Source organism: Strongylocentrotus purpuratus, unplaced genomic scaffold (genome assembly GCF_000002235.5).
Source record: "Strongylocentrotus purpuratus isolate Spur 01 unplaced genomic scaffold, Spur_5.0 spur5_scaffold_6, whole genome shotgun sequence".
Taxonomy (NCBI): Eukaryota; Metazoa; Echinodermata; class Echinoidea; order Camarodonta; family Strongylocentrotidae; genus Strongylocentrotus; species Strongylocentrotus purpuratus.
The window spans coordinates 13,438,199-13,686,074 of record NW_022145612.1 but is presented as its reverse complement, the minus strand read 5'-3'; the positions used below and the strand labels follow the sequence as shown (position 1 = coordinate 13,686,074).

General features: G+C 35.9%; 15 protein-coding genes across 27 annotated transcripts; 6 read left to right on the top strand and 9 right to left on the bottom strand.

Moving 5' to 3' along the window:
- The first annotated feature begins 5,167 nt into the window (after positions 1-5,167).
- Positions 5,168-10,757, top strand: LOC577822 (mitochondrial inner membrane protease ATP23 homolog). The gene is made up of 6 exons (XM_778029.4): positions 5,168-5,372; positions 6,684-6,729; positions 6,957-7,044; positions 7,454-7,588; positions 8,486-8,572; positions 9,636-10,757. Exons 1-6 carry the CDS (start codon positions 5,207-5,209, stop codon positions 9,843-9,845), a joined length of 732 nt encoding a protein of 243 aa, XP_783122.2. The 5' UTR covers positions 5,168-5,206; the 3' UTR covers positions 9,846-10,757.
- Positions 10,758-13,748: 2,991 nt separating this feature from the next.
- On the bottom strand, positions 13,749-23,060 carry LOC577753 (NF-kappa-B essential modulator). Its single transcript, XM_777966.5, has 13 exons — positions 22,912-23,060; positions 22,265-22,493; positions 21,512-21,705; positions 20,658-20,888; positions 20,133-20,244; positions 19,286-19,599; positions 18,908-19,035; positions 18,069-18,221; positions 17,556-17,634; positions 16,813-16,950; positions 15,503-15,710; positions 14,740-14,861; positions 13,749-13,941 (listed from the first exon to the last, which is right to left on the bottom strand). The coding sequence occupies exons 2-13, from the start codon at positions 22,464-22,466 to the stop codon at positions 13,837-13,839; spliced, it is 1,986 nt and encodes a 661-aa protein (XP_783059.2). The 5' UTR covers positions 22,467-22,493; positions 22,912-23,060; the 3' UTR covers positions 13,749-13,836.
- Positions 23,061-25,434: 2,374 nt separating this feature from the next.
- LOC105439903 lies at positions 25,435-30,057 on the bottom strand. The gene is made up of 4 exons (XM_011669450.2): positions 28,769-30,057; positions 28,108-28,173; positions 27,413-27,505; positions 25,435-26,920 (listed from the first exon to the last, which is right to left on the bottom strand). The coding sequence occupies exons 1-4, from the start codon at positions 29,846-29,848 to the stop codon at positions 26,819-26,821; spliced, it is 1,341 nt and encodes a 446-aa protein (XP_011667752.2). The 5' UTR covers positions 29,849-30,057; the 3' UTR covers positions 25,435-26,818.
- A 1,318-nt stretch (positions 30,058-31,375) lies between these two features.
- shr2 (orphan steroid hormone receptor 2) lies at positions 31,376-64,165 on the bottom strand (the record flags this gene model as incomplete). The annotated part of the gene is given in 15 exon segments (NM_001123496.1): positions 31,376-34,149; positions 35,295-36,821; positions 37,449-37,586; positions 38,181-38,320; positions 38,766-38,978; positions 39,454-39,596; positions 40,787-40,986; positions 41,735-41,884; positions 43,395-43,574; positions 43,877-44,117; positions 44,867-45,034; positions 49,679-49,726; positions 51,183-51,254; positions 51,891-52,024; positions 64,090-64,165. Coding segments are annotated over 10 exon segments (1,752 nt in total). The 5' UTR covers positions 44,912-45,034; positions 49,679-49,726; positions 51,183-51,254; positions 51,891-52,024; positions 64,090-64,165.
- LOC100890388 (EGF domain-specific O-linked N-acetylglucosamine transferase) lies at positions 63,582-80,199 on the top strand. 7 transcript variants are annotated; one of them, XM_030972858.1, is made up of 16 exons: positions 63,582-63,719; positions 66,342-66,564; positions 67,306-67,403; positions 68,032-68,140; positions 70,309-70,409; positions 71,358-71,465; positions 72,227-72,336; positions 73,027-73,130; positions 73,526-73,618; positions 74,240-74,398; positions 75,229-75,297; positions 75,970-76,028; positions 77,124-77,154; positions 78,153-78,244; positions 79,089-79,191; positions 79,868-80,199. In XM_030972858.1, the coding sequence occupies exons 2-16, from the start codon at positions 66,364-66,366 to the stop codon at positions 80,015-80,017; spliced, it is 1,587 nt and encodes a 528-aa protein (XP_030828718.1). In that variant the 5' UTR covers positions 63,582-63,719; positions 66,342-66,363; the 3' UTR covers positions 80,018-80,199. The 7 variants fall into 7 exon arrangements, with proteins under 7 accessions (XP_030828718.1, XP_030828720.1, XP_030828721.1 ...); XM_030972860.1 differs by lacking the exon at positions 63,582-63,719 and adding an exon at positions 64,193-64,268; XM_030972861.1 differs by lacking the exon at positions 63,582-63,719 and adding an exon at positions 64,404-64,511.
- A 5,038-nt stretch (positions 80,200-85,237) lies between these two features.
- Positions 85,238-94,336, bottom strand: LOC577383 (RNA polymerase II-associated protein 3). The gene is made up of 10 exons (XM_030972710.1): positions 94,127-94,336; positions 92,548-92,727; positions 91,295-91,453; positions 90,672-90,799; positions 90,213-90,334; positions 89,141-89,304; positions 88,079-88,504; positions 87,571-87,668; positions 86,711-86,805; positions 85,238-86,155 (listed from the first exon to the last, which is right to left on the bottom strand). Exons 1-10 carry the CDS (start codon positions 94,289-94,291, stop codon positions 86,073-86,075), a joined length of 1,620 nt encoding a protein of 539 aa, XP_030828570.1. The 5' UTR covers positions 94,292-94,336; the 3' UTR covers positions 85,238-86,072.
- A 5,060-nt stretch (positions 94,337-99,396) lies between these two features.
- On the top strand, positions 99,397-104,454 carry LOC577313. Its single transcript, XM_794860.5, has 5 exons — positions 99,397-99,640; positions 100,737-100,815; positions 101,157-101,208; positions 102,010-102,267; positions 103,027-104,454. The coding sequence occupies exons 1-5, from the start codon at positions 99,594-99,596 to the stop codon at positions 103,089-103,091; spliced, it is 501 nt and encodes a 166-aa protein (XP_799953.3). The 5' UTR covers positions 99,397-99,593; the 3' UTR covers positions 103,092-104,454.
- A 250-nt stretch (positions 104,455-104,704) lies between these two features.
- LOC577255 (ruvB-like 1) lies at positions 104,705-113,722 on the bottom strand. The gene is made up of 9 exons (XM_777496.5): positions 113,434-113,722; positions 112,315-112,534; positions 111,881-111,964; positions 111,287-111,444; positions 110,532-110,681; positions 109,404-109,666; positions 108,415-108,517; positions 107,622-107,713; positions 104,705-106,877 (listed from the first exon to the last, which is right to left on the bottom strand). Exons 1-9 carry the CDS (start codon positions 113,575-113,577, stop codon positions 106,718-106,720), a joined length of 1,374 nt encoding a protein of 457 aa, XP_782589.2. The 5' UTR covers positions 113,578-113,722; the 3' UTR covers positions 104,705-106,717.
- A 240-nt stretch (positions 113,723-113,962) lies between these two features.
- Positions 113,963-135,306, top strand: LOC589815 (coiled-coil domain-containing protein 146). Its single transcript, XM_031000264.1, has 18 exons — positions 113,963-114,144; positions 116,136-116,295; positions 117,737-117,819; positions 118,237-118,446; positions 118,909-119,119; positions 121,309-121,406; positions 121,911-122,138; positions 122,362-122,521; positions 123,255-123,377; positions 124,137-124,396; positions 124,981-125,145; positions 125,683-125,907; positions 127,617-127,752; positions 128,770-128,862; positions 129,429-129,557; positions 130,443-130,580; positions 131,134-131,382; positions 132,145-135,306. The coding sequence occupies exons 2-18, from the start codon at positions 116,155-116,157 to the stop codon at positions 132,346-132,348; spliced, it is 2,853 nt and encodes a 950-aa protein (XP_030856124.1). The 5' UTR covers positions 113,963-114,144; positions 116,136-116,154; the 3' UTR covers positions 132,349-135,306.
- On the bottom strand, positions 134,770-165,709 carry LOC100890827. Of its 3 annotated transcripts, none has more exons than XM_011685230.2 (23): positions 165,597-165,709; positions 155,850-156,115; positions 153,906-154,057; positions 152,845-153,013; positions 152,342-152,521; positions 151,426-151,475; positions 150,763-150,951; positions 149,639-149,682; positions 149,287-149,327; positions 148,376-149,002; positions 147,667-147,882; positions 147,286-147,446; positions 146,137-146,304; positions 145,454-145,528; positions 142,763-142,936; positions 142,116-142,325; positions 141,372-141,553; positions 140,993-141,087; positions 140,319-140,503; positions 139,363-139,453; positions 138,421-138,507; positions 137,945-138,037; positions 134,770-137,396 (listed from the first exon to the last, which is right to left on the bottom strand). In XM_011685230.2, the coding sequence occupies exons 2-23, from the start codon at positions 155,929-155,931 to the stop codon at positions 137,260-137,262; spliced, it is 3,408 nt and encodes a 1,135-aa protein (XP_011683532.1). In that variant the 5' UTR covers positions 155,932-156,115; positions 165,597-165,709; the 3' UTR covers positions 134,770-137,259. The 3 variants fall into 3 exon arrangements, with proteins under 3 accessions (XP_011683532.1, XP_003727644.1, XP_030856123.1); XM_003727596.3 differs by having other exon boundaries at positions 155,850-156,058; XM_031000263.1 differs by lacking the exon at positions 138,421-138,507.
- Positions 165,710-165,877: 168 nt separating this feature from the next.
- LOC579511 (interleukin-1 receptor-associated kinase 4) lies at positions 165,878-177,467 on the top strand. Its single transcript, XM_011685232.2, has 10 exons — positions 165,878-166,184; positions 167,461-167,643; positions 168,815-168,963; positions 169,823-169,999; positions 170,628-170,788; positions 171,510-171,574; positions 172,008-172,241; positions 172,958-173,153; positions 174,070-174,282; positions 175,085-177,467. The coding sequence occupies exons 2-10, from the start codon at positions 167,471-167,473 to the stop codon at positions 175,130-175,132; spliced, it is 1,416 nt and encodes a 471-aa protein (XP_011683534.2). The 5' UTR covers positions 165,878-166,184; positions 167,461-167,470; the 3' UTR covers positions 175,133-177,467.
- Positions 177,468-177,730: 263 nt separating this feature from the next.
- Positions 177,731-186,420, bottom strand: LOC100890893 (mesoderm-specific transcript protein). The gene is made up of 12 exons (XM_003727597.3): positions 186,287-186,420; positions 184,709-184,894; positions 184,144-184,220; positions 183,676-183,753; positions 183,128-183,258; positions 182,868-182,944; positions 182,297-182,337; positions 181,336-181,403; positions 180,848-180,949; positions 180,295-180,371; positions 179,883-179,946; positions 177,731-179,266 (listed from the first exon to the last, which is right to left on the bottom strand). The coding sequence occupies exons 2-12, from the start codon at positions 184,860-184,862 to the stop codon at positions 179,140-179,142; spliced, it is 996 nt and encodes a 331-aa protein (XP_003727645.3). The 5' UTR covers positions 184,863-184,894; positions 186,287-186,420; the 3' UTR covers positions 177,731-179,139.
- A 48-nt stretch (positions 186,421-186,468) lies between these two features.
- LOC579138 (centrosomal protein of 41 kDa B) lies at positions 186,469-206,467 on the top strand. Of its 2 annotated transcripts, XM_779270.5 has the most exons (12): positions 186,469-186,607; positions 186,711-186,774; positions 189,983-190,030; positions 195,450-195,511; positions 197,880-197,943; positions 198,577-198,721; positions 201,543-201,697; positions 202,522-202,589; positions 203,282-203,396; positions 204,317-204,481; positions 205,001-205,057; positions 205,482-206,467. In XM_779270.5, the coding sequence occupies exons 1-12, from the start codon at positions 186,479-186,481 to the stop codon at positions 205,595-205,597; spliced, it is 1,188 nt and encodes a 395-aa protein (XP_784363.4). In that variant the 5' UTR covers positions 186,469-186,478; the 3' UTR covers positions 205,598-206,467. The 2 variants fall into 2 exon arrangements, with proteins under 2 accessions (XP_784363.4, XP_003727646.1); XM_003727598.3 differs by lacking the exons at positions 186,469-186,607; positions 186,711-186,774; positions 189,983-190,030 and adding an exon at positions 192,640-193,831.
- A 16,440-nt stretch (positions 206,468-222,907) lies between these two features.
- LOC579085 (ATP synthase subunit gamma, mitochondrial) lies at positions 222,908-231,141 on the bottom strand. Its single transcript, XM_779219.5, has 8 exons — positions 231,065-231,141; positions 228,237-228,268; positions 227,760-227,891; positions 226,847-227,048; positions 226,204-226,347; positions 225,096-225,160; positions 224,687-224,842; positions 222,908-223,729 (listed from the first exon to the last, which is right to left on the bottom strand). The coding sequence occupies exons 2-8, from the start codon at positions 228,253-228,255 to the stop codon at positions 223,626-223,628; spliced, it is 822 nt and encodes a 273-aa protein (XP_784312.1). The 5' UTR covers positions 228,256-228,268; positions 231,065-231,141; the 3' UTR covers positions 222,908-223,625.
- Positions 231,142-231,935: 794 nt separating this feature from the next.
- Positions 231,936-239,992, bottom strand: LOC115919133. 4 transcript variants are annotated; one of them, XM_030971992.1, is made up of 2 exons: positions 233,967-234,442; positions 231,936-233,930 (listed from the first exon to the last, which is right to left on the bottom strand). In XM_030971992.1, exons 1-2 carry the CDS (start codon positions 234,310-234,312, stop codon positions 233,338-233,340), a joined length of 939 nt encoding a protein of 312 aa, XP_030827852.1. In that variant the 5' UTR covers positions 234,313-234,442; the 3' UTR covers positions 231,936-233,337. The 4 variants fall into 4 exon arrangements, with proteins under 4 accessions (XP_030827852.1, XP_030827848.1, XP_030827849.1 ...); XM_030971988.1 differs by lacking the exon at positions 233,967-234,442 and adding an exon at positions 238,691-239,991 and having other exon boundaries at positions 231,949-233,072; XM_030971989.1 differs by adding an exon at positions 239,482-239,992 and having other exon boundaries at positions 231,963-233,969.
- Between the last annotated feature and the right edge of the window lie 7,884 nt (positions 239,993-247,876).

The following is a 247,876-nucleotide window of genomic DNA, read 5'->3' as shown; positions in this document are numbered from 1 at the left end:
GGGTTTTGGGCATTTAATTACGGTCAGAGTAGCATTAGGCTAGGGTGCCCGCCTTATATAGGGCCCTTGGTGGGGACAAGGGGGCAGAGAGCCCCAGTGGCGGGTCCAGGGGGGCCGGCCCCTCCCCCTGGGAAAAAAAGGAAAAAAAAGGGGAAGAAAAGAAGGGGAAAAAAAGGGGGGGGAAAGAAGGAAAAAAAGAGAGAGAGAGAGAGAAAGAAAAGAAGGGAAAGAGGAGAGAAAGGGAAAGAAAGAAGAGGAAGAAGAAAAGAAAAGGGGAAAGAAGGAGATCGGGGGGGAGGGCCTCGCCTCCCAGGCTGTTGCCCCCCCCCCCTAAGGAAGAGGACGTAGGAAGAAAAAGAAGCAGACAAAAAACAGTTTTGAAATTCAGACAAGGATTAAGAGTCAAAAACGGTACAACGAATCGTCTTCTTTCTCTAATAATTTTAATTAAACGTCAAAGCTTTCGCGCTTCGTGCGGGAGGAGGGGGGGGGGGGGGGGGGGGGGAACTGAATTCAGACAAGGATTAAGAGTCGAGAATGGAACACTGTCGCTCATAAAGTTGGAATATTTTAGTTTACCCCAATTTATGGAATTATTTAAAAAATATTTTAAAAATAATAGATCTAGATAACAGTGTACATTCTCAGATTTTATTGAATAATAATAATTTGCCAATGTGTGTTTTCCGGGACTACTAAAGCATGTGTTTGCTACAGTGGCGTAGACAGGTTCGTACACCTGGGGGGATGACTCAGGGGCGGATCTAGCTTTTTGCTAAGGGGGGGGGGTTGACCAAAATAATGACGATGCGGAGCATCGTCCACGAGCCGCGAAGCGGCGAGCCGATTTTTTTTTGGGGTGTTTATTTGAACCCCGTAAGTGATGTTTTCCTGGCATCTATTAACACAATGGAGACCATAAAAAGCAGTGCATGATAACGTCTTTTTAAATCAAGTAACAGTTAAATACACAGTTATATCCAGAGTTATCATGTGTTTGGTTAAGTTACCAGATGAGTTGAATATCTTCTCACAATATTTGCACTTGAAAGGGTTTCTCTCCAGCGTGCGTTCTTTTTTCTTTCTTTTTTTTTTTTTTTTTTTTCCTGTTTTTTGTTTGTTTGTTTTTTGGGCCGCCCAAGGGGGAGTTTAAACCCCCTAACACCCCCGTAGATCCGCGCCAGTTTAATCTTGTGGTTATCTTGTGGTTTCCAAACCACAAGATAACCACAAAATACTTGTAAGATTTTCTTTTTTTTACCGTCTGAATTGGCTTTCACCGTGTGAATGCGGCTAATAACAATAAACACAATAATGATGAGGATTATTATTATCATCATCATAATTATTATTATTATTAATATTATAATTGTTATCATTATTATTATTACTATTATTATCATCATTATGACTTATTAAGTAAGCAAATATCATTCCCTAAAACCTGGGGGGATGATTGTACATGCCATCCCCCCACCTTGTGAGGTGGGGGATGCATCCCCCTCATCCCCCCGTTGTCTACGCCCCTGGTTTGCTACTATGCTTATCAACTAGGGGTCCTATGCCCTCAAGTCATAAATGACAGTAATGAGGATTAATGCCCCACAAAAGGGCATTAATATCGCACATCGACACGGTTTTGATCCTGGGGCCTCACAGTTACGAGGCCATTGCTTTGTCACTGAACCATGACTGTACGCAGTGGGGGCTAGGCTAGGGGGCAGTTTCCATAAATAAAAAAAACTCCGAAAATGCAATAAATTTTCAATAATTTATTTCATAAAAAACCCTCTGGACGGCCATGCATTATGGCTCAAGGCATGGGCACACAGAAGCTTTTGCGCGGGAGGGTGGGGGAAGGGGGGTTAACTGAATTCGGACGAGGATTAAGAGTCGAGAACGGTACAACGAATCGCCTTCTTTCTCTATGTGATTTAATGAAAGGTAAAAGCTTCCGCGCTTCGCGCGGGAGGGGGGAAACTGAAATCAGACGAGGATTATTTTAGAGAACGGAATAACGAATCTTCTCGTTTCTCTAATAATTAAATGAAATGTCAAAGCTTCCGCGCTTTGCGCGGGAGAGGGGGGGGGAACTGAATTCAGACGAGGATTAAGAGTCGAGTGCGGTTCAACTAATCGTCCTCTTTCTCTAATGATTTGATGAAATGTAAAAGCTTCCGCGCTTCGCGCGGGAGGAGGGGGGGGGGGAAGTGAATTCAGATGAGGATTAAGAGTCGAGAACGGTTCAATGAATCGTCTTCTTTCTCTAATAATTTAATGAAAGGTAACAGCTTCGGCGCTTTGTTGAGGAGGTAGGGAGAAATCACCCCTTCCTGCACCCCCCCCCCATTACGTCAATGCTGGTCACCATTACCTACCAATATTTGGCTCGCATAATAGCCCCCCCCCCCCTCCCCCTGAGAAATACTGGATCCGTGCCTGGAGACCCCAGAAGCTCAGGGGTTTTAGGTATTACGGTGAGATGAGCATCCAGGGGTCCTCCATTGGGCCGTCGGTGGGGCCTAGGAGCCTCCGGATGCTCAAGGGTTTCGTTATCTAATAACGGTCAGATGAGCATCCAGGGAATATTCTTAGGGCCCTTGGTGGAGTCAAGGGGCGGAGCCCCCGTAAGCTTAGGAGTTTTAGGCATTTTATTACGGTCAGATGATACGATATTTTGATACCTCATTAATTGTTGTGACACTGGCAGGTCACTCATTCATTCTTTCTCTTTCTCTTTCTTTCTTTTTCTCTTTAACATACTTTTGTTTAAGTGAGGAAGGGCTCGAGCAGGCCCTGACATGAAGGCTTCTAAATAAGCTTTTTTTTGCCTGACTGTAAACAAACGCATAAAAAGTATAATTGACACAAAAATTGAGAACAAATCTCAGAAAATCATGTCATTGCAGCAATTGGTATCGAATTAGAAAAAAAAAAAAAAAACACGTTTAAATTTTATTTGCCCCCCCCCCCCCGAAGGGCCCCCATCAGTACGCCCGTGTTCAGGGGCTCATGTCTTTTCACCTCTATAATAAAAAATACACACGCTTTCCCTTCCTCTCACAATATTTCCACGATATGCTCGTATCGCTATTATTTATCCTCCATTGATGATATAGGGGCATGCAGAATGTTTAGGAAATGTAATTCCTGTGTACTCTCCTTTCCTTTGAAAGGAATGGAATTTTCATGTGATTCAATTCAGGTTTAATCATTTTTTAATTATTTTTTGGTTAAAAAATACAAACCATTTTTACTCCTTTACTGCCCATCAAAAAGTGCGGGGGGCGCCCCCTTCACTTCCGGCGCCCCTGAATCTATAAATAGATCTCAATGATATCAAAGGAAAACAATGGGGAAAAATAAAACCAAACGAGAAAACAACGGGGAAAATAAAACCAAACGAGAAAAAAAACTACATCAAAGATATTATCAAATAAAATAAATAATGTTTTTAATTGCATATAAGATACAGTTTGTGGTCGCTCGCTTCGCTCACTAGCCGAAATGTGAAACCCAAAAATTTCTTTTTCCGACAAGAGGGTTCCCCCCCCCCCGATGAAAATTTGAAAAATGTTTAACTTATATAAAATTATAAAACGTGGAATGTTCATGATATCGGACAAGAGACGTGACGACGTGACGGCCTGCCCCCTTTCCGAAATTGTGCCTGCTTGTAGGTACCGGTATGGTGCTTCTAATATGACCGTGTCAGTATTGGTATGTTGAGTTGAGAAACGGTCTGCGCAATTTTCTAATTTCCGCCCCCCCCCCCTCCCCCCTCCCCCTCGCCCCCTCCCCTCCGCCCCCCCTCCTATTGGAAAATCCTGGATCCGCGCCTGCTACCCCCTGGGGCAACCACCCTCTAGGAAGACTACCTCCTGGGACAACTACCCCAGACAACCCACCCCCCCTTAAACAACTACCCCTAGGATAGTTGTCCGGGGGGGGGGGGGGTAGTTGTCCAAGAGGATGGATGTCGTAGGGGGTAGATATCCGGGGTTAATTGTACTAGGGGGTATTTGACTGGGAATGGTTATCCGGGGTGGATGTCCAGGGGGTAGGTGTTCTAGAACGAAAATCCAATTGAAACCAATTGAACACCAATTGAAATTTCAATTGGTTTCAATTGGTTTCAATTGGTCTCAATAGGTTTTAACAGGTTTCAATGGGACCTCAGATGTTTTCAATTGGTCCAGATTGGCCCCATTGGACAAATTGGCCCCATTGGCCTAGGCCCCATTAGACTTTAATGGGTCCCCAATTGGTTTCAATTGGTCCGGATTGGCCCCATTGGACAAATTGGACCCATTGGCCTAGGCCCCATTAGACTTTAATGGGTCCCCAATTGGTTTCAATTGGACCAATTGGCCTTAATTTGGACTTCAATTGGTCCCATTGAAACCAACAAATCTAGGCATCTCATGAATATTCATTATCACTTTACACGTGTCACAGAAAAATAAATTTATCATGATTTGTTAAGCAAATTATGACAATGCACATCAATTTTGTGATTTCTTTATTCCTTCAGCAATTATTAACTAATAGATTATTTTGTCTGATCATGTTACAATTACATTCACGTTTAAGCAATAGATATATTGATTTATATATTGATTATATGATTACTAACCAAGAAACAATATACATATTTAGTATATATATTTGTACGAGCCAATGTCACTGTAAATGAAACTCTTGAATTCACTTCAAATGATCTTTGTGAAGAAGTTAATGCAAATGAGATTGGGATACCTTATTGGTGGACAGTTGCCAATAACGATTATGAAGTATCAATAAATTATCACTGGTTCTTCTAACTGGATCGATTTACCAATTGAATCCCCATTGAATACCCCCATTGAATCCCAATTCAATACCAATTGGCAATTTGGAGTAAATGGAAAGTGAAACAATGGGTACCCATTGAAACCAATTGGCAATTGGTCCCCATTGGAACCAATAGGCAATTGGTCCCCATTGGTTTTCAATGGGTACCCATTGGGTACCCATTTTCAATGGGTACCCATTGTTTCACTTTCCATTTACTCCACATTGGATTCAATGGGGACATTCAATGGGGATTCAATTGGATTTTCGTCTTGGGATATGTTTTGAGGGATACCAAGCTTGCATGCAGTGCGAAAATTTCTAAAACACAAAAGGTAGCAAACTTTGCGCACAAGGGGGCGTAGTATCCAAGATGGCAGCGCCCATGGATGAACATGCCACCAGTGATATTTCATCAAAAACATCAGAAAAGGATGATAAAACTGATGTCGACCAATCGAACATAACTAAAAGAAGCTGGAAGGAGAAGAGAATACATACCAATTGTATTGAAAGGGCAGATTTCGCCTGCAAACATAGTAAGTTTAGATTTTGGAACCAAATTATTAAACACTGACAGAACTTCAGAAGATGATTAACTTAACTGCAGGGAGCTCCGACGCCGATGCCATCGGCGTCGGAGCACCCAGGAGTTGATCATGCATCAGTTACTTACTCACGTCACACCATGAACCCACACATAGGAGCATCACTATTCTGGCTGTTTGGTAAAAGCTGTGCTTTTGATTCTCAATATTTCAAACACCACTGTACAAAACTCAACTGATTTCACTAAAAATCGGTACTTTAGTGACAATTGATGACACCTAAAATAGCAGTAGACCTCTAGATCTAAAATAAAGTCTAGACTCTAGATTCTAGTTTTTTTTTCTAGACCTAGATCTACTCTCTTTTTTTTTTTTTTTTTTTAACTTACTGATGTTAAAAAGAAATATTTAAAAATTCAAATTGTAAGTCTAGTGTCAAACTTTGCTTACAGTTACAGCTGCATCGACATGATTGTGTAGAGTCTATGCGATATTGTGTGGTGTGTGTATTTGTGTATGGGTCTAATAATGCCTTCCTCACAGCTAGCATGCAGTGCTAGAGGTCAATACGCTTTAGCATTGACTCTATGCTTTGCTGGAGTGCCATGCCATGGACCTACTACGATGCTCACACATAGCACTTAACTAATTAGCAGCATTACTATCCTGGCTGTCAAAGACGGGCAACACTGCACTGCAGTACATTCACACAATATTTTGTAAAACCTGCTGTATGAATTCTTTCAAATGATAATTGATATTTGAAACAATTTAATGAAACATTGTTGATTAAAAGTAAAAGTAAGTAACAAATGGAACTTAGATTGTAATTGGTTGCAAGTTTCATAGGTGAAAATTTCCTTGGTTTTCCAGATATTTGAGCCTAATTTTACTGATTGGGCCAACTGTCTTGCTCTTCAGCTAAGTTCTGCAATTTTCTAATTTTATTATGTTTTTTCAAAATGAAAGGAGACCACAACCACAACCACAACTTTATTTATTGTTGCGATCACTTAGGGCTCCCTAAGGAATGGGGGCGCTACCGCAGGCTTAAACGAATGAGATCAGCGGCAGGAGACAATTGAAACAAATGAACAAATGAATGAGGGCAGGCTATCTGTGCATGCGAGATAGACAGCCACAAACAAAGTCTCAAGGTCTATCCCCAAACTAAATGGACTTAATTTTTCCAGTCTAGGTCAGAGGTTGATTAAAGAGCACCACAAGGTAGATGTAATGCTTGGTTTTAACTTTGACCCTGAAATGCTCAGCCTATATTTTTAAATTTTTTTTTTTCTTCAGATCCTTATGTGAAGTTTATGCTAGCTGCCATGGAACAAATTGGATGGTGAGTGAAACATTTCAATTTTCATTCATATTTAGTTGTTTTTTTCTTTTAATGTGTGTGATGTTACGATAATGTAGTCTACACAATGATCTTTTCAAACCAGAGGGAACTTTTGCATGACTGCAAAATAATATATTAAATAATTTTGTAGAATACATTTTAAGTGTTATTTTAAGTGTTATTTTTTCACAAGAGAAAGTGCAATGTTGTCTCACTGTTTGTTTCAGCCCAATAGATCCAGATACACACATTGTATGTGAGCCGTGTGCCAGTGATAGCCCTGTGAACGGAGGATTTGATCCCATTAATGGAGAGGTAAATAAACTACCGGTAACAACTATTCATATGTTCACCCTTTTGTCCTTTTTTCATAAATGATTTGATTCTGCAATCTTTAATCAAAATAAAACAAAGAAAAGAAGAAAAGAGTTGGATTTCTTTTTTCAGAATTGTTAGTTCATTTGTAGATCTATTTCTCCATTTTATAAGCAAGAGTGATTCATATTTTCCTTCATTTTGTAAAGGTTATTTGGACTTTTGAAAATATAAGAAATTACAGTAAGCCGTACGTCCCGTTTATTCAATAATTGTACTTTTGAAAGATATTTCTCAAGAATACTTTATAATTCAAGCTTTAAAGTGGCTAATATAAACTTCTTTGGCATGATGAACACAAGATATTGATGAAGTATTTGTATTTGTGGCATATTATTTCTTTTTGCAGATCGTTTTATGTGAAAACAAGAGTCCCTCCCAGAGGATTCTGAGTACACTTCTTACCCATGAGTTAATACATGCTTATGATCACTGCAGAGCTAAGGTGGACTGGACAGATATACGACATGTTGCTTGCTCAGAGGTAGGGAATATATGCAACTGTTTTTAGTAGAGATCGAAGGCTAAAGTATGTGAACATGCTCACACCTCTCTAATGAGGAAGAGGATTCCAAAGAAAAATTGATTAATATATAATGACCAAATGGTCATAGACTATGTATATTTAGCTAGTAAAGACCCTTTAAAAGAATGTCTTTTGATTAAAATGTCCTTTCTTGGAAAAGTGTTGTGAAATTAGACTACTCGAGTCATGAAAGGAGAAAATTAAATAAGAATGAAGTTTGTTTGCTTTAACTCATCCTGGTGATATTCAAGATTTTTTATCCAAATGTAAAACATATTAAAGAAGAAAAAATCAGATGAAGCATCTTTCAGTCAGACATGTGTGTGGACCACATTTTACAGAAACATCACAGTCCTATAAACTTTCCCTTAAAGAGAAGGTTGAGTTCTGGGAAGAGGTGAAAAATAATTTGTGAGCATTATCATTCATATTATGCAAGTGTGGAAGAACATCAGATAAGACATGTTCCCTGAAAAACATGGCTCTTCAAATGCCGTCATATTCTAAATATGTCATGTAACATCGTAAAACTCGGGGGTAGGATTTTTACGCCACGTGTTTGTGTAGTCCCATATACATCTTTCTGTGTACAGTGTTTGTAACTTTACCAAGACTTGGCCAAATTTCTTATCATTTTGATGATTCCAGAACCTTGCAATACACACAAATTCTTATATGCTAGATGATCAACCTTTTGTGGTCGATTCCACACTGTTTCTTTCACAATGCAATCGCATGACCAGAACCCAACTTCATCTTTAAAAAGAAACTCTTTTTCCATTCAGTTTACATTGTTTTTAGTCTTTTATTCAATTGATGTTAATTCATGTTCATTATCATATTCAATTTTGACAGATAAGGGCATCCAGCTTGAGTGGTGATTGTTCATTCCTGAGTGATAGCCTTTACAGCTGGAACTTCAGATTTAAGAATCATCACCAGGTAGAGTGTGACAGACAGTGTTTATGTTCTTGAATGAAATCTGTCAGTAAAGATTGAACAGTCTTCAGCACTGCCATTACATCTAATGATTACTTTGATTTTGTAGAGCTCAAATAAATCATTTAAACAAAAAGATTTTAAAAATCAATAACAAAATCCAGGAATGTCACCTATATATATATATATATATATATATATATATGTAAGTGTACGTATGATGTAATCATTATAGCAATGAAAAAAAAACACAACTGCCAATATATTTAGCTTACTACTTAAAGGGAAAGTCCACCCCAAAAATAAGTTTGTTTCGATAGAGGCAGAATAATAAGAAAATCAGGTGAGTGAAAGTTTGAGCAAATTCTGAATGAAAATAAGAAAGTTATGAATTATTGAAGTTGTGATCAATCAAATACAAATTGGCAACTCTGTGACTTATTATACGAGCTCTCCTTCATTTGCTTTGTGCATAATATTCCATAAAATCATGTTTTCTTCGTTATTGATGACGGAATATATATTTGTTCCTTGCAGGGGGAGTATAGAAACATATTTGCAATTATTATATTAGGGTGCATGTATGGTTGAAATTTTTCTTGAGGGAAAATGAAAATTTTAGATTTTTTTAGTACTGAGCAAATGGAAGTTGAGCTCGCATGATACGTCATAGAGTTGCCAATTTGTGTTTGATTGATCACAACTTCAAAAAATCCTAACTTCCTTATTTTTAATCGGAATTTGCTCAAACTTTCACTGACTTGTTTCTCTCATTTTTCTACTCCTATTAAAACTAACTTAATTTCAGGGTGGACTTTCCCTTTAAAGCTGGACGCATTTGGATTTATCTTCTTCTTCAAATTAGATCAAGGATATACAGTATGAAGATGCCTTGTTCATTCATGAGAGTTACTGAAATGGACCTAACTTTAGCAGTTCAACCCTAAGTCATGAGTTTTTAAAACTGAATGATCTTTTGTTCTTGTATCATTATACATTGGCATATATATCTAGTTTCCATCAAGTCTTTCTAGTTTAAATTTTCTTATCTATCTCCATATTGCAGACCTGTGTAAGGAGAAGGGCTATCGGTTCCATCCTAGCAGTCAGAAACGTTTCTCGAGAAGAAGCAGAGAAAGCCGTTGATGGTGTCTGGGAAACATGCTTCAAAGACTATGCTCCTTTCACCACTATACCCAGGAGACTGGCTGACCTGAAAACATCATCACATGATCAGTCACATGATCAAAAACATGCTCATCAACCTGACAGATAATACAGGGAAAGACATTCTATCCAATGTGCATTACTGGCTTTGAAGAATCTTTGTGGTATATATGTTACTATGCAAGGATCACAGGCGTGCCACAGTGGACTTTCTGCAAATAGATTGAACATTTATCCTTTAGACTTTCAATGGGAGTTAGAGGAATGTTATACAGAAGATGCTGCTTAAGTCATGAAGTGAACAAGAGAAAAAGAAATATATGACGGTGCATTGATTCAACATGTATGTGCTCTGGCAGTCTACCCTCTGGTTGCACTACTCATATTTATTTTGTTGTGAATAAATGTTTTCAGGAGGAATCTTGTATGGATATTTAATTTTTTAGCAAAAATACAATCTTTTAAATGACCAGATTCTCATTTTATCAGGTGTCATAATACCCACATGCTTCCATGTACATTAGGTAGTCAAAATGTGCTGAAGTGCAAGCAAATGACAATGACAAATCATTTTTATCCTGATGTATTAAAGAATGTGCATCTGTTATTTAGGCATTTGCTATAAAGATTCCCTCTTTGACAAATGGCAGTAAACAGATTGCACTATCATATTGGTGCAAGTGAAACTGTAACCATTGTATTATTTTTCTTCATGATGTGCAATCAATCTTGTCGTGATGAGACTTTTCCTTGCCTGAAATCTAGGCAGAACTGAACATTTGTAGGGGGTAGTTTGGTATGAAAGGAAGGAATATAGGCTGTGTTATTTTCAAATAGTTGTGTCCTTTTACTAGGTAGTGAAATAAATGAGTACCTATCAAGTGTATATCATATGTATTTTCACTGCATAGAGGCAAAAGCTGTTACAACATAATGTGTTGGCCTCGTATCAGGAACTTCATGTATTTTTGATCATATCTTCCGTCCATTAAAATTGTGTTCTCCAAGTGTTCAAAGCAAATCTGACAAAAGTGTTTTTGCTTAGTTTTAACGGTAGAGGGGAGTGATTTGACCTTCAGTCAATAAATGAGAGAGAGAGAGAGAGAGAGAGACAGAGAGGGTGAGAGAGACATACAGAAAGAGAGAGGGAGAGGGGCGCATATTCATAGCAATAAGGAGTGTTACCAGTACTTCTTTACCTTGTCTAAAGAAGTATTCAAAGTCACTGTACAATTCTGAAAAAGGGGTTTCTACTGCCTTAAAATTGCTATGGATTTGCCTAAGCTTCTCCGGCACATGCCTTTACTTTATGCTTTTCCAAATGCTTATGATAGTAAGGATTCTTATGTTTGTCTACATCTCACGTAGTTACAGGTACAATGTGATGGCAATGGAATGTGAAAACAGGTTCTATGATCTTCTATCATTATATTTAGTTACTTGCAAGTAATAACATGAGGTAAAATATTTATTTGTTAAAAAAACTTTATTCATTAATAGAAACATCGATACAGTGTACTACATTTATTATAATAAACTTGCATACACACATTGATAAGGTGATGGAAAGCCGAATGCACAAACAGATAACATATATGTATAATTCACAAAAATAACTTTCAAATCTATTTAAACATCTATATGATATCAGACCAAATAAACTCTGTGCCTAATACTGTATTAACATAAAAATATAATCAAAGTCATGTTAGATAAATGAAAATCAATAGGATATATCCATCTTTATTTGAAAACAAAATACAAAGGAGGTGATAATAGGAAGTGCCGAGTTGCTGCGTAATAAGCATTATTAAAAGGATAATACGTTGTATTTATTAAAAAAATTGAGATATATTCATTACATTACACATACGGTACCAATAGAAAAATCATAATAAATATATCAGGGCCCGTCTCATAAAGAGTTGATATCAATTGCAACTATGTACATAAGAGATAGGAGACTGCAAACTGGGATTGATTTGGATCAATCGTAACTCTTTATAAGAAAGGGCCCTGGGCTGTACATTTATCCTTTTAAAAGGGCGATGCAGATTATTTATTTATTATTATTATATTATCTTTACTTTTGTTTTTATCATCATTATTGTTATCATTATCGTTTTTAAACATTTTTTTTATTGGTATTATCATTATTATTCATTTATCTTTGGTAGTATTATTTTTTGAAGGGGGGGGGGGGTCTATCTGTACTGGGCCCCTCTTAATAATTTGAATTCGGAAGTTACAGCTTCCACCCAGCAGCTGTCAATGTCAAGCCCTGCTATCACTAAAACATTATTATAAAGATATGGAAGATATGACAGGGTGAAAGAATAAAAACATGTATATTCAAGACATAAGGCAAACAAAAACAAAATTATATTATGCATACTATTGCACTGATACTTATTTTATGATAGCGGCATGCATATAAATGATTGTTACGAAAAACAAAACAAAAAAACTTCTTCAATCATGTATTTTTCTCAGATTCACTTGTAACGTTAATAAGTACATTTGTAACAGACAGCTCCCAAGATCACAAGTTAACTATTTTGAATGATAACATGACTTTTATACACATGTAGGACAGTGAGATAAATTTACTACAGGAGTAGGCCCTGCAATTGTGAGAGTTCTTATTTGGTGTTAAATCACTGATTTAATCAGAAATCATCATCATCATCTGACCAGCTGATGAGATGGATTGAAGAACAATATACATTGGACTATAACAAATCCACATCAATATTCACACTATGATATATTCCATGTATGATCACGATCATTAAATCCATAAAATTATTATTATGTATTTGTCGCCACCTGTGCCTGGGAGGCAAAAAGCGAACTGGATCACGGTGGCCCTAGGGTCTCTCCTCCTACTACTCTTATCAGTACGAATAGTGCAGTGGGTTCTTAACGTGCAAAGGTGATGACTCTTCTCTCATTATTTATATACCGTAGACCGTATGGACTTAAATAGTCATCAAGATATTCATATATTTGAACATAGATATACAAAAGTAAATTGATATGTATATTGATATGGTTCTTCTACCATGTAAAGTGTGCAGAGGTGGTACACTACAACAAAAACATAAAATGATCAATTCAATATTACAACCTGATTTGTTTCTACAATTTTCCAGGAAAAACAAAATTGTGTAAGGGCCTACGGCAATAAAAAATTAAGAATTTTCAAGTCGATTTAAAAGGTTACGCTTCTTTCTTTTCTATCAAATAGTCTTTCATAAAGATTTAGTGATGACACTAGGAAATCACATCTTCCCAAATGAATCAAGTAATTCAACGCTTCAATACTACATTGCAAGAATTATTTAGTTTAGATCAGGCCTTCTCAACTAGTTTATTAGAAGCGCCAAAATAAAAATTTATTGAGGTTGAAGTGCCAACCTGTATGTTTGGTGACTGTGTTGCGAGGGAGCATAGAGACCGAGCCGATACCGGGTGGGGTCCAGGGGGCGAAGCCCCCGGAAGCTAGTGGATTTTAGGACTTTTTTAAGGCCCAGATGTGGCATTTTAACACCTTTTTGTTCCATAAAACATCAATCATAATTTCATATTGATGTGAAATAATTAGTACAATTCCTGGCTAAAATCTACGCCTCAAGAACAAATAACATGTAGTTATTTTGGTGCAATAAACACGGAAAATGTCAAAATGAAGTGAAAATCAAACAAACAAAATGGCTTGCTTAAATTTTGGGCTCAACTTCGACTGCGACTTTTTGATTTTGCTGAGTTTTTTTTTATTTTAAAATATAATTTTTTGATTTTTTTTCTTTCTTAAATTTTATTTTAAATTTTTTATTTATTTATTTTTTTTTTTTTAGAACAGCCGCGCGCCACTCTGACTGACCGCAAGCGCCACGAGTGGCGCGCGCGCCGCCAGTTGAGAACGCCTGGTTTAGATGGTACACTTGAAAGCTCTGTGAGTTGTTTGCTTGTTTTTTGCAAAAATTATAAAATGTTGAAAAAGAAAAAATTTCACCAGTTGAGTTCTGTAGTTAAAAAAAAAACATTTTAAAAACAATATCCCTGCCTTGGAAAGCAGAATTTTATGACCTCTGTCCTCAGTCTATGCAGTCAGATAGGTGAATATTGAGAGTGTCGTAATCTGGAAATGTTTGCTGACACTTGGGGCACCAGTTTTGGTGTTGAGTTGTAGCCTGTTGGGGCTGGATAAGTGATAGAAGATAGGAATAATAGTAATACAAATCATGTGCCTTATCAATTATAATTCAACCAAAATGCTTACTGTGGCTGACCTCACGAAACTTGGAAAGCTTGGAGAAAGGCCATCAAGGAAATGAAATTCCCAACCCCAAGCATGTGACAATTTTAAATACTTAATAAATGCATCAATAACATAAAAGTGTTATTACATCATTGAAAAAAGTACTTTCATACAATGCTACATCTTTTAACCAAGCATTTTAAAGAATTACATTCATATAACAAAGAAGCCTTGCTTAATTCTCATTCAATGCTAGTTAATTCCTTTTCATGGACAAGTCCTTATTTTGACATTACGTTACAGACTACATGAAAGATTTGAATATACCTGAAGATTGTAAAAATAGGATAATGATAACTTCAATGTCGATCATGTTCTGTATTATATGTGAAGGTTTTGTGGTTAAGTGAATAAGTCTCCGGACTATGAAGCACAAGGGTTAGGGTTCAAATCCCTGTTGTAGCACTAATATTCTTTGGCGAGACATTGATCCACAATTGACACTCTCCACCCAGGTGAGATAAATGGGTACCCAACAGGAATTTCCTGAATATGCTAGAGCGCCATAATAGCAGCCATGCTGAAGCAGGGTTATTACAGTGGAGCACTCTCAGTGTCAAGCATGACATATAAAAAGAATCTGTTATTATTATCATTATCATATATTGTAACATATGGGAGACCAAAGGATTAGATAACTTGGACTTGCCAACTTGAATGGACCTATTGATAAACGTACCTGTCGCAGCTCTTGGGGTTGATAAGCTGCTTGGAATCCCCCCACAGGATCTGCATTACCTGCTTCATCTTCACCAGGCTGATCATAAAAGACTTGACGTCTCATACCAAACATATCATCTCCTGCAGTGGGTGAGGGTCAGATATTGTGATTAAAGGTACTGTTTGAGAACAAAATGGATTTAACTACCTTCCAATTCAAATTTTAAGAGAAAAAAAAGGTCAATTATCAAGATAACTGGAGTCAATTATGAATCTGCAGTTGTTTCCACTCACCTCTCCAATGGGAAATGTTGAGTGAAAACACTGTAAACTAATTCAAGGTTACAGCCTGAGAAAACTAAATCAAGATAATTAAAGATGAACTCTCTTTTACCCTCTAGATATCTACGGTTATACTTGACACTTTAAGATATGTCTTTGCAAGTATTTAGAATATATTGTTAAGCCTAATTCAAATACTTTTATTTAACAATTTTAATGTTGAAAAGTGACTTTAATTAGTTGAAACCACAACCTCAATATGACAATGTAGGCCAACTATATCAATACAGGTAATGTGTTTTGTCCTGTGCCTAGCTAATTAGGGGAAAAATCAATACTTTGTGCAAGTTCAGTTTACTTTGAAAAATAAAAATCCATCAGTACAACTTCTATCAAAGATTTACATAGTAATTTTCCTTTTAAAAGATAATACTTTTTATCCTTCAGCATTCATTAGGATATACAAGCACAGACTAAAATCTACAGAAGCAGAAACCTACCTCTCCTATCGTATCCATAGCCTGCCGTTGGCCCGTACGCAGTTCCTACAGCATGGAGCTGTTCGCGATGGAAATGCTGGAGTTCATCCTCCATCTTCTTATTATCCCTGACAAGGTTATCAATCTTTGACTGTAGATCCAGCTTCTCGGTGTGCATATCTTCCCTTGCTTTACGCTCGACCTGGAAATCACTCTTGAAACCGTCCGCCTAAAATGTTGTTTTGAAAAATGTGAATCACATACTGCTAGGAAATATAAAATGGCTTAATCTTTGGATTGGTGCATTTTTTAATTTTTTTTTTTATACCTTTGGGGCTCTTGACTTTTAAAAAAATGCATAATCCATGAAGCCATCAGCAAATTTTCTTGCTTTTCAGTAATAAAAGGTAAAATTGGATGTTTGCTATGTACATGATAAAAATGATGAAATCCTACAAAGTACAATGACAGTAAGCTGCCTTAAGAACTTGTCTTGGGACAGACCATATAGACTTAAAATATTTAGGGAAAAAATCCATCGTACAGACAAATAATCACCAACACTAAAATAATCACTAACAAATAAATCACTACTTATTAATTTGTAAGTGTATGAACAAATTCATATGACATTCAGAAAATGGTGACAACATATTTTACTATTTAAATATTATAACTGAATAATTACAACATGTGTTATTTTACGATTATTTTATATTAGTTCTTTAGTTAATTAGAATCAGTAATTAATATGAAGATTGCTAAAAGTATTGATTTCTTATATTCCTGTATGTATTTATAACTTGTAAACTGAATTGAGTCTCCAGACTTTTTATTCAGCATGTTTTTATTTGCAATAAACCAGAATTGAATTGAATTGAACAACAACAGCATTGTTGCTTTACAGCATTCACTTGAGAAAAATCCCCATATTCAGCTAAACTTAACATCTAAAATTGCATAATCAGGGAATAATTTTCCTGGTATCGCATCGCAATTTGCTATGCATTTTTGCATGACTGCTATACAAAATTATCTTGTGTAGCAGTTTTCTTCCATAGAAATGTACAGAATTTCATTTGAAATATTTATCCATCAGCTGAAATTGCTAATCAAGAAATTTGTGGAAAATTATTCCTTGATAATTACAAATGGGACATCATTTGAAGAGAAAATAAGCAGGCTTATCAATGATAATTCAACAACAACATTAACAATAGTGTAACATGATAAATATCAATGATAAAGAGGGAATTTAAGAACTTGAAAACAAGTTTACATGGAATGAAGCTGTTGAAACAAGAAGAAAGTCAATCGAAAGTGCTACTGACCTGTGTTTTCCAAATGTGTAGATCATTATTAAATTTCTTAGCTTGCTGCTCAAACTTGAGTTTCTCCCTTTCCTTGGCATCAAGGGCCTCTTCAGCAGATAAAATCTCTGCCAAGTATCGATCCTCCTTCTCCTGGTACTGTAGGGACAATGAAAACACTGTTAATCATAAACGCTTCATAGAACTGATAGAAAATTTATAAAAATTTAAAATCAAACAAATGGCCAGTGGCACACCCTGGATCCAATGTATTGGGTAAAGCACTGATGGGAATTGGTTTCTGGGGCAGGAGGGGGGGGGGGGGGGGGGGGGGGGGGGCTCAGGTCTGACTTGGTGTATAACATGCACATTGTAAGAGAATAGGGGGGGGGGGGGTTGTGTCATCTTCTTTTCAAATCCCTTTCCCTTTTTTGTTGGGGGGGGGGGGGGAGATGTCATATGTTTTAGGGAGGAAAGGGGGGGGGGCATGATATGGGCAAAGAAAATATTATTATCCTCAATGCCTAATGGTATTGATAGGAAATATAAAATTGGTCAGTGGTGTTGCATGGGTCCAAACATTGAGGGAGCACTGGTACCATGGAGGGGAACAAAAAGGATAGGAGCCTATCAGTCTTACTAGGAGATGAAATGCAAGAGAATTGAGGCCAAAGGGAGGGTGTTGGAAAGGGTCACAATGTCTTCTTTTCATACCATAAAGTTATATCGAATAGAGTAGGAGGATACTGAAGCATACCACTGACCTTATTTTTATCTTTCATCAACTGGTTGAGCTTCACTTTAGAATTTCCCAATTCCTCCTTGCACTTGTCATGATGTAACCTGCAAAACAATTGAAACAAAACTAAGCAATGACAATGGTCCAAAGCTTAATGTACAGTGGATTTTTTTAGCACACATAGCATTTTGTATGTTATGTAATGAGGGAGATGTACATGTATCATGACTATATATTGACATAAGCATAATGTGCATCACAAGTCTACATATATTAACACTCTTATAACATAGCATGCAAAAGCCATTCGTTGCACACTGCTACTTCTGTTATGCCCCCTCCCTGCCCCCTTGGCACTCATTTACAAGTAAAATAGTTTTCAATTTTGCCATTGCAGTTCTTTTCAGGTGGTTTACTTGGTCATGTCTGAATAGAGTTACACAAGGCTGAACAATCTCTATCACGCATTACAGATGAGCTCAGTGATGTATTCTAACCATACATTTTTAGTTTCATAATCTAGCCTGGTAGTTCTTACTTTTCATGCAAAGCCTTTTGTCTCTCTGACTGACAGAGGGTTTCCTTTCTCTTGAGTTCCACGTGAATGGTATCAATGTAGCTCTGAGCTTCTCTTCTCGCCTTGGCAAGCTCTTCATGGTACATACTCACTTTCCTCTGCAGTGCTTCGTTCCTATCAATCCAATAATGCAACAAAAAAAATCAATTAACATAGATTTATATGTATGTATATCTGTATGTATGTTTGCTTGTGTGTATGTGGGTAAGGGCGTATATGCGTGGCTTAGTATGTCTGTCCATGTATATGTACATATGTATGTATCATTGAGTGTATCATTGAGTTAATTTAACTCTATGTATGTGTGCACATGGATGTACATGTATGTATTTATACGGCATGTACATGTTATGCATAGGCTGAGTGAATGTCAGCTTCATTGTATCCAATGACATAATGCATCAATGTCTGAAATGTTACTGAAAAGAAGGTAAACTATTTGGAGGTGGAATATGAGGTTTGCTACAAACTGAATCTTACATCTACTACTACTGCTACTACTACTACTTCTACTACTGTTTTCTACATACATCACATGCAGATGTTTCCTATCTATCACATCATCAAGTTGATTAATCTATCAATCCATATATTAATTTTAGGAAACATTTGTTCAAAAATAAGAATGCTTTCATACTTTTTAGACTGCTCTGTAAAACAATTTGTACAGCTTAAGAGTGATTACTGGTAATGGTTATGTCCATTGATACATATGTAGATTTAAAGAAATATGTATGTGGTCAGGACTTTCGATGGCTCATTTTCTCCCTTTTGAAACTTAACATTGATTAATATCTTACAATTGTTGCTGCTGCTGAACATGTGACTTCTCTTCATTGAGACATCTATCTTTGTGATCAAGCTCTGCCACAAGACTAGTGACTTGTTTCTTCAACTCATTGCTTGCACTGTGGTATCTAGGCTCCTCCTAAGACAAAACAAGAAATTCCAACATCCAATTAAAACAACTTTTTCAATTTGTTTGTGCATAGACGGGTGTACAAAAGAAATAAAGAGTTGTCAGTTAACATTATGTGACATCTATTAAAGAATCTTTGATTTGTACTAGATTCAGTTTTAATAAAGTTAACGTCATAATTGCAAAAGTGATGAAGATACTATTTTCTACATTTTCATACAATGGTGGAATAGGATCCTAGAGAATAGAGAGAACTCACATCAAAGGCATGTTTCTTATGTTTCTCTGCTGCAAGCAATGTCAACTCATCCAACTTGGCCATCATTCCATCCATCTCAGTCCTGTGTTTCATATCATCTTCTTTACGCTGCCTTTCTATCGCCTCGGCAACATGATTCTCCCTGGTCCCTTGAAGCACATACAGCTCTTCCTGGTTCTTCTTCAGCTTCTTATCTAGTGCCTCGCTGCGCATTCGCTCCTTGTTGAGGGCAGTATTTGTCTCTATGACCTGCTGACGAAGAGCTTGGAGCTGACCAAGAACGTTTTCCATAGACTGGTCATAGTCACGTTGACCTGAATATACAATTAGATGGCAGAATTGACATGACTTCGATTTGGATTTGGTACCCTGAAAAGCCATTAAATCATTTACCAGTAATACAATCTCTCACATTTACAACAGATGTCTGAATAATATCATAATATCAAAGATTGTTAATATCTTTGTAGTGACAACGTTATACAACAAAGGTTCTGATGAAAATTGCTCTGTGATCATTATCTTATATCAGGCAATTTCTACTTTCAACCCTGGATGAAACACTAAAAATAGATGTACGCCAGACCTAAACCCCAATTGAAAACCTAACCCTAGCCCTAGAACTTGACTAAATATTTCAGAGCAGTTGTTGCCAGAGCATATGTCGGGTCACCTATAGCAAATATTACTCTGAATATATATGGCATCTGGTTCAAATAATCTGGTAACATATCAAACCAATTGTTCTTTAAAATATGTGCTGTACGCCTACTTACAACTAGATTAAGCAGATTATCCACATAGGTGGCAATGATATGTGGAAGATGATCATAAATGCAACACTCACCTGTAGGAGAGAGTGGTGAGGGGATAGCCTTTCGCTCACTCGGAGACTTATTCCCTCTCAGAGGCTCGACATCCGGTCTCTCTTGGGGAGGTGACTTTGATGGGCTTTGATACTGGATAAGACCAAACAAGACCATAAACATTCCTTGTTTTTAAAAAAAATCAAGCTGTCTTCTAAAAATAATTGCACAATATATTTGCTATCACGTTTTTCTTTTTAAGTTCTAAAAAGTGTCAATCTGTGCTAAATTTCTATTTTCCAGTATTGCTCTCTTTAATGCAAAATTATGCATGCATTTGGTTAGTGTTTAGATATGGACTGGAACTTCGAATCCCACACCCACAGCTCACAATTTGAAAATATATATATTACATAGCATAATCATACTCAACAAAAATCATCCTAATCACCACCCTAGTGCAAATGAAGCAAATCTACTGTCTAGTATGTCCACATTTCAAGACACTGCCTGACTAAAAATCTACAATCATCAATATGCTATTGGATCAACAGCACTTCAGTTACCATGTCTATATCCTCTGTGAATAGGATCTCCTCGGCTTTCTTGATATGACTCATGAGCTTCTCCAGGATGTCCTTCTCCGTGTCCTCCTGCTTCATGCTGGACAGCTCTTGACGCAGGATCTGTTCTACAGCCTGCATGTGACCCTTGAGCGCCTCCAGGACAGGCCCACGGTACGACCCTTGACCTGCCGAGGAAAGATCAGGTGATCCCTGTCTCTGCAACTCAGAAATCTATGATTGACAAAATGAACAGATGTCATCTTTGTGAGTAATGGTTATCATTCTCATGTTTGTCTTTAAATCTACCACAGGCTTGCGGTACTTAGTATGACATAAGTTGTATAATGTCATCATTCACATGCAATTTTTACGAGTGAGAATGTGACATATTCAGTTCTAGTGTAATTCCAATTTAAGCAAACATACAAATACCTAATATATAAAGGTTTAATACATTTAAAGGCAAAACAATGAAGTTATATATACATATACAAGTCTAGTCAATTATAAATAAGTCTGTATTAGACTAATAGGAGATAAATGTGTAAGATATTGACATACAAAGCACAATTTCTATCTCTAAAAGAATGAATTTCTGAGATTAATCTTTGCACTTTGGATACTGGTAAATCCATCATTGATTAAAAAACAATAAGGAATGACAAGGAGCATCCAACATAGATCATCATCAAATCCATGAGTATTTTGTAAGGCAGGACGAGTCTTTTTAATATGAGGAACACAAGAAAATGAAAACACTATTTTACAATGACACCTAGGACATTCTTTGCAGATTTAACAAGCCTGGGCATTCTTAAAAAAAGAAGAACAATCGATTTTTAATATAACGCTACCTCTTTCTTAAGACTGTCATTTTGTTTCTGAAGTTGGCTGATCATGTGATTTTGCTCCTGAACCTTCTTCTTTGACTTTTCATGGATATTGTAGAAATTTTGTCTGAGCTGTGCATTCATTTTCTTGATTAACTCCATCTCAGCTATCCTTGGTTTCCATGCTGTCAGGCAACTAAGTGCTTGTGCAAGTTGTTCTGTTATAATAAAATACATGTACAAGAGAAATACAATGAATTTAGGGACTAAGCATGATGAAACAACAACATAATAACAAATGAAAAGAAGACAGAAAAAGGCAAAGTCCATGAGTCACTTAATTATTATCATGAATAACTTTCAAATTTTCTTATGGAGAAAATGGAATAATACATTTCTTTCGATTTATACATTTCCATTTTTATCAATAGAAAACTTGCCTCTGCAAGGCCTACCAATAGCTAGCATCTCTCTAAGACTTCTAACACAATGATTAATAGGCCCAAGAAACTTAAATAGGGGTCTAAGGAAAATGCATATTATACAAGTATAAATACAAATTCAACAGATTAAAATGGAAAGAATATAAACCTACTTATGGCATAATGGTGTTCAGAGAGTTTTAACTCTGAAAATTAATACACTGTAATTTGAGTCACAAACCACTACCACACTCAACCCATCCCCCTTCAGAATTAAAAATAAAAAAAATTAGATTCTCTAATTATCTGGATGTTTTAATTCTGTCAAGCCTCTATGAAATCAAGCGGACTGTACCCTTGAGCAGACGATTCTCATTCAGTGCAGAATCTGTTACAGTTCTGATCTCTTCAGAGTTGATATATGTTGTAAGCAAACCATTACCACTCTGCATCATCACATTGTTTTGATCATTTCTCAATCCGCCTGCCGTTGTTCTTTCATCACCATGCTGGATGACTTGGTTTGGATCCGTCGTTAGTAGCCGATCGTCGTTCATGTTGAGGCGTTACTGATATGAAAACAGCTATAGAAAAAAAGGGAAAGAGCGAAAATGGACCAGAAAGACGATTACTTCAAATATTCAATTCATTAAATAATTCATTGGGCAGTAGATCTAGGCCTAATCTTTTAATCTGTGAATTGGCCTACACTCTAACTAGGCCTACACGAAAGGGGTAAGAAACACAATGACTTTTAAATCACGACCATTATTTGAACAATTGATGAAGATTTAGTTGACTTTGGGGTATGTTTTAGAAGGGTATCTCCACGCCGGAGTTACGGGTCAAAAATGTATACGAAAATACACAAGCGCCGTGCCAGAGACCGAAGGCGCGCGCGAAGCTTGCGGTCTGTCACAGCTACAGTCTAGACTCTAGAGATTTGATGACAAACATGATAAACAAATAAGTGCAACATTAAAACGTGAATTCGAAACTTACCAGAAACATTTAAAAAAAGATATACAAGCACTAGAATATACAGCTACACCTTCTTCTCATAAGCAACCTGTCATTTATTCACGAAAAAGTAATGATCATCACACCCTAACTGCTGACGCACCGAACTAGCTATAGACGGGGATTTTCTGGGTTTCAACATTGCCAATATGAAACAAAAACAATTTTTGTAAAATAAATATATATATATTTAAAATAATAAAGTGATAAATAATAATATTTATTAAAAATAAATTATTATTTTATTTATGTATTTGATTCAAATTAATTTCAAAATTACTTTTTTAACGTAAAAATCAGAGAATAATTAAATTGGCAACGACTTTTCCGGGGAATTCCCTGAATTATTTCGCACGAAATTATTTCGCAATGGCATCCAATGCAAACTTTGTCCAAAAGACTCCAATGCAACGTAAATCGGAGGGACTCGATGACAAAGTATCTACCGTAATCAGTGGCGTACTAACTGGGGAGGGGGGGGGGGGGGGGGGAGGGGGTGGGTGGGGGTGGGCGGGGGCAGGAAAAAAAATCCGGATCATCACCAGATGGCAGATATGGCAGGGGGGGGGTACGGATATTGATAACGGTCAAGATACGGGCCTATATGGCGTACTGTTTTTGTTATTATGTTAATTAATTATAAAGCTAGAGTGGCCTACTTTGCATCTACCCACTATAACAAATTACTTGATTGCTTACATTAATTTCTTCACACTTTGAGCAAAGATATGATAATTTAATATCTCACCGAGTATCCAGGGGCGGTGGCGCGTCTTACAAAGTGGGGGGTGGGGGGGGGGGGGGGGGGCAACAAAAAGACAAAAAGGGGCACTACAAAGGGAAACCTCAAAGTGAAGACATGCTATTTTTAGACATTGGTATATAGGCCTACCCCTTCATTGTGAGTTCATTATCAGGGAAGATTTCAATGTTTGTTTCTCTCTTTACATAATGGTCCAAGATACTTAAGCATCATATTTTGCAGTTGGGTGTGATGATCTGATTATTTGCGAGTGAGCTAATAATAGGAATAATAATTTAAAGGTACTATGTCCCATTTGCAGGCCCAAAAAGTGAAAAGGTTAAATTCCAATGGAATTTGAAAGATAATACTAATTTAGAACTTCCCTAAACAAAAAAGGGGGGAGGGGGTGGAAATGTCTTTAAGTGGGAAATAACGACTATTAGTTGCTGAATCGACTTATAGAAGCTATAGAGCCAGTAAGTAGTAGTCTGATTTTCAGACCATTGTACCGAATGGTCGTACGCTTTATGCTGCACAAAGATTCAATCAGTTTAATTTTGGCCATTACAAGAAGTGGGTTATTGATGTAGACAAATGCTCATGTATGCCTACCCTTTACAGCTCATTTTATGTATGTTATTGCCAAGAAGAAAAATAGGCAGTCAGTCACTTAATAGTGTCTAGCAAGTAAACGGGTTCCCTTGCATAATTTGAATATTAGGAGTTTAGGACACTGATAACGTTTAAATTTCACAGATAGGACACACATGACATATTCATAATTCCCTGAAAATTCTACAGAATTTGATGTTGGCCGCAAAAGGGACATAGTATCTTTAATATCAACTTTAAATGTGAGAAAGAGCGAGTAGCGAGCGAGCTTTTGCAGAAATCAATGGAAAAATACTTTTAATTGCTTTAAATTATGAGCACATTTTATGGTAAGAGGAAATTAAAAAACTGAGTATCATTATTATTATTATATCCAAAGGGGCAATGACACTTATTAGAAAAGAACACGTGTCAAAGCGATAAAAAGGGGAATTGTCAGAAGGAAAAAGGGCACCTTTTAGAATGAAAAGGGGGCACGTGTCGAAATAAAAAGGGGCACTTTTCAGAGATAAAAAGGGCAATTATCTGAAGAGGAAGGGGCACTTATAGCAAAAGAAAAGGGCACTTGCTAAGTAAAATGGGCACCTATCAGATTTGAATAGGGGAACTTATCAGAGTTGGTAAAAGGCACTGGCACCTATTTCAACTACAAAAAGGGCACTTATCTGAATTAAAAGTAAGAGCACATATATTTTTTTTCATCCTGGAAATTGGAAAATTATGCCGAACGATATTTCGTTCAGTAGGGAGGGGGGGGGGGGGGGGGGTAAAGGTCACTTTTTTGTTGCTGTTTGAGGGTTTTTTTTTCCTCCAAAACCCAGACATACAAATTTGAGGGGGGAATTAAACCCCAAACCCCCCCCCCAAAAAAAAAAAAAAAAAAACAAAAACAAAACAAACAAACATCATACAATACAACCAGTACACGAATTCCTATGTTTCCTCATGAAACCACCATGTTGTCTCCTTCTCTCTCTCTCTCCCTCTCCCTCCGCTCTCTCTCTCTCTCTCTCTCTCTCTCTCTCTCTCTCTCTCCTTTCTCCTCCACCGCGTTCCCTTCTTTCCTTCGATCTATACGATCCATATGCCCTCTCACTCTCCATGCTCTCTCCTCTCCCATAGTTTCTCTTTCTCACTCGGTTCCTCTCATTGCTATTCATTTTAAAAGCACCTTTGAAATTATATAAACAAAATCGACTTTAAAAGCTCATAAGACTTTCAATCACAACAATTTTATTCGCAACTACAAATCTGTGTGAACCCCATTCAGAGATTAAATCATTTTTAAACTGTGGGTGATTTAATGATAAGGTTAATTAAATTAGTTTATTTGTATAAATGCAATTTTTTTTTTAAAGGAAACAGAATGGCGAAAGCTTGAAGTTAATCGGATGAAAGATGAGAATGTTGTGAATGTGTGAAAATCGTCAATTTGGTCAGTGGATTGTGCATGACGTATACATGTAGTAACGGATAACTTTCCCGTTTGTCATGTACAAAAATGACATTAAATACCAATTTCTCATAAGCGTCTGCCCGTTGGGGGTACTACCCAAAATATAGTATGGAAAGCTTATTGTTTTAGAGCCTCTAAAAGTAAAAGACACTCCGGCCAGAATCATACTTTTTAGTAATTGTGTTGCTATGGAACAATGAGAGTTGTCCGCCACTACACCATAGTAACTTACCGAGTCGGCCAATTTGAACCCCCTTACGTACAGTGATTACAACTATTAAAACAACACAACTTTCTTATTGTTTTGTCCGATTATTTTCAAACTTTAAGAAATCTGCTTCTCAAATTGTTTTGCTCTTTTGTAGTAAATGCGCGAGCTATGAGCCCTATGAGCACAAATGTTAATGAATAAATTCACAGCAATTCACAGCAATAGGCGAAAACACGTATGGCCAACATTAAAAAATAACCCAAAATAAATAAAAAAAAAATTAAAAAGAGAATGGGGAGGGGGAGTAAAAAGAAGCGTTAGTCAAAATACTCTTTTCATCCGTAAATGAAATGGACTGCATGGTTTCGATAATAATATGAGTGTGTATAATTGTATTTACATCAATATAGACAATTTATAAAACATCTGGTACAACATAATGACAATTCAATCAAACTTCAAACATTATACAGGTATAGACATTTATAAAAAGTTTATAGAAAATATTGGCAATAAAATATATGTAACAAAACTAAACACAGTACAAATTCAGTATTTGTATATGTTTTGAGGTAATTCATTTACTTAACGCAACTAAAATTTCTTTATTTACTTATTTTAACATTGAATTCCGAATTCATTTTTGTTGTTTGTTTCTGATTTTCGTTCTAAGATATTGCTGCTTCGGAAAAGAAAGCATATTGGATTTAATGCTGCCAAATAAACTGTTACCATACGAGCTATAATTATATAGCTCAAGCATAATCATAATGTAGCTATACCAGCCTAGGATATATTACCGCAAAGTGTTAGTAATTGATCGATTTCTAGAAGCAATTAAGTGATAATTTTGTTTGGAAAATGTTTATGAAATCACATCTGATGTCACGTTGGTGCATGACGTATGAGATGTATCCGGCCCCAGATCGACGAGAAGAGTGAAGTAGGTCAACACGAAACCAGCAATCTGAAAAAAATATTGAACAACAAAACAAATATAACAGCAAGAACTTGATATTTGAACGCTATGACTTACACATGTACATTTATTTTTCTTTTCAAAGGAATACCTTGCTTGGAGGTGCAACAATGAAAGTGAAATTTATTAGTGAAAGTCGCGGTAATGTATATTCAGGAAGGTGTTTATTACAAGTCTTACCGTTGCCCGAGCTTATGGAAGACCACAGTCAAGTAACACAATTTTAAATTATCACATTTCGTGGTTAACAGAATCATTCCTTTATTCATTCAATTGTTTATTTGTTCATTTAGCTTTGTTATCTAATTCATTAATCTATAGGAGGACAGGATATGACATTAGACTTTGACAAAGTTGGAACATTAAAGAACAATCAATCCCTTGGAATTCCCTATAAAGAACTCTGGCGAACTTTTTGAAACGGCTAGGAATTAATGTTCTGAAGAATGAAGATACCACTCTCTTCTGCATCAGGCTTACCGTTAGAATGACATTTCTGGTAATAGTAAAGAATCCTATGCAAGATAGTCCAATGCTCGGTCCGCTTAGGCGAGAAACCAGTAACAGGTGAACCTGTACAACATGATCATGTTGATATGAAATAGACGTTATAGTTGTTACGTAACACCGGGAATGTGATACAAAAGAAGGAGTTTTGTGTTAAGAATCATTTTGAAACAATATATCTGAAAGTATCATTTTAAAGCAGGGGCGTTGATCTGGAAAGGAGGGCCGGGGGGGGGGGGCATAACCTAAATTCTGCAGTTCTCTTATTAACAAAAAAAAAACTATGATTGGAAGATTCTTTTCATTGATAATGACTTAAAACTATACGACTTAACTGCAGATAGATGCAGTTCTCTAAAGAAAATGCCACAAAATTTAGAATATCTCAAGAATAATATCATACTGCCACCTTAAAACAACCGATGAAACGGGTTGGTTAAATCTTACCCACTGACTGTATAGTCGCCCATGATAAATTGTATATATTCTTTTAAGAATGTCTCAGAACAAAGTTTGAATATTAAATTTAATTGCAATATCTCAGTAAATGATAACACGGGATAGAGTGCTGTTTTTAACCAACAAATTTAATTTATTTCTATAAAAAAAACATGTTTACGTCAATGTTTTGCTTTCCTCTGATAATGTTCAACTGTAGGCTTACTTACGTGGGAAGTTTTGATGTCACTAGAGTCCACATGAAGTTCAAAGACATGTCGTCGCAAAGAATGTGCCTGCATGGATAAAATCGATATATATGACGGTATTATTAGCATATTCATAACTTAACATAAAACATCTTATGATTCTCAAGTACACTAGTTTGACATTTTTGAAGAAAAAAAGATTTGAGTTAGTTTTATGGAGTTTATTAAACCAAAAGATTTTTTGATCAACTTGGTAGAATTTTTATTTAGCGAAGACCGTTAACTGATACCTTAACATATAATAATAAAAAAAAAACAACTAAGGGTCCTAAAAAGAAGTCCGGATAATCATTTGTTTATGTACATGTATGTACAAGGACAAGATTATGACTAATGGTAAAAATTAGGAATGACTTGATCTGCTAGATTAGAAAAGTTTCTACAAAGGTTTTTTTCTGTCAAAGTGAACTTTTTCTGAATGTTTTCCTTTAAACATGATATTTAAGCGTCCTATTATCTTGCCATGTCATGATCTATTTTTGCGAGGACAATTTTTGAGAAGGATTTAAAAATGCTGACTCTTATATAAGGCATTGTTATCTTAAATTTGCATTAAGTTTGCATTTTAAGACGGATTTGAAATCACATATGGACGGAAAATTTAGCAATATATATATCTTACCTTCTCATTCAGCAAGGAGCAAAATATGGAGAGGAGCAAAATATTGAGCAAATTAGAGATACCCCAGTAACAACTTGCAGCAATTTCAAACGCGTTGGCACTGTTGCTATTGAGGTAAAGATCATACATGAGTAAGATGAGAAGAGGGATATTGGTTGCAAAGGCAATGGCAACCACTGTGGAAAAAATGTAATCGCAATGTGATGTCAGAAGGCATAAGATGTTATGCTGGCGACGAGTTGCTTCCAAGACCTCAGCCTTAGCCAAGGTTCCTAGTGGATTTTCTTTCTCGAAGGACTTGGTGAGTGCGTCGAATCTCTCCGAGAGGACATAGCAAATCAGACAAAGGTAGACAATGGGGAACTTGTGGCACGCGAGGGCGAAAAAATGGATGATTTGCAGGAATGCACATGCTATGTCGTTTGTCCAAGGCCAACACATTAGACGGAAGCCTAATTTACCTTTGAAACCAAATGTGAAATACAGGGAGACTGGGTATGACCCAAGGACGAACGACCACCCTCCCAGAGCGGCCAAGATTCCAACTTTCTGGAACCTTTTCCTTTGCAAAGTGCACCCTGGTGTGTTAGCTTGCTTTTGGTTGCAGTCCAATCGGTGCTTTTCGACGGAAGAGTTTTGCCAGTAGCGGTAGAATCGCCGCATCTTACAGCTTCTGTAGCATGCCAGGAAGAGGACAGTGTTGGTTGCTGCAGTTTGAAAGAACCAGCATAGGTAGGACGCATACTCCAAAGTTATCATCGGGGCAATGACGACGAGAAAACGAATGAAATCAAACCACAAGACAAGAGTGATGAAGCTGTGATAGAAGACGGCAAGTCTGTTCATGATGTTCCATGTGCCGGATGCTGGACTCGTTTGTACCGGCTCAGCGTTATTCACTTGATCACAGACTTCAGTTGGTGACCGGTCATGCCACAGACCCAACAGCTTCATGCTAAGGGTGACAGGTCTGCTCACCTCGGAGAACATCATGAGGTCTTCGCGCGGTCCCCTGCAAGCATTTTCGTCTGAATCATCGATGGGCTGCTTAAGCCAGGAAGGTGATGATGACACCTCCATGGTAAAAGAAGAGAAGAAATCACACACAAAAATTTAACAGAAATATATTATATTTCACAACTACGGTGGCTGCCGGTGTGTATTTAGCTTAAGGTAATCAAAATAGAGCCAGGGGTTTCTTCATCAGCCTGCATGCATCTATCGAAATTTCCTTGCACCGAAGAAAGAGTAACCCACTGTCAACAATATTTCTTTGACCATTAATTAAATAAAAGCGTCGCTCGATTTGATAAAAAAGGTTTCAAAGGACTGCAAATCTTGTATTGTTATCATTGCCATTTAACCAATGACCAATCGATCCTGATAGTTAGTGTAGAACTCATTTTGGTATATTATCGACTGACCCATTTGACATGCAAGGATAGATAAGATGAATACAGCAGAATCACAACTGATCCGAAGATAAGTGATCTATTCATCAATATCATGTGATTTATGGGGGGGGGGGGGTGCAATCAATGCAATCAATGGAGAAAATCAATGCTGCTCAAAGCAAGCCTTTGGGGTGAACTTTAAAACGAAATTCAATCCCCTTCTGTGATGCATGCTGGTCTTTGACCCATATTCGCTTGTTAGATTGAAGCATAACGGATCTATTCTCTTCCTGATCAATGCGTGACAAACAAAAAGGGTTAATATTATTTTGTGTCCGTGATTGTGTTGTGGCTATACCCGATTTTGATTTGATGATTTACATAAGCTATCTAGTGGGGGTAATGGGAATATTGAAAGAGAAATGTTTGGTGTACAGAGATGTGGTCTCTATGGCAACAAAACAGTGGGAAACAAATCAGGTCAAGGCACTCTGAAGTTAAATTGGCAATATAAGCTAAGTTAAAGATGAAGTTGAGTTCTGGTCATGCGATTGCATTGTGAAAGAAACGGTGTGAAATCGACCAGAAAAGGTTGATCATCTAGCATATAAGAATGTGTGTGTATTGCAAGGTTCTGGAATCATCAAAATGATAAGAAATTTGGCCAAGTCTTAGTAAAGTTACAAACACTGTACATAGAAAGATGTATATGGGACTACACGAACACGTGGCGTAAAAAACCTACCCCCGAGTTTTACGAGTTACATGACATATTTAGAATATAAAGACATTTGAAGAGCCATGCTTTTCAGGGAACATGTCTTATCTGATGTTCTTCCACACTTGCATAATAAGAAAGATAACGCTCACAAATTATTTTTTCACCTCTTCCCAGAACTCAACATTCTCTTTAAATGACCAAATGGTAATTTACTAATGATGTGGTTACTATGAAGTGGTTGCAAATAATTAAATCAATTAAAGGCAGTTTAATTACCTCAATTGTACATTGAATCACCTTACAGAGAAAATGAATGGATCATCAAAAGGGTCAATGAATTGTTGGCATTCTCAATAGTCAATACCTATGTTTGGCAATTTACAAGAAAGGTTCACATTTTCTTTGCCATTCTCAGATAAACATGCCAATGAAAGAGAAACACCTGTTGTGTGTAACATAAAGAAGCTCAAACATGTTTTGACTTTTATCAAGCATTTATTCCACTGACAAGATTGCATGATCAATTCATAGAATATATTCACAGCATTCATAATCAATTTGTTTGTGTGTGTGAAGACAATATTTACATACACAAAAACCAAATATAAACAACCTGTCAAGCACAAGTTAACATAGAATAGTAAGAAGTTAACATATTCACAAACAGCAAGTCTTACACCTGATTAAAAATTATTCTTAAAAAAGAAAAAAGAAAAAAGAAAACCATTTGAGCTGTTATTGAGAGAGCAATGTACATGCTTGCTACATATCCTACACATCAATAAGAGAAAATAAATATTTAGGAGACTTAAAAAATCATCATAAAAAATTCAACGCCAGATCAATTTCTTTTTCAATTTCAAAAATTTGTCCCAACAGTCATTTCAGCTGCACAGATATCTCACCAATTTTGTTTCACTTATATTATACATATTTTATGTGCATGTCAAAATGTAACTCAAAAAGATGTAAGGAACAAAATTCAACAAGTTAAAAAACGTTTTTTTCCCTTTGTATTTTAGCAAGTACTCTTAAACTGATGTGATTACACAGGGGTTTAGATATAAACTGTTAGGATCTATGTGCATGGTGCCCCCTTTAAAAGTTCAACATTTTCGGAGTACACAGTTACAATTGGGGGCCCCTCATGCAATGGGCTCCTGTTGGTGTCGAACAAAAATATCAGGGATATAGTTCCCTGAAATGCAGAGTTCATTTTTGAATTCTGCAAAGGATTAACACCGCTTCACTGTAGGTGCATTTTATATATTTCATTTGGTCTCTACCAAAGTCATATTGCATATAATTATCATGAGCCGTAATCACACGAACATAACAGACTTATGTTCATCCCAAAATTTCTTAACTGTTAATATATGAAATAACCTTGTTGGCATCTACTGTAAGTCCTTTAAATCTTATAACACAGGGCTTACTAAATACGTGCAAAACTTTTGTTGCGCGCAGTTACCATTCATTTACATGTGAACAAAGTCAACAAACAGCCATATTTTTTTTCTGGGGGTTTACGGCATCATATCTGAACGAGCCTTTAACAGGGTAAATGGCAAGCCTCCCAATACTCTTCAACAAACTTTTCAAAAAGTAACAGCAGAAACTTCTTTTAATAGGCTGATTTGCATAACAGGGCTCTTGTGAGGCATAAACATACATTACATGTACCATCAGAATGGTAAATATTGAATATCCTTCATAAATGCCAGTAGATTTCCCCCCTAGGTCGGCAAATTAAAACACTGGCTCGAAAGTATGTACACATAAAACCACTCACTAGACTGTACTGTGATGAAAGATATGAAACTGTATAAAAGACCTACAAACACTGCTTTGTACAGCCCTCGAACCATAAACCGAGTTTTGACAATCTACATGCGTTCCCTGATTCTTTTAACTTAAAAACACAAGGGCTCCAAAACACAGTCATTTTTCATCACTATCAACCCAAGGCATCAATAGTATTGCTTTGCACATTCTCTGCACATGTATAGTATTATCACAATCCAAATTGAGTATGCTAGGATATCATATATATATCTTTTTAAATTTTGAAGGTAAGAATGTTTCTCATCAAGGTACCCTACAACATGAGAAGTATGCATTTATCCAGGGATGCCAGTTAGAATTGATCAGAGGGCCTGCAAATCACCTAGAATGAGCTATTTTGTGCACAAAAAAAGCCGTAACTATGGTCTGAAAATAACTCGCATGGGGCCTGAAAACTGACATCCCTGATTTATCATATTTTTGGCCTAGCTTACTGTTCAATACACATACCACCAAGTGTCAAACAAAGAACCCTTTCTTCTAACATTTGCTGAATATCTTGCAATAAATAATACACAGAGAAAGAGTCACTTAATGCGAAGCATTGCATTGATTAAGCTAGTGGTGCAAGGTATGATCCATTCTATATGGACTGCCCCTGGTACATAAAAGTGAAAGTGTTTAAAAAGACAAAAACTACATTTTAATTGCTGAAAATAAAATTGGATACCAGGAATCGACTAAAATCTCATATTACAAGGAATGTTAATACTTAATAAGCGATTTCATCATTCATAACTAATGTTTTCCATGCATTATAATATTGTAATGAAATAAATAATAAATTAAAATTCAAGCAATTTGGGCACAGAGACTATGGGCAATGGAGATATTAGTGCATTATGCTACTATACTATTTTGAAAATAAAAAGTAGATGTATATAAGTATGGAAAAAGAAACATGCAGTCTATCATTATGTCCAGCAATAGTACATGAAATATTTTCAAAAAGTATGATGAGTTTATCCATTTCCAAGTATGCAGCAAAAAGGGGCTGTCAAACATAAACAGTCACCTTGTAGACAAAATGTTACAGGTGCTAGGAAACATTTGTTCATATCAATTCATAACAATAAGGAGAACATCACTTATGCAGCTCAGGGCACATTATCACGATCCAACTCCAATACAAATTTGATGAAAGTGCCAAGAGGGGGCTAGTTATGAAATATCCAAGTCAACCAAGTGCCATATTTTTCTATTACAGTTCTAACAGGCCACGCTCATATGAGACATAATAAATTAAAACAATTAAAGAAATTGCAAAACATTTGAATCCCAGTCAGAGAGAAAGCATATACTGCTTCAGATTGGAACTGGTTGAAAGATTGTTCCTACTTTTGGACCTTTTCTACACCTGGAATGCAAAATGGCTGGTCACAATAAGATGATAATAAAGTTGGTCTAGATGTAGAAAAAAACTAGATGGAATTCGACTGCGCGCAGTCGAAAATGATGCCTCCGTCATAGAGCAATTTTTCAAACCAAAACAGAAGAAATTTTTCAAATTCAAGTTCAATTGTAATCCATTAACAGGTTCTCAGAATATCGTGATTACAAACAATTTCTCATATACATATATGACCCTTTGAACTTTGACCTCATGATCCTAATATCTACTCAGCTCATTGGCTCTGCAAGATATCCAGAGTTAAATAGTAATCCATCTGTCAGTTCTAATGAGAATGCGTTCACAAGCTATTTTCGCATACATAATGAGCCCATGACCTTGGACCTTATGAACCAAGAATCTACACAGTTCATTGGCTCTGCAAGATACATAAATGATCTAAGTTTGGCAGGAATCCATCAATCTGTTCTAATGATAACGCGATCACAAGCTGTTTTTGCATACATAATGGACGCTGTGACCTTTGACCTTTGACCTCGTTACCCAAAATCTAATAAGTTCATCGGCTCTGCAAGTAACATACATGACCTAAGTTTGGCAGGAATCCATCAATCGGTTCTTGAGATAACGCGATCACAAGCTGTTTTTGCATACATAATGAGCCCTGTGACCTTTGACCTCGTGACCCCAAAATCTAATCAGTTCATTGGCTCTGCAAGATACATACATGACCAAAGTTTGGCAGGAATCCATCTATCGGTTCTTCAGATAACGCGATCACGAGCCGTTTTGCATACATAATGAGCCCTGTGACCTTTGACCTTTGACCTCGTGACCCCAAAATCTAATCAGTTCATCGACTCTACAAGATACATACATGACCAAAGTTTGGCAGGAATCTATCAATCGGTTCTTCAGATAACGCGATCACGAGCTGTTTTTGCATACATAATGAGCCCTGTGACCTTTGACCTTTGACCTCGTGACCCCAAAATCTAATCAGTTCATCGACTTTGCTAAATACATATATGACCAAAGTTTGGTAGGAATCCATCGATCCGTTCTTCAGATAACGTGATCACGAGAACGGGACGTACGTACAGACGTACGTACAGACGTACGGACGGACGGACGGACGGACGGACGGACGGACGGACGGACGGACGGACAACCCGAAAACATAATGCCTCCGGCTACTTCGTAACGGAGGCATAAACACACTTATATACACCTTTTCTACATGGACCGGTTTTATTGTTATCGTCATTTGTGATAGATGACCAGCACTTTCAGATACCACGCTTTTCAGGTGCACATTCATACCACTGTTCCGAACCTTGATCAGGAAGATTTGGCCACTCCAATATTCAATATTGTATCATCAATACAATGACTTCGGATATTGTGACGGAAGTTGGATCGTACAGTGTGTGGCAGGATGTAGACTTATGTCAGAAAGAAGATTGTTTGATTAAAACACAGTGAGGTACTACATAGTAGCCCAGTCAATTCGAAGCCACATCATGTCCATACTAGAAGCAGGAGCATCAAACGCCAACACCACAAGGAGTGTGCAAGGGTTTTTATGTAATGAATGTGAGTGAGTAAACTATCAACAATCATTAGACAACCGACTCATTTATCCAACATTCTGTTCATAATATCACCTAGTGAACAAGACTACGTAAGGGTTATGACTAATCACGAATTTGAGTAAGTAAACAATTGTTAAACCACCGACTCATTTATCTAACATTCCGTTCATAACATCACCCAGTTAACCACAGTACCTTTTATAATATCACTCTCCGAACACATATAATGTAAATATTAACAATTTCAGTATTTCATTAATAATTTCTGAAGCCATGGACAAAATATTACACAGGTTTGAACTCTGAATTTGACTTAATTGCCTTTGGAAATTTTGATAATAATTTTAGCTTTTAATCAGAGATTCAGTATAGTCATAGACTAAGACGTGATGTGAGAGCCTCCAAGAGGTATCTAATTAACGGTAATAATCAATTACAATGAAAGTTAGAGAGAGAGAGAGAGAGAGGAAAAACAAATCATAATCAATGTATTCAAATATAATGTACATAATGCACTTCAATAGGTAAAGAACTACCCTTTCTCCATGAGACCACAAGTATATAAAAAGAAGAAAACAGAGAAAACATATATCACAATTACTGAACTTTAAAAAAGCTCTGTGCAGTGCCAGTCAAAGTTAATCTGGCATCTGTCTTGGTGTTCTTTTGATGATTTCAGGTTCCGCCAGCTCCTGATGCAGCGAGTGTTTGAATCTAAGGTATCTCCAAAGATACGTCTGCCAACTTGCATTCGAGGTTAATCTTGCTTCTTGCCAATTTGTTCAAGAACGAGTCCACATTTGGTCACCATTGGTCCTCCTTGTACGGTACCCTTGCATTGCTCTTCAACCAATTAACGACCCCGGGGATGCCGACATCGTTATCTGTGCGGAGTTATAGTCGGCCGTTTCCATCCGCAAAATATACGGGATGATGCTGTCTATCTGAACGTTACCAATCAAACCGGCAAAGAACAATTCCTCCATGATTGCAGGACTGAGAAGCCTTAATGTGGGCAAGCGAAGCAGCAACTTGGAGAAGCGATTGAGTTTAGAGGGGTAGGTCTGAGCCTCGTAGTCGTGAAGCTCTGATATGGCCATCTCTTGGAATTTCTCTATCTGTCGTACATTACTCAAACCAGGATGATCTGTAGCAAAAAAGAAGGTATCCATTAGATATGATATGAAGTCAAAGCATATCATACATCATACACATGAGCAATTATCTGTAATTTCAAAGGAAATAATTTATCAATTTTCAAAAGACTTCATGCACCAGAACAATCATATTCTGACCTTTATAATAGGAGCACTTGCCTTATTTTATTTTCACTTGCTTTTTAAGTTTTCTTTACATTGTATCACTGTCTAGCTCCTGAGAAATGCTAATCTGTATAGACTTGCAATACATTATGTAAGAGAATTGGTAATAATAATAATTATCCTTGCATGTATAGCGCCTAACGCTTACTTTATCAGAAGTCTCTAAAGTGCTCTACAATAATGCAGCATAATTACCCTGGCTTTAGCAGTGCAGCTGTTAATTGTGCCTGCTATGAACTTTCTTCAGTTGTAACAGGATTCCATTATTAAATATGATACCAAGTTATCATTTCACTACATTTAAACAAGTTTTAAAAAGTACAAAATATCAGCAAGTAATATATTTTCCCTCTAGTTACATCCTACTTATTCTTAAATCCTCAACACAAACTTTACACTTGTCAATCGGATATGATCCAATCGATCTTCAACAGAACCCAAATTCAAATTACCTGGACTGAAAAGTACAATGGTCTTGAGGTAAGCAAATTCTGTTTGATCCACATCTAACTTTGACGTCGTTGTTACAAACTCTTGCAGCTTCCAGATGTGTTCCATCACAGCCTTTACCCTATCTGCTGAAAGTTTATCTGCAACATTACAAGGAATAAAAGGGGTAAAATGACAAAAATGTCCTTCAACTTGAGGGAATTAGTGAGAGGTTAACTGCGAGTGCTTACTGACTTGTAGTGAAATGTATTGGCAAGAAAAGACACACTTGGGCCCTGTCTTGTAAAGAGTTGCGATTGATCCAAATTCTTTATAAATTGGTGACCTGGGATGCAGAATGCACAAGTATTTGTGATATCAGTGAATTATAAGTTTGTAATTTGACATATCTGGATGACATATTCATATTAAGTCTAATCATATCACAGATGAATTTTACCATCTCCACGTCCAAACGATATATTGTCAACAGCCCGCAAGTAGCCCATAACAGGTATGTATTGTCAAAGGCAGGCAGTGACGGTCTTCTTGCGGGCAGCCAACGATATGGTTCTTGGTGCCCTAAAATTATGACTGTAACAAAATTGTATAGCAATGTATTTAGCTACTTACAAATCGAACCTGAAATCACATCACTTTGTGAACACTAAATACATACACACATAGCACATATACAGTGAGTCTCCTTTTTTTTATACTAAAAAACCTCACATGAAATAAATGACATGTATTACCTTGTTGTAAACTTGTTTGTAAATGGTTGACAATTGCTGTGAGGATCGTTGACAGTGCCATTGCTTGGGCGCACTGGGCCAATCCTAATGTGAACAGCTCACTCCAACATTTCTGCACCATTGATGTGTGTGTATCAGCACTGTGAAGAGAAATACATAACATCAAATCAGTGCTATACTACACCATCACACTTTCTATAATGTACAAATAGCCAAATTATTTGTTTCCCCTCCTGCAAGGTAATAATCTGTAGATGCTTTAAATATTCAAACATAAACATAGTATCCATTGCAAAAGAAAATTTACTACATTTACTGAACTTCTCAGGGTTGGTAGCAAATATTATATAATTTGGGTTTATACCAGATTAATGTTGAATTTTTAGTGGTCCTGTGATAACTATCCAAAAGCAGACTATGCTATCAATCTAGTTTTCCTTATCTCTCCTAATCTAGTGTTCTATGACTTCTCTTTTATTCAGAAATAAATGAACTTCAATTAAATTTCATCCCGTTATCTTGGGTCTGGAATAAAACGATCAGCGAATGTTTGTGACCAAACTAAATGTAATTTGCTTGGCGTACCTGAGAACCTGAAAGGCCGGTAAACTCCTTGCCCAGTGCATGGAGAGGAAGAGCAGTCTTGATGCAGACTCACAGATGTAATGAACATTGAGGAATTGAGGCATTGGGGAAGGTGTGGTCAGCTTGAACTGCATGTGATGATCAGAGAGCATGGGTGAGTCCAGTTTCACCAGCTCGACTTCAGATGAACCCCCATTCGCAGATTGGTCAATACTGCAAAAAATAAAGCAAGAAAAATTGTAATTTGATTGTCATATATAATAGGGTACATGTATATATGACATGCAGTGCTACTACTGGTGACAAATAACTAAATCAGTAAAACCCTAATCCAAATAACACAATGCTGCAGTAAACTGTCAATGGTAATGACTGGATGTAATTTAGGGGTAAAATATTATTTGCATGCAACAATAGCCTCTGTGCATACTTACATGTTACAAGAAACTGAAGGGGTTCACCGCCTCAATTGGGCTATTGCAGTGCATTTAATCATACTAACCTAGGATATCAATGTTACTCACAATTTTAAGAATAAAATAGTTATACAATATTACAGGTCTTCTTGTAGGTCACATAGCACAAACCAATAACATTTATAGGCTCCCATTACATAAGAGAAGAAAATTAAATTGAAATATTCATGACATTAATGATGATGATCACTATGAAGATGACAATGACCTACCTTAAATCTCCTGCTTCTGAATCCCCTGAGGTATTGAGTGCCTTGGTGAGGGCATCAAACGCCTTGGACACGTTGTCACCTCCTCCTTGAACATCCTGGTCACCATTTGATATGATTTGTAGAGTCTGAGATGGAGAATAGATCTGTATAAAGAGAAAAAGTATTTTCAAAATTTAACAAAAAGTGCATGATTTGGAGAGGCAATGTATTTTGTTTACTTTTGATCATAAAAAATGTCTTGGACACATCACCTCCTTGAACATCCTGGGGGTGTTTCACAAAGATCCTAAGTTGGACTTATTATGGAGAGCCATTTGCAGCCTTAAAATAAAATATATTCACAAGCAAAAATTGAAGTATTTGAAACTTTTCATGAATTCCACATTAAGAACATGAGAACTCCTTGATAAAAGACGATATGAATGATTTTAATCAACGTTTAATGCGTTTTAAAATAACTTTTTACAAAATATTTTCAAAGATGCAAACCATAACGGCTTTCCATAATTGTTAAGTTCAACTTAGGATCTTTGTGAAACACCCCCCTGGTTGCTATTTTATATGTTGTGTAGAGTCTGAAATGGAGCATAGAACTGCAGAATAATGACCAAAGGACAGAATTCAAGAGATTGATATACATGCAAGTGTAAGATTTGAAGAGATACTCTATATATCCTCAACTTTCAATCACAAATTAGTGGATTTGAATCCTAGTCCTGCTAATGTCATTAAATCAAAGTTGCCTTATCTACACCTGAATCTCTTCATCTTTTCATCTAGGTGAAAAGAATGATGGTCAGGAAAATTTCTTTAGGTAGGTCAGCTTTTGCTATCAATGCATCATGCAGATGATGATTATGAAGATCAGTAGGAAACGATACTTCTGTAATGGAAATACATGATTCACCAACTACCAGTACATGTTGCTATTTTCTTCACACTTTGTCTTGTGATACAGTGAACACCATTAACAGGATGGACAGACACAATTTCAATTACAAACCATGAACCAAATACCTGCCAACATTTGAAAATAAGAATTAGGAATTTCTAGTACGGTATGCCTTCGAAAATAAGAAATCTGTACCCATAACAGGCATTCGCACATGCAGTGGCAGTGTAACTGGCAATATGTGGTAAATCTGTAAAAAAAAAAAAAAATACAAAATTGTTGCTCGATCATGCAGCCATTCAACGTACGCAATATGTGAACTCTCAAATCGCAGCACATAATAAAACAAGCATTTCCAAATTTTTAGGTCCTTAAAATACAGAAAATCAGATTATTCTGGATTATTCGGAAGGGTTGGCAGGTATGTTTTCATGTTCTCACCTGTTGTGAATGACTTGGCCCTTCTTCCGTCTTCTTGTTCATATTGGCTAAGGATGTGACTACGCTGGCTAGCGTGCTCAGGTCCGTGGTCGAGTCTGAGGTTGAAGCCGACGGTGAGCTCGTAGGGGTAGTCTGAACGTTGAGTAGGATGCCTTGATCAAAGAGACCTTGCCTGTTGCCCTGTGGACTCTTCATATCACCTAAAAGGATGAGAGAAAAAATGGAAGTGGGATTAAAAAATAGGGTTCTGGAAGCATTCCAAATCGTTAGATAAAACTTATAAAGAAAAAGGAAGAAGAAATCTGTATAAAAAACCCTATAAAAAAGCTAGCCAAAACAAACAAATACTATTTTAAAAATCCTCATCTTATAAACCTTCCTTTTCCCCCAATAAGATGTCAATAGAACATAATCTATTTATGACATTTGGCTCTTACAATACAAAACTACAGTGTCATACAAATAAAAGGTAAAACCTATGTATAAGTATTACATGTACACTGATTCTGCAAGGAGATACACGTTTGAACAAAATAGAAAACTTTATTGAATAATAGACCAGTTCACAGGAATGTTGACATCTGTCTATACCATTTCATACATGTGTAGCACATACCAACCCCTCCAGTTTGTCTCAGGTTAAGCCTATAGACCTATAAGCCTATATTCACAACAAGTCCAATGGACTAGCTTATTACTTTGTCTACTGTTTCTACGACACACACTCCAATGCACCTCCCAATACTCCTCTGTAAATTTCCTACACTAACTGAATTCCAAACTTCAATTCTGAATAGAAATACATGACCCTAAATCTAACACTAAACCTAACATAAACCCCAATTGCAACCTTATCCCTAACCCTGTATCTTGATGGAAAAAGCCTGGAGAGAATGTCTCTAGAGCAAACTTGGTCTATTCAGAGCTATACTGCAAGTGACATGATACCTCCTGCCAGGACACTGCCAGTCACAAACGTGGGCGTAGCGGTCAGAGGACTTCTGATGTCCTTCCTGATGTAGATCTTGTCTGTGGATGCAGCACAGTTGCCTGGTGTCTTATCCCTTGTCTTGAGGGGAGATCTCTCACACTGTACAGCTGCTTGGGGGTAAGAGGTGCAAGAAAGGGCTGATGTACTTATGGTTGTCGGTAAAGGCTATCCAGTAGTTACACACAATTTCACAACTTACAGAAAAGGTTGAGTTCTGGCAAAGGGAAAAAAATAATCTTTGGGTTTTCTCAATCTTTTTATGTCAGTTTCATATCACAAACGTCTCTTGAAAAGGGTTGTTCTTCAAATGCCCTCCCAGGCAAAATATAGCTGAAGTGTTAGGACAAAGCAGTCATGCCACGTGTGTATGTAGTCCCATAAACTGATTTCTGTGTACAGTGCATGTGCCTTGCATCATGATAGAGTCATTTTATTCTCAATTTGAAGATTCAGAAACCTTATATTATACATCAATTACTATTTACTACATAATCAACCTCTCCAAATTGCTTCCATACAATTTCTTTCACATTCTTATTGCATGGCCTGAACTCAACTTCATCTGTGAAGGAAGAATGAAATAAACATTACACTTCACATCTATGTTCATAGTTAATAGTGAGAGTGATGAAAGCATACTAATATGTTTCGTATCCTAATTCAATATGTATAATAGAGCTACTCTATGACCTTCTTAACTGATTTATAAAGATAATTGATATAGACAAGTGTTAAGATTAGGGAGTATAAAATACAATCATGATAGCTTTAAGTAGCTGATCACACACATGTTCATTGATACATTCACAAGCATCTCAGAAAATTACTTGGAAATTTATGATCAATTATAATAACAATCTGAGATACGATTTGAAAGATGTGGAAATAATTAAGTGTTGGTCAGTATTTTCCATTCATTAATTTATAATATACAGGTTTTAAAAAAATGAAAATATGGCAGGCTGCTTACTTTCTTTATCCATCAATGTTATATTTGGTAAAGAGAAATCACTTTCATGTACACTGTCATCAATTATTTGATTAAATAGTTTAGATTGTACAAATATATTATTTGGACACTTTGTACAAATTCTTTTAAATGCCATGACTACTTGTAACCTGGCGATCTTTAAATATGCATGTTAAATTCCATTAAATTCCATTGAAAAGAGGTTAATTTCCCATAAAAAGTACCCATTAAAAGAGAATTCTAGCAATGGAAGAGAAAATATTAGTAGAAATAAATGAAGAAGAAAAATACACCTGTTTTATCTGTGAGTTTAAATGAACACTTTGAGATATTTTAGGCACTCTTGAAATGATCTGATTTAATTGTATATTTCATCTGAATAATGGAAAACTGGATTGCAAAATACCAAGGTCTTGGGAAGAGAAGGGGAACAGACACAGGACCATGACAATATGCACAAGAGATGGTTAAGTTGGTTATAATACACATTCAACAACAGAGACAATCCAGATGATTATAGGAAGAGTGTAGTGGACACAAAGTGAAATGAGAGAGGGCGGCTATATAGGAGTGCTGGGGGTTATGTTAGAAAAGATGTTGCCAATTACTGGAAGAAGAGGAGGGAGGATCAACTCTCCCGCGCTTACAGTCCGACTTCATGCCCATGTCGAGGCACTTCTGCAGGCGGCAGTACTGGCAGCGGTTACGATTGTGTTTAATGATCTGACAGTCCTTGTTCCCGCGGCACGTGTAGCCAAGGTGCTTGCGTATGCTGCGTTTGAAAAAGCCCTTGCAGCCTTCGCAGCTGATGGCGCCATAATGCCGACCTGTACACGAGATAGAGGGAGAAACAAATTTAGAGATAGAGAGAGAGAGAGAGAGAGAGAGAGAGAATAAATCATAATCATTTAAATTCATTTATAAGCAGCTTCTAGAGCATCAAGAGTAAGCAGTTAGGAACTTTTAAGGTCATTTTAGAAGGTTGACATGCATATAAAGTTGTTAAATTTCTGTACCTACAATTTTGCAAAAGTAAAACCAACAGTTTCTGGAGTATGTGAAATACCATCATAAAATACATCTACCCATAGAATTTTTTTTTTTTTTAAATCTGAAAGGAAAAACAAACCTGAGGCTTTATCTCCACAGACTGCGCATAATTCAATGGGTCTGGGTGAGGTCATGCCCGGCTTGGCCATCATCTGAGCCTGGCTCATGCCCTGAGCAGAGAATTTGATCAGGTCTTCTTCTCTCAACTTGACCAGTCTCTCAGCTGTAGCAGCATCTATCGTGGTGACAGTGGTCCCGGCCGAGGTCTGAACTCGCACCAACTGCTCCACAGTTTGATCGTTTATCTGCACTTGTTGCACCTTGATGAAATAAGATGAAATGGATGTATAAGATCATTTTAAAAGAACCTAGAAATCTAATAATATAGTAAATATGTGATACCAAATGCAAAACAGAAAAGAGAGGAGATAAAGAGAAAGAGAGGAGGGGGGGGGGGGAGAAAAGAAAAATCTAGAAATGTATAAATCATATGGCAATCCAATCACTTGCCCTATTTGTCATAGTAATCATTCCATTTACACACAATACCAAATCCTCAGTACGAATACACACATGATGTCCATGTGCCTGGAATCAGACTCTTGCTAGAAATGTGTTTGTCATGGGTCCAAATAAATTAAATTTAACCCATGTGGCATTCCACAGGGCAGTTTGGCAGGATCAAAGCCATTTTGCAGGCTGATAGTAGATATTGTCATATTTAATACCCCTTGTCAGCAATCTTGCGGGGTGAATTTGCCTTTAGTATTTTTCTGAAGTTCCCAAAGCTTGGTATCTCCAACAAAAATATTAGAACCCTGCATGGAATACACTCAGTGAGTAGTAACTACAAAGGAAGACCAGCACTACATCATTACAACATCAACATCTGAAAACACATCTTTTTAATTAACTGTAAATCTAAGCATATAAGGAGCTCTTGTAGCGCAGTAGAATATGTACTTAATGTTGGATAGTTTCTGCACTCTATAAATATATTATCATTAATATTATTATTATCAACCATTATACAATAACATACTATCATGGCGTAATCTTCCCAACCAACCTTATAGGCCTCGACCGGAGTGGCTTGAGATGAAACCATGCCCATTGAACCTAGGACCTGCTGAGGCATGCTTGTCATGGCGATGTGTTGAACCTGACCGGATGGTAAGTGGACAGTCTGTAAAACCTGTGGATGAACACCGTGGTCTAGGCTGTTCACATCAGAGATCTGCAGAGAACAGATAATTTGCACTTTATAGATAAATGGCGTATTGTCCTATAAAGCCACTTGATGCTAAATAATATATACTCTAATCTGCTTTCACATACTATTTCAACCACTGGGAAAGTACACTAACTATTCAATTTCAATTTATATAAAAAAGGGGAAAAAGTTGTATTTTCTTATGTGATACTGATAGCAATTAATACATTTAAATGGGGGTACTTGTTTGTGTATTGCATGTACAAATGCATTTATGTAAGATTTTCTGGTATAAACAAAAATTGTCATAACATTAAAAAGAAAGAAAAGGAAAACTGCTAAAGCAAAAGCATATATCAATAACGAGTCTATTAATAGCTTTATATCCTCTAAGAAGTTAGTAAAATGTTTGTATCATAATTTATGCTAGTTGTAATTCAACCGTCTTTGGTTAGTCATTTTATATAAAGTCAATGTACCCTCTTTCTCCTTAAAGACATTCACAAAACTGAACATCAAAATAGAATTATATGCACAAATTTAGTATTGCAATTTGCATGCATTGTTAAAACAATATAAACATGTACATTATACATGTACATCTGAAGACAGTTTTCTAGAAAATCTTTTCATTATGCAACCAAGAAAATCCTTGTTTTTTTCTCATCATACTATTTGTAAGATATGAATTCAGTTTGATAAGTGTACAAAAGTATTCTTTTCTCTGCGAAGGTTCAATCACTTCAATGTCGATCAAAAAGGGTATAAAACAACGAATATTGCACAGAGAATAAAAAAGAGGTCAATGATTTAAGAACAGCAATATGCTAATAAGGTCTGAAGGATGCACTTGATACACCACAGGACACAAGTCTGCGTATTCTTTCAGGTAATATATTATGCACACAAGCAAACACGGCTGGTTATTGTGGTTTTTCCTCCATAATATTTAAATAAAACAAGACATTCAGAATAGCTGTACTTATCTCGACATCTAGTTTTGATACCGGGTGGGAGGAGGGGGTTGTAGAATTTTCTAGCTTTAAACTTTCATGTATTTATCAACTATTATTTCAAATCACTATCTATGTACAAACAAAATCAATTTTGTAGTATTGATTTTTTTGTCCTGTTATTTTCGACAAGATGTTTTTGACAAACTTATCTGGTCATGCTAGCTAAAAATGCAGAATCCATTAATACTACTTAACTTAATTGTACATGCTGAATGATATCCTGTTTAATGTTTATTATTACACCATTACATATTTGATGCAGAATCACAGATAAGTAGATTGCAAGGACATATCAAACCTCTGGCCAAACTCAGCTTCACTGGCAAATAATATTGTTTTATACTACTCATAGGAAGTCATGTACTGTATTTTACTGTACCTATATGGTCGTCCCTTCATTTAATACTCTTTAACTAAATATCTCAATAATGAGAACCCTCCCCACAAAAAAGTGTTAATAATATTATATTTGTTTTTGTACACTAGAGCTTTTTCTTGAGCTTTCAAAACCTAGATCATTTGACAAACTGTGACTATACATAACATGAACTAAAATGTAAGAATCATGCATAGTCATTGTCTCAATATTCTGGTTAAAAACAATAGTGTTAAAGTGAGGTTCAATGACATTTTAATATGTGCAAATTAGAATCAGTTAATGTACCAGAACACGACTCTACTCTATGACTTCAAATAAGACATGAAAGTACATGATGAATAGTGAACTGCATATTACATGCATAGCAATGTGTGTTTAGGCTTTATATTAGAATTCTGCCAGCGGAATATTGCCCAAACCGCAGCAGTCGTGAGGAGAATGTGGTTTTATAAGGGCGGGATGGTGGTGGTGGGTACTCTAGGTGCAAGGGTGTCGATTTGTATCCGTGGTTGGGGGGGATGATAGGTGCCAAAATATTTTCGGCAATGGATCAAAGCAACCAAAGTGGTAGAAGCGTGTGGCAAGTTGCACCCCTCCCAAGCGCGTAGCCAGGATTTAATTTAAGGGGGGGCGGTAGTTAGCACACGAAGCGCGGTTCCTAGGGGGTTGGGTGCAGGGAGGGGGAGTCCCCCCCCCCCCCCCCGCAAAGCGAGAAAGCTTTCACGTTTCACTAAATTATTAGAGAAAGAAGACGATTCGTTGGACCGTTCTCCACTCTTAATCCTTGTTTGAATTAAATTCTCCTTCCTCCGCGCGTAGCGCGGTAGCTCTGACGTTTCATTAGATTATTAAAGAAAGAAGACGATTCTATGTACCATTCTCGACTCTTATTCCTTGTTTGAATCAAGCTCCCCTTCCCCCGCGCGTAGCGCGGAAGCTCTGACGTTTCATTAGATTATTAAAGAAAGAAGACGATTCGATGTACCATTCTCGACTCTTAATCCTTGTTTGAATCAAGTTCCCCTTCCCCCGCGCGTAGCGCGGAAGCTCTGACGTTTCATTAGATTATTAAAGAAAGAAGACGATTCTATGTACCATTCTCGACTCTTAATCCTTGTCTGAATTCATTTTTACCCAATCCTGCGCGAAGCGCGGAAGCTTTCACATTTTATTACATTATTAGAGAAAGAAGACGATTTGTTGTATCGTGTCCTTCATGAATTCAGTTTCCCCCCTACCGCGCGAAGCGCGGAAGCTTTAATGTTTCAATAAATTATTACTCTTTATCCTTGTCTGTATTCACTTTCGCCCATTCCGCGCGTAGCGCGGAAGCTTTCACGTTTTATTAAATTATTAGTAAAAGAAGACGATTAGTTGTATCGTGTACTTTGACGTTTCATTTGATTATTACTCTTAATCCACGTCTGAATTCAGTTGCCCCCCTAACAGCTTTGCCCTGTTCGCTAAATTATTAGAGAAAGAAGACGATTCATTGTACTGTTCTCTATATTAATCCTTGTCTGAATTCAGTTTCCCAACTGAAAATAAGTTGTGACATAATAATCTTTCTCCAAAAATGAAAAATGTTTTAGGAAATATCAGGAAATAAAATGAGTGAAAAAAATAAAAATAAAGATACAATGACGTGAATTTTAAAAAGGGTGAACGGAAACAACATAACAACTAGTGAACTATTTTATAAGTCATACTAATGTCCGAAAATCTTTCTCTTTGTCTCCGATCTCATCACGAAATCGTCACAGAGTTCATCTATGTTTACACTGTCCAGGATTGTCTGATGTGCATTGCAGATTGCTACTTTTGTGCTTCGCGCTTAACATTTAGCTCGTTGCTTTTGATGCTGCGTCTTTGCATTTGGCGCACTGCATTTCTATGATATGCTGTTGATTGAACAAATTGAATAAATTCATCAATTCCTGATGAAGCCGTATGAGCGAGAATTCAATTTATTCTTGTCTCATATACGGTTGTCTTATTAACTTCGTATATAATGTATGTATTATGAAAATGAGATAGCAAAATGTGTATATTGATGGTCATCTTGCGAGTAATAACAATTAACTACTCTCATCGGACTCTCATCATTAATTTTTCTCTTCATTTAAAAAAATAATTTTATGGTGAATTATTGGGGGGGATGATTGTACAGGCCATCCCCCCCACCTGAAATATTGGGGGGGATATATCCCCCCCATCCCCCCCGGGATCGACACCCATGTCTAGGTGTAATAATTATCAAATACATGTGTAGCAGTCAGTATACATATCGTTGTTAGAAGAAATATTTCAGGGAATTAATGAAGAGAAGGGGGAGTGTTACGTACCCTTACCTGGTTCATACTATCAGCACCTATATGTAACCCATGGACACCTTGGATTTGCATCTAACATTGGAGATATGAAGGGGTGGGGAGTGCCAAACTCAAATCAAATACTAAACAAATTCTACATTTCAAGAATCACACCTATATTGTACATGTAGAGGTGAACAGAATATTTAGAGGTAATAACAAGAAGAATAATATCTACATGTATAAGGATTGGCAAATATATAAAATAAGGATGAAACAAAATACTACAAAATAATTCATTCTGCAGAAATAAAAGTACATGTACTACAAAAAGCAAATTTGTTTTTGTACATACAAGGCTTGATATATATATATGTAACCTTTAGTCTACAAAACTCAGATTTCAAATCATTGAGAAAGAATTTTGGTCAAAGAGGCTATTCCATATTCCATATATTTCTCTTAATAACTTCAGTCATTCTACCATGTAACATCATCTAGATATTTGATTTACTAGTATGAGATATCATCAAGTAAATGATAGCAATGATGGATTGAGAAATATAATAACATACCACTACACAATTTTTCATATCTCATCTTAAAATAATCATATCAATGATGGGAAATATACAGTATACGGAAGATATACAGTATTGCATGAAGGTAAACAAAAATTTGGGAGTGTGTCTACTATAAGATCCGATTAATGATGGGGATCGTGAGGTAGTACTGTTGTTGCTGATTCAACGAGAGACAAACACTGTACCAAAATAAAAATGGAATAAACTGATTTAATAACAGTTTTTTCTATCATCAAGCCTTGTATGACTGATAGCAGGAACATATCAACAGTACCACTTGCACAAAGCACTTTGAAATCATATATATCACTTTGTGCACATCCATTGTGACATCACCATGAAGAAAATGCAATTTAGCAGAGTGTATTCACCCTTACCTGTTGTATTGTTCTATGGTCCATACCATGTACATCATTCATATTAACCTGAAAATAACAAGAAATACATGGTGGTTACCGTACTACATATGTAAAAGTATTTTACAATGATTTTATAATTGTGTTTGATGGTGTTTCATGAGGGCCCTTGTTGGATTGTATGCGGTAAAAGTGTAAATTAGCGATGTTCATTTCATTTTTTTTTAAAGTTCTACCAAAGCTCTCTCTATTAAAAAAAGTTTTCCAAAACTTGTCAATGTTTTGTTTGTTTTTCAGAGCTCTATTGGAGCTTCTCAGAACTAAAATGTTCACCACTCCCTTGCATTTGTTAATATTCAAAAAAAAATTATTTTAGGATCTATTTATTTATATCTATTTCCTTACCTAAACATTTCTGTATCTATTTATCTATTTGTTAATACATATTATTTGTTTGTGTGTGTCAGAAGGAGTGTTGTCTAGCATACAATTATTATTTAAAAACTAGATGGAATTTTGACTGCACGCAGTCGAAAATGATGCCTCCGCCATAGAGCAATTTAAACAAGTTTGGAGTTTAAATCTCCAGTGGTTCTTGAGATATCATGATAACAATCTCAATGTATGGAATTTCATAAGTTGACCTCTGTGACCCTTGACCTTTGACCTACGTGCTCCAAAATCTAATCAGATTGTCTTCCTATGGTGATACACACTATCATTAAGTTTGAAGTTTAAATCTCCAGTGGTTCTTGAGATATTATGATAACAATCTCAATGTATGGAATTTCATAAGTTGACCTCTGTGACCCTTGACCTTTGACCTACGTGCTCCAAAATCTAATCAGATCGTCTTCCTATGGTGATACATACTATCCTTAAGTTTGAAGTTTTTACATCTCCAGTGGTTCTTGAGATATCATGATAACAATCTCAATGTATGGAATTTATATTACTAGTAGCAGCAAGAACCTAAAAAGAAGTTTGAGATAGCATGGATTTGTTACACGTGAATTTTTAAATGAGCTTCCACAAAAATAATATTTGGTGGCTAATTTTGATAGAGATTAGTTTTTTTTTTTAAAGCACAAGATATATAAGTCCATGAAATACAATCAGAACAATACAGTCTGTAGATGAGTTATAGTAGATATTTCAAAAGTCAAAATGCAATGATTATAAAGCACTAAAAAGCAAACAAATTAAAAACATCAATTACTTTCTAATGCAACTCTTAATGTAACATAACATTTTTTATCATACTCTCATTCCTGTTGAAATGATATAAACTTGTTTCTGCAGTTTACTTTGTATAACAATTAACATAGGCCCATCTAAAATAGCTGAAAATCCCCTTTCTCTAGCTAGAAATCAAGTCCAAGTTTGACGATGAAAGGTTAATGATATGAACATGCTACAAACCAACAATGTTAATAATATGAATTCTTACATGGACATTGTACCTTGAATCACAAATGTTCTGTTTATCTCATTGTAACGATGCTATATATAATATTTTAATTACCTCTTCTGTTTCTTGATCTTCCTCTATATCTTCAATATCACCCTGCACTTCTTCCACATGCACTTCAGTGACCTATAGATTATTCAAGAGAAATAGTGTTTTCTAGTAAGATGTTCACTATTGCAATTTCTAGATACTAAATAAAATGGAGTACATACAGCATTATTAACGATTTTAATCTCAGTTTCAAAGTACAGAAGAAAGCCAGTACAGTTGAATATTTAAGACTTGCATGGTTTTTTGTACATGTACAATGGCAACTGCATGCAACGAAGGAGCTACACCTATACACGGAGCCCTGTATTACAAGATAAATGAATGTGAAACGATTCACTTTTTCATCATTTAAAAAAAACGTCTTGAGAAGATCTTATCTTATCAAAGAATTTTAGGGAGATTTTGTTTAATCTTTTCTTGTTGAGTAATACCATATTCTTTGTAGTCTAGAGTATTACTTATAGATCATTGTCAGTCAGATGCTTGAAAATAAGAAAAACAATGAAGTAAAAGTCTGCAAATACAAATGACCCTTCACCCCATAAAGGTGGTTTATCATTTTTTATGTTGCGATGTTCAATGTTGTAAGGTCAAGTTTTTAATTGTTATATGACTTGAAAAAATGTCAATAGAATGGAAATGAATGACTATAAATCCACTGCAAAGCTTAATGAGAAAAAGACCGGTCCTACAAGCATTCTTGATACCTACATCTGATATTCCATCCATAGGTTGACCATCCTCCGTCGTACATGTAATTTCCTGCCCACTCTCCACCTCATGAATTTGCACTGTTTCCATGGTAATGCACTGCTCTCCTCTTCCCTTCTCCCTCACTGTCTTCGCTGTAAATCAATAATGAAAACAAAACTTAGAGACTAATGATAGTCCCTTTACACTTGGGGTCTGTTTATATCTAATTGGAGAAGGTTTCATTACAAATGAATATGAGGCATTTTCTATCGATACTGTTTCTGTATTCTATGTATAGATGTAAAAATATTATAAATTGCTTTTGAAAATGTGTAAATTGAACTTGAATACATGTTTATGGCAGAATGTTAGTTATTTTGTCATTCTAAAACTAGAGGAAAAATTGAACTAATTATACCTTCCATATTGAAATAATTTTTTTTTCTATATATGGAAAGTGAACATGTACATGCATTACTTTCAGGAAAATGGAAAATTACAATTGTTGTATACATGGTATGCTTTGAGATATACGATGATATTCTATTTCACTTTCTGTTTGCAGACATGAAGCCAAGGCCCTTTCCTAGCTTAACGAGTTCACAGTACGCACTGCTCTTTACTCAGCAACCAAGAATGACATCTGACATTTCCAAAGGTCACCCTCTGGTTTCCTGATGCTGGTCATGTGCAGTGCTCGGGATTATCAATTATGCATACGACACACACACACATAGGAACGTGTCACACACTGTAGTCAAAGTATACACTATATCTCTACACATCGCAATAGCAATAATTCCTGGTTATACACACACACATATATATAAATAAATAGCATTAATAGATAAATATAATATTAATATGCTGCGTGTGTGAAACAAGATACATGTATTGTATGAGGCTTTGAGCTAATTTGTTCTTTGTACGACTTTGTACAGCTGTACATGTGTACCGTATTTCTAAGAATTCTGAATGTATTTTTCCTTAGTAAAAGGGTAATTTCTACCTTAACTACTTTGACAGATTTAAAAGTACATTGCTAAATGCATCAAATACAAATTTAGTCTGTGTGTTTGTAAACACAGCAGTTGGTGTCAACTTATGGACCCCAATCCCCCAATTTACCCCCAATTTGTACAAGTCAAAGAGACTTTTGGCAAGTAAAAGTCGGCTAGTCAGTATTAAGGCAGATGTACATTACTTCTGAAGACAATCCTTTGATATTTATTGTCATGAAAAATTGCTCACAATTGGGAGTGTGAATGCACTTTTGAATTCCCCAAGGTACTACACTGGCAGTGTATTAGTTTGATCGGTCGCATTGGAATGAACATAACATCTCCCAGATGCTACCTTCATATACATGGTGTCAAGTTATTTTATTTCGTCTTCTTTGGGGGGGGGGGGGGGATGGAGTCAGGAGATATTTTTTAGTAGAAAAACTTGGAACAAGTTGTGTAAAACTAAAATTTGTAAAATTCAGGAGGGAAAACAAAAATCTTAGCATCACAAGACTGATTCAATAGTTTTGTCATCTGAGAGACTTTTCTTGTAGACATTGTAATTCATGTACTCCATGGTAAGTCCCTGGGCATTCTTTTGACAGAGGATGTAGCTGGTCTGTGACCCATGAATCATGCATTTAGCGTCATCTGGAACTCTTTCTCTGTGATTTCAAGTCTGTCACATGACTCATTTCACATCCATTAAAGAGTTGATTCTACCCAACATCATCGTCAGGTAGACAACATCGACAAAAGCAGGCCAAGTTGTGCCAAGCACTCTTCGATGCCTTATATTACACATTCATGTAACTTTTCTTTCAGTTTTTCCCCCCTTTATAATGAAACAGAAAATTATAGATGGGACATGATGGATAAAAGATCTTACACATACACCTTTTGAAACACGTGGATATTCTACATCTTGTTTGTTTCTTGCCGGCAACACCAGAATTTCAGTGTTATTTGATCTTAATAATTCTTTAATCAGTACTGCATTTACATGTAAGGCTAAGAATGTCGGTACTTGCAAGTGTTGTGGTCATGAAGAAATGGTGTACTGTAGTAGAATATTTTCTAAAAATCATTATACTGCTACTAGAAATATCTCATACAAGACTTTGCATACATTTACTAATCTGGTAAAACATAAAGAATTAAAGCATTTTAATGAACAAAAGTGTGCTACAAACTTTTATTGAAGTATCCTTGACCTCAAATGTGGAGAAAACAATAACAAAACCTGAGGCTTGCTGAACCCTTTTAAGCTCAAAGTTGCAGGTACTGTACATGTACACATACAAGGTTTCATTTGTTTGTGAATGTTTTGACAATTCTGTTACATTTTCCCTTTTTCTTGATTCTTGTACTATTGTTACTGAAATTGGGCAAACTTTTAGTCATTGCAATGATGTTGTATCAGACTGTAAGTAAACACAGTACAAGAGTCAACATAATTTCCAATCATGAGTGCTTTTACACTGGACAAAGAAATCTACAGAAGTGAGATGTCTCTCTAGACCCAGGGGTAGAAAATGTGTACCTGTTAGTAAAAAAAATTTTTCTTTTAGGTCACTGTTACATATTTGGCCAAGCTAAAGCCAGCATGAATGCTCCAAATAAATCTGTGATACTTGTGTTAATACATAGCAGTACTACATGCAAGGCAGACTACTTTCCCATTGCAAATTCTCAAAAGAAAAACAAAGGCATGTCACGTCCTCGGTTAAATTCCATTCATTTTCCATTGGAACTTTTTGTATGTTTTTCTGTGTTTTGGGGTGTGTAGCCATGGCAACCAGAGGGCGCTTGACAGCCCCTGAAGTGTTGTAGATTATCAACAGGAAGCATCCTCTGCAACCCTGTAAAACCAGCGGATATGACCCTCCCAAGTTCAGGGCGGAGTTCACGTCTATCTACATCTCACCTTCCAACTCACTGTAGAGTTGCCTCTTTCAAATGTGAATATGGGCGAATCTTAGCTGTCAAATCTCTAGCAATGCTTTGAAATTTGGAATATATGACTATTTCTGTTGTTATTGATTCTCTTTTTTTTTCACCAAGAATTATTCATTTATTACAATACATTTTCAAGTTACATAATACAGTATATGTAAATATGTTCAAGGCATTACACTTCTCCAAGTACAATGATATTTACAGTATGTACAATTCTACATACATGTGCTGGGTATGTCTAGATTAAATTTCAGTTGATTTGTTGATTTGGGGCTTTGGCTAGTATTTGAAACATAAATTTTTTTTTTTTTTAAACGGTACTTATCCTATTGTTTACATTGTTTCATTTTGGTTTATTTATCGGTTGGGAGACACTGCAAGCCATTAACTAATTTTTCATGTGATTATTTCTGACATGTTCAGCTCTAACCCCCCCCCCCCCCATCCTTTAGTGATGGAAAAAGTGATAAAAAGATACTCAGAAGCAGATAATGACGCCAATCAAATATTAATTTTACAATAACAAAGTAAAATACAGCCCAGGATACAGAAACCTTTTTCACATTTAAAAGAACTTTATAAAAGAAAGTATATCTTTATTGTAGAATTAAACAAGCCTTAACAATTATTTCTTTACAATAAAATAAGGCTGATGCTAAATGTCATACTGCTAGTGTTATATCATTTTTTCAACCCTGTGATGTTTTCTATGTGTTGTTATCATCTTGTCTCGAAATGAAATAAATGAATAAATAAATCAAAATCAATATACATTAAGCCCTAAAAAGTATTTCCTTATAACTAAATGACACTGAAACAGAAACAAATAATCTCTTCCTCAAAGTTTTGCCAAATCACTATAAAAGTACAAAGAAAAATTAAAAAGGGGAAAAGGATATGGAGAAATAAATGTTATGAACTAGCTAATATTGTTATAATACACTAATGAGGGAGGAAAAACAAATTCAACACAAATGCTAGTTCTATATGCGATTTCCTTTAGCGGCAATGAGGTAAAAACACAATTCATATTGTATTAATGCCGAGCCTCATCATTTATGCACATTATCTTCGTCTGTGCATCTGAACTATTGACCCCTGTGCCTCAGCTCCCTCTGGCCGACTGGAGAGCGAAGTGCAGGCTTCTGCTGCATAAAGAGCTTTTTAATATGCATGCAAATGAGCCACTATTGAAATGTCAGCCAGCTATTGCACATATATTCCCTGGCTAAGATTATGGCTTAGTCTTTGAATACAGGCAGCAGGTGAAAATTAGTAAAGCCAAGTACATTTTGTACACACATGTACGTATTGCAGATGGGGTGGAAACACATTCAATGCATTATAATGAATGAATTTTTTCAAAGAGTGATAATAAAACTCACCAAACGGAACAACAATCTCTATTTCATTCTTTAATTCATATTTAAATTAATTTACACAATTTTTGGCTTGTTATTTTAATATTGAAAAAAAAATGACAACAAAGCATTAAACATGTAACAAATTGTAAAAGTGATGATGACGAAAGAAGTTCTACTTCTGGTTTTAACTGAGAGCAAAGTTTGTAATATTATAGGAAAAAATGCTTCATACTTTAAATGTCTAAATTATGCAAAATGCAATCAGGCATAGCCAAAATAAAGGGCATACATTAAAAATAATGAGAAATCATTAGCCATCAACTGAAATTTGTGAATTCAACCTTTTTTCTTGAATTGAATCTGTCAAATAGATTTGTTAAAATCAAACATATTTTGCACATAATTTGCAGAAAATAAGCATTACAACATTTTCCCTTCACAAACTGCAGGAGAACTTTAGTATAGAGTAACATTTTAATCACAATTAAGCCTTTCTGTTCTTTCACCAAAATTCTATGGGATTTGAAATTGTTAGGTACTAACATTTTAATTCTTCCCCAAATATTCCCTTTATGGTGGATGTGCCCATTTACATTTCATACACTTGAACCTAAAATGCCTCACGCCAGAAATTGCAAAGCTGGGTCTGTTTATAGACTGCATGATGGCGAGCAGCTGAATTTGTATAAGATTGACCTGACCTGAATAGAGCAGTGGAAAGGGCGTAGGGCTTTGTGGAAAGCATACATGTACAGCCTTGCACTGCTACTAATTAGAATTTGTTCATACTAAAATGAGCACGGTGAAGAGACTGGAAAGCCATAGCAAGAGAAAAGGAACAAGAGAATATATGATTTTGAACAAAAATTTTACAAAAAAGGCCAATGATTCATCAGATTTTCCTTCCTAAGAAATTGTGACAAGATTTTCTATGTGTGATGTATTTTTAATGTTTTGTACATGTACCTACATGTACTAAAGTTCACACAAAATATCTTGATTAAATTACATAAGCTTCAAAGATGTTGCTATAAAAATCCATGTATTCCTACAAATATCTGTTTCTTTGAAATACCCCAGCTCTCAACGTTCAAAGAGGCTAAGAACATTTGAACATTTATATACAGAGACGAGTCTTCAACCAGTGATGTGATAATTTGGGAGAACAGAAGAAAAAACAAATTTAAGAATTGAAAATCTGATGTAATCATAAGAAATATAAAATTAAAACCATCCTTTATAGATTTACATTCTTTCTAAATCCATATCAAAACAAAATTTGATAGGAATCTTCTGACCATTTTCACTTGGTAGTATCAATAGATGTACTGTACAATACATGTACAATTTGTACATGTATTTATCTAATCTTGGTTAAGCTGTTGTAATTAAAGTCAATTAAGATTTAAGTTAAAAAAAGTGTATTCAGACATACATGTTCATTGCCTTAATTTGAATATAAATAGGTAAACTTATTTGACATTTTTTGCAAACTCTGAAATTTTTCATGATTCTACATGTACAGCATTAAAAGGTTTCAAGTAAATACAATTTTTTACAAGAATACTTTCCATAATTTTCTTAAAGGTAAAGACCAGTAATGGTCATGCGATTGCATTGTGAAAGAAACGTTGTGGAATCGATCAGAAAAGGTTGATCATCTAGCATCTAGCATCTGCAAGGTTCTGGAATCATCAAAATGATAAGAAATTTGGCCCATTCTTCGTAAAGTTACAAGCACTATACACAGAAAGATGTATATGGGACTACCCTATCTCTCTCACACGACCATGAGAGAGATAAATTTACCAAATATATAAATTAGTAGGCGGTTTCCCGGCAAATTTGTTATCATCATGTATTAGTCAAAACATATTCTTTCACATGATTGGTAATGAGAGCTTCCATTTCATTTTTTGAAATTGGGGCGTTACCAATACTGGTCTTTACCTTTAAAAGAAGAAATTAACAAGACATGTGCGACTGCATCTCCTATGTCTCTGCCCTAGATTTAGTATAGGAAACAGATGGAATTTTAAAAAACATATCACAATCAAAACACAAAGCCTATAATCAAATTTCAACTGACGACCACGATCTTGACCTACATGTTCATGTACTAGCCCCAAAATGTAATTGGATCATCTTCCTACATGTATAGTACACTGTAATAGTAATACTGTCACCATGTTTGAAGCTCATACCTTAAAGAAGTTATTGATATATTGTGATAACAAGGGTAATTAAAAAGAAATGACCTCTCTGACCTTTGACCTATGTACCCCAAAAATTAATGAGATTGTCTTCCTATGGTGATCAATAAGTTTGAGCCTCATATCTCTTGTGGTTCTTGAGATATCGCGATAACAAGAATGTGGGACGGATTAGACAGACAACCCTCAGGCACCACCTTTAGTGGGGGAGGCATAAAAAGCAATATCTTTTTTTAATTTCCTACAACTAACATTATACTGTACATTTTATTGCATCATTTGCATACTACAGTAGTTTTCAATCATGTATTTTTCCTGTTGTCTGCATATTACAATGCACAAACACGTTTCAGATTAAATATGTGTATTTCCCTGAGCTGATCTGTATTACTTTTATAAAGCTACTTTGTTAGGTTTTCAGAGCTCTTTTGAAGCTCTCCACTAATTTATACTAATTATCTGTTTCACTAGCACAAACATGTACAGTATTTGAAGGGGCAAGGGGGCAATTTGAAACATTGTCAAACATACATGTACAAACCAACTGATAATATTCTGTACAAGTGTAAATAATAGATGATCTTAAAACAGACTTACAAAAGGAAATATGGACCAAACTTTTACCTGCTTGACTATGACTTCATTGAATACCTAACATATCTTGCTATAATATCATAAGAATAAAATGTATACACTGAAAGAGATTGGAAAGAGGAGCATGCATCTCTATGACCCAATGCACCTGTCTATACGAATTAGGAGATTTACTAGCTGAAATACATGGATCACTATTGACTTTTATGTTTTGCTATGTTGGCTATTCCAATTCAAATAGGGTACTGTAATTTTTCGTTTCTTTTTATATAATTCCTACTGCTTATAAACTTATAAACATGTCTGAAATAACAAAACTTAGGCTGACACTGTAAATCGGATAATGCATTGACTTGCATTTCAGAAGTAGACTTCCTGTCATTTTGGCTACCAGCCATTTTGAATTTCTAGTTAACTCAAAACATTGTCTAGGCTACATGTATCTCTATCCCTCAAAGGACATAGAAGTCACCGAAAAGCGAATACATTAGAACTGAATTGTGATGATTTAATCAATCTTTATACACTTCACACAAATTTCACATCATACTTAATTTACTTCCAGGTATACAGTATAATCTCTGACTCACATTGAATGTTCAGTTGTTTTAATCTATATTCAACTCTCAAATTCACGAAACAAAACTACAAAAGCAGAACATAACAGGTCCATATGTGGATGCCTTACATTTTTTTTTATGAAGGTGGCTATGGTTTTTTTTTATGAAGTAAAGTAAAGTTTGATCATATCATAATTTGTCTTTACACACTGACATGAACATGTACCTAATCATGTTGTAGCCTCACTAGCCTGCCTACTAAAAAGTAAAGAGGAATTTGAAGTTCAATATATTCAGCTAGAGTTAAAGCATTAAAAATTATATTATTAGTAAATCCAAATTGCTAAAAAATTCAATAATTTACACCCCCCAAAAAATATCCATGTATCGTAATTAACGGTGTATAAACCGCACCTTTTTGCCACCAAAAAAATTCAAAGTCGGGGGTGCGGTTTATACACGGTACCCGTACACCAAAAACAAAAAACAAAAATTTAAAGTTTCGATTTATGCCCCTCCACCTGGTGCAATGCCTGGCAATGTCTCCCAGCTCAGTAATCGGTGTGTTGACTCACCACTCGGAAACTAGAACAACACACAAATTAGTCTCTCATCTTGGTTTGAAAGTAATCTTTCTGATAGATCTCAATATGTAGTTTATAATAATAATTCCTCTAATTTTTCTTCTATTACAAGGCGTACAACAAGGTTCTAGATTCCTAGGTCCTCTAATGTTTTTTTAATTTACATTAATGATCTTACACATTAAGCTGCACCTCGTAGTTAAATGAAAGACCTTCCCGCGAGGGTTTTTTAACACGGACCTGGCTTGCTGCCGACAGAGTGGGCAATTCAAAAAAAAAAAATTTAGGGCGAAAAAGAGGGGTGCAGTTAATACACGAGGGCGGTCTATACACCGTTAATTACGGTACATTTAAAGTTAAAACGAATCTAAGAACAACCTGAGTTGTCATCATCATTCGTCCCAGTTCTTGTCATAATAAATGAGAATCTGAGGAATGTTTTACCAGTGTTTGATTGATGTAGCCTAAATTTAGTAGCCTATTAGTAATTCACATAATATTCAAACCGAGCACCAACATTTGGCAGCCCATCAGTAATTTCTGTTCAGATTAAGTACCACATTTCCTTCTGTGTTTCTGTCTTGCACGTGAAAGGCTGTGATTTGAACTTTATACCCATCGAGGAGCTTATCTATTCATGATCATGTTGAAAGGGGAAGTCCAACCACCCTGACATTTACATGTAGTGTGTGTTTTTTAAACAGAGAAATAAGGGAAACAGATTAGTGAAATTTTGAGCAAAATATGCTAAGAAAGTTTCAAGTTTTGGTCTATCAAATGCTTAAAAAAAGAAGAAGCATGGCTAGGATTATTTGGTCATTTAGAGTTGTTGTAGACCATGTTTGTTGATATTAAACGCCTTTTCATGACTTTCAAATGAATGAATAATATTAGTCTAAGAGAAGAGGCAAAACATGTGAGGCGCCATTTCGGATTATAATGTAGGGATGCATTTTTTTCTCCATTGTATGTTATAAAGCCTCTCGTAGCTTCAATATATACAACAACTTAAAATGAGAGAATTATCCAAGGTACATGTATGAGTGAATTTAGGTATCGAAGTGCTCAAAATTTAAAGAACAGTAAAAAAAAAAAAAAAAAAAAAAAAAAAAAAAAAAAAAAAAAATGCAAGGGTGTCGCTCCGATTTTCAGATCTGATCAAAGCCCCAACTTACAGGGTTAACTGATAATATTCCATTAGAGAAAATAGAAGTTCATGATTTTTTTTCTATTACAGAGCTGGGAGAGGAATTAGAGGAACTTGCAGGATATGTCATAGTCAGAGTTGTCAAATTGTTTTCGATCAATTGCAACTATAAACATTCATAACTTTCTTATTTCAATATTATTGGATTTCAATGCTCAAACTTTCACTGATGTCTCTTCGTTCGTTTGTGTCTCCTTAGATCAAGATTAAATCTTGATCTAAGGAGTAGTTGCTACAACCGGCCGTGTCAGACACGTTGCCCCGGGGTGCGAGATAGGACTCTTGTAGCGTGCCACCATTTAAAACAATTATACAATAACAATTGACATTAGATTTAATTAAAAGTATGAAACTATTAAAATTACTCTTATGTTACGGGAAGATATTATATATATATATATACTGTATATTGATTTGGTCGATCCAGTTCGATGACACAAACACGGCACTACTGGACAGAGATCCTAATAATTACAGAGCTTGGTCTTGTTGCTCTGTTAGCCAGCAGTTTAAGGATATGGAATCCCGCGTCACATTACTCACAAGAGTTATAATTTCTAACAAGCCAAGCTTATACAGAGCCTATAATAAGTAATGTTGTGCATGTACCACCCATCCGATCGATCATAAACTCAAAACTCAGAACTAAATGAAATTTTTAAATTAAAAAAAAACAACAACACAAAATGGTAACCATCTAAAATTTCATAATTGTGATAAATATCTACAAAGATTTATCAAGCAACAAAAATAAATAATATCATGTTAAAGAAAAAGATATATACACTCTGTATTCTTCTTTCGTGACCAGCATCTGACCTCAAATACTCTGCCAGGCTTGTACACAGTGAAGAGCCTTCTCATTTGCTGCCACTAGGTCTTCCAGGCAGCATTGGTCATTTAGGAGTGGACATCTGAATAGATTCTCTGATGTCTGTAAGTTTTCTGGTTCCATTTAAACCAAGGATGGACTTTCCCTTTAAATATTTAGGTGGTGGACACATATTTAGAAAAGATCTTTTCCCCCACTTTTGAGGATTAGAAAATTACTTTGAATGCATTTGCTTCAATGGAGGAGAATGGGTTCAACAATTCAATTGATCTTTTTATTTTAAAGAAATTAGACAAATGACAAGTAACTTGAAGTTAATCTGAAATTCTGAATGATTGCAAAAATCAAAACTTTTATTTCCTATTAATATCACATTCTTTGATTTCTCTGCTGTTCTTCATGACAACTTGATGTCAGAGGCTGGGGAATCTAATATGGTCTGAATATTTCACATATTGTTTGAATCGTTATTAAAAACATATCTTCCGCGTCAAAGACAATTCAAATTAGTCTTGTAAGCTTACATGAAACTGTATGTCAAGAGAACATCACCATATATATGTAGGTTGAATTATCTGTCAATTTGATGAATGTATATGCTGTTTTTCAAGTTTCATACACTCTATTAAATGTTCACGAAACAGACCGAAGTTCTCCTCATGCTTCAGTTAGGCTCATGTTGCATGCACGTGAACGTCTCGTGAATACTTTGTCTGTAGTCGTATTATACCAGATTGCCCCCCCCCCCCCCGAGTCAGGCCACAGGAAAGACACGTAGTCTCGTCATGCTACACCCCCTTTAAGAAATTGCAAAACTGAAAATGGCTTAGATCTATTTTAACAGTAATATGACAGGAGTCAACATTTTTTAAGTTTTTGAAATGTGAAATTTGGTTCATGATTTCTTATGTTCTACAATTTTTGTACAAATTGAAAATGCTGGAAATTCATGTTATTTCCACAAGCGCACTTTCTTTCAGGACCACCAGACCACCAGTGCTTATCCATGTTGATGTAGTTCGAGTTAACTATTTCTTGCTCCTCTAGGCTACTACAAATAGTACAGTTTTAACATTTCTTCAGGCTGGACTCAGTCTCTGCAATGCCAACTAATCATTAGTCCTGCTTAGTTTAAATTAAGACATGTGCACCATTTACAAAATACAGGCTTTTGCTTGGCTTTGCTTCGGTTGCATGCAATGCTATCCTTCTCAATCTCAGCTAGGTCTATTCAGAAGTAGGTCTAGGCTTCACCATGTCTCATGATTCATCCAGCAAACTTTCTAGTAGGCCTACAAAGAACTAGTAGACCTATTTGTTCAGCAGAAAATTGTATGATTAGATTTAGATCTACCTCCCCCATCTCTCTGGGCTCAGAGAGGCCGAGGGACAGGGTCAGCGTGTGATGGGGATCGGACCGTATACCGGTATCGCATACAAAGAATGGATAAGGGTGCACAAAGGTCAAAGTTAAACAGGAACAAAACAAAGCCATGTTCACCTCTATATTTCACAGCAAGCAAGGTGGTGGTAAGTAATATGCAACATTTACATTGATTTATTAAGACATGTGTAAATGTAATATTCATTAATTTTAGTAGAAAACAAGGTGGCTCGATAGAAAAATTAAATTACTGTCTTGGCTTTCGACTGTTTGCACATAACATTTAGCGGGGCTTCCTCGCTGATGAAAGGGAAGGCTCCGTAGTTTTTCACGTAGAATAATACACACGATATTGCATAGCCGGTGCGCCGAACACCACAACGGCGAGCACATATGCTTCCACAACTAATACCGATTTTAACAACTTTCCTTTGGATTTAGAGTACCTAAATTTCAAATTTATGTTATTAATAAATTACTTAACGCGAAAATTCAGTACAAAATAATTTTACGTACCTTTTAGAAGAAAATTTCTTGAAAATTGTGAAGGATGTCGACAGACTAAAGGTCAGAGTTCGTGACCCGCGCTGCCAGCCTCTCCTTTGCAAATGCTGATTGGCGCGCACTGATGTAATAGCGTGCGCCTATCATTAGCATCTGATTGGCGTGTATATTTGGCCGACGGTGACGTCAAGGTTGGTCTGCTTTTACAGGCACTTTTGAAACTCTTTGAAATGTGTTTATCTCTAACAGTAATATCTTCTAAATCATTCATCCTAATTTTCTTTTCTAAAATAGATAATGTAAAGGTAATGACCTTTTACATTTGATAATAAATTGAAAAATCCTATCGCCGCACCGCCTATATGAATTCCATATTTTTACTGTCGCTCTTGAAAAACTTCCAGGATCGTACACGTGTGACTCGACCGAACTTGGTAACTTACTTTTATTTTGGTAGATCTAGGTGAAACTTGGCTGATTGCTGTATAGATAGGTAATAGTTAATTAATACAGAAATAATAATATTGTTTGGCTTACCGTTGAACCATGACCAATTTCAAGTTTACAGGTGTACTTTTGGGGGTGAAATATATTTGGATTCAACTTCAAGTTTCATATAATTTTATGTTTGTTCAAAGAATGGTCATGTCATGGAGTGGGCGTGGTGGACATACGCGCGACCATGTACCGTATACTGTGCATGTATGGAGTGCAGTGCCAGTCTTTTGCATACAACTTTAGATAGAAGGTCGAAGGCTGGTGGTACTGCATTGACCTGTTGTTTGTTTGTATGTTTGCCTCCTTAACCTTTGTTCACCATGTTTTCCTACTGTTGATCACATCAGTAGTAGTTTAGAATATGTTGTAATTTATTGTATATTATAGGTCTAGATCTAGATAAAAACTTTAAAAAGGTCTAGAATTTTAGAAAAAGTAAAAGTAGAACAGGCCTTCTCAATTTATTTGAAGTGCCAAAACAAAAAAGAAGTTGTTTTGGCAATGTTAAAATTGGTAGCACATCGTAAGCTAATTATTGTCGTTTAGAGCTGCAGGTTAAGAGTCGTATAAAATGCTAAAAAATGTTTAATTCCCCTTCGACTGCGACTTCTTGATTTTGCTGGGTTTTTAATTTGTAAAATATAGATCTAGGTCTAATATATATAGATCTATATTTCTAGCAGCAGTCAGAAAATTACCCCATCGGACATTCACCACTCCCCCCCCCCCCCCCCGGACAATTACCGGCCCCCCTGAAAAAGAAGATCAGCTTTTATTAAAACCAACTAGACATTCCAACCCTTGTAATAAGTTGATATGTTTAAAAGCAGAAAAATAATTAACAGAAACAAAATGGCAAAAGTTTGAAATAAATCGGACCAATAATAAGGAAGTTATGCATGTTTGAAATATGAGATCACAAAGTCTATGCGAATCTCAAAGTGGTAGTTTGGTCAGTGGATTATGACGTAGGACGTAGATAACTCCCATTTGCCTTGTAAACAAATATCAACAATTTCTGTTTTTCTTGTAAGTTCCCTCTCCCTTTTATAGTCCAGCACTACATCATGTTGACGTTACTGCTTCAGCCAATTTGAAGTGCCCACATAATAGTGATTATAACTTTAAAAACTCATAACTTTCTTATATTTATTCAGATTTAATTAAAATTTATCTGTTAGCTCCTCTGATGTTTCTGCTTTCTTTTAGAGTAGTTGTCTATTTGGGTTGGATTTCCCTTTTTGAATAGGAAGGGTCATTTTTTTTTTTTTTTTTTTTTTTTTTGTGGAGGGGGTAGCTGTTGTTGGGTGATTATCCTCTGTGATCCTTGGGGGTTGGGGGGTAATTGTCCTCAGGGGTGGTTGTCTTTGGGAGGGGGTGGGTTTTCGGGGTAATACTCCAGGGGGTAATTGTCCTGATACAACCAACATTGAATAAAGAAAATGCAGATTTCTAATTGTCTTTGTTTTCTTAAGGGGATGGGGGAGGAGGGGGAGGGAGGATATGGGTTAGTTTTATAGGCAGATGTGCACAATTTCGCTAGGGGGTTAATGTTTATTTAATATGTGAAAATCAATTTTTCTCTTTCCTATATTGTAAGTAAGTACTATGACACAAGCAAGCAACAACAAAAAAAGACATTTTATTGGACTATTAGATGTAAAGAGTGTCATGTTACTATGATTATTTATTTGTATGTTTCCATTTTGATTCATTACTAGTTAATCATTAAAAAAAAGCATCTGTTCTCTCCTCATTCCTTTCAGCTCAGCAGAAGCTGTGCGAAACATGAGCAACATGGGTATGGAGTCTGTCTGGTTGCTCTGTGTTGCTTTCTACGTTGGTTCAGCTTTCTCCCAAGGAGTTTCAGATGGATCTTCAAGAAAGTTTAATGACCCCAACCTTCCCCCATCCCAATACCCCTTTTTCTTTCAAAGTCACCCCGAAATGGCAGAGGATTGTAGGCTAGACGAAAGCTGTCCATACAAGGTAATTTTTGGAGGTCTCCTACTCTCCTTTGTAATATCTATTTAAAAGTAATTGATTCATGAAGAGGCGAGTTGGAGGCGATCAACCTAGCTGTAATGAACCAAAGTTAGTGGATTCAAATGTAGCTCAGGCAGAAAATGGAGCGTGTGAAATGTGTTGCTGTACGTATCCTTGCCCAATGTGTTTTAAAGATGCAGGCTATAGTGTAATGCTGGAATCCATGTATGTCATCCCTTTTCATAGCATGATAAATGTAGGCCCCTTGTAGAAAAGTCGCTGCCTTTGGACGTTAAGAATCCAAAACACAAAAGGGGTATATTAGTGATACACATGCAAATCACAACGAGTTGTTCAGGGAGGAGAGTCCTGACCATCATATTGATTAAGTTTGGTATTCGATCCCCTCTATTAGGTGAAGTTCAGAATAACATTTTTTTTAATGAATGCTGATATAAAAAGGAAATTGTGATGATGATGATGATAATGTAGAATAATAATACTCAGTAAAATGATGGATGTTGGTGATGATAATGATTATAATGATAATAATGATGATACTAATTATAATAATATTAATAGTAATAATGATAATTATAATAATGATGATGATAATGATGATGATGATAATAATAACACACCATCTGTATTTTGTCTTGATCATCTTTGAGAAATGTGAATTTATCCAAATATATATGAATCTCTCTTTCATACCCACCCACACAAACACTTTAATTGTAACAGGCAGATTTAGATCAGGCGAGGTGTTGGGGCTATGAAGAAGGGTGCCTTGTCAGCCAGTATCCAAATTTTCCTGTTTGTACAGAACTAGCTATAGGTTGGTGAGTATATATTGTTAGTATATCATTAAAAAGTAACATATCACTGAGGTTATATGACTTTATGGATTTGAATTTGAAGAACTACAGTGAAATCGGTCTATTGACTACATGTGGAAGAAAGAATTTTGTTGTGCATTTCATAATGCTCAGAGTTTTCATTGGATATATTGGAAGGGAATATACACACATTTACAGAACATACAGAAAATGACAATGATAACAACAGCAACAGCAAAAACAATTATACTAATTGAACAAAGTGAGAGAGAAAAAAACACATATTTACAGAATTGTTTGGCACATCTCATTTATTTGTAATTTTGATCATTCAGTGTAAGTTTTGTTGGATTCTGAGAGAATTTATTTTTTCATATTTACCAGAACTCAAGTTTATCTTTAATAATAATAACAATTTGAGTGAAGTTTGCGGTTGCTACTTAATCTTTTGACAGGGTTAGTTGGCCTTGAAAAGGGCCCACTCATGATCTATCTTGACATTTTGATAGGTTGTATCATCTTCAGGATGAGTGTGTATCACTGTAGAAGCCTTCAAATAATAACATTGATGAAAATGAAAGTAATTTCTATAGTGCATAATACTCATTATATCATTCATTTTTTTCTATAGGGCGAAGGATATTGAAGAACAACAGGAACTGTTTTGGACCCAGGCTGATTTTGGTTTCATCAAACATACTATAGAAACAATGAAAGTTATATGTGAACCAAAGTCAGAGGTATAGTAGCATTATCATCAATTTTTACCTACCCCCTAGACACCCCCCCCCCCCTGGATAACCACCCCCAGTCAACTACCCCCTAGGACAACTACCCCCTATGGCAACCACCCTCTAGGATGACTACCCCTGGGACAATTAATCCCCAGACAACTACCTCTTAGGATAGTTATCCTAGAGGTTGGTTGTCGTAGGGGGTAGTTGTCCGGGGGGGGGGGGGGGTAGTTGTCTGTCCGGGGGGTAGTTTACTGGGAGGGGGTAGTTGTCCCAGGGGGTAGTCATACTAGAGGGTGGTTGCCCTAGGGGGTAGTTGTCCTAGAGGGTACATGTAGTTGACTGGGGGGGGGGGGTAGGTGTACTAGAACCATTTTAAATGCTTTCTGAAACTTAGGCACGCAATATATGTGATCATGGTATTAATGTGTTCAGTTAGAGATGCAGATAAAAAAAGTCATGTAGAAAATAAAATACATTTGTTTGTGGATCAGGGAGTGTTTTAACTTCTACTTGCTTAGCAATCAACAATCTTTTGTATAAGCATTTATGTTTCATTATTTTTGGCATTTATTTGCTAATCTATTGTGACTGGAGTGAAAATGATGCAAATATTTTCTTTTTACTTAAAGTTGATACTCTAAGCAAATAAATGTCCCTTAATTTGTTACCTACGGTAAGTATATGTTATTTTTAAGTTTTTCAATTACTTAGTATATCACAAAAAAATTCTGTCTACTCGAAATCCTCAATTGAAATGTCTAAAATATCCGCCTCTCTTTGCATAGAAAATCAGTCACGACGCTGGTCTACTATTTATGACCTCACGTCCGGGAGAGAGTATATTCACGTACCCGGATGTTCCATAGCAAACATGTGCAGAGTTATACGATTTTCTGCATATTTTTGTTTCAAAGGCTGAAAAGCCTAATAAATCATAATTCTATGTACAATTCTTTACCTTCCCCTAGTACTTCATAGTATTAATATCAATTCCCCTTTTAAAAATTATGACATATACATGCCAACGATGTGCTATTAGTCGATATTTTCACCATGTAATTTTTGTTTTGGTGTTGAAATCGGCCTAGGCACGGAGTGAACAGTAGCTGTCTACCCATGCACAGTTCATTACCATACACTGCAGCGATCTCCCGATGGTTTCTTCTTCCTTTTTCCCATGTCTTTCGCCTTCCTTGGCCCTGAACATCCTTCATCTACCAATTCTGACACCGGTAGTCAGGAGCAAGTCTTTGTTAGTTGTTTTTCTTAGCTGGCAACGTCACTTTCATTCTCTTGCAATTGCCGATAAACATATAACTAGCGCACGTACATGTACGTTCCTTCACAAGAAAGCAGCGCCTAGAGCAGCGGCTTGGTCTTACCTCCCGATTCTGCTCGCTCCACGAACGTTCATGCAAGAGCCGCATCACTCGCCAAAATATTATAGAGGAAGCGCGCTTGCATGATCTCGTTCAAGTTTGATATTTTACAACATAAAATGTTTAACTGGTACTGTATCCTTTTTTGAGGCAGTCACACACATCTATGATAAGTACTATCATAGTTCTAGACCTATTCGTTTTACAAAACTGCTCATGTACATCTGATGACAATAATTTATAATGCATCCGCCTATTCATAAGTGCACGATTTAACTTTAATTCCTAAGCAGTAAACTCGTCTTAAATCTCTACCAAATAGGTGAATATGAGGATATAAAAAGAAATCAGCGACTGGAAAATGTTGCTTCGTTATTCTTCATTCAAATGAAAACAGAAAATCCATCAAATATACTCCTTAACAACAACAAATCTAAGCTCTGACAGGATAGCATTTACGTAGGGATATCACTGCCATTCACTCTCACTGAGCCCATGACTCCCGTTCGTGACGTCACGGATAGAGGCCCGACTCTACGTGCACTTCCGGGTTTCAGACTTAGATATTTTGGTAGAGTTTACTCGAATAAATTCATTATTCTAAACTTGTTTTGTCGGGTGGACACCATTTGGTGTTATTATGGGGGTTAAAAGCTTTCTATTTATGTAATTATCTCAGTATTTGGGATTGTCTTAGAGTATCAGCTTTAAACGTTTTAATAATTGAGTGCACATTTCAAATTCAGATACCTGTGTTTGTAAGATATTTATTTTTGTTTTTGCCATTAATAGGATGATTCATTACTGGAGTGCAGTGAGCTCATACGTCACTGTCGAGCCAAGAATTTATACCTTGATCTCAGAAAGCTTGAATCTGCTCACAATCGTAAAAGGTAAGTAGACTTATTTTTATGCCTCTACAATTAAAGTAGCCCGAGGAATTATGTTTTCGGGTTGTCCTTCCATCCGTACGTCTGTACGTCTGTCTCGTGATCGCTTTATCTCAAGAATCGATTGATGGATTCTTGCCAAACTTAGGTCATGTATGTATCTTGCAAAGCCAATCCAATGAATTGATTAGATTTTGGGGTTATAAGGTCAAAGGTCACAGGGCTCATTATGTATGCAAAAATAGCTTGTGATCGCGTTATCTCAAGAACCGATTGATAGACTACCGCAAAACTTACGTCATGTGTGTATCTTGCAGAGCCAATGAACTGATAAGATTTTGGGGTCACAAGGTCATAGGGCTCATTATGTATGGAAAAATAGCTTGTGAATGCATTGTCAATAGAACCGACGAATGGATTACTATCAAACTCAGGAGATGTATGTATCTTACAGAGCTAATGAACTGATTAGATTTTAGGGTCATGAGGTCAAAGATCGTTAATAGATTACATTGTAAAATCGCTCTATGGCGGATAGAGGCATCATTTTCAACTGCGCGCAGTTGAATATCCATCTAGTTTATATTTAGTAAAAATAAAAGATATGTATATATTTATATTTAAATATTATTTATAATTTGCCTGATTGATTACTCTAGAAGCTAATATGAAAGTTATTGTATGCATCATCCCAATGTTCATCCTTTCAATACTCATTGTTGCATGCACAGGACTCTTCTTTTGTTGCACTATTACTCAAATAGCTTTACAGAAAAATGACCCCCACAGTCAAACTATGAGGCTACTAAACATTGCAAACTAATCCACCTCTGCGATTCACACCACATGGAACAGGATAAGCCTTTCCAGTGTTTCATACAGGCATATTGATATCCTTTCTTTTTGTTTAGATTCATCTTATATGAATTTTCTTACACCTCGATTTCACAGATTTAGTGTGGAAGCTTTCAACAAGCCAGGTGTAGTTGGTGGCCACTGCAAGCTGGACCGAGACTACCTCAAGTCTCAGAGTAAACACTTCTCAGAACTACAGTCATGGTGAGTTACTTTCAGTCACCATCTCTTATATCATCTTTTTGAAAATTGTACAGAGGTGATCATTTTGATAAGCCTACATCTTATTGTGGCGAGCATGGTCTTGGAAGCATTCTTCCTATCTCTTCAATGTCTTCTACTTAAAACAGTTTTTTATTGATTCTCTATTATTGTCAGTACAAATTGTGATTGTTTGTTTTTTATCTATGTTTGTAAACTACCTACCTGCTAATGAGGAGTACCTACTATAATACAGGAATTACTTTCCTTATGGCTATTCTCAGGCAAAAGTCTGTGTATTTCTTACTTCCATTGTCTCTGCGTTTTTGTTTTTGTACAACTCTGCTGGAAATTGCATAAATGAAATAAATTGGAGAGTAAGAATAGGGTTCTCCAGTTGTAGTTGTGCAAGTCCAAGATATGTCCTATACATTACAAAGTATTTTGGAATTGTATTGTGGGATTATGAACATAAATGGACATTGGAAAGTTTTATTTGAACTATTATCTGATTCAAGCTCTAGAAGGGATATCAGATTGACACATTTATCTGATACTTGTATACTGAAATCTTAGATGTGGTCTGAATCGTTTTATTACCGTAAGTATTATGTGGACTATTGTAAAACATCTTCAGCATGGAACCATTTATTGAATCTGTCTACGAGAGAACATATTGTTACTGTACTTATTGTTTCATGTAAAGGCAGTTTACCTTATGATCAGAAAAGCAACAGATTTTCTGTTTGTGACATGTTTCATAGGTATGGAGAGTTAAATGAATACACAGAGACTGTCTTCAAGCCTGTAAAACACAAGAGAAAGTGCGATCTAGTGATTACTCGTCCAACTATCTTCATGAAATTTGATTCAGGTAGGATTGCTAGGACACTCTGAACTTTCATCTGAATTTCAATACCTCTTTGTCCTTGTTGCGGTGCCATCTCTCTTTTAACTGATTTCTTTTCAAATTGATTTACGTCAATACTGAAAATTAATCTGCTTTAATGTTTAACTGCAAGGAACAACTGTCTACATGTTCTAATATTGTTTCCTTTCATGAACATTGTGTCATATTGAAAAAACTATTGAAGAGGAACCTGGCTACCTACCTTTAACTTTTCTTTTTTTTAGTCTTCAATTTTTGTATGAACTAAAAATCTGTGTACATGTATATATTGTTACATTTAAATTCTTTCTATGTCTATATATAGATGGTATATTTTTGTGTTCTAGATTCTAGAAAGTGTCATGATGCTAAAATGACTAAATAACAGCACAAGGGTGTATTTTTTCTTCTTCAATTTTTGTCCCTAAAAAATGGCCATCGTTATTAATTCCTTTTTTTGTTACAGTATTCACTAATCAAAAGAACAATATCTGAACTGGATTACTCTCAATCTTCACACATATGCAATTGTACAATGAATGAATCCCATAAAACACTATTGCTTTAAGATCCCCTACTCTACTGTATATATTTGAGGAGTCAATTTCAGTGCTGTACATAATGTTTGACTTTATTCATGATTATTATGTATGCTTGTTGTTTTTTTTTGTGCAGGTGTCAATATGTATCACCACTTCTGTGATTTCATCAATCTTTACATGTCTCAACACATCAATGGAAGCTTTTCACAAGACATCAATATTGTTATGTGGGATTCAGTAAGTATGACTAAACATTCAAATTTCTCTGTTTTCTCTTTTCTTCTTATTTTGTAAAGGGATCGAGTTACCATGACTTTTATTTTCTTGCCACTATCAGTGGAACTACGCTTCAGTAGAGATGATGGCAGTTGTTTAAAAATCTTGAATTTCTGTGCGTGACAATTTGTGTTCAGGACACTCTTACAAGACATGATGTATGTTTGATGACAATGATACTGGAAATGAAAAATTCTATTGGGAATATATGTATACATATTCAAGTAATGATAACATCTTCTTTTTTTTTAAAGATAGAGGTATGTCAGAGATTTCATCTAAAAAGTTGTTTTTACTTTTAACTGTATTTTTTGCTGGTTATTTAATTTCATGTACTAATGTGTGTTTTTTTCCAGAGTAACATGGTGTATGGGGATCTATTTTTTGACATGTGGTCAGTATTCACAGACACTCACTTTCTGCATTTAAAAGATTGGGATGGCAAGAGAGTAAGTTTTTCTCTTTTTTCCCTTCTAATTAGTAACTTATTAGTATCAATGAATTCATAACTCCACAACGACATTTGAGTGAGGGAAGTCAGGTTGAGGATAGCATAAAAACCAAGGGTATTATATTCTATCAGGGCATTGGAACCCTTTTAAAAATACATTTCCACAATGAACGTTAAAAATAAATATATTATTTGAGTCAACAAGTTAGATATATGTTTAATATCAAACGTCATCTCTCTCCACTTTTCAAAATGTATTCATGTACAATTTACTATGATCTTATTAAGACATTTTTAAACTTTTATAGGATCCGTATAAAGGTGTGTTTGATTACTGTTTTTGATGTTGCTTCCCTGTAATTGGGAAATATAGTTCAAGTCATTACATTATTGTGAGCATTGTTTGATCCTTGCTCCGTGCTTTACATCCTTGGACAAGATGTTCACCCACATCTGTCCCTCTTGACCCGGGTGTATTACTAGCAATGCTTGGAAAGTAATTACAGGGACCATGGCAAGAGCAGTATTAATACTAATATGGCTACCCTGGGTATATAAGACCATTATTTAGTATTTAAGGAAACAAATTGTGAGTTTATTTTCCACTCTTTGCTTGAAGATATGCATTGCTGATGGAGTCTTCAGTCTGTTGCCACGTATGCAGCGAGGCATGTTTTATAACATGCCTCTGGTGCCTCATTGCCAGGGCAGCAGCCTGATGAGAGCATTCTCACAGCATGTACTGCATCGACTTGGAGTGACACAAGAAGGACCTAAGGTGAGTGGGAGTGAGCTCTACGGTGTGAGGATTGATTCTAGAGTGGCATCGATGAAAAAAAAGTGAAGAAAACAGCAATCAACATTTTATGTTATGTTCGGCCTGGTATATACACATGAGGAATTATTTTGATAGCACCATTCAAGGACATTCACTCATATCAATGCACAGAACAGCTATAGGTCCAAGCGCAATCTCTAGCAACAGACGCTATACTCCTTGAAGCAGAGTGTGATGGCCTAGTGGAAGGCAATCAGTGAAAAAAATACACAGGGGCTTGGGGCGAATTAGCCCCTGAAATGCTAAAAAGAGCCCCTGAAAGTCATAAAAGAGCCCCCCCAAATGTGCATAGAGTTCAATGCAAAACAAATTAAACAAGTGTTATTTTCATGCAAGCAAGCTTGAAAAGTAGCACCCCAAATTTTTAAAGTATTTTTTTCCCTGAAAGTTTTTGACTTATACTTACACCTTTATTGAATATTCTAGTGTCGGATTAAAATTAAAGGATAAAACAGAGTGTTCAGGATGTGTTTTATAAAGAAAAAGCCACAAAAAACTGCTCCATTCAACTGTAATATTTTGAAGATGCTGTTTAACTTTGGGTTTTACACTTATTTGATGACTTATTTTCTGTCATTACTAGAACTCAAGATTAGCTTGATTTTGGATTGGATTCAAGATAGAAGTTCAAAGGATGTTTACCAAATTTTATGTACAAATATGAAATTACATAATACAGAATAAATTTCTCATGGAAGGTGTAATTAGCAGTTTATTTCTTATGGATAAATTCAAGTTTGTTTGTTTTTCCCAATTTATCCCCAATTCAGAAAGACAAAATACGAATTACACTTCTTGACAGGCAGACCAAGCACAGGAATATTGTTAACCAAAATGAGGTGAGAGCAACAGATATAATGTTTACCTTTTAATTTTTTGTATCCATGTAGAAATGTGTGTTATTAGTACTTATTAAACAGAGCTGAAGCCAAATCCTTTTTGTGACATGAGTACTTAACTCACAAATGTTCTCAACTCAAAATCAAAATTTATCACCTGCTACATTATACTTTGTGTCAAGCTAGTGATATAATTTTGTCTATGTATTCATGTGCAGTTTTATTGAAGTTTATTTTCAACTAAATCTGATTATGAAAATAAAACTTGGGCAACCATACTTTTCACATGGTATCTTCTGGATAATGCATATCCAAACAGGTGTATTTAGTGCTAGGATGGTTAACGAAATTCCCTAAATATCATCTTTCTGGTTTTTAAATTTTGCAACCAAGTGAGCAAAAGGATGCTCTTTTATTAAGATAAGAATATTTATTTTTGTCATCAAAATCACTACCCTATATAAAACCTAAAGGTTACATGGTCTCCTCATGTAATGCATACCGGCAAATGATCTGAGAAGTACATCCTGTTTCAAATACATTCTCTGTAATATCCTTTTGATTCTGTGACTTCTGGTTTGATAATCAAGAGAGAAGTTCAAGGAACAGCTCTGTATTTTGCATGTGCAGCTCTTAAACTGTTTTTTTTTTCTTTCTTTTTTTGTTAAACAGTTGGTAGAGGAGCTACAAAATATGCCTGGGGTGGAAGTCAATGTAGTTGTATACCACTGGTAAGTGAATTTCAATTAACATTGAACTAATATACTTTCAAGCCAAGTATGGTCATATCTAGTTTGTCTTATTTCTTTCTCTCTGTCACTCTGTCACTATTTTGTTTGAATTTTCACTAAGTGTTATTTGTTTAAACTAGAGCTCATGCCTCAATTATTTGATCTTCTCTCTCTCACTCTTTATCTTTCTCTCTCTTCTTTCCAGTGCTCTCTCCAATTTGTTGACCCCAGTGTTAGTTTTAAAATGGAAAATAGACATAAGGGGCGTAATGAGTTAAAAGAAATTCTAACATGTAAAATGTGAATTGCTTAAAGCTCCGCTGTACTTGCAATGTCATAGTGAGCATATAGAGTGTTGCAGATGTGCTGTGCCCTAGCCCCTCTCCTCATCTAGGGAGAATCCCCCTCCCTCCTTCCCCTACCCCTGTTAAAGGGACTTTGTAACATTGTTCAGATGAGAGATAGTGGTGCTATAGGTAGTAACTTCAATGCTAGATGTACAATTAAAGATAATCTGAAAATTTGAGCGAAAACAGACCATTATTCATGGTACAAGTTGGAAAAAACTGATCCGATCGATTCCTTAATTCTCCCAACCATATTATTACAATTTAATTACATTTTACGTGAATGGAAATTTCACAAAGCAATAAAATGGCTCTACATTCCATTCCAGACATTTAAGTGTTGACAGATTTTTTATAGCCTGCTTTTATGTCTTTTTTTCATGGGAAAACGGTTGGGAAAATTTTAAAAAAAATTGTTGGGAGAAATTAGATTCAGAAGCGCCGCACATCGACGCCTGTTCAAAAACCCGTTGAACTTTGTTAAAAATCTTCATATTGCGTGAATTAATTTCGGATTTGGGGCATCGTAGTTGGATAATCCATACATACAAACATAATTTTACGTGTTTTGCATCCTGATTCAACAGATTTGTGAAATCAACCATCACAATGTTACTAAGTACCTTTAATGGATATACCAATGGTAGTTGAGATGAATCAAATTAATTTGAAATCATACATATTTTCATTTGTTACCTATATAAACTGATAGATAGTCTATATTTTTTCTCTGATTTTTTTTCTCCAGGCGAAACATGAAAATTGCTGATCAACTTCAGGTTAGCAATTCATTCAGATTTCTTAACATATGAAATATACTTAAAGGTACTATGTCCCATTTGCAGGCCAAAAAATGAAAAAGTTAAATTCCAACTGCATTTGAAAGATAATACTAATTTAGAACTTCCCTAAAAAAGTTGGGGCTTGAAAATGTCTTCAAGTGGTAAAATAACGACTATTAGTTGTCAAATCGACTTTAGGGCTATAGAGCCCAAAAGTAATAGTCTTGATTTTCAGACAATTGTACCGAATGGTCATATGTTTTATGCTGCGCAAAGATTCAATCTGTTTAATCTTGGCCATCACAAGAAGTGGGTTATTGATGTAGACAAATGCTCATGTACCCTTTACCACTCTTTTCATGTATGTTATTACCAAAGAAGAAAAAAGCCAGTCAGTCACTCAATAGTGTCTGACAGTGAACTCTAGCAAGTAAACAGGTTTCCTTGCATAATTTAAATATGAGGACACTGCTAACGTTTAAATTTCACAGATAGGACATACATGACATATTCATAATTCCTGCAAAGTTCTACAGAATTTGAGGTTGGCTGCAAAAGGGACATAGTACCTTTAAAGAGGAAATCAAATTTTGATCACATTCATCTATTTCTGATTCTATTCTATTTGAATAGATTGACATTTTGTACAAACAACATTTTACATGTACATTTTTTAATACAAACAGGCTGTCATTCAGATTCTTTATGTTCTTTCTGGGCATTGCTGATTTCAAGTAAAATATCAGAATGATTGTCGTCTTTGACATCGATGGTCATATTTGTTGAATGTTTTACATTTCCATAGTCTATCTTTAAAGGAAGAGTTGAAGATTGAAATTTTCAGGTCGGTAGTTTGGTATCATTTAAATTATTTGATTTACACCATTTTTGTTTTCATTCTTATTTGTTAACTCAATTTGCCAATATAGTCCTTTGTAATATAAGGAAAAATTATGAAAAAATATAAATGTTTATTTTGTGATTCTTCCCTGCAGATTACACATAACTCAGACATCTTCATTGGTATGCATGGAGCTGGATTAACTCATCTACTCTTTTTACCAGACTGGGCTGTTATCTTTGAAATGTAAGATTCTTATCTTCTTGATTATTGAGAATCGCTGAATCTTCAAAATTTGCGCTGTAGATGCATGTTTTTCATTCCCAGCTTGCATTCAGAAAGGAAACTACTAATTTTCCAGGATTATCAATGATTGATGATGTCCATGTTATGATTCCAATAATTCATATCTTCATTATTGCCTCCGTGACCTGTAAATTCCTGCTTTTGTACACATTGCGTAAGGGAACTGAGTGATCTATGTATTAAACCTATGGGGATCAGAGAATTCAGTAGTCATAACCACATATCTGATGATCACACTTCACTAACCCTTACGTTATGATAATTCTTATTTTATCTCGTAGGGTACTGAAAGTTTGCTGTTGTATGTATAAGCAAAATTGGACTCACAGCTGGAGTCCTACCAAAAGAAACAAAACAAAATGCTGAAGAATTGTCTTTATTAACCAAGAGTCTGTACCCTTGTAAAGTATTTAAAACACAATGAGAGAATTGAAAGGTTAAAACTCTTTTTGCAGGCAAGACATTTCTGTGAGAGTGATAAAGCAGAAGGGTTGTACGACACACATGCTCCTGCAACAAATTCTTAACCTCAACCCTTGACACAATACTACACATACCTCTAACCCTAACCCTAACCCTAAACCTTACCCTAACTTAAAACCCAATTGAAAGTAACCTTAACCGCAATCCTATATGTTTGATGAAATGAAGCAATTGCTGCTTGCCAGTGAGCAACTGCCAGAGCACCAGAGGAAGCTATGGGCAAATGTTGATTTCATTGAAGCAAACAAGATTACTTCTATTTCATTTTTAAGTACATGTATGCATGATCATTATCTTGCAGTTCTAACTGTGAAGACGAGAATTGCTACAAACACCTGGCTGCTATACGAGGTGTTAAGTATATGACATGGGAGGATAATGACCTGGTGCAGAAACATAATGAGGTGAGACTGAGTCAATTATCATTTTCCAAGGTACTAACCAGTAATCTACAATGACCAGTTATCATGAATTCCATGAAGAGTGGGAAACTTTGAAATTCTACAATTCTGTTGGAAACTAATGATTGTGAGAGTTTGTTGATATAAGTGAAAATCATACCTTGGTTATGGCATCTATGTTAAACTAGAAAAAGAGAATGATCTTAATAATGGATGCCAGCACTCTTTTAAAACCCATCTGTTAGCCATTGTGTAATCTTTTTGTGGGTGGATCACTGGTCCCGTAAAGGCTTTTATATCCTTGACGTCACTTTCATTTCTTTTACCACTGCAGTTGACACCAACTCTAGCATCAAAATGACTGTAGTGAAACCTGTATATAAAGACCACTCAAGCAAGACAAGAAAAGCAATGTTTATAGGCTGGTTGTCTTTATGTACAGGTTCCTTTTGATAGAAGATGCATTTCAGTGAAAAAGACTATTCAATGGAAGGGGAATATGTGGTCTTCCTATACAGGTGGTTGCTACGGTGGGTTTCACTGTACTTTGGTGCTATTATTTACCTTTTTAGAGCCATAAGGGCATCTAATTTCTTCTACAGCATAATGAGCTGTTTGGCTCTGAAAACCTCTAATGGACTGTCTTACTGACATGCATGCTTGTACCCTCCCTGTACAGATCGATCACCCAGCCCTGGGCAAGCCACATCCCAAGTTTTGCGACTATAAATTTGATGTGCCAGAGTTTAGACGCCTTATCCTGCAGGCCGTAGCACACGTCAGGGATCATAAAGCTTACAGACAACCCCATGAAAAGGATGAGCTTTGACAAGCAGCATCGTATTCTGCAATCTGGTACTGCTTTTTGTGTCTATGATTATTTCTACTTGTTGGATTCAGGGTGGATAGGACAGATTTGTTTTCATATTGCGGTGGTGGTGGTGGTTATTTTACCTGACTGCTAAGAAAGCATAAATGCATGTAAGTAAGCAACCAGACGGCCGACGGCTTTAGGTCCTCTCTGAGGGACCTGGTAATGAGGATTAATGCCTTACCAAAGGGCACTAACGCATCGACTTGGTTTCGAACCCGGTCACCGGATTACGAGACCACTGCTCTATCGACTGAGCTATCGTGCCTCCATATGATCCATGTGTAAACATTTACACAAGATTAGTGTAGTTAAGTTTTTTTAAAGAATGAAGTGATGTATGTTGTCCTATCACTTGCTTCTAAAAGGTGTGAACTCTCTTTGGACTATTTAAAACTGAGAAGTTATAGATTATGTAACAGATGCATTCCATATTTAATGTTACAGGCTGGCCATGAAGCTTTCTTCATATTCTGCCTTAGTATATATATATATATCACAGCCCTGTAACATTCCATATGACTACTGATATACATGCAATTGGAGTAGATGAATTGTTTGATCAATTTAATGATGCAATGACAGGTTCTGTCGGTAAATCCTTGATTTTTACTTTTCAGAATGTTTTTATTTGTGGATCAGTCAGAAGGTATAAGTCTAAACTATGCCCTAATGTGTCATAGTATCGTAATACAACATTGAAGAAAAAGCATCTGCTCATTAAAGTTCTAGTTCATTGTTTGTTTCTTCTTCAACAGATACACCAATTTTGAGTATGACATAACTCAATAACCCTGTTAATACTCTAATTTGCCGTGATTAAAAATCATTTCAAATACTCGAGCTTCGTTCTTTTGATCTATAGATTTATTAGGTGGACTATTTACCTTTTTAATCCTTTATTAATAAAATTTAAGCTGCTAAATGTATTTTTTTTACTGACAAGCCAGTGTTCATGTGAGTCTTTTCCTGAATATACTGTGTGAGTAAAAATAAAGTTTACACCTAGAAAATTGATAATTATTTAAAAAATCATCTAAACAGTAAATTTTCATACATCTTATGAAAGAGTGTTTTATCCCATATCATTTGGTATCATTTTTGTGTGGTATGTTTTCATGCTTTGATGAGTGCAAAAATCGACTTGCACCAAAGTGATGCCTACAGTATGTTTTATGTTGGGACAAGCGGAGTGAGAGAATTGATTGAATGTATCAAATGAAATGCATGGCACATGCTTTTCGCAGAAGCAAAGTCACACGCACACATGTTCGTTGATATTGGATATGTGTGGCATGACTAATTTTGTTAGGGATGTTATTTTGATCTGCAAAGACCGAGTTAGTACCCAAATCCCAATTGTTTTATTCAAACATCACATAAGCAACTTTGGCGCAAGTCGATTTTTGCACTCTGCACTTTGCACAGGAATGTGGACATTTCTTATACAAGCATATGAATCTTTAATAATGTAGTGTGTGAATATTTATTATGTACTGTTGATAAGCAACTTCTATGGTCTACCCTATTTCTGTATAATGTAAAGTAAGGTTAGGGGAGAATTATTGTTCCCTGGTCTTTAGTAATTTGCACACTTACAGATGAAAATGTAGTACATTCCATTTGATTTGAACTGTATTTTTATTCTTGATGCATATTTGTGAATCACACAACTAGTTATTCATGAATGATTATGTATGATTGTTGAAGAAAAGGGAAAGATGTTTTTGTAGAATGAATGCAATAATAAGAATGAAACTATTGACAGGTGCACAGTACTAGTGTGATTTCCCCAAAGTGCTGGAAAAATTGTGTGAAATGGTCAATAAGCATGTATTTGTATTTTAGTTCCTGCAATATATATTTTTTTAATGATAAAAATGTTTCTGATATAGTGCAGTGCCTTAATTATTAAACTGACCAAAGCAATCACATCATCTTTACCCCGTTCACTGGATTCAATTTTGATTCTGCACATTCTCCACTCCTCTGGGAGCATTCCAGCAAGTTGCCCGTTACAAGCACATGCATACTAATCCAACCACAATGAAGTGCACATCCTGGGTACCCATTGTAATACCTGGGTAGAGAGGGCCAATGTAGGTAAAATGCCATGCTCAAGGACTCTAGTGCCGTGCTGGGGTTTGAATCTGCAACCTTTCTATGTACAGTCAAGTGATAAAACCACTCTACCACAAAAAGTGTTTAATGATATCTTTTTTCACAAACAGTTATCATATATTGAGTGAACTAATCTACATATGGTACATCTGATACAATCGCATTGATGTATTATTTACATGAATTTCATTATGAAGTATTTGAAAACTGAATGCATACATGCCAACTGTTCAGATTAAAGAGGAACATTCCTCTTTTTGGGAGAAGATAATTATCATTTTAATGCAGGTGTTCCTCTTCCTGTACAAATTTGTCTGTAGTATTAAATAGGAGAGTTAGGATTGTTCCTCTTTTTTTTTTAAATAGCATAATTTGTACAGATTTCTGATTTTCAAATGTTGGCATGTATGTGAATGGTACACTTAGAGACAGATTCTCAAGTGCCTTTTTCCCTCATATTCAATTGAGAAACACTGATTTTTTTCTTTCTGGTTTTTAGCAATTACATTACTGTGATGTTTCTGGTATAGTTGGTAGCTCTGCATTGATAACAAGATGTTTTTTCCAATTATTATGTGCCGTTTTTCTCTTTGTGATAGTATGCAGAAGTTTATCAGGATTAACAGACTGTAAAGAGTCTTATCCAATCAGCGGTGTAGAAAGTGTTTTGAAAAAAGATAATAGTCTAACATGGTTTTCTCATTTCTATTAATTTGGTGCTAGGAAGATTCTTTTATGAAATTGGAAAATTAATTAATCTGCCTTCTTTTTATATAAAAATTTATGCTCAAACTGGTGATGGTACTATACTCAGGTATGCAGCACTCTTGTCTTTCAAAATATTGAACTCTTTAACTATTTCACTTGTGTTTTTTTACTATTGTTATGACTGTAGGCTGCTCTGGAAGAGTTATATTGTATTTTAGTTGAGAATTTGTTATCTGATTGACAGGGCAAGTTCAAGGCCTTTGGTCATGTGCTGTCCTATACTTTACAAAGGATAAAGAAAAACATACAATTGTCAACTTTCCTTGTTTTTTACTCTGATTTAAGCTCTAGTAGGGCTATACATGTCATATATTTGATCATTGATATAATAAAATTGTTGATGTTGGTAACGTATGGGACAAAATAACTTGGATTTGTTCAATAAGTGTATTATTTCTAAATTCAGTTTTGTATTAAACATTTATAAAAATCCTGTTCGATGCACAAGTCAGTACTTATAACTGTATTCTTCAAATGTTGAGGGTGTTTTCCAATATAAAGTCTTGAAAGTTATAACATTTGTGTTACCTTGTTTATTGTGTATAGTATTCATAATGAGGAGGAAACTTTGAATTTAAAGGTAACTTACTTTTGAAAATTACATAACATTGAATACGTTACAATATGGTGAAGAACTAGATGGAATTTTGACTGCGCGCAGTCGAAAATGATGCCTCCGCCATAGAGCAATTTAAACAAGTTTGGAGTTTAAATCTCCAGTGGTTCTTGAGATATCATGATAACAATCTCAATGTATGGAATTTCATAAGTTGACCTCTGTGACCCTTGACCTTTGACCTACGTGCTCCAAAATCTAATCAGATTGTCTTCCTATGGTGATACACACTATCATTAAGTTTGAAGTTTAAATCTCCAGTGGTTCTTGAGATATTATGATATGGTGATACATACTATCATTAAGTTTGAAGTGAAAATTCTCCAGTGGTTCTTGAGATATCGCGATAACGATCTCAATGTATGGAATTTCATAAGTTGACCTCTGTGACCCTTGACCTTTGACCTACGTGCTCCAAAATCTAATCAGATTGTCTTCCTATGGTGATACACACTATCATTAAGTTTGAAGTTTAAATCTCCAGTGGTTCTTGAGATATTATGATATGGTGATACATACTATCATTAAGTTTGAAGTGAAAATTCTCCAGTGGTTCTTGAGATATCGCGATAACGATCTCAATGTATGGAATGTCATAAGTTGACCTCTGTGACCCTTGACCTGTGACCTACGTGCTCCAAAATCTAATCAGATTGTCTTCCTATGGTGATACACACTATCATTAAGTATGAAGTTTAAATCTCCAGTGGTTCTTGAGATATTATGATAACAATCTCGATGTATGGAATTTCATAAGCTGACCTCTGTGACCCTTGACCTTTGACCTACGTGCTCCAAAATCTAATCAGATCGTCTTCCTATGGTGATACATACTATCCTTAAGTTTGAAGTTTTTACATCTCCAGTGGTTCTTGAGATATCATGATAACAATCTCAATGTATGGAATTTCATAAGTTGACCTCTATGACCCTTGACCTTTGACCTACGTGCTCCAAAATGTAATCAGATTGTTTTCCTATAGTGATACACACTATCACTAAGTTTGAAGTTTAAATCTCCAGTGGTTCTTGAGATATCATGATAACAATCTCAATGTATGGAATTTCATAAGTTGACCTCTGTGACCCTTGACCTTTGACATACGTGCTCCAAAATCTACTCAGATCGTCTTCCTATGGTGATACATACTATCCTTAAGTTTGAAGTTTAAATCTCAAATGGTTCTTGAGATATCGCGCTAACAAACTCAATACAAGGAATTTCATAAGTTGACCTCTGTGACCTGTGACCTTTGACCTACGTACTCCAAAATCTAATCAGATCGTCTTCCTATGGTGATACATACTATCCTTAAGTTTGAAGTTTAAATCTCAAATGGTTCTTGAGATATCGCGCTAACAAACTCAATACAAGGAATTTCATAAGTTGACCTCTGTGACCTGTGACCTTTGACCTACGTACTCCAAAATCTAATCAGATCATCTTTCTATGGTGATAAATACTATTCCCGAGTCTTAAGTTTAAATCTTAAATGGTTCTTGAGATATTGTGATAACGGTCAAACGGGACGGATGTACGGACGGACGGACGGATGGACGGACGGACGGACGGACGTACGGACGGACGGACGTACGGACGGACAACCCGAAAACATGATGCCTCCGGCACCACCTTCGGTGGCGGAGGCATAAAAACACATACACACCAGATCTTGAATAAATTCCACACATGGAGGATTGTATATTTTGGTTCTGAAAATGTATGAAAAACAAGTAAAAGATGCAGACTTTTAAGGGTGATTGTTAATGTAACAAAATATATTCCTTTTATAGAGTCAAAACTATGTGTCATATGACACTACGTTGACCCAGATGACGAACATTGAGTGTGATACATCTCCAAAAAATGTAATTTGTAGATAGTTATTTTGCTCTGTGTGTTTAAATACATTATCTTGACTGGTTTAAAATCTTCAGTGATTTCTAAACATTTTATGATAGATATTTGCACTATTCAGTTACTGAAGGTTTTCATTATTTCAAAAAAGTTTGATAATGCTTGGAATCAGTAACAAAAATTGAAATGAAAACATTTTAGGAAGAAGGATGATAATCACTATTAGTTCAAGCATTTCTGAGAGATGATGTGATTTAAGTTTGATAATCTTTTGAGTAAGAACTATAGCCTCATTTATTTTAATGTGTACAAAGAAAACACAATTTCAACAGGGCCTCCATCTTCCTCTGTTCACAGCAAGTAGACTAGGGCTTTACTTTTATTTGTGACATCATGAAACATTCTTAATCATTAGCTAATGTAGTGATACAATTCTCTTCATATGACAACCACATACAAACTTGGATTATTCAACTTTCGATCTCCTGCTCTGACTGACATATACATAATCCAGATAGTAAATGGAGAACATTTCAATCAGTCACTGCATCTACGATCTCAAATTCGTACATCTGAAAGTTCTGTTGTCAATCAGTGAGTTCATAAACAGCTGTTCAAGCTTCATGCTCTGAATGAAAGTGACTGCCGTGTCATAATCCATACTTCTTCGCAAGCTGCTGATACTTTTGCTCATCCACTTCCAATTTCAAGTGGGAGAACAGTCCTTGAATCACTGTGGGTGATAAAAAGAATTTAAAAAAAACATAAGGATAGAAAACGGCATCACAACAAATATTGGTTGATTTCATTAAGTAAATTTGAACCTATGCTATGGTATAGTACATATTTTCCAAAGCACAATCTAAAAACAATACATACAGGAAACTAAGTTTTAAAGTAAAAAAACATTGCTCTAGTCCGTTTATTCCTGAAGAAATCTTTCTCCCTTCTGTTTCATGGTATTTGATTAACCAAGTCACTCTGAGGCTGACGTCTCTCCAAGGGACAACCTTCAGTATTGATCATTCATATTCTGTAAATGAGCTCCTCCATTTCTGGTTCCCCAAAGGAAGTGTAACAAAAAATCAAATCGGTAATATCTCCACCATTACAATTTATTTGATGTTGCCTTGTTAATTAATAACAATAACAGGCATTTGCATGGCACTGTCTATCTAATAGCGTATTTTGAGGTGCACAAGGAACTAGAGGGGAAAGAAGAGTACCAATGTCTCTGTAATAATACAAAGTATTAAAATTCTATAAAATTGTCATGCCAAAGTTATACCTTGTTTTTCTCTCGGAGACATAAACATGATGTTCATATCAAACCGCTTTACAGCTGTTAGCCTCTCCAGAGTTTCAGAGATGGGTGTGTTGGACCTAAGAAGTGAAAATTAATAAAATGTTATTACAGGGGAAACTCGATATAAAGAGGTCGTCGGGACCAATTGATTTTCCTTGTTATAGCCGATACCTATTTATATCAGGACATACATAAAAATGCACATATGGGACTCCATATCGGCATGTACATGTACAATAATGACAATATACTTGTACCAAGCTGTTTCTGCTGTAAACTCTATAAAAAGCTATTAAAACAGCAATACACACAAATGTGGATCTTCAAATTTGATTTATTAATGAAATGTCATATCTTATCGGCAAATGTGTTTGATGTATCGTAACTAAATTGTTAAATTTTGGTGAGTAGTACCGGCCTCTTGATTCCAATCACGCACACTAATTGAAACTAGGGACCAATGATTAGCCAGTGACCAATAAGGAGGAAGCAAACGACCAATAAAGGGGGTTATAGTGTCTAAAAAATGTCCAATCAAAAAGGAAAAGGAAATTTTTTGAACGTCTACGTCTTGGGTGATGGTGTAATACATCCATTTTTTACGTCTGGCTAGCAAAAACTAGGATTTTTTTTTAAGTGCTTGGAATAAAGGCTGATATAGCAAGTGAGTTAGAAAAAGAGAAAACAAAAATCAATGCAATATTTCATCCTGTTATGAACCAGACCCTGTGCTTAATCGACTTTGTCTTAGCCAATGGTATTTGCCTCATATTACCACTCATTCGATATACGAAATATGCTATACGGCAAATGTGAATGTATCACACTATGGGCAAACTCACGGAATGTAAGACGTGGTCAAGAGATGGAGAATCTGGTTCAGCATAGCAGAGTCTAGACAGTTCTGGAAGAGCTTTGGATAGGTGGCCGATGGAATTTTCTGTGGAAAATGGAAGAGGCTCTGCATTTAATCCGGAATTACATTCAACTAATAACTGGTACAGTGCCCATAAAATACAACTTCCTAAATTTATCATACATGCCTCATAAAACCATACAAGATATTGTATATGATTCTGAAGACGTTTCTTTTTGGACATCAATTTAAAATCACGACATGAATAAGGAACAATAAGTACATGCAAAAGATACTTTCAAATTAAAACTTATTCATTCAGTTAATGGTACCAAAATCAAATTCCTCACTACCTTCTCCACTTAATATATTGGCAAAATTGAAAAACAGGTGTATATACACTGTGGATTCATACATCTATAGTTCATCATAAAGAGAAATTACAATAGCACATAGTTAAAAGGAGGAAAAGGTACCAAGGCAATGATCGTTACCTTGAAATATTCAAACAAGATGTCAGGGTGTGACTGCAGTCTTTTCCAGTCTGCTTGTAGCTGGTAGGAGGTAGATGGCACACCTGGAAGGGTTGGCTTGACTGATGACACTGTAGGGGATTTCCCTCCTCCTTCTCGTGGGGAATCCCCCTTGCCTCGCGGTGAGCCCGAAGTTTGTGGACGATCTTTTTGTTCTGACCTTTCACCCTTGCCTTCACCGGTCCTTGATTTGATCTCTTGGATCTTTTTTTCACCTGTTCTATCAACATCTGCATTTTGATTGTTACGGTCCGAAGATGTCCTGTCAGTCTTTTCTTGTTGCATTTTTACGTTTTCTCTTTCTATTTTCAACTTTTCTCTCTCCCTCTGTTTCTCTTCAGCCACTCCCTTTCCAACTTCCTGAATTGTCATTCTCTTCAAAGGTCTCTGTGGGTTAATCACAAGATAGATTTGACAGTAAAACAACACTGTTTTGAGAAAATACTATCCTTTCCTGTTTATCAATGCTTTTCTCTCAATAAGACTGCATATGACTAAAGATAAAAATTTGGCTGCATTCAATAAATGCTTATACTTGTTTGTACTTTGTTTTACAGTGTACACATGATTCTCCATGCTATAGAAAACCAGTGTCTCTGATTCTCCTATATATAATCTCCTGAGTAAAAAAAAAATGAAATACATAATTTTACACTCTCCCCTACATATTAGGCCAATTTATTAAAAAAACATGTTTTAGCATCTTGCCTTTTTGAAAAAAAGGGAAGGAGGCCCTTTTTTTTTTCTTGATCAAAATGGCTGCTCGGGACATTTTCCCTGACGTCCAGTCAGTCTGGCTACTTTTCAAGATGGCCACCATCATTTATGTTTTCTTCTTTTAAAAAATCAGCAAAATAAATGTAGCAGGATGTTTTTCATGTTTTTTCATTAAAACTAAAAGAAAAAAGAATAAAGGAAAAAAGCAGACAGCCTATAAAAAAAGGAGGCCTGCGGAGTCGCTAAACACGATTAAAAAAAATTAATTTAGCCTTATGATATCTAAATACTGATGTACTGACTAACCTTTGACCTGAGATGGGGTGGTTTATTGACAGCGTGAACTACGTTTGATGGTTCCTCTGCTCGACGTCTTTCTTCCTCTCTCTCTTTGAGTAGTTTATCTATCTTCTTTATCTCATTCTTAGCTTGCTTGTTCTCTGTTTCTATATTCAGCACTTGCTCGAAATCTGAAACAAAATATCATAATCATTGCAATCACTTTGCAATCTTCAATTTTGTGAAAAAAGAGGACCCTTTCAAAAATGTCATAATGGTGCACATTATATTTTGTACTCCCAATACAGAAGAAGAAGCGCAATACGATAAGGTAAACAAGGTAGTAAGGAAATCTGAGGGTTACAAGGCAGTTAGGAAATACATGTACATTAGATCTTATATACATCTAATAAGATATTAAGGCTGTGCACAACCGTGTAATGAGGTACCCGAGTACACTCCCAGGCTTACAAGTGTATACTCAAATATTCGGACCCATGTTTTTTTAATTTAAAAAAATTAAAAAAAATAAAAAATAAAAAATTTAAATATATATATATATATATATATATATATATTTTTTTTTGCCACCTCGGTCGAAAACTCATGCAATTTTACTTCGAGTTGCAGTTGAAGGCGCCAATTTAATAATAATAATAACAGTAAACAATGCTGTTTTAAAAACCAAAGATGGCAGAATAATCCATTTTCCTCAGACTCCAAACAGAAATCCGGACACTTAGCCCCAGTTTCTGAGTGGTGAGTTAGAAAGTGACTGAGCTGGGAAACATTTTTACCGACGGTAGGCACTGTCCTGGCACGGCTAAGCGTTGGCCTGGACACTGCCAGGTGACCGGGATTTTTTTTTTTTTTTTTTTTTTTGCGGCTGAATATTCGAGTACATGAAATCGTACTCGAGTAGTTGTCAACGGTGCGGGTACTAGAGCATTTGACTACTCGTTGTAGCCCTATAAGATTGTCAGTTTTGTGTCAAAAATTCAGCTAGTTGAGTTTACCTCTATGAGGGTAGCAGATATCTCTATTAAAATCTCACAGAGATCTTACAGAGTCATTAGCATATTGGTTTGATTTAAAATACCTTTTTGGGCTTCTTCCAGTTTACCGAGCTCCAGTCTAGCAGTGCCTCTCCTGGCATAGGCCTTGATATAGGTAGAGTCAAGTGAAATCGCTGAGTCGCAATCCTTCTCTGCTTCTTCAAACCTTAAAGATAAACAAAATATAGCTTTTCATTATATAAACTGTCTTTGAATGAATTGTAAATAACAATCTATTATGTTTCACAAATCATTTTTTTTCTTCTCACAAACCTTCCTCTTCTGTCTGTCTCTACTGATACACATGTATGCCAACTTTGTCATTTAATGCAATTTCAATTATATCAATATTAGAATGGGTCAATATGATTACCTTATCTTACATTTCATCTTTCCAATGTGCCAGCCACAAAAAAAGGAATAAAATGAAGACTGGAAAAAAGAAACTGCTTTACAAACAAGATAACTCCATCTTTGCTTCAACTATATACCTCACGACTAACCTCTTCAATTTCAGGAGAGCCATTGCCCTGTTGGCAGAAAGCAGTGCATTGTCAGGGTCGACCTTGAGACCTTTAGAGTAGCAGGCTACAGCATCTTCATACTTGCCTTTCTTGAAGAAGGTGTTGCCCTGCAGAGATACGGGGGGGGGGGGGGGGGAATAACAAGAGAATTCAACACAACATAAGAAAATAGGAAGTTGAAATTTAGACTTTTTTACCAAATTGCTTCATTTCATTGATAGAATGGGTCAAACGTGTAAACCATGGATGTAAGCTTCACATTTGAGGCAACAAATTATCCTTCTAGCAGAAAAACAGTGACCTCCATATTATCCATGGTCCAAATGTGTTGTTCAACAACTGAATATTTAGGATTTCCTGTCCACAACACATAAGGAGTTATAAACATAGACCCTCCTGATGACGGATAGTCAACCTGTTTGAAACGTCGAGCCACTCCCGCCACTCATCCTCTCCAAGCGCTATAGCTCTCCTTAGAACTATAAGCTGAGAAAGATAACCAAGTCTTTTTCAAGACTATACCAACAGTCCTTTTCAGAACTACACACCCTCAAGAAAGATAACAAACATACTTCTTCAGACAAATAATCGCTTTGTCTTACCTTTTCCTTTTCAGCATTAGCCTCCATGATTTTTCTCTGTGCTTCCATTTCTTCCCTCTCTGCTTCACTGTCTGTCTCCTCCTCGTCATCTTCCTCTTGAGCCTGTGTCTTCCTTGTACTTTCTTCATCATCACTATCCAACTCTGCACATGCTGCATCCTAACAGTCACAGGACAATAGCAAGATGATGATTGCCAATATTGGCCATTTCAAAGACACCATGAAACAAAAAACAGAATGCAAAACAAAAAAGCACTTTTCATGACTTAAAGATGCACTTGAGTTCTGGTAAAAAAAAAGAAAATGAATTCTCACAGAATCAAACAAAAACTTACACTGAATGTTCAAGATTACAAATAAATGTCATTTGCCAAACAATTTTGGTAGAAAATGTATACTAGCTGAGAAATGAGCATAGAAAGATAAGGAAATCAAGGTAAGTAGTCCCATATTTATTATGATTTTGATGACTCCAGAACTTTGCAGTACACACCAATATTTACATGCTACATAATCAACATTTTCTAATCCATTCCACACCTTTTCATTCACTATGCAATCGCATGACCAGAACTCAACTTTATCTTCACGTGTTAAAATGTGAACACAAAATGATTACTCTGAAATGATCAAAACAAAACCTATAAAAATCAGAAGAAAGACAAAAAATTAAGTAATTAATTCTGCTTTTAAAAAAGAACTTGAATACTGGTAGTTACAAAGTTTTGAACATTGCTTTCTGCTTGAGAAACTTGGTGCAAATAACCTGATAATCAAGTAATACCAGAGAGACAATGAACTCCAGATAACTTTCAATGCACTGTAACTCCTACAGGTCCACAGAGCTTTTTTTCTTAGACGGGTTATACCAGTCAATATGTCAGGCTTCCCCTACACTTTGTATGCAAGCTTGTTTGTTTGCTTACATACTGGTAGGTCAAGTATAAATGATTACTATAAGTGTGTTACTAGTGTGAGACCAGGTTTGAAGAAATAACAAGATCTTGAACAACTTGATTAGAATGCAGTATTTGATTAATAACATGTCAAGAAGCTTCAATAAAAAGATGGGCACCCTGACCAACTACAGCGACTGCGGTACAGCGGTCAGCTCTCTGGTCTGCCTATACAGTGACCCAAGGTAAATCCTAAGATTTTTTTTCTTCAGATTGTGACATTATCACATTAACAGTCAGTAGCAAGACCAAGATCTGACGGATACCAGTAAAACCTAATTACAATGACACACTTACCACATCAAATTTATCCCACGACCTATAGTCATATCCTCTGATCTTTTTCCTCTCTGCACTAGATGAACCATTGGTGAGAGAAGGAGTATGTTCAGTGATCTCAGGTTCTTTTACAACATCCTTCTTCTTCTTGCGCTTCTTCTTGGCGTCCACCTTTTTGTTCCTTATTGGTGGTATCACCTGTTGAGAATGACAGAGAAAAAAATAAAACACACCTTCTAAAGCAGAAAGCAAACTTTCTCGTGAGTCATGGAGATGTACACCTGTGTGTTGGCTCAGTCAGTAGAGCGTCCGCCTCACAACCGGGAGGTCGTGGGTTCAAACCCTGCCGCGTCATACCAAAAGACGTTAAAAGAGAGAGTTGCTGCTACCTTGTTTGGTGTTCAACAATAAGGGGGGTAGAGCAACATCGATCTGGTGCTGCTCAGTGGTTGCCGGGCTCACGATCAATTGGGCAAAAAGAATTTCCATTTTCAGTTTAATGAAATTTGGAGTGGACTAAAAGATTATTATTATTTTTATTATAATTATTAAGTGTAGGCCCACTCAGACATAAGGCAACAAACTTGATCCTTGATAAAGTTCACTCTGCCAAATCTCTCGGCCTTAATGTTGACAAAAGCTGTCCTTCAACACACATGTTACCTGGACATCACCACCACGAAGGTCTCACTCTCAGTCTCAGATCCTCATTCTTTCTAACATCGGAAAGTTGAAAAAATTGTATTTTACTGCTATTTAGGTGTCATCGATCGTCATTAAACTAAAGTACCGATTTTCAGTGAAATCAATTGAGTTTTGTACAGTGGTGTTAGAAATGTTGAGAATCAATTGCACAGCTTTTAATACACAGCCAGGATGCACCTATGTGTCTACAGTGTATGTTGACATGAGTTTACACAGAATGCATCAGAGAATTTAGCATGTTAAGTATCAACATTCATTAAAACTTTATTCAATTTCTGTGTCATCACACAGTTTTGGCCTTTGCAAGTTGATAACAGCCCATATATATATATATATGTATAACTATCTAAAAAAAATTGCAACGAGCATGAAACAAAGTTTTAAGATACAAAATTATTTTTAAAATTTTACCGGTAACTTAAAATTAAAGGCATAAATTATTCTTAGACTATTTGACATTACCGTAGATAACTTCACACAGGCGCACACTCGCCCGCAACCCACCATCGGTATGCTCTTGTATTGTGCAGCGGTTTGCCGTTAACTTAAACCTGTGAAAAAGTGTATAGACTCTAAGTCTACTCATATCAACGTTTTTCCGAAAAATTCCCCCCAAAATAACAAGAAAATTGAAACGAAACAGGTAAACTAATAAACATAACATTAACATCTAGATCTAGGCTACTCTAGGCTTCTGAACTAGCGGCGTAGCGCCGTTGAGTTTGTACAGTGGTGTTTGAAATGTTGAGAATTAATAAAACATATTTTAATACACAGCCAGGATTAGAGGATAGGTCAAGAGTCTAGTAATGGAGCTTTGTTGTGTGGCCTGAGCTGACCGGTAATACCTCGACGAAATTGTGCTATTGGAGTCACGTTACTCGTTAGTTACCTTTTCTTGCGAACTTACAGCTGTTCCTCCGGCATCTTGATTTAATTCTTTATCTGTTTGTTTGATGTTGGTTTCCCATGAATTTAGATCTCTCATGAAAGCCTTGAGGTCTTCTTGATTATGCCTCACATCCTTTTGAAGTTGGAGGAACTTATCGGCACTCATTTTGAGTTATAAATAGTTGTTTTCCAACACAAAACTGAACGAATTAATTCTATGGTGGCTTGCAATGAGGCGTGTGAAAAAAGAAAAGTAAAAAGAAGCGAAGAAGAAGAAGAAGAAGAAGACTTTTTGACTTTTGAAAGTAAAACTTTATTTACAATACATATAATAATTAAAACAGATAAAAAAAATAACAGTGATGCACTTAATATAACAAGTGTTTGTGAATCATATACCAATAATCAACAACAAGTAGTACGTAATACATGAGAAAGTAACCATTAAACAATTCATAAAAGAAGAAGAAGAAGAAGAAGAAGAAGAAGAAGAAGAAGAAGAAGAAGAAGAAGAAGAAGAAGAAGAAGAAGAAGAAGAAGAAGAAGAAGAAGAAGAAGAAGAAGAAGAAGAAGAAGAAGAAGAAGAAGAAGAAGAAGAAGAAGAAGAAGAAGAAGAAGAAGAAGAAGGTGAAGAAGAAGAAGAAGAAGAAGAAGAAGAAGAAGAGGAGGAGGAGGAGGGGGGAATGTAATTATAGGCGTGTATATGAATTTAAAAGTTCCTAGAAGCTCCCTCTTCAACCCCTTCACGGGTCCCTGGAGTCTCTCTGACAGTTATTGTAGTAGTGCCCAGGGTGGGGGCCGGGGGGGGGGGTGCGACACTCCCTCCCACCTGTCAGGATATTGTCGGGAAAAATGAGAAAAGGGGGAGGGAAATAATGAGAGGGATAGGGAAAGAAAAGAAAAAAAGAAAAGGAAAAGAAAGGAAAAGAAAAGAAAGGAAAAGAAAACAAAGGAAAAGAAAGAGAAGACAAGAAAGAAAGAGAAAAAGAAAAAGAGGGAGAAGAGGAAAGAAAGGAAAAGAAAGAAAAGTGGAGTTAGTCCATAGAGATATATACTTAATGGTATACAGTGGCGGATCCATGGATCCGCTACTGTATACCATTAAGTATATATCTCTATATTAACTATATATATATTAACTATATATCTCTGTATTAACTATATATCCCCCCTGCAGGGGGGGCCGAAACGGCCGCCCCCCCCCCCCCTATTGGCGGCGCAAAAAGAAGGAAGGAAAAAAAAGGAAGAAAAGAAGAGAAAAAAAGAAAGGAGAAGAGGAGAAAAAAAGGAGAAGAGAAAAGAAAGGAGAAGAGAAAGGAAAAATGAAGAGAAAAGAAAAGAGAAGAGAAAAGATAACGAAATTATTGAATAGAGAGGGGCCGGGCCGGCCGCATAAAATCTCGAGCCGCGGATTCAAAGTTAAACGTTAAGAACAGCCCCTGCGCTACAAAGGTCATCGCTATTTAGGGAGAAATTTGAAAAGGGCACAATATTTTGGGTGTCTTTTAAATAGAAGTTATATACTCAACAGCCAAATTTTAAATTAACGGTAGGGCCGCTTCATAACTCTTATTTTGCCCTTCATTTGGATTCAGCTCATACCAACTCGCTTGTGCTTGTATTTGAACTCATGTTGGTAGTAATCATGGACAGGGGCGGCAATCCTGGGCCCGATAGGGGGACACGTCCCCCAGGAAATTTAGAAATATAGCTAGAAAGAAATATAGCGGAAAGAACGTACATATTGGGCTCAGGGATTTTCAGTCGCGTAGCCAGGGGCAGTAGGGGCAGTAAGATGACATAGGACGAAAAAGGAGCAGACAATGAAACATTTTTGAAAATTCTGACAAGTAGAGAACGGTACAACGAATCGTCTTCTTTCTCTAATAATTTAATGAAATGTGAAAGCTTCCGCGCATCGTTCGGGAAAGGGCAACTGAATTCAGACAAAGATTGGGTGTCGAGAATGGTAAAACGAATCGTCTTCTTTGTCTAATAGTTAAATGAAACGTCAGAAGTTTACGCGCTACGCGCGGGAGGGGAAAAACTGCATTCAAACAAGGATTAAGAGTCGAGAATGTCACAACGAATCGTCTTCTTTCCTTAATAATTTAATGAAACGTCAAAGCTTTCGCTTTTCGCGCGGGAGGGGGAAAACTGAATTCAGACAAGGATTAAGAGTCGAGAATGGTACAACAAATCGCCTTCTTTCTCTAATAATTTAATGAAAGGTCAAAGCTTCCGCGCTTTGCGCGGGAGGGGGAAACTGAATTCAGACAAGGATTAACAGTCTAGAACGGTACAACGAATAGTCTTCTTTCTCTAATAATTTAATGAAACGCCAAAGCTTCCGCGCTTCGCGCGGGAGGGGGAAAACTGAACTCAGACAAGGAATACGAGTCGAGAATGGTACAACAAATCGTCTTTTTCTCTAATAATTAATGAAAGGTCAAGCTTCCGCGCTTTGTGCCTAATGGGAGGGGGGGGGGGGTGGCAGCGAGCTGCCCGAATATGAGTTTGATATCTTTTCTCGTTTATTTTGGTGATAAATAACACTTTCACAATATTGTGCTCTAATTGTTGCTCGCTCGCTTCGCTCACTAGCCGAATTGTGAAACCAGAAAATTACTTTTTCGGGCAAGAGGCTATAGCCCACCCCCAAAGAAAATGTCAAAAATTGTACCGGTATGGTACTTCTAATATGACCTTGAAAAAATGGTCTGCGCAATTTTCAAATTTCCGGCCCCCCCTATTGGAAAATCCTAGATCCGCGCCTGGTATATATCTCTATGAGTTAGTCTCACATTCTTTCTGACAACGTTTTAGAAGGATTTTGAAACCGGCAATATGTCGGTACGTACTATTTAGTAATGGTCGGCAAGGTTTTAACAAAAAAGTTTATCAAATTATTATTATTATTTTTGGGGGGTTGGGAAATAGGAGGGGGGTTGGGGGTTGGGAAATAGGAGGGGGGTTGGGGGTTGGGAGGGGGTGTTGGGAGGCGATGAAACCCAGGGGCGGATCCAGCCGGCGGCAGGGGAGGGAGCCCAATTCGTGAGAAAATATTTAGCGGCGAAACAGCCGGCCGATAATTCGCTCAGTGGGGGGGGGGGGGGGGGGGGGGTAGTGAGCTCTTATTTGTTTGGGGGTCCTTGAGCGCCAGGGGGGGCCATCTAAGCTCATATCATTTAAAAAAAAAATGAAAATCACATATTTCCAAGATTCGATAATATATGAAGGAAAAACATACAAAATACAAAAATAAATATAAAAATTAAAAAGGCAGACAAATGGAAGAAAGTGTATAAACAAAAATATAAGGCAGCAAAATAGTAACAGATAGTCCTAGATAAAAAAAAATACATGTAAGAGGGGAAATACCCTGATGACGAAAGCCACCCTATCTAATCTTAATTAATATGATTGATTAATTGATTTTATTTGCAAACAAATTGAAGCCTCCAACATAAAACAATATAAAAGAATAACAGATCAAAAATTAAGTCAGCTTGAAAAGGATAACCAACGAAAGCTCGAGAGTTTATCCAGTGCAGTATTACACGGTACAAAATGAACAAGATAAAATTTTAATATTTACAGGCTTAGATAATAATGATAATAACAACATTGAAAATAATAATGATTGAAATTATGATAATGATAATGACAACATAAGCTTATAATGATAGAAATGATAAAAAGTACAAGCAGTCGGAAGATAAAGAAAAAGGAGAAGAAGAAAAAGAAAAAGAAGAAGACCGAGAAGAAGAAAAGAGGAGGAGGAGGAGGAGGAAGAAGAGGGGAAGGAGAAAGAAAAGGAAAATAATGATAAATATGTTGTATTTTTAAAACGTACAAAACCATTAGACAGTATATACAAAATTAAAAGTATGAACCTGGCAGAGAAGAGAAAAGTGTTCTGTATTCACGCTATTTCAATCATAACATGTCATTCGCTTCTTTCCTCTGACTCTCAAATATTCCTTTAATTTCCTTTGAAAATGAGCAAAGTTTTTTACTTCCTTTATATCATTAGGAAATCCAATGTTTTATGGCAATGTAATAAAATGAATTTCCAATATGGCTACTCTTTCTGGTAAGTTAAAGTTGAATCGGCTATGTCTTGTATTATAGTCGTGTAAGTCAGTAACAAGATCGAGGTTGGATCGAATATATTAAGGATTTGACCTAGTATATGATTTATTTTATGCACGTGATACACTACGAGTTGTTTCAATCGTTGGTTGACTTCAAGAAAACCTTATTTAGAAAGTTCGATGTAGCCGACAACAGAAATTGATGAATCTCACCATTTCGTTCTGTATCATTTTCAACTTCTGTTGATCTGACTTGTTTAAGTTACTATTACTACCATGCAGGGTTAACATAGTCAAATATAAAATTGAATAAGAGCGAAACAGCTAGAGTATACGTCTTGCTTTTAAATCAATAAAACTTTGATATGTGTTAAAAAACAACTTCAGACGAGAATTTGCTTTCTTTTTACTCAACAAATCAATATAATTTTTAGCCAGTGGCGATTTGTGAAGTAGATAAATATCCATGTCTCCTAAAAGAATAATTTCGTCTTCCTTCTTTCTCGAAAAACAAGTTGTTTTTCGGAGGTTTATATATACAGATCACGCCCACAACAATTTGTTTTGATCTTGGTATAAGCAAATTACACCAATACTTATAGCATCAATAATATTGAATGCAAAATCATTTCTCAGAAACACACACCACCTCCAGAGCCAAAGATCGATCCAAAGGATGTCAAAGGATGATTTATATCCGTCTATTTCAATTTTATCATCATTATTATATAGAATTATTTTGCATGTTTCAGTGAAAGCAATAATAGACAGCCTTTTTTCGTTCAAAAATAATCCTAAGTTCCGATATCTTGTTTAGGATAGACCTCACATTAGGGTTGCATAGAATAAACCTGATGTTCTGTATCTCTTACAGGACAATATATAACAAAAAATTGTTAACAGCTTGGGTAACTCGACTGACCAGTTTGTACAATCTATTTCGCATTATTGTCTCAATATCTCGGCCTATAAACACTTAGTTTCGCTTTTTACAACAGTTATAAAGGGCAATTACATTGCATACTTGAATGGCTTTACCCCATCCGACCGCTAGTCGACCCCCTCAAAGGATCTTTTATTATTTACCGAGCACTCCTCGTACACAATCCTTGGCTGCTTGGTTTCGTGTTGCCATGCCAACAGACGCCGGGTCCCCCTGCGAGTTACCCCTAAGACACCGTTTATTGACGGGCAGGGGGGATTAGCGGTCCCGTCTTATTAGCGTGCGATCGTCAAAACGCAGTACCAATGTAAACTATACAGTCCTCGGTAGTCCTATATCGCTCTGTTTATAACTTGGTGCTAAGTTGTTTCGGAGGCTTGTTTAATATAGTTTCTAGTCAAACTTGGACTTGTGAGCCATAGATAATTATGGCAAACGTAGCAACACATCGACCTACTTCACCAAGGAAATCATCGTAAGTGGTTATTATTACTATTATTATTATATTTCTATATACTCCAGTTTATTGCGGTAGACTGCATTGCACTCACATACTAAACTTCTATCAGTCCTCAATGTTGTAAATAGTATTGTCAGGAATATACGGAATAAGGTGTTATACTCATCAAAATTGCAATTAATATGTTTGTCAATTTCTTAGAGATTCTCATAACTTACACATTTAAATGAATGCTATGCACTATTTCCGAAACATATACTTTCAGCATAAACTTTACGGTCAAGTGTGTAGGTAGGAGTAAAGTGTTGCTTATCAAGTTATAACTTCTGTTTCTCATTTGAGATTCTTTGGGATTCTTTTAACTTAATATTTCAATGCCTCCACAGAACCCCAGAATGAATTATCAAAATCATATTAAAATGATAATCATTTCATAGTTTAACTAAGAAATACATTTGTTGTTTTATACTTCACTAAAATTGTCTTATGTGGGTGTGCCTGAAATGAATGTAAATTTACATCATGACAATGGAAAATACGTGGAAATCTATAAGGTCCGAATGTTAATAATTATGTACGTTCTAGGAATATCAAGCCATCAAGACACAAAATTGGCTTGTAACTATGCTTTTACTCATTTGATCGATTCTGTAAATTCTTATCTGGTAAACAAATTTCTTATCAGTTCAATTTATTCGTTCCCTGAAAATAATATGAAATCATTCGTTTCCCGACATTTTCACGCACCTCTTCCCTGAAATGAATATCATTCAGAGTACTTGAAAAGATTTTAATTCATTCATTATCCTATTTACGCCAAGTTATAACCTAAACACTATTCATTCCGTAAATATTTTAAAAAAATCATTAATTCACTGAAATATGATTAAATGATTTCCTTGACAAAGATTTGTTCCCAGTTGTCGCAGCTGAATTGTAATTGGTAAATTACTAGTTCGCTAGAATTAAGATCCTTCCATTAAATGCAGAGATGAATTGGAATGTGACTAATTCGTTTATGTATATCTCAAATCACTATACTTATATTTAATATTGTTCTTTTTTTCTTCTCTCTCTCTTTCTCTCTCTCTCTCTCTCTCTCTCCGTTCAGAATGACATGGTGGTCGAGGCATGACCCCGTCAACATGATGCAAGGTCATACTGATCACTGGGTCAAAATGAAACTCAAGGTAATCATATCATCATACCATACCATACCACACCATATCATAATCATATCATATCAATATCATTGTATCCAGTATCATATCAATAAGAGATCGACCGAGTTATTAAAACCAATATTCATGGAGGGGCTATCAATTATTTCAAGAAATAATATCGCAGCATCAATCAGATAAAAAAAGACGCAATTTATGGTCATATAAACCACAGAAATATTACCAAAGTATGGAAAAACCGAGGGCATTAGTTTAATTTTCCTGAGTGACAAGATAATTGAAGTTATGAAATTAAAAGGTCTATATTTGGGATTAGGAATATAATGACAATCGACTTCTTTTTCTTACAGTGCACAACATTTGAGGTCGCTGTACCGTCAGGAAAGATTGTCAGCCACGCAGGTGAGTATAGGGGCGTACGTGGGTGCGTGTGTGTGTGTGTGGGGGGGGGGGGGGGGGGTGAGGGGCCGGAGGGGTGATGTTACGCGGCACGGAATATGCTGCGTAACTACTTAACTATTATAGAGGGACAATTTTGTTCAAGCACCTGCTTTGGATTACATGACGGGAGAAATCTGTCCAATCAAACACCACGTTCATAGCGCTAAACGTGAAAGTTGTGCATGCAGGGGCGGATCCAGCCGACGGCGAGGGAGGGGGCCCAATTTGTGAGAAAATATTTAGCGGCGACTCATCCGTTTTCATTCGTGAACAAATATTTAGCGGCGACACAGCCTTTTTTTGGCAGGGGGGGGGGGGCGTCTTTGTAACGTTACCATCTGTTTTGTTTACCTTTGGGGGGCAGGGGAGGGGGCGCGACCCCCTCCCCTGGATCCACCACTGCGTGCATGTGAGGGGAAAGTGAAGAAGGAGGGGAGGGGAGGGGATTAATCTTCTTATCTTCTCGCTATTATCATTCCTAAGGGCTCGTTTTACCTTTTTGGGTGGTAGAGCAATAATATATATAATATTCTCACCTTTAATCTTGAAATAATCTCAATTATACCCAAGTCCACAATAAATAAAAATAATTTTCGGAATAGGGCTTAATGATAGAACCTTTATAGAATTGCGAATTCCCTGTTACCGCATCTCTCTTTTTCTACCCCCACCCCCTCTCTCTCATTATACTAGGTTACAACCTTCTTTTTCGGAACTTTGCGCATTATAAAATATTCATATTTTCTTTATCTTGATATATAGACCGCCATGCGCCAATGGTACCGAAAGGAGAGGGTCTAGCGACCTTCCAGTACACCGAAAGCGGCACTCTTTCCAGAGTTAAAGATCCTACATTCAATTCGATGCTGATCCGGAAAATGTCGGGAAACCTTCCGGGCTCTTACGATCTTCACCGACCTAAGTTGAGCAGCAGATCCGAATCGCACGGAACCACGTTTAATCAACGCGCTAAAGACGGCTTCAACTACTGGCAAATTGATAGACCCAAACCTACATCATGTAAGTATAATCACGAGGCCAAAGTCAGATAGTAGGAGGCGGATCAGGGGGGGGGGGGGGGGCGGGGGAACGGCCTGCGCCCCCAAGGAGAAAGATTCAAGTCGGAGATCCCCTATCCCCTTCTTTATGACAATCATGGCCTTTAAAATGTAATTCTGTACAATTTACGTCTATTCTACCAACATTATTTTATCATGATCATTTTTCATCTGAATACCAAAAAATTGTGAATTTTATAGAGTTTTTCTGAAGAGTTTCCGACGTAAATATAGCAGAGCGTAACCGCCCTCATCTGAATGATAATTTTACCAGAAAAGGTAGATACCGTCGTTATCTTTTGGACTTTAGTGCCTTGGCATCCAAATAAGAAACATATATTTTACTACGGATTTGTAGAAAAAGGCCCGACGTATAACTTCTTTAAATTACCCAACATTATTTGAAATGTATTGAAATTTTGGCAGAGAAGTTATTTATTTTTAAATGTCGTAGCCATACTTTGAAATATCTGAATTAATCTCTTTTATAGTTGACCTACATAATGTAACTTGAACAATGAAGTAGAAAAATTAAATGTTGTATATTGACATGATGGTAGGTATGAAATATACAAGTATCGTTAATCTATGAAGATCGTTTGTATAGAGCTAGCTAAGTAGTGTATAATGAATAAAACAAAAGAGAAGGAAGAAGAGAGAATCAAAATCATAGTTTATTTCGTGGGGTTGATTTCTGTTTTGTACTTCTGTTTCTTTTCAGTCGGCAGATACGGAATTGGATCAGCGAACACAATCTTGGGAATAGGAAACGCTTCTCGAACATAGAATACCAAATCAAGCCAAAGAAGAATAAACATAAATGTGCCATCAAACCCAGCAAAGTTAAATAATTTATACGATTTGTTATAATTTATTCACCGTCCCTTTAAATGTTCACATCAATGCTGCAACGAAATGATAAAAGTCTGAAGGCCGATTTACCGGTATATGAGCCTTCAAGGCAGCTGCGACATCAAGCCAAAATTAATGATTGAAAAGATGGCAAAGTTTGGACTGCACCTTCCTATCATTCTCCGCTTGGGATTCATTTCGTTGAAGAAATATCACAATCATCGGCATTAAGCATTCACCAGTGTGACACCATTTGCTTTTTTCTTGCTGTTCTTTCCTTGTTTGTAAAGACTGACAAGGGTTGATTTTTTAAATCATTTTTGATGATTTTTTAAAGATGTGTTTTCAGTATTATAATTGTCCCGTGTGTCTGAGCTATTCGTCTAATAAGAGAGGCTTGCTTTACCGATAATCCTTATTATGAGACTGTTTTGATATTTAATAATCAGGCAAAGGATCTAGTGTAGGAACTATAGGTCTGTTTTTGATATATTCGGATCCACAAAGAGGTTAAATCCGTTTTGAAATATATAGTAATTCCAGGTGGATTCTGGTTGTTTCTCCTTCGAGATTGGTATATTCTTATGAACGCAAACGCTTGATTCATAAAGACGATGGATCATAAAAGTAAGGGCGATTGAAAGAAAAAAAAGGATATAAAAGTCAACAATAATATCAGTAATATTGATATTTGTAAAAGATATATTTATGCACAATATTCACCATTTTCGGTTTTTGTCTCACAGGGCTTTTTAAATTAATAGAAATTTGAGATTCTCTTCCTTTAATAACTCATTAAATAGGTGAAAATAGTGTGTGCTGTTTATATGCGTTTTAACATTCCAATGACGCTTTTTGATGTGTGCTATGTATATTCTTCTCTACCAAGCAATTATTAGATGACAGTATATTGAATCTTATAGAAAACAAAAATCTGCAGTAATTTAAGAGTGATATTCTTGGTAAAATACATGTAATCTTATTTGAGATTGGACAGACTCAATTGATAAAGTATTACTATCTAACTGCAGCTGACTCTATTACTAGTATTTCATTTCACTTATGTTAATTTAATTATGATATTTGCTTTGATTGTGCTCAGAAAGCCTTCATTTATTGTGATTTTTGTTTGTAATTTTGTATAAAGTTATATTTTTGCCAATTTGAGTGATTCTACATACAATGTGATGTGATGACAATTCATGATTTGTCCAAATTAAGTGTATAATGTATTACATGTATCAGTTCTCTGTTTTGTTTTGTGCACAGACTAATTAAATGATTTATCAATTTTGAACACTCAATTTTTCAGTTTATTAAATTTGTATTTTGATCAATAATACTTTTTTTTTCATAACTGGGTCATCCTACAAAAAAAATCCTCCTCACAAATCTTCTTTTATTACTAATTGATTTCTTTTTCTTTCTTTTTTTCCACTAAAATAGATATTCTCTTTCTTATACATGACCTTTCTGAATAAAGATATCAATACAGATAAACTAACAAATTACAATTTTTGCAATGAACAATTTCCGAACAAAATGACTTTGGAAAACATACATGGTAAAAGTATCTTTTATTGAAAAACAAACAAAAAAGAAAAAGAAAATGACACTTTTCATAACTCAGAAAGTTCACTCTATGACATATCAAGTGCATTCAATCAATTGCTTTCACATAATTTACATTATTATACACAATATAAACACAATAATTGTGTGAAGAGCAAAGTGAATAACAAAACAGCTGGAAATGTTTGAAAAAAGTGACATAAAATGGGAATAAGAAAAAACTTGCCAGTTGCAAAGCAAACAAGTACTGTTTTGTTTTTCCATCTTGTTACAAAAAAATAGAGATTGTCTAAGAACTGAGCACCTTGAATATGATGCTGATCTTCAGAAAGAAGTCTACTGGTTCTAAAGATGGAAAGACATTACAGTGTATGGACAAAAGAGTAAAAAGCATTCTAGTTCCTCATTTGATATTACAGGTTGATGTCATGGTTATTCTACCAGACTGCTAAGAAAGCATAAATGCTTGTGAGTAAGCAACCAGACGGCCGACGGCTCCTAGGGACCTGGTAGTGAGGATTAATGCCTTACCAAATGGCACTAGCGCATCGACTTGGTTTTAAACCAGGGTCACCAGATTACGAGACCACTGCTCTACCAACTGAGCTATTGCGCCTCCTAGGTCATTTACAAATTGTGCATATAAAAATTTTACATGGGCAACCCTGACTGTTTTAAATGCAAAATATTAAGTATCCAACCCCATCCAATCAATCTAAAAAACACTTTGTATAACATCTTTTCCTTGGAGTTGCAAAGTGCTTCATAATTATCTCCACTGGTATATGGATTGGATCCGATTGTATTATAAATATTTCGAGTGATGAAGTAGAGCAAACATTTTTAACATACTTGACAATGACATTTTTAAAATGTTGCATTAAGTGTATAAGAGAGTCCATATTTCAGTCAAAAACTGGAAATCATGACAATGCATAAACTTTTAAGACTACATCAAAGCTCACACATATTTCTCATGTAGACCATTAGAGTATCATTACTGAACTAACTTTCAAGTACCTAATGGTTTAATATGTGCTTATTCCATTCATGAAACATCAAGAAATTTGGTAAGAATTGGGTACCATCATCATAATTATGCAGATGTCACATTACACATTGGAGTGTATTCTCATACAGGTTGGTACAAAATAAAATTTGATTTTTTTTCCCCCCTTTTCCTACAGTATCCATATTATCAACACTACCAAGAGTATCAACACGTAGAACATAATATGATTGCAGGGCCCTCAGGGAGAACAGTATGAATACTGATGAGGCTACCCTGGGTAAACAAGACATATTATTATTATTATTAACATCACTCACTGTGAATCAAATCTATCAAAAATGATCTTTATTATTTTAAACTGAAAGGAAGGTCCACATTGTCTGAAGTCAGAAGGGTGCTAACTCATTATATAAACAGAGTTAGTGCCCTTCTAACTCCAAACAGACAATATGTCATTATGAAATATGATGACATGACTAACCCGACCAAGATCAAGCTTTCAATCAGTGGATCAGTGATAATATAATCAAATTTTAAAATTCATATCATATCAATTCAAGCAAATGAATGTTAACCTATTCTTTGGATTTGCTATTTTCCCCAGAATGCCTTTGTCAACACCCCTATGATTAGGCCTATCTCTTCAGTTTTTTATTTAGCAGTTTAAAAACAGCTTAGGACACACGTTTTGGAAAAGGAAGATCTAGAAACCTTACTACTGATTATGCATTCACAGTTGGCACAAAGGAAGAGACATAAAACCCTCTTGTGTAAGTTTAATGTACAGCCCCCGTCAACTGACTCAGCATCCGTCTTTAATAGTGGGTCACAGTTTGCTTTCATATGATGAATGGACTTCCTGCTGGCAACAACATACCAGAGGTAGTAAGCAACAGGTTCGAGACAGACTTCTAAATCTTACAGGGATATTTCAATTTTGAAGACAATATTGGATGAGAAATCAGATATGAGTGGATTACTTCATGTACTTGTCTGCTGCAGCTGCAAGGATCTTGGCCGAAGACTTTGCATCGTAGAAGAGCTCATTGATCTCATTGATTTCATCTTCTCCTATGCTGTCCTTACCGTTGATACGGGCCAGGATACTTGATGGTGTCAGAAGCTGAACAGCATATCTGGAGGAGGGATTATCAAAACAAATGAAATTAATTTTACTTAAAGGCATCGCTTAAAAATGTTAAATCTGAGATGCACGGCCTTACGTGTAATCAGTGTCTGTGATATGGTGTAATATTGAAGACTTAAAAAATCGTGCTTCAAAATGATCAAGAAGTGCCTCAAAAAGTAAAAATCTTTGAGTGACCGGTTTTACCATACTCATTTTTTGCCAATAGACTGTAGGGTTATGAGACAAAGTTACAGGATCCCTTTAAAATATATTATGCAGAAATTTATAGTTTACCAAGTATCACATATCGGTGAAAAATCCATCACTAATTAAGGAATGTGAGGAACTAGAAATGATTTTACATGTAGAACACATTAAGACGACTACAAAATGTCATTTCCAGAAAGTGACTGGTGCTTTAAGTAGTATGAGGAGGAAAAAATAGAAAAACAAATGAACACTAGGGGTGGGAGATGAGTTACAAATATACAAAGCTTGAAATAAAAACCAACTAGACAATGTTTCTAGAGTCAAACAGACATTAGAAAAATCTATGATTCTAATAGAAGCACAGAATACAGATATTTTAAACCAAGAAAGTTTGGGTTTTTTCAATAAATATTATTTACAGTTTAAACTTTAATGATGAAATACATTTTCAATTAAAGCATAAAAATTGAAGACCATGTAACATGTGGAATGCTATGTAATCTTGAAAATAACCCAAAGTGTGTAATTTGTATGCACCAACCTGAGGGTTGTCTTGGTGCCAATTTCACCAAGCATGTTGAGGGAATCGTCTTCGATTTGGATACTCTCTGTCTGTGCTCTGATCCGCAGAATCTAAATCATAAATGAGGCACAAACGGTAAATACTTTTGGTTTATGCAACATTACCATCTGACAACCATCCAACAAAAGTGCATAATTGAGAAGGTGACTTATTGATATCTATTTTTCTTGCACTATTTCAACAGTATTCATTTAACATTTGACACATAATTTCACATTGATTTTATATGAATATTGCTATCCTGCATTCATATGAAGTCACTCTGAATATCTGACCTCCTACTCTTAAACTTACATTTTCATGATGATGCAGTACAAAACAGATCTTTCTTTTAGTGAAATTCCTAGGACATATTTTTTTCTTAACCCTCCTGTACAAACTTAATATTCAGATCCCTAAATCTTATCAATCAATTTGGAATACTCAAACATGAATCTTTACTTCACATGTATGTTTGTGCCCTTTAACCAATCACAATTCTATTCAAATTGATCATGTTCATATGCTGATTACAAATAAGTCACTGAAGAATTGATCATAATAATAATAATAATGATATTAGATATTTATATAGCGCACATATCCACCATGCATGGTGCTCAAAGCGCTTCAACTATTACCCGGCTCTGCTAGGCAGCCGACCTCGGCGCTCACAGCATTCAAGGAATTCCTTCCTACCGATACCCATTAACACCTGGGTGGAGAGTGGCAAATGTAGATTAATATCTTGCCAAAGGACAATGACTTTTACCTGCATCATTTCCTCCTGTGAGTATGGAAGTGTTCTGATGATCATTACTCTGTCTAGGAGATCAAGGGGAATGCCGTGGGGTGATTGAACATCCTCTGTACCCCTGAAACAAAAACATTGATTCCATTAAACCAACAATCAAAATACATGCATATTACATAGACATCAAAGGGTAGTGTCTTTACGAATGTCAAGTGTTTTTTATTCTTCATTTAACCCAATGACGGCTGAATTATTTTCATTCCCATAGGCTTCACTACAGGGTCCTCCTGGTTCCAGAAGGCAATGTTAAAAGACTAGTGTGTAACAAGCATGAATAAGATCCATCATGGGTCTCTTCACAGTGGAGTAAACAAAACTGTTCATGAATTATAATGTACAGAAGTTTAAAGCTTACTTTTGATCATGTGAACACATTCAAGGGAGTAAGATTTAAATAAACTAGGCACATATGAAGCATACATGGTATCTCTCTTTTTAAAAAAAAACAATCAAACTGTAAATAGAAGTTACAACTAACACATTTAAAGTAACAGAGTCTAAATGAAATCGGCAAATGTGAAGTATGTATGGTATCTTTTCTTCCTACTTTGAACTGATGACATACATGTACATTCTCACTATTCCAAATAGTAATGTACCATGTATCTAAACAAAGAAATGACATCAGCATTATCCTGCCTGATACTGAATTTGAAACATCTTCCTAAGCAAATACAAGCTCTCAAATCCTATACTTCATCATGAATACCAGGTCCCCCTATTCTGTCTCTCTCTCTCTCTAAGTGCCATATCGTTTGACTTTGGTGATCATGCTGTTCAACAACCCTCAGCTCCTTGCCTTCTGTATTAGTACCACTCCCAGTTCTTTCACTTCTCTCTCTTCCAACAATTTGTGCAGACTGCCCATCCAAAGTATCCTCCTTCTTTCCCTACTCCTTCTTCCCACAATTTTCACTGTCAAAGCAAGATTCTCTATTAGGACTTACCTAATTGTGCATTTGCCCCTGTTGGTGGCAAATATGACGATGGGAGCGAGCGTTGATTCGAGGGCTCTGTGAAGGTATGTGAAGCACTCAATGTCCAGCATGTGTACCTCATCGATAAACAGTACGCCGGGTACCAACTCGGCCACACCCTGGTCGATGTACTTGTTGACAACCTTGTTGATCTCTTTGCGTAACTTGTCTGTGATCTCTGTCTTCTTGGGTTTCATTAGCTGGCCCATCATGGATAAGATATCTTGACCTCCCTACAAATCAAAAGCGTACTTTGCTTTAAACAATGATCAAATATGAAAATATTCTCTAGCGGCTTGGATGGATTCAGTATGAGCTGTTGTTTTGGTTAAGGGTTTATTTTTTAGGAATTTTGCGGATTGTTGCAGGCTTGAGAATTTTAGCAAACACAAAAATGAGATGGTAATGCACAATAGAACACCTATTGTAAGCAGCTGGAGTAAATTATTAATTTGCAAATATGTTTATGTTCACAATCAACAAAATATTGTTGTATACACGGTCACACACAGTCGATAAAATTTCTTCAAAGCTCAGATAAATATGGTATGTACAGAAGCACTACAAAAAAAACAAAAAGAAAGGATATAACACTGGGGTCATTCAATGGGGTTGTGGCATTTCTGTGACATACCAGAAGTGAGAAACTATATTTCCTATAAACCATAGCAATGTTTGCTCAAATTAAGTTTAGCAAAAAAAAGAATAGCCAACTATGTTTAGATGGTTATGTACTGCTCAATAAATGAATGTGATGTCCATATAATGCAGGTAAAAAAGGAATGCATATTAAGCAAATATTTTGAAGAGGAGCAACTGAAACAGGAATGATTCTGGCAGTGCACTACTATACACATACAATGCATAGAAATCATCAACAGCTGATTTCATCTTCCATGTGTATACATTATATAGACATCATCATTTTTTTTTGGCGCCAAACTCATGGAATGACCCTGGGGTATCAGGGAGATGTGGGAGGAAAAGGAAAGAGTAAAGTGATAAACTTTTAAATGGAAGAGAAAAAGAAAGTGAATGGATATCTAAAACAATAGACAGTAACAATTTAATGAAATGGTAAAACTACTATACACATACCTGTGGTTTTGCATTAGCAATATCAAGGTCATGAAGTGTGACATCTTGGATGACCTCTTTCTTTTTATGAACATCTCCTTTTGGCAATGGTACATACTCCTCAGCCTCCAGATCAAACTCAGTTGCATATGTGTCTGATCTACCTTGCCTCTGTATTCAAAATAATCACATGAAAAACAATCCAGTTTCAACTCACAATTCAATAATTTATCTGATTTATTTGGATAAGCATACGAGACAGAAACACTTGGAAATGTATCAGTAATTTTCACTTGAGTATTCAGTCAACAGGTGTATGATTAAGAGCTGCAGCAGAAAACAAAAAGTGAATGGCAGGAATGGCAGAACTGTTGTGTAATGTGTAGCTCATCAAAGACAAAAAAACAAAAACAAACAAATACAAAACAAACAAATTTATCAAGTAATATTTACAACATATTCTAATTTGATTTAATTCATCATAACAATGAAAAGACCCATTCTATGTTCTTAGTGGATACTTTTTTCTCCTTCCCTCAATGACACAAAGCTATACAGCCTGAATTACATATACACTAATCCAGCAATCTCCCTGATTCAATCTGTATGTCACTCAAAATGAGACAAATGAATTGAGATAAGACTTTTTGAGAAAATACATTTTTTTCCACACAATTAAAACCTTTCAGTGATTTTTAAAGGAAGAGTAACTAAAGATGTTTATTCAGAATTTATAGCAGATTACACATCGATGCTAAGAAATTATTACGTCATACCTTGACAGCTCCACTGTTTGCCTCGATGTAGATCACATCACCAACTTCAACCTTCTCTTTCTGTAGACTCTCATAGATGGAAGGATCTAGTTTGAGCTGCTTCGTACCTTTGGCTGTCTTCAGACCGATGATTACGTGACTCACTGTCTTCCCATAACCTACGAGTGTAAACAAGACATGATTAGTGAAAACATTATGATATGTGATCATAGAAAGTGTAAATGGAAGAGTGCCCTCCTGACAAGAAAATGTAAAAAAGAAATACAAATTAGTGGTGATTAACATCCCTGCAGAAGTAAAATCAAAATTTAGTTTCCAAGGCAGCAACTTGATTTGTCCCCCACAGTGACATGCATATCTACACTTCATGATGATCTTGTGTATATTTTCATCAGAAATTCTAGAAAACTGTGGAAGTAATTCACTCAACAACACTTTTTCAACTTAATGACCACTGCCTGTCCGCCCACCTAATAAACATTCAGACATGAATAATACAATCATATAAATGTGTACCCTCTTCAAACTTGGATCTGCTGCGGTGAGGTGGGGGGGGGGGGGGGTTAAATATTAAGAAAAAATATTAAATCTTACCTCCCATAGGATTTTCTGTTTCACAAGGGGTCAATTCTGTGACTTCTCCCTCATACACCTCCTTCCCTTCTTTTATACGAAGACCTGTGTATAAAGAATTAAAAAGAAGAAAGAAATAAAACTTCAGAATACAGATTGGAAGAAGTTGGTAATTATAACACTGAGGGGAAAAGGTAAAAAGAAAAAGAAAAAAGGACATACATGTATAACCAAATATAATTTTTTTACCACTTCTCAAGAAACGAGATAATTAATGGAAAACTTTTAACTTGGTTTACTTGTTAGCTCATTTCCTTTAAAAAAAAAACTTTAAAGTGTATACCTGAGATATGAAGGGCAATTCCTCATATAAAAGAAAAAGAGAACGGTCCATTTCTCAATGAAATAGCATTGATTTCCTATCTAGGCTATGTGAAAGTTATTAATCTACAAACCTATTGCTCGTCTGAAATTCTCCATGAGGACCTCTGTCTTTTTAATCTCTGATGAGAAAACCTCACTGCCAACCATAGGGCAGAAGGGAACCTTGTTGCCAAGCTCCTGAGCTATGGCAAGGGCTAGAGCCGTCTTGCCTGTCCCAGGAGGTCCTGCCAAGAGGATGGCTCTGCCGGCCATCTTCTTGGATCGGATCAACTCCACAACAACTCCAGAAGCCTGCAGGAAGAAAAGCAAATTGTTGGATGTGAATATGATAAAATTATGGCGAAGATGCAGTCTTTGAGTCTTTAAAAGGAGAAAACAAAATCCATTGCAATGATTGTAAAGATGCGAAATTGAAAACACAAAGAAAGGCTATGAGAAAAAAGAAAGAAAAGAAAAACAGAAAAACAAAGAAAGAAGAATTGAAAGAATACAAAGAAAAAACAAGGAAGGATAGAAAGAAGGATAAAACAAGGAAAAACATAAGGAAAGATATAATAAAGATGAGACAAAAGGATAAAAACTCAAGAAAAACATAAGAAAAGAGAAAGAGAAAAAAGGATACTAACAAAAAAAATCATAAAGAAAGATAGATATATCATGTATATGACATGAAATGATAAAAACAAAGACAAAACATATGGAAGGACCAAAACAGATGATGGAAAGATTAAAAGTACTAGTTAAAGCACAGATCAACATAAAAAAAAAAAAAGATAGAAAATTAGAAACTGAAGATCCGTCACATGACGTTGCTGTAGACCCTAGCCCATATTGACCGAATGATCGACAGGAATCGAAACAGCTTTAAACTGTGCACCAACATGAGCAGTCAACGAGTGGATCTGTGGTGGACATTAATTGAGATTCTCGTTCACTCAATCAAAAAGTCCCTAATCAGTAACCATATATAAGGACAGTTAATCTTCAACAAACAAGTTCAATGTTTGAGTTTAATTTAAATGCTTTTTTCTAAATTTTTAATTTAGACCCCTAATAAAAGTATTTTGGGGTAAAATTCGACATAATTTGAATGTGACTTAATGTCAGACACTTAACATAGACAGAATGTTTTAATGTAAAGAACCTACTATTCAAATTTCTACTCTTTTGGAACAAAAAATAGTACAAACCTCTCTGGCCATTTCTTGGCCAATAAGACCAGCAGTTGTTGATGATGATGCATTTCCAGAATCATCAAGTCCCAATCCCTTCACATGAGTATGACTTGCGATTCTCTGGGTTTTCGTGGTACTTTTCACCTCCTCGATCTTCATGATTGGTGTTATTACTCAGGTATATATTTCACTATTAGAAAATGTTTCTAGTTATTTCTAGATTTGATGCTTAAAAATGTAAGCTGAATTTGCTTCTATCCGACACCAGTGACAACGAGTGGGATCAGTGAAAAGCGTCTACAAACAGAATTCAATGGGAAAACGTGCACTGTTAAAGAGTCTTAAATATTTGTAATCATTTAGAATAAAATATTTAATACTTTGAACGCAATAGATAGAAATAAAATATTTTGATGTTCAAAATATTTATTTAAATAATTTTAAAAGATTTAGATTTCATATACTCTTGTATATTATGTATGTAATCACTAATTGTTCATATGTTCAATATTCTGGCAACACATATTCGGCCTACTGAGCATGCGCATATTGTCCATAGAAACTACTACAGCTAGTATTTTGATCTTAGGAGACACGACAACGATTAGAAAATCCAAGATGTTTCTGCCTATTGGAAGAAAAATATAATGACATGCTTTTGCACTTGATGAGGGATATTAAAAGAAGGGATTACTTGTCTTCCATTGACAGAAATACGAGAGTAAGGTAAATGTTGTAATGGACTTTTCTTAACATATACACCAGAAGTAACCCGAGATTTTGAGCGGTAACTGTGTAGTCAAGTGCCCTAGCCTAGCGGACTGCTGTCGTGTGTGTCCGCTGATAGCCGTAGCCATCCAACCAACCACTGCATTGCACTGCGCACAGCACAGCTGCACAGCTTGTCAGCTGTATAAATAAACATCTAGATTTGTGCATTGTTCCCCTGAATATTTACTTACAAAATTAACCTGTTTCCTTTTTGTGTATTGTGCTGTCCATAAAACTTGAGTGTAGACTAATTAGATTTCTAGAGTCTGTAGACCTAAAGTCTAGACTAAAGTGGAATGATATTGGGCAAACCCGGACTTTAGTGCCCAGCTGAAAATCTCAGTTTATTATGGATTTAATATCAATAATATTAATTATGCTAATATATGCAAATATAAAACTACCAAAACTTGATGATTTTTAATCATTTGACGTCATAAAACGCAATTTTAAGCCAAAAATAGCAGCGAAGTAGGGGATCTCCTCTTTGCTTGATGCGAGATACTAGCGAACTGAAATAACCGAATAAAAACTATGGTGAACTAAAAAAAGAAAAGAAAAAATCAAACCACCTCTGAAATTACCTTTGAAATGTTTATTAATTTTTTCTTCCGATATGCGCACATGATAGGGGCAGGTTGGGATGGGATGGGGGGGGGGGGGGTGCTCAATAGTCGCCAAATTTGGGGTAAAAGGGCAACTGGCCTTGGGGGGGGGGCTAAATGCGTGCATGCCTATTAAAGAGAAAGGGAGAAAGGGACGGGGGGGGGGGGGGCAGAGAAAAAGAAAGAAAGATTAAAATAACCCTTAAATTTGGCGCCCCCATCAGGAAGGGGGGGGTGTCATCTCTTCAAACCCCCAATGTTTCGTGCATATCTGGTGAGAAAGAAAGAAGAAGCAGAATAAAGAAAAGAGCCACCCCGGAAAAAAATTAGAAAAATGATTACAAAGAAAAATAAGTAAATAATAAATTTAGCCCCCCCCCCAAGGCCAGTTGCCCTTTTACCCCAAATTTGGCGACTATTGAGCACCCCCCCCCCCCCATCCCATCCCAACCTGCCCCTATCATGTGCGCATATCGGAAGAAAAAATTAATAAACATTTCAAAGGTAATTTCAGAGGTGGTTTGATTTTTTCTTTTCTTTTTTTAGTTCACCATAGTTTTTATTCGGTTATTTCAGTTCGCTAGTATCTCGCATCAAGCAAAGAGGAGATCCCCTACTTCGCTGCTATTTTTGGCTTAAAATTGCTTTTTATGACGTCAAATGATTAAAAATCATCAAGTTTTGGTATGTTTATATTTGCATATATTAGCATAATTAATATTATTGATATTAAATCCATAATAAACTGAGATTTTCAGCTGGGCACTAAAGTCCGGGTTTGCCTGATATTGATGGGTGTCTGAACGATTTTTCAATTTTCCCTTTGGCTTTGGCCTTTTGTTTTGGGATCGTTTTTCACCTGAGAAGTCTGGGGCCCGTTCCTAGAAACCGTCATAAGTCTAATTTCTTGACTATCCCATTTAAACGCATGTTAATTCTATAATACATGTTTCAATGGGATAGTCAAGAAGTTAGACTTATGACAGTTCCTAGGAAGGGCCGGTAATATGAACACCACCGAGGCCGAGGGAATGATAATTTCCTCCACCATCTGATTAAAGAGCAGTCCATATTTGTTTTATATACCTCATCATTTGCATTCAATGCATTGATTCATGAGTGGGTCTAGAAAAGAAATTCAATAGCAAGAGTTTATTTAATAGACTCTAGATCTATTGCCTTTACTTAGTTTATGGGAGGATCTTATAGTTTACATGTGCCAAAGTCGACTGTGACAGTCCTTTTGTTCAATTTGTCGACAAAATCCATTAAAGAGTCAATAGAATCTTTATGATGTCAAGATTTTTATGAAAACTTTTCTCGCTATATCCTTTCTTCCAGATAAATCCGAGACATCACTATGAGTAGTCCAGACCACCACCATCATCACAATGATGAATTGTATGAACCGGCCATTGCCCCACTTGCCCCTAAGGTCATCCTCCAGGAAGAGGGTCAGGTGGAGGTATCGGCAAGTCCAGCCTTCCAATGTCTAGATGAGGTAACTTGGAACTTCCAATTTTTGACATCTTTGTCAGACTTGGGTCATGTCTTATTAATGGTTTGAGGTGCATGATCGATCTTAAGTTAACTCAAGACAATATTTACCACAGCTCATCATAATATGAGATACATGAGATTGTAAATGGGCAATCGATTGGAGAACCTGTGATGGGGCCCTATTCTTGACATGAGCTCCATTGCGGTCGGTTTAGATGATATTCAGCCAGTTAACATTTTGACTACTGAATTCTCTAATCCCCATATGCTTAATACAGGAAACACTCGTTTTCATTAGGCAATTTTAATTTTTTTTAAATTGGGCAAGTTAAAATATGGGTATTTCAGCAAATTACTTTGTTGTTGTGTAGTAATCATCCAAGAAGCAAGTGTTTCCATTTGCAATATCAAAAGCACTTCATGCTGCCATGTTAGTGTAACAACATAATTGTTACCTGTTATTCTTGTGAATACCTTTGAAGTTTGGGATATATATGATTAAACTACTCATGTAGTCGTGTGATTGCACAGAGTATTGATGATAACTACTTGTAGATGTACTAAGGCTGCGACGGGTAGTCGAATGCTCGAGCACCCGCACGGTTGACAACTACTCGGGTACGATTTCTCGTACCCGAATATTCGGCCGCAAAAAAAAAAAACAAAAAACAAAAAAAACAAAAAAAATAAAAAATGTCCAGGCCCACGCTTACCCGTGCCAGGGAGAGCGGCGTCCGCTGGCATGGTACCGTCGGTAAAAATGTTTCCCAACTCAAGCACTGTCAAACTCACCTTTCAGAAACTGGGACCAAATGTCCAGATTTCTGTTTGGACTTGGAGGAAAATGGATTATTCTGCCATCTTTGGTTTTTAAAACAGCATTGTTTACTGTTATTATTCTTATTAAATCGGCGCCTTCAACTGCAACTCAAAGTAAAGTTGCATGAGTTTTCAGCGAGGGACCTGAGAAACTGCCGAGTGGTATGGTAGTGGCAAAAAAATCAACAAAAAAAAAAAATCAAAAAATCAAAAAATTCAAAAAAAATCCAAAAAATTCAAAAAAATTCAAAAAAATTCAAAAAAAAAAATCATTTAAAAAAAACAAAAACATGGCGTCCGAATATTTGAGTATTCGCCTGTGAGCCTGGGAGTGTACTCGGGTACCTCATTACACTGTTGTGCACAGCCCTAAGATGTACATGTATGTTTGTTGGTTATATCTGGGATATTGGTTAAAATGGTTACCCTCTATTTCTTTACCCTCCTCCCCCTCCTCCCCCCCTCCCCCCCTCCCCCTCCTCCCCCTCCTCCCCTGCCAGTTTTAATCCAATGTGACCTTTTTGACCTGATATCAAATTCAACAAGAATAGACCTCTAAAGCATAATGTTGTGTATTTATATCGCCAAGTAGCCAAGTATATCTTGTGTTCATGATCCCACAGCTTTTCCAGGAGGGAAGATTGACGGGTACAAGGGTAGCCCAGCTGAAAGCCAAATACACTGAAGTACATAAGACTCTTGGCAGGTAAGCAAAATCATTATGTTTGATATAAATCTTGTGGAGAAATGTGATATCATTTTTTTCACCAGAAAGTGATATCGAACCTTTTTTATTTCTTGTTCACTTACATAAAAGCCAGTTATTTTGCACTGATTATGAATTCAACCTCAAATATGTCTATCCTTCTGGCAGGTGTTATCCTTACAAGTGAAATAATTCATACAGTCAACAGTGGTATAATAATCTATTCTGATTTAAAAGAAATAAAAAAAGATAAAAGATCATTCAAAATTGTATCACTTTATGGATGGACCCATTGAATTTCCATTCAGTCTAAACTCTTCCATAGAAAATTCTGTAATAGTGAGCGATGGCATTCTGAATGTTTACTCCCAGCACTTGGCATTGTCATTTACTAATTTCGATATCTGATGTGTGCAGAACAAGAGAGTCTGAGCTGGGACTCCTGCAAATGGCCAAAGAAGCTACACAAACCCTTGAGAAGCAGACAACAGAGCTAGAGAAGGCAGATAATTTTCCGGACAGCTCCAACACAGAGAATACTAAGCTGAGGACCAAACTGCTCAAGCACAATAATGAGATAGACCAAGCAGAAGAGAGGAATTACCAGTATGAGTTCAAAATTGAAAGGTACGTCATCTTATGTGTATTTATGAAGTAAAATTAATTTTATTTCCTTGACCAATGACATTTGCTAAATATCTTCTGAATGTTGTTTCCCTGTGAGGATCATAGAGATTGCTGTGAAGAATATAATTTGATAACGACTGATCATTAAAAGATGAACATTGCTTGCAGTAAAAATCCATGTCTGTGAGCAGTTGTTTGATCAAAGTAGTTCAGTATTTTTTTTGGTCTTCATTCTTAAACTTGTACATTACATTTTGGGTATTACACCATCATATCCAAAATATTTAGCCAAATTTCTTCAAATAAAAAAATGAAAAAAATGGGGGGTTGAAAATATTGAAAAATAATTGTGATGAGACCTTCCTAATCTTTAGTTGAAGCTCCTTAAAATGATATGGTGAGGGCAAAATGTTATGTGAATGAATATTAAAGCAATGTGTGTTTCTGTTACTATGACTATAGCTTGCAGGAGGAGAAAAGAATGCTGGAACGAGAGTATGACAGGCTTCCCAAGAAAGAAGAGGTAGAGAAACGAACCAAGGAGCTCAACAAGAATGTTGATGAGCTTCGGCAGGAGATTGGACAGCGCAAGTTAGAAGCCAAGAATCTCAAAGAGGAGCTTGCCATGCGGAAAAGACAGATTGATCTTGAAATGAAAGAGCTAGAGAGTGAGGTGAGGACAAATAAGATGGCTTCAAGACAAGATAAGTAGTGATAGGAGTGTCAAGGCTTACTGGGATAAGTAGATTATTGAACAGGCCTTAAATTAATCGACGGCCATCGACGGCCAGGCCGTCGATGCCCCTATGACTGGCCGCGGTGCCCTCCCAAAAAAAGATAAATTCACGGCCTAAAAGGCCGTGCCCTTTTTTTCAAACTGGCCGACGTGCCTTTTTTTCCAACTGGACGTGCCCTTTTTTTTTAAATTTGCGCACATAAAACCACCAATTGCGCCCATAATCATCTAAAACTAGACGGCAAGGCGCAAGTGTTTTCCGTGAAAATGCGCCCATAAATTATTAGAACAGTAAAAATACACGAATCACGAACAGTCTGCCGCCCACGAGCTCTCTTCTAGCTTCGTATTTAGTGCTTTAATAAGGCGCAAGTGCCGTGAAAATGCGCCCTTTGTTATTATATAGGCAATGCGCTAGCGCACGTACAATCACGCGATCGCATGATATGCATATGGTGCATGCTGTTGACGCACGCACGTACGTACGTACGTACAAATCGAAGGCCAGGATCAAGAAAACAAATCGTCAAATGGAGAAATAAACAAGCATTCAAATAGTCATTAGAGATCTGTCGAGGTTTGTGTGTAGGTCTAGTTTATTATTTTATCTCAAATAGAATTTAGAATTATCTTATTAATAAGTTAAGAACACCTACGATGTTCTCGATCGTAGTTACTCTCATTTTGCCACCAGCCGACCTCGCTTCAAAAAGCTACCCCGCCAGCTTCCCAAGACGAACGTTTCGAGTCCCGGTAAAATTACGCGCTGCGAATCTCCGAGGGTGCATCGGTTTCGCTGGCAAACTTCCAGCCCGACAGCTTCCCACCAAAAGTGGCGAGAGTGTGTGTGCGGGGAACGATTTTGGTTTCGTGAATGCACGTTACGCAACTGAGCTGAGCGTGTCACTTTCAGCTGTCGAATGTCTATAAGGACATTTTTACATCTTATTTCATTAGTTAGGCCTATCTAGACCTTTCTATACAACAGTTAAAAAGATAATTTCTTCAAATTTGCTCCTACTACCGAGAGAGTGGCGGAAGGTTTGTGTGTGAGGTGCGATTTTGATTTGGGATACCCGGCCCGGTAAACTTGCCAAGTCCTTCTGACTTTCGTGTTTGTGAAATTGACAATTTATTTATTCATTTGCTCATCAATATTTTTAGTTACTTTAAAATACTGTTTAATGTGCAAGTTTGATGTTCTTAATCAATCTTTCCTGTTCATATTGTTAAGATTAAAAAGTTATTAAATTGATCGTTCGATCTATTCACATTATGAAATTAACATTTGTAGACTCTCTTTGAACTTATGATTAGATAAGGGGGCCTATCTCGTTTTGGAAAATTGCCCCTTGCTCTGGTAAATTCCCGTGGCAAAGGGCAACTTAAAAAAAAAATTGCCCCTTGCTCCTGGCTGCTAAATCTAAGGCTTGCGGGCCGCCGCCTTGTTTGTATGTACCGTAGACCTCTATACATTCTGTGAAGAAGCTGGTGCTAAAAGTCATGGGAAATTGATCCCGCACAAGTTTCATAAAATACACATGACATCTAACAAAAATAGAATCAATTTTTTTGGCCTCATACTCGATGCCCTTTTTGTAAAATATTTTGGCCTCGATGCCCTTTTTGTAAAAATATTTTGGCCTTGGTGCCCTTAAAAATATGAGGTACTCAAGGCCAAACTGGCCTTGCCCTAAAAATGACGAAATTTAAGGCCTGATTGAATATTATATCAGTAGTAGGATCAGGGTTCTTGCTATAGATATAGTTCATATTCAAAACCATTGGTGCCAATACCCAAAACCCAAAACCATTGGGGCAATTTTTCAGGAAAAAAATACCAGGGGGTAAATAATTATCTCTCTGACAAGGGTACCAACAAAGGTAACAGGGAAGTGGATGTCAGATTTTTAAATTTTTGTTTCAAAGGGTGAATTCTTTTTTATGAGAGTACCAACAGTGGAAATAAATGTGTTCATGCATATTTTCATCCTCTGAAACTGCTTTGATCCTTCTAAATCACCTTTTCAGATGCTGCACGGTCATATTTCACTCAATGGGACCAATAGACAATATCCTGCTGAGAAGCCTGATTATTATTGATCTTTTATTGTTTGTTTTTCTAGACCGAAACCCAAGAGAAACTGAAGGAAGATCTTGTGGCTGTTCACTCTCTTCCAGGACAACTCATCAAGGAGATGGACAAGATGAACAAAGCTAAAAAGTAAGAGAACAAGTTGAATGATAATATGTCTCCAAATTCTGTTAGACACCTTGGAAAATCTTGTATTTTGAAAAAAATCTCATTTGCAATTGTTACCTTTGCTTTATATATATTGAAGGATTAACTGTGAAAAAATGATGTAGAAGTTCACTTGGCACAGAAGAAGTTTGAGTATTTATTTGTAATATACGGCTTCCTGTTCATTCTCTAGGAATGGTGCTCTGATATTTGTTGTAGTTGAAATATCTTGGGGCTTTATTTCCTCAAAGATACAGAGTTAGGGTTAGGATTGTAGTTGGGTTTCGGGTTAGGTTTAGGTATAGGGTTAGATTTAGCTTAAGGTATAGTGTTTGTTCCAGGGTTGAAGTTAATGCTTTGATTAGTGTAAGATACTGACTGCATAACAATTTTTGATTGGAACATTGTATTTTACAATCCTATGATTGGAGGATGCAAGAACTTGAATCCAATAAAGATTTACGACACTGTCTTTTTGCATCCCAGTGAGGTGGAGCGACAACGAGTGGAGAAGGATGAGAACTATGCCGATCTAGCGGCCCATCTTCAGGACCTCCTGGCCTCTCTGCAGGGCCGTACAGATGATAAGTTCCAGCTGGAGAGGGACAAGGCTAGGGCCCAGAATGCACTAGATGAACAGCAGCGCAAGTTTGATGCTTGCATGAAGGATTACGAGTACCAGAAAGAGAAGGAGGCTGTCTATATGGGTGACAAGTAAGGCTGCCATTTGTTTGATCTTTTAGTATATACCATACAGCAAACTGTTTTGTGTGACAAGGAAAGAATAAACTTAAATTCATGTAGATTATTATTCTTACTGGTTTATGTTAACAAATTTATGTATGCTGTCCTCTTTTATTTTAATACCAATAACATATGCATTAAATAGAAGAAAAAAAGCCTTAAATTCCTCTTTACCTTTTTGTTTTGACTGAAGAGCTACACTGGACCTGAGTTTGAGGCATATACAGATGGAGAAGAAGAACCAGCATGAGATCTACGCTAGAAAGCTGCGTGAGAAGGAGAGAGATCTGAGAAACCTCAAGAAGACAGAACTACAGCTGAAAGTGGCGAACGAGGGTGTTGCACATACACAGGTATGTCTACTCCTTACTTTCATCAAAATTCCCTCCCCTCCCCCCCAGAAAAAATTGGGCAAGTGCCTCCTGAATTGTCATCCCGAGGACAACTCCTCCACAAGGAAACAGTGAGCCCCCTGCCCCCCCCCCCCCTCCTCCCTCGACCTAGACCTGTCCAGGAAAGATATTGAATTACTCCTAGACACCTACCTGCTATTAGTTGTCTGATGGTAATTCAGGTAGTGTAGGAGTGGGGGTGGTAGCTCTAATTGGCCTGAATATCAAGGTATATTCATTTGTTCTTCGATGACAGTCCAGGGACATTCTACAATTAGAAAAAAAGGTATCAAGTATCTAAATGATTTGTTACACCAACCAGAAATCTGGTTGTTACTTGTACTTGGTATATCCAGAAAGATGTTTTTTTCCCCCATTGTTTTGTTCCTCACATATTATACAAAATGTGTTCTTCTAGATTTTCTTGTAAGTACTATGTACATCACTTTTAAAACAAAATTGACAGATGTGCACCCATTTATAGAGACTCTGAAGCTAACTTAGTTTCAACCATAAATAAACCATATTATAAATTGTGCCCTGTAATTATCAGTAGTGCCCGGATCCTTGAACGCTGTAAAATCCTATTTTATCCTCTGTAAACTCTAATATGTATGCTCCAATATGTACAAAGTAGATTGTTATCCCAGCTATGGCATATTTTATGTTGAGTGTTTTTTCCCCTATATTGCAGACCATTTACGACAAGGTCAAAGGTCAAGCTGACAGTGGTCCTAAGAATGATGGCACTCTACTGGAAAAGAGGAAAGAACTACAAACTGAAGTAGAAAAGACAAAACGGCTGTTAGCAGATCAGGTAAAGTCAGAAAGAAATAAAGGGAAATGAATCAAGAATTAATTATGATCTTTAGCTATGTTAAATAACAAACTTTGTAATGTGTACTCACAGAATGTTTTCAGGGCATGAATATTAAAGGTAAAGACCAGTATTGGAAAGGCCCCAATTTCAAAAAATGAAATGGAAGCTCTCATTACCAATTATGTAAAAGAATATGTTTTGACTAATACATGATGATACAAAATTTGCCGGGAAACCGCCTACTAATTCATATATTTGGTAAATTTGTTTCTCCCATGGTCTGTGAGAGATATAGGGTAGTCCCATATACATCTTTCTGTGTATAGTGCTTGTAACTTTACGAAGAATGGGGATCATTTTGATGATTCCAGAACCTTGCAGGTGCTAGATGCTTGATGATCAACCTTTTCTGATCGATTCCACAACGTTTCTTTTACAATGCAATCGCATGACCATAACTGGTCTTTACCTTTAACTCATGTTGCAGGAAAGAAAACAGCATAGTTTATAAACATGGTGGATGAAACATAATGGATTTTGTCTTTAATGCATACATAAATTAGACTATAAGATTTCTTAAAAAAAATATGTTCCCTTTGACATTACACAACACACGTAACTACCATTGATGATGCTTGTTTTTTTGTTTTGTTAATTACCACACTTTAATTTATAATTTTTCACATGAAAAGTCATATTAAAGATCAATGATCATCAGAGCCGATAATCATGTCTTCCTGTTCTTTTCCATTGTAGAACTCATTCACAGCCGTTGAACAAGTCAAAGTTGAACAGAGCATTGCTGAGGAGGAGAGGCTGCTGTATGAGCAGAGTGACTTGAGGATAGAGGTAGTGGAACTGACTCGTCTGGCTGCTATCAAGGGCGATGAGAGGGAGCAGAAAGCCAGGGATTATATGAGAGCTGAGATGAGATACCATCGAGCACTGGATGACCTCAAGGCTAAAGATCTCTCCATCATCGACAACAAGAAGAAATACCAGGAAATGATGATAAGGTAGGGTTGGCCATCTTTGTCATTTAATTGTCATTCAAATGTTAAAGTTTTCTCCATCATCGATAACAAGAAGAAATGCCAGGAATAGACAATACGAAAGGGTCTTTCAGGTGTTGTCATTGTTTGAAAAAAAAGAAAGTTTTAAGCATCTTATGAAAGGCCAACTCGACTTCCCCTTTTAATGTCGTACTAAAAGGCTTATTCCAAATGCGCGTCAATGATTTGTATTTAACATTTCAATTATGCATGAAAAAAACTGAAGAAGACTGAAAATTTTGGAGAAAGGCCAAAAATCCCATAGTGTGGGGGAAATTTGAATGTTAAACAATAATGATGATGATTTGAGCTTGTTGAATTAATGTTGTATGAAGTGAGTTCACATCACAGATTTAAGACATTTTCAAAGCCGGGCTGTTTGCTGCGGTCATTTATCTGTCTGTTAAAATTACTGCACAAATATAAGTGGCTCAAAGTGAACTCAAATTGAAGATTAAAACAATGTGAAGTAACTAATTGAATAGCAAATCATATTGTAATTTGTGACTCACTTGCAATTTCAAAATGTGTAAATTTTCATCCTACAGACTTCGGGAATTTGCTAAGTTGTACGATGTGATCAAGAATGAGCGTAATAAGTGTGTCAACCTGATCCAGGCCAGCACGCAGAAGGCTGCAGAGATGAGAGAAAAGATCAAGATTCTACAGAATGAGATTGAGATCCTCAGAACATCATGCCACAAGAAAGAGAGGTAAGTAGACAGATTTTAGAGTGTTCAATGAAAGAAAGAAAAAAATCTGTATTATTTTGTATTCCTTTTCTGTAGAAAATTGTTCATGTGATCTTTCAACTGAGTATATGAAATTGAGTTTTATTTCAGTTGACTGTATTTATTTGTTATAATAAAAAAAAAGGTTGTTGATTCTCATGCAGCATGATTTTGTTGAAAAGATGTCAAGATCGGTACCACAACACATTTTTCAGCAACAACTGTGTCGTGGTCAAATTTCTAACTAAAGCACTAGACCAAAACTTTACCTTACTTTACCCTAAAACTAAACCTCATCTAAAACCCCATTGCAACCCCAACCCTAACCCTATACCTTTGATGACCTAGAGCAAATGTCAGTGGAGGAAATGTTGGGTCGCTGTCATGATCATAATATCTATACTCTTCAAAATACAGAAATTCTTGTGTGAATTGGCAACCTGCTATTTTTTTCAAATAACCTAAATATTGTAAGCTGCTGTTGAAACATACAAACCATTTCTCGATTAATCTACATAGACAACTGCAGAAGAAGCGCTTGAAGCATGTGAACGCCGTCGTCCTTCGGGATCAGCTGCGGAACGAACTGGCCAAACAGCAGAGGATAGAGGAAGAAATGAGAGAGAAGCGGGAGCAGCAACGTCTGGATATCGCCAAGCTAAATCTCATGATCAACCAAGCTGAGGAACAAATGGTACAGCTCAGAAAGAGATTTGAAACAGCTGTGCAGCATCGCAATGACAGGTAGGGCCCTCTTAGAGAGCTAGCTTTACATTTTGATGTGCCGTATGTTGACGTCTAGAAGGATATTTGGCCATTTCATTTTGCATAGAGTTAATGCCCTGTTAGCTTTCATCAGACATATGTTTCATATATACATTTATATACCTCACTTAAGAAATCCAGCCATCTGATTGGTCGAATTGCATTCATAAACTTCAACTGTTCCTGTAAAATTCTCGGTAACCATGCATAAAACATTTCAATATTTTTAATAACCATGGTTATTAAAAAAAGTTGGTCAGCGTCCATGGTTACCCCATAGGTTTACATGTTAAAAAATGGTTTGAGCGATGGAGGATGCCGTATGTGTGCGAAGGATTGGTCGGTAATTTCAATACAATTGAATCTCGATCGATCTTACCGACAATTTTATCTTGCATTGTTGACATGAAGACGAAAATAAACTTCCAAAAACAAAAAAACAACATATGCCGATAGATCTTGATCTAAGTTCGTGCCAATATGCATTGCAAAAGTAAAAGAAGAGTCCGTATATGGAGCTTTTGCGAAGCATTCATCACACGCGAAGCCGGTTTCAATCCATTTTAATGTATATATCGGAGAAAACTGCCAAGCATGTTAACGGCGGGCCATAGCCGAGTGGTCTAAGCGTTGGTTTTCGGTACACCTTTTGTTGTACGCAAGAGTTCGAATCCCGTCTTCGACAAAAATGATAAATATTTTTAATTTTTCATTTTTTAGTCTATTTTTTTCGGCATATAAAAGTATTAATGACTGCTAGTATTAAAAACAACATCTGCCGATAGATCTTGATCTAAGTTCGTGCCAATATGCATTGCAAAAGTAAAAGAAGAGTCCGTATATGGAGCTTTTGCGAAGCATTCATCACACGCGAAGCCGGTTTCAATCCATTTTAATGTATATATTGGAGAAAACTGCCAAGCATGTTAACGGCGGGCCATAGCCGAGTGGTCTAAGCGTTGGTTTTCAGTACACCTCTTGTTGTACGCAAGAGTTCGAATCCCGTCTTCGACAAAAATGATAAATATTTTTAATTTTTCATTTTTTAGTCTATTTTTTTTCGGCATATAAAAGTATTAATGACTGCTTTAATATTCGAGAAATAGTTGTTTTATTACGCTCTCGGGAAGGTTAGAATTGGGCTATTCCCCTCGGCAAGCCTCGGGGAATAGCACAATTCTAACCTTCCCTTGAGCGTAATAAAACAACTATTTCTCTCAAAGCAGTCATTAATACTATAATATATACCTGCATGTATTCCAGGGCCTGTTGCATATTACTTACCACCAATGGCAACTTTGCCACCAATATTAATTACCATGGCAACATCACTCAACAGCCCATCGAATCAAGGTTTCCATCCATGCAACGGGCCCTTGATATGTTAAGACCCATTTTGAATGCTAGCTTCAGGCTGCAAGGTTTGCTCCCATGGGATGCAATTACCAGGGACACAGTTTCTTGGTATAGAACCTGTGAGGAACTCTGCTTTTATCTAGATGTGGTTAGATATAATGGCTAAGGATAGAAAAATCTTTTCATGAGAGCCTCCTCATTGCTGTTCATTAATGTCTGTTTCAACCTCATTCAGATAATGGAACAACTGAAACTTGGGTGAATGTGCTGCATTAAAGATAATGTCTACCTGTCTGACTGATGTAGTTTCTTCATTGTTTCTATCCATGTAGGGGCGTACAACTGATAGAGCGTAACGAGGAGGTGTGTCTCTTCTATGAGAAGGTAAACATCCAGGAGGATATGATCCGGAGAGGTGATGTTGATCTTCATACCAGAGAGGAGGAAATCAGGTTCCTCAAGATGGATGTAAGTTACCATTCCACATGTAATCTCTGAGCTGATGATGGTGATGGTGATGATGATGGTGATGGTGATGGTGATGATGGTGATGATGGTGATGATGATGATGGTGATGGTGATGGTGATGATGATGATGATGATGATGATGATGATGATGATGATGATGATTGTGATGATGATGATGGTAATGATCATGGTGATGATGATGATGATGGTGATGGTGATGATGATGATGATGATGGTGATGGTGATGGTGATGGTAATGATGATGATGATGATAGTGATGATGATGATGATGACGATGATGATAGTGATGATGATGATGATGACGGTGGTGGTAGTGGTGATGGTGATGGTGATGGTGATGGTGATGGTGATGGTGATGGTGGTGATGATGATGATGGTGATGATGACGACGACGACGACGACGACGATGATGATGATGATGATGAATAGCACTGGTATCTGCCTCTGCTGGGCGTTCATGGTGTTTTTTCTAGAATGTTTCAAAATTGAATGTTCTTAGTCAGTGTGTCAAATTGAGATTTATTTTCAATTAGTGCGCTTTAAGGATTGGCACTCTATTTCAGATTTAATCTCTTGAATTTTTTGAGAATTGCAAGTAGAGCAAGAAAGTGGCAACTTTTTTGGACATTCTTTGATTTTAATGAGAAAACTATTGTAAACAAATGCATTTGAAGATGTATCAGATGATTTGCAGATAAAAATGATGAAATCAATTGTCAATCTGGAATAGCCTAGATTTTTCCAGTTAGGTGGAGAAAAGGACAAGATAAAAAAAAGCAAGTTTTACTAGGGTTGATAATTGAATAACTGATAAATGAAGTGTAGAAAAGAGTTGATTTAATTTGTTTATCATTGGCCAAGCGTAAGTAGTGTATGACTTGTTTACATTTTAGCGTGACTGTGTATCTCAGTGTATTATTCTTAGTGGCTAGTCCAACCTTTCTGAAATCTTGGTGCAGTATGATTGATATAGAACTCTTTTATTTTTTATTTTAGATGGCCGAGGAGAAAAGAGCCATTAATCTTTTGAGACAGAATCTACCCAACAAGAGAGCCCTCGATCAAGAACTTACAACTCTACAGATCCAGGTGATTTAAGAAGAAAATTGAATATTCATTTGGTTGTAATCCTGAGTATGTTTTATAGAAACAGCATTTGCTTTTGTGAAGTCCGGAAACATATTGGTCCTTTCGTTGTGGTATTTAATTGAAAGATCTTTACAATACACTTACATATTTCCTGTGACTTTTGGTAGAAATCCTGTCAAATACTTTGAAAGCTGCCTTCTATCTTTAGTCTAAGAATAGATATATGTGCATGATATCATGCAGTTTATTCCAATGGGAGATAAACTGTATCCTAATTTAATGATGATAAAAGAAATAAAATATTTCAGAATTGTTGTATTTTAATTGAAAGAAAAAGAGGATATGAATGATATTGTTACAACTTCATATTTTTATAGTGCTGTATGAGTTAATTCAATGAGAAACTTATGCAAGAAATGATAATCACAAGCTTAAAATTTATATGTAAAGCTACAAACTGTGTTTCATGTCCTTCAATGTTTTGTATTGAAGTATATTGCCCTTATAGTATATATATATATTATATCATGTCTAGAAAATTAGTTGTTTTTGTGTTTGTATTTCAGCTTGCCCAGTGCCAGGATAGAATGAACGAGCTGGAGCATCAATTGGAGAACCCTCATGATGAGAAGAGAGTTAGGTTCTTAGAAGGAAGGGATCTCAATCCCCAAGACCTCAACATAAAGATTGAAGATGTAAGCTCAGTTCACAAGCTAATTATGCATTGCTGCAGTCACTTTAGGTTTAAATACTAAGCTGCATTTAAAAATAGTTAAAGGTAAAGACCAGTTTGGAAACGCCCCAATTTCAAAAAATGAAATGGAAGCTCTTATTACCAATCATGTGAAAGAATATGTTTTGAATATTACATAACGATAAAAATTTTGACGGGAAACCCCCTACTAATTGATATATTTGGTAAATTAGTATATCTATATACTGTTGAGAGATACAAATGCACGTGTCGCGCACGTGTGTGTAGTCCCATATACATCTTTCTGTGTACAGTGCTTCTAACTTTATGAAGACTTGGCCAAATTTCTTATAATTTTGATGATTCCAGAACCTTGCAGTACATCTATGCTAGATGATCAACCTTTTCTGATCGATTTCACAACGTTTCTTTCACTATGCAATTGCATGACCATAACTGGTCTTTAGCTTTAAGAGACAGACTTTAAAAGAGTTTGGAACATAAGCTATGATGTCCTGATAATAGTATTTCCAATTTTGCAGGAAATGGTATGAAATGTTATTAAAAATGTCTACAATAGTTTAATATGATACAAATTAAAATCCTTAACTTGGTGAAAACAACTTTGACATCAGAATACAACTATAAAATCTATTGATTTATTAATTTCTAAAAAGTCTAGCATTGGACATTTTAGCTTTTATTAAGTACCAAGAAATATTGTGTTGTACCCTTTACAAAAGTAAAGTATTCTGACCAATTTGTCAGTCTCATATTTTGTGATTCCAGTTTGTATGTAAACCTTACTCATGCAGATACTGATTTTGGTATGTGTAAAAATGCATCTAACATCTAATATCATGTTCCTTTCTTTGTGCATCGTTAGCTGGAGATTCGCCTTGCGGAGAAGGAGGAGCACTTGTTAGAGAAGGATCTTATCTTTGATCAGGTGACCAGACTTTCTGATCGTGTCAACAACAGGGTCAACGCTGGCAAAGATGACACTCTAGAACTAGCAAAGAAGGTACAATTATCAGTAGATTTGTCTTCTGGGTGATCCCAAAATCAAATTTGGAACAGAATTCACTCCATTTAAATTTGCGATTGTTTTCTCTGTATGAAACAATAGAATATAGCTAATGTTGTGGTTTGACCATACAAAATGCCTTAATAATAACCTCAAATTTCCTACTGGAATCAAGGAACTGTGTATGTAGTTGATCAGGGCTGATTGACAACATCTTTTGACATTTATCATTAGGAAACAAGGAAATATACTCCTATGGCAGATGTGTATGTTGTGAGAATCTGATTTGTTAATATTGTACTGGCTTTGTAAAGCAATATTTAAAGACGCACACAAAAGATGAAGAAAACTGTGCATTGAGATAATGTGCTTTATATAGAAATGACATTCATGAAGTTCTTGTTTAAAAAAAAAAATCCATTTGGGTAGTCTGGATCATATGCGTATGTTCACACAAACCCTCAAATGTTGCCTATACTAGCATCATTTCAAGTAATCACTATAATTTAGCATAATTGAGCATGAATCTCCGTTCTCTTTTACATCAAAGGTCAATGACCTCCAAGCCCGAATCAAAGAGATCACCCGTAAGATGATGGCTTCCGTGTCGGAGCTCTCCATGACCCAGGCGGAGGCCCTGAGGCTCCAGCAGGGGTCTCGTGATGGGGAGGCCAGGCTCCAGCAAGCCTACCTGCGCATGGAGCAGGGAGAGGCCCCTACCCCAGAGGCAGCCAGGGAGTGGGAGAGGATGATGAGGGATGAGTCCAGGAAGGCCATGGATATGGAGACTAGGAAACAGGTAAGCAGAATTAATGGACTCTCTTCTATTCACTTTCTTCCATTTTCTGCAAACCTTTGCTATTTTGGAGGAGTGACTCCTATGTTCTAGCCTTCAAACAAGCATTATGAACCTTCTCCTTTCCTGTATACATCTGTGTAAAAAGCACACAATGTAGTCTGTATTCCTAATTTTACCTTCAGAGATTACTGATTTTTGCTGTGAAAGGTCGCCAGTTATGCTCTTGGAAGTTTTGCATTTCTGATTTTGGGGTTCCCTTCTTTTGAAACTCATTTCTTAGTAGATTACATATCTACTAGTTATAGAAGAGAATAGGAATAAAATAGCGTACAATACATCTATCCCTTGCTTATAATTTGTTTTAGTGTCGCAAAGTAAACAAGGAACGTAAGGAATTGCTTGAATGATGAATAGGTCCAGATTAAATGTGCAAATTAAGGATAATTTTCATTTAGAAACAAATCAAGTGGTTTAAATTGTTATTTGTGTGTAAGTAAGCCTAAGAAGTTATGCTTGTTTTATGTGTATCACAAGTAATAGTACTTGAAATAACTTTCTTTTGCAATTTTTTTTTTTTTTTTTTTTTTTGGGGGGGGGGGGGGGGGGTTAATAATTGTTGAACACTTATTTGAAAGGTGCTAATTTCAAATCGATTTCAGTCAAAATTCATTCAGTGTAGGAAGGAATTCCTACCACTACTGCACAGACTGAAATTGTGTTTCTAAAATGTGCCAATATTTAATGTATATTATTATGTTACAGATGGTGGAAGAGGAAGAGCAGTACATCTTGCCTGGTGGGAACGCCACTACAGCAGAGCCCCGCCCCAACGCATACATCCCTGATGATGACAACGATCTACCAGTGCCACGCCCGTATGGACTCCACGCCCCCTTCAAGCCTCAGGAGGGTGGGGCTAACATGAGGCACATCAGGAAACCCATCATCAAACCCATCGAGATCTAGGAGCTAGCTTTGATGGTTGAGCAAAGAATCTAATCTTACTGAGGTTATTAGAGTGAACATGGTCACCTGATATATCTCCAAATGTTCCATCATGTAGTGATGAAAGTACTTCTGTTGAGCGTTATGGTGTCTTAAACATTTGAATGCACAAGATTACCAGTAGATCGCAGGAATTAATTGTAAATTATTTACATTTTGGAGTGGGTTATCCATGTTGGGCCTGCTATAACATTCACCTCTTGATTCTTGGAAAAAGGACCAGACACTTGTCTTTTTAATTGTTCAGAACAGATACGGACGACCCAATACCCTTTGCACTGCACCTTGTGTTGCTTCAAGCACACACTAATATGGTCATGTGGATATATGTTGTTTAATAGATATATGGTACAGATTATATTATCATTTGCTTAGTTAATGTTTAGGGATTTAGTGCTTGTTCACTATGATGCCCATTTTTTGTGTAAAAACATACTGTTCAAGAAATTGTGTTCACAGGCATTACTTTCATTGATAGTTTTGCATTTATATGTATTCCCACCTGTAAACCATCTTCCGTTATTAATTAAGAAAAAGTTCTCTCATAATGTTGGTGGAGCTAGTTGATGTTGTTTGGTGTGTGATTTTACAAAGACCGTCCAGTGAAATTCCAGAGGTAACAGAAAATGTGAATTTGTGTATGTGGTAAAATGATGTCCTATGTTGACATTAGTATTATCAATCATTGTAAAAGATTAATTAAATAACCATTGTGTGCACTAATTACCTCGCTTATGTTTCTATGATCCATAGCATTTTATACAGCATCAATATTCACCTTTTTACGGTTAATCCGTCCATATTTTTTCAAAGTTATTGCTTCTACACCAAAGTATTAATTAATGCTTTTGCACCAAAGTAAATGATTGAAGCGAAGTTATTTACCAAAGTCACTTAATTGTTTTGAGGAGGTTTCAAATGGTACTAAACTAATCAAGGTTGCTTTGAATGTTTGTCGTGTTGACTGTATAGTTACATGTATTGCACTTGTTATCACTCCTTCCAGTCTCACAACCAAAGCTTTTGAAGAGAGAATTATATAGTTACAGCAGATAAATGTTATATATATATATATATATATATATATATATATTATTGTAAATAAGTTTTATGTTAAATATGATTCAAATTTACTATTAAGTGGTATTGCTTCATTAACATGTGTCTCTATATGTAAGTGCATGTGCAAGGCTAAATATCTCTAGCTTTTTGTGCATATTGTAGATAACATTTACACTCATTTGACTGTAAATATACTATATATAAAAAAATCTGTCATTATTCAATTGACATCGATTTTGAGACATTTGTGCGATGTTCAGAAATTGTGGAGATATACATATACATATACATTTGGCGTTGATACTGTTGAGAAAGGATGCTTGTAAATATTGGAAGCTATAAATGATATTTTCCAAGATCTTGTCTGATCATTTGTTTCAGAGCTACATGTATGATGTACCTATCACTCTGAAGCATCATTTAGCTTAACATAAGGAGATGATTAAAAGCAAATAATGGTGAACAAAAAACAACAGAACAAGACAAATATACAAATAGCACTCGTTAACACACTCACAAGCACATTTATTTTAATGGTATCCTAAAGATCACATTCTGCCTTTAAACTCATTTTAATGGGCTTTGGAGAAGCAGATGCAGTTGAAAAAGGTGATGAATAATTATGACATTAAATTTTAATGTTTTAAAAATCATTTTTTAGATACATTTCATGTCATCTGACTGTAAATGACCAATTTTTTATAATTACAACCTCATGTAAAGAGGGGTTGCAGGGGCACCTGGAAGGGGTCCAATTCCAAAAATGTATTTGAAAAACAAATAAAGACTAAAAAGGGTTATCAAAGAGTAAAGGCGGGGCATTTCTCCAAAATCCTCCAACCTCCATGACTTCATGCCCCCCCCCTCAACTAGATGGTTAGTTTGATTTGAAATAAGTTTGCCACACTATTTTAAATAAATCCAAATGTACCTAATTTTTTCTTTCATCGTGACGTTACTTTAGATTTCTGTATGACATTTATTTTTTTACATTTTTGGACAGAATATACAGCACTGATAAATTCACCCATTTTCTACAACATATTACTTCCGTCAGAGGTCTTACCAGTTCGGCACAAAAAATAAGAACAAAATCTGCAATTGATATTTACTCATCTTACACACGATCCAATCACCAACCATTCCTTTGCTATTTTTTCAAAATGTTCTCACAAAAATAACAGAAAGATTTATATTAAATGTGTACCTTAAATAATTTATGGGCTGGAATTCTTCTGTACATCTACAGAATATCTATAAGAATCTATACAGAAATCATTCTGATCACTTTATAACAATGCACTGGATTCAAGCATAGAATGTTTGCATATTTCAGGTTTTATTACATACATGTATAGCGAATACTTTAAGAAGCATAGACATGGCATTCCACAGGAGACATTTTCTGATTTAGTAAAACTGACAATAAGTACATATATCTTGACTTCTTTAGCTGTTGTTGTGATTTGAAGCATCCCAAGCAATTAGATTACACATGAAAAGCTTTATATGTAACATGAAAGGAATAAAAATTCATCCATTAGTATGATGAATGCAACATCAATACAGTTTGTTACTCCAATAATCAGTAGGCAATAAATCAGTTAAACATTCAATCCATAAAGTATATGGATTTTGTATGGATCATTTTGTAAATTTATTAATTTCAGGTCATTGATTTCTACGGCACTAATTTTGTCTTCACAGTCTATAACAAAAAAAAAGTTTTTGTACAGTGACGTGATAGTATAAGACCATCTTTTATACAGTTGTCTATATAAATATTTTAGTTTGAGTACCGTATGTTCTTTGAAAGAATTTTATTTGTGAAATATACGACTATGACTTGAAAACTTGTGAGAAAATGAGTTTGAATGTCATTTATTTTGAGTGTGTAGGCTGCATATGACAGTATCCTGTTGATGAAATAGTCTAGTGAGAGCGATGAGGGCAATAAACTGTATCTTTTCTGTATGGGTACCCTTCTGGATCTTAGCAGACGAAATGATGTGGAACAAATAAATTCGGTATATCTCCTTGTACTCCTTTGATATCGTAGAGAATGATCAACATATATCCAACAAATTCTCCTACATGTACTACAACTACTACTCCTGTAGCTGTTTTTTATAAATATTTCTTAAAAATCTTCTTTGGTAATGCTTAATCTGAATATGAGTAAAATCATGAGCCACCAAATATAATACAAAAAAGGTCAAGCCTTCTTCAAGACAGCATAAATATTGCACATATGTGGGTAGCATTTGCAACACCTACATGTAGCATCAACTAACTACTCTAGAACAATACATGATATATTTCCAGTCTAATATACTAATTAGTCACTTCTACTTCCTTATTAATTTACCATTTAAACATATAAAACTTTTGCTTTCATATCATCAATATTGATCACTTTAAATAGCTAAGTACTTCCATTCTACATTACATTAACATAAACAATAAATAGTCTTAAGCAATTTTACTGCACTGACATACAGCAATTACATGAAAAGGATAATACAGGCTTTCATGTTCTTGTGATAAAATCCCTTGAGGAAATGACAAACATCTTGGGAAATTTTTGCCATAATTTCTGAACTAAAAAAGGCACATTTTCATAAGAAGTTGGCAAGAGACAGAAGAAGAGTGATAAAAAAGCACATAAAAGAACATATTCAATAACACTACACACAGTGTTAAACTACCTTTTTTGTTCACATGGAGCTATTTCTGAACTTTTTACACGGGAATTGGTATAAGCATATAGCACATCACAAATCATTAGTTATAGTATACTGGATGCGCACACAAGTAGTTAATTCCATTCAACTGAATTGTATTGTAATAGTAATATTTTTGTTGTTGCTTTTAAACTATTGAACATGTTAAATAATTATACTAAGTTAGACAGCACCACCTGTGCGCTTATTTTTATTATTATAATTATTATTATTATTATGTCTTTCATATAAATTACCTTAGATTAGCAATTGGAATGGGCTAGGTTTGAGAGAGAATAATTAAAAAAAACTTCACGACAAACAAGTATTAATCAGCAACATGGACTCTGAACCCTAACAAGATCATTTTAAGAGAGGGCAAGTCAGCAAACACATTAAGGGTGTTTTATGAGTAAAAGAGGATTAGAGATTGCAAATGTGATAAGAATGTGTGGAATGTTAGAAGCCTATCTAAAGGTCAATTCTATCCTAATATAGTAAATGTACTAAGCACGTTTACCCTTAAAGACACAATGTTGAATGTGGACTTCTCTTAATTTCCTGATACGTTATCCCAAACCAAACAAGTGGAGTTCAATGAAATGTTGAAGTTCCTATGCTGTCTATCTTAGCATGACTAGGAGTGAGTCTGAGTCTAAAATTGTCTGGATAATTACACCAATAATTTTTGATCGAACAAGTAGACAAACCAAACTTGAAAGCTATCCCTCCTAGATCTTAACTATGGCTCCCAACTGAGGCTTAATTGTAGGGCGACTTGCTCTATGAACTGAATTCTGTTGGCTTTCTGACCCATGTCAAACCTTGCCCAACTGGTAGTGAGTCTGGCTGGATCTATTAAATCACTATTAACATACAGTCAAACCTGTCTATAGGGACCGCCCAAGAGAAACAAAAATAGTGGCCTTTGTAGACAAGTGGTCTTTGTAGACAGGTTCCTTAAGTACATGTTTCAATGAGAAACGACTTTCAAGGGAAACAAAAAATGTGGTCTTTGTAGACAGGTGGTCACTAAAGCAAGTTTGACTGTATTTTCATTACCTAAGGAATGGGTTGATTAATCAAACTAGAAAGCTATCCCTCCAAGATCTAAACCATGGCTCCCAACTGATGCTTGGAGTGCTACTCGTCCTACAAACTGAGTTCTGTTTGCTTTCTGACCGATGTCTAATCTGGCCTGGCTTGAATTCTGCCAATTCTTCTCTGCAATGATACAATATGAGAGGGATCTTTTTAGCAATACAATTCTAGACAGTGCATCAGCATTTGTATGCCAGTGTAAAAAACTCTAAAATGTATGATTTACAGCAAATTCACGATTCTTCAACTGTGATGTTCCCTGAATCAGACTTGAAATTTGAAAGTCCTGTCTTGATAAGTTCTTTCAGATTTGGAATTGCTAAAGAAAACAAATAAGTCCATATACATAAGTGACAATAACTTTACCATTATACATGTTGTCTACATTGGAATAAAATAAACACAAATGTGTATTTCTATATTATCATTAAAAATAAATATTTGTGTTTTAATTATAAAGTAGATTATAATGGAAGGGCCGGTGTCTACCGTATATTAGACATTACTTACTGTACATGTACCTTTCAATAATCAGAAGTCATGGACGGAATGTTAAAACAACTGATCCACTGTTGATAAACAAGGAACATCGTGAGACCATATTCAACAAGTTCCATTCTTATTTCCTTTGCTATCAGACCCCAATGACTTCAAGAAGAATGTATACTGACCTGATCCCTCGATGTATTTCATGAAGTAGTTGAGTGGAGGGAAGTTTGGAATCATATCCAAGAAGTCCTCTTCTGCTTCCAATCCTGGTATGGCTGAAAATGACAACAACATTTTGTTAACTTTTTAAGAACGAGAGTCAGTCCCCCTATCAGAATTATAACACAAGTCTTGTGGTAATGACCGAGCAACAGGTTTCGCTTTGTGTAAACTACATCAGTAAGGATCATTAGGTTTGTCATCATGTTAAGATTTTACTATGGAATCTATTTACCATCTGTTGATTTTATCTCTGTTTAAATCAAGTCTATTGTTTGATATTTCACATGTACCTGTACCTGTAATTTCCATAAATCTACATTTACTGATTTTTGGCAATTATATCATTTTTTCTTCACCACTGATTTAACAGAGTAGCTTGGCAAGCACAGCACACCCAACAATCAAGAGGGTATCAAGATGGTATTCTAAAACCTACCTGCTTCCATGCTTTTCTTGCGTGATTTCTGAGGTTTTGTTTGGGGCAACATTGCTGTACTGAGATTCCTCTGGCCAAATTCACCACCTATCAACAATAGGACAAGGAAGAATTCCAGTAGAAAAGTGTGTAATATGGTTCACAGCACTTCATAAATAGAAAACTCACTGGGTTTTTTTTTTTCCTGATGGAGTTTCAAAATTCAGGGATCACTACTTCAACCTATTTTATGTCTGAAACAACGCCATACTCATAGAAAATTATCAGGTGGACACGCTTGTTGAATACAAGATGACGTAAAAGAGACCAAATGCTTTCTGTTTGGGAGAAAGAAATTCCCTATGTTTTTCCCTGATTTGAGTTATATTTGCTCAAAGCCCCTGAATTTTCCCTGATCCACGGACAGCTGGGAAGCCTCTACGATTACATGAGGGCCTATAGTGTAGGTAACTTCATCCAGTCAATGAGCATAGGTACATAAATCCTTCTGTGAATGACTGCTCTTGATGAATTAAAACTCTTGCCTCACAAATATTTTATTTTGCATCATCCATGAACCTCCTACACCTATCCACAGCTTTAAAAACGTTCAAATGTATCATTTGCCATGCATGAGTGGTGCATACACAATCATCATTCTACTGACATAAAATTCCCACAAGTTCAAGCTATATGTTACACAACACAAATGATAGTTCAAAAACAACTTTGAACTATATACTTCCTCCCTCCATAAAAAGGGGAAAAAACGATGATAAATTATATTTGCACTGTCATAAAAACCCATGGCAGCTGAAACTGAACCAATAATCCCTGTACGTCAGCACCATTAATTCAACCAGGATGCAACTTTATGATGGTAATTAAGAGGAAGCAATTCTTCAAAATTTCCTGGAAAGGTTTATCTAACTCCAAAATGTTAGAATGTGTATTTAAGCTCACCATCATGAAGGCAAGATGCAGAATACTGCTGCGCGACGATAAGATTACTTGATGGATGATCCCAGGACATAAGAACTCGATCAGCAGATGCCTAAGAAAAGAATACAATCAACACATGACTATCAAACAAACATAAAGTGCACTTACACATGTACACTAATAACTAATTTAGAGCAATGCTCCATTTACACCTTAATGTATATGAACTCTCACTTACATGCAACTGTAGTTCTTATTAATGTATAACTTTCCTTTCCCTGTTATGCCTCCATATGAAAAACCCTACATATACACACACTAATCATGAATACAAAATGGCATATTCACTGCTACACCTATATCTGTAGGCTAGTTCGTAGATACAATTATGCGCATGGGCATATTAGGGTCATTTGTACCAAAATTGTTAAACCCATCAAGACAAATACTGGATTCGTGCTCATAAAAGTTATGTTATCATTATTCATTTATTCACTGATGGCACATTTTCTGATACACAGGTGGAAGTTTCTTCTCAAGAGGGCAGACAAAAGGTATTCATGAAGCACCGGTATCACTTTGACAGTGATTATTCTAAAATGCACATAGTAGGACGTCTCCATGTCTAAAAGATCTGCATATATTCGGGGGTCATTTGTACCAAAGCTAACTATGAACTGGTTGATTCAAACATACCACCTATAATCACACAAAAAACTAATGCATGGATAACGTCTATTAATAATAATATGGATATGTATACACCGGCGGTATCTGCCGGGCTCTGACGCTGTACATATTACAATCACCAACATATCACTTTCTTAACTTTAAAAAGGTAAACTAAAACAACACAAATTATTACGCCACAATTATAATTGTCATTATCATATAGAACTGTTTAGAAAGAGATGGGTTTTTAGAGCAACCTTGAAGTCATGGAGGGCTGTTAAGCTACAAATACTGAGGACCCTTACCTTTGGTAGTTTTTGTATGAGTTTCATCTTGAGGTCCACATTGGCCTTGTCTTCATCAGAGACCTCTTTGACCATGCGAGTCATGAAGGTCTCTGAGACGTCAAAGACTCCTTGGTTGACGTACTGGAGGAACATCCCTGCATCCAAGCATCGGTAGGCAAGGAACAGGATGAAGTGCTTGAACCCTGTTACAATCACATTTAAAAAAAATATTTAAAAAAATGTTATGTAGAATGATATCAAATGTGATGATGATGAAGATGATGATGATGATGATGATGAAGATGATGATGATGATGATAGTGATGATGATGATGATGATGATGATGATGATGATGTTGATGAAGATAATGATGATGATGATGATGGTGATGATAGTGATGAATATAATGATGATGATCACGATGATGATCACGATGATGATGATAGTGATGGAAAAAATGGTGATGATGATCATGTCGATGGTGATGATAGTGATGAAGATAATGATGATCATGATCATGATCATGATTCACAGCATTTGTATGGTGCCATATGATCATGTTGATGGTGATGATAGTGATGAAGATAATGATGATGATGATCATGTTGATGATTATGATGATGATGATGATGATGATGATGATGAGGAGAGAGAGAGAGAGAGAGAGAGAGAGAGAGAGAGAGATGCTTACCAACAGGCAGGGGAAAGCAAAGGTTCTGTGCTGCAGCTAAAAGCCTCTCAACCATGTGGAATAGATTGATTTCATTCTCTGTTGCTCCACTGCATCTACAAAAAATAATTAAAAAGATAATTCGTTCATATTTTGAATGTATCTTTGTTGGAGAAGACAACATGGGGGGCAATTCAAAAGCCTAATACACCCTCTTTTAAAATGTGTGACCATTACATTGATAAATTGCATATTACAAATATGATTTCTATGGGAAATACAATAGGTACTGACATTTTTCTCAAGTTGATATTTTGGAACTGTTTGTGATCATGTTTTGAAATAATCAATAACATATTCCAACGTCAGAAAGTAAAGTAGTATAGAGATGGTGACTCACAGAGGAACTTGGGCTAGATCATCAACGTTCTCAGTGAACCCGTTGGCAGTCAACAGCATAGACAGCATCATCTTGAAGTGCTGCAGCTGACTGCTCACAAACTCTGAGGCATAGTTCTCAAGTCGATCCTGGTTGTGGAATGGCATCCTTGATCGGAAGAAGGACACAACTTCTTCCAGGATCTGAAAGAATTATTTATGATCAAACATTAAAGATTGGAGGTAGAGACCAGTTCTGAATTCTGATTCTTAAATGAAAGAATTATCCAAGAGAACAGTTACAAAGAATATGAGGTCATTTCATTGAAATATATTTTTCAACTTGCTTGATTAGCAGCTCTTAAATAAATTTATTCATACTTTCGTTTAAATTATTTCATGAAATGGAAGTAAACTGAATAGGCAAGTCTGAATACTTCATACACAACTCTTCAGAACTGGGCATTTGTTTCCAAAAACAGTTACAAGATCGACTTTTGATGAGCCAGACTAAAAGTCATCATAAAGGTGCTCTTAAAATCATACATGACTGATAAAAAATAGAGTTGTATCCAGTGATCGTTCACTTTAATTTACTGTAAACTTTAAAATGTACATTCTACTCTTCAGAGTTCTGGTTATAATAAGGGATATTGATTGTTCCAGGTTTGAAGATAGGAATTTTGACAATATAAGAACTAAACCATCGATCAGTGGCTGCTGGAGCATATGCTATACAATCTTCAAAAGTTCTTGACATGCATACCATTTCAATGTGCTTATTTTGATTAGTGTCTTCGCCAGGTTCCTTGGTTGAGTCGTCTTCCATCATGACAGCCGCGAGTGGGTCTTTGGGTTTGACCTGCTTGACCTCCTTGGACTGTGTGAGTGCCCTCCTGGAGAAGGCAGCTACTTTCTTGAGGAGGGAGGACCGTGAGTTCTGGGGATGGGATGGTAGCGTAGCTTTCTCTTCACTCTGAGGAAATAAATTTATGCATACAACATTAAAGATAAAGACCAGTTATGGTCATGCGATTGCATTGTGAAAGAAACGTTGTGGAATTGATCAGAAAAGGTTGATCATCTAGCATATATGTATTTGTGTGCTCTGCAAGGTTCTGGAATCATCAAAAAGATACAAAATTTGGCCCGGTCTTGGTAAAGTTACAAGCACTGTACACAGAAAGATGTATATGGGACTACACGACAGGTGCGCGATACGTGCCCGATATCTATCAGGTCCAAATAGATATAATAATTCACCAAATATTTCAATTAGTAGGCGATTTTTCTGCAAAATTTGTATCATCACGTATTAGTCAAAACATATTCTTTCACACGATTGGTAATAAGAGCTTCCATTTCATTTTTTGAGAGGGGGGCGTTTCCAAAACTGGCTAGACTCATTCTCACCCGAAGTATATGACTTGCTTGTTCCTGTTCTCTGAGTTTCGCGGTTAATGTCCTTGTGTCAAACCTCTTGCTAGGAGTCCTGATTGATTCTTGATTCCTCCTGATCTGTCTCTCTAGGGTGTCCCACAAGACGCTGTTACCATCCGTACCAAGACGTTTGTCACGACGTCCCTTCTTTAATGGAAAGAAAGAATAATTGGAAAATTGTTATCAAATGCCGACACTAGATTCACCACAAACCAAGGTGAACACAAATAGAGTACCAAAGCTATGACATCATAAAAATCAATTTTTGGAATTTCTCAATTTTTTCTTCATTTTCCTAAAGAGCATCAAATGTAATGTCAAAATGTCGAAAACCAATAGGCCAGTTTCGTAATGTATTCAGAGACCTTTAAATCGCATTATGTAATCGGAGGGTCGGACAAGCAAAGAACTCGCGGTGCGTAGCAGCCTACACTTTGCGTGCATACCATACATGACTGTGTTCGCTAGGTGTGATTGTATCGTTTGTTTTCGCTATTTTGAGAGAGAGAGAAGAAAAAGGAGGCAGTTTCAAACTTGAATAATAAATATCTTTGAGATGTGCTTTTGTTCTTCATACATTTGATCTTTAAAATCGCTGAGGCTTATAGGCAAGAATAATAGAAATGCATTGCTGTTACAGAACTAGCGATTGCAGCCAAACCTGTTCGGCCAAGTCCCCGGTACAGGCAGCGCACGATACCCCCTCAAAAAGAAGATAAACGAGGTTGATGATACAAGCGAAATTGGCTTGAAAGCCACTGATGAAACAGAAAGCGAAGCACCAAAATATAAGTTAGCTAGCCGATATCGGTAATTTCCATTCAATTTTGCATTTACCTTATTAGCTTGAAACTGAGTAACAAATTTGGACGTAGAAATGAAAGAAGTGATGAACTATTTTCCACTCGTTCGCACACACAGTCACCTATGCTTGCAGAAGCGTGCGCGCGTACCACGTGTTCTCGTTCGTGTAGGCGCGATTCACATTATCATAATGAAAACAATTTTACGGATTAAAAAATGTTTGTGAAACGCCTCGATACGGACTATTTCAAGGCGGACGAGAAACAGCTAACGAGAAGTAAGCACTGACCGCAGAATCAATATTATTAACAAAAGCAACGAGAAATAATGACAATAAATGTAATAATAATTTCACTATAAGGTCTTTGTGAATAAAATAATATCTATAAAATAATATCGTCCGATGACAGATAGCTAGAATAAGAATGATTAATAATGATAAACAAATAATTTTGAACGGAAAAAATGAAGAAAAACAATGAACAAGGCAAAAGAATGATAGAGCAATGGAAAAAGGGAATAATAAAAGTAATAATAAAAAACCTTATGATGGCAAGGAAGAAGAATCAGGATGATGAATAATTTTCTTGTTTAGAATAAGATTAGGAATTAAGTTTGATTTTCATAAAATAAAAATTAATAGTATTAGACAGTCTATTTAGACTACAATTATGCAGGACCTTCGTTATTCAACTTCAAGAAGCAATTATTATTATTTAAAAAAAAACATTTAAAAATAAATTTGTTATTACATTTTCTATTAGATCTAGACTTCTACTTTTTATTTGTTTATTATTAATATATTTTTTCTTTTTGTTCAAGTTGGTATGTTCTGTCTTTTGGCGTCGATTTAACCTGTAGAATCTAGTCACAAGTCGCTATCATGAGCTGCCGAGAGCTAATTGTACTCGAGCTTCTCCAGGCCACATAATCTATGGCCATCGGAAAATATCAATCGAAAGTCTTCAAAACTCTTATAAAAGCCTTCAGTTTTCGACGATCGTAAATGCATGGTCCGTCATATTCTCTACTAGATAATTGAATACGTCATAGGTCCCAAAGTCAGGAATATCGTCAAACTTAAGGGAGGTATGTAACTAGTTCACTGAACGAAAATCCTGCCCGTTGTAATTTCCCCATACAGTCACGTCTACCGAGTGACACGGACCCCGTAGGTCAAGGGCTACGGGCAGGCTAGTCCGCTACTGCGGACGCTAATTTAACGAGTCTTTTCTCGGGTGTATACCGTAGTCGAAACTCCTCTTTTTCTCAGAAAATATTGCAGCTGCCTGAAAATCAGCTTGATGAATGGCAAGTTGGAAGACATTTCCGGCCAAAACAGAAATTCATATATATACACGCAGTTTTGATAGAAAGATATGAATGCAATTTAACGGCAAGAACCGACAGTCTAATACACAATGCACAGATTCTAAATGGCGATTTGACAAAGCTTGTCGGGCTTGGTTACAGTAACCGCGCATTACGTAACCGCCGAAACTGGCCTATTGAATATGTTAAGTATTGACTGAGATATGACCATCTGAATAAATAGATTTCCTAAAGGAACTCAGTGTTGTATTGCTCTGGCTCGTAATGTTATGAACCAAAGCAATGGAGGAATTCCCAAATTATATTTTTGATGACGTCACAATAGGGTTTCATGAATTAAACGATAATAGGGTCTGTATCATTCCTGGAGAATAATTATGTCAAAACACTTTTCCAATACCGTATATACATCAATTTTTTCGTAATCAAAATAAACAGGAGAACATAGGCAGGAACAGATGGTTGTGCATGCGAGTGTTCTTATTTATTAAATTTTATACAATTAGACATTAGCAGTGTAATTCTTACCTTGCTTAGGAATATCTTTGGAATGTACCTATTCTCTACTGCTTTGACACAGGACAATCTGCTGCCATCTAGAGTCTACCAATGTTGAGATTGGGGAAAAAACAAATAATATCTTTAAATCATTAAATACACATAGACATTGAAAAAACATATACATGCATGTAATGCTGTGGGTCTTTGATTCTACTAGATCATATAAGAAATTTCACTTTTCATTTAATGATTTAATGCTCATACATACTTGAGCCCAGTTTGGATGAAATTGGCTCAACTTATCATGGTAGTAATATAGTAGTTACAAACTCAGAAGAACTAGCTAGAAATAATCTTTGAAAAAAAACACAACTCTCATTTGCACATAGTGACCTGTGTTAAGTGCATGGTGTCTGGCTTTATTACGCATACTTGGATTTCTCTATATTTCTATGCACATTGCTGAGCCACTATTCATTTTATACCAAAAATGGTTGGCACATGTATGTCATTTATTTGTAATCTTGAAAATTCAGTGCAAGTTTCCTTGGTTTCTGTGAGAATCTCTTTTCTATCATTATCAGAACTCAAGCTTATCTTTATCTTTCTCACACCTAAATTCATATCAGCTCATTTCTACATGATTATACGTTGCAATCAACTGCTTTACTGGTTTCTACCTCATCATAATAACATTGCATTTTGCTTACCTCAATGAAGACAGTCTTCGTGGGGTCCACTTTGGTGAATGGTAGATATCTAAGAATATCTTTATCCAACTTGAGTCTCACACAGGAGAATGTCCCAGCTAAGAGGAATTCAGCAAGGATGTCCTGCATCTCAAGCTGGAAGGCATCTTGAGTGATGCTCTCAATGATCTACAACCAAACAAGTATTAATTTAGGGTAAACCATTTTTTTTTTTTTTTTTTTTTTGGGGGGGGGGGGGATTTTTAATTAATTTATTTTTTATTTTTAAATGTTAAAATGAAGGGCAAGTAGGGGTAAGGAAAAGCATCTGTAGACAACATAGGTCCTACATACTCACTTATCTGTATGTTAGAAGATATAGAAATGTATAGCATGTTACATTTTCGAATATGTCTGATATACACTCTCATCCTCAGCATTATCTTATATATATATATATATATATATATATATATATATATATATATATATATCTCTATCTCTCGCTTTGTCTCTCGTTCTCTCTCCTTCTCTCCCTTTCTCTCTTTCTCTCCCTCTCTGTCTGTCTCTATCTCACACTTTTCCTCGGTCTCCCGTGCTGTCTGCACTATTATCCTCCCTACCTCTCTTCTATATTTCCCTCCAGCCCTATGATGATTGTGGAATAGAATGTTAAGTGAATTTTATGAATTGTATTAATTTGTATATATATATATGTGTACACTGATTTTTTAATTCATTCACTGCGTGATATGTCTTAATACGTTTTATGTTTGTATAAGTATTTATGTTTTTACAATGTACAAAGTTCTGCAATTCAACCATCTGGCTGCAAATGAATTTTTAATAAAACCATTACCATTACCATTACACTGAATTTGGCACAGCAATTTACTTTTGGATATAAAGGGTTAATTGAATAATGAGATCAAACAGGTTTTTATTAATTGTTATATATTTTTTTATTAAGAAAAAATTGGGTTGGGGGGGGGGGGGGAGAGACACACAAGAGCCAGTGACGCTGGGGTAGGGGAGGGTTTAGGTCTAGTTTTTTGTTTAAGTGGATGATTGGAAGGGGGCCATGATGACCCCTTTGTGTCCCCTTGCTATGCCTATGCTTCTAAATCATCAAGCAAAGAATTCAAGCAGAAATAACACAATGGTTCATACCTTTTTGTTTAGAGTAGCATCCTTGAGATTGATGACAGCCAAATGTAGGAGACCTAGCTTGAAGGGAATCTGACTGTCGCCCATCAACAACAGAGGGAGCTTGTCTTTATTGATGATTGGTTGGTAGCAGCGTCCGGACAGACCATCAAACAGTATGTCATCTGGGTACAAGGTAAATGAAAATGCAATTTTCATAGACAGTAATCTTTCAATACAGGTGGTGCCTAGACATTTGTAACATTGTAATGCTTCTGACCATTGTAAAACGACCTTTACAAAAAATTAAAAATCACAAAATCTCACATTATATTCCAAATTGGTTCCAGATAGTTTCCTTCACACTCTTCAAAGATCGGCATCATCATATGAAAGAAATCCTACCATATTTACTGACTGTTCTATCCCTTTGGCAGTGTGTGAGAAGAGGCCTGGTGCTTTTAAGCTGCTCTGCTCTTGATCTCTCTGATTCAGCTCCAGAGAGAGGGATCCAGGGCACATCCTGAGGCCCAAAGGCAAGGTGGAGACAAGGCTCCATCTCCGGGTTGACATTGAGGAGGTGGAGTACGGTACCGGGATAGTACGCCATGATGTATCCATCTAATGATGAACAACAAAGAACAAGATGCATTTTCTGATCATGAACATGACAAAACATCAAGTAAATGAAGTACTGTTAGAGGGTAGTATGCCATGATGTAGCCATCTGATAATGGTCAATGCAAAACTAGATGTAATTATCCAATGATGATTAAGATTATCATTGAGTAGAAGGATTAAAGTGGCAGGGTGGAGAACCATGAAGTACCCAACTGATAGTAATCAAGAGAAAACATTAGGAGATGGAATACAGTACCCAGATAATACTAGACAATGATGTAAAATGATCACAATTCAATAAAAAGGTGATGATGATAATGATGAGGATCTCTGAATTTGAACCATAGAAGTCCTACATACGATAGAGTCTACATACACGAGTTATATTTTTTGAGAAACCGATTCTATGAGGGCTTACAAATCAAATGATATATCAAAGTGGCCCGTACAAATCATTACATCGATATCTAGGAATCAAAGTAAGGTCACTTACTCATGGGAGCAAAGAAGAGCTGCATTCGTTTGGCAATGCTTTTCTGAAGATGAGGAACACTGCAGTGCAAAATAGTCTTATGATGCAGGACCAATACCACATAATGGACATCAACAAACTGACTTGATGACCTAGGTGTGGCAGGGCTTCCAGGCTCGGGTAACTTTTGATTCAAGCGACCATCGAGTGATGTCCTAGAGCTGGTCAGAGAGTCTGAATATAGAGCGTTGAGTGTTGACCAGCTCTGTGGGCTGGCCGCACCGTTGTTGGTGATGGAATCATAGCTCAAAGTGAGGGAGGAGTCCATGAGGGGAGATGTAGGGGTGGCCATTCGACCCAAGGATGCTAGCGTGGGGGATGACACGGTGGAACCTGGGGTGTTGGACTGAGGCCCTGCAGGGTCATCCCTACGTGCAGCTGACTGGGATAGGTCCAGACTGCCTGGTCTTCTCTGGACCTGACCCTCTTGTCCAGACCCTGATTGGATAGTTGGAGGAATCTGGAGCTTGGATTTGCTCTGACGGCGCGAGGATGGCTTAGAGCTACCTAGTTTCCTATGAGGCAGCTGGTAACATATACAGAGTGAACCTCCAGACTGGCAGATGACATACATATTGATGGATTTATCTGTAAGAAAAATGTAGATGCAGACCTCACAATAAACATCAGACTTTACAACCTTGACAAACACTAGCTACTTATCATAGATGATATTGCTTCACAGAACACAGCTTAAAGTTTCAGAATCATAATTTTGTTTTAATTTTTTGTATTTAAATGAGCAACAAAACATGAGTTGAAATCTTGATGCATAGGACTGTCAGGTATTTTCCTAACCAATAATCATTAAAAAAGGTGTTAAATCATTTTCTGAAAAGAAAAAGAAAAGAAAAAGAGTGAAATATACAGACCTGAAATTGTGTTCCTAAGAGAGGGCACATCATATGAATACCTGCAAGTGCGAAAAATGAATCACAGAATTCATTAAATACCAATATTTAAAAGAAGATATATTATATTTAAAGTACATCCATGTAGGTTCAATACGATACATCTGGCAGAAGAGTCATGTACATAACAATATGTATATTATCTGGTTAAAGCAAGAAGGGCATTAACTCCTATACTTAAACACAGATTTAATGCCCCACTGGTTTTGAACAGATTATTAGTGTGACTTAAAATCAGATACATTTCATTATTATTTTTTGTTTGAAATCTGAAATTTGGTTCATACAAATTTCTGAGAGTAAATATACAGACCTGCTGGAAGTCAGCTTTATATCTGGAGGAAGCTCCATTTCCATCTAATAGAGAAGAGAGACACAAACAAACAATGCGTCAACTTAGAATATATCATGAAATCAAAACCTTTTCCATGATTCACACATACATGTGAAGTATGCTTGTATGCTTATATTTTTTTAAACAATATTTAATACTGATTTGTAAGAAGCCAAAAAACTATCATCAGGATCTGTGGAAGTTCAGAATTTGTTGAACACAATACATGTAATTGCAATATTTGTCTGTAGCAGGGTAGCTTGACACTTCCAAGTAATACTAGATAGTTTTTATTTAATACCTCATGGTAGTTCCCTAAACCCCACCCCAAGTGGAATGGGACAGTCCAGCCTTCTTTGTTAGTACATTATACACCGTGTGTATAGCTATCAATCCTTTAAATGTGACATGAAAAATTACTTTGAGTTGCCATATGGATTACCGGTATACAAATGAATAGGGTTGAGATTGCTTGTCTACTATTCCCAGTATTATCTATTCAATTGTATATGACAAAAGTTCAGCAAGTGTCTTCGTAAGTTAATCATCTTGTGTTTCATGTTTGTGAATTTTTTCTGTGTGAGATGAAAATTATCTTGTTCAGACATTTTACCTGTTTGCATTTATTGTATCTATGATACAGGTTTTTAAAGTTCTAAATGCTTTTGGAATAAAGATTACCACAATGTAGACTCAGTCTGTGAAGTGAGTTTATATCCTGCATCACATGTCTATTGAACAATGTTCTATGGGTTCAGTATTTATATCCTTTTCATCTCTCTCGAATGCTTAAAGCTAACTTTGTACCATGATCAAGATGTAAATTATCTGTCGAGAACCAAAAGGGCATCATGTCATATACTTTTAAACAGACTTAACGCCCTTCTGGCTCTCAACAGCTGACATGATCTTTTTGTGACATACACTCTATTAAAGCTAAAGACCAGTTATGGTCATGCGATGGCGATCATCATGTATTATTCAAGACATATTCTTTCACATGATTGGTAATAAGAGCTTCCATTTCATTTTTGAAATTGGGGCGTTTCCAATACTGGTCTTTACCTTTAAAGACATCACACAAATAAAATCTGTTTCATTACCATTTTGGTGAAGGATGTCTGCGACCCCTGACCTGTGAACTCATAGCATCTGAAGATGGCCAGCTGTTCAGGCTCGGAGGGAAGACGATTCCGCTGGAGCACGACAAAGAGGCGTTGGGTAGGTGCATCCCACTGGGCCCACAGGAAACGGCTAACCACAGGCTGGGCATCTGGGGGTCCGCTGATTACCTGGTGAAGGTCATGAGTCAAAGGTCAATTATTCCCTGTTGGATTAGCTCCTGGTAATGGCCAGACCATTCTGACTTGAATAGGAAATTTCAAATGTTAACAATAACTGAACATCAAAGGTCATTTGAAAAAAAAGTTTAACAGATATTTCATTTTTTGTTGCAACGTACCGGTACTTTAAATTGCAATTGAATTGTCTCAAATATCCAATGTGGCATTAAGACAGAATACATGAACATCAAATCAGGAATGTATACTATCATTAGGATGAACAGATGGTAGCCTCTCCATTCTGCACTATTTGATATTCTTCATTTAATACAACTTCTTAAGTAATTATATTTATGCATAGACAGTGTCAGCATTAAAAATTTCAATTTGAAAAGAAAATGTTCGATACTCAAACAATTTATAATACCATAGGATGAAATTTTGTAACAATTGGATGGAAATATAAATGAATTAAATACATACCACACTGTTGTTACCCATTCTTGCTATGGGTACCCTGTACAGACCAATGGCTGTGAAGGAAGCAAAACAAATGGTCAATTCAGATGTTTGTTTCATTAAATAACATGTTCAACATGTATGATTTATAAAGTTTAATCTCCACAGGAATAATACCATTTCCATGATATCTGAAGAAGAAAAAACTGATATCATAATCAATCAGAAAACTATGACGTGCATTCATAAAGTGGACTAGAATATTAAAACTAAAAATGGTTTCACTTTATAGTCCACTAACATATATAGTGTCCATTGTCAATCTCTTTATTCTGTACAAAGTATTGTACTTTTGTTGCAAAATGAATAACCCTGTAAAAAAAAAAACATCTAGTCATAAAATGAATATGAGTAAAAAAAAAATTGATTTCATGTTGACAAGACTTTTTTTATGTTCATTTCATTACAGAATTATGGTTATTTTTAACAGGATGAGCAGATTGAGTCTAAGCACTCCATAAATGGGTAAACTACACCATACCTCTACCAATCTAATTGAACAAAAGTAATTATGCTCTTTTTCAAATTTACAGACATTTTTGTACATTTAAAAAAAAAAAGTGTATCAAGCTCATCAGAAATCCCTTAGGTTACAAGATAAATACACGGTGATATTTGCATAATTTCATTCAAATCAGTTTTTTTTTAAAGCAAATAATTTGGATAAAAATATTATTTGAATCATAATTGATGTGTATTATTAAATATGACTCAAATTATATTTTGATTTTGACCTCCATTGCCTCTATCGATGCATTTTTTAACCTCTAGTTCACTTCCAGTATGAGATAGAGTTATCTTAATTGCTGAAAGACAAATAAAGTTCTAGGTGATAAAAAAGTATAATGGCTATGTAAAGTTCAAGGATTTTTTCTCTTACATTCCCGGTGAAGGAAGACCAATAGCCTACAGTCCTTGACCATAGAGGTCATGGGGTCAGCAAGACCCTGGGCTGACCTTGGCCTAAGGAATTGGACATGCAGCAGAGAAGACCGCTCAACATTCAGATCAAAGATGGCATGCTGAGGTTGAATCTCAGCAAGAAATGCCCTGTACACATCTGGGGAGGCAACATCAAAATTATACCAAAAGTGTTCATCATTGGTTGAGGTAATTGTAACATGTAGATTGGGCTTCCATTAACCTTGGAATTCGGTAGGCAAGCACAAATGCATGAAGTTATCTAAATCACCTTTTAAAAAGCAATTTCATCAGTTCTTATAAAAGATGATGTTTAATTGCTTTATACAAATGTTAAAACACTCCACCACAAGACTGAAACCTAAAAACCTTATCTATACATGAACATAATAATTGCTGGTATTTATAAAATAATAGTTATCCACTGAAATTATCAATGTTGAAAACAATTTGTCCAGCTACCTTGCACTTGGTGTGAGGTGGTAGCCGATGAGGATGCCCCTGCATCTTCCTCCCCCAGCCCCAGAGGTGATGCGGGCTGCGTCTCCTTGACGACGTAAGCCAGGATACTGTGGTCTTGATTGATGGAGCAGCTGGTGATCACGATCTTACAATCATGCACAAAGAGGCACTGCATGGGCACATAAGAGGAACAGCGATGGGAACATGAATATAAGGCCTAAACAAAAAAATGTTGTATTGCCCTTTGCAACCAACTCAAAAATCTTGAAATCTAGTGTCAGCTTTTTAATTTTTAATTTTTTTTTACCGTTTTTTTAGAAAAAAAATGGAAAAAAATGAGAAATATCAGCCCAAAGAGGGAGTAAAAAAAATTATGTTTTGGCACCTAAGGGGCAATACAACATCTTTTTTTTTTAGGCCTAAAGGAGGATTTGTCTATCAAGTAACAGTTTGGAATACTCCATTTCTCAATGTCCTGACCCAAGTTACATAACACTCACATTAAATTAGAACAGCTCTGTTTCATTAAAATCAACTTACAATCAATTGTAAAGATAATATATCTCTATTCTTGCTACAATCCAGCTGCTACTATTAATTACTGGTATGTTTTACAATTATTCTATCTGTCAGTGGGATAAAATTGACTGGAAGTGATGATTAATGATAAAAGTCATGATGGATTCAAGGAGATGTGATAATTTTTGTGATAATATTCTTCATTCCATACATATCACACTTATACAAAGGATAATATTTGTGTTCCAATCACTCATTGAACTATAAGAACTCATTCTATCCACTTTACTAATGGAACAAAATGAGTAAAGACCTTAAATCTGGCCCCATCATTTACTAGTTTCCTAGAACTTTATTTAAAAATTCCATATTTAAAAAGACGTCATCCTTGAATGTGAAGACCCTTTCTTCTCTTTTTTATTCTCACCTCTTCCTTTTATTCTTTTTCTCATTCAATTTGCTTTCAGTTACATTACGGTATGCTCAAATGACTGAACATTTAGTAAGAAACAGTAAAAAGACCCCAAAAGTAGGAAATTTACTTCATTTTTTTGTTCAGCAGGATCGTAGAGTCCAATGTGGGTGACCTGTACATAACTGACACCGACTGGTGCAAGATCATCCCATGTGTAGAGCAGAGTGCCATCTCTCTCCTGACCTACCACACGCACAGTGATGTCCTTATCTGAGTGACCTGGACGTAGAACAGAACAACAAAATCTGTGTGTGATTTCTGATTTGTCAAGATCGTGTGGGCCAAGGGTATACATGCAAATGGGTACACAAAATTATCAGTAGAAAGATATATAAAAAAGCTCAATATAATTATCAAATGAATGAATATCAATTTCCTACATGCATAAATTAATTGTGCTATAAAGCATTACGTGTTTAAAGGTAAAGACCAGTATTGGAAACGCCCCAATTTCAAAAAATGAAATGGAAGCTCTTATTACCAATCATGTGAAAGAGTATGTTTTGACTAATACATGATGATACAAATTTTGCGGGAAACTGCCTACTAATCGATATATTTGGTAAATTAGTTTATCTATTGGTGTGTGAGAGATAAACGCATGTGTCGCGCACGTGTGTGTAGTCCCATATACATCTTTCTGTGTACAGTGCTTGTAACTTTACGAAGACTGGGCCAAATTTCTTATCATTTTGATGATTCCAGAACCTTGCAGTACACACCAATACTTATATGCTAGATGATCAATCTTTTCTGATAGATTCCACAACGTTTCTTTCACAATGCAATCGCATGACCATAACTGGTCTTTATCTTTAAGTTCAGTTTAAATGTAAGCATCCATTCTGCAGGCAAACATGATGAAGTATATGATTACAATGGTACAGTACATGGTAACAATATAATTTAAGAACTTAAACTTGAACTACTGGGTATTATTAAAGTGAAGTCATATTTTCATTTGAATTTCAGCACGTCACCAAATACTTTAATGCGAGGGGACACCAAATGTCAATCTTACAACTTGATTTCATCCCAGAATACAGAGTCTTGGGACTGATTTCATCCAAGAAAGCATTTGGTCAAGTCAATTTTGCTACAGAATCACTGATTTTAAACAAAGAGTATTTAGTGACAAGCTGGGCAATGCATGATCAGTATCAAGTGAAATGTTACACTGCAGGATTTCATGAGTATTATAAATAATAATGCTCACCAAACCCAAAAGGGATGCTTAAAACTACAAGTACAAAAACAAGAGAACATCAAGCAGTCTACACTAATAGATAATAGATATTAATAATTTTTAAATATCTATTGAATTTGTGATTTTATACAATCTGGAATGAGGCCTTCTTCTAAAGTGAAACAAACGTCAAACACATGACCGGCAACTTTTTTGAGACTGGCAATAAATCAAATTACTAGTCATCAGTTTTTCTTTCATTTTTTCCTTCACTACTTCTTCACTCGTTTTCTCATCATGTTTTTATGATTAAAGAAAAAGGCATTTGACTACTAGAATTTTTTTTACAGGCAATAAATCAAAGTACTAGTCACTGCTTTTTCTTCAATTTTGTGTTACTTTCTTACGTGTAAAATTATTTTTCTAACCATTAAGTAAAATGGGAATTGCAATCTGGGACCCACCCACTCTCCACCCTCTCTCTTTATGTAGGATTCTGTTGTATTGTGTCATCGCCCTTTATATTTATCAGTGTACTTTGTTGTTGTTGTTGTTGCTGTAATTTGTTGAATGTTATTTTGTTACTTTGCACATGATTAATATTTCATGATTGCTGGTTATAAGTATATATTTGTATGTTCATATATTTCTTTTTATTGTTAACCGCTAGCTTGAACCCCTTTGAAAAAACAGCTGTTAGCTGACAAGGGCAATCCAACCCATGAGTTGTCAATAAATACATCAAGTCAGCTACAAAATACATTAACATGATATCAAAAGAAAATGTGTTTCAAGAAATTGCAATAAAACTATGAGGAAAAATACCTTTTTTGTTAGCCTCCTCTCCCCTGCCAAGTACATACGGGAGGATATCTTTCTGTATGTCAAACGTGCACTCCAGCTCCATCGTAGAATATATCTCTTATGGACCAGTCAGGGGTTGAAGAGAACACTTCTCCAAGAGAACACTCCTTAGCAGATGAGAGCAGACATCCAAAGAATCAACTTGGCGATCATGATGACTTGACAGCTAGCTGTAAAACGGAGACAGGTTGTGGAGCTTACATGTGTATCTTCACTTTACTGAAGCCCTAAAGAGATATAAGACAATATAATCGTGAAAGATTTGAATTCGAAACGAATTCTAATATTTCTTGATGGAAATAATCAGAGAGTAATAAACAATTGACGTCAGTGGATAACTGACCGGAAATAATCAGAGCCATAAATAATTGACGTCGGTGGAAATTAAGCTGACCAAAACGGAACAAGGATACAGACCCTATGGAACGAGCAACAGGGGTAGTGCAACGCCCGCCTATCAACAGGAAGCAATATGATCTTTGTTACCATTTATATGAATGATATCATAAATTTATGCTTTACAGTGAGGACCTGGTTACTCACAACAAAGCAAACACGGTACGACCTCTCAGACTCAAATCGTGTCAATACTGATAAGATTTTGGTAATGAATAGTATACAAATCTTGTCTAGCTACCAAAAGCTGACCTTTAGCAAAGTAAATGATAGGAGATAAGTTTATCAGGGTTATTGCTAGTTACTATAGCTTGATTATAATGTAGGTTTATCGGCACCCAACATTCAAAGATAGCGCTTGTGTTACCTTTATTGTCCAAATCTCTACTGATCCCTCTCTATAGCTATCAGCGTGTCCACACACAAAACAATTTATCCCGAAACTCTATAACGATACGTCGTATAAAGAATCATCGTATAAATTCCAGGATGTCCACACACAAGAAACGTCGTCACTAAAGAATCATCGTATAAAATGCCCCCTGTCCACACACAACATTTTCCGTGATTCTTTATAGAGTTTCGCGATAGTGATAATTAAGAGGTCTGGTCTCATTTCGCTCGAGGTCACGTTAAGCCCCGCCCAGTTAGTTACACTAGTTACACTCCCCCTGTCCACACACAACATTTTCCGTGATTAGGCGTGATTCTTTATCGAGTTTCAGTTCGAAACGATGCCCAAACCTGCGTTTCGTTAGACTAGTTTCGTTATACGACGTATCGTTAGTGAGCGTCCACACCTACAATTTTGGTCGTAAAACTATCGCGAAACGGTATCACTATCGCGAAACGGTATAGCTAATCATGATTAGTCACGGAAAATGTTGTGTGTGGACAGGGGGTATGTTAATTAATTCTGCCATCTATCTGTAAAAAAAGCGCATTAGCCCCAAACATTCCTGCTATTTTCGGACATGCTATCGATAGTGAAAGATATAAATGGGTCATACCAAAAAATGTTTGGTATTTTGCTTCCTTATATTTTACAGCTATTAATTATGTGGTTACTTTTTTCCTGCTGGAACCTATCAAAGAAAAATGTTACATTGCTGCCAATATCTGAAAAGTACATGTATCTGTAACATTCACATTCACATCTTGTGCAATGAAATACAAGAGGTGTTGCTCGCAAGTCTCTACCCCTTGACTGAAAATCTGAATTGAGATTTGCATGCTGGGTAACCACAATGGAAGGTGGTACTTGCCGATTGACATGACTAATGTATTGCTACTGACGTGTACACGAATGGGGCATGCTACAATACTGCAGTATTACTGGGGTCTTTGTATCGCCTGCCTATAATGTAAAAAGTGGCAGAGGAAAATCGCTTATCGAATTCCAATGCCAATTGGCAAGCAATATTGTGGTATTCAGAGATCTATTTTATATGAACAGGGGGCTTGTCTTCAATGGGAGCTGAAGCAGCAATAAAATTAAAAAAGACTAACATGTAATCAAAGATGATTACTTCATAAAAAAAACCTTAGGAACAACAATCATAAATGCAACTGATTGTATTCCAGTTCAGCTAGCAACAAAAGTATAAAAAAAAAATAATGAAAACAGTTATTGAGAGAAAATATCACATAACAATTGGTCAAAGGGCACAACTGGGGGACATCTAGGTACCGTAATGGTTTTATTGTAATAAAAAATGAAATCATTGTACAGATAACCTCTGTATAAATAATGAAATGGTATGGCATGGACAGTTGCATTTGTACACGTACATCATCATTAGTCTTACTTTGTGCAAAGTATTATGTTTACACAAAAATTCATCATCAAGCAGGAAATGATGCTTGGCTATGGCCTAGACCTCATGGATTTTTCTGGTTAGCATTCAATTTTTTTGTTTGAACCTGACCTGAATAATCTGAACTAAGTAAGTTTCCAATACCTTTCCAACCCTACAGGGGGAAACAAAAACAAAAAAGTTGAAGAAGGACTTTGGAACAGAATATAGAGGCTTAAGCCTGCGTTCAGAAGTAATTGGCCAAATGATTTAATGTTGTGCATCATCACTGAAACAAGTAACTATACGACTTAAAGACGAAGTTGAGTTCTGGTCATACGATTGCATTGTGAAAGAAACGGTGTGGAATCGACCAGAAAAGGTTGATCATCTAGCATAAGAATTTGTGTGTATTGCAAGGTTCTGGAATCATCAAAATGATAAGAAATTTGGCCAAGTCTTGGTAAAGTTACAAACACTGTACACAGAAAGATGTATATGGGACTACACGAACACGTGGCGTAAAAATCCTACCCCCGAGTTTTACGATGTTACATGACATATTTAGAATAAAAAGGCATTTGAAGAGCCATGCTTTTTAGGGAACATGTCTTATCTGATGTTCTTCCACACTGGCATAATAAGAATGATAACGCTCACAAATTATTTTTCACCTTTTCCCAGAACTCAACCTTCTCTTTAAGCTATGTTTACAATTGAAAGGTTTTTGTTCTTGACAGCTTCTAAGACTAAGAAACAAGAGTACTTTGATTTTGCCCATGCTGTAAATGATCATAATTTTCTCTTCATACTACTTTCTAGAAATTTAACCTGATCTTCTAGGAGATACCTTGCATAAATCTATGACAAAAAAATAGGGATGCAGCATGGCATCTTGGTCTCCTGGCAATGAAAGGTCATTGGCATCATTGGAGGCGTTGATCTCACTAGACGGACAGAACATAAATTATCCAGGCTATTGACTAGGGTGGTGGAGTGGGCGGATATCACACTTAACTTCTTTCATGCTTCTTTCCTCCTCTCCCTTTCTTTTCCTTTCTTTTTATGTTATTCCTTTCCCCCCTTTTTTTTTAATACCAAGTTATGGGTGATGGCGTCGGGGCACCTACCTCAAAAGCCCCCTGGAGCTACAACACTCGACAAAAAGTGCTGAAAAAGTCATGGTATTCCTATATGTAATGGACATGGATATGTCCCCTAACAAGAATGATGTGCAGACCCACTTTCACTAACACATACTCTGCTTTGCCCAATTACAATACATTATTCATGTACCTCATGATTCATGACTACACCTGGGATGCTGCCTTGACTACACATTGCTGCATGTAAACCCGGTTCTGTATCTCCAGATCTTTTTGGATATTCTCAAATGTAAACACTGCAAGTACAATTGCAACTAAGTACATGGCAGATATCTGTGCTTGACTTGCCCAGGTCAGCAGCAGGGTAATCCTAACATTTGATTCTTTCAGTATACTTACCCCAAAAATGACTTTAAATAACAAGAGATAAACTTGTAATGATGATTGTGACTATTTGAAATGTTGAAGGTAAGATTGAGACAGTTCGGCACTTCAATAATACTCCTCATAGGCTCATAGCAACTCATACACAGAGCTACCAAGTATCACGCATTAGGCGTGACATCACGCATTTCGAGGGTCTGAAAATGCTCTTATGCACGACGCGCGCGTTAGATTTTGAAAAAACGCTATACCTTATACGTGTGTTATACCCTCGCACACGCGCTCGCGGGCCAAATCATGAAAATGTCACGCATTGCCGATCTTTGAACTTGGCGTCTCTGCATACATGAGCTTTTATAATAAACAATGCCCTGCACAATTAAAATGTTGGACATTGAATTCCCCCCCCCCCCCAAAGTAGAAAAAATGGACAAAACAAGAAAAGACAGGAGATTTATAATAAGGAACTTTTGAAAGTTTCAAAGAGATACTGTAGATCTCAAGCTTTAAAGGGATCGTTTAACAATGTTAAATCTGAGATACACGGTCCTACATGTTATCAGTGTCTGTGATATGGTGTAACGTTGAAGCCCTAAAAAAATCGCGCTTCAAAATAATCAAGAAGTGCCTCAAAAAAGTAAAAATCTTTGAGTGACCAGTTATACCATACTCGTTTTCCCCAATAAACTGTAGTGTTATGAAAACCGTCAGGCGAACGGTTTTCAAAATTTGTAATTCCAATCATAAATATCTTGATAATCGGACAGGCGATCGGCTTGTAAAAGTCATGGGGTTCCTGACTGACCTTAAGGTTTATAATTATCATTGCATCATGAGCTAAATCCAGAATTTTATTTCAGAATCTGAGACAAAGTTACTGGATCCCTTTAAAGGGAGTTATGGGAATTAGTGGTTGACGCCATCTACGTCTTCTTTTGGACAACTGCACATAAACGAATGGACTTGATTAACTCGCGAAACAGACCAAAGTTTTCCTCACGCTTCGGTTTCGCGTATGTTGCTCGCACATGAATGCTGCGGTTGCATCGTCCATAGTCATATTCTACCCGATTGGCCCAGATTAGGGCCACGGGAAAGACACAGTGTCGTCATGACACACTCCCTTTAAATGTTCATTGACTGGTTATTACTCCATGTTTATTAGTTTATTCTCAACTCATTAAAATTGCAAATAAACAGGACATACCAACTTTATCTTTGCATTTTCAAAGAGAAAATGAAATGTTCTGATAGTTTTAAAAGCACATAAGCCATTATTGGCCTACATGTTGTAGAGGTGCATTCATGTACGATGCAGCAAAACTGGGGTATTTATTTTGATTGTACACAAATGTTATATATGCTTCATATTTGTGTATCTTATAACACAGAGCTCAGTGAAGGTACGGGAAAGTTCTTTGTTGCAGTTCCCATTCAGTTACACTTTAAAAAAAAAAAACATGGGTGTTTTTTTTTTTGCTGTTGTTTACCACGCAGTATACATGTATGAACAAGCCTTAATTGTAGTCATGTAAATGGGAGGAACATTGTTTTTTAAAAAGTAAGTGTTTTTTCTATCAGCACTTATCTGTACTTATCGATGCTTATAGAAAATGGTAGACTAAACAAAATGTCAATTTAATACCAAGTGCTCACAGTATTTTGCCAAGCAATGAAGACAAGACTTCAGAGTAGGGCTGCGACGTGTAGTCGAATGCTCGAGTCTGACTTTTACAAATCTCAGCCATGCAATTCTGCCACTGTGCTGTAAGATCACTTTGAGATTAGGAGAAGTGTATTATGTAATGGGTATTTTAAATTGAATGGAACGTCTCAACTCAGTAAGCATGGCTGAGATTCGTAAAAGTTGTTTTTACAAAGAAGATTCGGGTGAATAGCAGTGCTTATTCAAACAAATATTCACATCAATTTGAATCACAATCATTATTTGTCGCTTAATCCCTTTTAATGACCATGTTTTCTTTTTCGTTTGCAAGGGGAGAAGAAGATATGTCACGTTAAAGCTGATACTCTAAGACAATCCCAAATACTGAGATAATTACATAAATAGAAAGCTTTTAACCCCCATAATAACACCAAATGGTGTCCACCCGACAAAACAAGTTTAGAATAATGAATTTATTCGAGTAAACTCTACCAAAATATCTAAGTCTGAAACCCGGAAGTGCACGTAGAGTCGGGCCTCTATCCGTGACGTCACGAACGGGACTCATGGGCTCAGTGAGAGTGAATGGCAGTGATATCCCTACGTAAATGCTATCCTGTCAGAGCTTAGATTTGTTGTTGTTAAGGAGTATATTTGATGGATTTTCTGTTTTCATTTGAATGAAGAATAACGAAGCAACATTTTCCAGTCGCTGATTTCTTTTTATATCCTCATATTCACCTATTTGGTAGAGATTTAAGACGAGTTTACTGCTTAGGAATTAAAGTTAAATCGTGCATGTATGAATATAGGCGGATGCATTATATATTGTCATCAGATAAGGTACAGGAGCAGTTTTGTAAAACGAATAGGTCTAGAACTATGATAGTACTTATCATAGATGTGTGTGACTGCCTCAAAAAAGGATACAGTACCAGTTAAACATTTTATGTTGTAAAATATCAAACTTGAACGAGATCATGCAAGCGCGCTTCCTCTATAATATTTTGGCGAGTGATGCGGCTCTTGCATGAACGTTCGTGAAGCGAGCAGAATCGGGAGGTAAGACCAAGCCGCTGCTCTAGGCGCTGCTTGCTTGTGATGGAACGTACGTGCGCTAGTTATATGTTTATCGGCAATTGCAAGAGAATGAAAGCGACGTTGCCAGCTAAGAAAAACAACTAACAAAGACTTGCTCCTGACTACCGGTGTCAGAATTGGTAGATGAAGGATCTTCAGGGCCAAGGAAGGCAAAAAACATGGGAAAAAGGAAGAAGAAACCATCGGGAGATCGCTGTAGTGTATGGTAATGAACTGTGCATGGGTAGACAGCTACTGTTCACTCCGTGCCTGGGCCGATTTCAACACCAAAACAAAAGTTACATGGTGAAAATATCGACTAATAGCACATCGTTGGCATGTATATGTCATAATTCTTAAAAGGGGAATTGATATTAATACTATGAAGTACTAGGGGAAGGTAAAGAATTGTACATAGAATTATGATTTATTAGACTTTTCAGCCTTTGAACAAAAATATACAGAAAATCGTATCACTCTGCACATGTTTGCTATGGAAAATCCGGGTGCGTGAATATACTCTTTCACGGACGTGAGGTCATAAATAGTAGACCAGCGCCGTGACTGGTTTTCTATGCAAAGAGAGGCAGATATTTTTGACATTTCAATTGAGGATTTCGAGTAGACAGAATTTTTTTGTGATATACTAAGTAATTGAAAAACTTAAAAATAACATACTGTATACTTGCAGTAGGTAACAAATTAAGGGACATTTATTTGCTTAGTGTCAACTTTAAAGACATCATAATGATCAGTGTTGTATGCGTATATACACAGGCAAGTAACAGCTATGTAGCTTGTAAATTTGTACGAGGGAAAATGCTGATTGAAATGATAATGATGAAATAGCAAATAATTGAGGAGTATCATAGGTACCAATTCAAAGGATATTTGTATAAAAAAGAGCCCCCGTGAGAATGCTCACGGGGGCTCTTTTTTCGGGGGAAGAGCCCCCGTGGACAAAAAATTAATTTGAGCCCTGCTTCAGAGTGAGTTCAGACAACTCACCTTCTTTAGTCACCTGACCAGTTTGATCATACTTTTATCAGGACTCCACATCAGACTGAACATGTTAGAGCCTGTAACTCTGTATGCATGGGTTCTTTGTTAACATTTTGAAATTTAGGGAGCCCAAGTCTTAGATTTTGGGGTGCCCATGTATCCTGGCTACCTTTTGCTATTAGTGTCAAACCCTTGTTAAAATCTCAGTTCATAACATATCAAACGGAACTATTAACATATTCAAATCACCAAGAAATAAGAACAAGTCATATCTCATATCCTCTGAAATATAGGGTCAACTCACTTTCAGAGGGACAAACATATATACTGAAATGAACTGTTTGTTCATATTTACAACACAACAGCGTGTCCATAGCTATGTGGGGCTATGGAAAACAAGCACTGCTACACTATAGTTTTAAAAACAATAAAAAAAAAAGAATACTCATTTACAGAGTGACTAGCTGATTCAGGGCCTTTTGAAATATACTGTGCCAAAAATTTGGAGTTGTCAAAATGAAAATGAATTACTCAAAAATTCATTTACTTGATTATAATCTACATCACCTGATCTACATTGGACTTTGGACCAATCCTTGCTAATCCCTACGTCTCCTATCATCACATGAAAAATTGCCTTAAATTCACCGAAACACCACTCATTTTACTTTTATTACATCATGAAAGCAAAATCAAATTAAAGACAAAAACATACAAACAATTTTTTTGTTTAAAGAACAATCAAATAAATAAGAAAACTTGTCTGGTTAGATTTGGAGGAGTTTCACAATAGTTGTGGCTCATTTGGAGGAGCAAGATATAATAGGCTCCAAAGGAAAATTATTTTTGGTCTAGATGATAGATCTACATACATTTTGTCTTAATTAACAAGAAATGTCAATGCTTTGGGTGTCGACTTTGGTTTTTTGTTTCATAAATTGGCTATCATCATGATATAAATTTTAGATGAAAAGCTGCCGGTTCTATACACCACCAAAATCATTGCTATTGGAGCTCTGGATACTATTAAACAAAGATCACATGGTCACTGGCCCACAGCATATACATGTACACACAACAATTACCTTGTTATTGTTAAATACATGTACCGATAATAAAAAGCCCCAGCAACCTCAAAAAGATCAGCCTCTGCATGAAACCAGGTCCGAAGCCAAGATAACGAGGGGTAGAAATCGCACAGTTCGAACTCAGCGCGGCAGCAGCATTATATAAGCTCTATATACCCACATAGAGCATTCTATATACCCGGTACATGAACTTGGAACATATTCACTTTAAAACGGTATGGATTGTAAAGCCTAGACTAGCATTGTAGAGGTAGCCGTAGGCAGCTATTGAACACGGTTTTCTAGAATCCAAGAGGTTGTTCACACCGCAATGAGATAGCGCGGTCTATCGTAGCACCCCTTTTTTTCTAGCGCGCGCTAGACCGCGCTATCTCTCGTGGACCACCCCCAAGAGGTGCTCCAGTGGCACGCCGTTTTGGCTCGCCGTGGCTCGCTGTTGGGCGGACCGAAACGACGTTGTACCTTCCAAACCGCAGAGATAGCGAGGTCTAGCGCGCGCTATCTCTGCCGGTGTGAACAACCTCCAAGAGTCAGACCAAGTCTGGTTTTAACTTTTACCTCAACATCTTTAGAATTACATTTACCATAAAAATTAAAAATAGCTGTCTAACTTGTACTTGTAACAATTGTTAGATCTAGATTGAACTGTCATCGTTGATGAGAGTGATGAGAGTGAATGACGACATTTTAGATCTAGTACTAGTACTAGTAGTCCACTTTGCCCCATCATTTCAACCCAAGGATCGCCTTGCTATGACACGTACAGCAAAACAAACACCTGACCTCTAGACCCTATAGTATAGACCAAATTTTTCTGTCTCTTTCGTTCGTTAGCCTCTGATTTGGGTAGGGTCGGCTCCTCTCTAAATGAAAGGCTTACAAACGAAAGAGACAGAAAAATTTGGTCTAGTAGTAGCTAGTACTGCTGCTGTATGGCATCAAAATTACAGCACTCAGCTCAGGCCCCACCTGCCCGCACCTTCTGGCCTGCGCTAGCGCTAGCTACATGTAGTTGCTCGCAGATGGAGGCTAGGCGTTCACCGAGTTGAAGTTGAACGAGCTGGACTGCAGCTGGCATACTTTGTGTCTCACGTTCAGTCTTAGTTAACGTTAATTGGATCCTTAGATTTCAATTTAGAGCACATTAATTGAAATAGTGTACCATAAAACAATTGTATGATTGCGCTCACCTTTTCAAAATCTCGAATTCGTTGTTCTTGAGCCCCGGCCTTGAGCATTTAATACCTGAAACTGCACATAACATTTAATGGTTCCATTACACATACGAATGGTAATAAACTTAGCCTTTAAGAAGCCGTTTTTTGTTGTAATTCTGGGATCGTGTCGATCACGTTCAGTGATTCCTAGGTTTATGCTATAAACACCTGTAAAAACGACTATCTTCAACCCGGAAATAGCAGTAGGGTACTTTCCCTAATGTCGTTGATCATTCTTTTTCACGTTGTTCTGCGTGCGGATGTACCTGTAGATTCTAGATCTATGTGTCTTCGGCTTCACCAAGATCAAGTTGTATTAAAGACATTCACTGCACTGTATATTTAGACTTTGATTTTTGCTAAGCCTAATGAATAATGTACTAAAAATATAGTATACCCTTAGGTCTTTAGCTATCAGTAGGCCTATAATATATGGGCAAATATATTCACAATAGGCCTACTGTGTCTGTGAACTGTGGAGTCAGGAAAGGAGATCTAGATCTGCAGCAAGTGTCCGAGACCGAGTTAGCAAACAATTCATCTTCACTTCAGTTTGACTGAGTAAGTTTAACTTTAAATTCATCTTCAGTTTTATTCAGTAAGTTTAAATTTGTAGAGGAAATTACTTTCATTAGAAGTTGGTATAGAAAAATAAACTGAAAATCGGGAGAAAAAATATGTATGAAATGTTCAGAAAGATACAGGGACAGTATTGTATATGTAATGTATGTAGACCGATACTCCGTAGGTAAGAAAGTTTTGACTACGCTACGAGGCTAGAAAATTGAAGTATAGCCTTACTTACATGTAAACTTTAGACAGAAATGACCGTCTTTGAAGAAAAAAAAAATCTGAAAAAGAAATGTCAGTGAATAAGGAATTACTTCACAGAAAAGAAAAAAGAAAGAAAATTGAATTAACTTTGCAATTCGAAATAGATTTTTTATTCTAGACTAGACCGAAAGCTTCAGTCTCTCTAATCGTCGGTTGTTCCACTGAGACTACGTCTGGCTCCACTAGACCTCCGATTATAGAGACTGAAGTATGGCCTATCCGGGACTGTACGGGACTGTACGGAACAAATGGTTCGGTTCGACCGGACCGCGATGAATGAGATATGCAACAAGATTTTCACTCTTTACATCCTCATAACTGCAGCAATTATAATAAAAATTAAAAATAACATATATATAGCTTATTTGACTTACGATAGCTTGCTGATTTAGATCCTAAATTAATGATTAATCCGAGAAAGTCTCGTCGTCAACATTATCTGTCTTGGTTTTAGTTGATGAATATTCATTTTTTCTTTTCGAACGTCCAATAGCTACCGTACCTTCGTACGAGTCAGCCCGGCTTGACCAACGAACTCCCACGAAACGAGTGCTCTGATTGGCCATTTGGCTATGTTTTGGTAGGTTGACCCGGACATATTTTGGCCGCCGGGTCATATAGCCCTATGTTCGAGTGCATGAACGTACTGTTTCACAGTTCAGACATACAAGTTGGATAATTCATATAAGTAAGTCCGTAAATTATACATTTAATATTAAGTTATCAAATTTTGATAACTGCAATTAGGACAAGTGACATACCGACCTAATTTACATCTGATTTAGAAATCAGAAAATTAGATCTAAATAAAGAAAATCGGGAAGAAAATGTCGTGAACGAAAAGATGTTCATAGCCCTCCCCACGGTACGAGATCTCTGGGTTACCATCTGTATTGGGGAATGACAACAAATGTCAGTTTTATTAAAGAAATGACCCAAATCAGATGGTTATTTCTGTCTAATTCTAGACATGCCTTTTATTGTTGACAATCTTTCAACACAGACGAACAAGCATGAATGTGACAAGGGACACTTTCATCCGAGAACTCCCCTTGAGTGCTATAAGAAGGCTAGCTCTATGCCTTGACCATCAGATTGGGTCATACATGGACTGGAGAGGCATGGCTGCTCTGTTGCCACGGCGACCAGGTGTCCAAGAACTCAAGTATAACACCCAGCAAATAAGGTATCTGTACAGTGTGTGTTCGTTTAAAAAACAAACAAACTGTTTCCCATGACTATATAAAGCGATGTTTTATGTCCTAATGAATTTGTGTTATTTATTGAGATGATCAACTTTATGGTATCAAATGAGCTATGATATAAACTCCTCAAAAATGTTCAGCAATTCAAATTTAAGTGTTGATATCTCTCTTGTTACTATATTATCATGCTTGATGTTGGTATCTCTGAAAACCTGTTACTTCTTTTTTACAATGATGCCCCATTCGTACTTGTTACGTAATCATGGGATGTGCAGTACACTTGAAAATGGGGCCAAGTCAAAAGTGAAACATTGCAAAATTGTCAACAAATCTTCATTTGTTTGGAGGATGGATACTCAAACACACTGATGATCTCACAATCGGTTGATTCAAAACACATTTCATCTTCCAAACAAAAGGTGAAAACAACATCTTGCAATTCGTGAATGACCACATTAAAAACGTGTTTCATTATAGGAGAATACACCATTGGCATTCATGTATAAATGCTACAATCACATTAAAATTATACATCCTCAAAAGAAATGAAGAATAACATTACAACATTACTTCACATTCCATGATTACATAATCATTACAAATGGGGCATAATTGTAAAGAGAAATAAGGAGTCTTTTAAATGATATCAACATCAAGTATGATAATATAGTAACAAGAGAAATATCGATGTTCAAACTTAAAAAGAAGAACAGTTTTTAGGAGTTTAATTACATCTCATCCTTGTCATACATGAATATGATCAGGATCATTGAGAAATGTCCAGAGTAATCTGCATATGGAAGTTATGATTAATGAAATGTTTTTTAATACAATGCAAAATATAAAAATAATGATATTAGTGAACTTTCAGGATGTTACTTTATTCATGATTCAACATGTATGCAACAAGAGTGGAGACTTTTGAAAATATTGTACATGTATTTAATTATTAATATCAAAAGTTAAACGTTGATTCTGTAACAAGAGGTATTGATTATACAAGTATTTCATTTTCATGCTAATCAAACTTTGCCTCTTTATTCCAATCCTCCTGTTGGATTATTAACAAGGGCAAATATAGATCAATCTGTTATCCTTGTTTTCTCCCTCCCCCTCCTTCCCCCTCCTCCCCCTCCTCCCCCTCCTTCCCAGCATGTTTGCACTGGCATTGCAGAGACCAGGAGGTAGTCCTACAGAGTCGGTCCTACAGGACTGGGGCACCACTAATGCTAGGGTATCGGATCTTCTCAGGGTGTTTGGTGAAATGCATCACCTAGCGGCCATGGATGCTCTTCTACCAGGTACTTCTTAACCAAATTGGAGTTGCTTTAAATTTCTCATTTACGGATTGTAATATTAGCAATGATGATGACGATGATAATAACAATAAGAATGATAATAATGGTTGATAATTATAATGATAATGATAACAGTAATGATAATAGTAATGATGATAACTATAAAAATAAAAATAACAATGATAAAAATAATAATAATGGTAATATTAACAATAATTAAATTATATTATTGTCTTATATAAATTCCCTACATAGGTACTGGCCATAGTATTGATATGTACATGTATGTAATTGTATATATATATATATATATATATATATATATATATATATATATATATAGAGTATAGATTGTAAAGTAGTTGACATATTAGTAGATTTAAGAAAAACACTAAACTTGTCTTCTGTTCAGAAAGTTGGATGGGTTACTGTTAACACATTTGTTGGTTTTAGTGATGTTTGAGTATCAATATTTAAGTGAAAGGTTATCAAATTGTTGAGAAATAAATTATTTTGGAATATCAAGTTATATATTGATTATTGTTGAGTTAAACATTAAAAGTGAAGGGGAAAAATTTGGGGAAAAATAGTGGCCAAACATAATTTTTTTAAACATAACAGTCACACCTTGAAAATAAATGATTATACTGATTAGGCAAATTTAACATGATTAATATAGGACTATTTCCATACAATGTTAGACAAATTTAAAGATTTGTCGTATATTTTACCCTATTCATTGAAAAACGTACAAGTATCACTTAAGTGTTATCTTTTCCACTGTGACATTAAATAATGCGTAGCTCTATAAAAGATCAGAAACTTTTATCATCATGTGATTTAATTTGATCTCTCGAGCAAGGTTCTAGTGCAGACGTTTTACGAGAGGAGCCAGAGGCAGCTGATGGTGCAGCAAACATTCATCCATGGACTCCATCAACACCTCCTAATATACCTCCCAGACCAGGGGCAAAACCAGTACCCAAATCGGAGTACCCAGCAGACTCGACAACACTACCGAACTTTGATCCCCAAACAGGTAAATGCAGTCAAACCTGCTTTAATGACCAAAGCACTGTTAATATTAATACTAATATTAATAAGCACCGTTTTTTAAATTTTTTTAAAACTGTTTAGAAAGACCAACTGTCTCGTAGACAATGTTTATAAAAGCTACATGATTTTTTTTTTCCTTGATCAAGATCTCCCATGGAAATGTGTAATACATAAGCATTTTAAATAAAGACCATTTGTCTAAAGATACTGTGATTCTTGTCTCCTCTTAGCGTTTTTTGTATACATGTATGGTAGTTATAATGCATCTTCTTTAACAGCTGATATCATGGTGATATTCCTCTGGTCCTACATCTATTCTATGTTCTGTAAGGATAAGGCTTTGGTTTTAATTGACCAGTGGGACTTTTTAAGAGCTATTTTATGGTTGCTTTAAACTGATTGAATTTTGCTTTATTACAGTTATTATGTGCTTATAATTGCATAATTAATTTCAAGAGGCTATAGTTATTGTCATTTTTAGTAGTTACTATTATTATTATTATTGTTGGCAGTATTATTATTATTATAATCATTGTTATTATCATTACTATAATCGTTGTTATTCTTTTTATCAATATTATAATTATCATTATTATGATATCGTTTAATAGTTCAGAGGTTTAGCTTTGAAGAGCTATCAAGCATGACGAAAGGCTTTAATCAGAAGAAGGTCAAAGATGGAGGTTGTCTCATCGATGAGGGAGGATTCGGAGTTGTCTTCAGGGGTAGATTCTCAGGAGAAGAACCTTGTGCTGTGAAAAAATTAAAAGAGGCAAGGAACTAAGTTGTATATAACTAATTCACAAAATGATTCCTGAAGAATATGTGGGAAATCTTTACTCCTTTATCATGAATGAGGATAATTGTTTATTGATTTGTCTAAATTTACATTATGTTTATAGTTTAATACCTGCATTTACCCTCATGCCAAAACTCTACTTGATAAAAAAGGACTGGTGATATATACCTGTATTTTAGTTAATATTATATACATTTGCAATGATCAGAGGGCTGGCTATTGTAATTATCACATTTGCTAATGCATATAAAATCTCCATTCATAGAAAAAATAACATTATTTAATATACTGGTTATTAAAATGGTTAAATTGTTATGTTGAAATTATATTTCTCTTATGAACAATTTATTAAAAGCTAAGTTTCTTTTACATTATTATAGATACATATTTTAAAAAATATTTTCTAAAATTAATAAAAAGGGGCCGTGTATTTTCAATGTGCCTTTCCTACTCTCCATGGCCCACTTCTTTTTTTGCTAAATAGTTGTATTTGTATATCCCCTTAATTATTTTTCTTGTCTCACTACCTTGCAATATATATATATATATATATATATATATATATATATCACAATATCTCTCACTTTCTACCTTAATGTCTCCCACTCTCTCTCTCTCCCTCTCTCTCTTTTCATCTGTACCATTTACTTTGTCTTTGTCTCTTTTAAAGTTTAATATCTGTTTCATTTTACAGCATGTGATGTCTGAAGAGATTAGTATAGAGGAGCAGTTTAATAGTGAACTCAAATCCTTATGCAGGTGTGTTACTTTCATATTTCCACAAATACATATATGCACTTACATCACTGCATGTAGTAGAAAATGACAGTAAACATCTTTTCAGTTTATTTGTTCTATACCAAATATAATGACAACAAAAGTGTCTTAGTTTCTGTTTTGAGATTAAAAGGCTCAAAATTATTTCAGAATATTGAAGGCTCCACCATGAAATAATGCAAAAAAAGTTATTTACAGTATTTTTTGCAACTTACACTTTTGCACCAATGGCTAACATACAATGGAACGAAATGTATCACAGAAATTTTTTTCTTTTCAATAGCACCCTATTTAAAGGAATATCATTTTCATTGAAACATGTAATGCTCATTTTGTTTCTTTTGAAGATTATAATAATATAATTGTTTTCCTACCAGTAATCATATTTTTCATTAATTCATTTTCTTGGATCAAGACTGAGGCATCCAAACCTTGTAATACTGTATGGCTACTGCTATGAACCACCTCAACTCTGCCTGGTTTATGAGCTAATCACAGGGGGTGCACTGAGGGATCGTCTAGCCTGCAGGGATACTACATGTACTCCTAAGCCCCTGTCTTGGCCAAAGAGACTTGACATCGCATGGGGCTCAGCATGTGGGATACAATTTCTACATGATAAGGGCTTCATTCATAGAGATATCAAGAGGTTTGTCACAAGGTCTCTTACCTCCTCTTCCCAAGTCCATTTTATATTTCCCTACCCTTCTTTCTCTCTTTCTCTTTCTCTCTTCCCTCTCTCTCTCTCTCTCTTTATATATAACATATATACCTTTAATTGCTCTACCATTTAAACAAACCCCTGTGCAAAAAAAATAGTGTGGAGTAATCAAATATGTTGTTGCTAAATGTTCGAGAATTCCTTACGTCCCCTAAATAGTAAAAACCTGGTACCACTTTCAATTTCTCTTCCCTCTTCAATTTGAATCAGGAAAATAGCAAAGATATCTCGGCCAATGTGCCGCGGGATTCCATATCCTTAAACTGCTGGCGAACAGAGCAACAAGACCAAGCTCTGTAATTATTAGGATCTCTGTCCAGTAGTGCCGTGTTTGTGCCATCTAACTGGATCGACCAAATCAGCTGATTCATAATATATGTATATGCAATATTTTTTCCCGTAACATGAGAGTAATTTTAATAGTTTCATACTATTAATTAAATGTATTGTTAACTGTAACTGTATAACTGTTTTAAATGGGGGCACGCTACAAGAGTCCTATCTCGCACCCCGGGGCAACGTGTCTGACACGGCCGGTTGTAGCAACTACTCCGAAGATCAAGATTGCAGTAATCTTGATCTAAGGAGACACGAACGAACGAGCCCCAGATTAATTTTTTCCAAAAACCTGTTCCTCTCTGCAGTGCCAATATTCTCCTTGATGCAAATCTAACGCCCAAGATCTGTGACTTTGGGCTGGTTCGGGATAAGTCTGGCAAACTGAAAGGTGAAATATCTTGTTTCCATACTAGCATCACTATTGGTAGTACAGCATACATGGCACCAGAGGCCAACTATGGTGAATACTCTAAAAAGACAGACGTTTACAGCTTTGGACTGGTGAGTTCATATTTTTGCAAATTGAAATTGGGTCAGTTCAAAACTGTTATACTGTAGCTCATTCATAATATTCTATGAAGGTGTTTGTCATGATTCATTGATTAAAAGTCATTTGGAATCTAGGTATGAGTAGAGTTTTAGATCTCTCTCAGATATGATTGGTTAAGCAGCTTAAAGTTTATAGATGAATAAATGGCAAATATGAATGATAAGAGTATCTGTACAGAACACAGGCCCGTATAGCATGACGTACAAAATGGTAAGTATAACCTATGCTTAAAGGTAATACAAAGTTTTGGTATGGGGTCATGAATTTGGTACAAATGAACATATTGGAAGCATATACGATCTTACAATATTCAGTGATCGTTGTCGCGGTCGAAATCGACTCTAAAGTTATGAAATTGCAAATAATAAACAATTTATGTTGAATAGCTCCCCCTCAAGGTCAAGATATTAATTAGGCTATAAAACAATGTTTATTGACTAAAATCGACCGATTAGCTATTCTCGTTCGGAAATTATATACTACAACTACATGCTCTGAGATTTTCATGGTCGCAGCTACCATTGTACGGCCGTAGGAGCTATTTGAAATTTATCAAAATTTACCGGGAGCACCGGTAAATCTTTATATTCAAATTTGCTCGAAAGCAGAAGTGTTTTAGGGACTAAAATTTCTGGTGTTTTTAATATATCCACAGGGGCATCCAAATATATCACAATTGTAAAGAATCACTATCACCCCATTTTCAAAATTTCCCACAACTTTGTAATACCTTTAATACATCATTGAACTTTTGTAAAACGAGACTTTAAGCTTGATTATGTTCAACCCTTGTTGTACAAGGCAGATGATTCCTTCATACCTAACGTATATATCTTGTCATCCTCCATCATTCTCTCACAACCTCAGGTTCTCCTGGAGATTCTGACCGGTCTACCTGTGTATGATGACGATTCACACATCATGACTAAAGTGGACAATATCATGGACAGTTGCAACGATGTGGTGTTACTGATAGACAAGCATGCGGAGATGTGGAATGAAAAGTCAGCCCAAGTGATGTATGACCTCGCTTCTCGGTGCACGGAGCAGAAGGGTAGGCGTAGACCAGACATTGAAGAGGTGAGGAGAATATGTATGGGTGATATATTCATCTTTACTGTTTAGCATCTGTTTTTCCCATTCTGTGGGGTTGGACATTTCCCTTATGGCCCTTCTCCAAGTCTTCCAGGCGTCAGTAGCCATCCCTCTTTTAGCATCTCCTTCCAGGTTTTGCATGGAAAATTATGGCCCCATCGTTGGTGACTCGGAAGGGAACCAACGGTGATATACTTGACCAGATATTTGGCAAATATTACTTTCTTAATCATTGATTTGAGAATATTTTGCTTTCTCATGTAAAAAAAAACATTTACCCTTACATTAAGTGTATTATGTCACAACCACTGAAATATAACAGACCTTATGATGAATTGAAAGAAAATGTGCAAGCAACCTGTTTAAATGCAACCCTACCATTTATAAAGTTTAGTCTGCCTCACATATAAGATGAATACCAGTCAGCATTGTTTAAAGCTTATCTGCCATAGTTTACATGAGGGATTAGACCGCCCTACAAGGTCACTGGACAGGTGGTTATCTCATCAACTCAGCTCTCAGTTAACATAAGAAAAAGAGGATTATGGGGGACCAATGGTCACCGATTAGGCGTTGTTTGTTATACAGAGGGCGCAAGTAGCTACAAGTATGGCAGTGGGCCTTTAAACAAAATTTCCATTGTTCTAGTGCTTTTGGTCACACATGAGAAATAAGGACAGACATTACTGTGTTATACATAAACTCTCTTTCGTTATTTATTAATGTTTTTTTTTATGCAGAAAAAAAAGAGAAGGAAAACAAATTATTTATATTTTATATTTTCCAGATTGTTGAACGATTGGGGGCTGTGCAAGAGGAGATACCAACAAAGTAACTGTACTACCATAGTCATAGAAAGAAAGGTGTTAGTAATGCATGCAGTGAGATATATGAGGGTGATTATCTGATGCAATGTAATCATGTAGTCACTTCATTCATGCAGCTGAAAATCATGTTAAAAACCCAATGGATTCAGAAGGGAAATGTTATGAAATCATCTATGGTGGTTCACTGCATGAAAAATCATGAAAATCATGTCGGCTTAACTTTAGAATATAGTAATCCACTAATAAGTGTATTTTAAAGTTCTCATAACTTTTTGAAAGTGATATTAAAAAAACCAAGACTTTTGTTGCAAGTATAACAGATTAGTCTTGATAATTTGCAGTTTATTCCATTTAATGACATTGATAGATTTCAAGTGGAGTATTCATAACTTTAACAATAATTAATAGGCAAGAAAAAAAAACTGTTTATCATTGCTGAACTGATCTGGTAGAATATTCTTTATACACTGTAAATAAAATACAATGTATAGAACTTAAAAATAATATCAACATATGTATGAATATTCAAAGACCAGAGCAACAGAAAAACTCTTGTTGTGTAACAGGGTCAATAAGAAGGTAGACTATTGGAAGTTATTTTGTTAGCATTACAAGTAAATTGTTTTTAATTTTACATTTACATTATAACAGACAATGATGTGCCAGTATGTATATGATATATATATATTTTTGGAAGAACAGGTTATTTTATCTTGCAAAACTAATGATGCAAATATTTGTTAGAATGTGAGTTTTTAATCGGATTGGAAGTTAAGATAATAGGAATAATTTTGTCTTCTTGCCCTGTATTGTTTATTCAATGTAATCATATAAATGTATTTTTTTTAAATTGTGTATTTGACATTCCACATCTCAGAGTACATCTCATACAAATGTGTGTCCTTCCCCAAGAAGATTTTGATGTTTTCAGTGTATTGAACATTCAATGCTGCCATAAATTTTGTTGTACTTGTGATTAAGGAAATAGATTATATTTGTACAAATATATTTCAGTGTTTTTTTCTTCTGTATATCTTATCTAGGAAATAATGTGTCACCATGGTAGTGCCATGCTACCTCCATCATTATTTTTAGATATCTTTACTCTACCTATTAAGTATCAACTTATCTTTTCTTGCATTTAAAACATATATATTGCTACTTCTTATATTCAAAGTCCTTCCATCTCTCATCGTTTGTTGAATCATTCCTCATTTTATTGTTTCTAACCAACATATATGTTTGACTCTTTTGCATGTAATTGTGCCTTTTGAACCACTAATAATTCTTTCCTCTGAAAAATTATCCAAAGAATAGTTCAAGTGCCTTGGTTTGTCTTTAGGAGAAGTGTAACTGAACAGTTTTTTTCTCATTCCTTTTTGGAAATACTGTAGAAGTATCCTTCAAGCATGATCCATGTGTAATATGTTGTACATATCACATGTAGATTTCCTTTGAAAATATATCATAATTTTTAAGTTTAACAGCTTTGAGTTTGAAATGCACTAAATAATACTCTGGGTTTATATAGTGCTGCAATACAGCAAAGATGTCTCTATTGGCTTTACAGTTATATTATTACCCCGGTCATCAGATTTCAGATTTGCCCGCACACAAAGTATGCACATTCTCCACACCCTGGGGAACATTCAAGCCAGGTGCCATTCTACAGATGCTCTAAATGCTGAGCAAAGTACTGTGAGTTTTGTATCCTAACAGATGCCCATTTAACACCTGGATGGAGAGTAACAACTGTGGATCTTGCCATAGGACGTTAGTACCAAGCTGGGATTGGAACCCTCAACCCTTGGATGGAGAGTCAAGTGAATGAACCACTATACCACCAAAACCTCTATCATGTTATAATACTTTAACCCCTCAGTAATACCTTACCCTCTCAGTAATAATTAAATAGTTGACAAGATAGTATAATATGTTCCTTTATGATAACTAAAAATGTGTGGAAATGTATTGTCTATATTATTCTTGTAATTTTGTACCCGTTGTCAGAAACTTGAAATCAAGGAATACCCTTATAAAAATGCACTTCTAATTATCATTGATATTTTTAAAAATGGCATAAACTTCATATGACACTAGAGGGCTTCCCTGTTGGTATGTGTATCTGTGGAAGAGGTTAAGGTAATTGGAGTAATATCATTATAGATCTATATTCCAAAGAATATTCTAAGCCATCTTTACTTGTACAGTAATTCAAATGACTCTTTATTCCAAAGACACGTTTTGAAATGTTGATATCATTTCTATGAAGGTAAAAAAAATAATCTCATTCCACATATAAATACGTTTGAATAAAATTCATGATAACATTTATTCTGTAAATCTTTGCACATTGTATTCAGTTTTTATTTGAAGTTTCAATTACTGTTTTAGGAATGAATAAGTGATCACTTTTAATGTATCAGAATACTTGAAATAATGGCACTTACTGTAGAAGAAATTGATCATTAATTCAAATGTCTCTCACTAAAAAGGGAAAAGATTAAAATGTCAGGGGACAAGGGAAATTTTATATTGCTATAGGCGTAATATGTGTCTAACCACCTATCAATACAAAAAGTGAAGCATAATCATAGTCACAATTCTTTTGATTGTTCTAACTGATATTTACATACCAATTTTATTTTACAAGTAAACATATTGTCTTCCTATTCTAATTTTAATCAAGAACATTAAAACAAAATCATTGTACAGTTAATATATCATCATTATACAAATTACTCAAATACACTGCAACAAACTCACATTAGTACTGATTTCCTGAAATATAATTATTGCTGTTATTCAAAAGCAACCTCAATTATGCAATAATACTTGATTTGCTCTAATTATCGATCAGTTACAATATGAACACATTAGGCAATCAAATGTGGCACATTTCAATACAATGTAGTAAATGTACAATGGAAAATCCCAATTAAATAGTATATTAAAGGCATGATCTTGACATAATGTAGACTGAAAGTGATCTTTTATTAGTAAAGTCACATCTCTTGTATATATTTATGTACCTAGCAAATGCCCTATACAGGTTCCCATCTCTTAGCTTATGACAACCATCTGTACAGAGGGAAACCATAGAACTACGGGGATACTTGATGAATATTAATAAGTGAGGAAAGACGACATTAATCTCTTTAAGATAACTAAAGCAAAGTTATGTCACTTACAGGTATGCACTGCTATTTTAAAATGGTTTGTAGAAAAGAAAGCATTCATGAATAACAAAAACTCTTTCAGACCTTCAATACATGTCTGAATCTTCCACAAAATAGCTGAAAAGGAAATACATGAAGATGCAATATGTCAGTTTCATATATCTTCTTCTTCTTCAATTTTGAACTTCTGATTGAATGATGAATACATACCACAGAAAGATCACCATCGTCATCAACCATTCTTATTGACCTTTTTAATTTATCAGTTATAGAATAGATTCCATTATGATTTATCATCAATTAATTACTGATAATAACTATTTCTTATAAAGAGAATTATGGCTTACAACATAACTAAACAAAGTGCTCACAGTATCTTGACTACGGTCACTGAATTCTAAATATGATTCTGCACTTCAAAGTACACACTCTACACTACACTATAGGAAGTAATTTAGCCAGTCACACTTTGACATTTTTTCTGAACAGACACATAAAATATAAATAGACATAAATCTAAAGATCCTTTGATGTGGACAAGATTCCATGGAATATTTTACACCTATTCTTTCACACTCTCAGGTATTTCAATGATTGGATTTGTATAATAACACTTCATAAAGAGGCACTTTTATATTTCGCATACTTCGCAGTAAGAGATTTTATTGTCAGGATGCCTTCGTAGACATATGTATACCCTGAGCTGAAGGTACACTTCAAGAAATTTCTGATTTAATAATGATTGAATAATAAAATCCTTTCTGTTCAAAACTGATGAAGAGCACTTTGGAATTTCACATTCATCACTAATTTGCATGCTGAAAGATACATATCCTTCAAGACTTCTGCAAAGATTTGAAAAACTGAAGACATGCATCAAGGTATTCCTTGGGCGCTTCTAGCTGAGGGTAGTGACTGATGTGAGGTTCTAACTCGCTCACACCTGAATTGGGCACTAGTTTCCTACAGAAGTACAAAGAGTTTAAAAAAAAATTGTTATTGTTTGTACTGAAAAATCATCATTACATTAACTCAGTGAAAGGTTTATAGCAGGCAAATATCTTAGAATATACCATTGAGTATGCGAAATGGGAAACTCCTATTTTCAAGCACCTTTTGGTAAACATTTGAATTCAGGCCTGTTTAAACAAACATTTTATAGACATAGAAGTATAAAAAAACAGGGTTGAACAGGAGTTGTAAAGAGAGAAAACCTTTTTCTACTTTTATACAAATTTGATGTTTCTATTCTTTGAAAGTATGATCATATTAAAATATTGGCAAATGATCAGTATCAATACTTTAATATCTGAAGAAAAAAATACAAATCTGTTAATTTGTTTTAATAAATCCATTATCGTTTAATTAACGGCACGCAATTTGGTCAAGTCAGATCATCACTACAGTAATAACATCCTCTCCACCTCATACTCAACACAGCTGGCTAAATGTCTAACTAGAAATCAGAATTTGAGGATTTATGAAGGGTTTCTCAACTGCTTCCTCCTTGAATAACTTCTCATAATATAACCAAAAAGGAATAGAAAAAACCCCACTAACAACATGAAAAACAACATACTTGTAAGTGCTGAGGAAAGGATCCTTTGGATTCACAGGGTCTGCAGGACCATAGATGAGGTGCACTACAAAGAGAAAGATAGCAAATTGTTAATATCCTCTTTATCAAGAGGGAAAGAAAAATAGAAATCAGACACAGAGCATAATTAGCTATCACTTGTTAGATAACAGGTACATGGATAAGAGTCCATTGTTTTGAAACTGAAGAAGTACGAACATATAAAAACGATCATGCACGAAGCGAAACTTATATTCAAAATTAAGAGGACAGTATGGATGCCATGAATTACTCAGTACTTCCCAACATACTCCCTAGACATTATCTTGTGTTTGAAATTGAAACTGTGTGTTTTCCTTTTTGACTACATGTAGCTTCTATGGGAGGTAAAAGCTATTACCAGACGCATACTTACATGGAATGGAGGTCTCGGAAAGAGCATGGACCCACCGATCTCTGTTGATATACCTCTCACGAAGATAGTTTATCAAACTGCCAAGAATAAATAGGGAGTAATTCACAAAGAAATGTTTCAATAAAAAGGAAGAAATGTAATTTGCTTCTTCAAAAATCCAGCTTTCTGAAGATTGGTAGACACGGATATTTCTTTCACTTTTCTGACAAGGAATTTAATGACACAGTTATTTTAATCCTCCACATCCATGGAAGAAGCTGTGAGGGGTAATTTGATTTTCACTGCTTCAGACTGTATTTTTTTAGCTGGTTTCACCTTTCAAGTAAGGGCCAGGATGTATAGCATACAGCTCAATGACTGAGTTTTAAAGACATATACTAGCTCCAAATATAGTCAACAAGAAATGTTCCATCCTTTATTCTACAGAACATTATATTTTAGACATAGAAATCTACATTTTATGTTCATGTATTTAATAGGGTTTAAGGAGTTGCAATGCTGCAAGACAGACTTAGCTGAGTAATTAGCAAACAGGTCTCAAAATCATACTCACAGATGTGTAACGAGATGACCATTGTTGTGCCTTGACAAAGTCCATTGGTTAAATAATTCCTCCGCTGTAGACTGGGAAGGTTTTCCAAAAACTTCCCCCAGGCTGCAGTTTTAAAAAAAAATAAAAAATTGTATTTTGCAAATTAAAGTTCTATTATATTTATGACATTTTTAAAATTGATGAACTCTAGCTCACCGTTTTCATGTTGTCAAATCTGAAAAATAAATGTACTTGGTTTCAGCTGTATATCCATACGAATACAGATATCCTTTATAGTGATTTAATTTACAAGCATACCGGGTATCCGGTAAAACTTATCCCAAACATTGTAAGATGAAATAAAACAAATGAAGTTAATACTTATCAATGATTCTCATTGAAGCATTAAGGAGAATTTGATGTAACATATTTGATGGAACAGCGATAACTTGAAGACAACTAACAAAATTATGGTCTATAATGGAAATGTTTACTTGCAACTTTCTTACCCTTTCATAAATAAAAATCTATTGGTGAAGTAGGGTGCCAGTGCCCCCAAGTATGGCTTCAACAGAATCTGTAAAATAAACACAAGAATCATTCACCAAACGATTATGTGTAATGTTCAAGAACTACATAACAGAGAGAAGAAAATTAAGGCTGTGACTTTTCTCAAGTTGTTTACAAGTGAAATCAAAAGACAAAAAATCTGCCGTTATGTATGTTAAAAAGAAGATTTTTTATAAATGTGCAAAAATATATCATAATTATATCTACCTATCCTTGTTTTAAAACAGTGCTATCTGGAGTAATATTTGAAATAATCATCCATGTCATATAATAATGTGTAAACAAATATTGTGTGTACCCAGGACACAGTTTCTCACTCTACACTAACTATACTTGGAAGGGGGTTGATACCCTTTCATAATCTGTATGCATGAGATCATGGAAGGGTTTGGCATTTGGGCACCCACGTGTCATGCATGGTTCTGCATGATAGTGTGATTATATATTACTCCATATTATTAGGTTGCTGGCTAGGCAGTCACTCTGCACTCTGAATCAATAAAGGTCATATATTTACACACACGTATATATGCAGTTTGATTAATGTTACGTCTCTCGTGTTAATTTGTTTTGTTTCATTTTGCATGGTGGCAGCGGTGGGATATGAAACCAGGCCATTTAGATTACTGGTGTTTTAAACCAGAAATTTGTTTCAATTGGTACATGTATATTCTTATTTAACTTAATTCAAATATTAAGTAATCCATTTACCAGTGATTTTTGTCCTAGTTAAAATAATTTCTTCAAACAAATCAACGCTCTCTATTATTAGTAGTCATACAACAAAATCAGTACACATATGCAACTACAGTAAAGAGGCCAAACACTATGTTAATATAAAATTTGTAAAGGAGTAAAAAATATTAAAAAAAGACTAAAATAATAAAGCAATGTACTAACTTTTTGTATCAAACGTTGATGAATGGTCTCTGGTATGATTCCTAAAAGAATGAAATATTAAAAAATATCTTAAAATATGTAATCCTAAAAACATATAATCCTAATATTAAATACCAACCATGTATATTTCAATCACATTATTGTAACTGAATTATGCTAAATAATTTATTTAATAGCCACAATGTGGGAATATTAATGCAATGCAATATATCTGAAGTTCTCTTTTATTATTGATTTGTGAGGACACTAAACAATGTTACAAAGTTAGGGTTTGACCGTTTGAGCCCATGTATATTTTATTTTGTTCTAAATTTGCCCTAAAATCTGCCTGGGAAAACATCTAAGAGCAGCACTTGAACAAATAATTTCTTCTGGATCTTTTTTTTAGAATAGATTTTTTGAAAGGATGACAGCTTTGGCTTCTTTTTATCTTCTTCTATACATGAAGTACCCGGTATGACATTTTTAAAAGAAAAATTGTATCTACATGGAATTTTGAAATGGGGGTTTGAAATGTTAAATTTCATGTTCAAGGTGAAAAGTTACTAAAAGAATTTGGGGTTGTACTAACCTCCATTTGATAGACAAACACCGACGATTTCAAGTTCATTATTGGAGCGAGATACCTTCTCAGAGAGCTTATTTTGTCTTAAAAACAGGATGAAAAACATTATATACGGTAAGTTTGCACAGTCAAAAAATTCTGAGAAATCAAGATATTAGGCGGCTCTCCAAACTGAGATGTTTTCCAAACATTTTTATGGTCATTCTTAGGAAAATTAAGGAGGAGGAGGAGGAGGAGGAGAAGAAGAAATAATGAAGTGTGTGTACCTGTGTATGAGCTCCTGAGCAACAGTATCTCCCATATCATGAGCCAAGATATGAACCTTTGAAACACCCAAGTTTTTGAGAAGAGCCTCTATCATATCAGCTTTATCAAACAGACTGTAAACGTGGTCTGTCTGTAAGAAATAATACAGAATTTCAGATACATTTCAGATCGCTTTCTTATCAGGACCTTTAGAGGAAAATTCACCACCTGACTTCGAAAGAAACAATAATTGTTTAACATTAATTCAGGATTCAGAAAATAAACAATGTCAAATTCATTATTCTTTGCAAGCAGGTATGAAATATCTTTGGCTTCAATGTAAGTCAGTAAAATACAATAAGCAAAATAGATAGTGCTAAAGTTGTTTAACCCTTTTCTCTCAGTAATAAGTCATCTAGCTATTACATAGACAATAAATTGCTACTAAACTATTTTTCAACAGGGAAATATATCAATTCTGACATAAATAAAAAATAAAAAATCAGAACCTCATATATTAGTGCATTAAATTGTGTCAAATAATATTGGTCCTTCAGAGTACACTCACCGGTTTATCACTGAAGCCGTACCCAAGGAAATCAGGCATGATAACACGACCAAATTGGGTTAGAAGACCATCCCAAATCTGTGACAATTGAAGTGCAAATGATAACAAATTAAACTTAACTTATGTGCAGCCAAATAAAATATGGGATACATATCTTTACTGTAAACACCAGACTTATTAAAAGGGATGCATCCCAGTAGACCGACAGCCCACAAGACTGACATTGACATTTAAAGAGTTCACTAGGACATCTCTCTTGTAGGCTGTAGCCAGGTAAAAGAAGCGCCTGTGTATACCTCTCCCGAAATTTGGTAACCCATATTTATGCTTACCAAAGAACTATATATATTACTGTTTAAAAAGATTTTTTTTGTTTACACCTAACTCCCCCCCCCCCCCCCCCCTCCCCCCACAGATCTCAGATAACCCTGGATTTGTAGAACATCCCCAAAAAGGAGAAATATTTACCACGTGAAAGTCATAGCCACATGTTGGGAAGCCATGAAATATGACCAAGACATCCTCATTTTGTTTGTTTCCTTCATCTGTAAAACAGAAGCTAACATCATGTACAAGCTCATAAATATGGCATCAATCGCATCATATGATAATCATTAAATCTTTAAAAATGATCTAGTCTATTTTTACCAAATCAATAGTTTTTAATGGAAATAATAAATGGCATTTTCTTCTTTTTCATAAATTGTGACATTCACTTATCACTGTAATAACATTACAACTAGTAACCAAATAATAAAATATCATGTACTCAAGTGGAAATCATTGGGTAACATGATAGAAAAACAGTAAAATATTAACTTATATTCACATCATAGCAAATTTGACCATGAAAATAAAATTGAATTATGATTATTGAATTGAATTAACTTAATATGCATATAAATGTAATCAAATTCATATTTTGAACCATCGATCCTCACTGTTGATTGACCAAAATAGAACAAATCCTTAATAAACATACCAAAATCAAATATTGTATCAAAGAGCTATACTTGTGGTCTCAATGGCCTACCTTTATAAAAGATGTTGTGACCATTGAATTTGAAGAGTTTGCCTGTGTCATGCCATTCTTTAACCTGCGTGGAGAACTCTGGGGCTGGGTACTCGATGAAAACAGCCACACATGCAATCAGCACTGTAAGAAGTAGAACTGTAGTGGTTCCCATGGCGATTTGATAGGCCTATCTAGTGAAATAACCTGTGTTTTATAGAACAGATAGAGCTTCCATAATGATCCACAGCATTAAAAGAAATAAAAAGGTTATCTGTACTTTTTTGTTCCAGGTAATTATATGGAGTTGAACATTATATATTGCCCGTGTATAGGACACATATGACATTGACTTTACAAAGAAATAATAATTTACAATACAAAATCTTACCATGTATGTCAGTTTATAATCTCAATGTACAGATAATTCAAAGGTAATTCAAAGTTTTGGTATGGGGTCATGAATTTGGTTCAAATGAAAATATTGGAAGCATATATGCGATCCTACAATATTTAGCAGAAGTGTTTTAGGGTCTAAATTTTCTAATGCTTATGATACATCCACAGAGGCATCCAAATATATCAAAATTGTAAAGAATCACTATCCACCCCATTTTCAAAATTTCCCAAAACTTTGTATTACCCGGTACCTTTAATAATACAATAGAATGATCAATTTGGACAAAACAACATATTGTGAGATGATTAAAGACAAAATTACATTTTGGATAATTCAGTTACAAATGTATGCAGTCTAATGAGTCATCAATCATGTCAATGCTTATATGTTTTCTATATGCGTCATATTTGTGATATATTAATCGATAATTTCATTGACAAACTTACAGGTATACTTGATTGATTTCATGGAATTTGTTTTTGAACAAAATATGCTTTGTAGGCCTATTAATGGGAGAACCTCGATCTCTCTCTACAGGTGAAGTTTAAGAAGACTGTAGTGTAGTATAAAAACATTAAAAAAATGAATAACAGCAGAGTTGCACGGCATAGTCTCGAGCAATTAACACTACAATATATATTATATACACAATATCATTCACTTATTAATGTATCATTTATTGTTTGAATATAATGCAATCACAATCACTTTGAGGCAATGTTAATGTAGAGATTTAGACTGTCGGTTGCTGTCATGAAAAATGGGCGTGGCAGTTATACTAGTTCTCTTATAACGGATCCGGGCTAACTCGGACCAGGGGAAAACTCGGCCCAGCTGCAAAAACGGTCATTTTTTGTCAATTTACCGTAACTCTAACCCTAACTCTAACCCTAACCCTAACCCTAACCCTAAACCTAAACATGCAAAAACTGACCGTTTTTGTACCTGGGCCGAGTTGTCCCCTGGTCCGAGTTAGCCCGACTCCCTAATAACATAGCTTCAGACGACACACTGCTCATGAATTTATTTACCTACCTGTGGCTTTGGCTTTAATTTACCGTAAATACTGGCAGAATCATATGCTTTAAAGTTTCATACTTCTGCAGGTCTGGCCTGGGCCTGGCTGCCTATTAAAAGTTAGTTTAAAAATCTCAACATTTCACTACGAATTGGTCTGTTTAATTGATGGATTGACTTACCTCAGCTCAGCTCTTTAACAGTTGTGTAACTTGTCTTTACCTTTAATTTCCTTTAGGCCTACCGTAATACTGGAAGAATGCTGCTAATGCAGCAGTCGATGGGTGTTGATATGTTTACGATCACTTGTGCACGTGCACACAATCACAGATCAAGAGAATGTTTACATTTTCTTCCTCCGCACCGCGCCGCCGATGCGGTCGATCGAGACATGCGATTTTGAATTATTGATCGCGATTTCCCACTGCACTAGCTTCGGTTTATGTTGTCAAGCCAACATGTCTGCCCACGGAAGAACCTCGCGGCCTGGAACCACAGTCGATGTAAGTTCTAATTTTCATATTTTTGAACCCGATTTTGTCTTTAATTAGTGAAAGACTCATTGTCAATGATTATTTTTTTATTTTTGTTTCATTTCTGTTGCAGATTCTCAATAGGAAAGTGCCAGAAAATCCCAGGTACAAAGATGTGAAGCCGATGATTGACACGGGTAAGACAATATCCACCGTAATTGCTCGGTAATTTAGCGGGGATGTAGCGGCGTGAGATCTGAGTGTTGGTAGTGCCGCAGCTAGATCAAGGCGGGTGCTCTTACATTTGCATTTGCTGGTGGTGGTGGTAGCACATCAGTAGGTCTAGGCCTAGACCTATATCAGTTTGATGATGGATGTCGGTAATGCAAAGTTTTGGGAAATTCGGAAATTGGTTAGTACTAGTAGATAGATCTAGGCCTAGATCTAGGGCTAGATCTAGGCCTAGAGACTTCTATCTAGATCTAGACCTAGGCCTAGACTAGAGTCTAGGGGGCCGTTTCTCGAAACCGTCATAACTACAAGATCAACGACATCTCGCCACTGTCACGCAACTTGTCAGCTAAGTGTTTCACGAAGCCGTCTTTGCCAAGATGAGCGACAACTTCCGCGACAAGCGAGTTGTCACTGCTCCGAACCTGTCATATCTTTTTAATTGCTGTAAAGCGCCATCACAAGTCAGTTTGTTGCCATTCCATGGGCCGCGAAATGGACGATTAGTTTCAATATCATTTTGAGAAAAATATAGACGAGTTCGGTACGTAATTCTCTGGGATGCGAAATGCAAATGGACAAAAGTGAGAATACAAATTATACAGAAACTTTTAAAAGCTGAATATAAATATTAAATCACAAATCATTAAACTATAACATATAAATAAGAGAGGTAAGAATGTTACACACCGTTTTCCATAGTCGATTCATAGTCTTTTCTTAGGATACCGTATACCTTTGGGGCCTATGTGAATTATTATTCCCTCTCTAATTACTTCTTCCAAATTATATTTTCAATATCAAATCAATTATATAACGAGTATTTATGAGACTCTAGAATAAAAACTGGCGGAGAAAAGACATTTTGCCTAAAATTCCTCGTCACAATAAACAAAAAAGTACGTATTGATAAACTATCACATTACGGTATCCTTCAACTAACTTTTGATTCGACTGTCAAAAAAAAAACACTCACCGGTTTTTCTTCAATTTAAGAATCTTTACAGAAATATGCAAATCGTTTGATGATGTAAATATGATAATGACACTATTCATTATTTATTTTAGGAGAATTTATATGTATATATTTCTTTTTGAACAATTTTAGCCCCAAAACTTGTTTTGGGTTATTCTTGATAAATCAAATGGATCGTGACAAAGACTATGTTCTTGAGCTGCTAGTATCGCGATATATCGATATCATGTCTGTCATGGCTTTGTGAAACGGTTTATCCGCTTCATGACATCTCCGTAGGTCGCCGACAAAGATATGACTGTCATGGAGTTGGTTTCGAGAAACGGCCCCCTGACTACTAGAGTCTATTTGGATGCCCCTGTGGATTGTCAGCAAAAGAAAATTTAGCCCCTAAAATTAGTAATAGTAAAACGCTACTGATTTTGAGAAATTGAATGAAAAAAAATTTACCGATGCTCCCGGTATATTTTAAATATTTCAAACAGCGCCTCAGAGTAGACCATTCCATGGTAGCCGCAACCATGAAAATCTCTGATAGAATAATTTCCAAACGGGAATAGCAAATCGGTCAATTTGTAGTCAAGAAACATTGTTACTTTTAAAGCTAAAGTAGGTCTAATATCAGTCTTGAGAGGGAGCTATACAACACAAAGAGTTTATTATTTACAATTTCATCACTTAGACTACTTTATATGCTAGATGATCAACCTTTTCTGATCGATTCCACAACGTTTCTTTCACAATGCAATCGCATGACTAGAACTGGTCTTTACCTTTAAACATGGATCTAATTTGATTTTATTAAAATTAATAGGCGTGTGTCCCTTTAAATCTAACAAAACAGAGAGGTAAATTAAAATTGAATTATTGGGTTATGACCACAATTACCACTATTACCATCACCAAAATCATCTACATCATACCCACCATCAAACCCCCATAGTGCACAGGCACCACCACCATCATCACCATTTTCATCCTTTCCATCACCAACTCAATCATTATAACCACCATCACCACTATCTATCCACCATCATTATCAATATCATTATCATTATTGGTCTTTATCTAAGGCTCCACACTAACGTTTTTTAGAAGGGGGTCCAGGTTGAACTTTTTACAGTCTGTATATATGCATGAACCCCATGTTAATTTTTGTCTTCACAATGTGGGGTGTCCAGCCTTAAATTTGGACACCCATGTGACCCTGGCCCCTGTTAGTGTAAGGGGACATGTTATTTGTGTGAGACTTGTCACAGACAGTAAGCCTATGTTGCCAGTGCATGTCAGAATACAGTAATGTTGCTGCGTTGGAACATACAGGTGAAACGACACAACTGTTCCATAATTTGAAAATTGCCTGGTAATACAATGCAAAGTACAAACGTAATACGACTAACAAAAGATGGAATTTGAAGTATTAAAGGTAAAGGCCAGTATTGGAAACGCCCCAATTTAAAAAAATGAAATGCAAGCTCTTATTACCAATCATGTGAAAGAATATGTATTGAATAATACATGATGATAAAAATGTTGACGGGAAACTGCCTACTAATTGATATATTTGGTAAATTAGTGTATCTCTCGCCTGTTGAGAGATACAAATGCACGTGTTGCGCACGTGTGTGTAGTCCCATATACATCTTTCTGTGTACAGTGATTCTAACTTTATGAAGACTTGGCCAAATTTCTTATCATTTTGATGATTCCAGAACCTTGCAGTACATCTATGCTAGATGATCAACCTTTTCTGATCGATTTCACAATGTTTCTTTCACAATGCAATCGCCTGACCATAACTGGTCTTTAGCTTTAAAGTATTGCTTATAAGCTGAGAAATGCCTGTATCGCCGACAAACATGCATAAGAGAGGATATTTAGTATTAGACTCTATATGTACAGCTGTAGGTCTATTTTTCCCTCTTAGCTGAAGTCATTGAAGTCTACTTTCCTATTATTAATATTTATGTGTGTGTTTAATAGTTTATTTGTGTTTGAATATATTTTGAGACCATTCTATTCATATATAAAGTTGTTTTTGTTATTAGAAATAAATCCTCTATACAATGAATTACTCATGAAACTTTAAACCATTGGTGAATTTAGGAAGAATATCAAGAAATTAAAAATAAAAATTAATTTGCTATTGGTGTGATAGAAACTAATTATTGCTGTCTGCATGTTTCTTTTTATTACAGGGGCAAGTTTGTCCAAGCACATGGCTAAAATTGAGGACATCAGAAAGAGTAAGTCAAGTATTCATAAAAGACTGAAGGGCATGGAGGGGAATGGGAAGCTATATTTCCCAGTTATAATCATATAATATGATAATGTTTATCAGTATAGTTGTGTCAACAAATGATGGTGTTGAGGGTAATGTAATATAAACCCCCCAAATGAAATCCAAATGTTATTGATATTATTACTATGATTTTATCAGTATCATTATTTTTTACTTTACTTTTATAGTTTTATAATTATTATTATCATTATTATTAGTAGTATTTTTATTACTATTGTTATTATTGTTATTGCTGTTTTGTTTTTTCTTTATTATTTTCATCAATATTATAGTAGTAGTAGTATCACTATTTATATTACTACTGAAGTTGTTGTTGTTGATGGGTTTTTACTTTACATTGCTTTACAATGAATGATTATGTCATTTTATTTAAACATAGAAGAAATAAGAGTGAATCTGTGGGGCCATATTACCATGCAGAGACCCTGTGTGACGTAAAAACTCCTTGTATCCAAATCTTATCATACAGTTATCATCAACAGTGACTGATCGCAAAAACCCTTGGAAAAAACAATTAAGTAAACTCCATGGGTAATATTAATGATGTTACCAATTTGGAGTAATTTAATTTACAGTTTTGCTGAGTCCATAGTGATGCCATGACAGTGTGATTAATAATTAATTGATTGCCTGCGCGTGTGATTAGATCCTCGTTTGGATGACTGCTATAGTACCTACATGTACACGTGTTACATCCTGGAGGCAGGTGGATTGGCTCATACATGAGTGCAAATGGGAAATAGTGTTCACATTTTTTTGAATTTAGGCTTTCCAAAGTAGAATTTAATTATTATGACAGTGAGCCAACAAGTTTTCCAAAGAAGCATCCAAAGTGGCTGAATATGTAGTTTTAATCTGATATATAATTTTAGGATAAAGCTGTCAATGTAACTTATTCTTCAAATTTTTAAGTAAAAAAAATATGGGCATGGAAAAAAAGATTTTTTATCCAGAAAATACAAAGGATTGGTGAGTCTTCTAAAGAAGCCCAAGATTGACCAACTACTTGCTTACCTTTAATCCAAGTATTTTTATCTGGCCGTATTGTGTCTTCGGTCCCCTATTTTGGTTGTACTTGTAAAGGACCAGAGATCACATGATTGTTATAGAATTGTACTCAATTGCATTATATCTTTCTCTAAAGCATTTCATCTTGTTTAAAATACAATGTAATCCCATAAAATGGCTGCTATTACCATTGTATTTCACGTTTGAAATCTCAGAAATACTTGCTGTCCAGTATTTCATCAACCTATTTTCACTTTTTTTTCTTCAAAATCTTACAATTGGCCTTTGCTAGAAATTTCAATCATTTTGATTATCAGTATGGGAAATACTTTATGATATCAGATAAGAAAGTGTATCATGGATGGAGGGGGGGGGGGGGCATGTACAAAAAGCATTGTTAGTGATGAAGCGGAGAAGACAAAGTCGTGCCCATGACCATTTACTGGTTTATTTACTGCTGCATGTCTACAGATATCAAATGAGTTGAATTTGCACATTATGCTTACATTGAACACAGAGGGCACTATAACAATTTGTAGTTCAACTTCAGACTCTTCACAGTAAGTTTCTATTTCTACAAAACTGTTTATTCAGGTCTCTAAATAAATGTTCATTCAAATGTTGAGGACTTGATGATTAAATTGCATTGACTCTGGGTAAATTGTGAAATTCTTTATGAACGTTTGTTGGTCAACGCACTTCATATGATTTACTTGGTTAAAGATAAAGTTGAGTTCTGGTCATGTGATTGCCTTGTGAAAGAAACAGTGTGAAGTCAATCAGAAAAGGTTGATCATCTAGCATTTAAGTACCGGTATTGGTGTGTACTGCAAGGTTCTGGAATCATCAAAATGATAAGAAATTGGGCCCAGTCGTGGTAAAGTTACAAGCACTGTACATAGAAATATGTATATTTTCATATATTTTCATAATTTCATATGTCCTTGGTGCAATTGATTATCCCTGGAAAAGTTGCAATAAATACCCTACATGTACATGTATTAACTCGTAATTGATCTTGAATAGGAAAATTAGGTGGTGAAATCAACAATTGATACAGTTGATTAAGGAATGTGAATGTAATTTATATCTACATCATACATAACTGGACAAATATATTTTTGGTAAGACACAAGATCCCTTTTTAGATTTTTATTATATTTTCAGTGTTTTTTATGCATTTTTTTGTTTTCTTTCTCTTACAAGAGCTTTCAGATTTCAGAAGCTCTTTATAAAGCTTACCATAACTAAGTTGCTCTCCTCTCCTCTGTATCTTTTGCTAGATTACTGGAGTTTTTTTGTTTTGTTTTATTTTTTAACAATATGTTTGCTCTTCAATTCATGTAATAAAATGTATTAACTTATAGTGATAGAGTGTATTCAGTTGAATCTTTCTAAAACTTTTGATGTATTCATTTATGTTATAAAGATTTTTGAAAACAAAATTCACAGTATTTGTTCTCTTAGGAATTATACTCATTATCAAAAACTGACATTGGATAGTTTTGCACATCATTACATACATTGGGTGAAGGCAAAACAGAAAGATGCATCGTTTAATTACTGGGTATTTGTATTCTTTGTAAATTACTGTACCCCCTACCTAGGTTGTTGTATGCTTCACGTAAATAGAAGGCTGTAGATAATTGTTTTATAAATAGGTTTCATTTTTGTCCACTCATTAGCATCCTACGAATAGAAGGTTGCTGCTACTGTCATGTAATTAGTTGATGAGCTACTGTTTGGATTTCAGTCTGTGCAAGAACACCCTTCCCCCTTTCAATATTTGCTCAACTCTTAGATGCGCAGATATTTGGCTTCATCTCACCATGGCAACAGCTTCCCCCCTTTGCTCACGGTGTGGTGTGGTGCGCACGATCAGTGACCACCCAGCATATGGTTATCCACAATGAGAAACACTTACCAAAGTGTGCGTTACTATTTACACTGTGCAAGAACCTTCTCAGTTGGGCTACTGTGTGGACACGGGTTTAGCTGTCATGCTCGAGTGCCATTTGGTGATCAAGACTTCTCTCCTAAACTACAAGGGTGCTACGGGATTATAAAAAGAGCATTTTGGCTTTTCACGTTGACGATCCAGCATCGATCTCTCACACTTTCTGCAGCTGTGTGCACATCCAGGAATCAATAATCCCCGACACTGAAATAAATATTCAGCACGTTTATATTTTTTAAAAGTATTTGAGTGATTCACTGACAGGATGCTAACATTGGACGCAACATTGAATTGATCGGGAGTTTATTTATAAACCATTCTAATACTAAGTGGTGGACAGCACATGAAGTCTGGTGATCAAGGAAAGCTCACATACCGGTAGTAATTTTCATCTGCATAGCATCTCTGATTTGTCAGTTAATATCTCTTGATGATCTGTCAGATATGGTTTTTTGTTGAAGGTATCTTCAGAACTTCTTAAAAAACCAGTCATTCATGTGTCTGTAGATAAAGAAGGTCTTCAAAACGTAGCAGCATCTTCAAATCTTTATGAAGGTCACAGAATTAATTGGCCTGTTCAAGTAATTGGAACACCAAGTGATCATTCCATCAGGGGTTGAATTTTAGATGTTACCATGTCAACAATCAGTCCAAGGAGTCCTCGAGACAAGTACATTGGAGCAGGTGATTTGACTCACCGTGAAGTCCAGAAAGATGTTAGCAATAGGAAGGCAAGGACAAAGCTAAGGCTAAGCATTATTTTGGATAAAAATGAATGTGGTAAGTGGTAAAATAGGACAGATTTTATGAAATGTCGAGCCAGTAGATTCCTTTCAATGGATCAATTTTCATCGTGGCATCTGTGTTAGTCTTGAGCTTTCTAAAGCCATTTAATATGTCTGATTTATCTGGTTCTTGATTTGCAGTGTGGTTTCGCTAGAATTCCAGGTTTTGTTATGTTTCTGGGCAGCAAGGAAGCATATCTGTTCAAGCTCACGATTTGTTCAATGTTTAAAATTGTTATGATGAAGTGATTCATATTTGACCTAGTGTCAATGATTAATTGTTATTCCTTCAAGTAAGTGTGTCTACTATCAAAGTTAGAATTTGAATAATTTACTCTTTTAATTTTTCTGCCTCAATCTTCTTAGGTTTCTTCTCTTGTATTAAATAGTATTGTAATTTTAGCTGACAAGTTATTTCCCCCTAAATATCAGCTATCAGCCCTATACGTGGGGTTCAATACTGGGCAATTCCACGGTAACGGAAGGACACTCAGACAAGATTTTTGAACTTCAGGTTCATACTAAAAGAACTGTTTTATTAGTATGTATTAAACTATGGGGAACAAAATGTGTTTCAGTCAAGTGGAAAGCTTCATCAACTTCACAAAGTTTGGATAAACACTAATTAACTGGAAAAACCATGTCCATTTTTATGTCCTTCCGTTACCGAGATAATTAATATGCACATTCTTAAACTACTTAACTATAATGACAATTTTTTGGGGGAGAATTAAAGGCACTTATATAGGTATTATATCTGTACTGTTTCACATCTTATACTAATAAAACAGTTCTTTTAGTATGAACCTGAAGTTCAAAAATCTTGTCTGAGTGTCCTTCCGTTACCGTGGAATTGCCCTACTATCCTTTATGTTCTTCATACTCCTCAACAATTTACCTGTAGCTATACTGTAATAACTGTATGTACACAAATAGTTCACTTTCTTTTTATTTAGTGATTGGTACACTTTAAGTTTCTCCCCACTCCACAAGTCTTGATCAATCCATAGCTCTCACACTGTTAATGCTACATCATAGAAATAGAAAAACAAGTGTTGTTTACAAATAAAGGAAAAGAATAGATTTGTTGGAGAATGAGCTTTGTAATCCAGTAAATACTTTAGATCATGGCTTATCCTCCTCAAATCAGATTACACTGAGTTGTTTATCCCAAACCTAAAGTACATTCTAATCTTAGTCTCAATTTTTGTTGTACTATTTGAAGTTTTTTTTATACTGTAAAGTTTCAATGGTTTTAGAAATGTGTTTCCTTGGTGAGTAATGACTTGAGAGCTCTCCATTCAACAGAGCTTTTGCTTTGCTTCATATCCATTTTATATTCAAATCACACTGGCCTTCACAGTTATAATGAATCATTTTCAACATGTATTTGTTGTAAATAATCTGTTGTCTCGAATATTAGACTAGATGCATAGAATATTAGACTAGATGCATACACTTTGTCTTATTGCGGAAATATGATGTTTGTCATTGCTTAGTTGTCCAAATGTTGTAATAACGTGAAATGCAAATTTTGAAAGGAGGTTTACATGTAAGACAGATATTTACAGTGAAATATAATTAATTTCTTCCATGATTTACCTTTGTTTCAGATTACAGGTATAGGAACAATGAAATCTTCAAGCGTATGAAAGTGACAACATTTGTTCAGTTGGTGAGTAAACTTAACAAAATATGGTCCTATCAATGAGTGGATAAATTATTATCTGAGTTTACTTTAATTCTATTATTCTTTTTTGGTTGGTCTCTTTGTTACGTTTAGAGACAAAACAAATTTGATTTGATTGAAAAAAACAAGTTCAATGTGTCAGTTTTTTACATGGACAATTTTAAATGTAAATGAAACCACATAAGTGCACTGTGCACATAAATGTAAATCTGACCGCACAAAATTTAATTAGTTTATATTAAGCAAACACATGGTTTAATGACAGATACAAGATATTCTGTCATGATAAGTCGTTAATTCATCTGAGAAAGAAAAGTGATTCTTATTTTCATTGCTAACTTTGATACTAGTACTAGTGGTAGTATAAACATTCTCAGAAGAATTGTTTCACAGTATCATTAACTTCATTATGATCATATTCATTTTGCATTTTATTACCTACTTTTATTATATACTTTATTGTACAGCTATTTGCTATCCAGTAGATCTACAGTATGCACTTTTCAATACCGCAACATAGGATGATGTTGTTGTTGTTAATGATGATGAATTGATGATAAGGATGATGATAATGATGACGATGGTGGTGGTGGTGATGTTCTTGTTGTTCACCGGGTGTCTTGTACTGGTGGGAAATGGTGCATTGTGCAGAGAAAGGCATTCCAACTCTAAGGAATCTTTCTTTGAAAGCATGTTCAATTGTTCAAAGTGTGCCAATTGTATTTGTGTTGCCCGGGGTCTGTTTAACACCAAATTAGAGGAGTTTTCAGAAATAACTTGTGCACACATTGAGTACTTTCATAGGGTGCTGAACTATCCATTCACTTTATACTTTACACAAATTCAAAAACAGATACTCTCATTTTTGTGGAAGTATGGGAAACAACACGAACCCACGATGAAGAATTCTTTTAAATCTATTTTGAGACATTTTATGTTTGATCTTCCAAGTTGGAATTGCTGAATAGGTCTACAGTAGTACAGTGTATTATCTTGAGTTGCTGTCTGCTTACTAAAGTGCTTAGAAAATTAAAAACAGTTACAAGGTAATTTTTGTGTTGGGCGATACTTTACTAGAATTGAACTGAAATGCTGAGTGAGATGGTAAATTGTAATCTCTCCGCTATCCCTTGCCCTCTTATTTCATTTCTCTCTCCTTCTATCTCTGACCCCCCCCCCCCTCTCTCTCTCTCTCTCTCTCTCTCTCTCTCTCTTTCTAGTGACCGTTTCTTCTGTTTTTACTTTGTCATCTTCATTAGCTTCTCTCCCTCTTCCCCATCTTTCTCTCTCTCTCTCTCTCTCTCTCCTATCTCTCCCCTCTCTCTCCCCCTCTCTCTCCCCCTCTCCCCCCTCTCCCCCTCTCTTCCTTCCTCTTTTGTCTCTCTTCCTAGCTTTATGTCATGATACAAATGTTCATGATGAAATTACCTTTCGAATCAAGAGAAAGGATCTGTATTTGATCAGGGTTTGTGTAAGTTATTGTTGCGAAGGCGCCATGAATACCTCTGTATCTACAGATAAAGCAGACAAGTGGCAAGTATTTGTTGTCCCTCAAGGACTGCTTCACTCTAAAAATCTTCTGCCTTTATGACTTTAGGCAATAAATCCTCTGCCGAGAGCCAAAAGGGCATTACCTTCCAACCATTCACACAGAGTTTACACACTTCTGGCTTTCAACAGAGAACTTTTTTTGTGTGTGTACTTATTAATGTTTTTAATAGTTTTTTCAGTACCTTTATTGTGGAAGGGTTATATGATTCACTCAGTAAAAGAAACTACAATTCCTTTACATAATATACCATTAACAAAATTAATAAAATTATTTATACCTTTACTACCAAGTTTCGTAATTTTGTACGTACTGTATGTAAAAAAATTGATTTGTCCCGATTTATGTTCCTTGAGAATGATGCAATTAAAGCTTACATCTAAACAAACTTTAAAGGCCCCAATTCAACCAGTTTACCTTTTTTTCATGAGTTACACAAAAACTAAAAACATCAAATTTACAAGGGGTAGGAATAATTCAGTTGTAAAATGTAAGTGTTAAGAAAAAATCTTAACAGTTATTTTGTTATTTGTATGGTGTACTCAATATCGTTATGCATCCATCCCGCATCCGCAGGCTACTTGCAGTAAATCACTCTGTTACTATAATCTCACACTGCAGCTCTATATTGCATCCGTCAATTTATGTGCAATCATTTTTATGGATGACATTTATTATTAAAGCTTCTAGTTGCACAGCTGACGGCGGCATGTATTGGTGTCACAATCACTCTGCCTGGTTGCTAGGTGATAGGGGAAGCTCATTTCAGGTATTTCCTATCTCTCTCTCTTTCTTGTCTGTCAGGTTTTACAAGTAAACACTATCAGGCAGAATGAAAGGCAGCAGTCAAGGATGAGAAGTTTTTCAGGTTTGTCCCACTTCAACCTACATTACTTCAATCACAATTGACGTTCAATGAAATATCTTCTTGAAATTCAAACTTAAGTTAATTTTTAAACTGAACATTTTACTTTGAAGGATAATTTCCAGAGAACATGATTAGTTGGATACTATAATTCAATCATAGCTTTTTTTTCTCTCTTCAAATTTGTTTATGATATTGATTAGATAAGACTAGAAAACATATTGCCCAAATCTAGGCATTTTGATTTTAAATAACAAAAAGAATGCTCACAAACAATCCATTTGCAAGCATGTTATTATTGATATAGTAATTGAAATTTTGTCATTTTATCTGACATTAATTTTTATTTATTTTCATATATGTAAAATGACAGTCAGATCCTGAGTTACAAAATTTTGAGGCATATATATATATATTTTTTTTTTTCATGATTAACAAACAAAAATTATATTAATATTACAAAAGTATTTTTATCATTATGGTGTTAAATTCAGAAGATGCTACTGGTCATGAAATATTTTCTGCTCTACTTTGAATACCCTTCTAGTAACTTCATTTCATTATCTTCATGTAGTACATTTAAGTTGTTTTCTATAGTATTTGACATACATCCTTTATCCCCTTCCATGATTGTAGAAGCAGAAAGACCAGAAACGACCGATCTAAACATGAATGGTGGTAGTGGGGATGGCCAGAGTCCTGTCCCTTCGCTTGCCTTAACAGAAGGGGACTTTGGGGGACAACCAGAACAACCCTTAACATCAAGATCAACACTTCAAAGGTAGGAGACTTTACAATCCACTCAAAATGTATTGTAACCTTTTTATGAAATATGGACTTGAACAGGATACGTTTTTTTTAAAGAAAGCATTATGTATTTTATTTTAAAATTTATTTAGAAAAACGGAAGGAAAAAAATTAACCACCCGTGCCTCTGTTGATCATAATACCAAGCAATAACATGTATCGCTGAACGAAAGGTTCAAATGTCATCGATCAAATGCAGATTTGAATGGTGATAAGGAAAAAAAGGCTGAAAAGCGATTTACATGTAAAACCTCATATTTCAGTTTCATTCAGTCAGCCCTTGCATCCTGGTGAAGGACGGCTTTGAGAAGACTTTGATTTATTGCAGAGCAGATGCTCTCTATCTATAGAGGTTGAAGGAATCGGAATGATAGATGAGGAGAAAATGGGATATACCGGTACTACAGATGATTGGAGAATCGGACCATCCTGTTTGAACAATCGATCTCCCAATAATCGTACGCTACTATTATATTCCTTTGAATATAATTTTAACCTCGATCTCCCAATAATCATACGCTACTATTATATTCCTTTGAACATAATTTTAACCTCGATCTCCCAATAATCGTACGCTACTATTATATTCCTTTGAACATAATCTTAACCTCGATCTCCCAATAATCGTACGCTACTATTATATTCCTTTGAACATAATTTTAACCTCGATCTCCCAATAATCGTACGCTACTATTATATTCCTTTGAACATAATTTTAACCTCGATCTTTCAATAATCGTACGCTACTATTATATTCCTTTGAACATAATTTTAACCTCGATCTCCCAATAATCGTACGCTACTATTATATTCCTTTGAACATAATTTTAACCTCGATCTCCCAATAATCGTACGCTACTATTATATTCCTTTGAACATAATCTTAACCTCGATCTCCCAATAATCGTACGCTACTATTATATTCCTTTGAACATAATTTTAACCTCGATCTCCCAATAATCGTACGCTACTATTATATTCCTTTGAACATAATTTTAACCTCGATCTTCCAATAATCGTACGCTACTATTATATTCCTTTGAACATAATTTTAACCTCGATCTCCCAATAATCGTACGCTACTATTATATTCCTTTGAACATAATTTTAACCTCGATCTCCCAATAACCGTACGCTACTAATATATTCCTTTGATTTTCACAATTTCATTTAGCAAATAATCTGGTGAATAAACTTAATATTTTTGTATCACTAAAAAACACCTGCCTGATAAGGGCTATTGTTTTGGGGCAATTATTTGATTGTTGAATAAAATTGTGTCCAAATACTGTCAAACCTGCTTCAGTGACCACCTGTCTACAGAGACCACCTGTCTACAAAGGCCACATTTGTTGTTTCCCTTAAAAATGGTTTCTCATTGAATCATGTGCTAAAGTAACCTGTTTCCCTTGGGCGGTCGCTATAGACAGGATTGACTGTATGTTCAAATGCGTTTGAATGCAGAGTATTAATCACAAGTTATATTCTCTCCTTCCCTTCCCAAGGGAAATGAAATACACCCAGAGGAAAGATAAGGCATTGTTTTCACCTAAATATAAAATTAGCAGGTATTAAAATGATTTTTCACCCCAATGTATGTTAGACTTGAAGTAATGTTATACTGAAAGCAAACTAGTGGTATCTCTTCCCTGTTGTGATTCAGATAGCACAATGTATTTTGTACCTTCACACATTCAGTTTTTTGTTGTTTCTGTTTCTTTATCATTCTTATACTTAAAGGATTATTAGTGTACAGTGAACTGTACTGAGTGTCCAATTTCGTTTTAAGTTTTTCTTCACCTAAGTGCTTTTACTTGCATGATTGATGCTACCAAATACTCATTTCCTTAATTTCACTGAGATATATTTTCTACGACATAATATGGTACCACCACTAACTGTACTTTATAATGTGAATCTAGGTCATGTTTATGACATTTTTTTCTTTATCTCTTGATCTGTAACCATTTCCCTTGTAATATCAAATTCATCATCAACTATTATGCCTAACTTACCTTCTCCTTATGTGATATTGTACTCACAACTGAGTGACAGGCCTGCATGTATTGTACACTCAATTTTAGTAGTCAATTTATTCTTTAAATTGTGTAATAATTTGGAAGTACAGTGAAGCAACAACATATTTATTCATTTATTGATGTATCACCTAGACTGTATATAGTTAATTTGGAAGTACAGTGTAGCAACAACATTTTATTCATTTATGTATCACCTAAACTGTATATAGTTTGATGTAACTATTTTATAGCATTCTTATATATATCTTGGTACCATTATTTTCAGTTATATATGCAATCAAATGTGTTTGTTTGTACAAAAAAATTAGTCAACGGCTTAACTTTTTAAGGTCCCCAAATTTTTGTTTTATGGAAATCTTGCAGCACACATTATCACTTGAAAACAATCCTGAAATCATTCACACAAAAAAAGCATCTTGGAATGTATTCATTTTACAAATGAAATATCAATCTAAAATGTGGCACTGGTGATTCCAAGAAGTTAGAATGACTTCAATTGGAAGGTTTGTCATGAAGTGAAAAAGTGACAGGTATATTATAATAGTGTACACTTATGCTGTTTAACATGCTCTCTTTGTAATGTAATGTCTTTCAAAGCAATCATGTCTTTATAGTTATAGATAAAATCTGAGATATGGTACTACAACAGTACCTAATGATGGTTAAGTACGGTTTGAGATATTGCCAATCCAAATTTCATTTCATTTTTTTAGACACTCCATATATATGATTCTTTATGTTGTGTACATTGTACAGTGTGATAGCAGGCGTAGGAGAGTTTGATCTGTCAGGAGAGTACGTGGATGATCCAACACCTAGGTCAGATGCAACAGAACAAGAACCAGACTGTCCTTATCTTCTACTTGACTTGAGGGATAAAGATATATATCAACAGTGCCACATCATAACAGGTAATTGACACTCCCCCCTCCCCCCCCCCCCTCCCCCACTCAAAGCCATGAAAATAGCATTCAGACGTCAGCAGAACTTTGAGGCTCTGAAACCTCATAGGAGTTTCAGTTATGTATCATGTCATAAACAAGGGCTGTTCATTTATTGCTATTTAGAAACAAAATTTCAAGTGCATTTTGTCATTTTTGACACCAGTACTCTTAAAGGGACTTGTTAACATTATTCAGATGAGAGAAATTGGTGCTAAGGTAGTGAATTCAATGCTACATGTACATTTAAAAATCTCAAAGTTTGAGTAGAAACAGACCATTATTAATAATAACAATTGAAAAACACTGATCTGATCAATTCCTGATTTCTCTCAACTATTATAATTCCATTAAATTTGAGGTGAATGTAAATCCTCACAAAGCAATGAATTGGCTCTGTATACCATTTCAAACATTTAAGTGTTGAAAGATTTTAAAAAGCCTGTTTTATGTCCTTTTTTCATGGGAAAACGTTTGGGAGAATTTACTTTTAGAGGGTGTTGCACAGTGACGCCTTCAAAGGAAACCATATATATCTTTGAGGTTTGACAATTTTTCCAGGATCTTTTGCATGTTAGAGGGTTAGTACAGTAGAAGAAATATAATAAGTAACATTTCATCTAAAAATTACGTAGTTTTTTCATCAACCTTCAACAATGTTACCGGTTCACTTTAAAGATTGTGCAGAAAACGTGATGGAAATTTCATACCATTTTCTGTTTGATTAGATTTGTTATCAGTGTTTTAAGCTATTTACCCGATAAAAGCATGTTTTTCTTTATTTCACTTTGCAGCGGAATGCTATCCCACAGCAATGTTATCAAGAGCAGTCAACAACTTTACAAAGAACATCTTAAACTTTGTATCCTTTATAACAAGTAGTTTAAGAGAAGTATTTTGTGATTATTAACAATAGCTGTTTGGAAGTGTGTGAACCAGAATGATGAGCATCACTGTACTCTCTGCATTATTCATTTTGTGGCATCATGAATTCCTGTATATATACTAAATTTGTAAAGTATTTATATCTAGATGCACATGCATGTTTGTTGTTATTTGGACATTAACCTGAGAACTCCGTCATCAATTGGCAAAGGAGATATACCTGTTATTAAAAGATAATGTTCCTATTCTGATAAAATTTGAAAGAGGACAAAAATGCAAATTTTGAAATAGATTGTTAGTAAAGAGACTACAATTTTTGGACAAAAAAAATATATAAGTACCGTATACTTCCCTATGGTTCAAAGCTGATTTATACTTTCCTGAATCTCAAAATGATAGACATCCTAATCATGTAAATAATTCCCTTTGCACATATCCCGATCATGTGATTTGGAAACCGTTGATTAGTATGTGGTGAAAGTTATTACCGGAAACTTATTTGGAGTATTGGGAATTGATATTCAGCCCTTTTCAGTTGATTTAAATTTATATTTCAAATTAAGGTTAAATTGCTTCCCCTTCTTGGTTCTCATTATTCGTCCTACCAAGTTATATGATGAAACAAAAGACAAGAAAAGTGTTTGTATTTTCCTGAGCTGCTGATTTCAGCGAAACAAACCAGGAAAGATCATCGTAATATACGATGAGGATGAAAGGATATCGACCACAGCAGCAACCACGTTTGTAGATAGAGGATTTGACAATGTATTTTTACTATCAGGAGGTAAGTGATATTCTGTACAAAGTTCTTGTAGTCAAATGTGCCGACATAAGTAACAAACACATTGTCTGTTGAGAGCCAGATTGGCATTATCTCTTTGTCGTTGATGGCCAAGTAGCTCTCAGCGGTTAAAAAGAAAGTTATTAGTTCCAAGTTCCCTGTTGTAAATCATTTGAAATATATTTGTAAAGTTTATTCTTTGTGATCGATAGCACATTGTTGATAATGAGTAAATATATGTTTCTGAATTGTTGTAATGACTGTAGTATTGTGTATGTGGTGAAACTACAATTTTCATTTCATTGTTACTTAAAGTTATTGTTACTAAAATGAATGGGTCTTTTATTCTATTGAATATTTGTTGATTTGTCATTGATATGAATGAAACCTTACAATAAAAACTTGTTTTCTTACTTTCTACATCTATCACTGCATACAGTAACAACTCCCAAGTGTTTGTCATTGAGATGATGTGAAATTGTTTCTGAAAACAAGGCAAATTGATTTTTTTTTTTTTTTTTAAATAACCAAGGGTTGATCCACTGTGCCACTTTTTATGTGTATCATCATGTTACTCTTGAAACCTGTAAGAATTTTTTTCTTCAGTCATACCTATGACTATTTAAAAATCTTTAAGAATGATAGAAATTCATAAATAAGTTTTGCAATGTTGTTACAGAGAAAACTGCTTTAGAAAGCACCCGTCTATAAAGACTACATTTTCTGTATCCCTTGAATAGTGTTTCCCATTGAAAAGTGTACTTAAGGAACCTGGACATAAAGACCCCAAGCTTATGAAGACTGCTTCTCTTGTTTCTCTTTTATTAACAGGTTTATCTTCCTTATACACTGGTTCACTGTAGCAAGAAAAGAAAATTTCAATAGAATACATATCCATATCAATGTTTTATTATTATCTTTAGGTTTGAAGGTAGCAGCACAGAAGTTCCCCAAAGGTCTGATCACAGGGACCCTTCCACCCTCATGCAGACCACCTCCACCCCAAACATCCAGGTCTTCAAAGAAGGTTTTGAAAGTAAAGACCCCGCCCCAGATACCAGCTGACAAAACCACCTTCATGGCAGATGATATCCTTTACATATTGATCAATGACCAGAAATTGTGATATTTTTTTAAAATCTAATTTATTTGAAGAGAGTAAGATTTTGGATGATACAAGAAGCACTTAATTTCCCCCCTTTTGTTTCTTCTTGCCTTTCTTTAATCATGTGCTTCGTTGTATCATTATTTCATCTGTTCCTTATTCATTTTCTGTTGTATGTAGGTATATATTCCCTCCACTAGTGGTTCCTTTTAACGCTCTGTTTATCTTTGATTTTTAAGTCTCTTCAATAAATGAAAACCTCAAAATGCATTTTTCTTCTTCATATGATGTTGTGCTTGTCTCTCCAGCATTAAAATATTTCCTCATAAAGCACATGCTTGACCTTTTATACATTCCTCCAAAATGAAAGTAGTCTACCTGACAATAAATAAGCCCCTATACTAGGGTGGATAGATGGTGCTAGATATTTTAGATGCTTAATCAGATCAGCGTATAGTTGTAAACATGTTTCTCTTCCTTGACTGTTGTATTTTTTTTCTACATCTGGAAAATCTGAGTAATCAACTGGATGAAAGCCTCATTCCAAAGGATAGTGGAAGTAAGTTTCCATTGCATTTTCTCTATTTTTCTAGTTGTTTTTCTTCTCTGACTAATCCTTTGAAAAACAACCATGAAATTTATTGTTACAAGGACCTCAAGAAGTTCATAAATGATTAGACTAAATCTTTGATTCTTTTATAAATAAGTATATTTAACATTTAATATTCATGAATAACCATTTGTCAACAGTAATTGAATGAAGATTTTAGAGGTTGAGCTTTTGGGGCAAACTAATTTGTTATGTTGTTTAACAATTTGTGTTTATGTATTTATTTGTTTTCATCCTTATTGCCCTTTGAGTTCAGCCATTTTTATGGGTTTACATTTACATACAATAAAGTAATGAAAAGAGAATTTTGGTGCTTTGGTCTATGTAAGTGCTCACCTCCAAACGAGTATTTCATTGATATGTCTGTTTCCAGGTCGATTGAGCCGTGCCACACCTCAAGCTAACCCTGACCCTAACGCAAAGATCCTGTCGTCAAGATCATCTTCTTCTATGACTTCAAATACAAATCGTTCTTCACCATGGAAATAGCCAAACCATGTCTCATGACCACTAATCTACCCAATGAACAGCTACACCCTTACATCTTATAGGCAACTTCTGACATTTTCTTTTACAGAAACTAGTAAACTCAGATATTTTGCTACAAATTAATTATCAATTCTGTTTAGACTGCCTAGATGCTGCTAATTTATTTCAGTAGATGAATATTTACATACATGTATTTTTATGAAAAAATGGTATTCTGTATCTATAAAATCATTCATTATATTGTCTGCATGGGGCATAAATGCAATGAAGTATTATAAGAGCTTTGTAGATCCCAGCAGATGATATTTAAATAGATAAGCTACTTATCCAAATTCAACTATGTATGTACAGATGCAGAAAAGTATAGAGGTATTACCATATTATATATTTATTGATTCATCCATTATCCGATATGACAGGTTATTAAAACATATTTAACATTGTATTAATGGTACAGTGAAAGTAATTGTGATTAAGTGAGTGATAATTTGCTTGCCGTACATTTATATGGAATATGTCAGAGATTTTCTCAATAATATGCAAAGACCGTCTATATTAACACACTTTCAAAGCATTTTGAGTATGGGCCGTTCAGTCAGAGGGTGTTCCGTACAATGTATCTGGTACCAATCGATATGATGCCTATTCAGCTTATGGTTACTCAAAGATAGAAAGACAATGTTTTAAAATGACCTACCGGTACAAATGTTCATTGTATGTTAGCATTAGTAGGTGTTTCATACTGCTTGTCAACAAGATATCTAGGGGCCAGTGACACAAAGACATAACTCCATTTTGAGAAAAACTGGTTTATGTGTCACTGAGCATTTGGGCCTTAAGGAGTTAAGTCTATGTTTCACTAGCCATTGACTCAATGGGGTGTTGAGTGGAGTTAAGTCTTTGTGTTTCCTGGAAAGCCCACATTTTTCTGAACATTTTGATATCAAATTCTCATTTTGGCAAAATATGGAGTTACGTCTTTGTGTCACTGAACCCTTGATATGTTGGTTCTTTTACCAGTACTACTATTCATAACTAGTAAACAGAGTAGTAGCTGCAGCTGTAGAGAGAATGGACTTATAATGTGCAAATCAGAAAGATGGGCTATGCTGTTTCTAAAAAAATAGCATTGGGTCGGAGGCGGAGGTTCTTAAATTTTATTTTATTTTTTATTTTTTGTGGGAGAGCAAGAGTTTATTAGATATTGGCCTCATTTCTATTCTTTGAATTAAAAAAATGCTAACACCCTTTAATACAGGTCAGGTGTAATATAATGCTAGTAACATCTTGTGCGTGTAGTTGGGCCTTCCTGAATTTCTGGAAGTATCCAAGACTTAAATCATATGAGGCATTGACAGTTAGGTATAGTTGCATGTAGGTCAAATATTGTACCTGTTCAGCCAATATTGATTAGGCCTAGGATCAATATTTGAATACTAGTACGCAGTATTCAAATTATTCAAATAGCTTAACACTAATTGGAACATGGAGACCCCATTTCCCCCTCTCAAAAGTGTCGCGGCTGAGTGGTTTAAGGCGCTTGACTGGAGATGCGAAGGTCGAGGGTTCGAATCCGGGCATGGCACTAATATCCTTTGGCAAGATTCTAACCTGCACTTGCTACTCTCCACCCAGGTGTTAAATGGGTACCCCGTAGGATGCGACCATGAAACAGTCGAACAGTTTTTGAGCGTCAAGTAACGCCTGGCGGGAATGCTCCCCAGGAAGTGGAGAATGTGCACACAGTGTGTGTGGGCAAGCAGTGAATCCAATGACCGGGGTAATAGCATATCTGTAAAGCACTTAGAGACATTGTATTAAGCACTATATAAAAGCGGAATATTATTATTATTGGAATATTTGGGAAAAGTCAAGGAATATCACCTAAAAAACAATAACCAGATTTGAGGAAGGTAATGTGATATCTTACTATAAAGTTCCAAAACATGCCACCGGCATAATAATAATAAGAGCAACGAAACGCCCAAGTTAGCTGGGAGCATCCTGTTTCTAATCCCCCTGAACCCTGCCATTTTTTTTGAAAGGCGATATGGTATTCGCCCTAAAGATTATGATCGCTTCCTTATTCATGTGTTTATGCTTGCTTCCTCGATATGGCGAAACTGCTTTCTTTCAGTTGCTTTAATATTTCTGTTTTGTGCATTAGAAAATAAAATCACAGTTAGTATATATTTGATAACTTATACAGTAGGCTTTAATATGGTAGTACCATGTGAGAGAGGGGGGAGGATTGGATACTGTATATCTACACCATGCAAGCCGATACTTATTGTCGCTGTTTTCACGAAGTGACGGTAGTGAAAAAAAATTGCATTCACTTTGCATTACGATTTTCCTCACTACCGTCACTTCGTGAAAATAGGGACGTTATAAGCAGCAACTTAAATTTTGCACTTGTAGATATTTTCTGACAGAATTTTTTCTCCCTCTCCCCTCAATATTTTCATCTTTATTTTCATATATTTCAGTGTCTCCTTTATGATCGATCTTTTGCCTAATATTAGTTTGATATATGATTTATCCATTTCATATTTTCAGTTCCGAGATGGTCTTCAATGAAATAAAATATTAGGCAAAAATCAATGATAAAGTTGACACTGAAATTTAACAAAAAATGATGATGAAAATATTGAGGGGAGAGGGAGAACAAACTCTGTATAGTTTTATTTTCATCGGAGAAGGCCTTTAAGTGTCCAAGATGAAAGTATTGTTTTATTATTATTTGCTAGGCATATGTAATGCTTTAATTCATTTGTTTTGTCTGCACTTGAAGCACTATGGTTTATTAGCACTGAATTGTTGATAAGTAGATAGGATGCAATATGCCTATAATTCATAGACCTTGACAGGTTTGATAAAAAATACTCTCTCTTGTCTTATTAGCTGTTTTTTTTTAAAAATATTAATTTGTATATATGTTATTAAATTGGAGATGAAACTAGTTGTAACCTGTTAAAGTACAAAATACACACATCCTGAGTGATGGAAGAGAATAAAATTATTCTTAATTCCAGTCGTTAATTTTGCTAAAATGTAATAAAAAATGGCTTTAAACTATAAAAGGAAACACACTCGTCATGAGCTTTATATCTTGACCCCTTGTACCACACCTAATAATGTCATTATGTTAGGTTGGACTATTTAAGAGGGTACAGAAGCTTCATTCAATTTCACTTCTAAGTTATTACTTGTGCTATTGCTTTTCCTGAATGATCATTTAGAAAGTTGTAAATGTTGTTTGTAAATGTGTAAAAATAGAAGAGTTTTAAATAAAAACTTGTTTATTGTACATATTATTTGTTGTGTTGCTTAATGAAGTTCTGAAAGTACAAAGAGACAGCTTTAAAATGGAATGTTATTCTGGATTGCTTGATGCATTGAAATATTACAACAAGGTCATCACCTCAACAACAACAAATTTGGAGTATGCATATTTTTGCATTTTAAAACTTCTATTAGAACCCTGCCCCCATCTCATAAATCCACCAGTTATGGGAAGTGAAAAGTTGAATAGTCCACTTTCCAAAGTAATTAACTTACCAGAATCTTCTAAAAGGGCTTCTATAGCCATCACAAGAATCTGTAATTAATCAGTTATATTATTTTCTAGTTTTGTTTTGTTTAAAGTTTATAAAAACTTTTTCAATAATTTAACACTTATGAGAGAGGGAGAGAGAGAGAGAGAGAGAGAGAGAGAGAGAGAAAGCGTGTTAGCAAGGGAGAGAGCGACACACACAGCACGACACCATGAACTCTGGATGAAGTTCCTTGGTTGTGTATGATACAGAGGTATAATTTTTTTTTGTAAAGAAATTTGTCTTGCACCCAGTAAATAAAGATCGCTTGCTCGGTCTTGTATTCTTATATAAAAGGATTTATGAGGTTTCGAGTATGAAAGGGCTGTCATCTTGCAAAATGACTTTATTTTAAGTGAATCCACTTTAAGGGCAAATGTCATTAACAATAAAGCAAAAGTGAAAGTCTGGAATAATTACATGTCCAAGGCAGTAGCTGCATGCATGTGAGCTTTTAAAACAGACACTTCAATCACATGGTTAATCATAATAAATCAGCAACCAGAAGTACGCCATTAATTATTTTCAAGTCCGAAGTATTTTATTTTTTTAGTCCAAGAGATTTTTAAACCGATTACAAAAACTTCTAAATTTAAGACATGCACCATCATAAGAATTTGAATTTAAAATCCTTAAAAGTACTTAAAATTCTTGTCTAATTTATCTATTCTTTATATCAAACAAGATTTACTTTTGGCTGCGCGCGCATGCATGACGTCATCTACGAACAATCTGATTGAAGAAAAGTTTTAGTCCTCAAAGATAAATAAGCAGAGGTCAATTTCAATCGTATTTTCAGTTAATGTTTAATGCTTAAGAAAGTTTTGAAGTTCAAGTTCTCGTAATCTATTTAAAAAAAATTAAGGTGCATAGCCTATTTAGGAACTACATAATGTACAACAGTAATCGTTTGAAATCATACAAAATATAATTGTGTAATCATGATAGTTATACATTTCTTAAAGAGGGTGAAATTGACGATGGAGATGACATTAATGGTAAAAAATGAAACAATCAAGAAACTGCACCAGATATTATATACAGAACGATAATTTATCAACGAAACAATGCAATCTTAGCATGACCTTGTTTCCCTAATGACTGATAAAAAACGTAGGTTTAAAATTCGCTTTGTAAGATTAAGCTTTAAGCCCTAGTGTCCTACGTTTCCAATAACGATAGCGATAACTATATACTAAGAAACAAGGCCGATTTAATTTCTAAAATGTGAAATATATCGGTAGTTTGATAATTGTGCAAATTATTATTGTATTCAAACAACTACACTAGAGGAAAAGTATTACAAAATTCCTCCAAAAATATCATCATATTACAGTTCTGCTGTAATTCATCACTTAATGACATTTTACAGCAAATACGTAACACTTAATTCCTCCTTCTTGGTGACTGACTCAAATGGTTCAATATATTGTTTGTTTGTTTTGTTTGTTTTGTTTTATTTCCACTTTTTCATATCACTACAAAGAAACATACAAATAAATATGATGAATAACATGTAAGTTTGACAAAATTTGTTTCTAGTTAAAATAAAAGTTACATACAAAAGGAAAAAGCAGGAGACCACATGTCGTAAGCGTAAATGCTTGAACATGACCGTGCCTCTGCCGAGTTAACAACATAAAAGAACAACCCATGCAACTGCATTGTATATGGTACATTTCGTCATATAATATGACTGTATAATTGAAGTTAGTGATATAGCGTGCATGGGTCCAGACATCAAGGGGCACCGGAATCGGGGGGGGGGGGGGTGGCACTGTATACAGTAACTCGATTAATGAAAATCAAACTGTCGGGGCCAGTGATTAGGCGTTAAAAAAAATGTTGTATTGCCATTTGCGACCGACCCCAAAATCGTGAAATCTACGGTCGGCCTTTAAAAAAAAAAAAAAAAAATTAACCTTTTTTAAGAAGAAAAAAAAAATCAGAACTGAGAAATATCAGCCCAACGAGGAAAAGAAGAAAAAAATTCTGACCCAATTTAATTTTTTTTTTAAAGGCCTTAGAGGGGATCACTTCCGTTCCGCTTTCGATCCCCTAATCTCTGTCTCTCTGTATCTGTCTCTGTCTCTGTCTCTGTCTCTCTGTCTCTCTTCGTGATTTGATTGGGGGGGGGGGGGCAACGTGCACCCCCTGAGATTTGTGTTACAGTTTTCGTTATCAAGACCGCAACTACAGATAACGCAGCGTCAAAATATTACCGTTTTCAACACTGCACTTCCCTATAATCTAAACATATTCAGGTTCAACAAATACATGACATCCAACTAACTGAGTATCCTCCGTAAATTACATTTTGATACCCCGCGTTTCCGATATAGGCTATATATTTAGGCTAATACAAACAAATTTGACAAGTTTAGTCTTTCGCTAGATAAAATTTCAAAAGAAAAACTCGGATCAAAATATATCGGAAAGTTACAATACCTGAAATGTATTAGTACATAATATGTTTCCAGATGATCTTTTTTTTTGGCATATCAATAAGGCTTTGAAATGTTAATAAGATACAAGTAATGACGTAAGAATTCAAAACATTGTACATGTATACTGCAGTTTTCAACAGATTTTCATTTTTGGCATATCAATATTGGCTTTAAAATGTGTAGGCAATACAATATAGAGTATTGAAATTGCTCTCGAGATGTTTTCTTGAAAGTTTTTGTGTTTAAGTGTTGAACATCAAACTGACGAAAAACATTGATATGTATAGAACGGAAGGTTATAAGAGCATCAAAAGTATATATATGCTATACGGAAAGTGAGTGTTGCTCCTGTTATTTCATACGTACCAGTGAAAGTGGTTGAAAATCTAGAATTATTTAACAATGCATATAATGATGATAATTAAATCAATCTATGTGGCGCAGCAATTATGGTTATATTCTACTGCGCTGAGCTAAACGATACAAACAAACTCTTAACAGTGTTACTTAAAGAGACAAGCAACTAAAAACTATTCAAAAGCTTCTGAAAATATGTGCGTCTTCAACTAAACTTTGAAGACGGCAACAGACGAGGCTTTTTATGTCTAGTGCATGGTAGGTCATTCGAAAGCTTTGGAGCGGCACAACAGAAACGCAATCTCCAAGAGTTACTTTCGTTTTTGTCATTGTGAGGTAACTTTAGAAGCAGCTTGTCCTGTGTACTTCGTAAGTAATGTGAATATGGATGTGATTTGTAAATAGTGTATACCTTGAGCCATAATGTGCAAGGTGAAATAACTCTATTATGAAACGAATTAGTTCCATTATGTATATATTATATAATACTTTTCTTGCATAATCATCCTGTTATGTCTCAAACCTGAACAAGGGTATAATTCACATTTGCATACCATGGAATGATTGCAAATCTCACGAATAACGAATGACCATAGGATTAGTGTAAGATCTGAAAGAAAATGACAAAGAAAAATTGTTGGTTCATTCATAATAAGATTATCTGTTGAAACACAAACATCGACGTCCTAACTTTGAAGGTTCTGGTATTTCTTTGTATTTACACGTTAACAGGCTCTTGAAGACCATTCTAAAATGGGGATGTTTCCATCCGTAAACCAAAGGATTAAAGGCCGGTGTCGCCACAAAGAGAACAAAGATCCACGGAAGAGTGAAATCACTACACTCCGTCAGTATTGCAATGGCAAAAGGAAGCATCAGAAGGATATGTACACAGACGATTATGAAGAGACTTCTGGTGATGTCCATTTGAACTTTTCGGATCCGTTTTTCAGGTGATGTTCGAGTGCGCGGACTATTGGATTTTACTTGTGTCCTCGGGGCATCACGGCTTCGCTCATCGGCATCCTGAGGCATCCTTTCTGTATCACCTGATGGCGGGATGTCTTTGGTTGCTACAGAGGTGGGATTGCCTTGATTAGTCGCAGGGTCAGCGTCACCATCATTTGAACTTGGATGAAATCGCATCTGAACTGTCTTTAATCGTTTTTTATTGTGCCTTCGAACATGTCGGTAAATCAAGGCGTATGCCACAAGGGTGACAATGAACGTTGGTATCACAAGAAAAGCTCCCCCGATATTGTTAACGATGGAAGAGTTTTCTCCCCTGGTATTACGGAGGCAAACTCTGTATTTTCTAGAGTAACCGTATTGCCCTGAATCACTGATGGCAAATGTCACGCCAATTAAAATAGTTGGGTAAACCCAAGACAGAGCCAACATCAATGCAATAAATCTTCGTCTGTAAACTTTCTGATACGTGGCAAGAGACTTCGTGACTATGAAATATCGGTTGATTGCGATGAGAGAGAGGGAGAAAATGCAAGTCCCCAAGCCTAATAGGAGGGTGTGTGAAACACCCATGCACAACCAACCCGGCAGAGGTCGGTCTTCCCCTCTATACAGCCCTGTGTATACAGTGAAGGAAAGCACGACGCAACTTAGAAGATCCGAGAGACTAAGATTCACCACAAAGGCATTCGTGGTCGTACGGAGTTTGCGAGACAACAACACGGCGATGATGACCAGCGCATTGCCACATGTACCCGTCAATGTGATGAACGCTACAATGGAGCTGACAATCAAGCGGTGATTGTAGTTGTCAAACATAAATTCTTCACTACTGTTCGAAGTGCAGCATTTTATACAATCCGGTCCATTTTTCAAAGAGGACTCCATTTTGGGTAATTTTACAACCGCCTCTTGCCAAAGCGTATGATGTGACTGAACATCAATGAGAAACTAAATAACGGTGGTACATGGTGACACGCATCCGATGTAAATACAAAAGAAAGCACGATCCCCTTCTACTTTCAATTTCGTTGAATACTACCGAAACCAAAAACTGTGGTTAACTGAGCTTCCGACTATTTTCCTGCTCGGGACACATATTTTTGAGAGATATAAATGACTCCAAAAAATAAATACTCAAAGGGTTTCTTGTTGTTGTTACATACTAGAAGTATGCAAATTTAGTTTTAAAAGAGGGATGGAGAATACAAGTATCCCCCCTCCCTGAAATTAAAAACAAATTATCTACAACAACAACAAAAAATCAACAACAAAAAAGAGAGAAAGAAATCGCCTCTGTGTAATAATATCGTAGTAGGTCCATGGTGTAATAGGCCTATGTGATTTCAGATGGGCGTTGCTGAAATTCAGTGCTGTTCATTCTGTGATGCTTCTTCGTCTTCTTCTTCTTCGGGGATCGGAAAATGAGGTTTTTATTTGCTTTTGTGCAAAAATGAAAGGGTAAATACTTTTCATTCCTTTATATTTGTATTCTACATTCATTCAGTTTTCTATTTATATCAAGCTGGATTTTTTTCATCGGATATGGGCCCCGTTGCACAACACTTACCATTGATGGTAACTTTGCCATCAGTAGTAACTACCATGGAAACCTTGATTTTGATTTACTGTTGAGCCCTGTTACCATGGTAGTTGTCATTGATGGCAAAGTAACTTTTATTCAACGGAGTCACGGTCTTTAATTAGTCTACTTTCAAAAGTAATCAACTTACCAGAATCTTCCAATAGTGCTTATAGCAATCTCAAGAATCTTAATTAATCAGTTATAATGTGTACTAGTTTTTTGTTGTTGTATATACTCTTTCAATAATTTAACATAAATCAGGGAGGGGCAGAGAGAGGCAGAGGGAGGGGAGAGAGCGAGAGGGAGGGGGAGAGAGCGAGAGGGAGGGGGAGAGAGCGAGAGGGAGAGGGAGAGAGAGAGAGAGAGACGACACGACCCCTGACGTGGACTGGGGATGAAGTTATTAGTGTTGTATGATACAACGGGTAACCAATACTTATCAGACTAACTAATGCCAATATTACATTTGCCCTGGGCGCCATACGATAATTGGTCTACGATTTTTCGTGCGATTTGGGGGGCATCGTAGGAGGCTACGGGCTACGATTTTTGTCCACGAGCGTCGTGCCATTTTTTGTATTGGCCCTCGGGGGCAGGCCGGGGAAAATCCGTACAGAGGATGCTTGGAGATTGTACGCAAATCATGCAATTTCAGTGCATTAGCCGTGCAGTCTTCGCAGCCCCATAAGGAAATCGTAGGGAGCCCGTGCATCTTCCGTGCAGAGGTCGCACGAAGAAGGCATGGTGACCGTGCAGCCACCGTGCCGTTTTTGAGCGTTTTTTTGCCCCCCGGATGTTCACCGAAAAATCTTGCGTTTGTTGCACGATCAGCGCGAGGCCTCCGCGCGTTGCCCGTGTGGGGATTGTGCAATGCCAGCTAGGACATGTCTACGGAATACGGGCTTACGATTTTTCATACTTATTATTATAACCTACCGCGAAACAAAATCGTAAAGGCCGCAAAGCCTGAGAATCCGTACGAATATCTCACGTCCGCCTCCTGCCTCCGTACAGAGGCCGCACGGAAAAGGGGATAACGGGCTTCGTAGACTAATCGCAGGCCTATAGTAATCCAGGCATAAGTAATCTTCTTGTAAAGAAAATTCGGTTTGAACCCAGTAAATATATATCGCGTGCTCGATCTTGTGATCTTATATAAAAGGATTTATGAGGTTTCGAGTATGAAAGGGCTGTCTTTTCGCAAAATGTTTTTACACAGTGATTCCTCTTGTCATTAACACGAAAGCAAAAGTTAAAGTCTGAAATAATTACACGTCTAAGGCAGAGGCTGTCACTTCAACCGCATGGTTAATCATAATAAATCAGCAACCAGAAGTATGACCTTAATTATTTCAAGAAAAAAAATAAGTCCGAAGTATTTTATCTTTAAACCGAGGACAAAAGACTTTAAATTTTGAATCCCTTAAAGTTACTATGTCCCATTTGCAGGCCAAAAAAATGAAAAAGTTAAATTCCAACTGCATTTGAAAGATGATACTAATTTAAAACTTCCCTAAAATATGTGGGGCTTGAAAATGTCTTCAAGTGGGAAAATAACGACTATTAGTTGTCAAATCGACTTTAGGGCTATAGAGCCCAAAAGTAATATTCTTGATTTTCAGACAATTGTATAGAATAGTTATACGTTTTATGCTGCGTAAAGATTCAATCAGTTTAATCTTGGCCATCACAAGAAGTGGGTTGATGTAGACAAATGCTCATGTACCCTTTACAACTCTTTTCATGTATGTTATTACCAAAGAAGAAAAAAAGCCAGTCAGTCACTCAATAGTGTCTGACAGTGAAGTCTAGCAAGTAAACGGGTTTCCTTACATACTTTGAATATGAGGACACTGCTAACGTTTAAATTTCACAGATAGGACATACATGACATATTCATAATTCCTGCAAAGTTCTACAGTATTTGAGGTTGGCTGCAAAAGGGACATAGTACCTTTAACATACCTTTTTTTTTTATTTATATGAATCCCTTAACATACTTAAAGGGACAGTAATTGAGTTCTCGTTTAAGAACGCAAATGCCTTCAACGTGCTTGGTTATTGCTCTTATTCTTAATTATGGTATTTCTAGGGCCCTAAAATTGCTATGAAGGGAATTTTAGATCCCAAAATGTGTGAAATTTAAATTGAATCCGATTATACCAATTCAGTTCCACTTAAAAAAACTTTGAAAAAAAACTATTACTGTTAATTAATTAATTAATCAAATATAAAATACACGGGCTGGTTGATTATTCGTATTACAACCAACACGGAAGCCCCCCCCCCCAAAAAAAAATGGTCATCATTGACATTGGCTGGAATAAAATGTAGTTTATTAAAGCGCTATCTCGTTTTTTCAACGGCTGGTTTAAAATTATCGAATATTTTGTGGGGTCCACAAATACTAGAAATGGTTTTATTTATTGATATTTCAGGCGCCTTTGTAACGATTATGATTAAACAAAGACGATTTTGTCATTTAAATTGTATATTCTTTCAAATTTGACACTCAGTTTTTCATTATCTCACAAAAAATATTTTGTGTATACGCCCTCTATAACCAAAAATCAACTATCCAATAAGATTTACTTATGGCTGCGCGCGCATGACATCGTCTACGAACAATCCGATTGGCGGAAAGTCTTATGTTCTCAAAGATATACTAGCAGAAATCAATTTCGTTCAAAAAATTAATCGTATATCTAAAGACTTAATTATGTTTAATGCAGGTTTTGAAATTACAGTCCTAGAAAAAAATAAAAATAAGTTGCACATTCAGGAACTACATGAATTATGTATAACAGTAACCTTTTGAATTCATACCAATATCATTGTGTAATCATGATAGTTATACATTTATTGAAGAAGGTGAAAATGACGATGGAGATGGCATTGATGGTAAAGAACGAAACAATCAAGAAATTGCACCAGATATTATATACCGAACGATAATTTATCAATGAAACGATACAATCTTAGCATTATGGTCTTATTTCCCTTACGAATATAAACGTAGGTTGAAAATTAACCTTTTAACGCACGATTAAGCCTTAAGCCTAAAGTCCAACGTTACCAATGACCAAAGCTATTCATTATGCTTAGAAAAAGGGCACGATTTGATTTCTAAAAATGTGAAATATATTGGTAGTATATGATAATTTTGCAAAGTATTATATTATTCTATTTTAAACAAACAATACTTGAGGAAAAAGTATTGAAAAAGTTCGACCAAAAATATCATCATGTCATACTGTTGTAATTCATCACAAATGACATTTTACAGCAAATAGGCCTATACTTCATCCTTCTTGTTGACTGACGCAAATGGTTCAATGTTACATTATTTTCGTCATATTTAGTCATATATAATATTATTTTCGTCATAACATTACATAGTATAGTGTAAATTATATTTAAAGTGAGTTGCATGGAGCGTGCATGGTCAAGACATTAAGGGGTAACGATATCTGGGGAGGGGGAGGGGGGGGGGGGGGTGGCACTGCAGCAACTCGATTAATGAAAGTGATTAGAGGGGATCAGAAAGTGAAAGGAATAGCGTCTTCTTTTCAGTCCCGTTCCGCTTTCGATTCCCTTCTCTCTGTCTCCCTCTTTTCGTGATTTGATGGGGGAACGTTTACCACCCCCCCCCCCCTCCCTGCAACTTCCTGCTACAGTTGTCGTTATCTTTATCAAGACCGCAACTCTAAAGATAAAACAAAGTCAAAATATAACCGTTTTTCAACACTGTACTTCCCTATAATCTAAACATATTTAGGTTCAACAGATACATGACACCCAACTAACTGAGTATCCACCGTAAATTACGTTTTCAAACCCCGCGTTTCCGATATCGGCTATATTTAGGTTAATACAAACAAATTTGACACATTTAGTCTTTCGCCAGATAACTAGTCAAAAGAAAAACTCAGATTAAAATATATCGGAAAGTTACGATACCTGAAATGTATTAGTGTGTGACATTCTTTTTCTCCCGCAGATGATCTTTTTAATTGCAGTTTTCAACAGACTTTTATTTATGGCATATCAATAAGTCTTTGAAATGTTAATAAGATACGAGCCATTACGAAAGATCTCAAAACATTGTACATTATATCGAAGCTGCCCTTGAGCGATACTATAGATTTTCATTCAGAAATTTTGTGGATAACAACCGAAAGAGCCGAATGTGATAAAACAAACCTTTCATACTATTATTGTAGAATAATTTGTCCATCATACGTGTGCGAACATAAGTGTCTACTAAATAAACCGAACATGGTTTCGGCATGCGTGTATGTATAGGCAATACAATTATGGTGTATTGAAATTGCTCTCGAGATTTTTTCTTGAATGTTTTTTTTTTGTTTTACTAGTGTTGTACAACGAATTAATGAAAATCATTGAGATATAGAACGGAAGATTATATGAGGATTAAAAGTATATAGGCTACAGAAAGTGAGTGTTGCTCCTATTATGAAAGTGGTTGAAAATGTAGGATTATTCAACAATGCACGACATGCTAATAATGATTTCAATTTATAGAGTGCAGCTATACAGTGCGTCCCAGAAAAAAATGAAATCGAAATGTATCGATGTTTTATCATAACTTAAGCACAATCATAATTAATACAGGACACATATTTGTAAAGCTTATAGATCCTCTTAAATATTTTGATGCAACTCATATGATGCATATGTCACGCATGAGTGATTACAAATAATTTGAAGGAAGGGTACTAAAAAGTCATTTGGCGAACGGTATCTGAATTTTAAAGAGAAAATCACATTTCTAGACAGTTCATTTTTCTGCCCTTTCATAACTATGACACCTCATTCAGGAAAAATTAGCCAGGAATAACAAAATTCTGTTTGTTTAAAGTAATGTTTCATTTCCAAATTGTTATTAAACGAATTCGTTTTCACTGGCTGCCTGCCGTAGCAACAAACAGAGTTGACAAAAGACTTAACTCCGTTTCGTTGACGATCAGCCATGCATGAAGTCTTTTGTCTTCTTTGTTTGTGTTTAGGGCAGGCAGCCAATCGAACGGATTCTTTCAATAACATTTTTGCATAATCATCCTGTTATGTCTCAAACCATTCACATTTGGATACCATGGAATGATTGCAAATCTCACGAATAACGAATGACCATAGGATTAGTGTAAGATCTGAAAGAAAATGACAAAGAAAAATTGTTGGTTCATACATAATAAGATGATCTGTTGAAACACAAACATCGACGTCCTAACTGTGAAGGTTCTGGTATGTCTCTGTATTTACACGTTAACAGGCTCTTGAAGACCATTCTAAAATGGGGATGTTTCCATCCGTAAACCAAAGGATTTAAGGCCGGTGTCGCTACAAAGAGAACAAAGACCCACGGAAGAGTGAAAGCACTACACTTCGTCAGTATTGCGATGGCATAAGGTAGCATCAGAACGATATGTACACAGACGATTATGAAGAGACTTCTGGTGATGTCCATTTGTACTTTTCGGATCCGTTTTTCAGGTGATGTTCGAGTGCGCGGACTGTTGGATTTTACTTGTGTCCTCGGGGCATCACGGCTTCGCTCATCGGCATCCTGAGGCATCCTTTCTGTATCACCTGATGGCGGGATGTCTTTGGTTGCTACAGAGGTGGGATTGCCTTGATTAGTCGCAGGGCCAGCGTCACCATCATTTGAACTTGGATGAAATCGCATCTGAACTGTCTTTAATCGCTTTGTATTGTGCCTTCGAACATGTCGGTAAATCAAGGCGTATGCCACAAGGGTGACAATGAACGTTGGTATCAAAAGCAAAAGACCCCCGATATATTTAACGATGGAAAAGTTTTCTCCCCTTGTATCATGGAAGCAAACTCTGTATTTTCTAGAGTAACCGTATTGCCCTGAATCACTGATGGCAAAAGTCACGCCAATTAAAATAGTTGGGTAAACCCAAGACAGAGCCAACATCAATGCAATAAATCTTCGCCTGTAAACTTTCTGATACGTGGCAAGAGATTTCGTGACTATGAAATATCGGTTGATTGCGATGAGAGAGAGGGAGAAAATGCAAGTCCCCAAGCCTAATAGGAGGGTGTGTGAAACACCCAAGCACAACCAGTCCGGCAGAGGTCGGTCTTCCCCTCTATACAGCCCTGTGTAGACATTGAAGGAAAGCACGACGCAACTTAGAAGATCCGAGAGACTGAGATTCACCACAAAGGCATTCGTGGTCGTACGGAGTTTGCGAGACACCAACACGGCAATGATGACCAGCGCATTGCCACATGTACCCGTGACTGCGATGAGCGTTACAATGGAGTTGACAATCAAGCGGTGATTGTAGTTGTCAAACATAAATTCTTTACTACTGTTCGAAGTGCAGCATTTTATACAATCCGGTCCATTTTTCAAAGAGGACTCCATTTTAGGTAATTTTACAACCGACTCTTTGCAAAGCGTATATGATGTGACTGAACATCAATGAGAAACTAAATAACGGTGGTACATGGTGACACGCATCCAATAAGTAAATACAAAAGAAATCATACCCCTTCTACTTTCAATTTATTGGAATCCTTCCGAAACCAAAAACTGTGGTTAACTGAGCTTCCTTGTATTTTCGAGCTCGAGACAGGTATGAATGACTTGTAGTTTTTTCTTCAACATGGGCGGTTCCAGGAAAAATAAAATACTCCGAAGGGGGTTTTGTTGTTGTTGTGTACTAAAAGTATGCAAATTTAGTTTCAAAAGAGGGGTGGGGGTTACCAATTATGCCCCCTTCCACCCCCCCCCCCCAAAAAAAAAATAATAAAAAATAATAATAAAAAAAAATAAAAATAATAATAATAATAAAAAATGTAATAATAAAAATTTAAAAAAATAAAATAAAAAATCAGATTTCAGATAGGCGTTGCTGAGATTTGCTGTTCAATCTGTGATGCTTCGTATGTTTGGGTTATCTATTCCTGTTGATTATATCAGTTTGAAACCTCTTACCGACACAATCTTTAAGAAAATAGTTAACTCCTTACATGGCGAGGGGGCAAGAGAAAGAGAGATATGGAAGGAGTAAGGAAGAGAAAAAAGAAAACGCATACAAATCTGCCCACAACCAATCCCCCCCCCCTCCCCCCTCCTCACCACGTCTTTTACGTTTTCATTTCAATTCCCTGTTCTTCATTTGCCTAGATATCCTCTCCATGATTGGACGGGCCAATAAACAAACCATGTCTCACTCTGTCTCTCGTATTTCCTCTGCTCTTTCCTCTTTCACTTCCCCCTTTCTTTTCTTTTCAAGTAGTTCACTCTCATATACAAGATCAATCTAGCCCAAACAGAGCCTAAGTCCTTTCAAATAAAGTTTTCAAGAGAACCATTAAAGTCGGTGAAACAGATCACAAAGGTCTTGAAGAAATTAAACATCTAATGACAATTATTATTCCTGTCTAATAGAGACAAAATCAACAACTATATCACGCCATAACCTTGCTATTTACTGATTAAGTTGGACTTTGGATACCCTGAATCTTCGACGTTACCCCTATGTAGATTCCTTGTGTCTTTCATGTTCCTTTGATTGTAACCAGTTTAATTTTTTTTTTTTCTTTTCTTAAATCCTAAAAACATATGTCAAGTTATTTTTGGTTAATTTCATTTTCAACATTGTGTTTAATACCATCAACATAACTTTAAGCCCCAATATAGTGTTGGTAGCGCCAAAATTTCACGTATATTGTATAATAATATGAAAGAGGATGTCATTTAAGACACATTTCTGCAAAGATTTCCCCTCCAAAATGTCGGTTTAAAAACATATAATGATAAAAGAATACATAATTTGGATTTTCTTTCCTTAACCAAATTTTGTATTCTTTCATCAATATTCAACCTCAGACAAATTTGTTTTGAAAATGCATGCAGAAAAGTGTCTCAAAATTAATGACATCCTCTTTCACTTTATGAAACAATTTAATTGAAACTTTGCCATCAAATTGTTAGGGCTCCTAACACTTTAATGCTTTAAGCTATTAAAGGCTTATAAGGGTGTTTCTTTGGTGGAAAATAATAATTTAGAAAATAAAATTTACACCAAAATTGTTGAATTGATAGGCTATAACATCACAGCCCAAGACCAATATAGCACTCACTGCCAGTCTCATCTCATCATTTGAAGGAAACAAAAATCCAGGCATCTTTAGTTCTCTAAATTCCTCAAACTTGTCGATCTGTTTCTCCTACTTTTCCATTAGGGTATGTCATGTTCTCTTTAAGAATATGCAAAGTGAGGAAGATATAGGTAACAATCACTGTCACACGTCTCTCATCCTTTTCTCTCAAAAGTAAACACAGACAGTCAATTTGTTCAGATATTTAGGTCCTCTGGTATTTAATACAATATCAATATCAAATCTGTGTGCAGTCAAGAATACAGTCAGCGCTCTCACATAGGTATGCTATCAAATTCTGTCTCCTTGCTTCTACCTCAAATTAAAACAGGTTCTTGTAGAGAAGCAAACTGCAAGGAATCTGTGATCTTATAGAGCTAGGCCTGAGCTTCTGTACAAATGGCTTGTTTGTATCTCAATTAAATTGATGTCAAAATCGTTTGAGCTTCTGTACAAATGGCTTGTTTGTATCTCAATTAAATGGAAGTCAAAATCGTTTGTACACTTGTTCTTCTTGTTCAGAGCCGATAAATATGGAATAAGGTGTTAGGATTATCCGGTATCTTAATTAATTTCTTATATCACATCTTCCCGCCCATCAGGAGGCCATCATTCGATCAAAGCTCCCTTTCAATTTACTATCCCTGGTAACGATTGACATTACTATTTTATTTCTAAAAAGGCGTGCACAAATCTTTGCTTGTACATGCATTTACTCAATTTTCAAATGTACAGTTTCTCCTCCGATTGACCTCTGCATTGAAGAATCGATTGGCCAAAAATAAAACACAATTACAAAACACTATGAAGCCATATATGGTCTGTTGGGAGCTAAAAGGTATTAGCTCAATGTAGGGTACATGTCTTAATGCCCTTCTGGCTCTCAACAGATGATATTTGTTAAGAATTTAAGATCATTCTAAAGCAGAAGCTCCTGAGATGATCTCCACCAGTTCCCTGGTGATGACGGCTTGTCTGGTACGGTTGTACTTCAGTGTCAGCTTGTCAATCATTTCACCTGTGAGTGAGAGAGTGAACAGAGAATAGGAGACAAATTAAAAATGAAGTGCAAGGCTACATGGATTCACGACAGGACATACATGGGGAACAGCAAAACCATTAACAACTGCAAATTAAGAAATCATTTTGATGTGACTCCCAGTATTGAACACAGACATCTTGCTTGATCCCATTCTTTCCTTATCATTTAATAATAAGCAACCATCCAATTGATCGAATCCCATAAAGCATTTTGCATAAGGCAGGCCCAGAATATAACTATGTAATGTATTTCATGATCATAACTGCAACTCAATATCAAATGGACACAATGAAGGAAATAAATAGACATGTAATACATATCAGATAATTACGACAGATTAAATCAATGATTAATTGGAAGAATACATTTGACCAGGCATTTATTATCCTTAATGCGTAACTGGTCATTACATAACTAATGACTGGTCGTTATCATTTTCTAATGACAGACTTAAGTCAGTCAACTCTTGGTCTATAGAATTAGGGATGAGGGGGACTCATAACACGACAATGATATTCATCATTCTATATGAAAATATAATACACACCATATATTAAGGCACTGGCATAATTATCCACTCCGGATACCTTTGAAACAGTCTTAATATGCCCAGCTCTACCTCAGGTATCAGACTGTTCTAAAGGTACCTAGAGTGGACACTACTAACACCCTACCTGTTGTATATCATTTAAATACTGGCCTGCTGTTCACCTAGAGCGGACAATAGGAACTTTTAGATTTACACGACGAGAACGTGGACCGCCACATGTGGCATCCTTTTAAGGTAATGTGACGTCCCTTTAAGGCACTGCCGGGCACGGCCCAGTGTCTTAACACAATGTCACATGCTGCAGTCCACGTTCTCGTCGTGTAAATCTAAAAGTCCCTATTACTAACACCCTACCTGATGTGCATCATTTATAATATACTGACCTGCATTCTTTGTGGCATTGTCCATGGCAGTCATCCTAGAGCTCTGTTCACTGCAGTTTGCGTCCATCATGCATGTGTAGAGGACACTAGCCAGCTGGAATTCACTGTAGTTCCTCAAGATGTCTGCATCAATGTCATCATATACGCTCATCTTCTCTGTAAGTGGTAAGGTCATAAAAACAATGTTGAGGTCAGATAATACATGGAAGATAAGATATGGAAAAGGGCTAAGTGGTTTTCAGAATAACCTGACCCTTTTAGGCTTGAAGCAGAAACTGATAAATCCCCATCTAACAAAATGGGAATATCATGCACACTATACCACACTAAACAGTATGGTTTAAATCTTGAACATCAGACTATTATTTACAGTAGGACGTGGAGATATATGAAAACGAAATAATCCTACCTGCTGTACTCAGTGTATCAAACGGAATAACAGGCTGCCTTTTAGTGTTGTATGCTACAACAGATCTGGAAGAAAAATAGAAAAAAAGAGAGGATAGAAAATATATTAGTTCTGCAATGCAATACAATATATCAGTTTGAATTTTAGTGTTAAAATAGCTCAAATTGAAAATTCAAACCTAGGAGGATGTACAATGGTCAGGGTACAAGGAGGTAATGATTTGACTAAGGCCAAGATCGTACAGTATCAGTTTTGCAGACTTATTGGCATTCATCACTGAGATGTCACCTGCAACAGTGATACTTCTACATTAAAGTCAAAAGAGTGATATATGGTTTTATATACCTCTCTTTAAATATCTAGCCATCTAGGAGTCTTGATTTTAGCTATGCCCGCCTACCGGTTAATATTCTTTAAAAAGATGCCTGCAAGCCCACCTACCAGTCAAGTCTTTTTAAAGATGCCAGTTGCCCCAGGTAACAGGTCGTATAGATAAATTGTGCTCAGATCCCGATCGCTTTACATGTAAAAAGTTTCTTTGTGCAAGTGTTGATACAGAATACACTACAGTGCAGTGTGTGTGCGATTCCTGAATGATCTTAACATTCAAGCTACTTTCTAGCAAAGATCTACAGACAGTGTCTCAGGTTTTCTGTGATGTTTTAACCAGTCTTTACTCAAGAAAAGGATAAGGTAAGAAATCTTTGTAGTTCTTTTTGTGAATTTGATATTTAAAAGATATATCGACTGCTTTAATATTCGAAGCACTCATAGCAGTCAATATATCTATTATAGGTATCAAGGATACTCAACCGGCCCCTAAAATTTGGCTCAGACATGACACAGTAAAGCACCTCATATAACTGCAATGGCAAAATAAAGAGTTTGCATGTATATGTAAACACATGGCAAATAGGGGGTATAAGAAAAGAAGAAGAATAATTGCAGATAATAAAGGCCCCTCAGCATTCTTACTTAACTTTGGGTTATAAGATACATAAATATAAGGCAAAGTGTAATATTTTGCCACATTTTTTGTTTGTTGATATGGTCTATTGTATCATCACATATGAACATATGTAAGCGAGTAATGAAGTGGGAAACCAACCTGAAGTTGTTGAAGATGACCTCTGCGGTGTCAAACTCGTAGCCAGAATCCAGGATAGCACTGGCAACCATGGATGCCTCAGTGAAGCTAGGGGGTTTCCTCCCGTAATCATTCACCGCGAACAGAATATTGTCTCTGTGTGTTCTGCAAGAAAAAAAAAGAAATAAAGAATTGTGTTCAACTAAAAGCTTCTTTCTATGGAATATTCTTGCTTAGAATAGCAATCAGTCTGTCTGCATGGTGGTTTTCAATTGCAAGCTTCTACGGAGTATTCTTGTGTCATGTCTACTGCCTATATATTTTGGCAAATACATAGTTTATCATAAATAATCGGTCTTGTTGAAGTAGGTGCCTTCAAAGGTTTGCTAGTATAGCAGTGTTTGCTGCTTTGTTTTTCAAAGCCCTATACATTAATTTGAAGCAAAATAGCTCACCAACAAATTAAGACCATCTGCAAAGAGCCAGAAGTGTGTAACTCATATACTTTGACATAGCGCTAATGCCCTTCTGGCTCACGAGAGAGGATGTATTTTACCAGGACTGGATGTGTATGTCAGTAATGCCTTTCGTACACTTACAAGTTTTCCTTTGCAAATATTCTTGTTCATAAAAGTTATAAGAACTGCAAAGAAAGTGAGCTAACCTCTGTAGTTGCAACCTGGCTTTGTCTCCTATGACTCCGATTTTGATATTGGCATTGTCACCCTGTTCCAGGATGTATGCTTTGACTGCCTTGGTGACATTAGAGTGGATACCACCACAGAGACCTCGGTCGCTGGACAGTGCTATCACCAAGTGGTTCTCCTTCTCCATGGGTGGCTCAATCTCTGCTTTCTCATACAGAGCTGTCAGGTCATAAAACAAATGAAATTAAATGAATAATTAAATTGTATGACAGATACCACTTAGTTTGATCAAGTAGCCTGAAACGAGACCCCAATTTAAAAAAAAAAGCATTATTCTTGTTGTATTCTTTAAACCGAGTTATCATACTTCACATTGTTTCATACTTTTCTTGTGATACTGCCAATTTACTTAACTTTGAAAATCTAAACAAGTTCCAAAAGACCTGTACTTCACAAAAAACATTTCAGTAATTATTTTTTATTCAGTTTATCATGTGATATCGCTGATTTGCTTTGCTTTGCTTAGAGAGGGATTAGAATACATTGTAAGATCGTTGCAGAACTTGCAAGGCACAGATAATAATAATTTGATAAATATCAAAGTAGCAAAACTTTGGGAATTCCTGTCATAGAACAGTGCATTCTTATGGTAAAATAAATAACCAGACAAATAACCCCGACCCATTTTTGACACAGTGATTATTTATGTATTCTCGAACAAACAAGATGTTCCCAAAATAATTTCAGGAAATACAATATATTATGCCATTCATTGAAAAAACTTTGAGATGTTTATGCAAGAGAACGCAACACAATCCCTGAGGAATAGCTTGTCTTTATGGCTGATTGCTATACAGATAGATATTATTAATAATATATTAACTCCTTTAGCTTCTCCCAAACAGTTATCAGTTCAGAAAAATCAAATACCTGTTGCACCAACTCCATATGACCTTGCCGACTTCAGTTCACGTTCTGCTTTGGTATACCTTGCAGCCGCTATCATTTTCATGGACTTGGTGATTTTCTGGATGTTTGTGACCGACTTGATTCGGTTTGCCACTGCAGGGGAAAGGAACGTTTAAGGGTCATAAACTCATAACATGAAGAGGCCTTTTCATAATACTATTCCAGATCATGCAAACACTTCATATTCTAAACTGCTATGCCTTCTAATATCTATTGCTTCACTTTTATAGTTTTCATTCATTACAAGACCATCATTCAAGTAACATTTAGCTTATTTTTCTTTGTAACTTTTTATTTGAAATTGTCTCTATTTTGTTCAATGGCAGATCAAAATTTACATTCTATAATTGACAACTTCCATAGTACTTTACAAATTCAACATCGATTGCACAACATGTATTAGAGTTAATGCTAGAGAATAGTGTACCTGGTACTTACAAAGTTTGAGGGTCGCCATAGCTGTAAATGAGCTGTAAACAAAAGAAAAGGAGAATATGAACATGTATATAAAGTCATACAATGATCCAAACTTTTATGAATAATATACGTTGCCAAGTTGACTTTACCTTGACCACATAATACATATCTCCTGTTCACTACAAATCTGTCACATTTGAAAAAAAATTCAGCTAGGGACAATATCCTTTAAAAAAAAGACCTTCTGTATCTCAGATCAGCCAATTTCCTTTCAAGATCATCTCACCACATTCTCTGAACCAATTCAGTTAATCTACAGCCAAATTTGAAGGTGGCCCAAACATTGTGGAGCGTGTGTGCAGCGCTTTGTAACTGCAAGGAAAAGGCACTATATCAAATATCTTTTGGATTGGATTGGATTGAATAAAACATAAGTGTAAAATATCAAAATTGACAGAGAATGGAGCTGTATGTAATACTGACACAGCCAGGGCTCAGTACAAGTAGATCTATAACTTTCATTACATACTTCTCATTTACTGGACTGAGGAATGATAACAAAGAAAACACATATGTAGTTGAAATAGATTCAGAAACCAACTTGTGGCATGTAGTTAACAAATGCAAACCTTAATTTGAAATCCACCTGAAGAAAATTCTACTGTGAAAAAGAAGTCCAAGTAGGACATTAATTGATTAATACACATCAATTCTAAATAATTACGGTACCATGGTATTGCCGAGAGGAGCAGAAGGGCCTAGAGGGGTCATGGCCCGTATGGGAGACTATCTCCTATTTGGGAGACCGTCTTTCATTTGAGAAACTTTGGTCAAGATTTTTGATAGCCTATGATTTGGAGACAGCCTCCCATTCGGGATACCGATTTATTTGCATCACAGGGATTACCTCGGTTCAAAGTAGAAATATGTTGAGCAGGACCCTCAAGAGAAATGACCCCTTTGGCTTTTTACAGACTACTTAAAGATAAAGACCAGTTATGGTCATTCGACTGCATTGTGAAAGAAACGTTGTGGAATCGATCAGAAAAGGTTGATTATCTACATGTAGCATATAAGTATTGGTGTGTACTGCAAGGTTCTGGAATCATCAAAAATGATAAGAAATTTCGCCCAGTCTCGGTAAAGTTACAAGCACTGTACACAGAAAGATGTATATGGGACTGTGTGACATGTGCGCGACACGTGCGTTATATCTATTAGGTCCAAATAGATATAATAATGTACCAAATATAAGACAATTAGTAGGCGGTTTCTCAGCAAAATTTGTATGATCGCGTATTAGTCAAAACATATTCTTTCACATGATTGGTAATAAGAGCTTTCATTTCATTTTTTGAGAGGGAGGCGTTTCCAAAACTGGTCTTTGCCTTTAAGAATTTCCCATCAGTGAGTAGAAATTTTGGCTACGAAAAATTGCCCTTTTTGGTGTTGTTTCTTTTGTAAGTCAAATCTTTGATACAGAAGACAGTCTCTCAAATCGGCCGGTTGTGTGTCCGGACACTTAACAAAAGCAAGTCACGTTGCTATTTGATTTTACTAAAAATAAGCACAGAATTGCACTTACCATCATACAACATACTCTTCCTTTAAAATATTATTATTATCTAGATCTAGGCCTAACACAAGTCTTACTCTTAGAGGATGTATGAAATGTTGCATATAAACTTCTTCAAATTGCTGTTTTAAATCAACTGTCCGGATACACAACCTATGTTACACGACCGGGAATAGCTGTCAGGTGAGTAGATCATGAGATGAACAGAACTCTATCGAACTAGACAGTCAACTATTTACATTGTCATTAGAAAATTATTCTATTTCTACTCTACTACTCTACTAGTAGTAGGGTGTCTGATCGCGCACCCAAAGTTGTGTGCTAAAATTCTTCCCATAGAGATTGCACACATCCCTATGCAGTCTACGTGCATTGCGCGACCATGCAAAAACAGTCAAGTTTTTTTTTTTCTTCAAATCGAGATTCAAACCTTTATCTGTTGTGATCCTGAAGGTGATACTCAATAAATGAGGTGTCATATGAAAGAGCAGGTGAATTCCAATATTTCCAAAGGGGGGGTCATCTCGAAATTCTAAAAATATCTTGGTCAAAACAGCAATTTAAACATTATGTCCTGGCTAACTTTGAGGTTTGCCACTTTTGAGATATGACGCCCCGATCGATAAGTACAAGTAGTCCCAGTCCTAAGGAATTATGCGCCTATAGCTAGATCTACTCTCGCCGACTCGCCACAAGTCAACTATCGTCTCAGAGCTAAGTGTCACGCATTATGCATGACAGTCACGTATCGAGGGTCTGAAAACGCTGTCACGTTGGCAACTATTTTTGTCACGCATCAGGGCCAGACTATATCCTTGCCTGCACACTTGCGCCTTGGGTCATGAAAATGTCCCGCATAGTCAAGCTTATCTTTGAACTTGGCATCTCTGTACAGACTGTAGTCTAACGTCTATCATCTATCTAGCTAGATCTATTAAGTTTGGAGCAACTTTGAATACTATTGATGGTACAAGAATTATGATGTCTTATTCGACCATTAAATGACTTGAAATAATATCAAGATCTTACTTCCAAGTCCAACAGAATATGATACAGACTGTCCACTAACACCACACCGGCAAAGAAAATGCAAACCAACTAAAAAGTGTATTTCAGGGATTCCAGTTTTTTGTACCTAGACCTAGGGTCTATACAGATCTTAAATTCCACTCAATTAACTAATCTTTAATAAAATATTATCTCCTTAAACTATTCATATTAAAAATACATAGTTTGATTTAGTTTATTTCAGATAAAAGACCATTTAACTCACCGTCCGAGCCTGTGTCACAGAAAATTCACCGGTATTTCCACCAAGCTGAGCTCCCGGGTCGGTTTACCGTGCATGCATACATACACAGCGTACGTAAGAGTACAGTACATGCATGTGTATATCGAGCGACCTCGCACTACAGGCGCATGCTCAGTCACCCCAGTATCTGTACTAAGTCAAACAAAAGATGGCGCTAAAACAGTAGATTGGGGAGGGTTCTAAAAAAATAATGTATTTAGACGGTGTGAAAATTAACTTATTCATATTATATTATTGGGTTGTCATTTGTTAGGAAAAAAAAGAAACATTATTATGAATAAAGAAGTAAAAGCAGAAGAAGGAAAACGAGGAGGAGGAGGAGGAGGAGGAGGAGGAGGAGGAGGAGGAGAAGTGGTCGTAAAATGCCATGCAGGATGCCCTCGCCTCGGCAGGGGAGGTATTTGCTCGATTGATAAACGATATAAGAAGCATTACACTAATATGCTCGTGCAGTTTTACTATATGGTTGCGAATGATTATTGGATCCCAAATAAATCTTGAGAACTACCATCAATCATCATCATCACCACGATCATTGTCATTATCACCGACAGCCCCACCGTCACCGTCACCACAACCACCACCACTACCACCACAACCACCACCCCACTATCAATATCATCTATAATCATCATCATTATCATCAGCATCAGCACTTATTCTCATCATCACAGTCTATCACCATCACCATCACAACCATTTCCATCTAGAATCACCATGAAAAATCATTATTACAACACCATCTAATACCAGCACAATAAACTCGTCACAGTGTTTTATATATATGTATATATACAAATTTGGGTTACGATGAGTCATTAGACAATACAAATGATATCGACTAATTTTTAATAACACATAACGTTTAACTTCACAATGATTTTATAGAGCAATACAGTTGATAACATTTTAACAACTTGAAAATAACAATAACGAAGTAGTAGGTAAAGTAACCATAATGGTTCCATTGTCAATATAAGATTAATAAACACATGTGAGTGACCTATCCCTTGCTCATGAATATCAATTTCATGTTCATGAACAAAGTTGATAATGTGTTGACGACTTATACCATATAAAAATATTATAACAAATACAAAAAATAGTGATAACATTGCAAATCAAGAACTAATGATAAAGTAACGATAACATTCCACAAATATAATTATTATGCATATCAGCCAAAGTCTTTAGGCACTTCAAACGATTCGAGTTGTATAAATGTAGTATTTTCGTTCTGAAGACTATGACAAACCAAGTGCTTATAGGTTGACGAATACTTTGAGAATGACAGGAAGCCTAGCAAGTACAGAAATAAGATTGACAATTCAAACCAAAACTTCTTTTTCTTGATAAACTAATCCGAGTGTATTATACTTAACATTGAAAAAAGAGGGCTTTTTTCATTTCAATTTGTTTTATTTTAGGTAACAAATCACGGTCAGTACTACGATGACAAGCACGGTCTAGAAGCGATCGTGAAGGTTTATAGAGACGTAGTAATGAAGTAGCCTACTTATCAGGTTCTAAAGCGCTCAACGTCAACGAATCATATCTTGTATAAAACTCAATGATATGACTGCATCATGTCAAACAAAAGTTATAGAGCTTTTATTTAGTGCAACATCCACTCTTCACTGAACATTATATTGCAAACCAGCTAATTTAGCAATAGATCAATCTTATAATCTTGTCATTGTTCAATAATGAAAAATAAGAGTTTGTAATTTGTTTTACAGATGCACATCGTTCATACACTGTTATTTAAATATGAATAATATGTCAGGAAATTTTACTCCACTCATGAATAAATTTCAATGGAGTTCTAAAGGAAAGCAAAGATTAAAAGTGCACAATATACACTTTCCAAGGAAACAAATTTTCATGATTAAATTGTTCATGTTTCCGATTGTATTCCCTTCTAAGCGTTCAGTCATTATCTTTAACAAAATATCATTTGGTAAAGTACCTACTTTTTCTCATTGTGGCGACTTTCTTTTTTCGTCGTGTTGTCTGCTCCGACTGCTTGTTTGTATTCTTTCTCTTTCTTCTGCTCCGTCTCGCCCTCTTTCTCTGACGAACCTTTTAAAGCCTTGTTGGAGGCGTCATTCTTCTTAGCTGTAATCGAAAGTATTCCATCCGTATTAAAGCTTGTCGTCAGACCTTCTGCAGGCGTCTCTTCTGGGAGCGAGAAGCTATATTCGACGTGGCTGTGACGTTTCCAGCTGTCATCGTCACCATGTTCGTCCCGCTTCGCGTTCACGATCACCTTTCGACCATCCAGGCTGACATGAACGTTCTCGGGGTGGTAATCGATCCCCCAGTTTCAGGGAGACGTTGAATGATTTGCCAGATTGGACGATATCCTCTTTCCTGGCAACAGCACCTTCTGATGACGAGGCGTCGGTCGCGGTTGTTCCAGATTTCCACCTGTAGGCATCATCTGCTTCGCTGACGTGGTGTTCAATCAGGGAGAGGAGGTCATCAGTAAAAACAGACTTGAAGAAGTCGTCGTCGAGGAGCTGTTTCACTGGCGCACTTTCTTGTTTTCGCCTCAGAGACACAGGAGAGTACACAGGGCGATATAATCCGTGAGGAGAGCGTTCAAATTGAAGCATGTAACCCTCACAAGGATCAGCCCTCCTTTTTTCTGCAATTTCTTTTCTCACGTCGTCACCGGAACGTGATGACTCTTTGCTAGTTGGTTCGGCTGAAGACGTCGATGGCTTTGTGAGGTCAACATTTTCAGTTGGTGCAGACGCACCGGATGAATCCTCATGATCATTTGTACTTGTTTTCAATCCTTCTCCAGACGTCTTGTTGGCTTTGCTTTTCAATTCTTCTCCAGACGTCTTGTTGGCTTCGTCGAGTTTCTGCGAGTGTTGTTCAAGAAGGCAGATAACGTCGTCAGCTAAGCCAGACCTGAAGAGCTTGTCGTCTAAGAGCTGCTGGAATGGCAAACGGACGGATTCCGCTCTCGATCTCAGGGGAGTAAATACGTCACCTCTAATTCTGCCGTCTTCGCGTCCTTGCCTAGTAGCAACAGGATATTGAACTGGACGACGATATCCGAATGGAGGATGAGCGAATGGATGCATGCAACCACCATACCACGAGCCCATGTCTAACATCCAGTCATGAGACAAGACTGGTGGCTCCGAACCGTAGAATCGGCTTGGATAGTAAGGCGGACAGAAAAATGGTTCCATTTTTATCTTAATTGGGTTGAATTCAAAACTGAGATGAAAATGAACTCTGAAATGGTTTTCAAAATGATAGTACTCGCTTATGCACAGGACGTTTCTCCTTTATCGATGTGATGAATACAGGTGGAACATCTGCCTTTTATATGTTTCTCGTCAGAACGCGCAAATCCGCAAACCATTCGAGAAATCTCTGGATCTTAACTATAGTATAACACGTACTCGCTTGTGATTTATTAGTGGAGTATAGTTTGTGCAGGAACAATCCAGAACGAGCGACACTTTTCTTTCTGGTATCGCGCCATCTACGGTTACTTTACGGACATACAAAATCAATGAGTTTGCTTCTCATCTGTATAGTACAAGAGAAGTGAATATGTTATATATATATATATATATATATATATATATATATATATATATACATCATAATCAGTGGTGTTGATGCTTAGTGGGGGGGGGGGAGGGGGTGATCAAATTGCCAAGTGGCACGTAATCGAAAGAAAGAGAGAAAGAGAGAGAGAGAGAGATGAGAGAGCGAGCGGATGGCCGGATGGAGAGGGAATTAATGAGGGAAAAGGAAAAGCAACGTCAAAAGAAGATAGGCCCTCTTGACCCATCGAAGTTCGATGTCCTCCCATCCCACTTATTATAATGCTCCCCTATATACCCACTCTGCCCATCCTGCAAATATCGCAACCTGAAATGAGTGGAGTAACCATAATGGTTCCATTGTCAATATAAGATTAATAAACACATGTGAGTGACCTATCCCTTTCTCATGAATATCAATTTCATGTTCATGAATAAATTGTTAATGTGTTGACGACTTATACCATCTAGTTTAACAAATACAAAAAATAGTGATAACATTGCAAATGAATAAATTGATCATGTGGTTTATTAGTGGAGTGTAGTTAGTGCAGGAACAATCCAGAACGAGCGACACTTTTCTTGATGGTATCGCGCACATCCATACGGTTACTTTACAGACATACAAAAACAGTGTGATTGCTTCTCACCTTTACAAGAGGGGTTTATAAATCTAAATCAGTGGTGTGGATGCTGAGTGGGGGGTGGGGGTGGTCGAATACCAAGTGGCACGTAATCGAGAGAGAGAGAGCGAGAGAGAGAGAGAGAGAGAGAGAGAGAGAGAGAGAGGAAAAAGAAAAATGGGGGGATTAGGGAACAGGAAAAGCAAAGTCAAAAGAAGATAGGCCCTTCTGACCTATCGAAGTCCAATATCCTTTCACCCCAGTTATTATAAAGCTCCCCCATCATGGCTGGACCCATGATGTCATGCCGCTCATCATTCAAAAATTAACTGTAAAAAGGAGAGAGAGAGATTTTTTGATGTGAGTGATATATTTTTTAGACTTTGTCATGATATACCACCTTTGCTTATCTTCAACTGGCCCCGGGACCTAGAACTCGAACAAGATATGGAGACCGTGCCTTCAGCGTAGCTGCTCCGAGGCTTTGGAACAGGGTCCCTCTTGAGTTGCAGGAGGCTCCTTCGTTGGATTAATTTAAATCCTACCTAAGAACATTCCCTTTTAACTCTCCCTGTTAGTTCGTAGCTTTTGATGTCATGCTCTTGTTATTCACGGTACATGACATTGTAATGTAACTACCTCAATTTGAATTAGTAATGATTTGGCATAAAAGGAATTGTATTCTATTGTATTTTAATGTATCGACTGTATGTATCTGTGCTTACGTACTTTTAACTTATATAGGTTGATTTGTATTTATTATTTATAATTTGTAAATATGATACTGAATGTACTATTATCTGAGAATCGCCATTTTTTGTAAAGCGCTTAGAAAACATATTGTATTACGTCTAGTTAGCACTCTAGAAATACAATGTATTTTTTATTATTATATACGACTTGACCAATTTCGGAAGTGCCAATAAGTAAGGAACGTTATATCAATAATTATTTAAGGGTTTTTCAGTTATACTGACTACTTTGTGTAAGAACATAAAACACAACATATCCCTACTAATAGCGTTTATTCAACTAGGCGACCCAACCATTACATTAGCACTACATGGGTTAGGGTTAGATTACAAATACAAATATATTAGTATCTAAAAAGGCACCTGAAAAATGTGAAAACATTTCCAGGATTTCACATTCTTCAGGGGCGTTTAGGATATTTTTAAAATATTTTGTTCACTTGTTTTGTATGGCAGACTATTTATGATCACATGTAACATAGGGAATAGGTATGAACGTAGATTTGTCTGAAGCATCGTTGCTATCTTTGACTCCTTTTTTGCTCCTTTATTGTTTTGTTTTTATTCTAAACGGCATTAGGAGAATAGTTCCCACCATAATAAAGGTATAAGGAGAGAGAAGTGTGGAGGGGAAAATAGAAACAGAGAAAGATAGATAGATAGAGGGAAAGGGAGAGAGAGAGAGAGAATCGAATAGAGAAAGAGAGATGTTGGAAGTGGGCGGGGTGGAGAGGGGGGAGGAGAAGGGGAGGAGAAGGGGGAGGAGAAGGGGGGGGGGGAAGGAAAGGAGATGGGGGAGAAGTGGTCGTAAATTGATACGCAGGATGCCCAGGTATGGGAGGTATTTGCTCGACTGATAAAAGATGAGAAGCATAACACTTATAGTCTAATTTTGCTGGTTGCGAAAGATTAAATGGATCCCAAATCAAACTTGAGAATTTCCATAAATCATCATCATCACCAGGATCATTGTCATTTTCACCGTCAACCCCACCACCACCACCACAACCACCACCACAACCACCACCAACACTATCATCTATCATCTATCATCATCATCATCATCATCATCATCATCATCATTATCATCAGCATCAGCACATATTCTCATCATCACAGTCTATCACCATCACCATCACAACCATTTCCATCTAGAATCACCATGAAAATCATCATCATAACACCATCTAATACCAGCACAATAAACTCGTCAAATTGTTTTATATATATATATATATATATATATATATACAAATTTGGGTTACCATGATTCATTAGAAAAAAACAAATAATATTGACTTCTTTTTATTAACACTCAACGTTAAACTTCACAACGATTTTATTGAGCAATACAGTTGATAACATTTTAACAACTTGAAAATAACAATGATGAAGTATTAAGTAAAGTAACCATAATGGTTCCATGCCGATACAAGGTTTATAAACACCTGGGAGTGACTTGTTCCCTTCTCAGGAATATCAATTTCATGCTTTTGAAAAAAGTTGTCAATGTGTTGATGATTTAAACCATTTAAAAATAGTATAACAAATAAAAAAAATAGTGATAACATTGCAAATGAATAAATTGATCATAACAATTATTGTACATTCATCAATAATCATTTGTCATGTAATACATCAAGAACTAATGATAAAGTAACATTCCACATTACGAATCTTGATCAAAACAAAAAACAGACCTTAACATATTTACAAATAGCTTCTTAAAATATAAGATAGAACAAGGTCCATTCTTATTACCTATATGATACAATGATTATGTAAAATAATAATGTTATTCCTGGAATACATATAATATGGATAAAAATATAATTATTATGCATATCAGCCAAAGTCTTTAGGCACTTCAAACGATTCGAGTTGTATAAATGTAGTATTTTCGTTCTGAAGACTATGACAAACCAAGTGCTTATAGGTTGACGAATACTTTGAGAACGACAGGAAGCCTAGTACAGAAATAAGCTTGACAATTCAAACCAAAACTTCTTTGTCTTGATAAACTAATCCGAGTGTATTATACTTAACATTGAAAAAAGAGGGCTTTTTCCTTTTCGATTTGTTTTATTTTTAGGTAATAAATCAAGGTCAGTACTACGATGACAAGCACGGTCTAGAAGCGACCGTAAAGGTTTATAGAGACGTAATAATAAAGTAGCCTACTTATCAGGTTCTAAAGCGCTCAACGTCAACGAATCATATCTTGTATAAAACTCAATGATAATTATGACTGCATCATGTCAAACAAAAGTTATAGAGCTTTCATTTAGTGCAACATCCACTCTTCACTAAACATATATGGCAAACCAGCTAATTTAGCAATAGATCAATCTTATAATCTTGTCATTGTTTAATAATGAATAATAAGAGTTAATAATTTGTTTTACAGATGCACATCGTTCATACACTGTTATTTAAATATGAATAATATGTCAGGAAATTTTACTCCACTCATGATTAAATTTCAAAGGAGTTCTAAAGGAAAGCAAAGATTAAAAGTACACAATATACACTTTCCAAGGAAACAAATTTTCATGATTTAATCGTTCATGTTTCCGATTGTATTGCCTTCTAAGCGTTCAGTCATTATCTTTAACAAAATATCATTTGGTGAAGTACCTACTTTTCCTCATTGTTGTCTGCTCCGACTGCTTGTTTGTATTCTTCTTCTTTCTTCTGCTCCGTCTCGCCCTGTTTCTCTGACGAACCTTTTAAAGCCTTGTTGGAGGCGTCATCCTTCTCAGCTGTAATCGAAAGTATTCCATCCGTATTAAAGCTTGTTGTCAGACTTTCTGCAGGCGTCTCTTCTGGAAGCGAGAAGCTATATTCGACGTGGCTGTGACGTTTCCAGCTGTCATCGTCGCCGTGTTCTTCCCGCTTCGCTTTCACGATCACCTTTCGACCATCCAGGCTGACATGGACGTTCTCGGGATGGAAATCCCCGAGTTTCAGGGAGACGTTGAATGGTTTGCTAGATTGGTCGTTATCCTCTTTCCTGGCAACAGCACCTTCTGATGACGAGGCGTCGGTCGCGGTTGTTCCAGATTCCCCCCTGTAGGCATCGTCTGCTTCGCTGACGTGGTGTTCAAGCAGGGAGAGGAGGTCATCAGTAAAAACAGACTTGAAGAAGTCGTCGTCGAGGAGCTGTTTCACTGGCGCACTTCCTTGTTTTCGCCTCAGAGAAACAGGAGAGTACACAGGACGATACAATCCGTGAGGAGAGCGCTCAAATTGAAGCATGTAACCATCACAAGGGTTAGCCCTCTTCTTCTCTGCAATTTCTTTTCTCACGTCTTCACCGGAACGTGATGACTCTTTGCTAGTTGGTTCGGCTGAAGACGTCGATGGCTTTGTGAGGTCCACATTTTCAGATGATGTAGATACAACGGATGAATCCTCATTTGCACTAGTTTTCAATCCTTCTCCAGACGTCTTGTTGGCTTCGTCGAGTTTCTGCGAGTGTTGTTCAAGAAGGCAGATAACGTCGTCAGCTAAGCCAGACCCGAAGAGCTTGTCGTCAAAGAGCTGCTGGAATGGCAAACGGACGGATGCCGCTCTCGATCTCAGGGGAGTAAATACGTCACCCCTAATTATGCCGTCTTCGCGTCCTTGCCTAGTAGCAACAGGATAATGAACTTGACGATGATATCCGAATGGAGGATGAGCGAAAGGTTGCATGCGACCATCATACCACGAACCCATGTCTAACATCCAGTCATGAGACAAGACTGGTGGCTCCGAACCGTAGAATCGGCTTGGATAGTAAGGCGGACAGAAAAATGGTTCCATTTTGTTCTTAAATCGAGTTGAATTCAAAACTGAGATGAAAATGAACTCTGAAGTGGTTTTCAAAATGTTAGGAACTCTCTTATGCACAGGATGTTTCTCCTTTATCGATGTGATGAATCCAGGTGGAACATCTGCCTTTTATATGTTTCTCGTCAGAACGCGCGAATCCGCAAACCATTCGAGAAATCTCTCGATCTTAACTATAGTATAACACGTACACGCTTGTTGTTTATTAGTGGAGTGTAGTTTGTGCAGGAACAATCCAGAATGAGCGACACTTTTCTTACTGGTATCGCGCCATCTACGGTTACTGTCTTTACAGACATACAAAATCAGTGAGTTTGCTTCTCATCTGTATAAGTGAATATGTTATATATATATATATATATATATATATATATATATATATATATAATATACATCATAATCAGTGGTGTTGATGCTTATTGGGGGGGGGGAGGGGGTAATCAAATTGCCAAGTGGCACGTAATCGAAAGAAAGAGAGAAAGAGAGAGAGAGAGAGAGAGAGAGAGAGAGAGAGAGAGAGAGATGATAGAGCGAGCGGATGGCCGGATGGAGAGGGAATTAATGAGGGAAAAGGTAAAGCAACGTCAGAAGAAGATAGGCCCTCTTGACCCATCGAAGTCCGATGTCCTCCCATCACAGTTATTATAATGCTCCCCCATAATATACCCACTCTGCCCATCTTGCAAATACTGCAACCTGAAATGAGTGGAGATTCCAACTTCAACTGCAATTTCAGCGAAAGTAGTACCTAATTCAATAAACATATTCCATTGATACAATGATATTTCAGATATGTAACATTAATAAAAACTAGTGAGAGAGTATCTGTTCATGTGAGTGATATTGTTTAGACTAGGCGCATTGTCATGATAGGACTTGAACAATTACGAACATGCCAATAAGTAAGGAACGTTATCTCAATTGTCTAAGGATTTTCAGTTATACAGAAGCGGATCGAGAGGGGGGTTGGGGGGGGGGGGGGGGGGGGGGGGGGGGGGGGGGGGGTTGCAACCCCCCCCCCCAAAAAAAAAAAAAAAATCCGGGGACCATTTTTTTAAATCTTATCTTTTTTTTAAAACTTGTAATTTTATTCTATTTCTATGTATTTATTTCATTTATTATTATTATTATTATTATTATTATTATTATTATTATTATTATTATTATTTATTATTATTATTATTTCTTTTTGGGGGGGAGGGGGGGGGGGGGGGTTGGGCGAACAAATGTCACAGAGTCCCTTGCCCCCCCCCCCCATCAGCTTTTTTGAGGACACGGGCCACCGCCAAAGTGACAAGCTAGGCCAGCGTTGCCGATTCTCATCCCCAAAATCCCCACATTAAAAAAAAAAAAAAAAAAAAAGGAAAAAAAAAAGAGAAAAAGAAAGAAAAAAGAACGCACGCTGGAGAGAAACCCTTTCAAGTGCAAATATTGTGAGAAGATATTCAACTCATCTGGTAACTTAACCAAACACATGATAACTCTGGATATAACTGTGTATTTAACTGTTACTTGATTTAAAAAGACGTTATCATGCACTGCTTTTTATGGTCTCCATTGTGTTAATAGATGCCAGGAAAACATCACTTACAGGGTTCAAATAAACACCCCCCAAAAAATCGGCTCGCCGCTTCGCGGCTCGTGGACGATGCTCCGCATCGTCATTATTGGTCAACCCCCCCCCCCCTGAGCAAAAAGCTAGATCCGCCCCTGATTATATTTACTGTGTAGAAACACAACAGGTCTATACCCCCACCAATATTGTTTGTCCACAGGGTGACCAGCAACTATTGGCACTATATAGGTAATTAGGGTTAGATTTCGAAAATAAAATACAAAATCAAAAATGCACCTGAAAAATGTGAAAGCCTTTCCAGGCTCTATCGTTTCTTTCTTTGTTTCTTTTTCCCCTTTTTCTTTGATTTCTTTCTTGCTTTTTGTTTGTTTTGGCATTCCACTTCTCTCTTTCTCTCTTTCCTGTTGTTTGTTCGGTTGTTTTTTTCTTCAATTTTTCTTCTTTTCCCCCCATTTTATTTAATTTGTATATTTCTTTCTTCTTTCCTCCCTTTTGAACACGATCATGATCATTGCATTGAAATATTGACGACCGAACCAAAATCATTTTTTTTGCACCAATGACCATCGTCGAGTAAGCACGCTCTTTTCACCGCCTCTCCCCCTTCCGTATCTTCCGCGTATCTTCCGCGTTATGTCGAAAGTAACCAAAGCAGCCAAGAGGCCACGCGGTGAGACTCCGCCCAGCCCAACCGATACAAGCGCTCTAATACCAGTGATACGAAGACTTTTAGATGCCCAAATGGAAAAATTCGAGAGTCGATTCAAGAACTTTGAAAGCTCGTTATTTACTAAAATTAAAGAGTTGGACAATGACCTTAATGACATTAGAGCTATGCTGGAGTTTCAAAGCCACGAAACAGACCAGCTAAAAGTAAAAATGGCTGACATGGAAACAAACTTTAAACGAAAAGAAGAGGAACTTCGAGAGGAAGTCGACAGATTAGCTACGTATGTTGCTAGAGAGAATTTAGTCATCTTGGGATTGAAAGAAGTGAAGGACGAAAATCTCTCCAGCGAGCTGAGTAAATTGTACAAAGATAAACTAAAAATGGAGGACGATGTTATACAACGAATTGAGTACCAGAGAGTACACAGGGTGGCTGCAGCGGGTGGGGGACCCCGCCCTATTAAAGCGCGATTTACTCGATATGCGGACAAACTCTTGGTGCAGAAAAACGCCAAACTTCTCAAAGGCTCCAACATTTATTTGACGGATGACCTACCTAAGCATGTGAGGGAGCTAAGGAGGGTGCAGGTACCTACCCTAAAAGCAGCCCGGAGCGCAGGGAAACTAGCGTTTTTTGGTCGTGCGGAGCCAACGAAGCTTTTCGTAGACCATGTCCTAGTTCCAATCGGGGAACAGAAGAGCCTTATAAACAAATTGGAGAAGAGCGCTATGGGAGTTCAAGTCAAGGTGGGGCATACGGCAGCGATCAATGTCCGGGACAACAAGGAAAACGAGGAAACGAAACTGACCGAGCAGGCTGAAGGAAATGTTCTACGAAACCGAGAGGAACAGAGGGAAACGAATGAGACGGGAAATCCTATCAGAGGAGCGGAGGCGCCAATAGAGGTGATGGACACAAGGGTGTAACGACCAAGGGAAACATCATTGCAGCGACCAACGTCAGTGGTGACAGGAAGGAGCATGGAGACAAGAAACAGAGGGAGAATAACCGTTTAAGATAAGTAAAAATTCCATATTGATTATTTCAAAAACCAATGTGAGCTGAAATGAGGATGGAGAAGGAAACAGAAGGAAAACAGCCATCAAGATGAATGAAATCTATTATTAAATATTTGAGCAGCCAATATGATCTGAAACGGAAACGAAAAAGAGAAGAAGAAGAAGCAAGCAGCTGAACTTAACAATGCGTTTGAAGAAAAAAAAAAGAACAACAATAATATCAAAATATCTCATTCGGTATTTATGAAGAAGAAAACTTTTAAGAAAAAGAAAGACTTTAATGAGATTTTCGAAAATAATTATATTTTGGCTATAGTATGTAGAGCAGAAATGGTTTATTGATAAATGCAAGAGATGCGTTAATGTTATGCTTTGTAATGGATAAGTAAGAAAAGACCAAAAATCTTTTCGATGGTATCCGACTCATTTGAAACATTGAGTAATTTGAAGATAATATTGCCAAAGGCTAATTCATTCTGATGAAAAGAAAAGAAAGAAAGAAAAGGTGAGGTTCGAATACAAGGATGAACTTTGGTTTTTATTATTTTGCAAAAAAAAAAAAAAAGGTTATGCCATACAAGATTTCTAATGGATGTTTGGAAGGAAAGACTTTAATGAGATGTTCAAAAAAATAATCATATTTAGGCTAACTAGTATGTCGAGCAGATTAGTTAGGAAACATAAAAAGAAAGACTTCAATGAGATGTTTCAAATATAATTTAATTTTGGATACCTAGGTTCGAACACAAGCATGAACTTTGATATTCATTATTTTGCAGAAAAGGTTAGGAAGAAGAGAACTGTTAAGAAAAGGAAAGACTTTAATGAGATGTTCAAAATAATTATATTTTGGTTAACTAGTATAAAGCAGAAATGGTTCATTGATGAATGCAAGAGATGCGTTAATGTTATGCTTTGTAATGGATAAGTAAGAAAAGACCAAAATTCTTTTCGATGGTATCCGACTCATTTGAAACATTGAGTAATTTGAAGATAATATTGCCAAGGGCTAATTCATTCTGATGAAAAGAAAAGAAAAAAAAAGTGAGGTTCGAATAAAAGTATGAACCTTGGTCTTTATTATTTTGCAGAAAAGGTCATGCCATACAAGTTTTCTAATAGATATTTGGTAGTTAGGAAACATAAAAAGAAAGACTTCAATGAGATGTTTCAAATATAATTACATTTTTGGATACCTAGGTTCGAATACAAGCATGAAATTTGATATTCATTATTTTGCAGAAAAGGTAGTGAAGAAGAGAACTTTTAAGAAAAGGAAAGATTTTAATGAGATGTTCAAAATAATTATATTTGGGCTAACTAGTATGTAGAGCAGAAATGGTTCATTGATGAATGCAAGAGATGCGTTAATGTTATGCTTTGTAATGGTTAAGTAAGAAAAGACCAATGTTCTTTTCGGTGGTATCCGACTCATTTGAAACATTGAGTAAATTGAAGATAATATTGCCAAGGGCTAATTCATTCTGTTGAAAAGAAAAGAAGACAAAAAAAAAAAAAAAAATGAGGTTCGAATAAAAGTTTGAACCTTGGTCTTTATTATTTTGCAGAAAAGGTCATGCCATACAAGTTTTCTAACGGATATTTGGTAGTTAGGAAACATAAAAAGAAAGACTTCAATGAGATGTTTCAAATATAATTATATTTTTGGATACCTAGGTTCGAATACAAGCATGAAATTTGATATTCATTATTTTGCAGAAAAGGTTGTGAAGAAGAGAACTTTTAAGAAAAGGAAAGATTTTAATAAGATGTTTAAAATAATTATATTTGGGCTAACTAGTATGTAGAGCAGAAATGGTTCATTGATGAATGCAAGAGATGCGTTAATGTTATGCTTTGTAATGGTTAAGTAAGAAAAGACCAAAGTTCTTTTCGGTGGTATCCGACTCATTTGAAACATTGAGTAATTTGAAGATAATATTGCCAAGGGCTAATTCATTCTGATGAAAAGAAAAGAAGACAAAAAAATGAGGTTCGAAAAAAAAGTATGAACCTTGGTTTTTATTATTTTGCAGAAAAGGTCATGCCATACAAGTTTTCTAACGGATATTTGGTAGTTAGGAAACATAAAAAGAAAGACTTCAATGAGATGTTTCAAATATAATTATATTCTTGGATACCTAGAATATAGAGGGGAAAAAGCGGTTTATTAATGAATGCAAGAGATGTGTCAATGTTATGCTTTGTTTAGGATAAGCAAGAAGTAAACCACAGTTCATTTCGATGGTATCTGACTTATTTGAAACATTGGGTAATATGACAAAAATATTGCCAAGGGCTATTTTACTCTGATGGAGGGGGGGGGGGCGAGAATAGGAGGTTCGAATACAAGCATGATCTTTTATATTTATCATTTTGCTGAAAAGGTTAAGCCATACAAGGTTTCTAATGGATGTTTTGGTTAATACCATTATGCACACTGTCATCCATTTATAGAATTGGTTACGTCATCCAAGATGTCTAATGATTTTTTTTGGTTTAAGGAAGGTCTTCTGTATTAAGAGAGAGTTGCATGTTTATACGATTAAAGAATGCCTGGGATTGATTAGTATTGGTTGGTATTTTGACCCACAGGAATCTTGAGATCTTTTATATTAAGAGCATGTATAGACAATTAAAGAATGCCCGGGAATCTTGAGTAGTCAGGTTTGAAGATTTATTGCCAAGGGTTTTCCATTTAAATGAAGGAAAATAATAGAAAGAAAAGAAAGGTTTTATTGTGATGGTCGAAGTACTAGCATAAATAGTGACATACATGTAAATTCATAGATTTGGTTACTTCATACAAAGGCCTAATGATTGTTTTGGTCTGTAAAGATCTTTTATATTAAGGGTGTGTCTTAGACGATGAAAGAATACCCGGGATTCAATAGAATAGTTAGGTCTTTTGACCCATAGAAATCTTGATGTCTTTTATATTAAGAGCATGTATTATGTTTAGACAATTAAAGAATGCCCGGGATTGAATTGAATAGTAAAGTTTTGGTATTTTAACTCTAGGAATCTTGTGTAGTTTGAAGAAATATGCCAGGGGTTCCTCCATTTAAGTGGGGGAAAAAGAAAAAAAAAGAGAGAAAAAAAAAAAGAGTTCATTGTAATAATTGAATACTATAGCATGCCTAGTGATATTCAGTATTTTTGGTTACTTCATTCAAGGTGTCTAATGATTGTTTCGGTTGAATAAAGGTCTTTTATACTAAGGGCGTGTCTTAGGGTTAGACGATTAAAGAATGCCCGGGATTGATTAGTATTGGTTGGTATTTTGACCCATAGAAATCTTGAGTTCTTTTATATTAAGAGCATGTCTTATGTTTAAACGAAAGAAAAAAAAAGAATGCCCTGGATTGAATAGTACAGTTTGGTCTTTTGATTCATAGGAATCTTGAGTAGTTTGAAGAAATATTTCCATTTAAATATATTCATTTAAAAGAAAAAAATACCATTATGCACACTGTCATCCATTTGTAGAATTGGTTACGTCATCCAAGATGTCTAATGATGGTTTTGGTTTAAGGAAGGTATTCTGTATTAAGAGAGAGTTTTATGTTTATACGATTAAAGAATGCCTGGGATTGATTAGTATTGGTTGGTATTTTGACCCACAGGAATCTTGAGATCTTTTATATTAAGAGCATGTAAGAATGCCCGGGAATCTTGAGTAGTCAGGTTTGAAGATTTATTGCAAGGGTTTTTCCATTTAAATGAAGGAAAATAAAAGAAAGAAAAGAAAGGTTTCATTGTGATGGTCGAAGTACTAGCATAAATAGTGACATACATGTAAATTCATAGATTTGTTTACTTCATAGAAAGGCCTAATGATTGTTTTGGTCTGTAAAGATCTTTTATATTAAGGGTGTGTCTTAGACGATGAAAGAATACCCGGGATTCAATAGAATAGTTAGGTCTCTTGACCCATAGAAATCTTGATGTCTTTTATATTAAGAGCATGTATTATGTTTAGACAATTAAAGAATGCCCGGGATTGAATTGAATAGTAAAGTTTTGGTATTTTAACTCTAGGAATCTTGTGTAGTTTGAAGAAATATGCCAGGGGTTCCTCCATTTAAGTGGGGAAAAAAAAGAAAGAAAAAAAGAGTTGATTGTAATAATTGAATACTATAGCATGCCTAGTGATATTCAGTATTTTTGGTTACTTCATTCAAGGTGTCTAATGATTGTTTTGGTTGAATAAAGGTCTTTTATACTAAGGGCGTGTCTTAGGGTTAGACGATTAAAGAATGCCCGGGATTGATTAGTATTGGTTGGTATTTTGACCCATAGACATCTTGAGTTCTTTTATATTAAGAGCATGTCTTATGTTTAAACGAGAAAAAAAAAAAAGAATGCCCTGGATTGAATAGTACAGTTTGGTCTTTTGATTCATAGGAATCTTGAGTAGTTTGAAGAAATATTGCCATTTAAATATATTCATTTAAAAGAAGAAGAAAAAAGAGTTCATTGTGATGGTCGAAGTACTAGTAGGCATAGTGACATACATTCATAGGTGTGGTTACTTCATACCAAGGTCTAATGATTCTTTAGACGATTAAAGAATGCCAAGGTCTAATGATTCTTTAGACGATTAAAGAATGCCCGGGATGGAATAGGATAGTTTAGTCTAAGATGTTTAGATTTAATGAAGTGCACGCATGCATTGACATTCATTTATAAAATTGGTTACTCCATACTAGATGTTTTAATGA

Bases quoted from the DNA above. Each gene is read 5' to 3' on its own strand.
- LOC579085 (XM_779219.5), bottom strand. The intron at 227,049-227,759 runs GTATTTGATTTT...ATGACCTGACAG, and splicing joins ATATGGAGTTGGTGCAACAG to CTCTGTATGAGAAAGCAGAG. The intron at 224,843-225,095 runs GTAGGATTATTT...TACCACTTACAG, and splicing joins TGATACACTGAGTACAGCAG to AGAAGATGAGCGTATATGAT.
- LOC100890388 (XM_030972858.1), top strand. From the start codon at position 66,364: ATGAGCAACATGGGTATGGAGTCTGTCTGGTTGCTCTGTGTTGCTTTC. The intron at 72,337-73,026 runs GTAGGATTGCTA...TTTTTTGTGCAG, and splicing joins CTTCATGAAATTTGATTCAG to GTGTCAATATGTATCACCAC. The intron at 75,298-75,969 runs GTGAGAGCAACA...TTTGTTAAACAG, and splicing joins ATATTGTTAACCAAAATGAG to TTGGTAGAGGAGCTACAAAA.
- LOC105439903 (XM_011669450.2), bottom strand. From the start codon at position 29,848: ATGGAGGTGTCATCATCACCTTCCTGGCTTAAGCAGCCCATCGATGAT. The intron at 28,174-28,768 runs GTAAGATATATA...TTATCCATGCAG, and splicing joins GCTCCTTGCTGAATGAGAAG to GCACATTCTTTGCGACGACA. The intron at 26,921-27,412 runs GTAAGCCTGATG...TATTTTTTTCAG, and splicing joins CCAGAAATGTCATTCTAACG to ATTGCTGGTTTCGTGTTGAC.
- LOC577822 (XM_778029.4), top strand. From the start codon at position 5,207: ATGGCAGCGCCCATGGATGAACATGCCACCAGTGATATTTCATCAAAA. The intron at 6,730-6,956 runs GTGAGTGAAACA...TGTTTGTTTCAG, and splicing joins GCCATGGAACAAATTGGATG to CCCAATAGATCCAGATACAC. The intron at 7,045-7,453 runs GTAAATAAACTA...TTCTTTTTGCAG, and splicing joins TTGATCCCATTAATGGAGAG to ATCGTTTTATGTGAAAACAA.
- LOC100890827 (XM_011685230.2), bottom strand. From the start codon at position 155,931: ATGGAGCTGGAGTGCACGTTTGACATACAGAAAGATATCCTCCCGTAT. The intron at 147,883-148,375 runs GTAAGTGACCTT...GTTCATCATTAG, and splicing joins GCTCTTCTTTGCTCCCATGA to ATGGATACATCATGGCGTAC. The intron at 138,508-139,362 runs GTGAGCTTAAAT...TATTGTTGATAG, and splicing joins TGCATCTTGCCTTCATGATG to GTGGTGAATTTGGCCAGAGG.
- LOC577313 (XM_794860.5), top strand. From the start codon at position 99,594: ATGGCAAACGTAGCAACACATCGACCTACTTCACCAAGGAAATCATC. The intron at 99,641-100,736 runs GTAAGTGGTTAT...CTCTCCGTTCAG, and splicing joins ACTTCACCAAGGAAATCATC to AATGACATGGTGGTCGAGGC. The intron at 102,268-103,026 runs GTAAGTATAATC...GTTTCTTTTCAG, and splicing joins TAGACCCAAACCTACATCAT to TCGGCAGATACGGAATTGGA.
- LOC115919133 (XM_030971988.1), bottom strand. From the start codon at position 239,860: ATGGAACCATTTTTCTGTCCGCCTTACTATCCAAGCCGATTCTACGGT.
- LOC579138 (XM_779270.5), top strand. From the start codon at position 186,479: ATGCGGTCGATCGAGACATGCGATTTTGAATTATTGATCGCGATTTCC. The intron at 186,608-186,710 runs GTAAGTTCTAAT...TTTCTGTTGCAG, and splicing joins GGCCTGGAACCACAGTCGAT to ATTCTCAATAGGAAAGTGCC. The intron at 190,031-195,449 runs GTAAGTCAAGTA...CCTTTGTTTCAG, and splicing joins AATTGAGGACATCAGAAAGA to ATTACAGGTATAGGAACAAT.
- LOC589815 (XM_031000264.1), top strand. From the start codon at position 116,155: ATGAGTAGTCCAGACCACCACCATCATCACAATGATGAATTGTATGAA. The intron at 119,120-121,308 runs GTGAGGACAAAT...TTGTTTTTCTAG, and splicing joins TGAAAGAGCTAGAGAGTGAG to ACCGAAACCCAAGAGAAACT. The intron at 123,378-124,136 runs GTAAAGTCAGAA...TTTCCATTGTAG, and splicing joins AACGGCTGTTAGCAGATCAG to AACTCATTCACAGCCGTTGA.
- LOC577255 (XM_777496.5), bottom strand. From the start codon at position 113,577: ATGAAGATCGAGGAGGTGAAAAGTACCACGAAAACCCAGAGAATCGCA. The intron at 111,445-111,880 runs GTAAGATTTAAT...TTACACTCGTAG, and splicing joins AACAGAAAATCCTATGGGAG to GTTATGGGAAGACAGTGAGT. The intron at 107,714-108,414 runs GTAAAAGTCATT...TTTATGATTTAG, and splicing joins CACAGGAGGAAATGATGCAG to ATTCTGCGGATCAGAGCACA.
- LOC577753 (XM_777966.5), bottom strand. From the start codon at position 22,466: ATGAACGACGATCGGCTACTAACGACGGATCCAAACCAAGTCATCCAG. The intron at 21,706-22,264 runs GTACAGTCCGCT...TTATTATAACAG, and splicing joins TGAGAATCGTCTGCTCAAGG to AACAACTTGCACAAGCACTT. The intron at 20,889-21,511 runs GTAGCGTTATAT...TGTCAATCATAG, and splicing joins ATGACAGTCTTAAGAAAGAG to ATTTCTGAGTTGCAGAGACA.
- LOC577383 (XM_030972710.1), bottom strand. From the start codon at position 94,291: ATGAGTGCCGATAAGTTCCTCCAACTTCAAAAGGATGTGAGGCATAAT. The intron at 87,669-88,078 runs GTAACGATCATT...CATTTTCCACAG, and splicing joins TCTTGTTTGAATATTTCAAG to AAAATTCCATCGGCCACCTA. The intron at 86,156-86,710 runs GTATAACTTTGG...TATCACCCACAG, and splicing joins GTCTCCGAGAGAAAAACAAG to TGATTCAAGGACTGTTCTCC.
- LOC100890893 (XM_003727597.3), bottom strand. From the start codon at position 184,862: ATGGGAACCACTACAGTTCTACTTCTTACAGTGCTGATTGCATGTGTG. The intron at 179,947-180,294 runs GTAAGTATGCGT...TTCTCTTTGTAG, and splicing joins TTCCGAGACCTCCATTCCAT to TGCACCTCATCTATGGTCCT. The intron at 179,267-179,882 runs GTATGTTGTTTT...GTACTTCTGTAG, and splicing joins CCTTTCCTCAGCACTTACAA to GAAACTAGTGCCCAATTCAG.
- LOC579511 (XM_011685232.2), top strand. From the start codon at position 167,471: ATGAATGTGACAAGGGACACTTTCATCCGAGAACTCCCCTTGAGTGCT. The intron at 170,000-170,627 runs GTAAATGCAGTC...ATCGTTTAATAG, and splicing joins GAACTTTGATCCCCAAACAG to TTCAGAGGTTTAGCTTTGAA. The intron at 172,242-172,957 runs GTTTGTCACAAG...TCCTCTCTGCAG, and splicing joins ATTCATAGAGATATCAAGAG to TGCCAATATTCTCCTTGATG.